General features: G+C 45.1%; 1 long non-coding RNA gene and 2 other non-coding genes across 3 annotated transcripts; all 3 read right to left on the bottom strand.

The window, feature by feature from the left end:
- Positions 1–86,968: 86,968 nt before the first annotated feature.
- On the bottom strand, positions 86,969–227,670 carry LOC147746802 (uncharacterized). Its single transcript, XR_015299446.1, has 3 exons — positions 227,569–227,670; positions 89,965–90,234; positions 86,969–87,934 (listed from the first exon to the last, which is right to left on the bottom strand). It is a non-coding gene; the product is annotated as an uncharacterized LOC147746802 (long non-coding RNA).
- Positions 227,671–228,142: 472 nt separating this feature from the next.
- Positions 228,143–228,215, bottom strand: TRNAM-CAU (transfer RNA methionine (anticodon CAU)). The gene has a single exon. It is a non-coding gene; the product is annotated as a tRNA-Met (tRNA).
- Positions 228,216–246,112: 17,897 nt separating this feature from the next.
- On the bottom strand, positions 246,113–246,184 carry TRNAP-UGG (transfer RNA proline (anticodon UGG)). Its single transcript has one exon. It is a non-coding gene; the product is annotated as a tRNA-Pro (tRNA).
- Positions 246,185–259,908: the final 13,724 nt, after the last annotated feature.

The following is a 259,908-nucleotide window of genomic DNA, read 5'->3' as shown; positions in this document are numbered from 1 at the left end:
GGACCGGTACCGCTGAAGTCGCCCCACGTTGGGCTCCAACTGAAGAACCGGGTTTTAGAACCCAGCGGCGCCAGAGAAAACACCCGATGTCTTCGAGTTCCCCTGTCTTGGCTAACAGAGACACAGGACACTTCTAGGTGACGTCAAAGACCAAGTTTATTGGCTGAAACCACGAACAGAGGTCTACGAAGCACAACACATGTGGTTCGCTAGAGACTGCACAATTTAGTAGAGCGAGACATCGTCTTTTATGCCAAAAATCAAATTCCTGACTAGCATCAATTATTTACAAATGGATCAATCGAACAGTGACATTTCAAAAGTATCGCATAACGACAAACACTCTTTCAGTTGTCCAGCCCACCAGAAATGACAAGGCAAAATCCAACATTCCTGCTCGGACAGGCCGGACGAACCCATAATAAAAGGACCTCAACCCAAACCATAATTAAGCCATAAAAAGGAAGGAACAGAAACAGATGAGAAGCAAGATAGAAGGGTGTGTGCATGTACCATAAACTCAGCAATGTCCTGCTCTTTGATCTCTATCTGACCAGCTGCCTAACAAGGAACTGGCTCAACGAGGTCAGCCTCGGGCAAGGGAGTCAGTTCGTTCAGGTCACTTAGAAGTCAACGAAAGGTGTGCGTGTCCAAAGGACTCGTTCGGCCGTAGTCATCGGCCTATGTGAGGGCAACCACAAAATGGCTGCCGTACACAAATTGGAACCCGAAGGTTCGAACGAAATCCCTGAATACGTAGTGTTTCCATTGATCGATTATGACGAAAACACTCGTACATACCACACTCGTCATTTGCGGTCCGCTGATACCAAAACCGTCTAGATACGATGATCTTTATTGAACGGATTCAGAATCATGGAACCTCATTTTGCCTCAACCATTCAGCGGAACGGTTTTCGGAGGAACTATTAACTCTAAAGAAAGAATGTAAGCATCTTGAACGTTCTTGGAGGAGGAACTACCAACCTGGGGCTAAAACAAGTTACTTTTTAAAAAAAACGTTCTTTTCAAATTCTCTCACAGATACGCATTACAGAGATGGAGGTTCACTGTCATACAAAGCTACACTTTCCCATAGTCCCAACAGCCCATTTATGCCCCATTTACACACATACAGCTATACTTTCCCTCCCTCTTAGGTCCCTCATGGACATCTATGTGGTAATCCCTGTGGTCTGCGGTGGCTTGTACATGGTGACCAGATCTGGTCATGTAGATTCCAGTTCGACAACCAGGTTTCATCACCCCACACCCTCCAGGACCAAACCACTTGCCAGTTGAGAGTTTGTGTCTTGTCGTAGAGAATCCACGTATGCCTGATATGCCCCCATATGTCACCCACGCACACAAGGCACTCCACAACACCGAACCAGCATACCTCAACAGACAACTCACCTTCTACACCCCGAACTGCCAGCTCCCCTCCGCCAACCTCGCCAACGTCCCCCGCATCCAAAGAGTGACCCCCGGCGGCAGATCGTTCTCCCGCCTCGCCGCCAAGTCCTGGAACACCCAGGACCTTCTAACCTTCAGGAGGCTACTCAAGACCTGGCTATTCGAACAGTAGCAGCACCCCCCCCCCCAGTGCCTTGAAACCCTCGCGGGTGAGTAGTGCACTTTACCAATGTTCTGATTGATTGATTGATTATGTCTTTTGGGTCTCTGAGGACACCTTTCGGCAGCACCGTGGCCAACTTATCGGGCAATACAAGTCAGCCTCTGGGCGCAGATACGGGATACGGGCGTCTGGCCTAAACCAGGCATATGCGTAGCAGCATTGGGCCACTAAGTAGTACAAGTGGAGGTCTGGTATCCCAAACACTCCTCTAGCATAGGGGAGGATAGTCACCTAGAAGCTTTAAAACACTATCACAAGCAGAATAGGAGAACATGTTGGCATTTCTATGTGCATAGAACCGAATTAGCTAACAATGCTCCTAAAGCTATCTTCCGTATAGAAAAAGAGCTCACCTCTCTTGAACGTTTACAGCATTGATGTCTTCTTCTGTAGATTGTGTAATCAGGTGGCTAGTTTCCTTGCTGACAAAATGGATACAATCTATCCCACTTTTTCAGAGGCCAGTAGAATTTTTTTATTTATCCCCCTCTAATGATGTTTCACTACAAGAAGAGCTGGTTACATTTCAATCACCTATAGTAAGAGTCACTCTGCAATTTCTATCAACAGTTAAATTGGGATCCCCTACAGACACCTTTCCCCCTAACATGCTGTTGCGAGGGAAGGAGGTTTTTGCTTCAGTGGTTACAAACTTGATGAACCCTTCCCTTTGCTCTGGGCAAGTCCCAAGGCATTGGAAACATGCAATGGTGGTCCCTTTAGTGAAGAAACCCTCCCTGGACCCCACTCCCAGAAAATTTGAGACCAGTATCCCTGCTTCCCATTTTTGCTAAAATAGCAGAAACATTTCTTAACCCCCAACTGACCAAATTTATTTAAGATAATCAGGTGCTCCATGAAACTTAATATGGTTTCAGAGCTCTATATAGAACGGAATCTGCTCTACATTTAGCCTCTGAATCAATGAATATGGCCGCAGACAAAGGTAAGAAGTTAGCTCTGATCCTGTTAGACCTGAGTGCTGCTTTTGACATGGTATCGCATGGCCTTCTTGTGGAACAGCTGTGGGATATTGGAGTCAGGGGGAGTACATTGGAGTGGATCAAGCATTTTCTTCAAGAGAGAACTTTCCAAGTTTTCAGCGTCCTTTCAAGTCTGATAGCTGATCCCGGTTACAAGGGGTTCCACAGGGTTCTGCTCTAGGTCCGACGCTATTTAATGTTTATATGCACCCTCTAGAAGGCATAGTTACTAAACATGAGGTGAAGCTAGTGCCATATGCTGATGACACACAGCAGATTATCACGCTATAACAAAATTAAGCAGTGGCTGTGCCTAAACTTATAGCGTTTTCTTATTGATCGGGCAATTGGATGAAACTTAGTTGTCTTCAACTAAATGCAGGCAAAACTGACATTATGGTTGTTGACAAACTGGGGCGGCTCCTCCATGTGGGTAAAGGAGCATCGCCCCACTGCTTTCTCGCAGTGTGAAAAGCAGTAACATAAAATGGTATAAATACCATTTTATGTTACTGCTTCTCACACTGCGAGAAAGCTGAAGGGTTTTGGTTAGGGATGAGCAGTTGGGTGGTCTTGCAACAGGGCAGAGGAGGAGTGGCTAGCCCAATGTTGTGGACCCTGACTGTTTGGTCAGCCTTCCTGGGGCCGACTAAACCAGTCATGAGCACTCTGGCATTTTCTCTATGTCGGCTGCAACCTACATGGAGAAAATGGCCTCTCAATAGGCGACTGGCTGGGTGCCGTCCCCAACAATCACAACGCGCCATTACAGCATTGTGATTGGCTTAGGGGAGGGATGCTGCCTGCTGCCTGCTTCCTGCGAGAAGCAGCGAAGCAGAGACGACGCAGGACCGGATCGGGCCAGCTACGGTAAGTTATTATTGTTTGAGAAATTCAAATTAACCCCTCCGGCACAACCTCCTCTCCGCAAAACCCCCTTGGCCCCCCACCCGAGAGTCATGTCACGACTGTTGGCAAACAACCCTCCATCTGGTCTAATATCTGGTGGCCACCTGAACTAGGTCCGACCCCGATTCCTAAACCTAAGATTAAAAACTTAGGGGTGTGGTTTGACAACACGCAATCCTTTGCTGAACAGATATCAGGTTTGGACGGAATGTGTTTTTTAAAATTTCTTTTTATTAGAATTTCATATGAGAAAACATATGATCAATACGGTAACAAGGAACATAAAACCGCAGTTTACGCAATATGGCTGTCGATACAGTTGATTTACCAGTGAGTTACATCAATCACATACCATTTCTTGAGAGTTTACATGCTCAATAAAATGAAGCATAATAAAATGCACGCATTACGGAGACACATTACAATCATAAACAAGTACATGATGTTACAGTACTACACCGCCAGTCTGACTAACGGATACCTCCCCATTCCAGTCTATGGGGCACACTGCATTGTGCCAGGCAGGGTTCTGAGGCGTCCATCAGCAGTACAAAGCCAATTGGTAAATGGGTACCACATATCTTTAGGGCAGGATCGTGCCAGTAGAAGCTTCCAATAACATGTTAGTTGACCTCTACAGAATGTGATTTCATTTATCCAGGCTTTAGTGGTTGGGCCGGATGTCGCACCCTAGTGTAGGGCTACTTGTCTTTTTGCTAGCAGCAGCAACAGCAGCAGTGCGCCACCTTGCCGATGTTGGAGTATCGTGAACATACCCCAGCAGTGCCCCCAGTGGGGTGCATGGCAGAGTCTGCTCGGGTATATTCTCAATGTGATTAAGTGTTTGCGTCCAGAAATTAGCTATGGGCGGGCATTCCCAAGCCAAATGTATGAAAGTTGCTTGAGGGGTCCCGCACCTCAGTAGTTCGTATCAGGACTCAATCCCATGTGTTGGAGTTGTGTCAGGGTGCGATAGAGACGATGAATATATTTAACCTCTTCGATGCTGATGATGGCTCCCGGCCGTCATGAGTCACGGTGGGCGTGTGCTGATGATGGCCGGGAGCCGTCATGACCACGCCCGCGATCGGAGTGCTCAGCACTGTGGCGGAATTCACGCCGCAGTGATGAGGTTAAAGTAAATTAGCCTAAGATGATAGTTAGGAGACAGTTGTTTGATTTGGCTGCAGCAAAAGTCCCACTGCTCGTCTGTTATTTCCGCTCCTATATCAGCCTCCCGTGCTCTGCGTGATTGCGGTACTATGGTTGGGGATTCCTTTTGTGAGATTGTCACCAGCCTTTGAGCTGAATCTACTGCAATTATACTTTCTAATGCCGGCAGTGCCGGAGGAGCATTGGGGAATATGATATATCTAGTCTGGCATGCTGCACATAACTGGTAGTATAGTCATGTGTTAAGTGCCGGGTGCTGTGTTGAGTCGCACATTTGCTGATGTGTTAGGAATTTATCCCCTGGATACAGGTCCCTGTCAATGATAATTTCATTTGATTGTGCGTGCGCCTGCGTCTGCCTGAGCCTTCCTGTCCATCAGATGTGGAATCAATGGATTGTTTGCCAGTGACATAGATGGTGCATATAGTGCATCTAGTTTGGCCTGTTTGCAGAGCCTTTTCCAGGCCCAGTGCATGGTTTCTGTAGTGTCAACTTCGTGTCCCGGGTGTTTGTCATTTTTGGTATAGTGCAGTATTCAAGGGAAATGGTGTCGCTCTGTCTATTTTGACCGTATTGTTCCCAAGGAGTCCACAGAGCCCACGTTGTGTTCAAAGTATTCCATTATATTTTTCTTGATCTCTTCCCTGAATGCTGAGTTGAGCAGTGCATTTAGGGGAAGCCCCCAGGTGAAAGGTTGAATGTAGGGCTTCGTAACTTGGAATGTTATCATAACAGGAGCCTGATTAGACAATGTGCGGGGTGATATGTAACTCGTGTAGGTTTTTGGACGTCAGCCAAAAATCCAACCTGGACCATGCTTTGTGTATACATGTGCCTTCACGGGCCGTTGGGTTAAATGAACGCCATGTGTCAATCAATTTCTGGTCTTCGAATATGCTCCACTGTGCTGCGGCCGCCTGCGGATGATGTGTGTGGGATGAGCCTGCTCTATCATCGTGTGATAATAAAACTACGTTGAAGTCTCCTCCCCACAATATTGCAGTGTCCCCCAGATTCTGCACTTTGTGTCATACTTGGTAAAGAAATTCAGGGCTGTCACTGTTAGGTCCGTATCTGTTAGTAATATTTACCTGTTGGCCGTAATGTGCACCTCGTACTAATATAAAATGCCCCTTGGGATCAGTAACTACTTGCTGTTTTTTCCAAGGGATTTTATTATTTATCAGAATTGCCACCCCATGGGAATAAGTGGAGTAGTTGGAGTTGTGTACCTCCCCCCACCTATATGAATTTAGTTGTGATCAAGCTGTGTCTTTCAGATGGGTTTCTTGCAGAAGGCAGATGTCTGCTTCATGTCTGGTGAGGTATGACATTCAGCTCCCCTTGTGCAAAAACAATCTGCTTTGGTTTTTGGAGGATTTCCTGTTCTCGCGTCCAAAAACCAAAGCAAAATATGCTATGACAGGGCGGGAGCTGTGCTCCTACCCTGCTATAGCAAACAGCAATGTCCCGGGGGTGGGCACCCCAGGACACTGCAGGAGCCAGCCCTGAGGGGTGGTGGTCCCCCAGGGCCATCAAGGGCTCCAGGAGGGGGGTCGTGCGGTGCCCCTCCCAAGTGTTTAAAGCCCTGGGGAGGTGGTGGTCCGCGAGGGTCCGCAACAGACCCCCATATTTGAATATTTAGTGCCCCGGGGAGGTGGTGGTCCCCGGGGCAGTGTGGGGGGGGGCAAGAGCCCCTCCACACACACCTCTCTATTGTAATTTAATCCCTGAGGAGGTGGCGGTCCCGTGGGCTTCGGTGGGCCCGTGAGGCCCCCGACCCATAGTAATGAATGGCCCAGGGAGGTGGAGGTCCCCAGGGCTGCAGAGGGGGCTGCATGCCCCCGCACATAATGAATAAAGCCCCGGGGAGGTGGCGGTTCCCAGGGCTGCGGGGGCTCCCACGGGCCCCTGCTAATTAATGAAACATTGTCACCGGAACCTGTCCCAACCGGGGTTTACAGATAATGAAGCGCGTGGGCCCGCGCTTTGTTTTTCTCAGCCGGATTCGTGCACCCAGCGCTAATTCGGATGATTGTTTTATTTTTATGCTTTTATTTGGTCCTAGGGGTCCCTGTGGGACCCCCTGAGCATGCCTCGGGGTCAGGGTGTTTCTACCCTGCCCGCTTTTCTTGTATTTTATCCTTTTTTCCACTGTTTTCTTGTGACTCGGTTACAGAGTCACAAGATAGCTGCCAACACTTCCTGGTTTGGAGTGTTGGCAGCCAATGGGAGTGATAAGGTTCCGGGGGGAGTCGCAACTCCTCTGTGCTCAGATGTGTACATTTTTTATTTTTTTAATTACTCAGTAACTAATGAATGGATTTACACCATTTAAAAAAGGAGTGCTTTCTGAACCAAGATCTACCTTTTTACCAAATTTTGTGTAATTCCGTTCAGCAGTTCGGGCTGTAGCCGTGTCTAAAGTTCCTATGGAATTTAACATGGGGAAAACATGTCTTAGGACCCCCCTTTTTTCTCGGCCCTTGCTTCACGAATCACCAGCAATAATGGCGCCAAAGATATTGGCCAAAGAAAACACGCTTTTTGAATAGAAACAAGGTCCTAACTTTAACTACCTACTGGCAACTGCCAGTAGGTAATATATACACACACACACACATATATATTTACATTAGTTCATGGTTATTAATTTATTATTTTTTAAAACAGTTGAGGTACTTGTTGATTTAGGGTTCTGGGGATGCACAGTAGTATTATGTTTAATAGACATTTAGGAGAATAACATTTGAGACTGATTTACTTCGGGGTTCTGAAAATTGAATACTGTTGAGAATGCAACATGTGGTTGTCAGCATTTAATATTAGAACAATGCATTTTACATTCACAAATGGACCGCTTTTACCAATGCATTCGAAGCAATCATGGAAAACTGTATTTTACAGGTATTTTAGTAGCACAGTAATGCTTTGTTATCAAAATGGAAAAGAAGTATAAACAATTGTAAAATATTTCTTCTATGTCTATTTAAGCACTGTCACTTTAAAAGGAGGTGTATCTCACGACACTGTTGACACATGTTATCAAGGCAGGGAGCTGCCGAAACGCGTTGTGATAATGTGGTCGCACTTTGAAATAAATTAAAAAGAAGCACTAAACTGGGTCTACCTCGTCTCATTGCAAGTCTTTTGGAGAGAAGTTGTGGAGTAGACGAGCCTTGCAGCATATTTTTGTTGGACAACTTTCCCCAGTGACGTAGACTCCCTCCTTGCAAGTGGCTCGTGTGGAATGAAGGAAAGTTACGGGTGCCGGTTCTTCGTGAAAAGCTTCGCGGAGTAAGGCCCCGGAGACGGAAACCCACACAGCCCCCTTCCGCGGTGGAAGTATTGCTACGGTCCGGTGAAAGAGGCGTTTGCTTGCAGCGGTAGAGCCCAGCTCGGAGGAGCGAGTGTAAGGCGGCAGGAGTGAACAACATATCTGAACAGGTACCGAGCAAAGTCCAGGAGAGGTCGGAAGGTGGGAGGTGTGCATAAAAGTAACCCCAGGGAGCCGATAAAATTGTGGCTTAACAAGACGGAGGCAGTGGGTGAAAACAACAATAATACAAGTTAAATATTCAAACGACCAAGTCAGCGACAACAGTGAGGAACCGAGAGAGCGCAGCGGAAGAATTGTTCTCTAATGAGGCAACACAACCAAAGGCAAAGGAAACTAATATCGGCAATAAAGGCGCAGCCGAAGGGACAGGACTAAAAGACAGTACAAGGCGCTCGAGAAGCTTATGCGCACGGAAATGGTAAAATGGTGGGAGGCAAAATCACTTCGACGATATCTAGAAGTCAATCGCATACCCAGGGGGTTAAGAATAATGATTGCCCCGTCATATGACACGCCAAATCCTACATTAATGGCAGAATGGGCCGAATGCAATTTAGACTCATTTTTTTTTTTTTAAAGTAATTTTTATTGTAGACACACATTACGCAGGCCAATAGTTATGCATATACAGTATCAATCAGAGTGCTGTAGTCTGGTATACCATCTTCTAATTTACACAGCCTGCAGGCCCACATCCCGAGGGCCGGGCGGCGACAAAATCTCAGCTCCCACATGCCTGGTTGTTCTTCCTCAGGAGTATCGTCTCGGAGGTGTGTGTGTGCCTACTTTTAGATCCTCAAATAAGTAAACATAGAACTCCCCCCCAACTCCCCCCCGTCCCAGAGAGTCTAACCCCCCCGCCACCCCTCCCCCCCATCCCATCATCCGCACAGGAGCCACCTGATGTGTACAGCTAAACTTGGTCTTCAGGCATTCCCGTCTACCGGTTCTCTTATCTCCTGGTCAATGTGAAGTGCTGCCCCCAGCAACGCCAAGGTCCTCCCCTTCATCCACTATTCCACTATCCCTGAGGCCCTGCACCATCACCTCCCAGGCCGTCGCCTGTTCTAGTGCTCGCTCATTAGTGGTTCTACGCGCCATCTGATATCTATATGTGCTATCGCAAGCCGCCCATTTCAGAAATTCGTTGTACCACCTCTTATACGTCGGGCCCGTCCTTGCCTTCCAGTTTCTAGTAATCTCACGCTTGGCTATCATCAAACCCATATCTATGAATTTACTTGAGAGCTTGTTTTTGGCGGTATGTGGGAACCAATGCAGAAGGCACGCCGCTGAGTCAAAGTCAACAGTCCGGTCCGTCACCTCGTTCAAAGACTCTCCCAAGGCCCGCCAATAGTCCGACAGGAGCAGAGCATGTGCACCAGCTCAGCCCCCTCTGCCGCGCAGCGGGGGCACCTCGCGTCAGTCGCGCCAAAGTATTTCAGGATTCTCCCAGGGGTCATGTACGCCCTGTGCAGTATATAATAATGGATAATTTGGAATCTAGCGGTCCTTGTGCTATTACGCGCCCGCCGCACCAATTGTGCCCACGTCGTGTCCGGAATGGGCCTGCCCAGGTCGGTCTCCCACTTGAGTTTCAGCGTGTCGAGGGGCGGCAAACGCTCACGGAGCATTCTGTTATATAAGCAAGACACCGCCTTCACCGTTCCCTCCGCCATCATGGTGTATTGGCAAGCCCTGGCCGTCTCCGGCTCCGCCAGTCCCAGTCCCCAGTGTTTCTGCATTGCCCTTATCACAGCTGCGTGAAGGAGGTAACCCCCACGCGGGAGGTCAAATCGTTCCTGGAGGGCTAGGAACGGGAGGAGCTCCCCGTTGTCAAAAAGATCCCCTACCACCTGTACTCCCGCCTCCTCCCATTGCTGCAGGCGGGACCAATCGCCTCCGTGGGGTAGCGCGGTCAGCATGCCCAATGGCATCTCCAGGGAGTAAGAGTACTTAATCCCCGCTCGCTTCTGTGCCCGGTTCCAGCAGCGCCGAAATATGTCCTGCTCAAGGGATAAGTCCCGGGCGGCAAGTTTCTGTCCCAGTGCGATGTAGGCTAGTACATGCCGTGGCGTACCCCGCAGTCGCCCGTCTTCCGGGCCCCGGTAAACACGAGCCACCTCTTGCGTAAATACCTGCAGCTGGGCAGCAAGGTAGTAGAGCTCATAATCTGGGAACGCCAAGCCCCCTTCATCTTTCGGGCGGGTGAGTGTCGCCAACGCCACTCTGCACCTGCCGGCCCCCCACAGGAAAGTAGTTAACTGGGATTGAAGTCGGCGGAAAAAGGAGCTGGGGATCCAGATCGGAAGCGTCCAAAAATAGTACAGCAGCCGCGGCAGTGCCACCATCTTCAAGAGAGCTATCCTACCAGCTATGGATAGTGGAAGCGTGGCCCAGAAGGTCATGTTACCATTCAGCCCCCTGACGCATCTCTCCACATTGCCCTCGAGCAAAGCCACCGCTGTGTGATATATGTAAACTCCAAGGTAATGGAGACAAGTTGGCTCCCAATGAAGGAGCGGTCGGTGGTCTGGGCTGGCCGTGCCCTCCCTCAATGGAAAAAGGCACGTTTTCGTCCAATCAACCCTTAATCCCGACAGACCGCCAAATCGTCCCAGCAACTCCTCCGCACCATCGAGCTCTGCTGCGTCGTTGTCAAGGAACAACAGGAGGTCGTCGGCGTACAGCGAGATAAACTGTCACCCATCTCTAGCTTGCACACCTGCGAAGTATCGCCCCCTGCGGGCCTCCGCCGCCAACGGCTCAATCGCCAAGGCGAACAGTAATGGGGATAGGGAGCACCCCTGCCGGGTGCCTCTCTCCACTAGGTACTGTTGGGACACCAAGGAACCAACCCGCACTCTCGCCACTGCCGCTGCCTAAAGCACCTTCGTCCAACGGATATAACCTGCGCCCATCCCGAAGCGTTCCATGACCGTATATAAATAATCCCACTCTAGACTATCGAACGCTTTTTCGATGTCGACCGAGAGGGCAAGTGGAGTTCCGCTTCCCTCCCGCAAATCTTCCATGAGTCGGATAAGCCTTCTAATATTTAGTGTCATGTTTCGAGCAGGGATAAAGCCATTCTGATCCTCATGGATCAGAGTGGTCATGTGCGGCAAGAGTCTCGCCGCCAGTATAGAGCTTAAGATTTTATAGTCAGCTGTTAGCATTGAGAGCGGCCTATAAGATGCAGGGCTGCTGCCTTCTCTGCCAGGTTTCAGTAGCGGAATGACTATTGCTTCCCGCATCGACTGGGGAAGCCGACCCGCGGTTCCTGCTTCCTTGTACACAGCTAAAAGCCGCGGCGCTAAGGCGTCCACATACTTGCCGTAGAATTCAATGGGCAAACCGTCTATCCCCGGCGTCTTATTGCGGGCCATGGACTTGATAGCTCTTCTAATCTCCCCCAAGTCAATGTCTCTCCCTAATTCCTCCGCTTGCTCGTCCTCTAAGCGCGGCAGGGTGAGGCCTCCCAGGAAAGTCTCTGCCTCCTCCCCCCGGTCGCCCGGGGTACTGCTATAAAGTTTCCCGTAGTATCTCTGAAAGCCGTCCACTATGGCCGATTGGGTGTAGGACAGACCTCCCTCCTCATCTGCAATCTGCAAGATAGGGGAGCAGCGTTTCGTGGGGTTAGCAAGCCACGCCAACAGAGTGCCCGATCGGTCACCTTCCACATGAGAGCGCAGCGCGTATGCCCGATGATCGTAAGCCCGTAGCCTTTCCACCTCAACCGCCACCGCTTCCTTAGCCGAGCTTACCGTCTCCTGAAGCTCCGGTCGGCCAGGCCGGTCCCTCTCCGCTTCTCGCAATTTTGCGTCCGCCCTCTCCAGGTCGGTCAACAACACCCTTCTCGTGCTTACGTACTGTGTGATGCACTGTCCCCTCATTACCACTTTAAAGGCGTCCCATTCCACTGCCCTAGAGTTTGTGGACCCCTCATTGACGGTAAAGTACTGTGTCAACCCCTCCACCAGTGCCGCCCCGAGTAGTGGGTCCTCCAGGGTCTCCGGTCGGAGCCTCCAGGTTGGCACCCTAGGCTTTTCCGTCATCCTGTCTAAGTGAATCAGGAGCGGATTATGGTCCGATACCGTTCTCGTCAGATATTCCGACCAGGCAACATGCGGCAGCACTTCCAGCGAACACAATATCGCATCTAGTCTAACGTGGAGATCATGTAGCCCGGAGTAGAACGAGTAATCCCGGTCTGTCGAGTGCTGCGTCCTCCATGCATCAGTTAACCCCCAGCTCTCTTGCCAGTCCCGTCTACCCTTGGCAATACCGTGTACCGGGGAGTCGCTCAGGGGCGGGTGTGATCTATCCAAGTGCACTTCCGCCACGGAGTTAAAGTCCCCTCCCACAAGTACCGGACCCACCAGGAAGCGCGCCAGCGTCCCCGATAAGCTTGCATAAAAGGCTAGTTGGTCTACATTCGGGGCATATACGCTGCATAGGGCAATATATTTTCCCCGTAATCTGCCCTCTACTGCCACAAATCTCCCCTCTGGATCTACCAGCTGTCGTGTCAGTTGAAAAGGTGTCCCCGCTCTTATCCATATCAGGGCGCCCCTTGCGTAGGCCGAGTAAGAGGTGTGGAAAACCTGTCCCCTCCACCTCCTCTGCAACGCCACCCCTTCCTGCTTTGTAATGTGTGTCTCCTGTAAGAGCGCAATGTGAATCCCTCTCCTCAGTAGGTAGGCGTGCACTTTATGTCTGCATTGCATCGTGTGTAGGCCCCTCACGTTCCAGGTCATGCACTTCAAAACATTCAAGTTAGCCATTGTCCCGTAAGTCAGGGTTCCTCTTCCCCCCCTGTTCAAGTTCTTGCGGATGATGGCCCCACCCCAACCCCAAACATAACCTCCCAACTGTCCAGCCCCTGAAGAATCCGGGGTCGGTGTCTGCAAAAAAAACCCTGCAACAAACCCCAACTGTGGTGTTCCCCCTCCCCCCAGAACAGGACCCAATATCGAGATACCAGACCCCATCCAAACTCCCTTAACTCTGAACCCCCAAGTGTTTAGTTCACGGCCGCAGCCGCGAGTGCCTTAAGGGCATGCGGAGCGAGGCCTCGCCCAAGAGGGGGCCACATGTCCCAGGTCCGCATCCATCCCCCCATTTCTGAGAACAGCGCTCCGCCAGTCACCCAGCGCCCAAGCCTGGAGCTAACATACCCGCTAACCAAGTGAACCCTCTCAAGTTCCCTTCCCTTTACCCATCAGGCTGAGGTAATTTGAATTTTTATGGTCAAGTATGTCCCCTAACGAGTACCCCATCGTCTCCATGTACGAGTTAAAGGTGCATGTAACTTCCCTCCGCAACCGAATTTGAAGACGCAAATATATTTGCGTCCAACGTTAACATGTCCTCTATCAGATCCACCATGAATGGATCGATAATTCAGTTCCTAAGTATGCCGTGCCACCGTCTTTACATGGTGCACTTTCACGTTTTCCTGGCTCTTCTGAGTTAGGCCCTGATTCCTGCCATTGAACCACTTTCTGTCTCTGTCTCCGAAAGCTGCAACGTGAAGATGAGGTGCATCCCTGACCTCTGCCTTACTTCCTGCCAAGCAAAGCGGTGCCTGGCCTGCCTGCCAAACAGTATTTTGCCTTCAAGTTATCAGCGTAGCCAGCTCAGCCTCCTCGAAAACACATTCCTGTCTAGTGAAATAAGTAAACAGCTCCCCGGCTGCAGAGTAAAGGGCCAAGCCTTTCTGTCCTCCTCATGTAATTCATTGCTCCCGTTACCATGGTAGGCCCTGGCTCCGCGCATTGCACTTAGACACGTATACATTTAGTATAGAATAGCCTCTGCCCGAAAGACCTTTTACTCCAGATTAAACATCCCCCAAATACAAGATATCAGACATGCTATAGGAACAGGTCGATCTGACATGCTAGACGTCTGTCTCTTCTACTAGTGTTAAAAGTCAGACTCTTAGCTTCCTCCAGATGCACGTCAATCACACGTCATATTAGCTGCGCGCGCATTCAGGCCACAGGTTTCAGCTGACTCTGCAAGAATTCTCTAAGCATCCACCCACTTATGACACTTTTCTGTGACGTTTCTAGTTCACACCTCTGTACACACCCATGTTCACGCCTTTTTGCTACGCACATGTGTTCTTATCATATACATTTCACTTGACACGCCTACTGTATGCATTGCTATTGCCTCGTTATAGTATATATGTCATGTACTGTTAATAAATCGTTGACATCTTTCCTGACATCTTCCCTTGCATATCCGAACCCTTGTATTGATGGAATAGATCTCCATTGACTCGAGTCATTACTGAATTAAAGCCCTTTAAGACTCAGACACCCCGGACTCTGCCTCTCATTTTATTGAGCTATTCTTTTATTTGTAATTATATGGCAAACTCGTATACGGTAAAATATTTACCACATATTTTGGCGCCCGAATAGGGACCCCTCCCCCACCCCATGCGCCGGTGATGCGTCGCAGGCCTTGCCCCCTGCCACGGCCGTGACGGACCCCATGCGCATCTGCAGGATTTCCTGTATCTCCCTCAGGCCCACGGAGGTGACGGAGACTGCGGTCGACATCCAGACGAGGCAGTGAGGAGTGCGGAGGATCCCGACCAGAGCCCAGCCGAGAGAGCAGTGTCCGAGGTATCGAGAGGCCCACCTGTAGTGTCGAGGCGCATGCGTAGTGCGCAGCAGAAGCAGTGACGTCAGTCCAGTCCGGTCGAGTTTCCGAGGCCTTCCGTTCCGTGCTTCCCGGTGAGTACCGTTGCTGGGGACGCATCAAGACAGGTGCATTAATTTGTATCCGGTCAAGACGGGTTTGGGTACACAGATCCGGTCTGCACTGTTTTAGCAGTGTATCTGTGCTGTTTAGCAGTACATCGAGTTATTCTTGTATTCAACGGTTCAATTTTGTTCTCGTTATAGAATTAGTGGGTAGTCAATATCTGTTCGAATTGTTTCAATGTGTTTAATGTCGTGGTATGAGTGATTGTTTGCATATTTCACTGTGCTCATTGTGTTTGTGTCCAATTTAGGGGTAGCAATGCCTTTGTTCTCGAAGTTACGACAGATAGGGACTAGGAAAGGGATACTCGAAGAAGCAGTTCCCATCCCACCCAGGGACACTCCTGGGCATTTTATGTACCACAAGCACGGCTTAGATGCCATATTATATCTAGACTTGTGGGTGGATTATACGAAAGACTTGGCAGAGAATCAGAGATGGCCCGTTACCGGGACATGGGATGCCGAGTGCATCATGAGAGTAGAGGAAGCATTATGGAAAAAGAAAGCTAGACAGTCACAGAAAGATGCCATTGAATTATGGCGTAAAGAGTCACATAGACGGACAGAGAAAGCACTTAGAAAAGCAGAAAAGATTAGAGAGGATTCCGAAAAAGCCAAAGAAAAAGAACTACTAGAAGAAGGAGAACGAGTTAGAATGGAACAACACGATAGACAGAGGAATGCCATTATGACAGGACTGTATCCAGTCCTGGCTGAGGGCCTGCCCAAGGCGACCCCGGAAATACCGAAAGAACTGCCCCCTCCATTGGTTCCGACTAAAGTACGTCATAAGACCGCAGCAGACATTTTCCTTTCTTCCTATTTAGACGACGTAGCTCCCGCATATACCAATGCACCTGCCAATGTACCCGCACCTCCCGTACCACCTGTACCACCTGCTGACAATAATCTGCCCCCAGGTCCGCAACAGCAAACCCCTCCACGTCCCCAGGTTCTAGTGACTATTTCCCCTGGTATTCATCCGCTGAATCCCTTTGGGCCCGGCGGTGTTCAGGGTCCAACCCCGTTACAGATACCGATCATACAGCAAGGTTATGCTCAAGCCTCCGCCTCAGGAGGCGCTACAGGTTACCGCACCCCGCCACACGTACAACGAACAACAATGAGAGAATTAGCAATGCTGCGAACACCTAAAGCAGCCACAGCCGAAAAGCTTAAAGAACATCTTACAGATTGCAGATATGATACAGTGCCTGGAAAAACAGGACCCATGATGTTAGCCTCCTTACGTCTAAGACATGTTACGAATTATTTAATTCTACTGCCAGAAATGTCAGACCATCTAGACAATATATATCATTTTATCAGAACAGGAGAAAGACCGGAGAGTATTAGTGAAGCCATGTCACATCAGAAAGTTGAGACAAAAACATTACTTTTGCGATTCTTGATTAATTGTTTGATTAGGGAACAAGATCAGTCCGGTTTTCCACAAGAAGAGATGGAGAAGTTGTCAAAATGGAGTCAGAATATTGCAGAATGTAAACATGATAGAGAGAATTGTGTACATGCTATGGTTAGAAAGATCCGTAAAGAAATAATAGCAATACATGCCCGTCGAGAGTCTGAAATGCAATTTGAGTCAGACGACAAGGAAACCTCAGATGAGGAAGAACCAGAGAATACAGCAGAAACCTCGCAACTAGCAAATAGAGACATGATAGCATATGTAGGTAGAGAGAAACTCCCTAGACCACCTCCTCTTGATCGGCCCTTTGACAGACCCATTCGTTTAGAAAACAAGAAACGTTACCTTTGTCCGATACCAGAGCGATATTCCCTTGAGCATATATTCCAAACTACTGATAAAGTACTGAAAGAAAGAGTAGGTTATCATGAACTCAATACCTTACGTGATCAGGAACTAGCCCGGTCCGCTGTACAGTGGGCCGGGGATGACAGCATATACAAAGACGATTCAGTAGTGCAAACATTTTTAAGTCTTACTCCAGAAAAACAGCGACTAGCTGGTATATACATGACCCAACACCTTATCATACAGTATGAAAACCAAGCATCTGATCCAGGTCCGTTATACAATTTATTGCAAGACTTATTCCTGAGAAGATGGAGAGGCCTAGGTACCGATCTAATTGAAATGATTTTAGAACAACGTCACAAATATAGAACTTTCTTGACTCCACATCTTGTTTCCGTTCCACCCCCAGTCAGGCAATCGTATCACCTAGACAAACAGAATCCTTTACGAGAAGTGCATCCAATCCGAAAACCTGATGATACCCTTGAACGTGTGTTCGTATACACGCCCATAACTAAAATGGAATTATTGGAAATGAAGAAAATAGTGCCCAGTCATGATAAAGACCCTGCAGGTTTCCACCGTGAAATAAAGGATATGTTACTCATGGGAGATTACACCTATCCCGACATTATGAAAATATTGAAAGTGTTACTGCCTGCCGGTATTTACGAGAAACTAAAGGAAAAAGAATGGGAGGTGGGAGACAAAAAGATTAATTGGGCTGAATTAGAAACCGAGGAAACTGGTCGAACCCCGGCTTTAGGACTTGGGGAGAAAACTAAAGCATTACCAGGTTTATTAGTACAGGTTCTGCCGAGATTGTTGACAACTAAAAAGGAGGATTGGGATGCCATCTCAGCCTGTAAACAGAAACATGATGAAGACACTAGTGATTTTTATTCCAGATTCGAGAAATGTTTTATCATTAATAGTGGCCTGAAAACAAGTAGCGAGTCATATCCACATCTATTCGTAACCAAACTGGTTGAGAATTCTTTGCCCCAGGTTAAGAACCGTGTATTGAAAGTCGAGAGTACATGGCAAGCCAATATGCCATCCCAAATGTTACAAATGTTACAATACCACCAGAACAGAATTAGAGAGGAACATGATCACGAACAGAGACGTATGAAAGACACGAAAATGAAAATGTTAGTTGCTCAGTCAGTTCCAGCAGATGGTCAGAAAAAGGGCGCGACAAAGTCCAATAATTCGACGGCTCCCGTTAAAGGGACATGTAACTATTGTAAACAGCCAGGTCACTATGTAAACGAATGTACCGTTCTGAAACACAATATCGCTACAGGTAAAACTAAAGAGAGACCACGTCCGCCCAGACAGGATCAGGTCCAACAACATGTTCCACAAAATGTACAACCTATGCATGTTTCACAGCAGGCCGTAGCGGTACCACAGCCCCAACCCATTGCCGCGACTCAGCATGTCACACAACAGATGTACCAGTATGCCCAATCTGACTACCCCGATTATCAGCAGTACGGATCTATGACAGAATATCGACTACAAAAATATCGACCTACAAGAATATCGAGTCAACAATATCGAGGGCAAAAATATCGACATCCTATCTACAACATGGTAAGTACAAAAATATCGAAAAAATAATATCGTTGTAAAAAATATCGATGTTAAAAATATCGATTTTTTTTTAAATATATATAAATGTAAAAGTAAGTATATAACACTAATAAATAAAATAAACATATTTAAAAGTATCTAATAATGTTTAAAATTAATAAATAAAAATATATACAGTAAAGATATAATATAAATGTACTAAACAATAAGTATTAATAATTAATTTACTAAAAATACCCCTTTACCCAAAAACTGAAAACTGACCCTGAACCCTAAAAATACCTCTTTATCCAAGAACTGAAAACTGACCCTGAACCCTAAAAATACCCCTTTACCCAAGAACTGAAAACTGACCCTGAACTCTAAAAATACCCCTTTACCCATGAACTGAAAACTGACCCTGAACCCTAAAAATACCCCTTTCCCCATGAACTGAAAACTGACCCTGAACCCTAAAAATACCCCTTTACCCATGAACTGAAAACTGACCCTGAACCCTAAAAATACCCCTTTACCCATGAACTGAAAACTGACCCTGAACCCTAAAAAAACACCCCTTTACCCAAAAACTGAAAACTGACCCTGAACCCTAAAAATACCCCTTTACCCATGAACTGAAAACTGACCCTGAACACTAAAAATACCCCTTTACCCATGAACTGAAAACTGACCCTGAACACTAAAAATACCCCTTTACCCATGAACTGAAAACTGACCCTGAACCCTAAAAATACCCCTTTACCCATGAACTGAAAACTGACCCTGAACACTAAAAATACCCCTTTACCCATGAACTGAAAACTGACCCTGAACCCTAAAAATACCCCTTTACCCAAAAACTGAAAACTGACCCTGAACCCTAAAAACACCCCTTTACCCAAAAACTGAAAACTGCCCCTAAACACTCAAAATACCCCTTTACCCAAAAACCCAAAAATGACCCTGAACCCTAAAAATACTCCTTAACCCAAAGTTAAATAATATTTTTTAATTTGCAATTAATAATTAATTAACAATAACAATAAACTAAATATATTAGCACATAAGCTGTAATTAATATAATTTAATAATTATTATCATTTTTCCCCAATTAATTAATTAACAGTAACTAAAAATTATATATAAATAAATAACTCTAATAATGTAATTAACTAACTAATATTATTTAATTACCAATTAATTACTAATTTAAAATATGTACCAAATTATATTAATTAATTAACTAATTAATATTAATTATTTGCCAATTAATTAGTTATAAATATTTAAAAACATATATTAATTAATTAATTAATATTAAATTACTCCCCACCCTATTCCCCTATAAACCCACATCCCGCTACAGAAAATATATATCAATTAATCAATTAATTATTTCCCAATTAATCAATATTAATTAGCAAATAATTATAATTAATTAATTAATCCTACTAATTATTAATCAACTGACCATAATTAAATTACTTCCCACCCTATTCCCCTATAAACCCACAACCCGCTCCGGTACTAAAACATCAAATTTACTTATAAATTTCTATATTATTATAGAAAATGTATACACATATAATAGTAATTATTTTAAATACTTAAATTAAACATATAACACATACATAATAAAAAACTATAAAATAATACAAATATCGATATTAGTGTCATCGAAATTATTAACATCGATATATATGCTATCGATATTACTAACTTCGATATTACTTACATCGATATTAAGTATTTCGATATTACTTACCTTGGGTCGATATTCTGTCCTACGATATTCTTGCCTTCGATATTATGCTCCTTCGATATTACAGACTCGATATTATGGTAAGTCGATATTTACAACTCGATATTTTGACTGTCTACCCAGCAGTACACATGAAACAGCCTAGAGAGGGAGGTTGGCTTGCCTCTTATTGAAGTTCCTGTAGATCAAGAGGGTCCTTATGTACATATTCAGGTATTAGGGAAAGATAGAAAGTTTTTGATTGACACAGGGGCAAGCAGGACAACCATCAGTCATGAAGAGGTTCCAGGGGCACCCCTCTCAGGCTCACAGAATGTTTCCCTTGGATTTTCAGGAAAGCCTATTGTTAATGAAGTATCGAAACCTGTTCCCCTTGCAGTTGGTCCATTGTCCCGCACTACAGATTTATTGCTCACGAAATCATGTCCAGAAAACTTGCTCGGTATTAAGACCCTGAAAGCTCTAGGAGCTGTAATTTGTTGTTCTCCGGAAGGAGTAAGGCTGTTCCTTCGTGATTTTAAGGGACATTATGTATTGAGAGATTTTGATCCCAGGTTACAGAATGTTCTTGCACATTTATGGGCGAAAGGCCCCACTGATGTAGGTTGTATGCACATTACTCCATACCGTGTTACACTCAAGCCAGGAGTTATACTACCACGAATCCGACAATACAAGTTACCACCAGATACTGTAGTGCCTTTACTGAAAATCATTGACGAGCTCATTGCACAAGGAGTGGTTGTAGAAACCGACTCCAATGTTTGTAATTCCCCTATCATTCCGATTCTTAAACGAACTGATCCAAATGCACCTCCAGTTTATCGATTGGTGATTGATTTACGTGAATTGAATAAATGCATTGTACCACAGTATCCTGTGGTCCCAGACATCTCTTCATTATTGACAGCCATTGATTCAGAGGCGACGTTCTTTACTGTAATCGATCTGAAGAACGCCTTCTTTAGTGTCCCCATTGACCCGGAAAGCCAGTATCTTTTCGGATTCTGTTTAAATGGCCGAAGCTTAAAATTTGCACGCGCCCCTCAAGGATTCACAGAAAGCCCCAGCATCTACAGCCAAGCATTGAAACGACAACTTGACAATATACACATGCCTCCTAATACTGCCCTTTTCCAGTACGTCGATGATCTATTGATCACCGCCCGAAGTGAACCAGACTGTGAACAAGCATCACTGACAGTTTTGTTTTTCTTGGCGGACAAGGGACACAAGGTGTCTCCTTCGAAGCTGCAATTCTGCGCCCAGCAAGTGGTGTACCTTGGGCACTTGCTGTCCAAAGAGGGGAGACAGCTGACACCAGATCGTATACAGTTGATTGCACATCTTCCACAACCCAAGACACAGAAAGAAGTACGAGCCTTTATTGGACTCACTTCTTATTGCAGACAATGGATTCCACAATATGCATTTCTAGCTAAACCTCTTATACAGTTGACAACACAAGAGGCAGCATCTTCGGCTGTCCTCCCTTGGACTCAGGAACATACACAAGCTTTTGACGAATTAAAGAAAGCCTTATGTCAAGCACCAGTGTTAGCAACACCATGCTACAGCAAACCTTTTACACTTTTTGTCACAGAACGCGATGGCACAGCGTTGTCGGTTCTCACTCAACTTCAAGCAGACAAACACAGACCGTGTGCTTATTTTTCAAGTACATTGGATCCAGTAGCCCAGGCCTTGCCTGCGTGCTTAAAGTCAGTTGCAGCAACAGCTCTAGCAATCAGACAAAGTGACTCCATTGTATTAGGACATCAATTGACAGTACAAGTTCCACATTCTGTAGAGGTTCTTCTAAACAGAACACAGACCCAACACTTGACTATAGCGCGACTGACAGGTTATGAATTGACGTTATTCCAACCACACATAGAAATCAGACGTTGTAATACACTGAATCCTGCTACACTTTTACCATCAAGCACAACAGATCCTACTCCACATGACTGCGTAGATGTAGTCGACACAGTTACGAAACCCAGACAAGACTTGACAGATGTCGCATTACCCGATCCAGACCTGACACTTTATGTGGATGGCTCATGTTTGAGAACAAGTACAGGAGAGTTGGTAGCCGCATATGCAGTGACCACTGAAACGGAAGTCATAGAAACACATCGCATTGACACCCTGTCAGCCCAAGCAGCAGAGCTCATTGCTCTGACCCAAGCCTGCATACGGGCCAAGAACCTTAAAGTAAACATATACACAGATTCACGTTATGCATTCGGAGTCGTACACGATTTCGGTGTTCTCTGGCAAGAAAGAGGTTTCCTGACCTCTCACGGAGCCAAAATCCAGCACGGTCCCTTCATTCAAGCACTGTTGGAGGCAATACATTTGCCTACAGCCATAGCCATCATGAAGTGTAAAGCACATACAAAGGTAACAGACAAGATTTCCCAGGGTAACGACTTTGCAGATCGGACAGCGAAACATACAGCACAAACTCATACACATACGACTGATATGATAAAGACTGACGTATCATCACTGACACACAGTATGACAGTCAGGGACCCCGCACTAGATGTCATTGACATACAGACACATGCTACTTCAGACGAAATCAAGAAATGGGCTGAACAAGGCTTGGTCCAGACCGAACAGGGTTGGATGACGAGGGGAAAGACCACATGGTTTCTCCCCGACTCTATGGTTCAAGTTATCATCAACACTGCACATAGTCCAGCACATTTAGGAGAAAAAGCCATGTTAGACAGTGTACAGAACCTTTGGTTCAACAAGCATTTACGAGCTGCAGCAAAACAGAAAGTGCGTACCTGTATGATCTGTTGTCAGTTTAATCCAGGAAAAGGGATTCCCGTAGAGCAAGGTGGATTCCATCCTCCAGACTATCCTTTTGAAGTCCTCCAGATGGATTATATCCAGATGGAAAGATGCCGAGGATTCAAGTATGTCCTCGTAGTTGTATGTGCCCTATCCCGATGGACAGAAGCATATCCCGTTCCAGATTACACTGCCCCGACCACTGCCAGGCAGCTGGTTCGTGAGTTTTTCCCACGATACGGTTTGCCCCGTGTCGTGTACTCAGACAACGGTCAGCCAATCTCATCTGAACTTATGAAGCAGGTCTCGCTTCTATTGGGGTACCAGTGGAAGTTTCACTGTGTCCGTCATCCAGAGGCAGCAGGTCTCGTGGAGCGACACAATCAGACTCTGAAAACTCGCCTTGCCAAAGTGTGTAAAGAGAAAGGCGTAGATTGGATAGTAGCATTGCCAGTTGCACTGTTTTATATGAGAATGGTAGCCCATTCTAGGACAGGGCTATCCCCGTATGAGGTGGTCTTCGGTAGACCTCCTAATATGTGGGGGACGCCTCTGCCGAGAAAAATCACTGATGTTGAAAGTACTATGCTGACAGATTACCTTGCTCCCTTGATGTCTGCACTACAATCATGTCGTTCACAGGTTGCAGCAGCCTTCCCAGACAACACCGAGGTGAAGCCACATGAACTGGTCCCGGGAGATATTGTAGTCGTGCGCAACTTTGACAGGACGAGCCCTTTGGAGCCCCGCTGGAAGGAGCCGAAGATTGTTTTGTTAACAACCAGGACTGCTGTTAAGCTGGAGGGGCGGAAAGGCTGGGTGCACTCCAGTCATGTGAAAAGATTCCATGGACTTCCGCCAAATCCTGATTCCAAGAACTCTCACATACCAGAGACAGATATAAAACTCCCCCTCCTAGAGAAAACTCCCCAAGAGGAGTATCGCCAGAAATTGAGGTCTAGTAAGTCAGACAGTTTAATTGTTTAAGTCCCCCTCGGGTGAAGCGGTTAGGCAGTTTCTGACAATGTACAAGTTAGACCCAAATAGAGAGAGAGATAGACAGGAGATCCTGAAAATAAATCATTACTGTAAAAATCTCCGTAGTAGGTGCATCTGCACCCTGATTATTATGTTTCTTCTGAGTCTTACGTTAATTGGCGTCAGTTTGATGTTGTACATGTATTTTCCGATTGCACATTCTTTTTCTAATGATACTGCAGAACACACGTTTAGTGAACTACCTCCACACGAACTGTCTTATCGACTTGCGCTGCGCAACAATACATTCATTCGTATGTTACACCATTCACACCAGATCAACAATGCTACTAACTGTTGGATATGTGGCCGACTCCCTCCCTATCAGAACTACAAGGGAGCTCTGCCCCTCTTTCCTTACCCGTTTACACATAATGGTTCCTGTGGTGCATGGTTTAGTTTACTATCTTCTTTAGACTCTGAATCAAGGGTTTCCCAAGGCAAATGGATATGGGGAAACCTGAACACAGTCATGAACAAAGCATGTTTCCCAGATGAAGGAGGTCTCCCACAAATGACAGGGACCGATCTAGAAAACGAAGTGTATGGATTAGGCAATTTTACACTCAACCTCATGATTCTAAATGTTCAGTCAGAAACCAGTCCAGACTTGCCATCCATATCAGTCTTACCAGCTAAAGGTATATTATGCGTCAGAAAGAATGGTTCAGTAAATCTAGGCCATAGTGATTGCACTACTGTGGTCGAATTCAGTGATGAAGGCAAGTCTACATTCAAAGCGTCCCGACATTCCTATTTCATTTGTGGTCATACAGCTTATGTACGTTTACCTCTAGACTGGGATGGTACTTGTTTCATTGCATTCTTACTGCCACCAGTTTTTCTAGCCCCATCTGATTATCACAGAAATTCCCGCCTCAATCTTGTTAGGCACAAAAGAGATCTTCCATTAGTTGATTTTACTGAAACCGCATGGGAACAATATACAGATTTCGATAAAGGATTCTTTCCCTATTTAGGCACAGTCTCCAATAGTAAACTGATACGCAAATTGACCCGAATTCTCGAAGCAGTAGTGAATGAGACTACTTCAGCTTTGGGCAACTTAACAGAGGAGCAGTCTGGTATGAGACTTGTTGTTCTTCAGAACCGCCTTGTCCTTGACGTCATCCTGGCCGATAGGGGCGGGGCTTGTAGAGTCATCGGATCCAGTTGTTGCGTGTTTATTCCTAATAACGCGCCATCAGTCTATAAGGCTATTACCAGACTTCATGAAATTGCCCATCAGATACACCAGAATCCAGGCTCCTGGACTTGGTCCGGTTGGCTCTGGAGTGTAATAACCGCCTGGGGATGGAAGCTATTGTCATTCCTAGGGATTATATTGGCCATTGTGTTCAGTTGTTGTTTATGTCTGCAATGTGGGCCAGCGATTTGCGGCTTGTGCGCCACAGCTTGTATTCCCCGCTCGAGTTCACGTTCCCATTCCCGATTAAAGAAAGAAGAACAGATGATGTTATATAAACAAATAGATGGTCTCATGAAAATAGATATATCCTAATGGGCCCGTAGGGGACAAGGAGGGAATGAGGTAATTGGAATTTTTATGGTCAAGTATGTCCCCTAACGAGTGCCACATCTTCTCCATGTACGAGTTAAAGGTGCATGTAACTTCCCTCCGCAACCGAATTTGAAGACGCAAATATATTTGCGTCCAACGTTAACATGTCCTCTATCAGATCCACCATGAATGGATCGATAATTCAGTTCCTAAGTATGCCGTGCCACCGTCTTTACATGGTGCACTTTCACGTTTTCCTGGCTCTTCTGAGTTAGGCCCTGATTCCTGCCATTGAACCACTTTCTGTCTCTGTCTCCGAAAGCTGCAACGTGAAGATGAGGTGCATCCCTGACCTCTGCCTTACTTCCTGCCAAGCGAAGCGGTGCCTGGCTCGGCCTGGCCTGCCTGCCAAACAGTATTTTGCCTTCAAGTTATCAGCGTAGCCAGCTCAGCCTCCTCGAAAACACATTCCTGTCTAGTGAAATAAGTAAACAGCTCCCCGGCTGCAGAGTAAAGGGCCAAGCCTTTCTGTCCTCCTCATGTAATTCATTGCTCCCGTTACCATGGTAGGCCCTGGCTCCGCGCATTGCACTTAGACACGTATACATTTAGTATAGAATAGCCTCTGCCCGAAAGACCTTTTACTCCAGATTAAACATCCCCCAAATACAAGATATCAGACATGCTATAGGAACAGGTCGATCTGACATGCTAGACGTCTGTCTCTTCTACTAGTGTTAAAAGTCAGACTCTTAGCTTCCTCCAGATGCACGTCAATCACACGTCATATTAGCTGCGCGCGCATTCAGGCCACAGGTTTCAGCTGACTCTGCAAGAATTCTCTAAGCATCCACCCACTTATGACACTTTTCTGTGACGTTTCTAGTTCACACCTCTGTACACACCCATGTTCACGCCTTTTTGCTACGCACATGTGTTCTTATCATATACATTTCACTTGACACGCCTACTGTATGCATTGCTATTGCCTCGTTATAGTATATATGTCATGTATTGTTAATAAATCGTTGACATCTTTCCTGACATCTTCCCTTGCATATCCGAACCCTTGTATTGATGGAATAGATCTCCATTGACTCGAGTCATTACTGAATTAAAGCCCTTTAAGACTCAGACACCCCGGACTCTGCCTCTCATTTTATTGAGCTATTCTTTTATTTGTAATTATATGGCAAACTCGTATACGGTAAAATATTTACCACATATTTTGGCGCCCGAATAGGGACCCCTCCCCCACCCCATGCGCCGGTGATGCGTCGCAGGCCTTGCCCCCTGCCACGGCCGTGACGGACCCCATGCGCATCTGCAGGATTTCCTGTATCTCCCTCAGGCCCACGGAGGTGACTGAGACTGCGGTCGACATCCAGACGAGGCAGTGAGGAGTGCGGAGGATCCCGACCAGAGCCCAGCCGAGAGAGCAGTGTCCGAGGTATCGAGAGGCCCACCTGTAGTGTCGAGGCGCATGCGTAGTGCGCAGCAGAAGCAGTGACGTCAGTCCAGTCCGGTCGAGTTTCCGAGGCCTTCCGTTCCGTGCTTCCCGGTGAGTACCGTTGCTGGGGACGCATCAAGACAGGTGCATTAATTTGTATCCGGTCAAGACGGGTTTGGGTACACAGATCCGGTCTGCACTGTTTTAGCAGTGTATCTGTGCTGTTTAGCAGTACATCGAGTTATTCTTGTATTCAACGGTTCAATTTTGTTCTCGTTATAGAATTAGTGGGTAGTCAATATCTGTTCGAATTGTTTCAATGTGTTTAATGTCGTGGTATGAGTGATTGTTTGCATATTTCACTGTGCTCATTGTGTTTGTGTCCAATTTAGGGGTAGCAATGCCTTTGTTCTCGAAGTTACGACAGATAGGGACTAGGAAAGGGATACTCGAAGAAGCAGTTCCCATCCCACCCAGGGACACTCCTGGGCATTTTATGTACCACAAGCACGGCTTAGATGCCATATTATATCTAGACTTGTGGGTGGATTATACGAAAGACTTGGCAGAGAATCAGAGATGGCCCGTTACCGGGACATGGGATGCCGAGTGCATCATGAGAGTAGAGGAAGCATTATGGAAAAAGAAAGCTAGACAGTCACAGAAAGATGCCATTGAATTATGGCGTAAAGAGTCACATAGACGGACAGAGAAAGCACTTAGAAAAGCAGAAAAGATTAGAGAGGATTCCGAAAAAGCCAAAGAAAAAGAACTACTAGAAGAAGGAGAACGAGTTAGAATGGAACAACACGATAGACAGAGGAATGCCATTATGACAGGACTGTATCCAGTCCTGGCTGAGGGCCTGCCCAAGGCGACCCCGGAAATACCGAAAGAACTGCCCCCTCCATTGGTTCCGACTAAAGTACGTCATAAGACCGCAGCAGACATTTTCCTTTCTTCCTATTTAGACGACGTAGCTCCCGCATATACCAATGCACCTGCCAATGTACCCGCACCTCCCGTACCACCTGTACCACCTGCTGACAATAATCTGCCCCCAGGTCCGCAACAGCAAACCCCTCCACGTCCCCAGGTTCTAGTGACTATTTCCCCTGGTATTCATCCGCTGAATCCCTTTGGGCCCGGCGGTGTTCAGGGTCCAACCCCGTTACAGATACCGATCATACAGCAAGGTTATGCTCAAGCCTCCGCCTCAGGAGGCGCTACAGGTTACCGCACCCCGCCACACGTACAACGAACAACAATGAGAGAATTAGCAATGCTGCGAACACCTAAAGCAGCCACAGCCGAAAAGCTTAAAGAACATCTTACAGATTGCAGATATGATACAGTGCCTGGAAAAACAGGACCCATGATGTTAGCCTCCTTACGTCTAAGACATGTTACGAATTATTTAATTCTACTGCCAGAAATGTCAGACCATCTAGACAATATATATCATTTTATCAGAACAGGAGAAAGACCGGAGAGTATTAGTGAAGCCATGTCACATCAGAAAGTTGAGACAAAAACATTACTTTTGCGATTCTTGATTAATTGTTTGATTAGGGAACAAGATCAGTCCGGTTTTCCACAAGAAGAGATGGAGAAGTTGTCAAAATGGAGTCAGAATATTGCAGAATGTAAACATGATAGAGAGAATTGTGTACATGCTATGGTTAGAAAGATCCGTAAAGAAATAATAGCAATACATGCCCGTCGAGAGTCTGAAATGCAATTTGAGTCAGACGACAAGGAAACCTCAGATGAGGAAGAACCAGAGAATACAGCAGAAACCTCGCAACTAGCAAATAGAGACATGATAGCATATGTAGGTAGAGAGAAACTCCCTAGACCACCTCCTCTTGATCGGCCCTTTGACAGACCCATTCGTTTAGAAAACAAGAAACGTTACCTTTGTCCGATACCAGAGCGATATTCCCTTGAGCATATATTCCAAACTACTGATAAAGTACTGAAAGAAAGAGTAGGTTATCATGAACTCAATACCTTACGTGATCAGGAACTAGCCCGGTCCGCTGTACAGTGGGCCGGGGATGACAGCATATACAAAGACGATTCAGTAGTGCAAACATTTTTAAGTCTTACTCCAGAAAAACAGCGACTAGCTGGTATATACATGACCCAACACCTTATCATACAGTATGAAAACCAAGCATCTGATCCAGGTCCGTTATACAATTTATTGCAAGACTTATTCCTGAGAAGATGGAGAGGCCTAGGTACCGATCTAATTGAAATGATTTTAGAACAACGTCACAAATATAGAACTTTCTTGACTCCACATCTTGTTTCCGTTCCACCCCCAGTCAGGCAATCGTATCACCTAGACAAACAGAATCCTTTACGAGAAGTGCATCCAATCCGAAAACCTGATGATACCCTTGAACGTGTGTTCGTATACACGCCCATAACTAAAATGGAATTATTGGAAATGAAGAAAATAGTGCCCAGTCATGATAAAGACCCTGCAGGTTTCCACCGTGAAATAAAGGATATGTTACTCATGGGAGATCACACCTATCCCGACATTATGAAAATATTGAAAGTGTTACTGCCTGCCGGTATTTACGAGAAACTAAAGGAAAAAGAATGGGAGGTGGGAGACAAAAAGATTAATTGGGCTGAATTAGAAACCGAGGAAACTGGTCGAACCCCGGGTTTAGGACTTGGGGAGAAAACTAAAGCATTACCAGGTTTATTAGTACAGGTTCTGCCGAGATTGTTGACAACTAAAAAGGAGGATTGGGATGCCATCTCAGCCTGTAAACAGAAACATGATGAAGACACTAGTGATTTTTATTCCAGATTCGAGAAATGTTTTATCATTAATAGTGGCCTGAAAACAAGTAGCGAGTCATATCCACATCTATTCGTAACCAAACTGGTTGAGAATTCTTTGCCCCAGGTTAAGAACCGTGTATTGAAAGTCGAGAGTACATGGCAAGCCAATATGCCATCCCAAATGTTACAAATGTTACAATACCACCAGAACAGAATTAGAGAGGAACATGATCACGAACAGAGACGTATGAAAGACACGAAAATGAAAATGTTAGTTGCTCAGTCAGTTCCAGCAGATGGTCAGAAAAAGGGCGCGACAAAGTCCAATAATTCGACGGCTCCCGTTAAAGGGACATGTAACTATTGTAAACAGCCAGGTCACTATGTAAACGAATGTACCGTTCTGAAACACAATATCGCTACAGGTAAAACTAAAGAGAGACCACGTCCGCCCAGACAGGATCAGGTCCAACAACATGTTCCACAAAATGTACAACCTATGCATGTTTCACAGCAGGCCGTAGCGGTACCACAGCCCCAACCCATTGCCGCGACTCAGCATGTCACACAACAGATGTACCAGTATGCCCAATCTGACTACCCCGATTATCAGCAGTACGGATCTATGACAGAATATCGACTACAAAAATATCGACCTACAAGAATATCGAGTCAACAATATCGAGGGCAAAAATATCGACATCCTATCTACAACATGGTAAGTACAAAAATATCGAAAAAATAATATCGTTGTAAAAAATATCGATGTTAAAAATATCGATTTTTTTTTAAATATATATAAATGTAAAAGTAAGTATATAACACTAATAAATAAAATAAACATATTTAAAAGTATCTAATAATGTTTAAAATTAATAAATAAAAATATATACAGTAAAGATATAATATAAATGTACTAAACAATAAGTATTAATAATTAATTTACTAAAAATACCCCTTTACCCAAAAACTGAAAACTGACCCTGAACCCTAAAAATACCTCTTTATCCAAGAACTGAAAACTGACCCTGAACCCTAAAAATACCCCTTTACCCAAGAACTGAAAACTGACCCTGAACTCTAAAAATACCCCTTTACCCATGAACTGAAAACTGACCCTGAACCCTAAAAATACCCCTTTCCCCATGAACTGAAAACTGACCCTGAACCCTAAAAATACCCCTTTACCCATGAACTGAAAACTGACCCTGAACCCTAAAAATACCCCTTTACCCATGAACTGAAAACTGACCCTGAACCCTAAAAAAACACCCCTTTACCCAAAAACTGAAAACTGACCCTGAACCCTAAAAATACCCCTTTACCCATGAACTGAAAACTGACCCTGAACACTAAAAATACCCCTTTACCCATGAACTGAAAACTGACCCTGAACACTAAAAATACCCCTTTACCCATGAACTGAAAACTGACCCTGAACCCTAAAAATACCCCTTTACCCATGAACTGAAAACTGACCCTGAACACTAAAAATACCCCTTTACCCATGAACTGAAAACTGACCCTGAACCCTAAAAATACCCCTTTACCCAAAAACTGAAAACTGACCCTGAACCCTAAAAACACCCCTTTACCCAAAAACTGAAAACTGCCCCTAAACACTCAAAATACCCCTTTACCCAAAAACCCAAAAATGACCCTGAACCCTAAAAATACTCCTTAACCCAAAGTTAAATAATATTTTTTAATTTGCAATTAATAATTAATTAACAATAACAATAAACTAAATATATTAGCACATAAGCTGTAATTAATATAATTTAATAATTATTATCATTTTTCCTCAATTAATTAATTAACAGTAACTAAAAATTATATATAAATAAATAACTCTAATAATGTAATTAACTAACTAATATTATTTAATTACCAATTAATTACTAATTTAAAATATGTACCAAATTATATTAATTAATTAACTAATTAATATTAATTATTTGCCAATTAATTAGTTATAAATATTTAAAAACATATATTAATTAATTAATTAATATTAAATTACTCCCCACCCTATTCCCCTATAAACCCACATCCCGCTACAGAAAATATATATCAATTAATCAATTAATTATTTCCCAATTAATCAATATTAATTAGCAAATAATTATAATTAATTAATTAATCCTACTAATTATTAATCAACTTACCATAATTAAATTACTTCCCACCCTATTCCCCTATAAACCCACAACCCGCTCCGGTACTAAAACATCAAATTTACTTATAAATTTCTATATTATTATAGAAAATGTATACACATATAATAGTAATTATTTTAAATACTTAAATTAAACATATAACACATACATAATAAAAAACTATAAAATAATACAAATATCGATATTAGTGTCATCGAAATTATTAACATCGATATATATGCTATCGATATTACTAACTTCGATATTACTTACATCGATATTAAGTATTTCGATATTACTTACCTTGGGTCGATATTCTGTCCTACGATATTCTTGCCTTCGATATTATGCTCCTTCGATATTACAGACTCGATATTATGGTAAGTCGATATTTACAACTCGATATTTTGACTGTCTACCCAGCAGTACACATGAAACAGCCTAGAGAGGGAGGTTGGCTTGCCTCTTATTGAAGTTCCTGTAGATCAAGAGGGTCCTTATGTACATAGTCAGGTATTAGGGAAAGATAGAAAGTTTTTGATTGACACAGGGGCAAGCAGGACAACCATCAGTCATGAAGAGGTTCCAGGGGCACCCCTCTCAGGCTCACAGAATGTTTCCCTTGGATTTTCAGGAAAGCCTATTGTTAATGAAGTATCGAAACCTGTTCCCCTTGCAGTTGGTCCATTGTCCCGCACTACAGATTTATTGCTCACGAAATCATGTCCAGAAAACTTGCTCGGTATTAAGACCCTGAAAGCTCTAGGAGCTGTAATTTGTTGTTCTCCGGAAGGAGTAAGGCTGTTCCTTCGTGATTTTAAGGGACATTATGTATTGAGAGATTTTGATCCCAGGTTACAGAATGTTCTTGCACATTTATGGGCGAAAGGCCCCACTGATGTAGGTTGTATGCACATTACTCCATACCGTGTTACACTCAAGCCAGGAGTTATACTACCACGAATCCGACAATACAAGTTACCACCAGATACTGTAGTGCCTTTACTGAAAATCATTGACGAGCTCATTGCACAAGGAGTGGTTGTAGAAACCGACTCCAATGTTTGTAATTCCCCTATCATTCCGATTCTTAAACGAACTGATCCAAATGCACCTCCAGTTTATCGATTGGTGATTGATTTACGTGAATTGAATAAATGCATTGTACCACAGTATCCTGTGGTCCCAGACATCTCTTCATTATTGACAGCCATTGATTCAGAGGCGACGTTCTTTACTGTAATCGATCTGAAGAACGCCTTCTTTAGTGTCCCCATTGACCCGGAAAGCCAGTATCTTTTCGGATTCTGTTTAAATGGCCGAAGCTTAAAATTTGCACGCGCCCCTCAAGGATTCACAGAAAGCCCCAGCATCTACAGCCAAGCATTGAAACGACAACTTGACAATATACACATGCCTCCTAATACTGCCCTTTTCCAGTACGTCGATGATCTATTGATCACCGCCCGAAGTGAACCAGACTGTGAACAAGCATCACTGACAGTTTTGTTTTTCTTGGCGGACAAGGGACACAAGGTGTCTCCTTCGAAGCTGCAATTCTGCGCCCAGCAAGTGGTGTACCTTGGGCACTTGCTGTCCAAAGAGGGGAGACAGCTGACACCAGATCGTATACAGTTGATTGCACATCTTCCACAACCCAAGACACAGAAAGAAGTACGAGCCTTTATTGGACTCACTTCTTATTGCAGACAATGGATTCCACAATATGCATTTCTAGCTAAACCTCTTATACAGTTGACAACACAAGAGGCAGCATCTTCGGCTGTCCTCCCTTGGACTCAGGAACATACACAAGCTTTTGACGAATTAAAGAAAGCCTTATGTCAAGCACCAGTGTTAGCAACACCATGCTACAGCAAACCTTTTACACTTTTTGTCACAGAACGCGATGGCACAGCGTTGTCGGTTCTCACTCAACTTCAAGCAGACAAACACAGACCGTGTGCTTATTTTTCAAGTACATTGGATCCAGTAGCCCAGGCCTTGCCTGCGTGCTTAAAGTCAGTTGCAGCAACAGCTCTAGCAATCAGACAAAGTGACTCCATTGTATTAGGACATCAATTGACAGTACAAGTTCCACATTCTGTAGAGGTTCTTCTAAACAGAACACAGACCCAACACTTGACTATAGCGCGACTGACAGGTTATGAATTGACGTTATTCCAACCACACATAGAAATCAGACGTTGTAATACACTGAATCCTGCTACACTTTTACCATCAAGCACAACAGATCCTACTCCACATGACTGCGTAGATGTAGTCGACACAGTTACGAAACCCAGACAAGACTTGACAGATGTCGCATTACCCGATCCAGACCTGACACTTTATGTGGATGGCTCATGTTTGAGAACAAGTACAGGAGAGTTGGTAGCCGCATATGCAGTGACCACTGAAACGGAAGTCATAGAAACACATCGCATTGACACCCTGTCAGCCCAAGCAGCAGAGCTCATTGCTCTGACCCAAGCCTGCATACGGGCCAAGAACCTTAAAGTAAACATATACACAGATTCACGTTATGCATTCGGAGTCGTACACGATTTCGGTGTTCTCTGGCAAGAAAGAGGTTTCCTGACCTCTCACGGAGCCAAAATCCAGCACGGTCCCTTCATTCAAGCACTGTTGGAGGCAATACATTTGCCTACAGCCATAGCCATCATGAAGTGTAAAGCACATACAAAGGTAACAGACAAGATTTCCCAGGGTAACGACTTTGCAGATCGGACAGCGAAACATACAGCACAAACTCATACACATACGACTGATATGATAAAGACTGACGTATCATCACTGACACACAGTATGACAGTCAGGGACCCCGCACTAGATGTCATTGACATACAGACACATGCTACTTCAGACGAAATCAAGAAATGGGCTGAACAAGGCTTGGTCCAGACCGAACAGGGTTGGATGACGAGGGGAAAGACCACATGGTTTCTCCCCGACTCTATGGTTCAAGTTATCATCAACACTGCACATAGTCCAGCACATTTAGGAGAAAAAGCCATGTTAGACAGTGTACAGAACCTTTGGTTCAACAAGCATTTACGAGCTGCAGCAAAACAGAAAGTGCGTACCTGTATGATCTGTTGTCAGTTTAATCCAGGAAAAGGGATTCCCGTAGAGCAAGGTGGATTCCATCCTCCAGACTATCCTTTTGAAGTCCTCCAGATGGATTATATCCAGATGGAAAGATGCCGAGGATTCAAGTATGTCCTCGTAGTTGTATGTGCCCTATCCCGATGGACAGAAGCATATCCCGTTCCAGATTACACTGCCCCGACCACTGCCAGGCAGCTGGTTCGTGAGTTTTTCCCACGATACGGTTTGCCCCGTGTCGTGTACTCAGACAACGGTCAGCCAATCTCATCTGAACTTATGAAGCAGGTCTCGCTTCTATTGGGGTACCAGTGGAAGTTTCACTGTGTCCGTCATCCAGAGGCAGCAGGTCTCGTGGAGCGACACAATCAGACTCTGAAAACTCGCCTTGCCAAAGTGTGTAAAGAGAAAGGCGTAGATTGGATAGTAGCATTGCCAGTTGCACTGTTTTATATGAGAATGGTAGCCCATTCTAGGACAGGGCTATCCCCGTATGAGGTGGTCTTCGGTAGACCTCCTAATATGTGGGGGACGCCTCTGCCGAGAAAAATCACTGATGTTGAAAGTACTATGCTGACAGATTACCTTGCTCCCTTGATGTCTGCACTACAATCATGTCGTTCACAGGTTGCAGCAGCCTTCCCAGACAACACCGAGGTGAAGCCACATGAACTGGTCCCGGGAGATATTGTAGTCGTGCGCAACTTTGACAGGACGAGCCCTTTGGAGCCCCGCTGGAAGGAGCCGAAGATTGTTTTGTTAACAACCAGGACTGCTGTTAAGCTGGAGGGGCGGAAAGGCTGGGTGCACTCCAGTCATGTGAAAAGATTCCATGGACTTCCGCCAAATCCTGATTCCAAGAACTCTCACATACCAGAGACAGATATAAAACTCCCCCTCCTAGAGAAAACTCCCCAAGAGGAGTATCGCCAGAAATTGAGGTCTAGTAAGTCAGACAGTTTAATTGTTTAAGTCCCCCTCGGGTGAAGCGGTTAGGCAGTTTCTGACAATGTACAAGTTAGACCCAAATAGAGAGAGAGATAGACAGGAGATCCTGAAAATAAATCATTACTGTAAAAATCTCCGTAGTAGGTGCATCTGCACCCTGATTATTATGTTTCTTCTGAGTCTTACGTTAATTGGCGTCAGTTTGATGTTGTACATGTATTTTCCGATTGCACATTCTTTTTCTAATGATACTGCAGAACACACGTTTAGTGAACTACCTCCACACGAACTGTCTTATCGACTTGCGCTGCGCAACAATACATTCATTCGTATGTTACACCATTCACACCAGATCAACAATGCTACTAACTGTTGGATATGTGGCCGACTCCCTCCCTATCAGAACTACAAGGGAGCTCTGCCCCTCTTTCCTTACCCGTTTACACATAATGGTTCCTGTGGTGCATGGTTTAGTTTACTATCTTCTTTAGACTCTGAATCAAGGGTTTCCCAAGGCAAATGGATATGGGGAAACCTGAACACAGTCATGAACAAAGCATGTTTCCCAGATGAAGGAGGTCTCCCACAAATGACAGGGACCGATCTAGAAAACGAAGTGTATGGATTAGGCAATTTTACACTCAACCTCATGATTCTAAATGTTCAGTCAGAAACCAGTCCAGACTTGCCATCCATATCAGTCTTACCAGCTAAAGGTATATTATGCGTCAGAAAGAATGGTTCAGTAAATCTAGGCCATAGTGATTGCACTACTGTGGTCGAATTCAGTGATGAAGGCAAGTCTACATTCAAAGCGTCCCGACATTCCTATTTCATTTGTGGTCATACAGCTTATGTACGTTTACCTCTAGACTGGGATGGTACTTGTTTCATTGCATTCTTACTGCCACCAGTTTTTCTAGCCCCATCTGATTATCACAGAAATTCCCGCCTCAATCTTGTTAGGCACAAAAGAGATCTTCCATTAGTTGATTTTACTGAAACCGCATGGGAACAATATACAGATTTCGATAAAGGATTCTTTCCCTATTTAGGCACAGTCTCCAATAGTAAACTGATACGCAAATTGACCCGAATTCTCGAAGCAGTAGTGAATGAGACTACTTCAGCTTTGGGCAACTTAACAGAGGAGCAGTCTGGTATGAGACTTGTTGTTCTTCAGAACCGCCTTGTCCTTGACGTCATCCTGGCCGATAGGGGCGGGGCTTGTAGAGTCATCGGATCCAGTTGTTGCGTGTTTATTCCTAATAACGCGCCATCAGTCTATAAGGCTATTACCAGACTTCATGAAATTGCCCATCAGATACACCAGAATCCAGGCTCCTGGACTTGGTCCGGTTGGCTCTGGAGTGTAATAACCGCCTGGGGATGGAAGCTATTGTCATTCCTAGGGATTATATTGGCCATTGTGTTCAGTTGTTGTTTATGTCTGCAATGTGGGCCAGCGATTTGCGGCTTGTGCGCCACAGCTTGTATTCCCCGCTCGAGTTCACGTTCCCATTCCCGATTAAAGAAAGAAGAACAGATGATGTTATATAAACAAATAGATGGTCTCATGAAAATAGATATATCCTAATGGGCCCGTAGGGGACAAGGAGGGAATGAGGTAATTGGAATTTTTATGGTCAAGTATGTCCCCTAACGAGTGCCACATCTTCTCCATGTACGAGTTAAAGGTGCATGTAACTTCCCTCCGCAACCGAATTTGAAGACGCAAATATATTTGCGTCCAACGTTAACATGTCCTCTATCAGATCCACCATGAATGGATCGATAATTCAGTTCCTAAGTATGCCGTGCCACCGTCTTTACATGGTGCACTTTCACGTTTTCCTGGCTCTTCTGAGTTAGGCCCTGATTCCTGCCATTGAACCACTTTCTGTCTCTGTCTCCGAAAGCTGCAACGTGAAGATGAGGTGCATCCCTGACCTCTGCCTTACTTCCTGCCAAGCGAAGCGGTGCCTGGCTCGGCCTGGCCTGCCTGCCAAACAGTATTTTGCCTTCAAGTTATCAGCGTAGCCAGCTCAGCCTCCTCGAAAACACATTCCTGTCTAGTGAAATAAGTAAACAGCTCCCCGGCTGCAGAGTAAAGGGCCAAGCCTTTCTGTCCTCCTCATGTAATTCATTGCTCCCGTTACCATGGTAGGCCCTGGCTCCGCGCATTGCACTTAGACACGTATACATTTAGTATAGAATAGCCTCTGCCCGAAAGACCTTTTACTCCAGATTAAACATCCCCCAAATACAAGATATCAGACATGCTATAGGAACAGGTCGATCTGACATGCTAGACGTCTGTCTCTTCTACTAGTGTTAAAAGTCAGACTCTTAGCTTCCTCCAGATGCACGTCAATCACACGTCATATTAGCTGCGCGCGCATTCAGGCCACAGGTTTCAGCTGACTCTGCAAGAATTCTCTAAGCATCCACCCACTTATGACACTTTTCTGTGACGTTTCTAGTTCACACCTCTGTACACACCCATGTTCACGCCTTTTTGCTACGCACATGTGTTCTTATCATATACATTTCACTTGACACGCCTACTGTATGCATTGCTATTGCCTCGTTATAGTATATATGTCATGTATTGTTAATAAATCGTTGACATCTTTCCTGACATCTTCCCTTGCATATCCGAACCCTTGTATTGATGGAATAGATCTCCATTGACTCGAGTCATTACTGAATTAAAGCCCTTTAAGACTCAGACACCCCGGACTCTGCCTCTCATTTTATTGAGCTATTCTTTTATTTGTAATTATATGGCAAACTCGTATACGGTAAAATATTTACCACATATTTTGGCGCCCGAATAGGGACCCCTCCCCCACCCCATGCGCCGGTGATGCGTCGCAGGCCTTGCCCCCTGCCACGGCCGTGACGGACCCCATGCGCATCTGCAGGATTTCCTGTATCTCCCTCAGGCCCACGGAGGTGACTGAGACTGCGGTCGACATCCAGACGAGGCAGTGAGGAGTGCGGAGGATCCCGACCAGAGCCCAGCCGAGAGAGCAGTGTCCGAGGTATCGAGAGGCCCACCTGTAGTGTCGAGGCGCATGCGTAGTGCGCAGCAGAAGCAGTGACGTCAGTCCAGTCCGGTCGAGTTTCCGAGGCCTTCCGTTCCGTGCTTCCCGGTGAGTACCGTTGCTGGGGACGCATCAAGACAGGTGCATTAATTTGTATCCGGTCAAGACGGGTTTGGGTACACAGATCCGGTCTGCACTGTTTTAGCAGTGTATCTGTGCTGTTTAGCAGTACATCGAGTTATTCTTGTATTCAACGGTTCAATTTTGTTCTCGTTATAGAATTAGTGGGTAGTCAATATCTGTTCGAATTGTTTCAATGTGTTTAATGTCGTGGTATGAGTGATTGTTTGCATATTTCACTGTGCTCATTGTGTTTGTGTCCAATTTAGGGGTAGCAATGCCTTTGTTCTCGAAGTTACGACAGATAGGGACTAGGAAAGGGATACTCGAAGAAGCAGTTCCCATCCCACCCAGGGACACTCCTGGGCATTTTATGTACCACAAGCACGGCTTAGATGCCATATTATATCTAGACTTGTGGGTGGATTATACGAAAGACTTGGCAGAGAATCAGAGATGGCCCGTTACCGGGACATGGGATGCCGAGTGCATCATGAGAGTAGAGGAAGCATTATGGAAAAAGAAAGCTAGACAGTCACAGAAAGATGCCATTGAATTATGGCGTAAAGAGTCACATAGACGGACAGAGAAAGCACTTAGAAAAGCAGAAAAGATTAGAGAGGATTCCGAAAAAGCCAAAGAAAAAGAACTACTAGAAGAAGGAGAACGAGTTAGAATGGAACAACACGATAGACAGAGGAATGCCATTATGACAGGACTGTATCCAGTCCTGGCTGAGGGCCTGCCCAAGGCGACCCCGGAAATACCGAAAGAACTGCCCCCTCCATTGGTTCCGACTAAAGTACGTCATAAGACCGCAGCAGACATTTTCCTTTCTTCCTATTTAGACGACGTAGCTCCCGCATATACCAATGCACCTGCCAATGTACCCGCACCTCCCGTACCACCTGTACCACCTGCTGACAATAATCTGCCCCCAGGTCCGCAACAGCAAACCCCTCCACGTCCCCAGGTTCTAGTGACTATTTCCCCTGGTATTCATCCGCTGAATCCCTTTGGGCCCGGCGGTGTTCAGGGTCCAACCCCGTTACAGATACCGATCATACAGCAAGGTTATGCTCAAGCCTCCGCCTCAGGAGGCGCTACAGGTTACCGCACCCCGCCACACGTACAACGAACAACAATGAGAGAATTAGCAATGCTGCGAACACCTAAAGCAGCCACAGCCGAAAAGCTTAAAGAACATCTTACAGATTGCAGATATGATACAGTGCCTGGAAAAACAGGACCCATGATGTTAGCCTCCTTACGTCTAAGACATGTTACGAATTATTTAATTCTACTGCCAGAAATGTCAGACCATCTAGACAATATATACCATTTTATCAGAACAGGAGAAAGACCGGAGAGTATTAGTGAAGCCATGTCACATCAGAAAGTTGAGACAAAAACATTACTTTTGCGATTCTTGATTAATTGTTTGATTAGGGAACAAGATCAGTCCGGTTTTCCACAAGAAGAGATGGAGAAGTTGTCAAAATGGAGTCAGAATATTGCAGAATGTAAACATGATAGAGAGAATTGTGTACATGCTATGGTTAGAAAGATCCGTAAAGAAATAATAGCAATACATGCCCGTCGAGAGTCTGAAATGCAATTTGAGTCAGACGACAAGGAAACCTCAGATGAGGAAGAACCAGAGAATACAGCAGAAACCTCGCAACTAGCAAATAGAGACATGATAGCATATGTAGGTAGAGAGAAACTCCCTAGACCACCTCCTCTTGATCGGCCCTTTGACAGACCCATTCGTTTAGAAAACAAGAAACGTTACCTTTGTCCGATACCAGAGCGATATTCCCTTGAGCATATATTCCAAACTACTGATAAAGTACTGAAAGAAAGAGTAGGTTATCATGAACTCAATACCTTACGTGATCAGGAACTAGCCCGGTCCGCTGTACAGTGGGCCGGGGATGACAGCATATACAAAGACGATTCAGTAGTGCAAACATTTTTAAGTCTTACTCCAGAAAAACAGCGACTAGCTGGTATATACATGACCCAACACCTTATCATACAGTATGAAAACCAAGCATCTGATCCAGGTCCGTTATACAATTTATTGCAAGACTTATTCCTGAGAAGATGGAGAGGCCTAGGTACCGATCTAATTGAAATGATTTTAGAACAACGTCACAAATATAGAACTTTCTTGACTCCACATCTTGTTTCCGTTCCACCCCCAGTCAGGCAATCGTATCACCTAGACAAACAGAATCCTTTACGAGAAGTGCATCCAATCCGAAAACCTGATGATACCCTTGAACGTGTGTTCGTATACACGCCCATAACTAAAATGGAATTATTGGAAATGAAGAAAATAGTGCCCAGTCATGATAAAGACCCTGCAGGTTTCCACCGTGAAATAAAGGATATGTTACTCATGGGAGATCACACCTATCCCGACATTATGAAAATATTGAAAGTGTTACTGCCTGCCGGTATTTACGAGAAACTAAAGGAAAAAGAATGGGAGGTGGGAGACAAAAAGATTAATTGGGCTGAATTAGAAACCGAGGAAACTGGTCGAACCCCGGGTTTAGGACTTGGGGAGAAAACTAAAGCATTACCAGGTTTATTAGTACAGGTTCTGCCGAGATTGTTGACAACTAAAAAGGAGGATTGGGATGCCATCTCAGCCTGTAAACAGAAACATGATGAAGACACTAGTGATTTTTATTCCAGATTCGAGAAATGTTTTATCATTAATAGTGGCCTGAAAACAAGTAGCGAGTCATATCCACATCTATTCGTAACCAAACTGGTTGAGAATTCTTTGCCCCAGGTTAAGAACCGTGTATTGAAAGTCGAGAGTACATGGCAAGCCAATATGCCATCCCAAATGTTACAAATGTTACAATACCACCAGAACAGAATTAGAGAGGAACATGATCACGAACAGAGACGTATGAAAGACACGAAAATGAAAATGTTAGTTGCTCAGTCAGTTCCAGCAGATGGTCAGAAAAAGGGCGCGACAAAGTCCAATAATTCGACGGCTCCCGTTAAAGGGACATGTAACTATTGTAAACAGCCAGGTCACTATGTAAACGAATGTACCGTTCTGAAACACAATATCGCTACAGGTAAAACTAAAGAGAGACCACGTCCGCCCAGACAGGATCAGGTCCAACAACATGTTCCACAAAATGTACAACCTATGCATGTTTCACAGCAGGCCGTAGCGGTACCACAGCCCCAACCCATTGCCGCGACTCAGCATGTCACACAACAGATGTACCAGTATGCCCAATCTGACTACCCCGATTATCAGCAGTACGGATCTATGACAGAATATCGACTACAAAAATATCGACCTACAAGAATATCGAGTCAACAATATCGAGGGCAAAAATATCGACATCCTATCTACAACATGGTAAGTACAAAAATATCGAAAAAATAATATCGTTGTAAAAAATATCGATGTTAAAAATATCGATTTTTTTTTAAATATATATAAATGTAAAAGTAAGTATATAACACTAATAAATAAAATAAACATATTTAAAAGTATCTAATAATGTTTAAAATTAATAAATAAAAATATATACAGTAAAGATATAATATAAATGTACTAAACAATAAGTATTAATAATTAATTTACTAAAAATACCCCTTTACCCAAAAACTGAAAACTGACCCTGAACCCTAAAAATACCTCTTTATCCAAGAACTGAAAACTGACCCTGAACCCTAAAAATACCCCTTTACCCAAGAACTGAAAACTGACCCTGAACTCTAAAAATACCCCTTTACCCATGAACTGAAAACTGACCCTGAACCCTAAAAATACCCCTTTACCCATGAACTGAAAACTGACCCTGAACCCTAAAAATACCCCTTTACCCATGAACTGAAAACTGACCCTGAACCCTAAAAAAACACCCCTTTACCCAAAAACTGAAAACTGACCCTGAACCCTAAAAATACCCCTTTACCCATGAACTGAAAACTGACCCTGAACACTAAAAATACCCCTTTACCCATGAACTGAAAACTGACCCTGAACACTAAAAATACCCCTTTACCCATGAACTGAAAACTGACCCTGAACCCTAAAAATACCCCTTTACCCATGAACTGAAAACTGACCCTGAACACTAAAAATACCCCTTTACCCATGAACTGAAAACTGACCCTGAACCCTAAAAATACCCCTTTACCCAAAAACTGAAAACTGACCCTGAACCCTAAAAACACCCCTTTACCCAAAAACTGAAAACTGCCCCTAAACACTCAAAATACCCCTTTACCCAAAAACCCAAAAATGACCCTGAACCCTAAAAATACTCCTTAACCCAAAGTTAAATAATATTTTTTAATTTGCAATTAATAATTAATTAACAATAACAATAAACTAAATATATTAGCACATAAGCTGTAATTAATATAATTTAATAATTATTATCATTTTTCCTCAATTAATTAATTAACAGTAACTAAAAATTATATATAAATAAATAACTCTAATAATGTAATTAACTAACTAATATTATTTAATTACCAATTAATTACTAATTTAAAATATGTACCAAATTATATTAATTAATTAACTAATTAATATTAATTATTTGCCAATTAATTAGTTATAAATATTTAAAAACATATATTAATTAATTAATTAATATTAAATTACTCCCCACCCTATTCCCCTATAAACCCACATCCCGCTACAGAAAATATATATCAATTAATCAATTAATTATTTCCCAATTAATCAATATTAATTAGCAAATAATTATAATTAATTAATTAATCCTACTAATTATTAATCAACTTACCATAATTAAATTACTTCCCACCCTATTCCCCTATAAACCCACAACCCGCTCCGGTACTAAAACATCAAATTTACTTATAAATTTCTATATTATTATAGAAAATGTATACACATATAATAGTAATTATTTTAAATACTTAAATTAAACATATAACACATACATAATAAAAAACTATAAAATAATACAAATATCGATATTAGTGTCATCGAAATTATTAACATCGATATATATGCTATCGATATTACTAACTTCGATATTACTTACATCGATATTAAGTATTTCGATATTACTTACCTTGGGTCGATATTCTGTCCTACGATATTCTTGCCTTCGATATTATGCTCCTTCGATATTACAGACTCGATATTATGGTAAGTCGATATTTACAACTCGATATTTTGACTGTCTACCCAGCAGTACACATGAAACAGCCTAGAGAGGGAGGTTGGCTTGCCTCTTATTGAAGTTCCTGTAGATCAAGAGGGTCCTTATGTACATAGTCAGGTATTAGGGAAAGATAGAAAGTTTTTGATTGACACAGGGGCAAGCAGGACAACCATCAGTCATGAAGAGGTTCCAGGGGCACCCCTCTCAGGCTCACAGAATGTTTCCCTTGGATTTTCAGGAAAGCCTATTGTTAATGAAGTATCGAAACCTGTTCCCCTTGCAGTTGGTCCATTGTCCCGCACTACAGATTTATTGCTCACGAAATCATGTCCAGAAAACTTGCTCGGTATTAAGACCCTGAAAGCTCTAGGAGCTGTAATTTGTTGTTCTCCGGAAGGAGTAAGGCTGTTCCTTCGTGATTTTAAGGGACATTATGTATTGAGAGATTTTGATCCCAGGTTACAGAATGTTCTTGCACATTTATGGGCGAAAGGCCCCACTGATGTAGGTTGTATGCACATTACTCCATACCGTGTTACACTCAAGCCAGGAGTTATACTACCACGAATCCGACAATACAAGTTACCACCAGATACTGTAGTGCCTTTACTGAAAATCATTGACGAGCTCATTGCACAAGGAGTGGTTGTAGAAACCGACTCCAATGTTTGTAATTCCCCTATCATTCCGATTCTTAAACGAACTGATCCAAATGCACCTCCAGTTTATCGATTGGTGATTGATTTACGTGAATTGAATAAATGCATTGTACCACAGTATCCTGTGGTCCCAGACATCTCTTCATTATTGACAGCCATTGATTCAGAGGCGACGTTCTTTACTGTAATCGATCTGAAGAACGCCTTCTTTAGTGTCCCCATTGACCCGGAAAGCCAGTATCTTTTCGGATTCTGTTTAAATGGCCGAAGCTTAAAATTTGCACGCGCCCCTCAAGGATTCACAGAAAGCCCCAGCATCTACAGCCAAGCATTGAAACGACAACTTGACAATATACACATGCCTCCTAATACTGCCCTTTTCCAGTACGTCGATGATCTATTGATCACCGCCCGAAGTGAACCAGACTGTGAACAAGCATCACTGACAGTTTTGTTTTTCTTGGCGGACAAGGGACACAAGGTGTCTCCTTCGAAGCTGCAATTCTGCGCCCAGCAAGTGGTGTACCTTGGGCACTTGCTGTCCAAAGAGGGGAGACAGCTGACACCAGATCGTACACAGTTGATTGCACATCTTCCACAACCCAAGACACAGAAAGAAGTACGAGCCTTTATTGGACTCACTTCTTATTGCAGACAATGGATTCCACAATATGCATTTCTAGCTAAACCTCTTATACAGTTGACAACACAAGAGGCAGCATCTTCGGCTGTCCTCCCTTGGACTCAGGAACATACACAAGCTTTTGACGAATTAAAGAAAGCCTTATGTCAAGCACCAGTGTTAGCAACACCATGCTACAGCAAACCTTTTACACTTTTTGTCACAGAACGCGATGGCACAGCGTTGTCGGTTCTCACTCAACTTCAAGCAGACAAACACAGACCGTGTGCTTATTTTTCAAGTACATTGGATCCAGTAGCCCAGGCCTTGCCTGCGTGCTTAAAGTCAGTTGCAGCAACAGCTCTAGCAATCAGACAAAGTGACTCCATTGTATTAGGACATCAATTGACAGTACAAGTTCCACATTCTGTAGAGGTTCTTCTAAACAGAACACAGACCCAACACTTGACTATAGCGCGACTGACAGGTTATGAATTGACGTTATTCCAACCACACATAGAAATCAGACGTTGTAATACACTGAATCCTGCTACACTTTTACCATCAAGCACAACAGATCCTACTCCACATGACTGCGTAGATGTAGTCGACACAGTTACGAAACCCAGACAAGACTTGACAGATGTCGCATTACCCGATCCAGACCTGACACTTTATGTGGATGGCTCATGTTTGAGAACAAGTACAGGAGAGTTGGTAGCCGCATATGCAGTGACCACTGAAACGGAAGTCATAGAAACACATCGCATTGACACCCTGTCAGCCCAAGCAGCAGAGCTCATTGCTCTGACCCAAGCCTGCATACGGGCCAAGAACCTTAAAGTAAACATATACACAGATTCACGTTATGCATTCGGAGTCGTACACGATTTCGGTGTTCTCTGGCAAGAAAGAGGTTTCCTGACCTCTCACGGAGCCAAAATCCAGCACGGTCCCTTCATTCAAGCACTGTTGGAGGCAATACATTTGCCTACAGCCATAGCCATCATGAAGTGTAAAGCACATACAAAGGTAACAGACAAGATTTCCCAGGGTAACGACTTTGCAGATCGGACAGCGAAACATACAGCACAAACTCATACACATACGACTGATATGATAAAGACTGACGTATCATCACTGACACACAGTATGACAGTCAGGGACCCCGCACTAGATGTCATTGACATACAGACACATGCTACTTCAGACGAAATCAAGAAATGGGCTGAACAAGGCTTGGTCCAGACCGAACAGGGTTGGATGACGAGGGGAAAGACCACATGGTTTCTCCCCGACTCTATGGTTCAAGTTATCATCAACACTGCACATAGTCCAGCACATTTAGGAGAAAAAGCCATGTTAGACAGTGTACAGAACCTTTGGTTCAACAAGCATTTACGAGCTGCAGCAAAACAGAAAGTGCGTACCTGTATGATCTGTTGTCAGTTTAATCCAGGAAAAGGGATTCCCGTAGAGCAAGGTGGATTCCATCCTCCAGACTATCCTTTTGAAGTCCTCCAGATGGATTATATCCAGATGGAAAGATGCCGAGGATTCAAGTATGTCCTCGTAGTTGTATGTGCCCTATCCCGATGGACAGAAGCATATCCCGTTCCAGATTACACTGCCCCGACCACTGCCAGGCAGCTGGTTCGTGAGTTTTTCCCACGATACGGTTTGCCCCGTGTCGTGTACTCAGACAACGGTCAGCCAATCTCATCTGAACTTATGAAGCAGGTCTCGCTTCTATTGGGGTACCAGTGGAAGTTTCACTGTGTCCGTCATCCAGAGGCAGCAGGTCTCGTGGAGCGACACAATCAGACTCTGAAAACTCGCCTTGCCAAAGTGTGTAAAGAGAAAGGCGTAGATTGGATAGTAGCATTGCCAGTTGCACTGTTTTATATGAGAATGGTAGCCCATTCTAGGACAGGGCTATCCCCGTATGAGGTGGTCTTCGGTAGACCTCCTAATATGTGGGGGACGCCTCTGCCGAGAAAAATCACTGATGTTGAAAGTACTATGCTGACAGATTACCTTGCTCCCTTGATGTCTGCACTACAATCATGTCGTTCACAGGTTGCAGCAGCCTTCCCAGACAACACCGAGGTGAAGCCACATGAACTGGTCCCGGGAGATATTGTAGTCGTGCGCAACTTTGACAGGACGAGCCCTTTGGAGCCCCGCTGGAAGGAGCCGAAGATTGTTTTGTTAACAACCAGGACTGCTGTTAAGCTGGAGGGGCGGAAAGGCTGGGTGCACTCCAGTCATGTGAAAAGATTCCATGGACTTCCGCCAAATCCTGATTCCAAGAACTCTCACATACCAGAGACAGATATAAAACTCCCCCTCCTAGAGAAAACTCCCCAAGAGGAGTATCGCCAGAAATTGAGGTCTAGTAAGTCAGACAGTTTAATTGTTTAAGTCCCCCTCGGGTGAAGCGGTTAGGCAGTTTCTGACAATGTACAAGTTAGACCCAAATAGAGAGAGAGATAGACAGGAGATCCTGAAAATAAATCATTACTGTAAAAATCTCCGTAGTAGGTGCATCTGCACCCTGATTATTATGTTTCTTCTGAGTCTTACGTTAATTGGCGTCAGTTTGATGTTGTACATGTATTTTCCGATTGCACATTCTTTTTCTAATGATACTGCAGAACACACGTTTAGTGAACTACCTCCACACGAACTGTCTTATCGACTTGCGCTGCGCAACAATACATTCATTCGTATGTTACACCATTCACACCAGATCAACAATGCTACTAACTGTTGGATATGTGGCCGACTCCCTCCCTATCAGAACTACAAGGGAGCTCTGCCCCTCTTTCCTTACCCGTTTACACATAATGGTTCCTGTGGTGCATGGTTTAGTTTACTATCTTCTTTAGACTCTGAATCAAGGGTTTCCCAAGGCAAATGGATATGGGGAAACCTGAACACAGTCATGAACAAAGCATGTTTCCCAGATGAAGGAGGTCTCCCACAAATGACAGGGACCGATCTAGAAAACGAAGTGTATGGATTAGGCAATTTTACACTCAACCTCATGATTCTAAATGTTCAGTCAGAAACCAGTCCAGACTTGCCATCCATATCAGTCTTACCAGCTAAAGGTATATTATGCGTCAGAAAGAATGGTTCAGTAAATCTAGGCCATAGTGATTGCACTACTGTGGTCGAATTCAGTGATGAAGGCAAGTCTACATTCAAAGCGTCCCGACATTCCTATTTCATTTGTGGTCATACAGCTTATGTACGTTTACCTCTAGACTGGGATGGTACTTGTTTCATTGCATTCTTACTGCCACCAGTTTTTCTAGCCCCATCTGATTATCACAGAAATTCCCGCCTCAATCTTGTTAGGCACAAAAGAGATCTTCCATTAGTTGATTTTACTGAAACCGCATGGGAACAATATACAGATTTCGATAAAGGATTCTTTCCCTATTTAGGCACAGTCTCCAATAGTAAACTGATACGCAAATTGACCCGAATTCTCGAAGCAGTAGTGAATGAGACTACTTCAGCTTTGGGCAACTTAACAGAGGAGCAGTCTGGTATGAGACTTGTTGTTCTTCAGAACCGCCTTGTCCTTGACGTCATCCTGGCCGATAGGGGCGGGGCTTGTAGAGTCATCGGATCCAGTTGTTGCGTGTTTATTCCTAATAACGCGCCATCAGTCTATAAGGCTATTACCAGACTTCATGAAATTGCCCATCAGATACACCAGAATCCAGGCTCCTGGACTTGGTCCGGTTGGCTCTGGAGTGTAATAACCGCCTGGGGATGGAAGCTATTATCATTCCTAGGGATTATATTGGCCATTGTGTTCAGTTGTTGTTTATGTCTGCAATGTGGGCCAGCGATTTGCGGCTTGTGCGCCACAGCTTGTATTCCCCGCTCGAGTTCACGTTCCCATTCCCGATTAAAGAAAGAAGAACAGATGATGTTATATAAACAAATAGATGGTCTCATGAAAATAGATATATCCTAATGGGCCCGTAGGGGACAAGGAGGGAATGAGGTAATTGGAATTTTTATGGTCAAGTATGTCCCCTAACGAGTGCCACATCTTCTCCATGTACGAGTTAAAGGTGCATGTAACTTCCCTCCGCAACCGAATTTGAAGACGCAAATATATTTGCGTCCAACGTTAACATGTCCTCTATCAGATCCACCATGAATGGATCGATAATTCAGTTCCTAAGTATGCCGTGCCACCGTCTTTACATGGTGCACTTTCACGTTTTCCTGGCTCTTCTGAGTTAGGCCCTGATTCCTGCCATTGAACCACTTTCTGTCTCTGTCTCCGAAAGCTGCAACGTGAAGATGAGGTGCATCCCTGACCTCTGCCTTACTTCCTGCCAAGCGAAGCGGTGCCTGGCTCGGCCTGGCCTGCCTGCCAAACAGTATTTTGCCTTCAAGTTATCAGCGTAGCCAGCTCAGCCTCCTCGAAAACACATTCCTGTCTAGTGAAATAAGTAAACAGCTCCCCGGCTGCAGAGTAAAGGGCCAAGCCTTTCTGTCCTCCTCATGTAATTCATTGCTCCCGTTACCATGGTAGGCCCTGGCTCCGCGCATTGCACTTAGACACGTATACATTTAGTATAGAATAGCCTCTGCCCGAAAGACCTTTTACTCCAGATTAAACATCCCCCAAATACAAGATATCAGACATGCTATAGGAACAGGTCGATCTGACATGCTAGACGTCTGTCTCTTCTACTAGTGTTAAAAGTCAGACTCTTAGCTTCCTCCAGATGCACGTCAATCACACGTCATATTAGCTGCGCGCGCATTCAGGCCACAGGTTTCAGCTGACTCTGCAAGAATTCTCTAAGCATCCACCCACTTATGACACTTTTCTGTGACGTTTCTAGTTCACACCTCTGTACACACCCATGTTCACGCCTTTTTGCTACGCACATGTGTTCTTATCATATACATTTCACTTGACACGCCTACTGTATGCATTGCTATTGCCTCGTTATAGTATATATGTCATGTACTGTTAATAAATCGTTGACATCTTTCCTGACATCTTCCCTTGCATATCCAAACCCTTGTATTGATGGAATAGATCTCCATTGACTCGAGTCATTACTGAATTAAAGCCCTTTAAGACTCAGACACCCCGGACTCTGCCTCTCATTTTATTGAGCTATTCTTTTATTTGTAATTATATGGCAAACTCGTATACGGTAAAATATTTACCACAAGGCGTAAGTCAGATGTTCAGGATTTCTTCTGCAGTTTGCGGTGTCACCACCGGGTCCTTGGCGTCGTAGATCCCAGATAGGTCCGACTCCGAGCCCGAGGCCGATGCATGTGTCTCTGTGTCCGTGCCTCGTTTGGACTGGGAGTCCTCCGCTCTCGCCATCATGACCACTGCTTGCAGCGCCGCCTTGCATTCAGCCTCCGTTTGCGAGGCGGTTGTTCTCCCAACTCCGCGCCGCCGCTTGCGCAGTCTTTGCGATTTGCGCAGGCCCTCTGGTGCTCATTCCCGCTCCTTTTCCCGCTCTTCTCAAATCTTGGCTCCATCCGTGCCCGCTTTGTAGGTTTCCCACCAGTCCCAAGCGTCTGCGGCCAGGTTGAAGAACTTCGTTTTGTCGTCCACCACAATTCGAAGTCTGGCAGGGAATAACAAGGAGTACTTGATGCCCTCTGTGCGCAGCTCCTTCTTGATTGTCAGAAAGGAAGCTTGCTGCCTTTGCGTCTCGAACTTGAAGTCCGGAAACAACGTGACTTTACTATTGGCAATTTGGAACGGGCCAGCGTCCCGGGCTCTTTGCAGCAGCAGGTCCCTGTCTCTGTAGTGCAGCAGCTTGGCCACGATGGGTCTCGGCGGTAGGCCAGGTTTGGGTGGCCCGGATGGAACCCGGTGCGCTCTCTCCAGGGTGAAGAAGGGTGACAGGCCCTCAGGTGCTACTACAGTTTTAAGCCAAGTGTCACAGTAGGCCACCAAGTCCGTCCCCCCTTCGCTCTCCGGTACGCCTACGATTCGCACGTTGCTGCGGCGGCTTCTGTTTTCCACGTCCTCTGCCCGTCGTTCCAAAATCTGAATCCGGTCTAGAGCCTCCGTGAGTTTGCCCTCCAGAGTTTTGTGGGCAGGAGCCAGGTCCTTCAGGGCGACCTCAGTCTCTTTTACTCTGTCCTTCAATTTGTCGTGGTCGGCACGAAGCAGGCCAAGCCCCGACGCCACCTGAGCGATATCATTGTGCAGCGCTTCTCTCGTTGCTGTAATGGCCTCCAGGATGCGATCTTGCAGCCGCTTCAGGTCAGTGGGCTCCCCTGTGTCGCCCTCCGCTGTTCCCGAGGTCGCCGCTTCCTCCTGCTTGCCTCTCGGCTTCCCCATGGTGGCCGGCGTGAACCCCCGGGCCGCTGTCCAGCGCCCACCCTCCACACAGCCTCTTCAACGTTGCGCGAGCTCCCGCAGAGCAAGGTCAATCCTCACCGTCAGGGCATCCAACCTCTGCAGCCAGCGTCGCTGTTCAGGGTTCGGGCATGTGGGGATTCGTGCTTGTCACTCCGGGTTGGTGGCGGTAGGGCTTCGATATCCGCCCCTCGCCGATTCTCAGGTTCACCCCCTGCGGCCGCGGCCAGCTGGTCCCATAGGGCGTACGCGGCCTCCCGCTGGGATCCGGGGTGAGGCCCACCAGCTCACGTGGCGGGAAGCAGCCGGGGCCCCCAGCAGGTATTCACGGTCTCCCCCTGGTTTGCTTGCCTCCACCGGTAATGTCCCAGGTCACTTTAGGCCATCCGCCGCCCCCTCTCGTCTCTCCGCTCCCCCCTGTGAGCTGATCTGCGCTTTCGCTTACCGCTTAGTCTGGGGGGGGAGGGGAGCGTTCAGGGCACCTCCAGTCCGCCGGGCCCCAGCCGCGCCGGTCCAGTCCGCAGGGTTTCTTCAGTGCTCGGTGCCCTCCCAGAGCACCTCGCCTTCCGCTCAGCCTCCCTGGGCTGTTCACTCGCGGCAGTTCCGCTGCTCCTCGGAGCCTCCATGTAGGGCTTCCACAGGGCCTCGGGGCCTCCGGGGGGGGGGCACCGCTCTCCAAGTCGCGATCCGCGACGGGTCTCGGCCTCACCCCAGGCGGTATCTCTCGGTCCGAGCAGCCGGGCGCTACCAGTCCTTCCTCGCTGCCGCCATTTTAGGCGTCCTTCCGGCTCGGTCCTGGTGTCTCCGAGTCATGGCGGAGACCGGTCCTTTCAGCGGCCTCCTGCTCGCTCCGCTAGCGCTCCATCGGCTCCGGTGCCCGGTACAATTCGCTCCCGGTGCAGCGCTGGGCTCCCTGCAGCTGTAGGCAGGATAATCGCGGGGAATAGGCGCGGAGATCCGGGCTCACGCCGCCATCACCCTCGGCGTGCAAGCCACGCCCCCATGCAATTTAGACTCATCCCGGAAGTTGGTGGAACTATTAGTAAAACACGCCGAAAAAGACCGGGAAGAGATCCTCCCCAATATCGATATCCTGCGCAATGAAATACAGGCGATGAGTGGCACGCAAACGTCGAAAGCCAAATTCGATGAGGAAATGGAACAAAGATTGAAGAAGGAAGAAGACAAGATAAAAAGTCGTAAAGCGTACAAATTCAGGAGGGATAAGGAGGACTACGAAAATGGAAGAATATTTACGTTCTCACGAAAATATGACACCATGCGAAAAAATACTGGCAAATCAAGCAATCGAAATACCCGCCAAACCCCGCAACCCACGAAGGAACCAGAGCCCGAGACATCATCTCTGTTGGGATCTAGTGTATACACGGAAAGTGGGTCAGAAGGAGGCGATGATACTGCCGATTCTGTGAAACCAACCATGGGAGAAGAGTTGGAATACATACGTCGTAGTTGGCGGGAAAAACTACGCTCAGCAGGAACAAAGCAGCCGGCAAAAAGCGACATACAAGGAGCAGGCGGGAGAGGAGGGCCGCCCATAGGAAACGCAACAAAACGAGGAGGATGGGGCCGGGGGGCATGGAAAAACAAACAGCAACAGTAAATAAAAGAATCCTAAACGAAAACTTAAATGCCAATACCATCATCAATTTGGCGAATATAGATCTCACAATGGCAGAAAAGCAGTTATTGTCTTTAGGTCTCTCATATTGCCCCGAAAGTAACTTTCAGTACACGAAAACAAGGGTCCACGTCTTCCAATTTATAAGGAAACTTAAGTTGCAGAAATTCCACAAATTACAGTCAACGAACAAATCAAAAACGAAATTGAGTGTGGAAGAACCAGGACAAAATATAAACTTGGCAGCCAGTGACTATGAACTAATAACAGCAGTACAAAGTGTAATCAATGTACCAACTAATTTGCAAAGTGACATGGAGTCACAACAAGGAGAGGTATCTTCACCAGCATTTCCGATCCTCAACACTCAACAAGTGAGGGGTCTGGCTAACAAAAAACCGGAAACCCCTTTTAAGAAGAAATCAAAATTTGTGCCGATAATGACGAAAGACTCAATTGATGTATTTAATGATGTAGTGGTGGCCCAAGTAAAGAAATTAAACACAAAAATCCAAATGACAAAGAGAAAAACATCTAAGGAAGAAATGTAATATGACCAATTGTTGGACAAACTAAAGAAAGAGAATAACGTGGTAATAAGAAACTCCGATAAGGGGGAAACATAGTATTATGGCCCCTTTCGCAATATTTAACTGAAGCAAACAATCAGCTTAGTGATATACAATGTTACCACCACAGCTCTCCCATCAATTATAAGCAGATGCAGGACGATTTGTGTAGTAAGTTGCGGGCATGGAAAAGTCTTGGTCTTCTAAATATGGAAGAATTCAAATATCTAAAGAAAAATGTCCTAAAACGCCGGTGATTTATTTCATACCAAAGATTCATAAAGACAAAGAAAGACCACCAGGTCGGCCGATTATCGCAGCATGTGACGGCCCACTAGAAAGTTTGTCTAAGTACATTGACTTCTTTCTGCAAGAACACGTGTATAAGTTGGAATCGTATGTAAGAGACACTGGAGATTTCTTACCTAAAATTGGCAGAGTAAGATGGGAAAATGGTTATTATTTAATAACTCTAGATTTTTCATCTCTATAGACGTGTATTAGAAATGTAGATGGATTAAGAGCAGTGGAATACTTTCTTGCAAAACGACCAATGGATTTTACAATGCATAACAAAATGCTCATGGACATGTTAATATTCGGTTTGGAGCATAATTTCTTCCTTTTTAATAAGCAAATGTACCGACAGGTTCAGGGGGTTGCCATGGGGGCCAGCTTCTCCCCCAGTTATGCATGTTTATTTATGGGCTGGTGGGAGGAGCTGGTCCTTAAAAGGCAGTACAGTGACACCTATAAGGATAAGATTGTATCCTGGTTAAGGTACATTGATGATTTGATAATAGTGTGGAAGGGTGCCTTAGAGGAAGCTGAGACATTCATTGAATGCATCAATAACAATCAAGTGAACTTAAACTTCACATCTCATATCAGTAATTGTCAGGTCTCCTTCTTAGATGTGCTAGTCAATATAGACAGCAATGAAATCAACACCACATTATTCAGAAAGGAAACAGCAGGGAATACCCTGCTGCATGCAACTAGTGCACACCCCACACACCTTATTCACAGCATCCCCTATGGGGAGATCCTGAGGCTGCGTAGAATATGTAGTGATGAGGGAGAATTACAGAAACATCAACAGGAAAGTAAGATCAGATTTCTGGATAGGGGCTATAGTGCCAAAACAATGGATGCAGTGATCATCAAGTCGAGATTGAAGTCCAGGGAAGAGCTTCTGGGAACTGTAGATACCATTGTGGTTGAAAACAAGGGAAGGATAGAAACACCGCAGGATAACCCCAGAATAATTATGACATACAATCGACAACACAGGGACTTGCGCAAATTAGTACAGCACAATTGGCACTTAGTTAAAGATGACCCTGTTATTGGTGAATATCTCCAAGAGTATCCGGCAATAACCTATAGAAAGGCGACCTCCTTGGCAGATGTTTTGGTAAAAAGTAGCCCTGAATACAGGGAAAATACAGGATGGTCATTAGCTCGGAAGGGATTTTACAAATGCCCTAGTTGCAAGGAATGCACATATGGCGTAAATAAAACATCATATATGACAGCCTTTAGTCTGAAACCTCAGACCATAAAATATCACTTAACATGCAAAAGTGAGTATGTGGTCTACATACTAGAATGCAGTTGTAACCTAAAATATGTAGGTAGCACAAAGCTACCAGGTCACAAGAGAATCCTGCAGCACATTAGGGCGATAAACAACAATGATCCCAACTACCCTGTAGCAAGGCACTTTCAAGAGGCACATGGAGGAAAACCCAAAGATTTAAGATATTATTTGATTGATACCGTCCCAATACAGAGAAGAGGCGGTGACAGGGAAGGAATGTTACGCCGGCTAGAAACACATTACATACTAGCATTAGATACCAAACAGCCTAAAGGTCTGAATATGAGTGAGGATCTGTATGCGTTTTTGGAGTAATAGTCTTCAGTAAAACTATATTAGTTCACATGGGAATTGCACAAAGGAAACTGTAAAATAATGTGGTTATATGTTGATGAAATAATGTTCTTAGTATTATGAAATGTCTTTATGTAACTATTTTAAACGTTTTTGTACAATTTTTAAGAATATTTTAGAGAGAGGTATTTTTATATATAATTTTATATATAACTAGCAGCCCGTCCCGACGTTGTCCGGGTATGAATTGCTGCCGGCCAGTAGTATATTGTTTTGTAGGATTTCGTTTTGATAGCATTTCTTATCTGTGACAGGCCTGTGAAACGCTCCGATTCACAGTGCACTGCTGATGCACTTAAGAGTGCGCATTCAGTAGTGTGTAAACTCGAGTTTCCCTACTTTATTTTTCCTTGCAATATTATATAGCGCGAACTCGACTACATGGCATGAGTACAATTTACATTACAGAAGAACACATTAATTTGTGGTAGGCACGGGGAGGTAAAGCAATTTGCCTGGAATCACAGGATGTTGACCTGATGCCGAGATTCGAATGTAGCTCCCCAGCTCTAAAGTTCGCAATTCTAGAACTTGTGGCGGGAGTTGTGTCTAAAAGTGTATGTCGGTGCTGGCCATCAATGAGAGAGACCTATGAATTTTTTTAATCGGTGGTGAAAAAATATGAGTATGTTGCTGGAGATGTGGGCCGCCATGCCACCAATGTACTTACCGGGGGAGGGTAAACACCCATTATTCCGCAACTTTCTTTCGGCAGACCATCACTCCGCATACTTTCATTATGAAAGTACCATGACTCCGCAATGCCATTATAACGCATGGCATTACATTTTATATGCTTTTACCACGCATACATTTACAACGAAATTCGTTGTAAATGCATGAATGGTAAAAGCATGTTTTTTTAAATGTTTGGATAAGGTAAGTATGTGTATAGGGGTATATGTTTTGGGGTACTGAGGTATATGTTTTGGGGTGTTTGGGTATTTTAAGGGTTCAGATATAGTTTTGGGTTATGGGGTACAGGGGTAGTTTTAGCATTTAGGGATAGGTATGGATTTTGGGGTACATGCGTATTTTTAGGGTTCAGGGCTAGGTTTGGGTTTTGGGGTATAGGGGTATTTTTAGGGATCAGGGGTAGTTTTGGGTTTTGGGTACAGGGGTATTTTAAGGGTTCAGGGATAGGTTTGGGTTTTGGGGTACAGAGGTATTTTTAGGGTTCAGGGCTAGGTTTGGGTTTTGGGGTACAGGGGTATTTTAGGGTTCAGGGGTAGGTTTGGGTTTTGGGGTGCATAGTTATTTTTATGGTTCAGGGCTAGGTTTGGGTTTTGGGGTGCAGGGGTATTTTTAGGGTTCAGGGGTCGGTTTGGGTTTTGGGGTACAGGGGTATTTTAAGGGTTATGGGCTAGGTTTGGGTTTTGGAGTACAGGGGTATTTTAGGGTTCAGGGGTAGGTTTGGTTTTTGGGGTACAGGGGTATTTTTAGGATTTAGGTATAGATTGGCTTTTAGGTTTGGGTTTTGGGGTACAGGGTATATTTATAGGGTTAAGATGGGTTAGTGTTTAAGGGTGTTGGGGTATTTTAAGGAGTAAGGGTGGGTTTTGATTATGGGGTGCAGGGGTATTTAAAGGGAGCAGGGTGGACAACCGGAGCTGGAATGTACAGAACCTGGGAAGAGAAATATTTGACACAACGCGTGCCCCGCACAAACCCACACCCCCCCCAGCACATGATATGAGACATGACATGAAGGGCGGAATGTAAAAACAACAGTTGATGGGCAGAATGCAGAACAATGTCATACATTCACCCCAATACAGAGATCTGGGCCTAAATCCATCATTTTTTTTGCACTCCACACCACCCCAGTTCAGACATGGCCATATGCAAATCAGCCTTCACCCTGTGCCTCACGGGAACATTCCAGGCCAAACTGCCAAGCCATGTCTTTCCTGGACCGGACTCAGGGATCCTAGGACCGATTTCTGACTATCAGCTGTCTTCAGCCAAGATAGCTTGACTCAGTGGTGTGGAGAGCATGGGACTCACGTCTGAGCATACCCATCTCACTCGGGGTGACAAATGCAAAAACAACAGTTGATGGACAGAATTTGTAACTTGTAATTTGTAATTTGTAACTGAGTTTTGTATCGCGCCAACTCACCGACAGGTCTCAAATGCAGAACAATGTCATACATTCACCCCAGTACAGAGATCTGGGCCTAAATAAATCGTTTTTTGCACTCCACACCACCCCCAGTTCAGACATGGCCATATGCAAATCAGCCTTGACCCTGTGCCCCAGCATTTGTCACGCCCCCCCAGCACAAGCCCACAGCACAACGCAGACACGCCCACAAGGGACTACTTTGCTGGTACGGTTCTTTTACTTTTTAAGTGTATATGGTGGGCGTCTGCATAGCCTATGTCCTTCTGCTGCAACTGCCCTTTCCAACGCTGTATTGGATGTTGTGATTGGTGCTGTGGTTCCTGAGATTACCTGCCTCAAAGGTGTGGGCTCTCTCTTTATTATATTAGTATGGATATAGGTTTTTTACAAAACCACTATTTATGGAATTTTTAACAACTAAATGAATGAATCGATTAGTATTTTGATAGAAAACTGGTTTTATCAATTGTGGGAATCATCTATGGAAGTTGAAAAAAGCCTTTAAGAGTTAAGCCTATGGGAATACCGTCTCTATGTAAAATATTCTGTTATATACATTTTGCCTTTGGTTGATGAAATGCTTCAGATGTATGTTATGGAACCAAGTAAACACTCAGGGTGTCATTTGTTGGGCACGATTTACATTAGTTCATGGTTATAAATGTATTATTTTTTAACACAGTTGAGGTACTTGTTGGTTTAGGGTTCTGGGGATGCACAGTAGTATTATGTTTAATAGACATTTAGGAGAATAACATTTGAGACTGATTTACTTCGGGGTTGCGAAAATGGAATACTGTTGAGAATGCAACATGTGGTTGTCAGCATTTAATATTAGAACAATGTATTTTACATTCACAAATGGACCCTTTTTACCAATGCATTTGAAGCAATCATGGAAAACTGTACTTTACAGGTATTTTAGTAGCACAGTAATGCTTTGTTATCAAAATGGAAAAGAAGTATAAACAATTGTAAAATATTTCTTCTATGTCTATTTAAGCACTGTCACTTTAAAAGGAGGTGTATCTCATGACACTGTTGTCATGTGATCAAGGCAGGGAGCTGCCGAAACGCGTCGTGATGATGTGGTCGCACTTTGTAATAAATTAAAAAGAAGCAGTAAACGGGGTCTACCTCGTCTCATTGCAAGTCTTTTGGAGAGAAGTTGTGGAGTAGACAAGCCTTGCAGCATATATATATATATATATATATATGTATATAAATATATAATATATATATATATATATATATATATATCATGTGAACAAGGCCGAGGCCGGCCAAAACGCGTCATGGCGGTCATGGTGGAAACAGCACAATGAACAAAGAAATCTGAGCACTTACTTGGTGGTTCGTCTCTGTTTGTTCCAACAGGAGCTGCAGTTTTGGAGTCTCGTGGATATATATATATATATGTATATATATATATCCAAAGAACTGCTTGCAAAGGTCAGGTGCAGCGACGAATTCCCAGCCAGCACCAAGGAAGCAGACACGAGCCCAAAGTATGTGCAAAAAGCAAGTAGCGTTTATTTTTTCATGAGTCCGCCATAACGCGTTTCACCACCGGAGTGGCTTGATCATATATATATATATGTGTATGTAAATTCGCCACATTATCTGGAGCAGCCGCCTCAGCTCTCAAATTCAAATGACGAAAGAACAGACCCAGATTTCGTGCTTAATTGAAGTGTTTATTCTTGTCCAGCAAGCCTGCCGCCGCCATTACGCGTTTCGCCTCTTACAAAGCTTGATCACATGGCGAGTTGCTGAGAGCAAATGCCGAGATTTAAAGTGCCAGTGCGCGCGCCACACCCCCTCACATAGTTCACTACTTAGTGCTCCTGCGTAGCCGTGAGTCGCAGCACGCCGCATCCCGTAGAGGGGTGCGAAGGCCCCTATGATGAAGCATGACACCAAGGGGCCTGTTGGTGTGTGAGGGGCATTTAAACAACACTGTGTGTTCCCCATCACTTTAGGGATCACTACCACTCTGAGTGGATTCTACTTTGTTTATTCGCGTTATCTGTACATATCCAGGTTATTAATATATCCTTGTACGATAATACTTTTTACAAACAAAACCCTCCACTTAAATGCATGTACAACGGGGACCAATAAGTGTTAAGACGAAGCCTCGTATCTCGATTCCCCTCTCTCTTCATAGGCCAGACTGAATCTATTGCATAATAGGACAAATGAACAGGATTGGAACCATGTTCTTGCTCGAAATGCCTAGCCACCGGGTAGGCCTGATCTTTATTATTTATGGCTCTAATGTGCTGGAGCACACGTTTGTGGACCGGCAGGCGGGTACTGCCAACATACCGGAGTCCACAAGTGCACTCCAGCACATAGACTGCATAGTCTGTTTTGCAGTTAAGGCGTTTGGTGATCTCTCTAGGGGTTTCTGAGAATGGGACAGTATATTTGGTCTTGTTAATCCCATGTCTACATGCCTTACATTGCGAGCATTTCTTGAAACCTCTACCTAAGGCCTTCCAAGTAGTCGACATCTGGGGTTCCAAAGTATTTTTGACAAGAGATCTGGCCATGGATACCGATTTCCTGAATGTGAGGAGTGGTTTATTCAACACTTTATTGCCAATGACTGGATCACCTAATATAAGGTTCCAGTTCTGGCTGAATATTTTTCTAATGGCAGAATGCTGCGTTACAATCATGCGAGGTTTGATTACCTCCCCAGCCGGGGTTGTATCTACCTCTTTAATCTTAGGTGACAGCGCATTTTCTCGGGATATGAGTTTTGTTCTTCTCTGAGCCGCTTCAAGTAAGCTCCTAGAGTACCCCCTAGCCAGAAATCTACTTATGCTAGCTTCCTGCGCTAACTCGCATTCTTCATCACTGCTGCAAATCCGCCTGATATGCAGCATCTCCCGATATATATATATTACCTACTGGCTGTCGCCAGTAGGTAGTTATAGTTAGGATTTTTTTCAGTGTTAAATCTCAAAATTCTATTTGGAATAACTTTGGCGCCGGTTGACGAATCTGACTGAAAATGTCCTCAAAATGGCCTTGCGGCTTACGGTCCTTCCCTGAAAGTTTGGGGGGGATTCGTCAAGCGGGGGCCGAGATAAAAGGGGGGGTCCCAAAACGCGTTTTCCCCATGTTAATTTCCATAGGGCGGTCGATTTCACTTTTAGCCTGAACGGCTGAATGGATTTCCACCAAACTTGGCAAAATTGTATGGACTGGTAGCCCGATGTGCCTTTGCTATGTCTCAAGATATGTGCTCTAGTGGATTTTGAGTAATTTAGGTTCAAAAAAATATATATATCTATAGGCGCGCTCCGGTGCGCGGACCGGGGAGCGCACCAGGCGCGACACGCGACTTGCGCGCGGAAAGCTGATTGGCTCACGGGTGTCTGTAAACATTCGAAACAGTCCGGAGCGGCTGCCATCTTGTGTCTCGGTAGGATCGAGACACAAGAGGTGACATAAACAAGCATTGGAAATGCAATAGGTCTCGCAGCATTAGAGTTAGTGCTTTTAGAATTGTTTATGGGTTTTTTTTGTAAATCTTTAGCATTTTTGTTTCCTGTAGCCAATGCTAAAGAATTACAAAAAAAAAAGCCATAAACATTTCTAAAAGCTCTAACTCAAATGCTCCGAGACCTATTGCACTGTGTGAGGGTGAGGGGTTGAGGGTGAGTGAGGGTGAGGGTGGGTGAGGGTGAGTGAGGGTGAGTGAGGGATTGAGGGTGAGTGAAGGGTTGAGGGTGAGTGAGAGTGAGGGTGAGTGAGGGTGAGGGTGAGTGAGGGTGAGGGTGAGTGAGGGTGAGGGGTTGATGTTGAGGGTGAGGGGTTGAGGGTGATTGAGGGTGAGTGAGGGGTTGAGGGTGAGTGAGGGTGAGGGTGAGTTAGGGTGAGGGTTTGAGGGTGAGTTAGGGTGAGGGGTTGAGGGTGAGTGAGGGTGAGGGTGAGGGGTTGAGGGTGAGTGAGGATGAGTGAGAGTGCAAGAAAGTTGCAGTTTGGCTTTGAAACAGATCTGAGAGGTGTCTGCGTGATAAATGAATGATGCATAGGAATGGACAGAATGGAAATGTGTTTCGAGGACGTGCTCGGGGTGTGCATACTGGAAGCAGGGTGATGGATTCGAGGCTATGAGCGAGGGTGATGCCGAGCTCACCTCAAGGAGAGGGGGAGGGGCCAGGGCAGAAAGTAGGGAGGGGAGGTGTAAGTCGGCAAAGTCACACGGATCGAACAAACGATGAGTAAGGGAAGAATTGTTAAATAGGTTTAAAATGGAACAGGAAAAAAGAAACAAACTGGGGAAGGAAAGAAACGGAATCTGAAAGGAAAGAGAAAAAGAATAAAGGAAAGAGCAGAGGGAAAATAAAGAGCGAGGAAGAGAAATGGACGGAAAGGAAAGAAGGCTGAAACAGGCACAGAAGGGGAGGGGGGAGGAGAAATGCAGAATAAAGGAAAGAGCAGAGGGAAAATAAAGAGCGAGGAAGCGAAATGGACGGAAAGGAAAGAAGGCTGAAACAGGCAGAGAAGGGGAGGGGGGAGGAGAAATGCGACACGGCGGGCAGGGGAGGGGGCGGAGCGGGGAGAGGGTGTGAAAGCAGCAGGGTCCCAACAGCTGCTGCTTCTCCTGACCCTGGGCAAACCGCTGAGTGCACTTGGCGGAAAAGCATGTCGGCATCAGCAGTTTCTATGGAAGTGGCGAGTGCTCAAGCCTGTTAAGCAGGTGCGACCGGGCTTTTACAGTCCCAGATAAGACACCTTTCTGAAGGCCAAGAAACTCGTTTTTTGGGGAGATTCTCAAATCAAATAAATAAGTCAAGGCAGGGACTGACCTCCTGAACACAGGCTATTTGTAAGCGCGTATTGTCTTCGCCTGAGGTGTGCAAACAATGATGTATATCAGTGATTTGAACCTCCCCTTTTCTAATGTGTTCATATCTCGTACTGACTGGTATATAACTGTGGTGGATTTAAATAGGCTTACTACAGAAGATGGAAGCCGAAGCATAAACTTGTAAAAGTGTCCGATTGAAGAACATTGTGGACTCTGAGGAGGGTCTGAACTGGCAATGGGTCCACAGTGCTCTGGTTATAACCTCTTGAGGGGCACGTGCCAGAGGTCCCTAAAGAGGCGAGACCCTCGGCCCAGCTAACGCATGTGATTGGCTGGAGTACATGGGACTTGTCACTCTGCCGTTTATTGAAGTTAAAAAGGGTTCAGCTGCATTCAAGATTCTTTTTAGCCACGTAAGTCTCCTTCGTTGTGACATGTACACGAGAGCTGCGAGGCTCTATAACACCTGTCACAACGGAGCATAGCTCTTTCCTCCTAGGCATTGGGACACGTTTACACCTACAAATCCAAGGCCGAGCGTGGAACCGCTTCAGCAGGTACTACAGGATCCGTGGCACCCGCTAAGAGGAAGCAAAGGGTGAAAGCTACAGAAACAGCAGCATGTGGGTCAGTCATTCCCTCGGTGGCCTCCCAAAACCGCTTATTAGTGGGGTTTCCTTTCATCAGACACGGCCGTCGCCACAATCAGGGACGAATGGGTGCTTGGTAACTTGGGGAGCACATACGTGGACTGCTAAGCAGACAAAGCAGAGATCCTCTCACATGTTGAGCCCAAACCATGTCCACGCTCTCCATCCCCGAAGCCAGTAAGAAACACACCCAGACACACTTTCAACTGGCGACTTTCACCCTGGTCATCGGGAACCTCAGAACGAGGGGAGGAGAGTAGGAGGAGGAGAGTAGGGGAGCTGTGGGGAGGGGGGAGGAGAAATGCGACGCGACATGGCAGGCAGGGAGGGGGCGGAGCGGGGGTGTGGGAGGAGTGCGGGAACAGACGGCGAGGGGAGGAGAGTAGGAGGAGGAGAGTAGGGGAGCTGTGGGGAGGGGGGAGGAGAAATGCGACGCGACGTGGCAGGCAGGGGAGGGGGCGGAGCGGGGGTATGGGAGGAGTGCGGGAACAGACGGCGAGGGGAGGAGAGTAGGAGGAGGAGAGTAGGGGAGGCACGGCCTAGCGGCCGTGCAATCAAGAAGTGAGGGGGGGGGAGAGTAGGCAAGGCAGGCGGCTGGGGGCATGTGCACGCGCTTTTAAGCTCAATGCGCATGCGCATTGAGCTTAAAAGTCACGGGCACTGCAAGGAATCGCCACGATTCCTTGCAAGTTGGATAAAGAGTGGATAAGGCCCCATAGTCTTGCTTGCTCGATGCGCATGCGCATCGACAGGCGAGACCTAAAAAAAGGGAGAAATGGCTATAAGGGGGCAGGGTAGACCCCCTCCTGACCCCCTAGGTTTGATGTGGGGGCTAAAATAGGGTCCCGCGGGGCATTTAAAAAAAATATTTTTTTTCGATTTGCGCGGGGGGAGCGCCCGGTACGCGCACCGGGAAGCGCACCGGGAAGCGCACCGGGGAGCGAAGCACGGGGAAAATCCTGGGCCTTATTTATGAAGGCCTTGCAAAAGTTTTGCGCCGCCTGTGCGTCACTTTTTGTGACGCACCAGCGGTGTAAAAAAATGCGCCTCGTTGCGCTATATTTAAAAAGTGACGCATCTAGGTAGATGGGTCACTTTTTAAAACCCTGCGCCACATTGTACCTGCCGAAGGGAAAGAATCGGGACTACTGCAACTAGCATGCACTTCACTGGAGAATGCATGTGATAGGGAAATGAGCAGCAGTCCGTCACCTGACATTCCAAAAGGACCCGCCCTATGATTAAGATGCCTGTGGCATCGAAACGCGTCAGGGACTGGAATCAATAAAGTTGTGATTTGCTGCCTCTGGAAATAAAAGGTTCTGTTGAACTCTTACTCATGGAGTGCGTTTCTAAAAGCTTGGAGGCTTTTGTGGAGGATATATATATATATATATATATCTATATATATATATATAGATATATATATATATATATGTTTTTTTTTGTTTTTTTTTTGAGTGCCGTCTGCTTCCTTGGATGCGAGAGAGCGTGCAGCAATATATATATGTATAGATATAGATATAGATATAGATATAGATATAGATATAGATATAGATATAGATATAGATATAGATATAGATATAGATATAGATACAGATACATACATATATATATATATATATATATATATATATATATATATATATATATATATATATATACGCACACATATTTATAGTTAGGATTTTTTTGAATAGGGATTTCTGACAATTCTATGTTGAATACCTTTGGCGTTGATGGAGGGAATTGGCTGAAATTTTCAGGAAAATGGCACATTTTGTTTCTGAGCGTCCCCTGAAAGTTTAGGGGGTTTCATCAAGCGGGGGCCGAGAAAAAAGGGGGGTCCCAAAACGTCTTTTTAACATTGAGTTTTCCATAGGGCGGTTGGACTCACTTTTAGCTCGAACGGCTGAATGGATTTCCACAAAACTTGGCAAAATTGTAGGGACTGGTAGCCCGATGTGCCTTTGCTATGTCTCAAGATATATGCTCCAGTGGTTTTTACGAAAATTAACTTTGAAAAAAATATATTGTGCTACATTGGGCTATATATATGTTAGAGCCGAAATGTAGCCCAATGTAGCCCAATGTAGCCTAAAGATGGCCACCAGAGACAAAAAAAAACAAATGTAGCCCAAATATCAGCCAGATGTAGCCCAACTATAGCCCAGTAACAGAATGTCCCAGAGTGTTCTAAAGAACAACTAGAGCGCTAACAGTCTTACTTATGACAAAAGTATGGCACACCTGAAGTCATCTTGATTGGAATAAAGTGTTAACACTTAAAACATTTAATTTGCAGTTAGACTCACTTTTAGCTTGAACGGCTGAATGGATTTCTATGAAACTTGGCAAAATTGTAGAGACTGTTTGCCCGATGTGCCTTTGCTAGGTCTCAAGATATGTGCTCCAGTGGATTTTGAGAAATTAACTTTAAAAAATATATATATATCTGTGACAGCGTCCCGGTTAGCGCCCCGGTTCGCGTACCAGACGCGTAACGGAACTTCGCGAGGAGAAGCGGATTGGCTCTCCGGTGACTCTCAACATTCTAAACAGTCCGGAGCGGCCGCCATCTTGTCTCTCGGTAGGATCGAAAGACAAGAGGTGGAAATAAACGAAGGAGGAAATGAATGAAAGGGGCAAGGTAGACCCTTCCTGACCCCCTAGGATTGATGTGGGGGCTATTAAAGGGCCCCGCGGGGAAAAAAAATAAAATACATTTTTTTTCGATTTTTCGCGGTGGAAGCGTTACCCGGTACGCGAACCGGGTAGCTCACCGGTAGCGTAATGGGAGTCCGCCATCTTGTGTTTCGGACAAATTTAGTCACAAGATGGAGGATAAACAATGTTGGGAATGGGTATAAGGGGGCACGGGAGACATATCCTGACCCCCTAGGTTTTCTGAGGGTGGCTGAGGAGGCCCATATATGTAAAAAAAACCACCTTTTTTTTCAAATTTTCGCGCGGTTAGCGCCCGGTCCGCGCACCAGGTAGCGTTCCGGAAAGCGTAACAAGGGGAAAACCAAGGGAAATAGTAAAATTATATTTTAGAGTGCTTTGAGGTAGGGTAGCTCTGAATAGAGCTGTTGTGTTGTGTGGGTGATGTAAGTACCAACATGTAGGTACCAATGAAGAGTCTAAAATTCAATGTACACCGTCTCCTCTGTAGATATTTTGTATGTTCTAATATGAGTTATTTAAATGTAAATGTGTGGAAAAGCACTTCATGCTTTAAAGCAATTGTATTTTTGAACTGATTGTTCTTTCCTCTTAGTCCTCCTCTTTGTTTTTTTTTCCCCACACTCTTCTTCAGCATGATAGTTGATAAATTTGTTCCCTCAAAACATTTATATACATAAAAAATGTATATTAAATACATATAAAATATATTTTTCCTTTAAAAGAATACATTTTAGAGCTTTTGATATTTGCTATTAAAAAACCATTGAAATTCACTGAAAAAACCATAGGTTATAGACCATATATAGTTAAGAATTAGCATTTACAAAACCTTGAAAATTCACTGAAAAAACCATAGGTTATAGACCATATATAGTTAGGAATTAGCATTTACAAAACCTTATTTTACTCACACAAAACCATTGAAATTCGCATATATAGTTAGTTGCACTAACTATATATCGCGCACCCGCAATCCACTGCGGATCATGTCACATATTACATCATTCATGACATGGTCAGTGACATCACTGATGACATCACTGATGACATCTCAAATGACATCACTGATGACATCACTGATGACAACATCCAGTGACTGTATGTTTCTGTAAAGTTAAAATATGTCTTACATATTGAAGAATGAGTGGATGTATAAGTGTCTGGATGAAGGATTTAGTAGGTGCATGACTGACTGTATGAGTGAGTGATTAAATGTGTCTCACTGAGTGCATGGGTTAGTGACTAAACTGTTGTAATTTGTGTATCATTATGTCTGTTGTTCTGTAAACTGCTGCATCTGTTGATCAGTAGCTATATGAGTAACTATATGGGTTATCGATTGGTTGCCCAAGTATTTGTATGGGAGACTGAGTGTGTGTGTGGGTGGCTGGGAGGTGTATGACTCTGTGCATAGATGTGTGAGCAGTTGATTCACTAGATGTATGGGTTCAAAAGTGCATGTGGAAACAGCTGTATGGGCGGTTGACTGTGTGCATGAGTGTATTGGTGAGTGAATGGATATCTCAGTGCTACATGTCAAAGTAAGTACATATGTAAAACACAGTACATGTGAGAGTTGACATATATAAATAACTGTGCATAAGAGCCAGTGAATGTGTGAGTGGCTGTATGGATCATTGTGAACTTGTATCAGGGATTGTATAAGAGAGTAAATATGTGTTAGTATATGTTTGAATAAGTAAGGTGTGTATAACTGTATAGTTGAGGAAATGGAGGTGTGATTGATTCTTTGCATGACTGACTAGGTGTGTGAGTAACTCCATGGATGAGTGACAGTCTGTGAGTGTCTGTTTACACTGAGTGTATCTAAGGTTATATTAGAGTCTGAAGAGGTTCATCGTATTATCACATGAATGATGTCATCAGTGATGTGGTCAGTAATGTCAAATGAGATGTCATCAGTGATGTCATCAGGGATGTCATTTGAGATGTCATCAGTGATGTCATCAGTGATGTCATTTGAGATGTCATCAGTGATGTCATCAGTGATGTTATCAGTGATGTCACTGACCATGTCATGAATGATGTAATATGTGACATGATCAGCAGTGGATTGCGGGTGCGCAATATATAGTTAGTGCAACTAACTATATATGCGAATTTCAATGGTTTTGTGTGAGTAAAATAAGGTTTTGTAAATGCTAATTCCTAACTATATATGGTCTATAACCTATGGTTTTTTTCAGTGAATATATATATATTTATGTATCTATATATACATGTATGTATATGTATAGCACAAAGAAACTCCGACTACCTCCGCATCCCGGTAATCCATCAACCGCGAAATCACTGCAATGTCCCGGGCAAGTCACCACAACTGTGAAGACCCTGGAAAACTTGCAAACAGTGTATTAGGCATGGGCATTCTAGCCAGAATCATGGGGCTCCAGTTTCTCCCTACCCACAGTACGCTTCCCATATCCGTTTGGGCACATGCTGTGTGCTCCTCCTGTGTCCTCCCCCCTTGCATAATTTACCAGCCAGGTGTGGCTATACTCCACACCTCACACATCAACGGGCAAGGTAGATTGACTGGGAAGGTGGGAGTAAAGATGAACACCCTGCTCAGAAGGTCTGGAACTGGACAACACTCCTCCTCACACCTACCTTCCACTCATGTGAATCAAACTGAGTATAATTAAGAAATGAAGACTTGCACTGCATATGAACAACCACTGAAATGTTCACACTGCCTGTCAAGTCCATCAGAAGGACCCCACACTGACACTCTGCCACATACACATACCATAAGTCAGCAGCAATGGAGGCCAAAACATGTGCTAGCCAAGGTGAAGTGGACAGTGCTGAAAAGCTATGGAGCAAGCCACATAGCATGTGTACATCACACGCAAGAGGAGGAACATTTCACACCACCCTTAGGCCCTCAAATCAAACATGGGAGGCACTGTGTGGGAAACTCAACCACAGTGACCTCTGTGCATGAATGTATCACAATGCACAAACTACTCACACACAATGTCATGCTAATAGCACATTACACAAACATTGCACCTGTCATTAGAAAGATCCAACACAGGCCAAACACTGCATACATCCACATTAAAAACACAACAGATGGACATACAAATCCACCACATAGCAAACTCAGCTGGACATCAGGGGGATACACACCAAGCAAGTACAAGTCAATATACACTGACAGCACTGCATGCACAAGCTGTGTGTGCACAACTACAAAACCAGTAGCACACATATCTGAGTGCTCCACCATGAACTCCCACAACACAAATCATCAATGTACACAGATAATATCACACTCAGGAAGGGCAGCAGTACCTCAGCAAACACACATACAGCTTAGCCTTCACCCACAGATGCACAACTCAGGGAAACCCAGATTCAAACAACATGACTTGAGGACTGTGCTGCTCAAACATATGCACTGCACTTGACCAACCATGACTGCAAACTAGTAGAAGAAAATAACAAGAAAATAATTGTGTAACCGCCCTGAGTGGCACATTGGTCGTGTACACAGATCATCCTCACAGAGTATAGTGTTACACAATGAAGTGGTGGGGAGGCTCACACACTGGCAAGGCATGGAGTGGAAGATATGAGACTTAATTGGTGTGTACATCAGTAGTGGACAGGTGAGGAGTGTACAGTCCACAAACACATAGAAGAGTAGCTCACAATGTGTAGGCATCAGAAGCACCTATAGGGGAAGGTATGACTCCTCAGTCCACATACCATACTAGAGCCAAAAATGGGCCAAGTGACAGCAATGCATGAGAAACCTCACAAATAATGTCAGTGTGGCTGAGCAGGTCTGCACAGGGAGCACAAACAGAAACAAGACACATGGCTCATCAACAAAACACAACACAGACTTTGCAGTCACACACTCTGCACACTCACAACTGGCAGTAACAACAAGTAGGTGTCCCCCAGGAGTGCAAGGACACACAAACACACTGCACAGTGCTCAATCTACAACCCCTACATGTGCCCACTATCTGAAGCACATGGCTGACAATTTCAACAAACCAGCACTCATACCTGGCATGCATGTGTGCTCATTGCAGGGGCACACATACATCAACACTAGTAACAATGACATTCACACTGTATGACTGCTCAAGTGCACACATTCTACTGCACCCATGTGACTATGAACACAGGAACACACAAGATGGCTTCACACCAACTTTGCTGTACACAAATCAAGAAAGAGCCCACAGAAATGCTGGACCCTGGCCACACCGCAATTAATCCTGTGGATAGCATTCGCCTCTGTACTGGTATTGCATCCAGTGGTGGTGTGTCCATAGGGGCGCTGGGGTGTTGCCCCACTAATGCCGTCGCCTGCCGCCATCACATTAATAAAAACTCATGCTGAGGTACGCACGCATAGTGACACTGCTAGGAAAATGAAATTAGCCATCGGCCCACGGCACGCCCAAGGTCACTGAAGGGGGTGGGGCTGGTGATGGGCCCTGCGGCAGCTGACAGTTATAACGCACTAAGTGCAGACGGGAAGCAGCAGTGCGCATGTGTAATTGTAATTATAATTGTAAATTGCTTTTGTATAGCGCATAAATCACCCGAAGGTCTCAGAGTGCTAGCACTAAACACAGAACATCAGACAGAGAACGAGGGGCAGATTAAGAATAAGATGAGATAGAAACTAACTAAAAGAGCCAGGTTTTCAGGATTTTATGAAACCTAAGATAGTTGGATTGGGTCCTGATTGATAAGGGCAGAGAATTCCAGGTATCGGGAGCTGATTTGCTAAAGGACCTATCGCCGTTTCTCACTGTACACACTTTAGGGACCTTTAAGAGCTGCTTGCAGGCGGACCTAAGGGCTCTGGTGGGTAAGTGGGGTTGGAGCTTTCTTACCAGGTAAACTGGTCCTTGTCCATGAATGGTCTTATGGACTGAGCAGCATACTTTAAAATTGAATACGTTTCCTAATGGGAAGCCAGTGCAAGGTCTTAAGTGAAGGAACAGATGGGGTGCGGGGAGGGAGGTCCAACACCAGTCTGGCTGCGGTGTTCTGCAATACCTGTAGCTTAGTCAAAAGGTTTTCATTTATTGAGGTAAGAAGGGCATTCCCATATTCAATGTGACTAATAATGAGGCCTTTTACTAGGGGCATGCGGGACGTAAGGGGAAGCCAGACAAAGGCCAAAACAAGTCTGGGATATTTTGTTGACATGCTCCGTCATGAATAGTCTATTATCGATTATCACCCCCAGGTTCCTAACCGAGGGTCTGGGGGCGGGCAGGGTCCAAGAGTGGATGGCCACCAGTCATCTGTCCAGAATTTGTCGGCTGCTCCAAAAAGCACGATTTCCGTTTTGCTGGCGTTAAGTTTTAAAAAGTTGTGGGTCATCTAGTTGTCTATCTCGACCATCCAATTTTGAAATCTTAATTTAGTATCCACGGTATCTGGGCCAATGGTGATCAACAGCTGGGTATCATCCGCGTACGATACCGTATCGAAGCCGTGGGATTTGATAACATTCGCCAGGGGGGAGAAATATCTGTTAAACAGTGTTGGGCTTAATATCGAGCCCTGAGGGACACCTTTATTATTTTCCTGATAACTGGGGGAATACATTCCGATTTGCACTTTAGAACGCCTATCGGACAGATAGCTTTTTATCCAGAGTAGCGCTGGGCCTTCAACACCAATCTCCACCAGTCTCTCAAGGAGAATCTGGTGGGAGATGGTGTCGAAGGCAGGAGACAAGTCAAGCAGGACCACTATGGCAGATTGTCCTTTATCCAGAGTCATTCTGACATTGTCTACGATTTCGAGAAAGGCAGTCTCAGTACTATGGTGAGCCCTGAAACCGGATTGGGAAGGGTGTAGAAGTTTGTTATCCTCTAAGAGGGAGCCTAATTGCTTATTAATCAGAGATTCCATAACTTTGCCGAACAGAGGGAGGAGAGAAATAGGCTGATAGTTTACAAGGAGTTTAGGATCGGCCGATGGTTTTTTGAGAATAGGTCTGATGGTGGCCTCCTTCCAGTGCAAGGGAACCGAAGCACAAGCTAGAGACAGATTGAGAAATTTTGCAAGATCGGTAATTATAGCAGGTGTTATTTTTGCCATGATCTGCGCCGAAGCAGGATCATCCGCAGAACAGGATTTAACATTTTTAAGGATGGATTCAACTTCTGTTTCCGAAAAAGGAATACATTCATTAAGAGCTATGCTAGGAGGATTCAAATTGGTAATGACACCATTAACTGAAGGAGCCTGCTGATTCGAAGAAATTGGTTGAGGGAAATCTTTGTGTAGAGCATCTATTTTGTCATGAAAGTACACTGAGACTGCGTTGACCCAGTCTTGAGATAAGGTGGGAGATGGCTGACAGGCAGTGGGATTAGTAAATTCTATCACAATTCTATATAGCTCTTTCTGGGAATTCGCTGCCTGAGTTATTCTGGTCTCAAGATGGACTTTTTTGGCCATAGCGATTTCATTCATATATTCTCTACGCCTCTTTATATATTGCTGCCTATCTGAAAGTGCTTTAGTGTGCCGCCATTTCCTTTCTAGTGTCCTAACATCTTGTTTGATTTTTTTGTAGGTGAGGAGTAAACCAGAGGGTGGTTTTGGGTAGGGATTTTGAGGCCTTTAATGGCGCGATTATGTCCAATGATGCCAAAATAGCGCGTTCCAGATCAATGGCTGCAATGTTTGGATCCGTAACGTCTGTGATTCGGGATGGGGAGTAGTGGGTCATGAACAAATCTAGGTTGATCTTGTTCCACGATCTACTTAGTTTATGTGGGTGACTGGTCCGGGGCTTTACAATACGGTCAGAAATAACAAATGTGATTACATAGTGATCTGACCATAGCACAGGAAAAATTTCAACAATTTCTACCATTCGGGAATTGTAACGTAGCAGGTCTAACGTGTAATCCGCGATGTGGGTGGGGTCCTTACTTAACACTTTCAATCCTAGGGAGTTAATGCTTAGGAGAAGATCATTCGTATGAGGGTCAAGGGTTTGTTCAGCGTGGTAATTAAAATCCCCTAGCAGAAGGAAGTTGCCCGAGGCCAGAACATGTGGAGCTAATGCTTCCACTAGTTTGTTTACTAAAAAGGTTTTTGTCCCCGGGGGCCTGTACACAAGAGCCACCTTCCAGCTTGCCTTAAGGCCGATCGTTATGGTGGCGATGCACACTTCACCCCAGTTTTCTATGTAAGAGTCATTGGCATGAAGTTTCATATGAGATTTGTAAATAATCGCGGTGCCCCTTCCTCTCTTGCCGGGTCGATGAACTCTATATATCTTGTACTCATATGACAAGGCTATTGAGATATCAGGCAGGGAAGAATCATGAAGCCATGTTTCAGTGACAAAGAGTAAATCAGGTTTATCCGTGTCAAGTGTTGTCCAGATTTCTAGGGCGTGTTTAGAAAGGGATCGCGCGTTGCAGTTGTCATGCGGGAGCCAGGCTCCATATTATTCTGGTTCACACTATTAGGTGCCATAGGTCGCACATACCTGTGAAAGAGGATTTGTGGAGCTTGGGGCTGTTCCCCCGACTGGTAATGATCCATATTTAGGGAATATAGTTCATGCCTAGAGTACTCGATTCTACCCATGATAGCCTGTGAGCCCAAAGGGGTGTGAAGTAATAAAGGCGGTTACAGAGAGCAAAAATACCAGGGTCCCTGGCCTCGGCGTCGGACAGGAGAGGACGGGCACAGACGGGCTTGCCTTTGGCATGCCGCTGGTGCACCGCTGTGCGTGTCCGCTCGGTGCGCCGCTGCGGGCGTCCGCTCGGCGCACTTGCTGATGAGCAGCAAGTGGGCGGCTTTGGGCTGGTCTTTTTTAGGACCAGCCCGAACATGCGCACTATCTTCCCCCTTAGGAGACCAAGGGTTGCTTCATGCCGCAGCCCCCGGTCTCCAAATGGGCAGGGAGCCTCCCTGCTGGAGCCAATCCCGGCACTGAAAGGGGTTGCCATTCACTCCAGTGACGCACGTTGAAGGCGACAACGAACACGGGACCCCTGCCTAGCAGCTTAAGTGACGTGGGACAGGAAAGTTTTCTTTTTCTTTAACTTTATTTTTTAAACCCCCAGCAAGTATTGTGAGCCGAGACTGGGCAAGCCTACAGCCCAAAGGGGAGAAGTCAGCTAAGCAGGTGAGTCATGTGTAGGCACGTCGGATGTGAGTTGCTTGTTTCTGCCATGTTTCCATTGTCTATAATCCGCTCTGGCCAGATTACTTCATTTCACAAGTACATCGAGTGCTCTAATTGTAATCAGTGTAAAACATAAGGTATACTAAAGTTCCGGCTATTTCCACGTGCTCGATGGCTGTTTATGTTTAACAGAGAATTGCATTATTTTCCTCGTGAAAAACGCTCAAATGCATACATTGGTAGGTGTTGGCATTGTTTACATTTCTTCACTCGCACTCTGGATCGGGTTTTGTGCTCGTGCACTGTAGCGACGGAGTCCCAGGTGGCAGTGTCTGGAGGCGGCCTATCATTCTTTAGCAGCGTGCCCCCGCTCATGAATGTTAACACGTTGCTGGAGATGCATTGTGATACAGCTGAAGGCACACAAGTAATTAAAGGATTTCTTGTGCTTTTGGCACCCCACACTTCTCGAGGGGCTGCTGTCTTTTGACTTGAGGGTGGCGCTGAGTGGACCGAGGAGTGGAGTAAGAATCTGAGGCCAGGCTTAAAGCGGCTGGTTGTACCCAGTGATCTAAGTGCTACTTGTTCCCAGTGCGGCCGTGAGAGGTGTGGAATTCCCAAGTAATGTCATGGCGGGTGGTGTCCACAGCAGTTCTTTCGGTTGTAGTCCCCAGTGGTCTGTGCATTGATTGTGTTTAAGGTGGTACCTCTACAGGACATCCCCTGTGATCCTAATTCCAGTGCTACTGTTGCCCACAGTGGTGCACTGTGTCTGTGCACATAATGACATTGACTGGTGAGTGATGTCGTACTTTAGTATATGAAAGCAATGACTAGCATTGATGCAGGCTGTTGCTTATTAAAAATAAAGTAGTATATGCCAAATTTATTTGAGGGTATTTCCTAGAGAAAGGTGATGTCATTCCTTGTATATTCTGAATGAGCATCTTCCTACATCATTAGCATATGGAATCTCTTTATTGCTGTCATAACAACACTTTCACAACATCCTTATTAACATTCTTGCCTTCTCAAATTTGCTTGAAAATGCTCTATTTGCACACTCTTTTTTCAAAATGTTCTCGGGGGAGAACCCCCCGAACCTCCTTATGACAGTAGAGCTCGCCAACTAAGCTTGCTCACCACACGTCACTCATGACAACCCTTTAAGCTTCACCATTTTCAAATCTCACCAGCTGCCACTGATAGCATCCTGACATGACATGTGTACAATTTAGCACACCTGAGCACAGAATGATCAGGAGAAGAGTAGACCATTACAAACAACCATCTTTGCACCCTCAAGCCTCAGACTCAAGAAGAACAAAAGTGCTTGTTACCTCTGTAAAGCTCTGAAAAGAGTAAAACAATCAATTGGCAATGTTAAAGTGGCATACAGAGCATGTGTCACATGAACCAATACCCATACAGAAAACCTTTTATTTAGCAAGGACATTGACAAAGCAGACAACAGGAGTAATTGTCTTTATTACATAATACCGGATAGGCATCAAAAGTACAAAACAGCAAGGCCATTGGCCAGTTCAAATTCAAAGTATGTACATGTGTGCATGAGAAACTGCACACGGAATGGGTAACACCGTCCACTGCCATGGGATTCACCCCAGATTCGGGGACACAAATGGGCAGTCCAGGCACCACTGTGGGAAAGATGGTGTTGGGAGGGGGATTTTGCCTCAAATGTGGCTGTCAGTTGAACTGGGAGGTGGCTGATTGTCTGGCCAGTTGGAGTACTGGACCTGGGAGATAGAGGACGAGCTGAGGTAGAGGCATCAGTTGATGTGGGAGCCTGAGGGCTGCTTGGACCGGGTGGTGTGGTGGCACGGGGAGGCTGAGACATGCTGCTGCAAGACACAGTGCGTGAGGGTGAATGTTGAAGTCTGGGTCTCAACTTCTTGGGGATTCGATAGCTCACAATCGTCTTGGCCGGAGTGGGAAGTGAGGTGGGCACAACAGCCTCACTCCCCACCAAAGGTGTATCTGGTGCAGGTGGCTCTCTGTTATGGCTGTCTTTCTGCCAGCCCTCTGGAGAAGGAGAATGATGGAGAGTGACTCCAGCCTATCACCCTCATAGCATAGGGATTAGGCCGATAGACAGGGACCCTGTCTTATAGATATAAGGGCATTTTCGTGCCATTTTCCTTAGAGTAAGGCTTATGAATTTAAGTTAGGGGTTAGATATATAGGTATTGGTCATGATTTACTCATTTGCTAACATGCCGATCTGTTTCTCATGGAGCTATGTATATTATGGGCTCCGTAGGCCTTAAGCGAGACAGACTCCATTTTGCTTTCTTCCTGGTAGCTCGAGAAGGCTTTCTAGGTCAAGAGTAATGTTTTAGTTTCAAGCTGTTGTTCGCTTGGAGAGAACCGGTTCAGGCTGACCCTTATCGAAGGAATGTATTTTTCTCCACTCCGAAGACACAACTTCAGGCCGGCCGGCTGGGAAAGTGTCCTTGGTACGGGGAGGTACAAGAATTTGGTGGGCGGCAGGTTACTGGCCGTGAATTTCCATGAAGGAACGGGCTTTGATATTAGCGAAGGTGTTAGTCTTTCAGTCAGTCAGTCCGTAGGCGGCATCTAGCCGTTAGCATCTCTACCATTATTCATTTTCATGGTGGACAAGTCGCCATCTTTGAAGTCGGAGAAAGATTTAAGACCGAAACTCTCTGAAAATAGACTGAACGAGAAGTGGCGCGGAGCGCACTAAGGCAGAGAGAGAGAGAGACGGTAGCTAATTAACAGCGAGGTTCCGAGGTCCTGAGGGAGAGCAGACGAGTTTGAGCCTATCAGTGCAGACGTGTACCTGTGACGGCTGAGGGTGACTGCAAGGCGAGCCAGGACCCAGAGACGAGACAGGAGCCTAGATGACTGCCGAGTCCCGATTTCCCATTAACCAGGTGATGTCCGACCGATTCTTATAGTGCGTGCACCCTAACCTTTCTCTTTTATTCTCTTTGCAAATGTAATGCTGCATAGTAATGTGATTTATGCCTATTGTTAATAAATACCCTAATTCATATAGAATTATTGTGTATCTGGTGCTTATGTTCAATCTTGGTAAATGGCACTTCTAGTTAGGCACTATTTAGACGAACGGATGAGAAATCCCGATCAGACAAATGGTAACTAAATAAGGAGGGAGTGAGTGGACCTTTGATGTCGTGAGCACAAAGTACATTATATAATCTGAATCCATATCCAAAGTTATTACTTTAGTTTTATCCTAAGTAGATTGCTGAGATATCATCCCAATAACGTTTCATAGGAATGTGGTCGTCGTTGATATGCGGCGTTAATGAGAACGATAGGGAGGATACTATCGTGTAAAGCCACCGGATTGTGGTATAAGATAAATGAGAGCGCCAGGAGGGATACTGGCGTGGATGTTTCGCAGGATCGCGAACGCTTGGAAAAGGGAGCATTGGGTTCTGCAGGCCCGTGTGTAGACACGCCGGATTGTGTGTCAGATCTGCCCTGGGGTAGAACGGTCTGGGTCGAGGCGACCGCGAGGCCAACTGATGTGAATAAGATATTGTAGAAAATCCATATATGTATATTGTCATTCCCCATTCTTAGGTGCGACCTGTATATTCATCGTTATATCTACTCAGTGTAAATACGATCTAAGAAGGGAAGGTGAGTACGTTTTGGCTGGGTCATAGGGGCCCCTGGGGGCTGATCCCATCTAAACAGAAAATCCAGCCATTACATCTGGCGTCACGAACTGTTTACGAAGCCTGTGTGCATTGTGTTGTTTTGATCTCGTTGGTTTGCGCTCGGCTTGTATGTATAAAATTTTGTTTATAATTGTGTATATAGTTTTTGCGTGTTATTATGTTTCCGAAAAAATCTCCGTCGGTTTTCAAATTACCGATTCAGATTCCCGGCTGGGAGTCTACGCCTTACGAGGCCTTGGCCCGCGAGTGGGCTGATTCTACTGGTTTGAGTGAAAATTGGTCTTCATGTTTGGAGCAGGCGGAGCCTGCCGATGTAATTTCATGCTTACAGAAAGCGCCGATAGTGAAGGGCGATGAGCTTCCTATTTTAGGACGCAGAGGGTGGATTATTCTTAATGCATACAGAATATTGCATGAGAAGTTTGTTCAACTACAGAAACAATTTAAAGATACGGAAGGACAGTGTGTCGAGTTGCAAAATGCGCATACTCTTTTACGTTGTCAAAATAAACTGCTTGCCGACAAACTTGAAACATATCAGACCATTGCCGAAAGAGCTGCGGTCCGTATTGCACGATATAAATACAAACATCGTCGTGGGCGCGTGTCGTCCCGCAAAGTGCGTATGATTGTAGCGAAAGCTGGAATGGATTGGAACCCCGATGAGTGGGACGGTAATATCTGGGATTCTCATACTTCTGACTCCTCGGCAGAGGAGGGTGACAAGCGCGAGTCTTCTCGCTCCGGACGTGATTGTAAATCTGCTTCGTGCATTGATTTGACCCCCGATTCTGACCGTGCTCGTTCTTCCCGTGCGGATGACGTAGCTTGCCCTGATTGTTCTGTTAAATCTAAAATGCGGGCTTCCACGGAAGCTCTTCCCGCAGTTTCTGCTCACCCGATCTTTCGACGAAAATTACAACAAGCCCCTGGTAATCCGGGTGGTATTGCTCTTGACTGTATTGAAGACTTTACTCAGCAGGAGATTAGTGACATCCTGCAACGATTTAAACAACGGCCTGGTGAGGCCTTGCTTACCTGGATGGTGCGTCTTTATGAGCTTGGCGCTTCCGGTATTATGCTCGATGCTGTTGATTGCTTACGATTTTGTTCTTTGAGTTCTGATTCCACTATTCAGGACCATTTTCGAAATTTTAATGGTAATGTCCAAACTTCTTTGCTCCAGCTTGCGTCTGATGGCTGTAATCATAAATATCCAACAGAGTCTGATTGGCCCTCTGACGAAAAGCCGTGGTATACTTTGCGCGATGCGTCGCAACGTTTAAAGGAAGAAGTCATGAAAACGTGTATCTTCCTTAGTACTGCTGACAGGTTATTGGATGGTTTGTTAACATCTTCCGTGCGTAACCGCATTATACGTACTTCTCCTGTTGCTTACAAGCAGGTCATGATGACATTGTTGATTAATCAAACTGGCAATCCTTTGTCTGCTGTGCTCGAGTCTGTTCGTCAGCTTGGTGAGCTGGGTGAATGGTTTAAACCTGAAAGACAATCCCGACCTGAGGGTCGTACTGGAGGGGACTATAAGTTCTCTAGACGTGACATGTTTCTTGCTCTCATTGCTGATGGTGTCAAAAGGGAAGAGATCGATGGTGAACCTAATAATATCCTATGGGATATGTTTCGTAAGCGTGGTTTGGATCGGAAGGAAGGTGCGCGTCGTGTGCGAAAGAATGATTATGATCGTGGTTCGGATGACAGTGGTGATGAGAGACGACGTGTGAATTCTGATCGCCGTGATGATCGGCGCCAAGAACGTGGTGGTTCCCCCCGTCGTAATGATAGGAGGGGGAGAGAGGATGATGGTGAAAGGGGAAGAGATGATCGTGGTTCTAGCAGATGTAGAGATGCAAGGAGTTATTCCCCTGATGTACGAAGGAGAGAGGATCGTAACAGACTCTCTGACCGTAATTCACAACTTTTTGGAATTGATACTAATCCGTTTCGTACTGGAGACGGATATGAACAAGAAATTCTGATACCGAAGGAGACTGAAAACATCTACCCTGATCTGTCTTGGTTGACGGAACGCGGGAAAAATGACTAGGAAATAGGTCAAGCTCCGGTACGCAGGTGGGCCCACAGAGATTACAGACCATATGTAGATATTGAGATTTTTTGGAAACATCGTAATATCCAAAGGGCCCGAGCGTTGGTTGATACTGGGGCGGAGGCCACTTTAATTCATGGCAAGTCCAGAAAATTTCATGGACAATCTTTCACAATTACCGGGTTGGGTGGTAAGGAAACACCCGCAGTTCAAACTGCACTTGAAATTAAAATTGGTAGGATTCCTCGTAGAGAATACTCTGTGTTGGTTGTGCCACTTTTGGAATACATTATTGGAATTGACATCTTGAAAGGTATGACCTTGCATTTAGATGATGGTTATTATCAGTTTGGTACTAGACAGTACATTTCGACCAGACCCGTACGGGTTGGCCGTTTACGCATGCCACCTATTAAGATCCCTTTAGCGACGAAAGTGATTTCTCAAAAACAATATCGCATCCCAGGTGGTCATGAAGAAATTACTGCTACGATTCAAGATTTGGTTGACGCAGGAGTCATTACTCCGGTCACATCTGCTTGGAATAATCCTGTTTGGCCAGTGCGCAAAAGTGATAACTCTTGGCGCATGACTGTTGATTATCGAGAATTGAACAAACATACACCTAAATTGACTGTGGCAGTGCCTGACATTGTTACATTGATTGAGAGAATTCAAAAGCATCCAGGTACATGGTATGCTTCTATCGATATTGCTAATGCATTCTTTTCGATTCCAATTGCCCCCGAATGTCAAGAACAATTCAGTTTTACATGGAATGGACGTCAAATGACGTTCCGGAGTCTTCCTCAAGGCTATGTACATAGCCCTACAATCTGTCACCGGCTGGTGGCGGAACATTTATCTGAAGTGCCCGCGATTCCACAAGTTCAAGTTTGTCATTATATTGACGACATTTTGATTCAAGGTGAAACGCAAGACCAAGTACAGTCTCATTTAGATCAGATCATTGACGGTTTGCGAGCAAAAGGCTGGGAAATTAATCCTGACAAATTACAAACTCCATCCCAAGCTGTGAAATTCTTAGGAATTAATTGGCATGAGGGTCACAGAGAGGTGATCCCACAAGTTAAACGTAAGATACTTGATTTTGCTGTTCCCAGAAATAGGAAAGAGGCGCAATCCTTCATTGGGTTGTTTGGATTTTGGCGCCAACATATTCCCCATCTGAGTCAAATTTTGGCTCCGCTGTACCGAGTCACTCGTAAAAAGAATGCGTTTGAGTGGGGTGAACCTCAACAGACTGCTTTTGATTTGGCTAAAGAAGCTATTCAGTATGCTTTGGATTTGTGGCCCGTGAGTGAGGGTAATGTGGATTTGAATGTGTCCGTGGAAGGTCTGTATGCCAATTGGAGTTTGTGGCAAAAGCAGGGCAGACAAAAAGTGCCATTAGGTTTTTGGACCAAAAAGTTACCAGAGGCTGGTGAGCGTTACTCTCCTTTTGAAAAACAGTTGCTTGCTTGTTATTGGGCTCTGGTGGATACCGAGCAATTGACTTTAGGCCATGCTGTGCTTTTGAGGCCTGAGATTCCCATCATGCAGTGGGTTTTGAGTTCACCGAAGTCCCATCGAATTGGACTTGCTCAGGAGGCTAGTGTGATTAAATGGAAATGGTACATTCAGGATAGGGCACGTGTGGGTCCGAAAGGTGTGGCGGTTTTACATGAGCGAGTGGCGCAGGCGCCCTCCACGGAAGCTGAGAGTGAGCGTTCGGTTCCCGTAGTGCAGGAGTCTCCCGTGAAGTGGGGTAAATCATTTGATGATCTGTCCGTGGAGGATAGAAAACATGTGTGGTTTACGGACGGTTCTGCGAAGTTCATTGGTGACAAGAGACATTGGAAAGCTGTCTCCTATAACCCGACTACTAAGAAATTGTTGAGCACAACTGGAGACGGTAAGAGTAGTCAATATGCTGAACTCTATGCGATTTACCAAGTTTTGAAACAAGAGTTACCAGGTACATGTCATATTTTCACTGATTCTTGGTCCACTGCAAATGGACTAGCGGTGTGGTTGCCTACATGGCACTCGCACAATTGGGAATTGCATTCTAAGGAGTTGTGGGGTAAAGAATTGTGGCAAGAAATTTGGGAACTGCTTCCGCAGAGTACTGTAACAATCTTTCACGTGGATGCTCATACTCCAATCGACTCCCTTGACAAATTTTTCCATAACATTGCAGATGAACAGTCTAAAATTTCTGAGGCAGTGGTTGACATGCAAGATTCTGATTTGGCGGGATTGGCGAAATGGGCCCATCAGAAAGCAGGACATTTTGGAGAGAAAGCCACTAACAGGTGGGCTGCTGATAGGGGAATTCATATTCCCTTTTCTTTAATTAAAGACGCCATTCTACATTGTCCCATTTGTCAGCATTCTAAAAAGAAAGAGGTGCCTCAAATTGTTCGAGGCCACTTACATCGAGGTAAATTGCCCGCCCAAATTTGGCAGATTGATTATATTGGTCCGCTCCCTATGAGCAGAAATTGTCAATACATTTGTACAGTGGTTGATACCTACAGTGGCCTTTTGGTCGCTTTCCCTTGCAAGAATGCTACCCAAGTGAACACAATTAAAACCCTGGAACTGATTATCCTATATTATGGTGTCCCATTCCAAATTCAATCAGACAATGCATCCCACTTTCGTGGAAGATTGGTGCAGGAATTTTGTATGGAAAACAATATCGACTGGGTATTTCACATTCCATATTATCCACAAGCTTCAGGACTGATTGAGAGAATGAATGGTTTGTTGAAAGAACAGTTGCGCAAGTTGACTGATGACCGTTACAGCCAGTGGAGAGATGTCCTACTTCAAGCTTTGTTAATTTTAAATAATCGTCCTTTGTTGCATGCTGAATCTCCTTTGATGCGTTTGTTTCCTCCACATGTTGATGCAAAACCTAATTCTGTTGCTACTACGGTCACATATTGGGAAATTACCCCCGGTGCTTTGGCTCCGTGTAGAGCAACCCCAGGTTCCGCAGGCCTCGACCTGCATGCTTTAAATGATGCACACTTCCCAGGAAAAGATCGAATCATTGTTGAAACTGGCATTGGTGTCTCTATACCTGCCGGTAGTTTTGGGTTAATTGCCCCTAGATCTGGCCTGGCCCTGAAAGGTGTACAAGTTCTTGGTGGTGTGATCGACAGTGATTATCAGGGAGAGATTAAGGTTCTCTTGCTTAATAGCAGTGACATGGATTTGTTTATCAAAAAGTCTGACCGTGTTGCTCAGTTATTGATTATGCCTGTCTTCAGTGGTGAGATCAAAAGAGGCTCTGCCCCAACGTTGCTAACTGTGCGTGGACAAAAAGGCTTCGGATCATCTGATCTTCCTGGAGCTAAAATATGGGTGCAATCGCCTAAAAATCCTCCTGAACAGGCTGATATTATTGCGACCGGTCATGACAACACCGTTTTGGTGATGAAGCCAGGGAAAGATGGCTGGGAAGCTGTCCCAGCTGACAAATGTTATTTACGAGAATGAGTAAGGCCTGTGTTTGTATTCTTTCAGATCATTCTCTGGACTGCTGCTGCAGGATGTGTCGGCGCTGGACTCCTTTTGGCCTGCTACGCCGGGAGAGGAGAGGATCTACCGACGCCGAGTGATGGGATAACAAGAGCTACGCGATCCGCGTGGCAGAAGTCCTCCAATTTCTGGATCACACTCGCGAAGCGAGTGACGAACTCTCCGCATTTTTGCCTTACCCCCATGAAGAGCGTTACTGACATATTATCGACCTGTTTGGTCGCTGTCCCCGCATCTACTGAAACCCTTCGTCATGTATTTAATATATCCAGTGCCCGACCTAATGTCATTTTGGGCGACTTCTTGGCCCATGAATATTGTCCCTCATGTACTCTTCTTCCAGACCAAGATGTCCTACTTAATTCCAGAATCACTACTTTTAACATTACCCCTGGTGACCTTTGCTTCATGATGACCTGTAATCCTAAAGCCATCTCTGAATGTTTGCGGTTGAAACTCCAAGCCGCTACTACTTTTTCATTTCACCAGCGTTTGTTATGTATGAAAAGACTTCCTAATTCATGTTTTTCAGTGAAGAACAATATGACTTGCAAAAGTTTAGTTGTTGCCACTAGCCATTATCGTTCAATGTTGTTACCGGCTGGATGGCTCTTTTCATGCGGGAATTCATCTTGGCCCTATATTCCTGCGAATATTTCTGGTGGCCCATGTGCCATCACTAGATTAAGTTTGCTAATGTTTTCTTCACATCCTCCTTCACATTCCCGTATTGTTCGAGACTCTATGTCATTGCATGAAGACTGTGATTCCTCTGTTCATCTTTTTTCTAGATCAGAATATCTTGGTTTAGCTTTTTCTATAATTGGTGTTCCGGCATTGGCCGTTTATAATGCTAAAACAATCGGCAAAATGGCCTGCTGGATGGTCAAATCGATTAACCAAACGTCTACTGTTTTATCAGATTTATTATTGGACTCCCAAGGTGAACGTAGAGCTATTTTGCAGAATCGTGCCGCTATCGATTATTTGTTGCTGAAACACGGGCATGAGTGCTCTGAATTTGAAGGTCTATGCTGTTTTAATTTGTCTGACCATTCTAAAGATATCCAATCCCACATTAATAAACTCCACGACTTGACTGCAGAAATTAGAGAACACATAGATCAGGGTTTCTTTGACTGGCTTTTTAATTGGCTCCCTGACATGCATTTTTTACGACAAATTTTGGGAGGGGTTGTTATTTTTGTCTGTATCCTTATAGCGATTTGCTGTTTTATTCAGTGTATCCCTTCCCTGCTACAATTTTTTAGACTTACGAAGAATAGTAGATCAGTTAGTTTTGTTTCATATTATTCGTCTACTGACGTTAGTTCCATTTAGTTATTGGTAAATAGACTGGAGTCAAGGGGTGTAATGTTATGGCTGTCTTTCTGCCAGCCCTCTGGAGAAGGAGAATGATGGAGAGTGACTCCAGCCTATCACCCTCATAGCATAGGGATTAGGCCGATAGACAGGGACCCTGTCTTATAGATATAAGGGCATTTTCGTGCCATTTTCCTTAGAGTAAGGCTTATGAATTTAAGTTAGGGGTTAGATATATAGGTATTGGTCATGATTTACTCATTTGCTAACATGCCGATCTGTTTCTCATGGAGCTATGTATATTATGGGCTCCGTAGGCCTTAAGCGAGACAGACTCCATTTTGCTTTCTTCCTGGTAGCTCGAGAAGGCTTTCTAGGTCAAGAGTAATGTTTTAGTTTCAAGCTGTTGTTCGCTTGGAGAGAACCGGTTCAGGCTGACCCTTATCGAAGGAATGTATTTTTCTCCACTCCGAAGACACAACTTCAGGCCGGCCGGCTGGGAAAGTGTCCTTGGTACGGGGAGGTACAAGAATTTGGTGGGCGGCAGGTTACTGGCCGTGAATTTCCATGAAGGAACGGGCTTTGATATTAGCGAAGGTGTTAGTCTTTCAGTCAGTCAGTCCGTAGGCGGCATCTAGCCGTTAGCATCTCTACCATTATTCATTTTCATGGTGGACAAGTCGCCATCTTTGAAGTCGGAGAAAGATTTAAGACCGAAACTCTCTGAAAATAGACTGAACGAGAAGTGGCGCGGAGCGCACTAAGGCAGAGAGAGAGAGAGACGGTAGCTAATTAACAGCGAGGTTCCGAGGTCCTGAGGGAGAGCAGACGAGTTTGAGCCTATCAGTGCAGACGTGTACCTGTGACGGCTGAGGGTGACTGCAAGGCGAGCCAGGACCCAGAGACGAGACAGGAGCCTAGATGACTGCCGAGTCCCGATTTCCCATTAACCAGGTGATGTCCGACCGATTCTTATAGTGCGTGCACCCTAACCTTTCTCTTTTATTCTCTTTGCAAATGTAATGCTGCATAGTAATGTGATTTATGCCTATTGTTAATAAATACCCTAATTCATATAGAATTATTGTGTATCTGGTGCTTATGTTCAATCTTGGTAAATGGCACTTCTAGTTAGGCACTATTTAGACGAACGGATGAGAAATCCCGATCAGACAAATGGTAACTAAATAAGGAGGGAGTGAGTGGACCTTTGATGTCGTGAGCACAAAGTACATTATATAATCTGAATCCATATCCAAAGTTATTACTTTAGTTTTATCCTAAGTAGATTGCTGAGATATCATCCCAATAACGTTTCATAGGAATGTGGTCGTCGTTGATATGCGGCGTTAATGAGAACGATAGGGAGGATACTATCGTGTAAAGCCACCGGATTGTGGTATAAGATAAATGAGAGCGCCAGGAGGGATACTGGCGTGGATGTTTCGCAGGATCGCGAACGCTTGGAAAAGGGAGCATTGGGTTCTGCAGGCCCGTGTGTAGACACGCCGGATTGTGTGTCAGATCTGCCCTGGGGTAGAACGGTCTGGGTCGAGGCGACCGCGAGGCCAACTGATGTGAATAAGATATTGTAGAAAATCCATATATGTATATTGTCATTCCCCATTCTTAGGTGCGACCTGTATATTCATCGTTATATCTACTCAGTGTAAATACGATCTAAGAAGGGAAGGTGAGTACGTTTTGGCTGGGTCATAGGGGCCCCTGGGGGCTGATCCCATCTAAACAGAAAATCCAGCCATTACACTCTCCCCGTAGGGATTTGTTGGATCTGGTGATACGCTTGGGATGGCCTTACCTTTTCTCGTCCTTCCTCTGTTGTCCAGCTGAATCCCTCACTTTGCTCTCCTGTCCCAGCTACACAGGGTTGTGGGTGGGAGTTGAGGTCGTGGGTAAATGCACCTTAGGAAGTGTTTGCGTTGAGTTGTTGCAGGCACCAGGTTCACAGCAGACAGGGCAACTGTTTGTCTGTCTGCGGGAGCAGGTGTGGGGATTAAAGTGCCCTTGAATGGGGATGGTATGGATGAATGTGAGGTTGAGGCCTGCTTCTTGGCCTGACGCCCCTGAGTGTCCCATGATGGGCTTATGCCTTTGCGCTCCTGTGTGCCTGTTTTGTGTTGTAGGGATTGTGTCTGTGGTCTGGGCATCTTGGAGTGCGGCTGTTGTGTGCTGAGAGCTGTGGTGTGTGGGCACTCTCGTCCGGTCATAGCACTGGCAAGGTGGTTGCTGAAGGGACTGGAGCTGGACTGGGAATCCGTGACAGCTGAATGGCTGCCGTCACTATGGAGGACAAGGACTGGACAATTCGGTGAAGCCCACCCACATCAGAATGAATGCCCTCCATGAAGGCAACTAACTGTGTCAACTTCTTTTCATGAGAGTAGTCTGACCCCCACACAGCTGGCGCAAAAGTGCCACAGCCTCAACACTGAGGGCAGCAGGGGAGACAGGGGAGGGGCAGCGGTGTCTGAAGGGAGGAGACTCTACTCTTCCTAGGGCTGTGGGCACGGACATCACATTTGGGGGAGTATCCACGAATCTGGCAATGACCGTAGAGTAGTGGAAGAAGAGGCAGAATTTGAACTGCCTTTGCCCGCCAACACGGAGGAGACACTGTTGGAGTCTGATGATATTGAGGTTGGTGTTTCTGGGCATGATTCATCCAGGGCACTCCTGTCCCCCTCCGAGGCGCTGGTCACAACAGTGTAAGTTAGCTCATGTGTAGCAGTCGTGCCAGAAGCTTCCCCACTGGTGTCAATCCCTTGTACTTCCATGCCCTCGGTGGATGCTGCAAGAGACAGAGACATAGGTTCAGTAGAGTGCTATACTCACAAACATCATATGCAAGCAAAGCACAAAAATAGAAAATGATACCCCCATGTTGCCATCCAGCATGTGCAGTCAGCATGTGCAACCTTTATGCAATCATCAGAAGATGCATGGAAACATGCATAGTTGACATCAATGCTCCATTTGATGTTTACACAGCCAAATAGCTGGCCCGTGCCTCCTTGTAACCTAACATACCATTCTCTGTAATCATACCTATGTGCCTTTAGGTGAGATACATATACATCTCCACATGTCTCCTCAGTCACATATGGAGTCACTTTAAGGGAACAACACAGATACTGACTCCGAACTGTTCTTTTGCAATGGCCATAAGCTCCTTATATCCACCATGTTTGCTTTGAAGCGGGATCCGGTCCACACCGTAGGTTGCAGCGGTTACCATCCTGAGACAAATGGTCCCCATAACAGGAAGTTCCACTTCGTGACAAGATCCATGAATCCATACACATGCAGAGTTAATATACTCATCGCGCAGGATCTGTAGGTAACAAGATCCCACCGCACTCACAGCGCACTTTAAGGTGTGCGCTGATATATACACCACAGTGGCCACCAAAACCTTTTCGGACATACTCACTCCATTGGTCCTAAAGAAAGCCTCATGAATATCGTAGAAGGCTGAAACTAGTTGAACGCCACTTTTTTTATGGATATTGAGGCACATTCTCACCTCATGTATATCCCGAGCATGGGGCAGATTTACAAACCCCGTACGCCACATTTGCGCCGCCGTTGCATCACTTCTGTGACGCAGCAGCGGCGTAAAGCTAGCGCCATGCTGTGGGGTATTTACAATGTTGTAAAGCCCTGCGCCACATGAAAACGGTGCCAGGTTTCATGTGGGCTTTCTGGCACAGGGAGGGGCGTTCCATTGCAGGAACGCCTCGAAAAAGTGCCTGAGTGAAATCTACAAGATTTCACTCAGGTACTTTTTCGACGCCGCTGCGTCAAAAACTGGCGCTTGCTTGAAGCAGGCGTAAGGCTTGACGCACCATGTTGTACATAGGCAGGGTTGGAACAGTGCTGGAGTAGCGTTGTGCCCGCAACACAACTCCAGCACTGTGCCAACCTTACGCCAGCAGATGCGGCATGCATCTGTTTATCCTTGCGCCATGATACGGCACATCTGTGGTGGCGCAAGGGTAAACTTGCGTCACTTATCTTTCCTGGCGTATCCCTGCTGATTTGCAGGGGTAGGCCAGGAAACATAAATCTGCCCCCATGTTTTTACTCATATCCTCGGATCCTTCTATTTAAACTTTTATAAGGGTATTTCCTAGAGACATTTTTATCATTTACTTGCACTTCACATTTCACAAAATAACCTGCTCCCCTGTAAATCAGGCATTGAAGCACAGCTGGATTGCACTTGGCAACTCAGTTGGACCCCGATGATGAAGCATGCCACCTACTAGGTAGGTGGGTGAGGGGTTTCCTAAGACAACCACTTGTTGTCTGCGTTCCTCTACCAAGGTGAAGGTCGAAAACTTTGATCTCAACCTGCTAAGGACTTGACCACATTGTTTTTGAATATTACTCTGGGAAAAGGACAAGTACCTGTCCCATTTCCTTCCTCTCCGGTTGTTCTTTTGTGCTTTGAACCACAACTACAGTTGCACATTGATGTCAGATGTGTAGTTCTCACAAATTTTAAGTTGTTCAAAGCACACATCTACAAAAGCACACCAAGATGATGCTCACTGCTGTTCCCTGCCAGGTGATGTCTATGACACTCATAATGCAGCATATGTCAGAAGGCCACATCTCATCTTGCAATGTAAAGGGTCATTGTATTAAACCGATGAGAAACTACATGTTGTGAAATTGCAGGACAGATGCACTCAACACAGAGGCCACTTAGAAGCCATTGCATCACACTAGAGCCATTGCAGAGCTCCGCACTGGCTCAGAGTTGGGATTCATGCAGTCATTCACCCCCAAAGTCACCCTTCACAGAATACTCACCTCCAACTTGCTGCTGATGGGCCCTCAAACGTCCAGCCGGCTCTGGCTGTGTCACTGCCAAAATGAGTGCCATTAGTGGTGTCATGCTGCTGCGCGCCAACCTGCCAGCCCGAGGGAGCACCCCCAGCGTAATCTCTGCCACATTTTTGCTCAGCGGCAGATGTCATCTTACCTCTTGTGACAGTGTGTGTGCCATCGGTTGGAGACACCCAGAGCCCGCACCTTGCGTGCAATGGCCCTCCATATGGCCTTACGCTGGTGGACATTAGGCTGCAGGCATGGGAGACAAGAAGAGGATGTTTCGGTGACACTGTGTTATGTACCACTGTGTGTCATTACAGAAGCATGAAAAAAACAGAGCACCCCAAGACATAAATGTTGAGAAGAGGCCATACAGCATAACACGTAGTACATCTGCATCAAATACTTTCATAGAAATGTATACATGAATGAGGATGGACACAGTATATGGCCATCTCATACACATGCAGAGTGCCAGCAAAAAAACCAATGTGAAGAAGACCCTCATCTGTGATGCACTATGTGAGTGAGCAAGACATACAATCCATTTGAAATGATGTGTTGGGGCGGACTCACTGTGTCCAACACTACACACCCCTCAATGTCCTTGGCCAGTGAATGGCTACCTGTGAATGGAAGTCACATTTAGGACCATGATCGTACATTCTCACACTCTTCTCAAAAGGTGTAGGCCTGTCTTGTGCAATCCTCAGACCTAAGATAGCTAATTGAGAAATAGGGTGGCAGACAGCACATATGTTTGACTCTGTCTATTTACTGATGTATACTTGTCAAATTGGTCAGTTTCTGTGCAGGCCAGGGGGACTCACACTGAGGTTAAACGTGGGCCATCAGAACATTTACATGCATGTACAATATGAGAGGGCAAACAGTGCCTACACATGCGAGTCAGTACACATGATGAAAACTTTGAAGTTAGGCAATGCAATAGATAGCAAATCTCGCCCACCGAAGTACCGGGGGCCATTTTAGAGTCAGGCTGGTCGGCGAATGAGAGGCTAAAGAGGGCCAGGCAGCCATTTTGAAGACAAACATTAAGAAAAAGCCACAAAAAAGGTAAAAATAATGAACTAAAGAAAATTTCAGAAAGAAAAGGAAAGAAGGCACACAGCATTACAAAGGAAAGAAGGGAAAGTAAGAACAATGGCCAACGAAAGGGACAAACCCAGCGCATAGGCAGCATTTTGCAGACCGCTAGTATTCAGCATATCGGAACCACAGACTGGCATCAGGTGGGAACGCTGGATTAGGCAATTTGAGCGCTACATGCGGTCCACAGACATCGTAGAGGCCAAATATGTTGACCTCTTCTTCAATCTCGCAGGAGATGAAGTCGAAGACCTGCTCACAACATTCCTCAGCGACAAAACAGCGACGTACAAGGGACTGGTACAGTCTCTCACAGAGAAGTTCGACCCACAAAGACACATTGTCTTCGAGAGATACACATTTAACACTGCGTGTCAACGAGCAGAGGAGTCCCTAGACGATTTCGCAACAAAACTGTGAAAGCTAGTAACGTATTGCGAGTTTGACAAGTTCGAAAATGAACAAGCGATACGAGTGCGCATCTTCGAAGGTTGCAAGTCCCTGGAGTTCCGCGCAAGTATTCTGAAGGAACCAACGATGCTGGAGAAAATACTGACAATGGCCCAAGCAGAAGCAAGAGCAATGACGCATGCCAAAGAGATGGAGCAGGGCAAAGATAGAAGGACAGAACAAGTGAAGCGCATAATGGGAAGCAGCAAGAAAAAAGACAGCACACCACCAACGCCAACGAAGAGACAAGAAAGAACGTGCTACCGGTGCAGCCTTGACTTCCCACACATCAGTGCGTGCCCGTCCATGGGCCAGAAATGCAGAAAGTGCAACAGAGACAATCACTTTGCAAGTGCCTGCATGAGTAGGCAGTTTAACAATTAGCTGGGAAGACCGGCAAGACCGCGAGCAGTAACGAGCAGGCATGCCAGGCACATGAAGATGGCAAATCACAGCTCCTCAGGTGAATCGGGAGGAACAGTGGCGTTGGAAAGGGTGGAACGACTGTATTTGATGTCAGATGCGCCCAAGGAAGAACGAAGGCAAGTGCACATCAACGCAGTGGAGAAGCAACAAATAAAGAAAACAGCAACGGTGGAGATTGAAGTAGAATGCCACAACACACGCTTAGTGGGGCCATGTGCAACATCATGTGCATGTCGGAGTTCGAGAAGATGAAGATAAGACTGGCGCTATAACCATCAACCGTCAATGTTTTCACCTGGGGCTCGAAGAAGCCGGTGTAAAACATGGGAAAGTTCATGGAAATACTAACGTACAAGGACCGGTCATGCAGAGAAGAGATACATGTGCTATGGGGAGACATCCCGGCACCATGCCTACTGAGCAATGTCACAGCACAGGTAATGGGCCTTCTGGCCATGACATACCAAATGTTAGAGAAACAAAACATTCTCCAAGAACATCCAGCCATACTACAAGTCCTAGGGAGACTAAAAGGGAAACAAATAACATTGCACATCAACGTGGCAGTCAAACCCATGGCGCAGCATCACCGACGAGTGCCCATACACCTACAACCTCAGGTTGAATAGGAAATACAGAGTCTGCTGGCACAAGCCATCATTGAGCCTGCAGAAAGGCTGACTCCCTGGGTGTTTCCCATAGTGGCGGTTCCAAAAAAGAGCACCTCAAAGAGCCGCATATGCGTGGACATGAGGATACCAAACACAGCCATTGAAAGAGAACGACATCCTGGGCTACACCTAAATTACATGATAAGCTGTCTTACTGGAGCATGCCGATTCTCGCCGCTGGACCTGTATAAAGGGTACCATCAACTGGAGCTCGACAAGCAATCGAGATACATCACCACGTTCTTTCCACGCACATGGGACTGTTCTGCTACAAGCGACTGAGTTTTGGCATATCATCAGCTGAGGAGATATTTCAGGAAACAATAAGGCAGGTATTCAGGTGGGCAAAGAACAGTCTAAACTACAGCAATGACATCCTGGTGTTTGGTCGGTCCGATGAAGCACATGACAATGCCCTATGTGAGGTATGCCTGCAGCTGGAAAAAGCAGGACTAACATTAAACGCTGACAAATGCGAGTTGGGAAGAAGTGAACTGGTGTTCTTTGGGCATATCTTCTGTAAAAAAGGAATGAGGCCAGACCCCAGCAAGGAAGAGACATTAAACAAGGCAAACCCTCTAATAAATTTTGCAGAAGTGAGGTTGTTTCTTGGTCTAAAAGACTTCGCCACTGTGAGCATACCCCTGAAGGACCTAACAAAGCAGGGTCAGAAGTTCATCTGGTAATCAGAGTGTGGCTGGGCATTTGAAGCCATCAGACAGGCCGTGATGACCATGGGTCACCCTGCCTACTTTGATCTACTGCAATGCACCAAGCTGACTGTAGACGCTAGCCCGGTAGGACTAGGGCAATCTTAGCACAACACCTGCTAGGAAGAGACTCGCCAAGAAAAATTGTTGCATACGCAAGAAAAAGTCTGTCTGACATTGAAAGAGCGTACTCCCAATCTGAAAAGGTGAGCTTAACAATGGTCTGGGCTTGCAAACACTATCACATGTTCATTTACGGAAAACCAATTACCATCGTCACTGACCATCAGCCTCTTGTGACAATATATGGCAATCCAAATGCAAAGATGCCCCCTCGCATTGAGCACTGGGGTATAAGACTGATGGACTATGATTTCAAGATAGTGCACAAGCCGGGCAAAGAGTGCAACCCGGGTAACTACATGTCTCGACACCTCTTACCACAGGCACCAGAAAATACCTCATTGGCAGAAGAATATCTCAACTTCATACTAAGACAGAACACACCGGGGCAATAACACTAGCTGAACTAGAACAGGAGACAGAAAAAGGACGACACAATGCAAGCGGTGAAAGCAACAACAAGACAGCAAAGATGGAGACACATCAACAACAATTGCGCAATGGGAGATAGAGTCAACAAAGAGGAAATGATAGCATTCAAAAAGATACACGACAAACTATCAGAGACTGAAAATGGCATACTAATGCGAGGAACAAGGATAGTAATGCCAAGAGGGCTACGTCGACGGACTGTCAGTTTGGGACATTAGGCGCAGAGAGGCATAGTCGCGACAAAGAAGATGCTACGGAAGAAGGCATGGTTCCCTGGTCTCGACAAAATGGTGGAAGACACTATTATGAGCTGTCACATCTGTCAAATAACAGGTCCGCCAGCGAAGCCGGAACCACCACAAATGTCTGAACTTCCAAAGGCACTATTGACAACTTTGGCGGCAGACTTCTAGGGGCCGCTAGACACGGGCAACTACTTGTTCATGATCATTGACGAATTCTCAAGGTTTCCTATAGTACGCCACGTCTCTTCGACATGAGCCACCGCCACACTTCAGATACTAGATGACATATTTGCAGCCTGGGGATCACCAGAGACACTAAAGACAGACAACGGTCCTCCATTCTCATGGGAGGAGTTCCAAAAATTCATGAACTACCTAGGCATTCATCACAGGAAGATAACACCTCTGTGGCTACAAGCGAATGGTAGGGTGGAGAGGTTCATAGGCAACATCAAGAAAGCTGTCCAAAGAGCAAAGCTAGCGCAGATCTCTATAGGATAGGCGCTCTGCCAAGTATTACGAAACTATAGAAACACCCCCCACAGCTCCATAGGGAGGTGTCCAGCTGAGTTAGTGCTGGGGAGGACAAGCAGAACACGGCTACCACAGTTAGAAGCGAAGAGGTAATCAGAACACAGCAGCATTGCTGTCAGGGACCAGGAGCCAAAAGAAAAGATGAAAAAATATGCAGACACCAGGGGACATGCCACTACAGTGCACCTCAAGCAGGGAGACCAAGTGGTGGTGCGTCAGCGGCAATGGAGAAAGTCTGACAGTCAATTCTCCAAGGACCAGCTAATAGTAACGGAGGTCAAGCGGCCAATGATCACGGAGGAGGCAGGCCCATACTGAATAACAAGAAACAGTTCTCACTGCAAAGGAGTGAAGACCATCAATGGAGACGGAGAGGACACTGTGGCAGAGAACACAGGAGCACAAATGAGAAACAGAGCAACAGACAAAGAAGGAAGATGGATGGACAAGAGTGAAGGACAAGAGGAGGAATCACAAAATGAAGAGGAAGAGACTTGTCCAAAAAGAGTGAGCAAAAGTACAAAAAGACTGATTGAAGAAATGTAGCAATGGGGATGACCACATGTCTCTCCATTCTTTCCAGTTTCCTCATCTCTCTCTCTCTCTCTCTCTCTCTCTCTCTCTCTCTCTCTCTCTCTCTCTCTCTCTCTCTCTCTCTTTCTCTCTCTCTCTCTTATTCTCTCTATCTTTCTCTTTTCCCCTATCGTTTTGACACAATACACAAAGAACTCTCTCTCTCTCTATCTTCACATTCTTTCATGAGACGGAGGTAGATGTAGTGACCTGAGGTCAGGGGCACTAGGACCCTGCACTTGGACCTAGGGGAGGGGACAAAGACCGGACACCACTTCCGGTAAGGAAGTGGGGCGGGCATTACACTGGAAGAGGGCAGAGGAAACGGACGTGCATGTGGGCATGAGGCAACAAAAGGAATAAAGAATATACTGAAAGCTTACCAGGCTCAGCATGGGTAATTTACAAGACATGACACAATGGAAGGCTGATTTTTCCAAATTACATTTATCTGATGTGTTGTAGGTGAATTACTACCAAAAGTGTTACATAATGCACACAAATCCATGGGGGCAATATGAAAACTGCACACCCATTCTTCATTACCCTCTGGAACACATACATTTGCATTATCACAAATAAGCATGTGAAAACCTTGCGGACTATGTCATCACATAGCCCAGGCAATGTTTTTTCAGACTTCGACTGTGCAAACTAGCATTGTGGCAGTATGGCTGCAAAAACACTGCATGTCCCTCCCATCTTTCAATGCAGCCATGGTTCTGTGGAAATAAGGCATGCCAGGCAGTGCATCACTCATTTACATCACCCAGTCTCATACCTAAGTTTGCATTTTACTTGCTGGAGAAGGGCTGTAGAAATGTTCATGTTGCCGTCCTCCACAAATAGTCAAGTGCAATATTTACTAGGCCAGTTAAGGACCATGGTACACAGTTACTTGTACACACAGGCACATACTACTGCAGAGCAATATCATGTGAGCACTGTGAGCACTCTCAAACTGTCACTCTAAAATACGTACCAATACATCTGGACCACCATATAGCCTCCCATACGTTGAAAGCACCTCTTCACCGAGGACCTCCAGCTCCTCTGTGGTGAAGGGACTGGCCCTGATGTTCTCGCCATCACTGGATCCAGGAGACAGGTACAGCAGCAATTGGGAATAAAGAATGGCAGGCAGCAGTGTCTGGATGCAGTGGAAATGTGTGGCTCTCGAACAGACATATATTACCCCCTGGGGTTGTTTCAGTGGGACCCGAAGTGGCGGTGTACGCCTACTGCAGGTTTCAAATGTGTAATTCACTACCACAATTGCGGTCCCCATTGGCTGGTAGGGCATGGGCATTGGCGGTGTCACACCGCGGGGCCCAGGTGGTCGCTACCGCAATCGTGCATCTTTTGATAGTCCCCTTTGACCGGGTCCACTGTAGCGGAGCACGCCGACCACGGGTTTCATATGTGTAATTCACTTCCTTGATCACGGTTCCCATTAGCTGGTAGGGCATAGGCAATGGCATGTCACACAGCGGGTGAGGCGGCCGCAACCGTGAATTGGCATTTTTCAATTGGTGCCAATGACCGTGATTGCAGTGGCGGTGCACCCATATGGTACCTATGGACACATCATGCGGTAGCAATGGCCACTTCTCATCATGGAACACTAGACACTTCCAATGAATCATGCCACATGATTGGTTAATTCAATGCTAGTGTGACATTGAACTCACTGATGACTACATATGCCATGTCAGTGCACAGGATAACATGCATTGGCATGTACTTTCTCACATGTCTCATATGATATTTGTGTCCATGTATACAGATTTGTTGTGTAATAGGCTCTCAAATTTGTCAATGTGTGAGATGGCTAATCAACACACAGCAATGCTGGACTGACTACATAATGTATAACCCTGGGCGTAGTTTGCAAAGTAGCACTACGCGTAGCTACATGAAGTGCACTTCGTACTACACGAGTTACGCGTAGCGCTAGGCGAACTGCGTAATGCGCTGTTTGCGATGATTGCACAGTGCCGGATGCTTGTCTGCACTGTGCAAACATTGAAAACGGCATCTTACACAGTGCGAGCGGTCGTTTTCTGCCGCTCAAGTAGATTTCTACTCTAGTTGCAGCTTTCTCAACGCGGACTGGTAGTTTCTCATTGCAAGCGGTCATGAGCATATGAGAAACCTGACCTCCCCGCGTGGAGAAGCTTCCCGGGAGGTTTATTTTCCACCCTCGCGATCGGCAACTTGATGTTGCTGATCCCCAACAAGGAAAAAGTCTCACCGGAATGTCATTTTGCTTACTCGCGGTCGCCAACTTGACGTTAAGGACCGCGAGCAAGCAAAAAATTACGCTGCACTACGCTACGCTACTTGTGTTTGCACTGTGCTACGTGAAATTTGCGTAGGACGAAGGAGCCGAAACTTCACAAACTATGCGAGCATAGCGTAGTGCTTTGCCCAGGCTTAATAATGTGCCTATTTAACTGTGTAGATTGCTGAAATCATTTTGATAGTTGATCTGCTACACACACTGTGCTCATTGTGTTGAAAATGTGTGTTCTGTACGACTTACGCACGAAGGTGTGGCAGGTACAGCAGCTATGTAGAAGCCAGCAGTGTTGCAGTTTCAAACATGTGATGTGCCAACCACTCTCAGGGCTGATGACACAAGATGTCGTAATGTACCATTTTCCGTTCACATAGTCAGAATCTGTGTTGGGGGTGCTCAGTATGTACATACTTAACATGTGTACAACTACTTGAGATCAAGTTGTCTGTGCATGTGACTAAGGGCCAGATGTAGGAAGCCTAATACCAGTCGGTAACGGCCGAAATTACCGAATTTCGGCCATTACCGACCGGTATTAGGCTTTTGAGATGTAGGTGGCCATTTTACGGAATCAGTAATTTACCGAATCGGTATTTTAAGGAATCAGTAAATTACTGATTGCTTAAAATACAGATTTGGTAAATTACCGAATCATTAATGTAGGGAGCACTCAAATGAGTGCTTTTTCCATTTCAGGTTTCGTTATTTACCACCAACTACAAGTTGGTGGTAAATATCGAAAATCCTAATAAATGCTACTTTTTGCAAATTATAACAGTGCCATGTGGCAGACATACATGCCGTTAGGGCATGTATGTGTGACACATGTGCGGTCATGCACTCTTCAGGGGTGCAACAGGGTGTCAAAGTGACACCCTGCCACCCTTGAATGTGTTCCCCATTTTACCGAATCCATATTTACCGATTCAGTAATTCTCATTCATTCCTATGGGCCTGGAGGCCCATAGGGATGAATGGGAAATACCAAATCAGTAAATACCGATTCGGTATTTACCGAATCTTACCGATTCTGTCAAATTTACCAAATGAATACCTACATCCCATTTATCGAAATTCGGTATTTTAGATTTGGTAAATCTGGATTACCTACATCTGGCCCTTATTTACCGATTCGGTATTTCCCATTCAACCCTATGGGTCTCCAGGCCCATAGGAATGAATGGGAATTACCGAATTGTTAAATACAGATTCGGTAAAATGGGGAACACATTCAAGGGTGGCAGAGTGGCACTTTGACACCCTGTTGCACCACTGAATAGTGCATGGGTGCACATGTGGCATACATACATGCCCTAGGGGCATGTATGTCTACCACATGGCACTGTTATAATTTGCAAAAATTTGCTTTTATTAGGGTTTTCGATATTTACCACCAACTTGTAGTTGGTGGTAAATAACAAATCCTGAAATGGGAAAAGCACTCATTTGAGTGCTTCCTACATTAAGGATTCGGTAATTTACCGAATTGGTATTTTAAGGAATCGGTAATTTACTGATTCCTTAGAATACGGATTCAGTAAATTACCGAATCCGTAAAATAGCCATCTACATCTCAAAAGCCTGATACCGGTCGGTAACAGACGAAATTCGGTAATTTTGGCAGTTACCGACCGGTATTAGGCTTCCTATAAATGGCCCTAGGTCCTTTAAGCTGTTGTTTCAGTCTAATCATTGTTGGACACATCTCATAGGGGAATTTAATTGACATGCGTCCACTTTCATTTTCGGTAGGAGACGACCAAATGTGCATCATCCGTTCACATTGCTTGCAGACATGGAGGATAAGTACATCATACGGAAATTCCTTTTGGATCGACTTACCCTTCAAGACCTTTGTGGTCAGTTGGCGCCCCGTCTGAGCCTGGCAGAACCTATCCAACTGCTTTGACACCAACAGTTAAGGTGATGGCGGCCCTGCATTTCTTTGCAACTGGTTTGTTCCAGTACACGGTGGCCAGTGCAGGTGGGATGTCTCAACCAATGTTCATGATGGTGCTTCGTGATGTCCTGTCCGCAATGATGACATACAAGGACCGCTACATCCATTTTCCCAGGAGACATGAATTGGCAGCTTTGAAGGTTGATTTTTATGACCTTGGCCGCATCCCCAATGTTGTTGGCACCATTGACTGCATACATGTTGGCCTGGTTCCTCCACAAGCACGTGAACATATATACAGGAACAGGAAATATTTCCATTCCATTAATGTGCAAGTGTTATGCCAAGCTGATATGAAAATCTCCTATGTCTGTGCCAGATTTCCAGGATCAGCACATACACTCCTACATACTGCGTAACAGCATCATATAACAGCTGATGGCAAATCTGCACCCGGAGCGTGTGTGGACTGTTGGTGATTATGCAGAGTCAAGTAGTGTATTGTATTTGTGACATGCTGTCCTAAGCTACTATTTATATTACAAAATTGGTCTGTGTATCTCACATCTAGGTGACTCTGCGTATCCCAACCGGCCTTGGTTGCTGAGCCCACTGAGAAATCCAAGAACCCCGGGTGAAGTCCGCTACAATGATGCACATTGGAGGACACGTTGTGTGGTGAAGCGTACTTTTGGTCTTCTGAAGTCTAGATTCCGGTGTCTGGACAAGAGCGGAAGTGCACTACTCTACTCTCCCCAAAAGGTGTGTCAGATCAGATAGTGCTACTGCTACCCTACGGGTATCCTGGCGCTCAGATACAGGAACACACACCCATCATGGTGAGGGAATCAAGAAGAGTGAACACGGAGGATCAAGCCTTTGGAAACAGCCATGTTTTTAAGCTCTTTCTGATTTCTATTAGATAATCAATCTGTCTAATCCTCTGTTGCAACTTATTCCACAGAGGAGCACCTGCCACGCTGAAAGCCCTCCTCCCGATTCCTAGAGCGTTTAAATCTCGGAATTACCAGCAGACTGGCGCCAGAGGAGCAAAGCTGCCTCAGAGGGAGATACCAGGCAAACCTTTCCTGTAATGGGACCGGACCCAATTCATGTATCGCTCTGTACACCAGGCAAAGAGACTTAAAGTGAACCCTTTCCTTGATTGGCACCAGTGGAGTTTTCTCAGGGTGTAAGTAGAAGACGAGTTGGGTTGCATATTCAGCACCAGTTTTGCCGCTGCAAACTGGACTCTCTGCAGACCCTGAAAGATGTACTGAGGGGTCCCCAGATACAAGGAGTTACAATAGTCCAGTCTGCTCAGCACTGTGCTGCTTACTACCAGGTACCGCGAATCCTTCAGTAGAATTGGAAGTATCCAACGCAGCAATCGCAACAGGCCAAAGCACACGCTAGCTGTCTTGTTTGCCTGCGACTCCATTTGGCGGTTCTTATCTATTAGGACCCCCAGATTGCGTACCGTACTGGCCGGAGCTAGCGGATCCTCCTCGGGGTAAGCCTAAACTCCACCGGTATATGCGCAAGCAGCTTCGCTGATGAGCAGTATAACACCTGTCTTCCCTCCGTTGAACTGCAGGGAGTTCCTCTGCAGCCAACCTGCGGTCTGTCGCATGCACTCTTGGAACGTATCCATGGAGACTGCATGTTTTCCTTCCATGGAGAATGCCAATTGCGTATCGTCTGCGTAGTTGACCAAGTAGTGACAAGGCCTAGAAGAGCTTTTTGACTGCTGGCTGTTGTTGGCTCTGTGCTAATGGCTGATGTGTGTGGCACAGGGTAGTTATGATCAGCCACATGATGTCTACGATGGTATTGTTTCTCATTGTAATGTGTGCTGATTTGTGCACCTTGATAACTAGTGGTGTGTACTAGCTCTGATGCCATCAGCTGACAAGTAAATGTCATTCTCTTGTGTCTTTCTAGGTCCCTTCACGCTCTCAGGCCTCGTCACAATCAGAGCTTGTGGTACATTGGAATCTGAGTAGACATTGTACATACTGAGATAAACATGGAGCTGACGCAAAGACATAGGTGTGTAAAGAGTGTTTACAATGAGTATTTGTGACAGAAAAGTGATGATTTACATAATGGTGCTAAGTGAACCTATGAGTTGTCAGTGATGGTAAATGAGACAATAGAGTAGTCACCACATTGATGTAGGCACACAGTCCAACAGACACCTGCCATCAACATGGCAGTGTGGGGAAGGATAGTCAACAAAGTCAATGCCAAGGGGAACAGAGGTGCCCTCATGGCTGGCTCGGCAACTAGAGTTTGGATGTTGCTTTGCCACGAGATCCTCTCCTGATGTTTCTTGGATGGCCCCTTGTGTGTTTGGCAGGGGGGCACTGCTGCGGGTTCAGCCGTGTCTGAGGAGTCATTTTGTTGCAGCTCACCCCTCTCTGTGGCTGCAGCTGAGGTGGTGGGATTATCATCCCGCAGGCCAGGGGGGTTGAGCTGTCCTTTCGGCTGCATGTCTGTCCCTCAGAACACCCACGAGCTGGCCCATGTGGTCCACAATGTGGCCCATACATGTGTACATGGACCTCAGCAGCAGGCAGAGCTCAAGCACTTCTTCCAAAACCTGGACCATGTGTCCCTGGGTCTGCTCATATGCCCCAAGGACCCTGGTGATGTTGGCCAAGGCTTTGGTCCCAGTGTCCTCTCAAATTTATCCCCCAGTTGCCCTCCCACCTGCCCTGCTGTCCCGGACCTGTGGCGTTGGCACTCGACGCACCCGCAGACTCTCCCTGACATCCTCTGATTGAGGGGTAATGTTGGTAACCACTGAGGCAGGGAGAGTGTTGCAGGCAGCAGTGGTGGTGGTGTTTGAGGCCGCATAGGTCATTGCACCAGGGATAAGCACTGTTGTAGTTGCTGTGGTGGTGGTGGTGGAGACAATGGGGGCCTGGGACATGGTGCGCCCTTGCAGTCCAGACGGGCCAGGTTCTTGCTCCTCACCTGAGAAACGTAGGGAGTCTGCATCTGAGAATTAATGTACCGGGGGGAGGCTGGCTCTGCAGGTTGGTGTTCTCTTCTGCAGCAGTTGCGTGTGGATCTCCTGTTGAACAGAGATGTAATGGTCATTGAAGTGCACTCCACAAGCTTGGTGTTAGGCGTTTGGATGTTTCATGTGATACACCACACAGTTTACATTGAAATCACTTTATATGGCTGCAAGGTACTGAGCATCATGACAAGATGTGGAGGTACATACATTACTTGTCCATGGTGTGACATGCAAAGAGAAATCACGTGCCACATACAGATTGTGTGATAACAAGGACATGCCGTCATCTAACGACTTGCGGCACATCAACTTTATGTGATGCGTCTTTTTGGTTTGCTCTGCATGGAAAATGTTTCATCTGAGCAAGAACTAGCCATTGTATTGTTATGCATACCCTTTTCATATTATGTACTTTACTTTGTTTTTTGATTGACCATGCATGTTTTGTGTTCATGTCAGGGACAGCTTCCCTATATGGGCGTCGGGGCTCCACCCCCTTAATTTTTCCACAGAACTTAATGTTAGAAAATGTCTTAATATTTTACCAAAAATACTATAAATAACAAAATATACAAGTTCACCCACGCTGGATGAGAACTGCCCTCGACCTCAGCCACGCTTGCTTTTCTGTGAACATTGGGCTGTTATGCATGAAGTACATGTGCATTAATTAAGCTGTAATACATATGCCGGGCTGAGGCATCACATGGCCTTACGCCTGTGATGTTATCATCCCAGCAAAGCCATTGCCTTAAGGGCTGAACTCCACCCCCTCAAGCGTTTGCAATAAAGTTAGCCCCGGGGACCTCAGCCAGAAGCCCTGCAGGCTCTGATTTCACTCAATCAGGGAACGGAATTTCATCCACCAGTTCACAGCTCATGACAGGGGGGGTGGGGTTAGATAGCCTCACTGTACTGGCCCCACCTCACCCTGTGATGAATTGTGTAGGGGTGGGGTTTGTTGACTAAGGCAGGAATTTTAACGCTGAAGTCTGCATAGTGTGCCTGCACAGGTGTTAATGGCATACTCCAGTGCTGAGCCTCCAGCTCTGTACTTAAAGTAAACTCTCATTTCCAGGGGCGACTAATTTCCTACGTGGCACAGGGTCAGACTGATTTGCATATAGCCATGTCTGAACTGGGGTGGCAGAGTGGGCTAAAGAACGGTATTGGATTAAACCCAGATCTGTTGACTGGGTGTGAGTGCTTGATTGGTTCAGATGCTTCGTCCATCACCACCCCCTTTTGCACCGCTTTTGGCCGCCATAAGTGTGGCAGGGTATGCTCAGACGTGGCTCCCTTGCTCACTTTGCTACTGGATTCAAGCAAGCCGGGCTGAAGACGGCTGTAATGCCAGAAACCGGTCCTCGGAAGCTTGTTTCCGGTCCAGGGAAGACATGGCTTGGCAGTTCGGGCTGGACTGTTCCCATGAGGCACAGGGTCAGACTGATTTGCATATTGCCATGTCTGAACTGGGGTGGCAGAGTGGGCTAAAGAACGGTATTGGATTAAACCCAGATCTGTTGACTGGTGTGAGTGCTTGATTGGTTCAGATGCTCCGTCCATCACCACCCCCTTTTGTACCGCTAATTTCCTAAGCGGATCGATCCATGCTGTAGAGGAGTGCAGTGCGCACTACAAAGTTAAACAGTTAAGCTTTGCAGTGTGCAATGAGAGGCCAGGCACTGGGCTATTTAAATTCCGGAGGTAGCGATGGAAGGTTATTTGAAAAGTTAGAGAATTTTGCTCTGTATGCTACCGTTGTGCGGGTTGATTACTTTCTGCAAGAATGTGATCGACCAAATTAAGCTAAACGTGTAATTTCGTTTTGCGTGCAACTAAGTTTCCGCCAGAAATGTGATTTTCTATTTGATTGTAATCGGGGCCTGAAACAGTCTATGTGGTTGGAGGTGGCCCAGAGAAGGAAATCTAATTGCGTCTGGCAGGTTACCTCTGGCCATGGGTTTCTGTTTAAGAAAAAATCTAGTGCAAGAGTAAAGACAGAGGTTTTGACTGTAGACAATGATAAAGATGGCAGGATAAAAAGAAGCAAAAGGGAGATCTGGAGGTAAAATAGAGTCTAAGGAAGATTCTTGTCAAAAGTCTTGTGACTGTTTTAAAATGTATGGACTTATTTGTATTTTTACACATGGCTGTGCAGCACGAGTGATGTTGCTGCACATGTACATGTATTTATTGCTTCCCTTTTGCTCAGGACAGGGCTGGTGTCAGGGCAATTAATCTCTTTCAAGCTAAATGGGCCCCAGATCCCTCAAGAGCTGCCTCATATGTTTGTGGAAGAGGAGGATGGGCAGGGGAAAAGGGGTGGTGGTAACCTTCATCTCAAAGTCCAGGCTGGCCAGCAGCTTTCATGCTATGCTTTGCTGCCCACTCCTCGTGATCCCAATCTTCCTTTATATAGGGGGTTGTTGATTGTGGATTTTGCTCTATTTATTTGTTTTACAGCTATTTCACATCATGGTATTGCTAATTGCTCCTGGAAGGGAGGGGGCGCCATGAAATGACGTGAAATGGGCCACGATTTATCTTTAACAGGCCCTGGCACAGAATGTGCACACGGTGCAGGTTATTTGTTTGTGTGGTGCCCCTAGTCATTTATTCATTTATTCATTCATAATCTTTATTTCAATACAACAGTATCATAAAAGATACATTAAAAATAAGTGCAAGTTCATACAAAAGGTTATCACAATATTACAACTACCATTATTAGATACAATTCAATAATTAATAAATATATTGGATGGGAGGTGTCAATCATTATGCCTAAAACCTTATATAAATAATTTAAAAAGGCATATATATAAACAAAAAGAACTTCAGATTTGTGGACATGATTTCTAAGGAGCTACGGTGCAAGTAATTTAAAGGCACATATATGAGTATGCTATTCGAATGTGTATCCTTTGGTGTTTCAATTTGTTATGTTGCTTCCCAGACAGCTCATGCATTTCAATGATAGTTCTCTAAAGTTCCTAAAATTTCTCGCCAGCTTTTGTTCTAACAAAGTTTACAGCCAGCAGAAACCTGCTAATGACAAAAACAATAACCTGGTGAGTGTCAGTTTTTAAAATCATTTCTGCTTCTCTATACGATCTCACGCCCATATTTATACAAAGTGGTTTGATCCATCTTTTTCTAGAGATCTTATAGGCCGGACAAAAGAACAAGATATGTGGAATATCTTTCTTAACTTTTCCTGAGCACAACATGCATATTTCATTACTATCATGTGTCCAACTTGCAACACTTGATTTTATCATTAGTACACCATATCTATATTTCAAATATAGAGTTTTAGCAAAGTGGTGGATTTACTTAATCTAGAAATGATTCAAAACAAGCACTATCTTTAAACATAAGAAACTCACTAGTCAAAGATCCATTCACTCTAACATTTGATCTATTATGATCCATGAAGGCCAAAAAGGATGCTTTTAAAATCTTTTTTGAATTTGAGGTTAGTGTAGATGGATCGTTCCAAAAATATGCCAAGCCAATCTTGTTTAACCAGGTGCTGACATGTTTAAACCATGTAATACAATTGTTAGTATTCAGATCCTTTATTTCTGTTAGAGCCACACTATAATCAAGCAGTCAGGTGTTGTCCAGAGTCTGACCCAAAGCATTAAGGGTCTCATAATTACAGGGTGGTCAGTGCGCTTCATGTTAAGGTCGAGCATTGTAGCGGGAATTCCGTTCTCCTACAGAACTGTGCATAGAGATCTGGAACCTCGGTGAATTAGGATGGTCCAAAACTCACCTCAGTACCCAAAATCCCCTTACCGAGCTAGCTACAGTGTCTCATTGGTCATAACAAACTCTCAATGTTTAGACAAACCAGAACATGATCTTTGAATACCTCAGGTATCGTGGAACACTCTTTCGCTACAATCGGCCCGATTCACAGAATGAACTTAAGACTCAATCCTAAACTTACTACTATTTTGGTATTCACAGAATGAACTTACTATTTTTGGTATTCACAGAAGTTAGGATTTTGTCTTAAGTCTGTCTTAAGTCTGTCTTAAGACATACTTAAGACAAAATCCTAACTTCATGTGAATACCAAAAGTAGTAAGTTCATTCTGTAAATACCAAAATAGTAGTAAGTTTAGGATTGAGTCTTAAGTTCATTTTGTGAATCGGGCCCATAATCATTTCAAACCAGAACGTGGAGTAAATGAAGACACGTGCATATTTGAAATATTTATTTACTAATGCAGGGTTCTCAAACGCAGTATCTTACAATACAAGGAAACATATTATAAGAAACAAAGTTATCAGCATAGTTACTAGTCCATAGAATGCGAACGGTGACAGCATACTAAGATGCGTAAATGAATAGGAATTAACAACACCTATTTCTCACCCTCCCTATTTAGCATAGTATTTTATATCTATGAAGGTCTCATTTGGGTTTTAGCAGGGCGGGCCCATACCTCAAAATCTCAGTGGCAGAGGATCACATCATCTTCCACCAGCTCTCTGCATGCGAAGCACCATCAAGACTGTTACATGTGTTTTCGGCAAAGCAATATAAAACCCGCTTCGAGCCAAATTCTGGCAGCAGCTGCATTTGTGTTATGTCTAGAAAGGTGCGAAGATCAGACCTCACAACAACACTGTGTCGAGTTATCCTTGGAAGCTTCAGCACTTACTGTGCAGACAGTGTACCAAGCAAAGCTGATATCAGAGCAATAACATTATTTCCCAAGTAAATCACAACGCTCTTTTAGGTTGAAAGCTAAAATAACAATTATATGTCGTGTGCAAAAATGAAGCAAAAGGAAAAATGGCGTTTAAACATTTAATAAGCTCATGCTAACTTAACACAGTATATAGAAAAGAAGTAGCTATATGACAGCATCCCTGGTATTAGCGGGGTACGTACTGGTAATTTTAGCAATGCTCTATCAAATTTAATGTCATTCACCTCAAACACCTTTTTACATGAAGGCCCCCATAGATCAGCACCATATAGTGCTGCCGGTTGAGCTTTGAATCGAAATACCTCAAGTGCTGGTAATACCGCTTTGTTGAGGTAGTGTGTTTTGCGTTAACAACAGCTTGCTCTTTTCTATTTGGGTTTTCCATGATAATTTTGAATCCAGGGAAACACCCAAGTAGCTAAAGTTTTGAACATATTCCAATTTTTGTCCATTTAAAAACAGATTTTCTCTAAAAGACTGTAACGACCGGATTCTCTGACTAAGCAGCCTACCAATCGTAGCTAACCCAGTCGTCATGAAACCACACCCTTCTCAGGCCATATAACACATAATATCTAGAATACCAACCTGATAATGGGAAAAGAGCTATTTACAAGCCTGTATAGTCAAAGATACCACTAACATCTAAGGAATTCCATATTATGTCCTATAGTCACCTCACTGAATAACTGACTCTTTAACGTCACCCGACGATTCTTTAACGTCACCCGACGATTCTTTAATGTCACCCGACGATTCTTTAACATCACCCGATGATTCTTTAAGGTCACCCGACGATCTGTACTTAGCCTCCTAACTACTGTATCTACACTAATAAGAATTCACCCTTAAAAGTTATCCCTCAAATGAAGCCCACACTCTCCCCCCATCTTCAGTTACCTTCTCAGAAGGGAATATCCCATCCTTCTGTACGTCAGCACCTGGTTAAAAGGAAAGGTTAATTTCATTCAAACATTCAAAGATATTCATTACTAAGATCTCTTTATTCTACAGTTAGGAATAGCAGAATGAACAAAAGAAACATAATTTAGCTCAGTCACTACCTATGACCTAAAAGGGGAGCAAATAGATGATTATATATATATATATGTACTACACTAGCTTAGAACGCCTCACCTTAGGCGTGCGTCTTTCCATCTTGGCAGTTGAGTCGGTCCCTCTCTCTCGCTCTGTCTTCAATCTGTTCAGGACTCTGCTCTGCACCCACGAATACACATCTGCACCGCTATGCCTCGTCTACACTGCCACTGTTCCAAAACACTCAAACCCTCTTCTGGTTTCAGTCTCTACAACTCCTGTTCGATGACACTACAGGACCTTCAATCACTTTCCTTCTTCATCTCAGGATTTTAACTCCCTGATGACACCACACTCTCTGCACCAGCCTTCTGACTAACTTCTTCTATCCACTCCGCACGTCTTCTCTTTCCACCTTCTGCCCTCTCGCTCTTTGATAATATAGAGCTCTCTCTCTCTTCATGGAAATTTCCAGTAACAGGCCGACTCCCACTGAATTCCTGTACCAGTCCTCAAGGATCCCTGCGCATCCACAGTGGCCACCTGTGTATTGCGTCTAGAGCCGGGGAGACAAACACATTCATTTGATAAGGGCCAGTCTTGACCGGTTTCTTACTAGCGAATAACAGGCTAAACTCTAAACATTACCTCTACCCTACAAGCGCCTCACACAGACGAGGCAGAATCAAAGATGGCTTCTCTCTAGCTTTTAGGCCTTTAGGCCTTTAGGCCCGAAAAGAGGTAAAAAAGGCACTAAACCTTGTCAAAGTACGTAGGTAAACCCTACAAACAAGCGCAAATGCGACTAAAACTAAGATGGCAGTGGATCATAGTCACCACCAGTGTACAATAGAACAAATTATCCTGTTGCTACAAAGACTTATGAGGATTTATTGCCATATACTTTGTCTTATTAGTGTTAATCTCAAGGCCCATTTTACTGCAGTAGGTTTGGAAAGTATTAAGTAAACGTTGTAGGCCCTTTGGTGTTTGCGATATAAGAATAGTATTGTCAGCAAATAATAGGGCCGGTATTGTCTCACCCCCCAATTTCGTTGCATCATTATTGCAGCCTTTTAGGAAACCAGGAATATAATTAACAAATAAAGAAAACAAAGTTGGCGCCAGGACACATCCTTGGCGAACCCCCCTTTTTATAGGGATTGGACTAGTTAGTTCGCCCCCGGGCCCCACCTCACCTTTGCGTAATAGTTTTCGTGCAATCTAATTATTTGCTCCAGGAGATTAGCTGGTAATCCCTGCCTATTGAGTCTTTTGCATAGCAGAGGTCTTGGGATAAGGTCAAAAGCGGCCCTTAAATCAACAAACGCCACATATAAATGGCCCTTCCTTAAGTTTACGTACTTCCAACACATACAACAGAACCTAAACACCTGTTCTATGGTGCTAGTTTTCGTTCTAAATCCTGCCTGGAACTTTGAGAGAACTGCCTTTTCCTCAATCCAAAAATGTATGCGATTTAAAATATGCCTTGCGAAGATTTTGTGTAAAACGTCAATTAAACGAATTAGGCGATAGTTTGCAGGATCGCTCCTGTCGCCCTTTTTAAAAATACAAATGATTTCTGCCCCCCTCCATGTCTCTGGTAGATCAGCTCCTGCGGCTACAAAATTACACAAATAGTTAATATAAGGGCCTTAGACACCGGTTCCATGTTTATATAAGTCTCCGGGAATCTTATCTAGTCCTGGGGCTTTACTAGTTTTAACTGAGTTAATAGCCAAAATCGTTTCTTGTAAATCAAAATTTAGAATTCCTTCACTCGAGCTGAGCAATGGCCCGTCGTTAAAGGGACTTCCAGTCTCATGGGCTGTATACAACTCTGTAAAATGGCCTATCCAAGTAGTTTCATCAAGATAAACGTCTCTAGAGCCCTTTTCATTTTTATTTCCTTTAGCAACGATTTTCCAGAATGCTATTTGGTCCCTGTTTTTTGCTGCTACCAGCAACTCAAACCAAATTTCGTCGTCCCAAAGTGTTTTTAGCATTCTCTTGCTCTCTTATATTTTAACCTAGTTTCCTTGACTATCAAACTTCTATTCATTTTGATAGCTAGTATTAACTCTGTTTTGGCAACACTGCAATCTTTGTTATGCTAAGGTTTCCCCATCGGCTTTTGATATCCGTTTTTCTCACTTGTTTTGGCTTTTTTTGTTACCAATGGGATAAATGCCTCAAAAAACCCTTGTGTAATTCTAGGAATGTATTCTTTTCCGCTTTCATAGTAGTATAATTACAAAATGTGATCGCAAGGGTGCTATAAATGCTTGCCAACTTCTCGCCATGCTCCAACATGTGTGCCCATTTAACCAAACGGCGATTATTACTAATTATAATACTATCCATTCTGTTGCAAAGTATACTGCTGCTCTCCACTGAGCTAGGCAACAGTCCACCTCTTAAGACAAGTTCAAGCGGACGATGATCGCTCTCTACTCTTGGTATAATTTTTAAATCTACAGCATAGTACCATATGCCAAAAGATAAAATTATATAATCTATTTTAATTTGAGTAGTACTTCTACAAAAGGTTGGAGCCTTTGGTACATGTGATGGAAGGCGACCATTGCATGCCCTTAAACCATGGCTCACTCTTAATCTCATTATTTGGAGTGCTAAACCAGTGCACTGGACAGGTTTGCAATTGGGTAAAACAGGGATCTTATTGGCCAAATCTTCATCTTCTGAAATCGTTCCAAGCGCTGTAATGGGTTCATAATCACAATTAAGGTCTCCACGTATTACTATGCTTTCACTTGAGTCCACTAAATTTAAAATAGAGTCCATTTGATCAATTATTAATGACTCCTTTGATGCCAGACCTGGTCGGTTATAAACATTATATATATGTAGCACCCTTTTGTCCTTAGTCACTATTTTAATCCCAAGTATATCTAAAGAATCCGTGACTAATTGTGTTACACTGATATCAAGGGTCCCTTTGACCCAAGTTACTAGACCGCCAGAAGGTCTTCCTCTTATGGACGGAACAGCTGCTATATAAAATATTTTATATCCTACCCTGTGTAAAATCTTAGTTACCCAGGTCTCCTGTAGTAAGCAGATGTCACTTGTTTCAATACATTCATTCCACTCGGGATCCCTGGCATTCTTTTTAAGGCCCGCAATATTCGATGAAATAATTTTTAAATCAGTGCGGGCTTTATAATTTGCATCTCTCATGGGCTCATCACTAGATATTATGTGAATGCCATTTGCAAATAATGACACGTCCTCGCTCACACAGCATATTTCGTCCCCTCCACCCGCTTCACGAAAATTCCCAATTGGGACTATACTTTTCCCCTCTACTTCCCTGTCTGGTATAATCAATATATTTGCAATAGCATTTGGCTGGTACAGTCAGTCTACCGCCTCCAAAGAAGACAATTCCTGGAATCTATTGGAGGCTTCTGGGAATAATGGATTATATTGCTTATTATTAAGTCCAGTTACCGTTGGTTTATAAAAGTATCCCAGTGGTAACGCGTGGATATTGGTTTTCCAAGTTGGCGTTTCCTCATGTGCTCTCAATAGGGTACGAACTACGCGAGGGTGTCTAAAATTGACGACAATTAAATCTCCCTGTATGTCCTTAGGAGAATCCCCCACCCACCCTACCCTAAGCACCATCAAGATCTCGCTTCATTTGTTCAAGTGGAGCTTTTTATATTTGGATAACCAAATCAACAACTTTGTTACTCAAATTATGTCAAGATTGAGTTTGGTCCCTTTTCAGTACTGGGACACCTGCTAGAACTAAAACATAATGACATGTGGCAGGAGGTAGATTCAAGATATCTGAGTTAGGAATCAAGTCTGTCCCCTTTGGCTATGCATTATTGCCCTACAACTGACATGCTCCGGGCTAGCTGTGATGTTATCGGGATAGACAGGAGCCTTCTTCTTTGGCTCAGTTGCCCCTATAACCTCTGCCCCATTCCTTAACTGAGCTCTACTTAAAATGACTGCGCTAGGTTGGTTAAAAATTTTCAGTTTTCTATCAACATCATCACAGGCTCTCTTGTCCCCTAGGAGCTTCTTTGAATCGGCTACTAAGTTTGCCCCTTCTTTAGTTATTCCATTTCCTTCCCCAATATGCTTGCCTAATTGATGTACTGCATCATTTAGCTGGGCAATTTTGTTATCCATAGCCCTTAGTTTACTGTTCATACATTCATTTATCTGTATGTGGATGGAATTTAGGGCAGTTTTAAAAATGTCTGCCACAGTTTGTTCTACTGCTCTTATTACCTTATTATCCCTGCCTAGTCCAAGGTGGTCATTGACATCAGTTTGTATACCTATTGTTCTAAACCCGCTACCCTTATTTTCCAATGTGTTTGAGTCCCCATTGCATGAACTCCCCTTTCCCTCCACTTTCTTTTTTTTTTGGCTAGCTTTTTTCCCCCTCTGCAATTTTTCACTTTTTTCTTCTTTCGATGTTTCCACTATTCCCACAGTTTTTTGTACCCGTAATCTACTTGAGATCCCCGGGCTTGCCTTATCATTTACCTCAAGCAGTCCCATTGGATCTATTATGGGGTTGTTAAAGCTAATTGGGTATTATCATTATCATGTTGATTATCTATGCCTTTATTTGAATGCAAAGCATTTGCTGGAGACTGCGCTCCAACTAATGTATAAGTGGGAAGTTTAGAGGGGTCTAAGGAAAGTCTTCTTTGTGCAAGTTCAATTTCGTGGCATAGTACAGATTCCGCTTGTATTAGGAAATCGTCTAATGTCCCAGCCGTTCCTTCCCTTTTGCTCATTGTTAGATTGGACATAATCAACCAGCACACACTAAATATCACCAAAATGCTGGAATAAGTAAAAGACCTCCCACTACCAGCTCTCTAGACTAAATTTCGCAAAACTGGACAAAAAAGATAAACAAGTGAGACCAAAATGTTAACTTAGCGCAGACCAGTTAGCTCCAAGTGCACTAAAAAAGAAACCAACTTGGCTGGTGTGGCGCGTAATGGAGGATCATTTATATTTGCACCTTGCAGTGTGTCTTTAATGAAGCAAGTTGCCTCCCATTTGCCACAAAGTTTCCAATAGGTGCCCGCAAGACAAGATCAATATAACGGCGGATCACAAGGGCAGTCAATGATAATAGACACCCAAATCAGTTGGCCGGGCAGATTAACAGTCAAAAAGAGGACAATGCGAGGATTTTTTTTCAAAATGTATTTCGCCAAAAGCCTAAGATGGCCCGCCCTTGTCCCGGGATTCTCCCGGCGTGTCCCACGGGACGAGGATCCAGCCACCCCTTTATGCGCCTCCTGGCGCTTGGTTGCTGCGTCATTGGCGTCCTCGCCGCAAGCGGAAATGCTGGGAAACGTAGTCCGGCGTCGGAGCTGGTGCGCCAGTCCCGGTGACGGTTGAGCGGCGTCCTGGTGGGCAAATGTGGAGCCTAGTGAGTGCCCGGAAAATAGCAATGTCCCAGTATAAGATCAAAAGGGCCTCGGCCCCAGCCACCTCTTTATGCGCCTCCTGGCGCGCGGTTGCCGCATCAGCGGCGTCCTTGCCACGAGCGGGGATGCCAGGAAACACAGTCCGGCGTCGGAGCTGGTGCGCCGCTCCCGGCGATGGTTGAGCGGCGTCCTGGTGGGCAAATGTGGAGCCCAGTGAGTGCCCGGAAAATAGCAAAGTCCCAGTATAAGATCACCCCCAAGTCACTATTAGATGGGTTGGACATTAGCGGGTTAAGGGGAGACATGTGAGTTCATGTGAATGTTGGGTGGTGTTCATATATAAGCTAGAGTAGGTAGTGTTAAGTTGCAGGGGTATCACTTTCCAACAAAGGTGAGGTTTATATCTTTAAAGTGGGTTGTGGGCAATCCGCAGAAAGTCAATGGTGATTAAGGCAAACATAAGCGTGTTTTAGGGAAAGTTGTGCTCAGAGTAAAGATGCATGCAGAGGATGGAAAGGAAGGTGAGAGTCATTTGGAAAGAACAAAAAGAGGTAACCCTCAGAAGTGTTTGTTTATAGCCTAAAATGCCCTGCAGCCTAACTAAGGTGTTTTGATGAAAACCGGGGCTTCCAAATGCAAGAAACAAAATGCATGCCATGCATCAGGACATAAACAAATACACCAGGCCGGGTCAGAGACGGTTTAAGGCATTGACAAATTGGGTTCAGCTCTGGTCCATGGCCCCAGAATTTCATGGGTTCCCTTATAGAGCAATCTCTGCTCTGCAGAGATTCTTGCCCTGATTACATTGAATAATTCTTAAACAAACTGTTTTAAATACGATGTTTCTTTAATTTATTTTGAATGTAGGTGGTGTGAGAGGGTCTTATGGACATTTTTCAGAGAAATGCTTTGTTTGTTTCATGCAACATTCATATAAAAAGTTTCTTTTAAATCCAAACAGGACTTCGCATGTGAGAATTGTGAGGTCATCTCAGAGATAATTTGCAGTAATAATAGTGAGCATTTTTGATGTTAAAACTAGAATTTAACAATTGCTTTACTAACCTTCTTGCTTTCTCAAATATGCTTGAAATTGCACCATTTGCTCGCTCTTTTTTCAAAAATTTCTCAGAGGGGTAACCCCCAAACCCCCTTTTAGCTGTCTGGCTCGCTTGCTGAGCTCGCTCATCACACACCACTCATTACAAACTTTTACATCTCACCAATTTCAAATCTCACCAGCCGCCACTGGTTCATATGGGCCTTCATGCTCTGACACCATGGCACTTACACATAGTATTCAGTGCTGTGCATGATCAAGCCCTGAATTTCTTCAACATGTTTAATTTTAGTGACAGTTACCTACGCTTAGCTGTCTGCACACTGGATGTGGCTTTTGGATCTATGCCAAGTTGGATGACATGTGAGGTCTGGTGTGGTCATATGGCTCCATGCTTATTGAGAGCAATGGCAGGGTGCATGCACTGTCTACCTACCTGTTCTGTGACACAGTGGAAGGAAATTTCTGCCACATGGTTATGAGTGGGAGGGGTGTGCCTTCCTGCTGGGCGGTGGAAAATGGTTACCTGGTGGGATTTTGAGTGCTGGCTTCCCACCCACAAACATCCGTCCCTGTTAAGATTGCTACCTAGCTGTTAGGTGAAGGTGAGCAATGCAATGGCTGCCACATTGTTGGGGGTGTGGGGAGTGCTCCATCCTGCTGAGCTGTGGGACAAAGGGGCCTGGTGCGAGTTGGAGTGCTAGCTTCCCACCCACAAATATATGTTCCTGTTAAGATGTCTACCTACCTGTGAGTTTGAAGAGAGCAATGCAATAGCTGCCACATGGTTGTGGGTGTGGGGAGTGCTCCATCCTGCTGAGCTGTGGGACAAGGGAGCCTGGTGGGAGTTGGAGTGCTAGCTTCCCACCTACAAACACCCCTTCCTGTTAAGATGGCTACCTACCTGTGAGTTTGAAGAGAGCAATGCAATAGCTGCCACATGGTTTTGGGTGGGAGGAGTGTTCCATCCTGCTCAGCTGTGGGACAAGGGGGCCTGGTGGGGTTGCTAGCTACCTTTCGGGTGATTCAGAGGGAATAAACATTATATCTGTGAGACAAGTGTTGGGAAGAGTGTGTTGCACATAAGTGCATTTGGGCATAGGAATTGTAGCTTTTTAGTTGTGCAAGACAGTACATAGCAGTGTAATGGTAGGCATTTGTTGTTACTTACCAACCTCCACTCTCCCATGTATTCCTGTGAGACTCTCTGGATGCAGTATGGCAAGCACCATCTCCTCCCATCGGTGAATGTTCATGGTGGAATGTGAGGGCCTCTCTAGTCCTCTGAGCCAGTTCACTGTTCTTGTTGGCACGCTCTTTAACCCCGCCTCTTCCTGATCTCTTTCTACGTGTGCGGTGTAGTCCCTACTGCATTGACTTTGTTGGCTATAATTGCTCACATTTGAGTTTTTGTGGCTAATAGTGTCTGTTGCACCATGCTTCCAAACAAATGTGGTTCTACTCATCTACCATCACTGACAACTTATTCTCAGTGAATGTGGACATCTTCTTCTGTGACATGGTGTGTGATGTGTAAATGTTGGAAAGTGCAGTTATGAAGGTGGTGGTGGTGATGTATGTGGTGTGTGTGGTTGTGATGTGTGCTGATTTGCCTCTCCCTTGTGCTGTGGGGTTGGGCCCTTCAGTTGTGGAGTTGTGCAAAGGATTCTGGTCAGGGAAGGGGCTGGTTTTATACTCCGCTATATGGGTGGGTCAAAATGGAGTATTGATGTCAGGTGTGTTGTGTGGGTTGACCTGGGATTTGTATTTTTTACTTGCCACAGGGATGTGTCATTGGGGTGTGCTAGGTGTTTTTCGAGGCTGAGCCAGATTAATGGCCACACTTAGTAGCTTTGTTGTGTGATTGTTTGACAGCCATTACTCTTCCGGAGTGACAGCGGCGGTCGGAATACAACAGCCCTTCCGCCGGCTTTCCCATTTATCAATTGTTGCGATCGCAGTGGTCGGAAACAACTGATCGTTCCGCTTTCACCGCAATCGTATCTTAATTTCAAGTGCGGTCAATCCGCTGGTTGTGGGGCGTTTTTGGGTCTTTCAGCAGCAAACGTGACCGCCGCGGATGTATTTTTGCTTGCTCCGGACGGTCGTGGCGGAGTTTCATGGAATCTGTCTGCCGCGGTCGGATTTTTCTGGTGGTTCATCCTAATCTGACCGCTAGTTTTCCTGTGGTACCTGCAGACAGTTCATTTGCGCTACCACGGCGGTAGGAATGGTTTTCCGACTGCGATCCTAATCAACCCCTGTGTTTTGACGAAAGCCCATCTGAGATGTTTAGTGTGGTTTTATATTTTTTGCACACTATTTTATTCATTAGTACAGCGCCATGTGCCTTTTGTACTACAGAGGTGCAAGTAGCTCAATTTAATTTTCTATAGTCTAAGACTAAGCGATATGAATGGTCTGGTTTCATTATGGGAAATAAAGGATTGTTCACTGGTGAGGTACAAGTTTCAATGACACCCTGATATTCAAGTTGTGTGAATATTTCTCTAACCTGTTGTTTTGCCTTGTGTTTAATGGGGTATTACGGTTGCACTTGTGGGCTTCACTTTATAGATATATTATGGTAAGGGGACTTCGGTATAAACCCACTGCTTGTCAAAGACCCCACTCGTTGCCTCGTCCGCGTGATACACGCGGCGTAAACGCACCTGGAAGCACTCGAGCACATACGATGGCGCAACGTAAGCATCCGACGCGCTTACGCATCGCGCCCCTGGGCGATGTCACTGACCATGTCATGAGTGATGTAATATGTGACGTCATCAGCAGTGCATTGCACGCGCAAGTTATAGTGAGTCCAACTAACTATAACGTGGGAATTTCAATGGTTTTATGCGAGTAAAATATCCACCTAACTATAACTGGTGTGAAACCTATGGTTTTTTCAGTGAATTTAATAGGTTTTTTAAATGCTAATTCCTAACTATAACTGGTGTGAAACCTTTCGTTTTTTCAGTGAATATATATATATATATATATCAGGAATACCGCTTTCGTATTGCGCTGCAACGAGTCTCGCCAGCCAACAAATGAAACTCGGACACGGACCAAATGGGCTCTTGCTTTTCTTTTTATTGCAGAGGTACTGTCAAAGACGTTTCGGCTCAACGGAGCCTTGTTCACATGACAACGTTTTGATAGTAGGACAGCCCTTTTAAAGTGCTAGTGACGATAAATAATGAGTATCACCTGTGAATATCATTAGCATGGACATGGAAGATATACTTCCCGCTACTGAATGGTAGCGTTAACTTTTTGTAAATTAAATTACATAATAGTAAAATACCCTTAGTAGAAACCAACGTCATAGATATATATGAGAATACCAGTATGAGTGAATTATTAATGGCAACAACAATCACTGTAAAATACATGAAAAATGACAAGTCTGCTTATGATTGTAAATATGAGGGAAAAGGAGAAATACATAGAATAAAGTGCAAGTGCATAGCTCATCATATATATATACATCATTGACAATTCTAATAACATGTGCAAATATTGCAAAATGTGTAAATTGGAGCAAATGTCAATCAATTATCTACAATAAATATGTGCAAAATATGCTGGTTATTCTCCTCCTAAGGATCAGTATTACTGTTGAAACCTTAACCTCATATTCTATAGTCAGACCTTGTCATAACATAGTATAACTATGCCTTTCTACTCGTATTGGCATGTAATCCAATACCACATTTCAAAGTAAGATTCAACTTTCAGGTTCCGACCGAAGTTCTACTATATGTAAATTATTAGAAAAAGCAATATGACCATAGTGCATGCTACTGTAGAAAAATAGTGATTACCATAACCAAAATAATATACTAAATAATGTTAACAAGTGCATAGTGAGTTCATAAAATCATTGTTAGTGGTTTATCTGAAAGCAGCAGCTAAAGTGGATCATATTTCTGAACTATCTATTTTGTCGCAGCCAATTCATGGTGCCTGCACGAGCCTCACCCAGCCGGGTTCACCTCGCGCATAACTACCATGAAGAGGAGACATGAATAGAAAAAGGGTCAGGGCAGGCAAGTATAGAGATCCTCCATGATGTAAAGGCCTATTGGGGTCTTAGTGTTAAGTAACAAGATATACTTGGTTTCAAGCCTCCTTAACTTGGTTTCCCTGTCACCTCCCCTTCTACTGTTGATGATCGCGTCAATCACCCAATATTTGAGATTGGTGTTGTCGCTCTGGTGACATTCCCTAAAGTGGCGAGCCACCAGATAGGTATTGTCACCATTGCTGATAGCACGAAAGTGTTGGAGGATTCTTCTGTGTATATATATATATTACCTACTGGCAGTCGCCAGTAGGTATATATAGTTAGGATTTTTTTCCTATGGGATTTCTGAAAATTCTATGTCGAATAACTTTGGCGTTTGTGGACGGAATTGGCTGAAATGTTCAGGAAAATGGCACATATTGTTTCTGAGCAGCCCCTGAAAATGTGGGGGGGTTTCGTCAAGGGGGGCCGAGAAAAAAGGGGGGTCCCAAAACACGTTTTTCCCATTCATTTTTAGGTCTCGCTAGACCTATTGTTACCGAGTTCCTTGTGAAGCGACCTAGATCTGGCCACGAGCGCCGATTACACCTCGTGGACGCGCCCCCTCTGGCCCCGCCCCCCCAGCCGTGCACATCTCTTGCTCCAACTTTGCACAGCCAGTCAGCCTTTCAATCGCGCGCGCGCACACACACACACACACACACACACACACACGCACACACCACACACCATACGCACACACCATACACACCTCACACACAGGTGCCAAGCCCCACTTACCTCCTCAGCCGCCTCTCCTGACTTCTGCTGCCTTCCACTCTGAGGGCGCGGGCTTCTCTCAAAGTCGGAAGTCCCGCCCCACGACTGCCGTGAGCGTGCACATCCCGAGACCGGAAGTTCGGGAGAGTGCACGCTCGCGGCTTTTTTTTAATGTGCAAATGATCCTTTTACGGCCGTGCAGCTTTACTGCTGCGCAGCCAATGCTTGTTCAAGTTTCCAATTGATACAGAGACAGCAGCCTGTGCTCTAGCACATTTAACGCTTAATTTCTACCTAAAGAAAAGTGAAAGCAAATGTAGTAGACATGTCGTTCCTTTCAATCAAAACACTCGTTCTACATTGTCTTTGTAAATGTTTCCATGACACGGACATCAATTGTAAAAGGAAAGAGAAGATGACTGTTTTACACTTTTCACTCGTGTCCTTCAAAAGATATTTAAACATGTAAGAAAATGGATATGAAAAGTGATATATAGTGTATGATTGAAGAAAACAAAATAATTATCTCTAGGGGCTGAAAAAATTCCCCACCGTGGTTAAAAGCAATCATCCCTATGCAAAGGAAATATTCAGATTTGATCAGATTTCATGATAAGCGAAATCATGCTATTTAGTTTGCCTTTGGAGCTGTAAAGGCACGGTTGAATAGTTGCTTCCATGGTACACGCCACCTTTGTTTTCATTCTCCCCAGGCAGCAAAGGAATGGCACATTCCGGCGACACCCGCCTGCCAAAGAAGGAAGTGGCTTATTGTTCGAGTTCAGATAGAGTTTCGAGATAAAATTTAGTTTGCCAATGAGAGCAGCTTTTCGGTGCTGCACACATGATGCGATGATAGATAGCGAAAGCACAGCTCGAATCCGGAAAAGGATTACGTGTTTTCAAAAGTCTTATGACCGGACTTGAGAACAAAGCAAACTTTGTGAAAACATCAAGAGGGCATTACGCGTCTCTCTACCTCATTGCGCCAGCTCCGGGCTCCTCTTGAATTACTCGACCCTAAGCTAACATGTTCTGTTTCTCATGCTGTGACTGCTGTATCACTTCGAGTGCCGAGGAGGTAAGCTCCCCCACAAGATTCTTTGTCCATGATCGAAACCATAAAGAAAGAGAGACGGAGGTTCAAGTGACAGGAAATCTCTGAACACACACCCGGGGGAGGGGGGCGGAGCTAGGCAACAGCCACGCAGGTGTTTATATATAAAATGCTAACGTGATAATCGTGCACTATCTGGGCAAGCAATGGGGTCTAGTAGTAGTAGAGTAATAACTTGTTTAATGTCGCAAGCGGTGGCTTGTTTCCTCTTCCGGGTTTTCATCTAACCACTTGCATTCTGGGAGCCGTAGTCTTAGTTCACTCAGTTCAGCCAATTAGATAAAAGCCTATGGTTGTAATTGTTTGTTAAATGTAACACACGTTTAGGAACTAAGTGTGCTCAAGAAACTATGTGTTGCCTCACCCAACTAAATGGGATTTATTTTGTTGATATGGCAGCAGAATATCATGAGAGTTTTGCCCTGGCCAGAGACTGAAACAATGTCACCCGAATGTTGCATACATGCCTCAGCAACCGATACATTAATTCAATGTGCTTTTAGTGTGAACGTTGTTTTATCTTTTCTAAGCTTCCAACGTGTTTGAAATTGCACTAACATAACCAACGGTGTACTGTCTTACATTTTGAATTGGCACCGCTCTGCATCACTTGACCATTGTTGCTGCATGCCTTTTTAGGTCTCGCTAGACCTATTGTTACCGAGTTCCTTGTGAAGCGACCTAGATCTGGCCACGAGCGCCGATTACACCTCGTGGACGCGCCCCCTCTGGCCCCGCCCCCCCAGCCGTGCACATCTCTTGCTCCAACTTTGCACAGCCAGTCAGCCTTTCAATCGCGCGCGCGCACGCACACACGCACACACGCACACACCACACACCATACGCACACACCACACACCATACGCACACACCATACACACCTCACACACAGGTGCCAAGCCCCACTTACCTCCTCAGCCGCCTCTCCTGACTTCTGCTGCCTTCCACTCTGAGGGCGCGGGCTTCTCTCAAAGTCGGAAGTCCCGCCCCACGACTGCCGTGAGCGTGCACATCCCGAGACCGGAAGTTCGGGAGAGTGCACGCTCGCGGCTTTTTTTTAATGTGCAAATGATCCTTTCACGGCCGTGCAGCTTTACTGCTGCGCAGCCAATGCTTGTTCTTTTAGCTGTCGAGGAAGAATTTTAGAAGTGGTGGAACTGTTGTTTAAGCTCCCGAGTGGGGCAGGGGGGGGGGATGCAAGGGTTCATGGGCGAAGTGTAGATTACACCTGTTTGAAATGTTTATAGTTGTTGAAATACATGATACAACGTTAAGACTGTGCGCTTAAATGACGGGAATTTGGACTGGTTGTGCTGTATAAACTTGACATAATAACTTGAATATGTAAACGCTGCTGTTTATAAGTAGAAAATTAATTAAAGTATTACTACGCATAAACAAACATTGTAGACGTTAACCTGGCAGGGAGTGATATTCACGAAATGCCGCCGGCCGGGCGGTTTGGAGTTCCGCCATTCCTTTCATGCATCACTTTCTGCATAATTTCCTGTACTTTTTCTTTTCGCACATTAGCAGCAGCTGCGTGCAATCATGGGCTGTGTTTGGGCTGTTAATCACGTCTCGGCTTCGGGGTACTTTTCATAAAACACGTGTTTTTTCGAAGTTGCGCTCCACAAGTTTGCCAGATGCGCTGATGCAATCACGCCCTTGTTCCGGACAACAGGAGATAATTATGATTATTTCCTTTTATTACCACGGTTATGGCTGTAAATTTATGAAGTTAGTCACATTTTAGTAGCTTAGGGGTTACAGATTGACACCGTTCTAAAGCCCACCAGATGAATGAGGCACACAAATGCACAGAACTCGAAGGGAGGTTGAACACATTTGCTTTAACTCACTTGTTTAGGTTTTCGTGTGTCACTCCACACTTACTTTAAAGCAAATACGTTTCAGACATTCCGACATTATATCTAGACAGTGCTCCTCTCAGCTCGGATACCGGCGACGTAGTTCAGCTCCGCACTTAAGCTGAGGAGGTCACTGTCTACATACCACGAGGCGTGTATCATGACGGGGTGAGCGCATGTTTTTAGGGCTCGCTGCCGTTAGCAGCGCGAAGCGCTGCCGCAGCGAGTATTATAGCCACCGTGCTCACAGCCAAGGGAGTACAGAGCTGTGCACGAGCGGCTATTGGCCTGTGCCCGAGCCGATTGTGCTCTGTGAACGCGCACGTCTCCGGAAGACGTGCTGCGCCCGAGCTGCCTCCAGCTTGGTTTTTTTGGATCCATTTCGCGGCCGACGCAACTAAACGATGACGTCTTGTTTCTCTAGCTCCCGAGTACTGGTGCTCCATCGCTTACTTCGAAATGGACGTGCAAGTTGGGGAGACATTTAAGGTTCCTTCAAACTGCCCCATTGTGACTGTGGATGGCTATGTCGATCCTTCAGGTGGTGACCGATTTTGTCTCGGACAGCTTTCTAATGTTCACAGAACAGAAGCTATAGAAAGAGCAAGGTATATAGTAGTGCGGTTTCCTTTAATCCATTTTGTTAGCAATTGTAGTGCTGCCGTTTTCTTTGAAATCTTGCACACAGTAGACTGTTTTCTCTATCTTTTTCCCTTTCTTAATTTTAATTCCAGCTATTACATTTTCTCCATTAACTGAATGCAGTAAACACGATTTGCCTAGTGCCATACTGTTATTCCTGTCCATCTACACCTTGGCTGCCTTATCTCGGTGTGGACACCAGAAATGTTCTGTTGGTTATGTATTTCCCTCTCATCCTCCTCACCCCACCCACAAACAGAATATTAGTTAATTCTGTACCAGCAACGATCGTGATTAACTTTGGTAATTTCGTGGTTGTTTTATGCTTGTAACCTGTTTTTTTATTAATTACTTTACCACCTGTTTTTTTGTTTCATAACTTCTTTATCTCCTGTCGTCTTATTAATTCTTCAGTTTAATCTCCCGATTAACATTCTTGATTCTTTTTAACTTTCATACTGTATGTTGTATGTAATATTTAAAAGCATGTCTCGTTTTTCTTGAGGTCCCCATATATATCGTAACATGAAAGCGGCTCATTATTAAGGTTTTTTTGGCTGCATAATCTACTAAGAGCAAACCGAAGGTGAATTGGACCAATAAGTCACATTCCTTTGTTCTGTGGAAACTGTAGGGGGATATCTCTGTATTTAAGTGAAATGTTTCAATCAAAACGCAACGAACAGCCCAGTGGTTTTTAAAAAAAAGCATACTCATTCTTCTTCCTTGTACCTATTCCTCCTTTTTAGGTCTCGCTGTCCAGCGAAAGACCTATTGTTGTCGGCGTGTCGGGAATGTGGGACAGGGGATGTGCACGCACAAGCCCTCGGCGATTTCACCTCGTGGGCGCGCATGTCCAGCCCGGCGCCGTGCACATCTCCTGTCCACATTCCCAGCAAGTCAGCCAATCGCGCGTGCATGCACACAGACAGACAGACACACACGCACGCACGCACACACATGCACGCGCACACACACAAACACACACACACACACACACACCTCCTGCAACTTTCACACATGTTTCTTAATTTCCCCCAACGTCTGCGCTTTTGTTCCCTCTCTCTGCTCTACCTCCATTCTTGTTTTTGTTTTTGTTTGTTTCGCTTACCACGTGTACTCACCTCCCTCTCGGTGATCCAGGGGCCAGGCTTGCATGTATCTGTGTCTACGGATGAATGTGCATCATCTATAGGAATCCCTCTCTAGGTCCTCACAGGCACTCACCTCGCTCTTGGTGATGCGGTGCCTTGCTAGCTTCACAACGGCGAAGTTGCCCTTCTCCCAGCGTGCGCTCGATGTCGTAGAAGCCCACCCGCACCGGGCCGTGCTGGGGGTGCCCCGGGGGCTCGGCCATGACCATGCTGGGGCCGAGGAGCAGCGGAGGCGGCACCGGCGTGCGGGTGCCCGGGGAAGCGGCGCGAGAAGCTCTGACTCCGGTCCGGTGGCAGAGCTCAGCCTCGGCCAGGGGGGAGGGGGGGCCTGCACCCGGCACCGCCCCTCGGTGACGTCAATTGACGTCAGGGCACCGGGAAGAGCAGACTTTCACAGTTCACTGCCAAGCCATGGCGACCACAGTCAGCGTTGGCGTCACCGCTGAGATGTCAATCAGGGAGTGTGTCCTCTGCCAGCTCCTTGGCTGTCAATCTCTGGAGGTGGGCAAGGAGGGGGAGGCAGACGCCAGCTGTGCAGAGTGCCTGCCCTTGCCTACTCTGTCTCTGCGCACCCATGCAGCTGGATACCGCTTGCACCCGTGGCGTGGGTATATCCTTTATGTGCCAGCTCCGTTAGCTCAGGGTACGTGGTAGCCCCGGAAGACAATTGCACGCGGCACTATCTCTGCAGTTTACATAACCTCTACACTGATCTGTGCGTGGTACTTCAGGTATATCACTCTATAAAAATGGCGCTATTAAATCTTGCAACAAGCACTCTTTACTAGGAACAGCCACGCTACTCCGTCTAGAATGATCCACGCAGCTCTTATTATGTACAATGTAGAGGTACTCACCACATACTATTCGCAGGTATATTTGGGGTATCTCAGTGGATGCAATTATATTTATATTAGGTTACACACCTGTAAACGGTCGATATAGTAGCACTAGTTAAGATGCAAACACCAAGCAGCGGCGTGACGCACGCGTGAGCCCGTGCAGAAGGTGAGGGGAAACCCCCTAGTCTACTGCATCACAAAGGCAGATGTTCATTGGCCTCGGGGTGAATAGGGCCCCTCTGACGGTTGGGCCCCCCTGAAAGCTTGGGGTCTCCTGCGACGTAGGGGCTGCAGGGTTTTGTGTTACACCCCTGCACGGCACCCAACACTGCACGGCACCCAACACTATCTGTGAACAGTAAACGCCTTCAAGGGTACATGCAGTACATCCACTCCATCCAGCCATCCATCCCCCCCACTCCACCCCCCACTCCATCCACCCATCCATCCCCCCACTCCATCCATCCCACTCCATCCATCCATCCATCCACCTATTCCCCCCACTCATCCATCCCCCCACTCCATCCAACCATCCCCCCACTCCATCTTACCACCCCCCACTCCATCCATCCATCCACCCCCCACTCCATCCATCCATCCCCCCACTCATCCATCCATTCCCCCCACTCCATTCCCCCCACTCCATTCCCACACTCCATCTCCCCACCCCACCCCCCCACTCCATCCATCCCACTTCATCCACTCCCCCACTCCATCCATCCATTTATGCCCCCCACTCCATCCATCCCACTCCATCCAGCTACCACTCCATCCAGCTACCACTCCATCCATCCATCCCCCCACTCCATCCATCCATCCCCCAATACATCCATCCAGCCCCCCACTCCATCCATCCATCCCCCACTCCTTCCATCCATCCATCCATCCCCCACTCCTTCCATCCATCCATCCCCCACTCCTTCCATCCATCCATCCCCCACTCCTTCCATCCATCCCCCCACTCCGTTCATCATTCCCCCACTCCATCCATCATTCCCCCACTCATCCATCCATCCATCCCCCACTCAATCCATCCATCCATCCCCCCACTCATCCATCCATCCCCCCCACGCCATCCATCCATCCCCCAACTCCATCCATCCATCCATCCATCCATTCCCCTGACTCCATCCATCCATCCCTCCCCCGCCCCACACTCCATCCCTCCCCTGCCCCGCACTCCATCCCTCCTCCGCCCCACACTCCATCCCTCCCCCACCCCACACTCCATCCCTCCCCCCCACACTACATCCCTCCCCCGCCCTGCCCCACACTACATCCCTCCCACACTACATCCCTCCCACACCCCACACTCCATCCCTCCCTGCCCCACACTCCATCCCTCCCACGCCCCACACTCCATCCCTCCCCCGCACCACACTCCATCCCTCCCCCGCCCCACACTCCATCCCTCCCCCGCCCCACACTCCATCCCTCCCCCGCCCAACACTCCATTCCTCCCCTGCCCCACACTCCATCCCTCCATCCCTCCCCCGCCCCACACTCCATCCCTCCCCCGCCCCACACTCCATCCCTCGCCCTCCCTCTATCCCTCGCCCTCCCTCTATCCCTCGCCCTCCCTCTATCCCTCGCCCTCCCTCTATCCCTCGCCCTCCCTCTATCCCACGCCCTCCCTCTATCTCTCTCTCCCCCTCTATCTATGTCTCGCCCTACCTCTATCTTTCGCCCTTCCTCTATCTTTCGCCCTTCCTCTATCTATCTTTCGCCCTCCCTCTATCTATCTTTCGCCCTCACTATCTATTGCATCACCACAGCATCACTCGGCACCACCACATCATCACTCAGGGGTACCACAACATCACTATGCGCTACCACAGGATCACTGAACGCCACAGCATCACTCGTCGCCGCCACAACATCATTCAGAACCACCACATTATCAATCTGTGCAACCATTCAAAAACAACTGATTCAAATATGTTCTCTCAATGTTTCAAGCTTTATTACAAATGTCACAAAAAGATGTTGATATTTGACTTCTGTTCTTGGATTTTGTCACAATAAAATACACTGAACATAATCTTCACAAAAGTTATTTACAAAAGTTTAAGCTATTAAGCTATTGCCATTATAAATTACAATACCTTTTATTTAAGTATTAATTATTAAAAAAATTAAAAGCCATTGTTATTTGTAGTATCAATACATCGAAGTCAAGTAAATACAACACATATTGCAGTACAAATGCTATAGGTGTCACATTTGCGAAAGATAAAACTATTGGCATTGTAAATGACAAAGCTATTAATTTCGCTATGTTCAAAACCAACACATACGTAAAAAATGTCATTTACAATACCAATAGCTTAGACTTTCCTGATGCGAGACCTATTGCATTGCAAATGCTTGTTCCATAGGGCGGTTGGTGTCACTTTTAGCTCGAACGGCTGAATGGATTTACACGAAACATGGCAAAATTGTAGATATGGTTTGCCTGACGTGCCTTTGCTATGTCTCAATATATGTGCTCCAGTGGATTTTGAGAAATTAACGTTTTAAAAAACAGATATATCTGTAACAGCGCTCCGGTTAGCGCCCCGGTTCGCGTACCTGACGCGTAATGGAACTTCGCAAAGCGAAGCTGATTGGCTCTCTGGTGTCTGTCAACATTCTACACAGCCCGGAGCGGCCGCCATCTTGTCTCTCGGTAGGATCGAGAGACAAGAGGTGGAGGAAAACGAAGGGGTAAATGAAGGAAAGGGGGCAATGTAGACCCCTCCTAACCCCCTAGGATTGATGAAGGGGATATTAAAGCGCCCCGCGGGGCAACAAAAAAAAAAAAAAAATTCGCCGTAGAGGCGCGTCCCGGTACGCGAACCGGGCAGCTAACCGGGCAGCTAACCGGCAGAGTAACGGGAGTCTGAGGAAAAGCTGATTGGCTGTCAACATTGTAAACAGTCCGGATCGATAGGATCGAGAGACAAGAGGTGAAAAGTGTAAATGAAGGAAAGGGGGTAAGGTAGACCCCTCCTAACCCCCTAGGATTGATGAGGGGGATATTAAAGTGCCCCGGTAAGCGTAACAAGGGGAAAACCAAGAGAAACAGTAAAATACAATTTAAGGGAATATATTTCCACCAAACTTGGCAAAATTGTAGGGACTGTTTGTTTGATGTGCCTTTGCAAGGCCTCAAGATATGTGCACGTGTGGATTTTGTCTAATTAAGGTTAAAAAAATATATATCTGTAAGCGTGCTCCGGCGCGCTTACGTTACGGGTTTTGTTTGCGCTGCAGAGCCGATACGTCACGGTTATGCGACGCGTCATGAGGCGTCTCACGTGGCTACGTGATACGTCACGTAATAAAGAATATATTTTCGTTTAAATCTGTTTATATTGTGAACACAGCGATAAGCCTACAACCTCGTGCCGAGGCCGGCCGCGCATAGGATAACTTGTGTGTCTATACCAACTGGGACGGGGAAGAAGCTTTAACACAGCGCCTTGCCTACAACCCCTCGAGGGGGGGCGGCCGCGTGGCTTAAGGGTGAAATACGCAGCGGTTGGCCTCGTGCAGGTGCTTTTCCGCTTCGTGTGGGAGGCGCATGGTGTATAGCTGACTGTAATGTCACAGAAATTTAAGGCCCAACAGGGCGTAACTGCCTCGTAGTGAGGCGAAAGCCAGATTGGCAAGTAGAAAAGGAGGGAGAATCAGAGGGTAGCTAGTCTGAAAGTAAGCAGAGACAGTGAGAAGGTGCAGCAGTTTTGTGCGACGGTTCAGGGGGCAGGGTGTGGGAGGACATGTGGAGCTGCAGCAGCGCTTGTGGAGAGAATGGTAATCAGGGGCAAAGTCTGGCGGGGTCCGCAGGGATGAGGGCGTCCTATAGATATTGGCTTTTAAAAAACCAATGAAATTCACTGAAAAAAACATAGGTTATAGACCATATATAGTTAGGAATTTGCATTTACAAAACCTTGAAAATTCACTGAAAAAACCATAGGTTAGAGACCATATATAGTTAGCTGGACATTTTATTGATATAAAACCAATGAAATTCCATATATAGTTAGTTGCACTAACTATATATTTCGCGCATCCGCAATACAATGCTGATGATGTCACATATTACATCATTCATGACATGGTCAGTGACATCACTGATGACATCACTGATGACATCTCAAATGACATCACTGATGACATCACTGATTACATCTCAAATGACATCACTGATGACATCTCATTTGACATTACTGATCACATCACTGATGACATCATTCATGTGATTATACAATGAACCTCTTCAGACTCTAATATAACCTTAGATACACTCAGTGTAAACAGACACTCACAGACTGTCACTCATCCATGGAGTTACTCACACACCTAGTCAGTCATGCAAAGAATCAATCGCACCTCCATTTCCTCAACTATACAGTTATACACACCTTACTTATTCAAACATATACTAACACATATTTACTCTCTTATACAATCCCTGATACAAGTTCACAATGATCCATACAGCCACTCACACATTCACTGGCTCTTACGCACAGTTATTTATATATGTCAACTCTCACATGTACTGTCTTTTACATATGTACTTACTTTGACATGTAGCACTGAGATATCCATTCACTCACCAATACACTTATGCACATAGTCAACCGCACTGAGATATCCATTCACTCACCAATACACTCATGCACATAGTCAACCGCCCATACAGCTGTTTCCACATGCACTTTTGAACCCATACATCTAGTGAATCAACTGCTCACACATCTAAGCACAGAGTCATACACCTCCCAGCCACCCACACACACACTCAGTCTCCCATACAAATACTTGGGCAACCAATCAATAACCCATATAGTTACTCATATAGCTACTGATCAACATATGCAGCAGTTTACAGAACAACAGACATAATGATGCACAAATTAAGACAGTTTAGTCACTAACTCATGCACTCAGTGAGACACATTTAATCACTCACTCATACAGTCAGTCATACACCTACTAAATCCTTCATCCAGACACTTATACATCCACTCATTCTTCAATATGTAAGACATATTTTAACTTTACAAAAACATACAGTCACTGGGTGATGTCATCAGTGATGTCAGTGATGTCACTGACCATGTCATGAATGATGTAATATGTGACATCATCAGCATTGGATTGCGGATGCGCGAAATATATAGTTAGTGCAACTAACTATATATGGAATTTCATTGGTTTTATGTCAATAAAATGTCCAGCTAACTATATATGGTCTCCAACCTATGGTTTTTTCAGTGAATTTTCAAGGTTTTACAAATGCAAATTCCTAACTATATATGGTCTTTAACCTATGGTTTTTTCAGTGAATATATATATATATATATATATATATATATATATATATATATATATATATATATATATATATATATATATATATATATATATATATATATATATATATATATATATATAATTTCTATGGCAAAATGAAACCCCTCATTTTGTTCCAATCTTGTGATTTGGCCCAAACAAGACTACATTCTAGAGGCCAAGCGACAACTTTCTGATCCCTTGTGTTATAAAGTTTCTAATCAGAAAGAATACCTCCATGCCAAATGTGAATTGCAACAACTACTTTCCCAATGGAAGAGAGAAGGTCTGATTTCCACCGAGGAATACAAATACATGAATATAGAATTTCCTAGAATGCCATCTCTGTATTTGATCCCAAAGGTGCATAAAGGCGTGACACCTGTGCCCGGTAGGCCAATAGTTTCCGCCATTAGAAGTATGGGCGAAAACGTTGGTCAATACATAGACTTCTTTCTCCAAGACATAGTGAAGAATCTTGCAAGTTATGTTCGTGACACCAGCGATTTTTTGGACAAAATTGCCTGTATTAATTGGGAAGATGACATGTGGTTGATATCATTAGACGTTGAATAGTTATACACAAGCATCGACCACAAACATGGCATAAATGCAATCAAGTACTTTTTGGACAAAAGACCCATGGCTTTCTATGAGCATAACAAAGTAATTCTTGGGTTAATCAATTGGTGTCTGCACAATAACTTTTTCACATTCGGCAAAGACATCTATAGGCAAATGAGGGGTGTAGCGATGGGGGCCTGTTTCTCTCCCAGCTACGCGTGTTTACACGTGGGCTGGTGGGAGGAGCAGGTCCTCACCGCGATGTACTCTGCCACCATGGGGGAACATGTGGTTTGTTATCTAAGGTATATAGATGACATATTCATGGTGTGGAAAGGGCCTAGAGATGGAGCTATGTCTTTTATAGATGATATGAACAACAATGCCATGAATCTCAAGTTTTCAGTCAACATCAGCCAATGTAGAATGCAATTTCTAGATGTAGAGATTTATGTGTCTGAGGACAAGCTTGTGACTACACTCCATAGGAAGGCTACGGCGGGCAATATGACCCTGCATGCCGCCAGTATGCACCCTAAACACACCATCGTGGGGATACCCTATGGAGAAATTCTTAGATTAAAGAGAATTTGCAGTTGCCCTTCTGACTTTGAACAATGTTTAGAGGAATTGTTGGTACGATTAAAAGCCAGGGGCTACTCTGATAGAATTCTGAGGGAAGCGGTTGAGAAATCTAAGTCTAGATCTAGAGAAAGTCTATTCCCTTCCCGGCAATCGGAGTCAGAAAACAACATTGTTCATGACACTCTACATGATGGTCCTAGAATGATTACAGCCTTCAGCAGTGAAGACAGGAAATTGAAAGCAATTTTTAAAAAGAACTGGCCTATAGTGTTAAGTGACCATATATTAAATACTAGGTTACCAGCTAATCCCACTATCACCTTTAGACGGGCCAAAAGCATGGGGTCTGCATTGGATAAACCTGCCCTGGAATTGAAGGCAAAAACCCCCTGGTTAAAACCCTCTAGGGGTTTTTTCAAATGCTCCAGCTGTCGCGCTTGTAGATTTGGTGAGAATACAGTACAATATTTGACTCCATTTTCTACAGAACCTAAAAAGATCATGGGCAATTTCAATTGCAAAACAGATTTTGCTGTGTATGTCCTGACATGCACCTGCGGCTTAAAATATGTTGGTAGTACCAAGCTGCAGGTTGGTACTACAGAACCACCTAGCATTCAGAAAGCAACTTAAAACTTGGATATTCGACAAGTAATCCCCCACCCTTTCTCAAGCGCCTTGAGACCCTATGGGTATGTAGCGCGCTATATAAATCTCTTGACTTGACTTGACTTGACATGTCAGGATTTTGCAGCATCTGCGCGCAATCTTACACAGTGACCCTGCCTACCCGGTGGCACGCCACTTTAAAAGAGTGCACAATAAAGATCTTTCGTGCTTGAAGTACTTTGTGATAGGGTCTGTGCCACCTTTGAAAAGAGGAGGGGATAGGGAGTCACTGTTGAGACAGCTAGAAACAAGGATGATATTGGAGCTTGATACACGTTGGCCCAATGGATTGAACAACATAGATGAGTTGCACCATTTCCTGTAGTTAGAATGATCTTCTTTCCATTCATATTTCCTGTTGACGGTACAGACCCATGTTTACCAACAATCTCCCTCTTAGTTAGGTTCCCTATTTTGAGGTTGAGTGTGGGTCTGTACACATTGTTTGCTAAAGGTGTAAATTATGAAGCATAACATTTTCTATTTGCTGTAAAATTGATTGTATAGATTCTTTGAGGTATATATGTGTGTATATATGTGTATATATGGATTTATTGTATATACATTTATGCATATGTGTATATATAGAATTTTTGTACTTTTCTAATTTTCTACTTTTCTAGTTCTCGATTTTTCTACTGTTTTTCTACTGTTTTTCTACTGGTTTTCTATTTTTCTACTCTTTTATACAAATGACTGGTTGATAAGATGATGGACATGAACATTATAAGAAAGAATACATAATTTGGTGTGGGTTGTAAATATGTAATATAGAATTGTATATATATGCCAGTGAAACTGAAATGTGGTTATATATATATTATTAATTGATTATCACAAATCTGGGTGTATTCCAATGTTCAAGGATCCTTTTTAACTATTTATACTATTTATTATTATTAAAGTACGTAAAATATACACATGAAATGTCAGGGTAATCAGAACCCACATAAAATTCAAATGTGATTAGATATATTCTTATCGTACTAGATATAATGACTGGTATTGCACTTTAGCTGATACAGCTTTCTCTTCTCATGTACTTTTGATAATTTTGCACTTTACCTTATTCACTTAGCACTTTATCATACAACCACTAGTACGTAGACGGAAACACCCTTAGGCCTGAATTGTGGATATGAGAACTTTCCTGTCATTCACTACTTTTGAGTAGATGCATAGCTGTAGTTTAAATATGTGATATGATCACTAGTAATTAATGGACAGGTCGCTTATGGTACATTTATATCAATGGATTTAGCCGGTGAGGTCTTATGTTTATGTTTATGTTTATGTTTATCTTGGCGCTGAGATTTGCAGAATTATTGATCAGTGCGGCCTGTAGTGTCCAAATTGATTCAGAGATAACCATTATTGATTAAACAACCATGTCTTTAGTTTCTTGCGAAACTGCAGGAGTGATGGGCTTAATCTAATATCTTGGGGCAAGGTGTTCCATAGTTTAGGTGCCGCTGTGAAGAAACGACGATCACCCCATGAGACTGTTTTGGACCGAGGGACCATGAGTTGATTGAGATTGGAGGACCGGAGCTGTCTAGGGGGCAGGTATCGAACCAACTGGTCCTTTAAAAATTGGGGACCTCTGTTGTTTAAGGACTTGTAGACTAAACATAAGGATTTAAATTTAATCCTATTGTGAATGGTCAACCAATGTAAATCTTTTATTGTTCCTGATATTGCCGCAAATTTTGGAAGTCCGGAGAGTAGACGGGCAGCAGCATTTTGTATCGACTGCAACTTTTTGAGGAACCTGGCCTGAGTGTTTAAAAATAAGCCATTGCAGTAGTCAAGGGCCGATAGAACCAGGGAGCTAACCAGAGTTTTAATGGCAGCTGCTGGTAAAAACGGACTTATTTTCTTGATCATGCGTAGCTTATAGTGTGCCGTTGATGCTACTTTATTCGCATGGTCTATGAAAATGAGAGCATCGTCGAAGGTGACTCCTAAATTTCTGACCTTAGCCACTGGAGTTGGGAGAGCTCCGAGAGTAGATGGCCACCAGGCTGAGGACCAAGGTGGTTCAAGTGGTCCAAAAATGACCACCTTGGTTTTTTCAGAGTTGAGTTTTAGGCAGTTTATCGCCATCCAATCTTCTATGGACAACATTCCTTCTTGAAAGCGTTGAGCCACATCCAGACCATCGCCTTTAATGGCTAGTACCAGTTGCGTGTCATCTGCGTATGAAGTTAGGCTCATCCCGTGGCTTTTGATGACACTAGCAAGGTCCGACACATAGATATTAAATAGTGTCGGACTAAGGGATGAGCCTTGAGGAACTCCACACGGCAGAGACAACTGAGCAGATTGGTATGACCCCAAGTCGACAGCCTGGGTTCTGTCCTTGAGGAACGAGGCAAGCAATTTTAATGCCGTTTGTCCAATGCCCATATTACCGACACGGTCGATCAAGATCTTATGATCGACCGTGTCGAAGGCTGCAGACAGGTCCAGCATTACCAGGAGAGCTGTCCCACCCTGGTCTCGTATAGCTCGTACTTCATCTGCCGCCTTGATTAAGGCTGTTTCGGTCCCATGATATTTCCGGAATCCGAACTGTGTGTCATCAAGCCGTCTATAATTCTCAAGATACTCCGACAATTGTGAATTCATAGCCTTTTCGACCACTTTTGCTATGAAGGGGAGACTGGCAATGGGCCTGTAATTCTTCAGGTCACTTTTATCAAGGCCCGGTTTCTTTAGAAGGGGTTTCAGAAGTGTCTTTTTTAAAGCATTGGGATAGGTTCCTGAGCTAAGGATGGCATTGGATACCTGAGTAATTACTGGTATTAAGAGGTCGACAGCAGGGAGAAGGACAGATACCGGACAGGGATCTAAGGCAGATCCCGTTTTAATAGAATTGACAATGGTCCTTACTTGGTTATCAGTTAAAAGATTGAAGCTATTTAAGAGGGTAGTATGTTTATTGGAGAGCGGGAGGTTAGATGTGTTAGACTTAGATGTAAACGTCTGGTAAATATCATCTACTTTAGAAAAAAGAAGGTAGCAAGCTCACACACATTTTTTGGGATGGAGGGGGAATAAGGTCAGGAAGATTACCAGACAAACTTCTGGTAATTTCATACAATTTTTTACTGGAGTGTTGAGCTTGCTCAATCTGGGCAGAGTAGAAAGACCTTTTGGCTGTTGCTATCATTCCTTTATAAACGGCGAGTGAATCTTTATATCGCTTTCTACTTGCCACGTCATATTTTTTTCTCCACTGCCTTTCAAAGTGCCTACTGTGTTGCTTTTGTTTTTTTAATTCTTCAGTGTACCACGATGCTGTAGGCCTAACTCGGTTTTTAGACATAGATTTCATGGGGACCAAAAGATTGGTGGCATGGCCCACCCAGTCGTGGAACTGTGATGTTGCAATGTTAGGATCGGGTGAGATCACTGGTCGCGTGATGTCTAGCTGATCTATTAGTTATGGTCTATTATGGTCTATGAATACTAATATCTGGATTTAACCAGTGATATTTTTTTCGTCCTTTTGGTAATTACCATTAGATGTACTGGCATTTAAATGTGGAAGTATGTTGTCTATTTCTATTAAGTCACATGACTCACTATGTCACTGTGAGGGGGTGATCACAATGTGTAAATTGCATTTATATAAGCATTGAGTTCGATGTACTTGTTGCAGCGTGAACAAGGGCATATCTTGCCAGAAACGCGTAGCTGCTTTCTGTTAGACAATAAAAACAACTCTGCTGATGTGACGTGGTCCGTCTCCTTCCTGTTTGCTGGTGTGCTGCGTGGTTGCTGAAACACCGAGAGATCCAGAGGATTATATATATATATATATAATTTCTATGGCAAAATGAAACCCCTCATTTTGTTCCTTTTCAAATTAAATGTATTAAGTGTTACCACTTTATTCCAATCAAGATGACTTCAGGTGTGCCATACTTTTGTCATAAGTAAGACTGTTAGCACTTGAATGGATCACCTCGTTCCTCACCGGAAGAACCCAGAGAGTCCGCCTTCCTCCATTCAAGTCCGAGGCCTCTGAAGTCATCTGCGGCGTACCACAAGGATCCTCACTGAGTCCCACCCTCTTCAACGTATACATGAGCCCCCTCGTGGCCATCGCACGCCAACACAACCTCAACATCATCTCTTACGCGGACGACACTCAACTGATCCTTTCCCTCACCAATGACCCCAGCACCGCCAAAACTAACCTACACGAAGGAATGAAAGAAGTTGCCGAATGGATGAAACAAAGCCGTCTGAAACTGAACTCGGACAAAACAGAAGTCCTCATCTTAGGTACATCCCCCTCTGCATGGGACGACTCCTGGTGGCCAGAAGCCCTCGGAAAAGCACCCATCCCGACAGACCACGCACGGAACCTAGGCGTCATCCTGGATTCTTCACTCTCAATGAACAGACAAGTCAGTGCCGTATCCTCTTCCTGCTTCAACATTCTTCGCATGCTCAGAAAAACATTTCGCTGGATCCCCACCGAAACCAGAAAAACAGTCACCCATGCTCTGGTCACGAGCCGACTGGACTACGGAAACACCCTCTACGCAGGTACTACCGCAAAACTCCAGAAGAAACTCCAACGAATCCAAAACGCCTCAGCCAGGATCATACTAGACATCCCGCGCAACGAACACATCTCTGGTCACCTGAAAGACCTCCACTGGCTACCCGTTAATAAGAGGATCACTTTCCGTCTGCTTACCCACGCACACAAATCACTCTACGACATCGGACCAGATTGCCTCAACTCACGACTGTCCTTCTACACCCCCTCCCGCCAACTACGTTCTTCCAGCCAAGCCCTCGCCACTGTACCCCGCATCAACAAGACCACCATGGGAGGCAGATCCTTTTCATACCTGGCTGCTAAAACATGGAACTCAATCCCCGCTTACCTTCGCCTTACCCAGAACCACCTAGCATTCAGAAAGCAACTCAAAACATGGATATTTGACAAATAATCCTCCTCCCCTTCCTAAGCGCCTTGAAACCCTCTGGGTATGTAGTGCGCTATACAAATTCCATGACTTGACTTGACTTGACTTAGCGTTCTAGTTGTTCTTTAGAACACTCTGGGACATTCTGTCATTGGGCTATAGTTGGGCTACATCTGGCTGATATTTGAGCTACATTTGGGCTCTTTTGTCTCTGGTGGCCATCTTGGGAGACTGTATATCAGAATTTTTTTAATGAAATATAAGAGGATTTGTAAAGTCACTCAAAATGTGCCCTAATTTTTCTTTCTTCAGCACTAATCATAATTTCTATGGCAAAATGAACCCCCTCATTTTGTTCCTTTGCAAATTAAATGTTGTAAGTGTTAACACTTTATTCCAATCAAGATGACTTCAGGTGTGCCATACTTTTGTCATAAGTAAGACTGTTAGCGCTCTAGTTGTTCTTTAGAACACTCTGGGACATTCTGTCATTGGGCTATAGTTAGGCTACATCTGGCTGATATTTGGGCTACATTTGTTTTTTTTGTCTCTGGTGGCCATCTTTGGGCTACATTTGGGCTCTAACATATATATAACACAATGTAGCCCAATATATCTTTTTTCAAAGTTAATTTTCATAAAAACCACTGGAGCATATATCTTGAGACATAGCAAAGGCACATCGGGCTACCAGTCCCTACAATTTTGCCAAGTTTGGTTGAAATCCATTCAGCCGTTCAGGCTAAAAGTGAGGTCGACCGCCCTATGGAAATTAACATGGGAAAACACGTTTTGGGACCCCCCTTTTATCTCGGCCCCCGCTTGACGAATCCCCCCTAAACTTTCAGGGAAGGACCGGAGCGCCGCGAGGCAAATTTGAGAAAATTTTCAGGCAGATTCCTCAACCGGCGCCAAAGGTATTCCCAATAGAATGTTGAGATTTTGCATTGAAAAAAATCCTAACTATAACTACCTACTGGCGACCGCCAGTAGGTAATATATATATATATATATATATATATATGAGGTACGTGAAGTTCCCAGTCCAACGCAGCGCAGCGCGATCAGCCACACCGCTAGTCAGGAACAGGCAAGACCCAAACGTGGTGCAAATAGATTTATTTAGGTTTCAGCCCAGCACCAATCCGCCATGACGCGTTTCGGCTAGAGATAGCCTTGATCACATGACAAACGTCACGGGGGATGACCACCCCTTTTAAAGTGCAATACAAGTCATCACATGTGATGGAAGGTAAAGAAATACTCTACTTTTCAATGAAATACAATACGAATATAAAATAACTGCATAAATGCATGGGTTACACATAGGTAATTATCGACAAACAATCAGAATTGTATAGATACTAATGCATGGCATGGCTGAATAAATACATAAATAGATGAATAAACTTGTTGATAATACAAAAAAGCTTAAAAATATTTAAAAGCCTATAAATAGTTTTAATCGTTATTTTACAATTTAAAACTGTCGCCACACTAATATTGTATCTGTCAAGAAATTAATTGTTTCCATTATACATTAGCAATTACTATGATATAAACCACAATTCATCTTATAAAGTGTCAGATATTCGGCTAATTTATGTCAAAATACTGCCCAAGTGGGCTGTGACACGAAAAACATATTAACCGCCTAGTAGTCAGTTGTGTAACACAGTTATTATAAACAATCACATGACTTGATGAGAGAAAGTGCTACAATAAAGTGAATTGTGCAAAAGATAGTGATAATTCATCATTTTGTGGATTAAAATCATAGGTCAAATAGTGTGAAGGTCCTAGGTTCTTGCCACTTGGTAGCCATACCACATTTTCAAATTCAAATCAATATCAAATATAAGCTATACAGGACATATGAAATTATTACAGGTTAGACTGATTGTGGTAGCAAGCTAGGTGTATACACTTTATAGATGGGTATAGCAATCCTCACCCATATTCAGACCCTGGGGTGACTTGGTGTCAAGGGAGATAATGTAGCGGGTCTCAAGTTTTCTCAGTTGGGCCTCCCTGTCACCACCTCTCCTTTGGGGGGGGATGCAATCTATAACAAAGTAGCGCAACATTGATGCATCTTTATCGTGCGCTGTTTCAAAGTGCCTGGCTACTGGGTATGTAGGATCAGCATGTACAATTGCACGAAGATGCTGTAATATGCGCTTGTGGACCTGGGGTCGAGTGCTGCCTACATACCGAAGCCCGCATGGGCATTCTAAAACATAGACTGCGAATTCAGTTCTGCAGCTAAGTTTTTGCTGGATTTTAATAGGTGTGGGAGATAAAGGTGTAACTACCTCGGTTTTACTCACACCATGTTTGCAAGCTTTGCAGCTAGAACACCGTATGAACCCCTTGCTGTCGTCTAACCACGAGCTCGTTACAACTTCTGGGCTACTCGATACCAAGCTGTCTTTCATAGATTTGGCTTTTCTGTATGTGATGCTGGGATGCTTGGGCAGAATGGTTCCCAACACAGGATCGGTTGAAATCAGAGACCAATTGCTTCTGATTATCTTTCCAATAGCTCTGTGCTGGTTACTGTAACCAATGATCAATCTGGTGTCATTGTCACTAGTTTTAGCAGGGACAGTTGGCTGATTGTCACCTCCTAAGCCAAGGAGTTCCATCCTGTTAGCCCTGTTAGCCCTAATCATGGCAGCATCCAAGGTAGATGGTTTGTAGCCACGCTGTAGAAATCGCTCCCTACACTGCAGTTGTGCTGACCGGCACTGATCTTCACTGCTGCAAATGCGTCTAACCCGCAGCATCTCCCCGTAAGGGATGCTGCGGATCAAGTGGGCAGGATGATGGCTGTCGGCATGCAGCAGCGTGTTACCAGCCGTGGGCTTACGGTACAACTTTGTTTGGAGTGTGTCTTCTTGAACATAGATTTCAACGTCCAGAAACACCACAGACTCGGAACTGATAGTACTAGTTAGATGAATATTGAGATTATTGATATTGAGTTTATCAATAAAATTTCTCACTTCTACTTCAGTCCCCTCCCAAACAAAAAACAAATCATCAATATAACGAGACCAGAGTTTCACTTTAGTGTTCATAATTTCAGAATGTTCTACCATTAGGACCTGCTCCTCCCAGAACCCCATGTGCAAACATGCGTAACTCGGAGAGAAGCAGGCCCCCATAGCTACTCCTCTGGTCTGTAAAAATAACTGTTTGGCAAACAAAAACATGTTATTGTTCAAACACATCGATATCATTTCTACCACCATTTTAGAGTGTTCATTAAAACAATCATCCCGCTTCCCTAGGAAGTGTTTAATGGCTCTTAGTCCATCATGATGGAATATGCTGGTGTAAAGAGAAGTAACATCCATAGACACCAGCATATAGGTGGATTTCCATCTGAAATCGATGAGTTTCTTCAACAGGTCAGTTGTGTCCAAGACAAATGAAGGCAGACTTCTTACATGCTCTTGGAGAAAGAAGTCAATGTACCTGCTCACATTTTCTAAAAGACTGTTGCATGCAGAAATTATAGGTCTGCCGGGCGGTTGCTCTTGATTTTTGTGGACCTTTGGTATAAAATATATATATATATATATATATATATATATATATATATATATATATATATATATATATATATATATATATATATATATATATATATATATATATATATATCCTCCTCCAGTCCTGCCCTCTTAATAAAGGAACAGGTCCGACACATGCACTAGGAGCAATCCAGGAAACTTTATTGGCACCATCAAGAAGACACTGGTAGGTAACACGTGGCAGACGCGTTTCGGCATTTTGCCTTAATCATTGCCCTTATAGTGTAAAAGATTTTTCCGACCTGTACACTTTATACATACGGTGTTCATGTCGTAGGTTGGTTAGGTTTCAACATTATACCACTGTCTTAACCTTGTGATATACTTTATAAGATTAGTATTGGGTTTTTTGTTGACAGGAGGTTAGCCGATACACGGCATTATTTTGTTTGTGGTGTTACTATTAGCAAAACAGTATTATAATTGTGTTATTGAGACACTCTAAGATGGCGCCCCTTGCTGCAAAAAAGCATCAGTCCTTTGTTTGTTTCTTTATGTGTTTGTAAACATTCATAATGGCGCTGCGCTCGTCTTGTGAGACGAAAACATTGAGAAAGGGAGGGCTCTCCCGAAACGCGTCTGTCCTGAATAAACTTGCCCTGTGAATACGAGCTGTGCCGTGCTTGCGAGTGCTTCTTTCTTCCTTTGACCCGGCTGGGTATTTTGAGGATTGTGGAGCTTTGATATTTTTGCCGCGAGCATCAACGCGGTTTGAAAGCACCCGCTACTTGGAGTGACTCGTGTCTTGTTGGTGCAACAACGGAGCGGTTTTGATCTACACACGAGTGCACCGCCACCACCGGAGAACGTGTACCGAGGCTGAAAGCACACCTCGACGTTGCATCATTCCGGACCCGAACAGAGCAAGGGATTGCAGCTAATCGGCTGACCCACGAAGCGGTAAGCCGTTTTCCAATTACTTTCCCAAGTTGACTGTTCGAGTTGAGAGATTTGGTGGCTTAGCGAAAGCCGGCAGCAGACTCTCAGCAGGGCAACTCCTTGGATCCTGGGACCAGGCTCCAATCGAGACACAAGCAGCATGTTTAACATGTCAGAGCGCAGAGACGCCGCTGGGGGCATGTTCAAAAACAAAAACCCGGACATCTCCAAACCAGCACACACCACTAACGTGACCACCCCTAATGCCCTGACAACGCAGTTCCAGAAGTTGGAAAAATTATACGAACGTGAATTGCGGAAATGGTGGGAGGGCACGTCTTTGCAGGGTTACGTGGAGGTACAGAGAGTACCTAGAGGTTTAAGAATCTTTACCGTCCCTGCATATGAAAATCCGGACCCCCTCCTACTAGAAGCCTGGGCGGCTCACATAGCGAACTCGTGTAAAGGCATGCTGGAGATCTTAATCCAGTTCGCTTGGAGTGATCGCGACAAAGTGGTCAAAGAAATTGAAGAATTGGAATCTGTCATAGCACAAAACACTGATAAAGAGGAGCAAGATATGCTGAGGGCCAACATGAAGAAAAGACTCCAAAAATATGAAACGAAAATCAAATTACGGAAACAAGAAAAGTTTGACCGAGATGAACGCGACTATGCCATGGGAAGGGTTCTGACCTTTTCAAAAAAATATGATCAGCCACGCAAGGAGGTGGCCAGAAAAAGGCAATTGCCCAAATCAAACGTCGACACGAGAGTGGAAACTTCAGACTCCGACGTTAATGCCAGTGAACTGTCAGGAGAAGAAACATCTGGCGCGGCATCCTCATTTGAGGCAACAGATGAACAGACCCCTTTTCAGCAGGAGTACACGGTCATCCAAGAAAGTTGGCTAAGGGGCGGCAAGAACAAGCCACCAGAAGTGGCCGACAAACCCGACGGGGAGGCTGGAAAAGACAAGGGAAAGGGCAGAGGCACCAACCAGACCAAACCGACAGCCAGGGTCACGAGGAGTCAAAGAAGAGGAAGACGGTAAACTTATCAGAACAACTCACCATCGTTAACCTCTCCGAAAGACACCTCACGCCAACGGAAGAGTCTGTACTAAAGCTAGGACTCACTTTTTGTCCCAATAGGAATATGGAATATACGCAAACGCGTATTGATTTATATAAATTCATTCGGAAAGTCAAACTTCACAAATTTCATAAAACTAAGCCCACAGCAAAAGAAGCTCAACAACTGAGACTAAATCGGAATGTAACGGACCTCCTCACAGTTAACGACCTGACAGCCTGCGAGGTATTACACAATCTGAGAAGAGAAGGCGACCTGGAAGCCAGTCCAGTAGAAAACACGCTTACACAAAGACTGGCCAATGTCGACATAGATCAGATTGCACCCAAGAGTGATTTTAAGTTGGCCTCCAAATTTGTGCCCCAATCACCAGTGGATCCTATTGACGTCTTTTCTGATGTGGTCATCAGGGACCTGATGTCCTTAAGAAACGCCGAAAGCAACCAGAAGACGCAATTCAATACCACGAGGGTGCAACAACGTGCCATTAAGTCACTCATGGAGGATAAGAACATTGTATGCAAACCCTCAGATAAGGGGGGCAATGTTGTAATCATGTCGAGACCCAAATACACCGCAGAAGCCATGCGCCAGCTACAGGATACGTCATGTTATGCTGTGATCAAAAAACAAGAATATCTCAACAGCATTAACGATCTTCATACCTTACTCAAGAAGTGGTACGATAAACAAATGCTAACGCTGGAGGAATATCTGTTTCTAAAAACTACGAATCCCATATTACCTTGCTTCTACCACCTACCCAAGGTTCACAAGGACATCAAGGAACCTCCAGGGAGACCAATTATTTCTTCCATAGGAGGATTGACTGAAAATCTGTCCAAATTCCTGGATCACCACCTGTTTAACTTTGTATTGTCCCTCAAATCATATATCAGAGATACTACTGATTTCATTGAAAAGGTGGAACAGTTGGAGTGGCAATCTTCTTATATCTTGATTACCATGGATATAACGAGTTTATATACTTGTATTGACCACGAACAGGGGTTACAGGCAGTTGAATACTTCCTCAACAAGAAAGAACTCAAATATGCGATGCATAACAAGATGCTTTTGGAATTGATTTCATACTGCCTGCATAATAACATCTTTCTCTTCCAGGATACTATGTACCGCCAACTCTCTGGTACGGCCATGGGTTCCTGCTTCGCCCCCAGCTACGCGAATCTTTTCGTCGGCTGGTGGGAGGAGCAGGTAGCCTGGGCCCCCCGACTGGCCACCTGGAACACCAGGGTGGTCACTTGGAGCAGGTACATAGACGATCTGTTCCTGGTGTGGAATGGTACAGTAGAGGAAGCTAACCAGTACATCCAACTGCTCAATGAAAACGAATACCATCTGAAGTTTACCGGTGAAATCAGTAGGGACAGGGTCAATTATCTAGACCTAGAAGTGAGTGTGAGTGAGGGACGTATCTGCACACAACTTTACCGCAAGCCCACGGCCGGCAATAGCGTTTTACACGCTTCTAGCGGTCATCCCCGTAAACTAATCAATAGTATCCCATACGGGGAGTTTTTGCGGTTAAAACGTAATTGCAGCCACAATACTCAGTTTGAGAAAGCAGCTGGTGAATGCATGGAACGATTTCTAACCAGAGGCTACAGTTTTTCCCTTTTGCAAAACACCCTAGAGAGGGTTAGGAAAGTACCACGTGCTAGTCTTTTTGTTAAAGAACAAAGTCCTGATACTGAAGGTAAATTTCGCATCATAACACCATATGCTGCCGACTCATGCAAACTGCGATCCATTTTGTCTAAACATTGGCATATTTTAAAATCGGATCAAATTGTAGGGCCGGATATCCCCAACACCCCACTGATCACATTCAGAAAGGCCAGATCACTCAGGGACAAGATGGTTCATAGCTACCTACCACCGTTGAAAAGACCACTAGGCACCTTGAAAGACGCCAAAGGCTTTTTCCCTTGCGGAAAATGCAAAGCCTGTGCCTCAAGCAAAAGGACGTTAACATACCGGGTCCCAGGAATTAAGAATGGTAGGAAAATAGCAAAGTTTATGTCATGTCAGTCTGACTTTGTTGTTTATTGCCTCATGTGCCCCTGTCAGTTACAGTATGTTGGGAGTACCATCAATCCTGTTAAGTTGAGAATTTTGGAACATATGCGGGCCATTGTGAATAAGGACATCACATATCCAGTGGCCCGCCATTTCTCCCTTAAACATAACAGTGATAGAAACCTTCTTAGATACTTCTGTTTGGACCGAGTCGAGGAAAATCCCAGGGGGGGTAATAGATTACTTGCACTCAGAAGACTCGAGTCCCGTTATATAATAGACCTCGAGACGAAAGCACCTGGAGGCTTAAATTTGGGAGAGGAACTGGCCTCACACCTGGGTTGAACATTTGTGCAGTTCTATGCTATGACTTCCTGTCAAGTTGAACACTGAATTTCCAACATTGACTTGACATTTTGCTAATTTGTGCTAAGGTTCTTTGGAGTTGTTTTGTACGTTTTTGTTTTTGCTTTGTTTCTGATATGTGATGGATGCCTTCATCACCACTGAAATTATACTGAAGGATATGCTTAAATAGGTAACCACATTGTATGTTTTGCAGTCCATACAGGGGCTGCAATTGCCGATCCACGGCAAGATTTTTCCGACCTGTACACTTTATACATACGGTGTTCATGTCGTAGGTTGGTTAGGTTTCAACATTATACCACTGTCTTAACCTTGTGATATACTTTATAAGATTAGTATTGGGTTTTTTGTTGACAGGAGGTTAGCCGATACACGGCATTATTTTGTTTGTGGTGTTACTATTAGCAAAACAGTATTATAATTGTGTTATTGAGACACTCTAAGATGGCGCCCCTTGCTGCAAAAAAGCATCAGTCCTTTGTTTGTTTCTTTATGTGTTTGTAAACATTCATAATGGCGCTGCGCTCGTCTTGTGAGACGAAAACATTGAGAAAGGGAGGGCTCTCCCGAAACGCGTCTGTCCTGAATAAACTTGCCCTGTGAATACGAGCTGTGCCGTGCTTGCGAGTGCTTCTTTCTTCCTTTGACCCGGCTGGGTATTTTGAGGATTGTGGAGCTTTGATATATATATATATATATATATATATATATATATATATATATATATATATATATATATATATATATATATATATATATATATATATATATATATATATATATATATATATATATATATATATATATCCTCCTCCAGTCCTGCCCTCTTAATAAAGGAACAGGTCCGACACATGCACTAGGAGCAATCCAGGAAACTTTATTGGCACCATCAAGAAGACACTGGTAGGTAACACGTGGCAGACGCGTTTCGGCATTTTGCCTTAATCATTGCCCTTATAGTGTTCTCTGCAGTTCTTAGCGTTAGGGGTCCATGCTGCTAGTCACACTCCCATTAGAGCCTGGTTTAATCCAGTTCTCGAGGCATCACCTTTTCACCGCCTCCATTGTAATCCTCGCAATGCTTGATGGTCTTTGTGGTCCCCACACCACTGTGTCGATTAAAACCTCCGCCAGCAGAGTTTCATGTGGAAAATCTCGGACTTGGGTCCATTTGCGAGTCCAGGCACTGTCTTTGCCCCAGATATTCAGCTCACAAATTTCAACACATGCTGCTGCGGAATTACTTCCATGGCGTCAATCGTCTCCCGGATTTCGTCCCAGTCCAGCACAGATTGTGCTGCACTCTCCCCGATACCAAAATACAATCCTGGGCGGGGGGGCGCCACTGTGTGCATTCAGCACGCAACACCACGAAAGGATACCGGCATCAGTGGAGCACCAGACCGAGAGGCGTGCCGGATATGCAGCGCCGACAGCTGCTTAACATCCTCCTCCAGTCCTGCCCTCTTAATAAAGGAACAGGTCCGACACATGCACTAGGAGCAATCCAGGAAACTTTATTGGCACCATCAAGAAGACACTGGTAGGTAACACGTGGCAGACGCGTTTCGGCATTTTGCCTTAATCATTGCCCTTATAGTGTTCTCTGCAGTTCTTAGCGTTAGGGGTCCATGCTGCTAGTCACACTCCCATTGGAGCCTGGTTTAATCCAGTTCTCGAGGCATCACCTTTTCACCGCCTCCATTGTAATCCTCGCAATGCTTGATGGTCTTTGTGGTCCCCACACCACTGTGTCGATTAAAACCTCCGCCAGCAGAGTTTCATGTGGAAAATCTCGGACTTGGGTCCATTTGCGAGTTCAGGGAAGGACCGGAGCGCCGCGAGGCAAATTTGAGAAAATTTTCAGGCAGATTTCTCAACCGGCGCCAAAGGTATTCCCAATAGAATGTTGAGATTTTGCATTGAAAAAAATCCTAACTATAACTACCTACTGGCGACCGCCAGTAGGTAATATATATATATATATATATATATATATATATCTATACTACTATTATAAAGAGAGAACTGTGTCCTTTGAGCCAGGTAAACTCGAAAAGTACACCACCAATCCAAACACCCAAGACATCTTTGAAAACCTCAGGGCAAGCAGAAGGACATAGGCTATATAAAAACAAAAAATATACGTTCTTTAAAAAATTTAGGAATAAAAATAATGTAGTCCCTTGCAAGTAGCACCGGCCGCGACGTGCGTGATGACATCGGGAGCGCAGGGAGGAGCGGCGTTCAGGAGCAAGAGGAAGAGCGGCGGACATGAGCGCGGGGAGGAGCTGTGGACTGGCGGTGAGGAGCGGCGGACAAGCGGTGAGGAGCGGCGAGAAGCGGAGGAGCAGTGGAGCAGTAAACTCAGCAGCGCGGGGAGGAGCGGCGGCTGAGGTAAGTGAAGCAGCCGCAGGTGCGCACCGAGGGATGGGCGGAGGAACTGGTGGGGGCCATGAGTGCTCGCAAGCCTTTTCCTCAAAGTCGGGACGTTGGGGGGAAACAGCGGACATGAGCGTGGGCAGAAGCAGCCAGGACCAACAAAACCGGAGCAAGGAAACACTAAGTACGCTCTGCTGCTCCCGGCCGCACTGCTGCGCATCTACTGCTGCAATGCTGCCCGCCGCCCCCTTCTGCCCCGGGCAACGCCGGGGCGGGCTGCTAGTAATATAATAAAGAGAGAGCCCAAACCTTTGAGACGGGTAATCTCAGGAACCACAGCACCAATCACAACAGCCAATACAGCGTTGGAAAGGGCAGTTGCAGCAGAAGGACATAGGCTATGCAGACGCCCACCATATACATTTAAAAGGTAAAAGAACCGTGGCAGCAAAGTAGTCCCTTGTGGGCGTGTCTGCGTTGTGCTGTCGGCGTGTGCAGGGGGTGTGACAAACGCTGGGCGAGTGGTACGTTCCGTCCTTCATGCCATGTCTCATATCGTGTGCTAATCCCACCCTGCTCCCTTTTAATACCCCTGCACCCCATAATCATAACCCACCCGTACTCCTTAAAATACCCCAACACCCTTAAACACTAACCCATCTTAACCCTATAAATATACCCTGTACCCCAAAACCCAAACCTATCCCTAAACCCTAAAAATACCCCTGTACCCCAAAACCCAAACCTAGCCCTGAACATTATAAACACCCCTGTACCTCAAAACCCAAACCTACCCCTGAACCCTAAAAATACCACTGTACCCCTGTACCCAAACCTACCCCTGAACCCTAAAATACCCCTGTAGCCCAAAACCCAAACCTTGCCCTGAACCCTTAAAATACCCCTGTACCCGAAAACCCAAACCTACCCCTGAACCCTAAAAATACCCCTGTACCCCAATACCCAAACCTAGCCCTGAACCCTAAAAATATCCCTGTACCCCAAAACCCAAATCTACCCCTGAACCCAAAAATACCCCTATAGCCCAAAACCCAATCTAGCCCTGAACCCTAAAAATACCTCTGTACCCCAAAACCCATACCTATCCCTAAACCCTAAAACTACCCCTGTACCCCATAACCCAAAACTATATCTGAACCCTTAAAATACCCAAACACCCTAAAACATACCTCAGTACCCCAAAACATATATACCCATACTTACCTTATCCAAACATTAAAAAAAACATGCTTTTACCATTCATGCATTTACAACGAATTTCGTTGTAAATGTATGTGTGGTAAAAGCATATAAAATGTAAGGCCATGCATTATAATGGCATTGCGGAGTCATGGTACTTTCGTAATGAAAGTATGCGGAGTGATGGTATGTGGAAAGAAAGTTGTGCAATAATGGGTGTTTACCCTCCCCCGGTAAGTACATTGGTGGCACGGCGGCCCACATCTCCAGCAACATACTTTTCACCACCCATTTGAAAACTGCACAGGTCTCTCTCATTGATGGCCAGCACCGACATACACTTTTAGACACACCACCCGCCACAAGTTCTAGAATTGCGAACTTTAGAGCTGGGGAGCTACGTTCGAATCTCAGCATCAGCTCAACATCCTGTGATTCCAGGCAAATCGCTTTGTCTCCCCGTGCCTACCAAAAATGAATGCGTTCTTCTGTAATGTAAATTGTGCTCATGCCATGTTGTCGAGTTCACGCTATATAATATTGCAAGGAAAAATAAAGTAGGGAAACTTGAGTTTACACACTACTGAATGCGCACTCTTAAGTGCATAAGCAGTGCACTGTGAATCAGAGCGTTTCATAGGCCTGTCACAGATAAGAAATGCTATCAAAACGAAATCCTACAAAACAATATACTACTGGCCGGCAGCAATTCATACCCGGACAACGTCGGGACGGGCTGCTAGTACTATTATAAAGAGAGAATACAAACCTTTTGGCAAGGTAAACTCGGGAACCACAGGGCCAATCCCCACACCCAATACATTGTTGTAATCCTCAGGGTGTGCAGATGGACATAGGCTATAGAAAATTTTTAAAAAACATAAATTAAAAAATATAACTTTAAAAAAAAAGTATTGCCCTGAAAGTAGCGCCAGCCGCGACGCTGACGGCCTCGAAGTAGCGCTGGCCGCAACGTACGTGATGACGAGGTGGAGCGGCGGTGAAGTGAGGAGCTTGGGAGGAGCGGCGGCTCAGGTAAGGCTCTGGGACACTGGACGAGAGGGAGCCGGTGCGGGAGGTTGGCCCGGAACAACTGCGGTAAGGCTCAGAGTCTGGGGGCAGCATTTCAGGCTTGCGGGCACTCCCGCCCCGGACCCCGCCCGCCACAACATTGTCCGGGACACAGACAATGTCGTGGTGGGCGGGGCCCGGGGCGGGAGTGCACGCAAGCCTGAAATGCTGCCCCCAGCCCCCTTCTGCCCCAGGCAACGCTGGGGCGGGCTGCTAGTATATATATATATATATATATATATATATATATATATATATATATATATATATATATATATATATATATATATATATATATATATATAAAAATATATATATATATATATAAATATATATATATATATATATATATATATAGTTCAATGTGTCGGTGTAAGTATCAAACATTTGAAATGTTTAACATCTTCTTGGAGTTCATCAATAAGTAATGCTGCGCATAAGAAACAGGTATAGTCATAGCACACCCAAAAAAATACTATTTTGAAATAACTCACTTGAAATACACTGCTACCTTACAGGTTTAGAGGTCTATTCAGGAACTCCTTTATGGTGTCCCATCAAAGTGTTTTCCCGATTTTCTCCTTTCTCACCTTTCACATCAATATGAAGTCTCATTGGGACACTTTTGAACTGCCATTGTTATATACCAATTTTCAACTTACATCTATTTCTATCGGATACATATCCTTTTCACACATTTTACTTACTATGTACATGTGCCTATTGCCCTTTTCAGACAATCCAAAATGGCTACCCAGTGGGAGGGTTTCTTGATTTTGTCCTTCTTTAATTTTTACACTCATTCTGTCATGCTATTTAGGAGTCCGCGTTTTAGGAGGGTACTTTCAATGGCTTGAACACAGGCATGCACCGGTTCAACCGGTTAGTGTATACTGTTTAGGATCCCATCATCGCAACTATTTTGTTGTTCACTCCTTCGGTTGACATTTATTGCTTTTATTTGTTTGCAAGCTTATCAAGGATGTGGTTCAAATTACTATTGCTTTATGTGCATAGCGCCCTTTCATTGGAACAACACTTTTTTCTTTGTTTATCAATACACTGTAAGTGAGTTATTTCAAAAAAGTATCTTTTTTTGGTGTGCCTTGACTATACCTGTTTCTTACACACAGCGTTCTTATTGAGGTCTATGACTTTCCAGGTCAAACACATGGTGGACACTCACCGCTAATATTGCCTGTTTGCATCATCTTGTGATATATTAACAAGCTTACAAGTACGTACACCTAGCATGAGTCCTGCGGATTTTCATATATTATTTTTTATATTCGTACTGTACTGTACCGTACTGTAGGTCTGAGTTTGTATTTAGTCCATTCTCATGACTTACTCTCATATTTTAATAGAACATAAAAAGTTAAATAAGGTGCAAATTTGTAATTAGCATCAAGTTGCAAGCGTATTTTACGTATACCGAGTATAGCAATTTTTATGCTTAACCGATGTTACAAATCAATGTATTATACAATGATTGCAGTATTTCTTCCATGTCTATGGCAAAATGTCATCACTTGATTCACATTTTTTTGCAAGCACTGTCACTTTAAATAGCCTTCATGACTAAATGAATTTGTCGAGTGAACAAGCGGCGTTCGCGCCGCGAAACGGGTCTCTGACATCTGGCTAAAATAAAGAAATAAGCATCGAGAAAATCTTGGGTCCGTGTCCTGTTTAGTTCCTGCGCGTGATTTAAGACGTGGTATCTGATTCAGGATTTGTGATATATTAACTGGTCGTTCCGAAGCACCAGTACAACATGAGAACCCTCTTCCGAAGTAGGGCCAGCGGTGAAAAAACGGAACTGTCTTCCGGTTTACCCCCGGGGGACGATTGAGATCCTGGAAAGGAACTACTGCGGCCCCCCCAGCGCCGATAACGAGGATTGTGTACCAACAACGGAAACGACACGAGGACACCGGCCGGCTGCAAGGGTTCAAGCACTCGCAAAAAGCAAGGAGTTCGGAGGTCAGAACCGAAGAAGGTACTGTTTAAGGCAGCATTGCGGGGTGGAAGAGTATGCATGACTACTGAGCAAGCGCGTAAAACGAGTTAAACGAAGACCCGCGCTTGGGCTATACGAGTCAAACCAGTTAAATTGGAATAAGCCGAGATGTCGAGCGATATAGTAAAAGAAAGGGAGGCGGCTACCACGGGTATGTTTAAAGACATCCCCACAGCGAGCAGCGGTACAAAACCAAATGAGAAAAGCACATCACATCCACCTGACTCTGTGGCATACAAAATGAAAATGTTAGAAAAGAAAATGAGACTCGAAATGTTGAAATGGTGGGAATCAAGGTCCCTTCAGAGCTATATTGAGGTGGGTAGAATGCCACGGGGGCTCCGCATCTTAACTGCACCGACATATGAAGAACCTAATCCAGAATTGATGCGTGAATGGGCAGAAGTAAACCTTGATTCATCCAGCAGACTCACTTTATTATTGATTAAATATGTGGACATAGATAGGGCACGCCTGCTAACTGAAATAGATGCCCTCAATGAGGAACTAGCGAGTATGGGCCAAGAAGAAGAAATTGCCCGTCTCAGGAAAGAGATTACAAACCGACTAAAGAAGGAGGAAGAAAAAATAAAGGATAGAAAAACCCACAAATTCGAACGAGACAAAGTTGATTATGAGATTAGACAGATTTTTACCTTTGCTCGAAAATTCGATAATGTACGTAAAAATCAACAAAAACAAGGGCGAGGTAAACCTAGTGCAACCAGTATTCGTCAAAGGCGAGCAGAGGATGAGGCTGCTACCACTTCAAGTGAACAATATACCTCCAATAGTGAGGATGACTCTGAATTAAGAAATGCCCCTACAACTTCATCAGGGGCTAGGCCCTCGCCGGGGGAAGAGATGGAGATTTTAGCCGCCCAAAGAATGGCAACTTTGAGGCCAATGACCCGCTCTCAAACACACGCAAGCGGGCAAACATCAAGCGGAAGCAGAGGCGCAATGCAGCAAAACACCGGCACAAAGCCAAACCAGCCCCGAAGGAAACGAAATTACTGGAAAAAGAAGCAAAACGAACAATAATTATTTTATCCAATGTAAAATTAACCCAAAAAGAAGAAAACACCTTAAGTTTGGGTTTATCATACTGTCCACCAAACAACTTTGACTACCCAAATACCCGGATGGATGTTTACAAGGGTGTGAGAAAGTTGAAACTCAAAAAATTATATGCTATGAAAAAAACATCACAAGAAAGTCCTGAAATTCCTCAAATGATGATACCATCTCCAGACATAGATATGGAGCATGAATTGGAAGAATTATGGAATCAAAATAATGAACAAGTCGGTACACCCAACGAGCGAGCTACAACCACAACAAATAAAGGAGCAGGTTTAACAAACTTTAAACCAAAATCAAAATACTGCCCTATCATGTTGCATGATGCCATAGATACGTTCCATGAAGTCATCACCCAAAAAATAAAAAATTTAAATAAAAAAATTGGAACTAGCGCAAACACGCAAAAACATCGCAATCAAGATCATATGTATTTCCAACTAATGAAAAAACTCTCCAACAACAAGGAAGTCATAATCCGCAACAGTGACAAAGGAGGAAACATAGTACTGTGGCCTCACGATGAATACATGAAAGAGGCCATGAACCAGTTAAATGATAGACAATGCTATTCCAGAACAGACATTGGCAAACTGAAAGAAATGTATCAAACCTACTATAAAAAATTATCAGGTTGGCGAAACAAAAAACTCCTGAGTGAGAATGAGTATAAGTATTTAAAAAATGAAAATCCAACTGTACCAACAATATACTTTACACCCAAAATACATAAGGACTGTAAGAAACCACCGGGACGTCCTATTATCAGTGCCAGAAATAGCCTATTGGAGAAAACATCAGTCTATGTAGACTTTTTTCTTCAAGAATATGTCAAATCATTAGCATCCTATGTCAGGGACACAAGTGACTTTTTAAACAAATTAATTGACTTTCAGTGGAACAGTGAATATATCATGATGGCAATAGATGTATCATCATTATACACCAGCATAAAACATGAAGACGGCATTGAGGCGGAGGAATATTTTTTGAAAGATAGAGAACCTATTTTCCACCAACATAGTGAGATGCTGGTGGCAATGATCAAATTCTGCCTAAATAACAATGTATTCATGTTTAATCATCTATTGTATTGCCAAACACAAGGGGTAGCCATGGGGGCTAGCTTCTCCCCGAGTTATTCCTGCCTACATATGGGCAAATGGGAGAAGCTAGTCCTCGGTGGAATACATGGTGACACTGTGAGAGCGAAAGTTAAAGTGTGGCTAAGATTTATAGACGATTTATTTGTAATCTGGCACGGAACAAGGGGGGAGGCTGAAGATTTCTTGGGAGAATTGAACAATAATGAATTGAATTTAAAATTTACTGCAGAGATAAGCGAATCAAGGTTGAGTATTTTGAATACAGAAGTGTTTGTGAATAACAATACTTTACAAACGACACTTCACCGGAAAAAAACGGCAGGAAACTCCCTATTGCACGCCTCAAGTTCACACCCACACCATTTAGTGAACAGCATTCCCTACGGGGAAATGCTTAGGATAAAGAGGATATGCAGTACACAAGAGGAATTACAGCTAGCCCAAAAACAGAGTAAAGAAAGATTCCTAGCCAGGGGTTATACTAAACAGACTATAGATAAAGCCATAGCAAAAACAAAGTTAGTTGCGAGGGAAACTTTATTGGTTGGTAAAACTGATGAGCGTGACAAACAGAACAAAGAACATCAGGCAAGCCAATTAAATTTGGATGAAAATAATTTTTGCTTGATCTTAGGATACAGCAAACAACATAAGACGATACAGAAATTCATCCAGGATGAATGGCCCACAGTATTGAGTGACCCAGTATTAGGACCCCTGCTTCCGCAGAGGGTGTTCATTACTTATAGTAGATGTCCCTCAATGAGAGATTGTCTAGTTGTATCAGATCCAGAAATAATTGGCAAACCTACTTGGTACCAAAGCCTAAAAGGTTTTAAACGATGCCCCACATGCAAAGTATGAACACACGGCACGAATACAAAAACATACCTCAGCCCCTTTAAGGCTAAACCTTACTTGATTAACAAGATGCTGAATTGTAAAACTGAATATTCTGTATACGTGTTAACATGCCCATGTGGGTTAAACTACGTGGGAGCAAGTAAATTACAGGCACACATTCGAATACTTCAGCATCTCCGAGCCATCACGAATATGGACAACACCTACCCGGTGGCTCGTCATTTCAAAACTTTCCACGGAGCAAATAACAAAGGGTTAACATATTACCTCATTGATGCAATTCCCCCTAATAGGAGGGGGGGGGCCGTGAAAACAAATTAAGGAGGTTAGAGACGAGGTATATTCTTCTGCTGGACTCAAAACACCCGAATGGATTGAATCTTACAGAAGATTTATACACTTGTCTATCCTAGTTAATTATGAGGTGTAATAGCTGTAAAATAAAGGATTTGTCAACCAGTCACCTGTTCAATCAAAATAAGCGATTTGTAAGATATCCCTTGAAAAACACATAAAAATTAAATCACCATACAATATATAACAAACAATACGGTGTTTTAAGTTGTAAATAATGTACATATGCATTTTTATGACCAAAAGAGGTACAAACGGTTTTTAAAAACTGTAAATATTTTATAAATGTGTTTTAAACAAAGTTTATAAATGTATATAAGGTGATTCTATGTAATTATTTGATGCTGAAAGGGATATAGTGAAGTACTAATACAGGTGTCTAAAATACATGCAAAGGGGACAACTAAGACAAATATATAATAGGCTAAGCCAAGGAGTAATGTTCAGAAGAAAAAAGCAAGTGCCATGATGTCCTAATAAGGATGAATGTGAATAATGATAATAATTATGTGTATATGGTTTAAGGAACGTACAGGATGAATTTGAAATTTTAGTGATAATTTGGTTAGTATAAAAGGAGAACAGTAAATGAAATGAAGTTTTTTTAATAGCACTATCAGTTTCAGTTTCATAAACTTTTATTCGATTATAAAATTGCATAATCACAAAAAGTACAGTTTTATAAAAATTCAAGAGTTAATGCGTTGAAATACATGTTTATAGGTTAAAAAACAGTTTCACGACAAGTTTTTATTACTAGTTTTAAGAAAGTCACTATCATTTTAGCTTCATGCGGATTTTTCGGTGACTGAAGGTAAGCGAGAGCGGGATATGTACATCTGAGTCCACTTAGACGAAGAGGGGGAAGGATCCACTTTTTCCTAGCTGCTCTATAGTACTTGCAGAACAGTACAACATGGACAGTTGATTGGTTGGAAGCCCCGTCACAGGGACAACAAGTCAGGTTCCGGGACCAGTTATTCGGTTCTGGAAATGAGACCATTCGGAAAAAAAGGTCGAACCGTAACCTTGTTAGTAGAAACTTTTCATAGTTCGAGAGAAAGAACAACAAATAGGGCTGCAATAACTTCTCTGACTGTAGTGAGCAAATTTTTTCATTTTGTATTTTGACTATCTCGGCCTGGAGGCGAAGTTCTCTTAGGTGGCCCATGCAGAGTTCTTTCAGCTTTTTCTTTGAGATGTCCTCTATTGATGGTGGATCAGAAAAGTATTGCTCCCGATCAAGGTCTTGGAGAAATTTGTGGATGCAATTAAGCCAGGGTATTTTCCTCCAGTGGGCTAGGCCAAGGCATTCTGTGATGAGGGAACGCGTTATGTGACTTTCAGGATTGCACCATATACGGTGCCAGAGCATAAGAGGCTGGCATCGTATGGTGTCTGTCACATATTCCATCCCTAGCTCCCGATGTGCTGCAAAGATCGGGGAGCTTTGGGGAAGGGCTAGAACATATTTAATAAAAGCGTTCTCCGTTACCTGGAGTTGGTCTATATTTCCGTAGCCCCAAATGCCTGCTCCGTAGGTGGCCACGCTGTGGCATTTTGCGCAGTATATTGTTAGCAATTCCGATGGAGCTGGTTTGCCAAGTTTTCTGGAGAAGGCACTTAATGCCGACACTGCTCGGCGGAAGTTGAGATTTCTGGTTTCGATTGCCTTACGCCAAGTCATTGTATCATCCACAAGTATACCCAAGTAGGGGTATACCGTTGTTTTTTCCAGCCTGTTTTTGTTGATATACATGGATTTGGAGGATCCATGTTTTGGTCCGATGGTCATTGTAAATGTCTTTTTAATATTTACTTTTAGTCCTAGGGAATCCATAAATGCCACGTATTTGTTCAGCTGCCGCTGGAGTTGATTAGCTGTCCGGGCCAGAATGACCGAGTCGTCGGCATACAGGAGGATGGGTATTGGGCGGCGTGCTATCTGCGGAAGGTCCTGGCTCCCTTCCAGCATTGCTTGTTCAATTCCATTAGTGTATAAGTTGAACAGGAAGGGAGCCAGTACGCACCCTTGTCTTACTCCTCGTGTTATTTTAAAGGGGCGTGATAGTTCGCCTGCAATACCGTAACGAACTCGGCCTTCCGCATTGGTGTAGAGTTCCCTAAGGAAAGCTAATATAGATGAATCCACTCCAAGGTTTGTCATAATCTCCCACAACTTGGCATGCTGAACGCAGTCGAAAGCCGCGCTCAGGTCTACGTAGACCAGATAGATTTTTCCTCCTTTCGCATGGGCGTATTTTCCGGCCAGGAGGGTCAGGTTTAAGGCCTGCGCTTGGGCTATACGAGTCAAACCAGTTAAATTGGAATAAGCCGAGATGTCGAGCGATATAGTAAAAGAAAGGGAGGCGGCTACCACGGGTATGTTTAAAGACATCCCCACAGCGAGCAGCGGTACAAAACCAAATGAGAAAAGCACATCACATCCACCTGACTCTGTGGCATACAAAATGAAAATGTCAGAAAAGAAAATGAGACTCGAAATGTTGAAATGGTGGGAATCAAGGTCCCTTCAGAGCTATATTGAGGTGGGTAGAATGCCACGGGGGCTCCGCATCTTAACTGCACCGACATATGAAGAACCTAATCCAGAATTGATGCGTGAATGGGCAGAAGTAAACCTTGATTCATCCAGCAGACTCACTTTATTATTGATTAAATATGTGGACATAGATAGGGCACGCCTGCTAACTGAAATAGATGCCCTCAATGAGGAACTAGCGAGTATGGGCCAAGAAGAAGAAATTGCCCGTCTCAGGAAAGAGATTACAAACCGACTAAAGAAGGAGGAAGAAAAAATAAAGGATAGAAAAACCCACAAATTCGAACGAGACAAAGTTGATTATGAGATTAGACAGATTTTTACCTTTGCTCGAAAATTCGATAATGTACGTAAAAATCAACAAAAACAAGGGCGAGGTAAACCTAGTGCAACCAGTATTCGTCAAAGGCGAGCAGAGGATGAGGCTGCTACCACTTCAAGTGAACAATATACCTCCAATAGTGAGGATGACTCTGAATTAAGAAATGCCCCTACAACTTCATCAGGGGCTAGGCCCTCGCCGGGGGAAGAGATGGAGATTTTAGCCGCCCAAAGAATGGCAACTTTGAGGCCAATGACCCGCTCTCAAACACACGCAAGCGGGCAAACATCAAGCGGAAGCAGAGGCGCAATGCAGCAAAACACCGGCACAAAGCCAAACCAGCCCCGAAGGAAACGAAATTACTGGAAAAAGAAGCAAAACGAACAATAATTATTTTATCCAATGTAAAATTAACCCAAAAAGAAGAAAACACCTTAAGTTTGGGTTTATCATACTGTCCACCAAACAACTTTGACTACCCAAATACCCGGATGGATGTTTACAAGGGTGTGAGAAAGTTGAAACTCAAAAAATTATATGCTATGAAAAAAACATCACAAGAAAGTCCTGAAATTCCTCAAATGATGATACCATCTCCAGACATAGATATGGAGCATGAATTGGAAGAATTATGGAATCAAAATAATGAACAAGTCGGTACACCCAACGAGCGAGCTACAACCACAACAAATAAAGGAGCAGGTTTAACAAACTTTAAACCAAAATCAAAATACTGCCCTATCATGTTGCATGATGCCATAGATACGTTCCATGAAGTCATCACCCAAAAAATAAAAAATTTAAATAAAAAAATTGGAACTAGCGCAAACACGCAAAAACATCGCAATCAAGATCATATGTATTTCCAACTAATGAAAAAACTCTCCAACAACAAGGAAGTCATAATCCGCAACAGTGACAAAGGAGGAAACATAGTACTGTGGCCTCACGATGAATACATGAAAGAGGCCATGAACCAGTTAAATGATAGACAATGCTATTCCAGAACAGACATTGGCAAACTGAAAGAAATGTATCAAACCTACTATAAAAAATTATCAGGTTGGCGAAACAAAAAACTCCTGAGTGAGAATGAGTATAAGTATTTAAAAAATGAAAATCCAACTGTACCAACAATATACTTTACACCCAAAATACATAAGGACTGTAAGAAACCACCGGGACGTCCTATTATCAGTGCCAGAAATAGCCTATTGGAGAAAACATCAGTCTATGTAGACTTTTTTCTTCAAGAATATGTCAAATCATTAGCATCCTATGTCAGGGACACAAGTGACTTTTTAAACAAATTAATTGACTTTCAGTGGAACAGTGAATATATCATGATGGCAATAGATGTATCATCATTATACACCAGCATAAAACATGAAGACGGCATTGAGGCGGAGGAATATTTTTTGAAAGATAGAGAACCTATTTTCCACCAACATAGTGAGATGCTGGTGGCAATGATCAAATTCTGCCTAAATAACAATGTATTCATGTTTAATCATCTATTGTATTGCCAAACACAAGGGGTAGCCATGGGGGCTAGCTTCTCCCCGAGTTATTCCTGCCTACATATGGGCAAATGGGAGAAGCTAGTCCTCGGTGGAATACATGGTGACACTGTGAGAGCGAAAGTTAAAGTGTGGCTAAGATTTATAGACGATTTATTTGTAATCTGGCACGGAACAAGGGGGGAGGCTGAAGATTTCTTGGGAGAATTGAACAATAATGAATTGAATTTAAAATTTACTGCAGAGATAAGCGAATCAAGGTTGAGTATTTTGAATACAGAAGTGTTTGTGAATAACAATACTTTACAAACGACACTTCACCGGAAAAAAACGGCAGGAAACTCCCTATTGCACGCCTCAAGTTCACACCCACACCATTTAGTGAACAGCATTCCCTACGGGGAAATGCTTAGGATAAAGAGGATATGCAGTACACAAGAGGAATTACAGCTAGCCCAAAAACAGAGTAAAGAAAGATTCCTAGCCAGGGGTTATACTAAACAGACTATAGATAAAGCCATAGCAAAAACAAAGTTAGTTGCGAGGGAAACTTTATTGGTTGGTAAAACTGATAAGCGTGACAAACAGAACAAAGAACATCAGGCAAGCCAATTAAATTTGGGTGAAAATAATTTTTGCTTGATCTTAGGATACAGCAAACAACATAAGACGATACAGAAATTCATCCAGGATGAATGGCCCACAGTATTGAGTGACCCAGTATTAGGACCCCTGCTTCCGCAGAGGGTGTTCATTACTTATAGTAGATGTCCCTCAATGAGAGATTGTCTAGTTGTATCAGATCCAGAAATAATTGGCAAACCTACTTGGTACCAAAGCCTAAAAGGTTTTAAACGATGTCCCACATGCAAAGTATGAACACACGGCACGAATACAAAAACATACCTCAGCCCCTTTAAGGCTAAACCTTACTTGATTAACAAGATGCTGAATTGTAAAACTGAATATTCTGTATACGTGTTAACATGCCCATGTGGGTTAAACTACGTGGGAGCAAGTAAATTACAGGCACACATTCGAATACTTCAGCATCTCCGAGCCATCACGAATATGGACAACACCTACCCGGTGGCTCGTCATTTCAAAACTTTCCACGGAGCAAATAACAAAGGGTTAACATATTACCTCATTGATGCAATTCCCCCTAATAGGAGGGGGGGGACCGTGAAAACAAATTAAGGAGGTTAGAGACGAGGTATATTCTTCTGCTGGACTCAAAACACCCGAATGGATTGAATCTTACAGAAGATTTATACACTTGTCTATCCTAGTTAATTATGAGGTGTAATAGCTGTAAAATAAAGGATTTGTCAACCAGTCACCTGTTCAATCAAAATAAGCGATTTGTAAGATATCCCTTGAAAAACACATAAAAATTAAATCACCATACAATATATAACAAACAATACGGTGTTTTAAGTTGTAAATAATGTACATATGCATTTTTATGACCAAAAGAGGTACAAACGGTTTTTAAAAACTGTAAATATTTTATAAATGTGTTTTAAACAAAGTTTATAAATGTATATAAGGTGATTCTATGTAATTATTTGATGCTGAAAGGGATATAGTGAAGTACTAATACAGGTGTCTAAAATACATGCAAAGGGGACAACTAAGACAAATATATAATAGGCTAAGCCAAGGAGTAATGTTCAGAAGAAAAAAGCAAGTGCCATGATGTCCTAATAAGGATGAATGTGAATAATGATAATAATTATGTGTATATGGTTTAAGGAACGTACAGGATGAATTTGAAATTTTAGTGATAATTTGGTTAGTATAAAAGGAGAACAGTAAATGAAATGAAGTTTTTTTAATAGCACTATCAGTTTCAGTTTCATAAACTTTTATTCGATTATAAAATTGCATAATCACAAAAAGTACAGTTTTATAAAAATTCAAGAGTTAATGCGTTAAAATACATGTTTATAGGTTAAAAAACAGTTTCACGACAAGTTTTTATTACTAGTTTTAAGAAAGTCACTATCATTTTAGCTTCATGCGGATTTTTCGGTGACTGAAGGTAAGCGAGAGCGGGATATGTACATCTGAGTCCACTTAGACGAAGAGGGGGAAGGATCCACTTTTTCCTAGCTGCTCTATAGTACTTGCAGAACAGTACAACATGGACAGTTGATTGGTTGGAAGCCCCGTCACAGGGACAACAAGTCAGGTTCCGGGACCAGTTATTCGGTTCTGGAAATGAGACCATTCGGAAAAAAAGGTCGAACCGTAACCTTGTTAGTAGAAACTTTTCATAGTTCGAGAGAAAGAACAACAAATAGGGCTGCAATAACTTCTCTGACTGTAGTGAGCAAATTTTTTCATTTTGTATTTTGACTATCTCGGCCTGGAGGCGAAGTTCTCTTAGGTGGCCCATGCAGAGTTCTTTCAGCTTTTTCTTTGAGATGTCCTCTATTGATGGTGGATCAGAAAAGTATTGCTCCCGATCAAGGTCTTGGAGAAATTTGTGGATGTAATTAAGCCAGGGTATTTTCCTCCAGTGGGCTAGGCCAAGGCATTCTGTGATGAGGGAACGCGTTATGTGACTTTCAGGATTGCACCATATACGGTGCCAGAGCATAAGAGGCTGGCATCGTATGGTGTCTGTCACATATTCCATCCCTAGCTCCCGATGTGCTGCAAAGATCGGGGAGCTTTGGGGAAGGGCTAGAACATATTTAATAAAAGCGTTCTCCGTTACCTGGAGTTGGTCTATATTTCCGTAGCCCCAAATGCCTGCTCCGTAGGTGGCCACGCTGTGGCATTTTGCGCAGTATATTGTTAGCAATTCCGATGGAGCTGGTTTGCCAAGTTTTCTGGAGAAGGCACTTAATGCCGACACTGCTCGGCGGAAGTTGAGATTTCTGGTTTCGATTGCCTTACGCCAAGTCATTGTATCATCCACAAGTATACCCAAGTAGGGGTATACCGTTGTTTTTTCCAGCCTGTTTTTGTTGATATACATGGATTTGGAGGATCCATGTTTTGGTCCGATGGTCATTGTAAATGTCTTTTTAATATTTACTTTTAGTCCTAGGGAATCCATAAATGCCACGTATTTGTTCAGCTGCCGCTGGAGTTGATTAGCTGTCCGGGCCAGAATGACCGAGTCGTCGGCATACAGGAGGATGGGTATTGGGCGGCGTGCTATCTGCGGAAGGTCCTGGCTCCCTTCCAGCATTGCTTGTTCAATTCCATTAGTGTATAAGTTGAACAGGAAGGGAGCCAGTACGCACCCTTGTCTTACTCCTCGTGTTATTTTAAAGGGGCGTGATAGTTCGCCTGCAATACCGTAACGAACTCGGCCTTCCGCATTGGTGTAGAGTTCCCTAAGGAAAGCTAATATAGATGAATCCACTCCAAGGTTTGTCATAATCTCCCACAACTTGGCATGCTGAACGCAGTCGAAAGCCGCGCTCAGGTCTACGTAGACCAGATAGATTTTTCCTCCTTTCGCATGGGCGTATTTTCCGGCCAGGAGGGTCAGGTTTAAGGCCTGATCCACCGTCCCGAGCCCCTTCTGGAAACCATATTGCAGGTCTGTGATGATACTGTTCTCCTGGGCCCAAGATTGTAGTCGGTCCAGGAGTAGTCGACCTGCAATCTTGCCCGTGGAATCCAGAAGGGAGATCGGCCGGTAGCACGCGGGATCATTACGGTCTCCTTTCTTAAATATTGGTAGGAGGGTGGAGGTAGACCACGATGGAAGAAGACCAATTTCAGTAACTGCTGTCATTAACCGGGTAATTATTAGTGACCAGTGCTCGCTATTGTATAAAAACAAGTCCATGGGTACCCAGTCTGGCCCGGGAGCCTTGCCAGTTTTTGACGCTTTGAGAGCCTTTCTAACCTCGCTTACAGTAAAGCGTAGATTAATGTGGTGGAAATTGTTCTCTGCTTGTGCTTGATCTTCGGTTTGAGGGAGGTCGGTTGGTAAGCCAAAGATTTTCGTAAAATGATGAACCCAGTCGTTCTCAGTTATTGCCACGTCTAGCTGATGTGGATCTGCGGTATTGTCTAGAAGGGGTGATCTGATGGTCTGCCAGAATGTGGTGCTGTCTTTTTTTAGTGCACTCTCATGTAGTTGACACCATAGATCATGCTTTATCTGGCGCCTTCGTGTTTTCCGGGCATTGTTATACTCTTTCCTTCGGTGTGAGATTTCTTGGGCGTCTCTGGGTTTCTGCCGCAGGGCTTTTTTTAGGGACGTGAGGGCTTTTCTGCAGTCAGAATCAAACCATCTCCTCGTTGGAGGTTTTGGTTTGTTTGTAGTGTGTTTAAATAGCTCGTCCCTTATTGCTCCTTGAATGTTGTGAAAGGAGTTGATGATTAATTCAGGGGAGGCCTCTGCGGACAAGCAGTCTCTTATCCATGGTTGCGTTTTTGCAAGTATCCTTTGTGAGGAAATTTCAGGGTCAATCTTTGACCATTTAATGACATACCCATTCTTCCTCTTTAATGTTAGTGATTGTTGGTCAAGAGAGCTAACTTTTGTTGTAGAGGAACCCGCTTTTCCCATGAGGAGGTCCATGCTCAGGGGGTAGTGGTCGCTAATCGGGCTGGACCCTACTTTATAGTTTTTTAGTGATCCTTTACAGGTATTTGAGGCTAAGATGAAGTCAATAGTTGACATACAACCGCGCCCATGGAAAGTAGGTTGGAATTTCTGAGCCGGGTCAACTAGTTCATTGGCAAAATCTAGGTCCAGGGTGAAGAGAGTTTCGTTGAGCTTGTTTCCACTCGGAGTATGTGCAAAGTGTGGGATGGGATTTCCGGATTCGGTCTGTAGACCGCAGATTCCACTTTCATGATTTGGGCATATTGTTTGATTAAAATCGCCTCCCCAGATACAGTTTATTGTCATAGTTGAATTCGCATCTTGTATTGAGGATACGTGTGCTACCATTTCATCTAGGTAGGAGCAGCATTCCTGGGTGCCTGTGTTATTATAATAGTTTATGATTATAAATAGGTTTCTTGATGCTGCCGTCTGATGGGTGAATTGGATGATTTGGTAAGTGGGTGTTTCTTTTGTTAGTTTTACTGTAAGAGGTAAGGTGTTGGAAAAGTAGATCATGAGCCCGCCTTTTGGTCTTCCCATGGTGCTTGGCGTAGCTTTAGTAAAAAATGTCTTGTAGCCCGCTAGGTGGAGAGGGGATGTACACCAAGTCTCTTGGAGGCACAAGATTTGGTGGGTCCTTGCTGTGTTCAGCCATAGGGGACATGATATTTTTTCTCTTAGGCCTGCAACGTTCCAGTAGGCTATACCTATGCTCATGACCTCTTTAATTCCCTTGGTATCAGTTATAGTTATCTTGGTGGTGTGAGTTTCGATAATTGTATCAGGCTCGATGTTTATTCTTTGGCTGGTATCTGCTTCTGCTAGGTGGGAGCGGGTCAAGAATTTATTTAATTGAGGCAATGTTGATTCTGATGTATAAGATGACTCTAGTTGTGGCGTCGGATACTTATCAATAACAGGTTGGTGTACGGAGTCTACGTTATGATGGTTAGATTTGACCGTAGATGGTCAATCGACCATTTCAAGGCACTCAAAACGGTTTTGGGTCGGGAAGCCCTGCCATCCTTCATATGGTTGATAAGGTCTGTCCTGCCAATAGGGTATTTGGCGTTCGACATATCTACCTCTTGGTCCTCCCCTATCTAGATAGTCGCATGGGTACTCCCTCTGGCTCCATGGTGTTTGACACCAAGGGTCCTGATTCCGTAGGTCTTTAGAGTGATCTTTGGGGTAGTGGTGCCATTCCCAAGATGGATAGTTGCGATGTTGTTTCGCTGGGGGATAGAAAAAGGAGAGGTGACGGGCGTCTATTCCCCCTTTTTTATCAAGTTGGGGCCAAGCACAAATGTGATCTACGGTTGCAGGATCTCTACAGGTTACGATGATGCAATCACCGCGTATTGTCTTTTTAGTTTTGCCTATCCAGGCTACCCTACGGGCTGTAGTGATCCCTCCCGAGAGATGGGTTTCAAGGGGTCTGTTTATGCTAAGCCACTGCATGGTCTTGTTCTTAAGTGACCATGCAGTTTCTGGGGTGTCGTCTGTTAGCTCGGGTACTCCTGTTAAAACTATTGTGTAGGGAGTGGCTTCCGGAGGCATGTGAGCGGGACGTCTGGCTGTGGGAGGTTTTTTCGGCGTGATTTTGGGTGAGTTCTTGGGTGTGTTCTTGGGTATTTTTTGGGAAAGCGATGGGGTCGATGGCTGGGGGTCAGGCTTTTCTGTGGTGGATCTACTAGGGTCTGGTTTGGCTAAAGGACCTGGGGTGCTTGACGTGGCCTTGCCTGCAGTTATTAATTGCTGTACTTTAGGATGGGGTGGTTTCCCCTGCTGCGAAAGGGTCGTGCTTGCGGTGGATTTGGATATGGTAGACGGTTGTTTTAGGGTCTTTTGTACAGAAGATGTTGTGTTTGAATGACTAACTGTTTTCTGTGCGTGCGTTTGGTTTTGCTTTTTTGGTGGGTGCGAGATGTTATGTTGACCCCTTACGTCAATCCGAGTATTCGTATCTAGGAGAGTGGCCGAGATTATTGTTAATTGAGCTTCAAGGTTTCTAATACTTAATTGAATAGGCTTTAAGTACTGGTAGAGTAAGTCCTTGGTTGTAGTAAGAACTTGTGAGGTGATTCTACAGGTTTTACATTGCTCCGGTGCGCTATCATTTGAGGTTGCCTTGTGGGGTAGACTTAAATCAGAGATATGTTATATACTGTTTGAGGTTGAGGGGTTTGGATCAGTCGTTTTATCTTCCTGACAATGAGAACTGTGTGTTCCTTCATTGATTGATGGTCGTGTTTTCGGTATTGCCCCTTCTCTCTCGCCTAGCTGGGTTGAGTTATCGATGGATCGGAAATCTCCTTCGGTTTGACAACCAGCTAGGTCGGGAGTTGCTTCCAGGTCGTCCATTGATATTGAGGGGTCCGACTCTGAGTGAGTGACCGACAGGTCAACTACTGATGGAACAGTGTTTATATCTGAGACGGGGAGGGTCACAGGAAGAGAACAGTTTTGGGTATTTAAATTAATTGGGGAGGCGGCATTTGCTATTGCACCTAGTGATGATCGCTTCGCGTTGGCACTGATAAGATCCATGGAAACTCTCTTCTCCATTAGAGCTATACTTTGGTTTATCGTCTCATGGACCCGAGATATGAATAAGTCGATAGGGCCTGTTACCTGTGCTACCTCCTGGGCGTGTTTGGATTTAGGTTTGGAGGCACTTCTTGTTTTAGGCGGCATAGTTGTGTGTTTGTTACTGGGACGATGTTCAAAGGGGGGTGGCCCGGTCCGGTCTCTATCGGGCACTAACGGGCAACAACGGGCCCGCCCTTGGCCCGGGCTTCGCCCCGGGCTCCGACCCGCGCGCGTCCCGCGGTGCGCGTTTGTGGTCCTGGTTATGAAGACTGCAGGTTGAAAGGGGGCGGGGCACTGGGAGGGGGCGCGGCTCCACGGGAAGAGGCAACAGCTGATGTGACTAACGCTGAGCCTCGCAGTCCCGGAGCCGCGCCTCGCGCCTCCTCTGCGGCCACGCAGATGGTGTGAATCCTCTTCACCAGGGGCTGGAGCAAGATTAGGCGGTAAGCTACTCCTGTAGCGTTAGGAAACAAATGCGAGCAGGAATCCTCACTGCGAGCGGCACCCGCGCAGCGGGGCCGCGAGAGGTTAAGAGCAGTCCTGATGGGGGCGGGGCACTGGGAGGGGGCGCGGCTCCACGGGAAGAGGCAACAGCTGATGTGACTAACGCTGAGCCTCGCAGTCCCGGAGCCGCGCCTCGCGCCTCCTCTGCGGCCACGCAGATGGTGTGAATCCTCTTCACCAGGGGCTGGAGCAAGATTAGGCGGTAAGCTACTCCTGTAGCGTCAGGAAACAAATGCGAGCAGGAATCCTCACTGCGAGCGGCACCCGCGCAGCGGGGCCGCGAGAGGTTAAGAGCAGTCCTGATGGGGGCGGGGCACTGGGAGGGGGCGCGGCTCCACGGGAAGAGGCAACAGCTGATGTGACTAACGCTGAGCCTCGCAGTCCCGGAGCCGCGCCTCGCGCCTTCTCTGCGGCCACGCAGCTGGTGTGAATCCTCTTCACCAGGGGCTGGAGCAAGATTAGGCGGTAAGCTACTCCTGTAGCGTCAGGAAACAAATGCGAGCAGGAATCCTCACTGCGAGCGGCATCCAGTTAAAATATCACCCTACTGCACAGAGGCAGTATCCTGTTAAGCAAGAAGCTGTAAGAATCAAAGACCTGCGTCTATTTCTCAGACGGGGGTAGTAGGATCTGTCAGCTGACAATATTCACTCCTCAGAGGTATTCACTCCTCAGGGGTAATTCACTTCACGAAATCTTGTGCAATTAATGCATACGATTCATCCACCAGCCGGCGGAGAATCTGAAAATCACTCGTTAAAGTGCCGCTTTGCGATCACAAGAGACCACTACATTCACCAGCACCTACTCTGCAAAGACACAGCAAATATGCAACGATATCCCACAAACGCATGCAACAACAGAACCACCATTAACGGAACCGCACACTGCAACAATTTGAATGTCTATCACTTATGAGCACTTTATTATTGAATGTTGTCATGACTAATGGAGAGAGATACATACAAAAAATACAATCAATGTAACAGGTTAAAGGACCACTGTATTTTACAGAAATTTTAATAGAACATAAAAAGTTAAATAAGGTGCGAATTTGTAATTAGCATCAAGTTGCAAGCGTATTTTACGTATACCGAGTATAGCAATTTTTATGCTTAACCGATGTTACAAATCAATGTATTATACGATGATTGCAGTATTTCTTCCATGTCTATGGCAAAATGTCATCACGTGATTCACATTTTTTTGCAAGCACTGTCACTTTAAATAGCCTTCATGACTAAATGAATTTGTCGAGTGAACAAGCGGCGTTCGCGCCGCAAAACGCGTCTCTGACATCTGGCTAAAATAAAGAAATAAGCATCGAGAAAATCTTGGGTCCGTGTCCTGTTTAGTTCCTGCGCGTGATTTAAGACGTGGTATCCGATTCAGGATCTCGCCGCAACGTACGTGATGACGAGGTGGAGCGGCGGTGAAGTGAGGAGCTCGGGGAGGAGCGGCAGCTCAGGTAAGGCTCTGGGACACGGGACGAGAGGGAGCCGGTGCGGGAGGTTGGCCCGGAACAACTGCGGTAAGGCTCAGGGTCTGAGGGCAGCATTTCAGGGACACAGGACAGGAGGGAGCCGGTGCGGGAGGTTGGCCCGGAACAACTGCGGTAAGGCTCAGGGTCTGGGGGCAGCATTTCAGGCTTGCGTGCACTCCCGCCCTGGACTCCGCCCGCCACAACATTGTCCGGGACACAGACAATGTCGTGGCGGGCGGGGGCCGGGGCGGGAGTGCACGCAAGCCTGAAATGCTGCCCCCAGCCCCCTTCTGCCCCAGGCAACGCTGGGGCGGGCTGCTAGAATATATATATATAGTTCAATGTGTCGGTGTAAGTATCAAACATTTGAAATGTTTAACATCTTCTTGGAGTTCATTAATAAGTAATGCTGTGCATAAGAAACAGGTATAGTCATAGCACACCCAAAAAAATACTATTTTGAAATAACTCACTTGAAATACACTGCTACCTTACAGGTTTAGAGGTCTATTCAGGAACTCCTTTATGGTGTCCCATCAAAGTGTTTTCCCGATTTTCTCCTTTCTCACCTTTCACATCAATATGAAGTCTCATTGGGACACTTTTGAACTGCTATTGTTATATACCAATTTTCAACTTACATCTATTTCTATCGGATACATATCCTTTTCACACATTTTACTTACTATGTACATGTGCCTATTGCCCTTTTCAGACAATCCAAAATGGCTACCCAGTGGGAGGGTTTCTTGATTTTGTCCTTCTTTAATTTTTACACTCATTCTGTCATGCTATTTAGGAGTCCGCGTTTTAGGAGGGTACTTTCAATGGCTTGAACACAGGCATGCACCGGTTCAACCGGTTAGTGTATACTGTTTAGGATCCCATCATCGCAACTATTTTGTTGTTCTCTCCTTCGGTTGACATTTATTGCATTTTTTTGTTTGCAGGCTTATCAAGGCTGTGGTTCAAATCACTATTGCTTTATGTGCATAGCGGCCTTTCTTTGGAACAACACTTTTTTCTTTGTTTAGCAATACACTGTAAGTGAGTTATTTAAAAAAAGTATCTTTTTTTGGTGTGCCTTGGTGATACCTGTTTCTTACACACAGCGTTCTTATTGAGGTCTATGACTTTCCAGGTCAAACACATGGTGGACACTCACAGCTAATATTGCCTGTTTGCAACAACTCCTGATATATTAACAAGCTTACAAGTAGGTACACCTTGCATGAGTCCTGCGAATTTTCATATACTATTTTTTATATTCGTACAACTGTACGTCTGAGTTTGTATTTAGTCCATTCTCATGACTTACTCTCATGCATGTAAATTGCGGATGATCAGATTAGTGACCTACTATTTGCACACTTTCTTTTCCCTACTTCTTGACTGTTTTACTTTTTCGGGATGAAATCTTTCTCCTCATATAGATTTACACTTTCCGGTCTTTTGGTCTTTGTGAACAGGCCAGTACCTAGTTTTGGTGCCTAATCTCAAATTCTATTTATTTAAATTTTTGTCCCATATTTATCTACATGTACTATTTGCAGCCTTGAAAAAGTAAATTTGACAAAACACATGTCAGCTGCCTGTGATTTGTATTTTAGTTCTCAATCAACGGTGTATTCATTTGTTGAACTCCAAGAACATGTTAAGAAACATTGGACATGTTTGATAGTTATTTGTGGTTTAAAGAATCCTTGCCTTAAAGGTGGTGGTAAACAAATGTATCTAATGTCAGTAAGTGGTAGACAAAGTAATGAAAGTGCAGGGTAAATTGTGCAAAAGGCCAACTTGTGGTTGCGTAACTAAACTTGTTGCCTGTTAGGCTAACTTTAGAGGGGCCACCATGTAGTGGAAGGTGCCTAAAACACTTTTAGCAGTTGTTATGATAATTAGCCTTCCCTATGGATTTATTTAGTGCACAACTAAAAGTCAGGCAGGAAAACCTCTATATTCCCACAACAAAAATATCTGTCTAGGGTTTGTGTGAAGTAAAAAGTAGTCAGTGACATAATATTGAGCACACAAATATCTCAACACACAAATATCGCAACACACAAATATCGCAACACATAAATATTGTGTCTTAAACATCATTGACACAAATATAGTTTTTCTATACTTATAAAGGTAAGTACAAAAACATCGACTTAAAAATACAGTTTACCCTCATATAAATAAATATAAGACAAAATAGTGTTTTTCAATAGATTCACAGTTTAAAATGGTAAAACCTAAACATTTTAATACATATCTATAATATGTATATATACATAAATGTAAGTAACATTTAATATTAAAAATAACTATACTTCAGAAAACATATACACAAAAACATGTGTGTATGTTTATATATACATATCAATAGCAAACTTCTAATATTAAATATATATATATACTAGCAGCCCGTCCGGACGTTGTCCGGGTATGAATTGCTGCCAGCCAGTAGTATATTGTTTCGTATGATTTCTTTTTGATAGCATTTCTTATCTGTGACAGGCCAGTGAAATGCTCCGATTCACAGTGCACTGCTGATGCACTTAAGATTGCGGGTTCAGTAGTGTGTGAACTCGAGTTTCCCTACTTTATTTTTCCTTGCAATATTATATAGCGCAAACTCGACAACATGGCATGAGCACAATTTACATTACAGAAGAACACATTGATTTGTGGTAGGCACGGGGAGACAAAGCGATTTGCCTGGAATCACAGGATGTTGAGCTGATGCCGAGATTCTAACGTAGCTCCCCATCTCTAAAGTTCGCAATTCTAGAACTTGTGGTGGGAGGTGTGTCTACAAGTGTATGTCGGTGCTGGGCATCAATGAGAGAGACCTGTGCATTTATCCAATTGGTGGTGAAAAAATATGAGTATGTTGCTGGAGATGTGGGCCACCGTGCCACCAATGTACTTACGGGGGAGGGTAAACACCCATTATTCCGCAAATTTATTTCCGCATACCATCACTCTGCATACTTTCATTACGAAAGTACTGTGACTCCGCAATGCCATTATAAGGCATGGCATTACATTTTATATGCTTTTACCACCCATACATTTACAACGAAATTCGTTGTAAATGCATGAATGGTAAAAGCATGTTTTTTGAAAATGTTTGGATAAGGCAAGTATGGGTATAGGGGTATATGTTTTGGGGTACTAAGGTATATGTTTTGGGGTGTTTGGGTATTTTAATGGTTCAGATATAGTTTTCGGTTATGGGGTACAGCGGTATTTTTAGGGTTCAGGGCTAGGTTTGGGTTTTGGGGTACAGGGGTATTTTAGGGTTCTGGGCTAGGTTTGGGTTTTGGGTACAGGGGTATTTTTAGGGTTCAGGGGTAGGTTTGGGTTTTGGGGTACAGGGTTATTTTAAGGGTTATGGGCTAGGTTTGGGTTCAGGGGTATGTTTGGGTTTTGGGGTACAGGGTTATTTTAAGGGTTATGGGCTAGGTTTGGGTTTTGGGGTACAGGGGTATTTTAGGGTTCAGGGGTAAGTTCGGGTTTTGGGGTACAGGTGTATTTTTAGGGTTCAGGGGTATGTTTGGGTTTTGAGGTACAGGGGTATTTATAGGGTTCAGGGCTAGGTTTTGGTTTTGGGGTACAGGGGTATTTTTAGGGTTTAGGGATAGGTTTGGGTTTTGGGGTACAGGGTAGATTTATAGGGTTAAGATGGGTTAGTGTTTAAGGATGTTGGGGTATTTTATAGAGTAAGGGTGGGTTATGATTATGGGGTGCAGGGGTATTTAAAGTAGAGGTGGGCGGAATTGGCGCAAACTTGGTACAATAAATCCGCAATATTTCGTTCCGTCAGATTTCCAATTATTAAAACAGAAACCTCATATATTCAAGGTAAAATAACAAGTATTTCTACATGCTAAAATGCATATAGTCATTTCACAAAACTGAAATTAGCTTCCAGCAAGCAGTGCGAGAGGTGATGATTTTGACCATTATGGGACGAGATTAGCAGTGGGAAGTGAATATTATAGTATCCAAATAATTCTACAAAGAGCTGCAGTTCACCTGTTCTCCCCAGTTGTCCCCAAGAGGCAAATGCAACAGCATTTAAAATATTATACATCAAGCTGCAGTTCACCTCATGGTCCCTAGATGCCCCTGATGAGGCAAATGCAATAGCATTTAAAATATTACACATAAAGCTGCAGTTCACCTCATGTCCCTAGATGTCCCTGATGATGCAAATGCAATAGCATTTAAAATATTATTCATCAAGCTGCAGTTCACCTCGCTGTCCCTAGATGTCCCTGATGAGGCAAATGCAATAGCATTTAAAATATTACACATCAAGCTGCAGTTCACCTCGTCGTCCCAAGATGGCCCTGATGAGTAAAGTTCAAAAACATTGAAACCCTTTCATGAATGCTAAAAATTATTCTAATCTTATCCCATAATGCTTTGCAGGGCCTTTTAGTTGTATTTTTGCTCATAACTGTGCTTGGGGTGGTTCTAAGAGAATGGGACCTCCACTGAATTACTATTTAAAGGGAGCAGGAATGTATAGAACCTGTGAAGAAAAAAACAACACTCATGACGGAATGCCCCCAGTGATTGTCACGCCTCCCAGCACACACCCACGGCACAATGCAGACACGCCCACAAGAGACTACTTTGCTGGCACGGTTCTTTTACATTTTAAATGTATATGGTGGGCGTCTGCATAGCCTATGTCCTTATGCTGCAACTGCCCTTTCCAACGCTGTATTGGGTGTTGTGATTGGTGCTGTGGTTCCTGAGTTTACCTGGCCAAAAGGTGCAAGTTCTCTCTTTATAATAGTAGCATAGATGTATTAAATGTTTTTGTATTTTAATTTATAATATAAAAAGCATATTTATACATATTTATATATATATAGACTTAAACATAAAAAATCAACAAATAAAAACATACAAAATACAATTACTAGAAAATTCTATAACAGTTTTAAAAAATGTGCATACACATATCATATAAAATTTTAAAAATACACACATTAATTACCTACTGGCGGTCGCCAGTAGGTATATATAGTTAGGATTTTTTCTCTATGGAACTTTTGAAAATTCTATGTCTAATAACTTTGGCGTTTGTGGACGGAATTGGCTGAAATTTTCAGGAAAATGGCACATTTTGTTTCTGAGCAGCCCCTGAAAATTTGGGGGGGTTCCGTCAAGGGGGGGCCGAGAAAAAAGGGGGGTCCCAAAACACGTTTTTCCCATTCATTTTTTCATAGGGCGTTTGGCCTCACTTTTAGTTCGAACGGCTGAATGGATTTGCACGAAACTTGGCAAAATTGTAGGGACTGTTAGCCCGATGTGCCTTTGCTGGGTCTAAATATATGTGCTCCAGTGGATTTTGAGAAATTAACGTTTAAAAAAACAGGATATATCTGTGACAGCGTCCCGGATAGCGAACCGGTTCGCGTACTTTTCGCGTAACGGAGCTTTGCGAAGCGAAGCTGATTGGCTCTCCGGTGTCTGTCAACATTCTAAACAGTCCGGAGCGGCCGCCATCTTGTCTCTCGGTAGGATCGAGAGACAAGAGGAGGCCAAAACGAAAGGGGAAATGAAGGAAAGGGGGCAAGGTAGACCCCTTCTGACCCCCTAGGATTGATGAGGGGGATATTAAAGTGCCCCGCGGGGCCAAAAAAGAAAAAAAAAAAATTGCGATTTTTTGTCATAGAGGCGCAAATCGGTACGTGAACCGGGCAGCTAACCGGGCAGCTAACCGGCAGCGTAACGGGAGTCTGAGGAGAAGCTGATTGGCTGTCAACATTGTAAACAGTCCGGAGCGGCCGCCATCTTGTCTCTCGGTAGGATCGAGAGACAAGAGGCGGTGAAAAACGAAGGGGGAAATGAAGGAAAGGGGGCAAGGTAGACCCCTCCTGACCCCCTAGGATTGATGAGAGGGAAATTAAAGTGCCCCGCGGGGCCAAAAAAAAATATATATATTGTGATTTTTCGCTGTAGAGGCGCGCCCCGGTACGCGAACCGGGCAGCTAACTGGGCAGCTAACCGGCAGCGTAACGGGAGTCTGAGGAGAAGCTGATTGGCTGTCAACTTTGTAAACAGTCCGGAGCGGCCGCCATCTTGTCTCTCGGTAGGATCGAGAGACAAGAGGTGGTGAAAAACGAAGGGGGAAATGAAGGAAAGGGGGCAGGGTAGACCCCTCCTGACCCCCAAGGATTGATGAGGGGGATATTAAAGTGTCCCGCAGGGCAAAAGGAAAAAAGAAAAAAAAAATTGTGATTTTTCATGGTAGAGGCGCTTCCCGGTACGCCAACCGGGCAGCTAAACGGTAGCGTAACGGGAGTCCGACATCTTGTGTTTTTGGAGCGTCCGGTTTGCGTACCGGGTAGCGTTCCGGTAAGCGTAACAAGGGGAAAACCAAGAGAAACAGTAAAATAAAATTTAAAGGAATAGATTTCCACCAAACTTGGCAAAATTGTAGGGACTGTTTGTTTGATGTGCCTTTGCAAGGCCTCAAGATATGTGCACGTGTGGATTTTGTCTAATTAAGGTTAAAAAAAATATATATATATCTGTAAGCGTGCTCTGGCGCGCTTACGTTACGGGTTTTGTTTGCGCTGCAGAGACGATACGTCACGTTTATGTGACGCGTCATGAGGCGTCTCACGTGGCTACGTGATACGTCACGTAATAAAGAATATATTTTACAGCTATAGATATTAGCTTTTAAAAAACCAATGAAATTCACTGAAAAAACCATAGGTTATAGACCTATTTGAGATGTCATCAGTGATGTCATTTGAGATGTCATCAGTGATGTCATCAGTGATGTCACTGACCATGTCATGAATGATGTAATATGTGACATCATCAGCAGTGGATTGCGGGTGCGCGATATATAGTTATTGCAACTAACTATATATGCGAATTTCTATGGTTTTGTGCGAGTAAATTAAGGTTTTGAAAATGCTAATCCCTAACTATATATGGTCTATAACCAATGGTTTTTTCAGTGAATTTTCAAGGTTTTGTAAATGCAAATTCCTAACTATATATGGTCGATAACCAATGGTTTTTTCAGTGAATATATATATACATAAATACACAGTTAATATAACATTTAAAAAAATAAACCTATTATATATATTTAAGCAATAATAAAAATATAGTCAATTGTAAATAAATAGACATACTATTTACGTTGCATTCTGTGCAACAGTAGAAAAAACTCTGGAGGGGTACAATTTACTATTCCCACTCCACTGTGTGCAACAGTAGGGAAAGTATTGTACCCCATAGGAGTCAAAATTACTATTCCCACTCTAGTCTGTGCCACTGTAGGGAAAGTGTTGGACTCCAGAGGGATACATTTTTCTTTTTCCACTCCAGTCTGTGCAACAGTAGGGAAAGAGTTGGACGTCAAAGGGGTCAAATTTACTATTTCCTCTTCAGTCTGTGCAACAATAGTGAAAGAAGTGGTCACTCTAGAGGTATAATTTACTATTCAGACTCCAGTCTGTACGACAGTAGAGAAAGCATTGGACACCAAAGAGGTAAAACTAATATTCCCTCTCCAGTACGTGCAACATTAGAAAAGTAGTTCACTTCAAACACATAAAATATTTTAATTACTCTATTAGTTGACCAAAAATATAAAACTATTAATATAAAAATTATATATACATTTAACAAACAATTAAATATTTTAAATATTTTTCTTAGTTTTAATAATGAATTTCAAATGTAGAAAATTGTTACTAATTGATCATTTGAATAAAAACACACATTATACTCCCACATACATAGCAACACACAATTAAAATATAATTAAAGTAAAAAACATAATACAATTAACATATTAAATAATAAATAAAATAATTATTAATAAATTATTATTTATTTGTTAATTAATTATAATTGAATAACTTCCCACCTTTTTCCTCTAGAAACATAAAACAAAATATAATTATTAAACAATTTACTTAATTATAATTAATTCAATGTATCATTAAAATTAATAATACGTTGATAATTGATTACTTCATACATTTCCCACCATATACTCCTACAAACACAAGAACATGCACCTACAAAAATAATGTAAACAAAGAATTACACAATTTAAGTAAATAATTATCAATTAATTAATTAATATTCAATTAATCAATTAACACTAAATTAACTTCACACTCTATACCCCTACAAACCCAACACACGAAAATATGACAAAAAATATATAAAATTACAGAACTTACATAATCAATTATCAATTAACTAGTAAATAAATACCTAATTTATTATTGATACATTTTCACTTAATGAACTTCCCACCCTACACCCATACAATCAAAACAACCTGCACTTAAATTCTCACTTAACAATTGATAATAATAATTTTATCAAATTAATAATAGTATTAATAATAATTAATTATACTTCAGTATCTTCCCACCCTGTAGCCCTGCAAAGCTCACAACCCGCTGTGACACTATAAATTGCTATTAAGAAAACAATATAAATAACTTAAAATTAAAAACTATGTTTAAAAATATTAACAACAATTATAGAAACAGTATATAACATATACAATTAAAATATGAAGTAAAATACATTAAAATAATTAAAAAACAATATGTTTTACAACAATGTAATTGCAAACAATATTAAAAACACAGATATTCTTGCAAACGATATTACTTACCTAAAAATTGATATTTATGTCTAAGATATTTCTGCATCACGATATTAATGTGTCACAATATTAAGAACTCAATATTTGTGTAGCTCGATCTTAATAACTCAATATTATGTTCAAATATCGTAAAGAGATTAGCCTGCTATTACAATATTCAAAGGTCAACACTGAGGCTGTCGGAATACATAAGTCAACCAGGACTGGAGACATTATTACATGGGGCTCATGAGTTTTCTAATGCAAGTTGCTCTCTATATAGAAGACGAAACTTGAAAACATATAATTGAGTCCCCCAGGGAACATAAAAACAAAAAAGCATCCAGATACGTGCTGATGTTGTTGACTATTAATAGAGGTTTAAGATAAAATGTCCTAACATCAGTATAAAAACTACAAAATAAAATAAAGTGCAAAGTGGATTGAGATGATCTTCCATCACACAGGCATTTTGCTGTCTCTTCCTGTCATTGCAATATTATGGGTGAAGTCACCAAAACATGGGCTGTGCCCTGGGGTAATAGCATCAGGACAAAGCGGTGTTGGATGTTTTCCTACAAAATCGAACAGAGTAAACGCGCCCGAGAGAACGCCTTTCACATTACAGGCGTTTGGACTAATCAAGGTCCGAAGGGCCGGTGTGATGTACTATTAGATCACATAATACTCCAGATAGCGGCGACTATACATATCTGAGTATCTTATTCAACAATGAAGATACACAGCTGCTCTTTCAGGGGAAAGTGAATCTTTAGCCCCTTCCCTGCTGGGTACATTCCCCCGCTATGCTGGGGTTGGAGGGGGGCGCGCGCAGCGCTCCCATGCTCATGACGAGCTGAGCTCGTCATGAAATACAGGGCTCCTGTGCTCATGACGAGCTGAGCTCGTCACGGCCACACCCGTTTCTTTAGAACGTTCAGCACAGCAGGGGAATTAGCCCAGCGTGTTAGCGTTTTAAAGGCCATGACGAGCTCAGCTCGTCATGAGCACCGGAGCACTGTAGCTCATGACCAGCTGAGCTCGTCATGAGCATGCAAGGGGTTAAAGAATACCGATCAACAATACATCGAACTGTACATGATAGTCATAAACTTCAATCCTTGAAACAAAACTTCATTTTTTAACCTTGAAAAAGCCCTGCGGGTGAAACGCGCGTCGCTGCTGCTTGTGTCAACACCCTTGTATTTGAAATAAAGTACACTAAGACCTGATTGTGAAGTATGACTTGAGCTCTTTTTGGAGTGGAATTTAAGGAAATTCTAATAAGGACTTCATTGGGACTCATCTGATGATGAGAAAGGACTCTTCTTGTGATGTGCTAACATGTATTACATGCTATAATTGGATCATAGAAATAATGATTGGGAGAGCTTGGGTGTAGTGTATATGGTGTTGGATGTTAGTTGTCAATAGCAAGTACTGCTGTAGCCCCTAGTTTGGTTCACAGAAAGATATGCAGCCACAGAGGGCCTGAGGGAGACTTGTCTAACAACAGACTTTTGTTAAGAAGCATAAGCTTCATTTACCGCTTGAGAAAGTGCAATATACTGTCTGGACTGTCTAGAGTATGAATGTCTTTGAGCTGGGCCAACTCTCTGGAAATACACAAGAGACGCAGGAGTCTCATCACCTTATCCAGACAAACTAACATGATTGTTTTTGTGAACTCAGTCTCTTCTTTGCACCAAATAAAGTGCCACAGATATATGGGTTATTTTTATTTTTATTTAACAAAGGTCCTAGGCTTTAACGATGCTTTGAGAAAATGATAAGCTCAGGCTTAAATTAAGGACTGTGTATTTTTTCTTCTTCAGTGTCCAGCCGGACATAGAAGTACTTATTTAGAAATTTTGATACGGTCATACATATGATAAGGTGAAGCAAGTCACACATTAATAACTGGGCACAAGCCTGTACCGAGTCAAGGGAGAACAATACATAGAGGAAGAAACAGTGAGAGAAGACAATAACAGGCAAACAAAATGGAGAAGAAGGTGGCTTACAATACAATAAAAACGTAAGTAAGCTCAAACCCACAGTAACTGCAACAGAAAATACAGATTGTAAACGGAGCAGTACTGTACAAACAGTCGACAAACGTTTCGATCCCTATCTCCAAAGTTATATTGGGATCATCTTCAGGACTACAATGAAGAGCTTTGCCTGATTGATTTGATTACAAAAGCCTGTAGGGATAAACAGGAGGGGAGCATAAAGGAAAAGAAAGGATTTTTCTCATAGATTATTTACATAGATAACAGCTAGTCAGTAGCAACTCTATACATTAAGGGTGCAACAAGTGCACATGCAATTGTGCAGAGAGCCTTAGTTGTTTTCTCCAAAGGGCACGGGTGGCGGTGTGCTCATATTTGGAGAGTGCACGGCCATGCTGGCGCTAGGGTACGTAACACATTTAAGGATTTAAAACTGGTCTTTAAGTCGTGCATAGTGAGGACGATGGTAAGAGAGCCATTTGTGAGCTAAAATGGCGTGGTAAGGATGTGATAGGCAGTAACTGTTGTGGTCGAAAAGTGAGGGGCTGCAAACAGACCATTACACCTTTCTTTTCCTTTTTGCTCCCCTCCTGTGTATCCCTACAAGCCTTTGTAATCAAATCAATCAGGCAAAGCTCTTCATTGTAGACCTGAAGATGATCCCAATATAACTTTGGAGATAGGGATCAAAACGTTCGTCGACTGTTTGTACAGTACTGCTCCATTTATAATCTGTATTTTCTGTTGCAGTTACTGTGGGTTTGAGCTTACTTAAGTTTTTATTGTATTGTAAGCCACCTTCTTCTCCATTTTGTTTGCCTGTTATTGTCTTCTCTCACTGTTTCTTCCTCTATGTATTGTTCTCCCTTGACTCGGTACAGGCTTGTGCCCAGTAATTAATGTGTGACTTGCTTCACCTTATCATATGTATGACCTTATCAAAATTTCTAAATAAATACTTCTATGTCCGGCTGGACACTGAAGAAGAAAAAATACACAGTCCTTAATTTAAGCCTGTGCTTATCATTTTCTCAAAGCATCGTTAAAGCCTAGGACCTTTGTTCAATAAAAATAAGTAGTACTACCCGGGGTCCTTAGCCACCTTTATGGGTTCCCTTGTTCTTTGATACCTCTACAGCTATATTGGTTTCGTCGATAGTAGATCTTCCAAGTAAGGAAACCCCAACTTGCGGTGTACTGTGAGTGCCTGTATGGGTTGGGGAATAGCAAGCAAGCACTGTAGAAAGATGTTCTCTTAGGGTCAGAGGGTCAGAGGGTAGTATGTTTAGCGTAGCCTCATAGTCCACTTCCATAGGAGGCTGCTGATAGAAAATGTTGGCTCAATAGATTGCAACCATTTCCATGATGGGCTGCAACCCAACTTGGAGGCAAACCTAAAGATGCCCCCACAGGCCCACATCATTTTTAGCCTGTTGTTTTCTATGTGCTTAGTCCAGAAACTGTAGTGAAGAGAATACACAGGTAGACCGACCGGGGCCAGGGGCCCAAACCCCTACATCTCACGTGTGCCACAGACAGTCCTACACAAGTAAGAGGCTGAGAGACCTTTGCCCCACTCTACCTACCCTCTGCCGTCACATGATGGAGCCTCTGGACCTAGGTCCATGCCCTCATTGTTCATATAAAGGAAGTTGTTCAACTTCCGCTGTCCCTGACTCTGAAGCGATTCTTGTTAAAGGGGGTCTTTTAAACTGTAGATCCATCAGCAGACACACTCTTCAGCTGTGATATGTCATTTCCCACTCTTTGCACTCTGACCACCACCTTCCTTCCCATCTATAGGCCTCTTATGCGGATCAAGAACTTCAGTTAATAAGATTTATGCCTCCTTCTCTCAACAACCAGATAAGGGCATAGATTTTATAGCAGGCTGCTCCCCGGCAGCCCCTGATTCCTCATTACTAACTTTCGAGGTCCCCGCAGCTGACAAGTTAATAAAGATCTGTTGAAGTGTGAAGTCCGGCTCCCCCAACGATCCGGCTCCGGCCTGGGTCATCTCAGAGGGCCTGATAGCCCTGGAACCTCACATCAGACACGTCCTACAAACCTCCTTTTCCACTCAACAAGTCCCTAAGGAGTGGAAGAAGGCCATAGTACTGCCAATAAGGAAAAAACCAAATGTAAGCATGGAGGTGCTGGAAAACCTTAGACCTATTTCCTTATTGCCGTACGTGGCGAAGGTGGCTGAGAAGGTGGTTAACGCCCAGCTTACGGAGCACCTGGAGAAATGGAATCTACTCCATCCCTCTCAATCAGGATTTAGGGCGGGCTACTCCACGGAAACGGCTCTCCTACGAGCCACTGAGACCTTAAGAGCAGGGGCAGATGCAGGTCATACAATGGCCTTGATCATGCTCGACCTAAGCGCGGCTTTTGACACCGTAGCGCATTCCATCCTGCTACGGTGTCTGAGCGAAGCCGGGGTCGTTGGCCCTGCGCTGTGCTGGCTAAAATCGTTTCTTACGGAAAGATGTTTCCAGGTACAGCAAGGGACATGCCGCTCAGTTGAGATGTCACTAGACCAGGGAGTGCCTCAGGGCTCAGCTTTGAGCCCCACTCTTTTTAATCCATACATGGCCTCCCTGGCGAAAGTTGTACAATCATTTGGGGTGGAATTGGTGTCGTACGCCGACGACACCCAGCTGCTGATCTCCCTATCACAGAACACCTCCAACACCCCTAACAACTTTAAATCATGTATGCAGGCACTAACAGAGTGGATGGATGCCCATTGCTTAAAACTCAATGGCTCTAAAACAGAGGTGCTGGTGGTAGGGGGAAAAAGCGAAAACTGGTCGGCCGAGTGGTGGCCTTCATGTCTGGGCCCTACCCCCATACCATGTCAGGAGGCTAAGAATTTAGGAATATGGATGAACCCCTCTCTTTCATATGATGGCCATATAAGGCGTCTTGTGGGCAAATGTTTTGGAGTACTAAAGACCCTAAATAAAACTTTAGACCTCCTTCCCTTAGCGGCCAGAAGGACACTAACTCAGGCACTGGTGACCTCGCGGTTAGATTATGGAAATATTCTGTTCCTTGGGGCAACCGAGGGCAGCATAGGCCGCCTACAAGTCATACAGAACTCCGCCGCCAGACTGGTGTTAAGAAGACCCAGGAGAGCTAACTCGAAAAAGGCGCTGGACCCGCTTCATTGGCTGCCTGTGAAGAAGCGTGTGCTGTTTAAGTGCCTCCTCTTCTGTCACCGAATTGTCTGGGACAGGTCGCCCGTATACCTAAAAGATCTAGTCAGCCGATATGAACCAACTAGGACCCTCCGTTCGGAGAGTGCCGGTCTGCTGACAGTCCCCAGGATTAGGAAGGCCAGAATGGGTGGACGCTCTTTTGCGCTCCAAGCAGCTCAACAATGGAACAAACTCCCCCCTGCTCTGAGATTGGAGAGCAGTGAATCGCGGTTTAGGGCCATGATTAAAACACATCTATACACTGCGTAGATCCTAGGCTCTCACGCTGTTCACTTCTCCTCTGCCAGTGGCAAAACCACTCACTGATATCTGAATAGTTCATGTAAAAGCATCAAAGTAACCATGTTTCTCCTGCTTACATTTCACATGCTTTACTTAACTTGCATTCCCTATGAGTGTTAGCTTTTTCCTTGATTTTGTAACTTTTTATTTTAGGCAGCATATTACTCTTGTCTAATGCGTAATTTGAATTGTGTCGCATCCAGGAGTTTATAGCAGGCCACAATTGGGTTGTAGCTGAAGGCAGTGCAAGTTTCTGTCAATGGGGCAGTATGGTTTTCAGTGGAGGATAGGATGTGGCACTATGGTCAGAGCTGCCGAATCTGGAACTGGGGAACCAGGTCCAGCCTTCATGACCAGTCCTGAGGGAGCACATTCCCTTGCTAGACCTCAGAAGCCCTGGTGTCTTTGCACCATCATGTGTACCCTAACGGTGGCAACTGTGGGTTCACTTTAAAGGCCTGTCAACCATAAACCATACCGAAGTTCACCTCCAGACTTGCAGGCAGGCCTATGAAGCAGCACACCCTAGCGCAACAGTCACTGAGGTCACAGGACCCTTGAGCAAGGTGGCTCTAGGGCGGTGCGATCGCACCGGGCGCTGACTTCGGGTGAGGTGACATGCTTGGAAGTATAATATGTTTCTAAAAGCACTTGCTGCCTCCTTCCTGGCCTCCAGCAATTTTAGGCAACAATAAAAATGTCATGATAACTCCAGTGATTAATGTTCTTCCTGAGAGAAAGGATGTGTCAAGTGGCAGGTTTGACTCATTTGTCAGGGGGCTAATTTTGCCTGCTACAAATAACATGTACAATCCAGATCACCTAGTGCACATAATGTAAATGGGTCAGTGGGTTACTGCTTTTGTCAGTGAGATCCTTTTGGTACTTACAGTTTATAAGTCAAGATCCTAACAGAGAACAAATGAGCTATTAACTGTTATCAAAGAGCTGCATGTTTTTCCCCAGTCTGATTGTCCTAATGTTGCAAAAAAGGTTCATGTGATTAGCAATCCATTTTGGTTATTAAAAAGAACCCTCAATCATGGTATTACATTCTAAATTCAGTGTGTTTCTCCAGATCAATCACTATTAATCTACACTGCCTTCTCGTATGGATGTCATATGACTCCTACACCTTGTAGTCCTTTGTCTTATGTAACAATTCCTATACAGAGATTTACACACATATGACTAATTGTCTCTGAGTAATGAGTGTCACGTAAAGTGCTCTAGGCTCCACACAAAAACGTCTATAAATTGGGCTAATTCTGGACATTGTAGCATTCAGGGTCTTTCCTCTGCCGCAGTGAGTCCTGGACATTCATGATATGATCCCAGTGTTTTGGGATTGCTCCTGGGTCTTGGTTAGGAAGGGTCTGCAGTTTTGTAATCTCCTGGCCTTTAGAATTCTTCTCATCTCAAATGTCAGGCGGCATATATGGCCCTACAGAGGAACCTGAGATCCCAGGGTTCCCAACATCGGGGATGCCTCACTGACCCCATCCTAATCTCGCAGAAGACTGATAAGGATCTTCTCTGGTGGTATCCTTCTGTGATGCAAGTTTGTTGATGGATTTGTTCAAAGATGATTAGCAAAGAATGCTACAGGTTTAAATGAATAACGACTGCTTGGTCTGATCTGTGATCTTTGAGCTCTGTGCGTCTCAGGGGGAGTGCACTGTAAGACATCTCTTGTAACAAAGGGTAACAGTAATCTGTGAACTGGCAAGTTGTTTAGTTAGATGCCCTCAGTATGCCATGAACATTATTTCGGTACCCTTATTGTGTCCATTATCTTTAGTCTATACTACTATTATAAAGGAAGAACTTTGAGGTTTTGAGGCGGGTAAACTCGGGAACCACAGCACCAATCCACACACCCGATACATCGTTGGAATCCTCAGGGTGTGCAGATGGACATAGGCTATATAAATTAAAAAAATTATATTTAAAAAACTTACATTTAAAAAAAAGTAGTCCCCTCGAAGTAGCGCCGGCCGCGACCTGCGTGCTGACGTCGTCCAGGAGCACGAGGAACGCGAGGAGGAGCGGCGGGCATGGCGCGGGGGGAGGAGCACTGATGAGCGGCACACAGGCGGCGAGCAGCAGCAGACCGGCGGAGCGGCGAGGAGCACTGAACTGAGGAGCGGCGGCTGACCGGCGGACATGGCACGGGGGAGGAGCACTGACGAGCGGCACACAGGCGGTGAGCAGCAGCGTACCGGCGGAGCGGCGAGGAGCACTGAACTGAGGAGCGGCGGCTGAGCGGCAGACATGACGAGCGGCACACAGGCGGTGAGCAGCAGCGGACTGGCAGAGCGGCGAGGAGCACTGAACTGAGGAGCGGCGGCTGAGGTAAGGCTCTGGGGGAAAATGTCGGGGCAGGCGGGAGTCGGGGCACGCGGGGGACGGGGAGTTACAACAAAAAGGCTCCGGGGGACAATGTCAGGGCAGGCGGGGGTCGGGACAGGCGGGGGACCCTCTGGCAAAATTGTGCTCAAGCTCCCGACTACCGCCGGCCGCTCCATACTCTGTGAACTCCTACTCTTATCCCTGCAACCTCTGCTCATCCTCGCCTCCCTGCAAACAGAGCACCAGAGCCCCACTTACCCAGAAAGCTCCCCAGTGCCTCAGGCGCTGCTGCTGGCCACCACTGCAACACTGGGCCTCTGGCATAATTGTGTGAGGTAAGCCTCCGGAGGACAATGTCAGGGCAGGCGGGGATTGGGGCAGCCGGGGGACGGGGCGGACGGGGGCCCGGGCTGATGGCCAATGTCGGGGCAGGCGGGGGTCGGGGAAGCCTGATTGCTCCCGGACAAGGTCGGGATGGGCTGCTAGTCTATACTACTATTATAAAGAGAGAACTGTGTCCTTTGAGCCAGGTAAACTCGAAAAGTACACCATCAATCACAACACCCAATACATCGTTGGAAAGGGCAGTTGCAGCAGAAGGACATAGGCTATGCAGACGCCCACCATATACTTTTAAAAAGTAAAAGAACCGTGCCAGCAAAGTAGTCCCTTGTGGGTGTGTCTGCGTTGTGCTGTGGGCTTGTGCTGGGGGGGCGTGACAAATGCTGGGGGCGTGTGGTACGTTCCGCCCTTCGGGCTGGACTGTTCCCATGAGGCACAGGGTCAAGGCTGATTTGCATATGGTCATGTCTGAACTGGGGTGGTGTGGAGTGCAAAAAAACTATGAATTTAGGCTCGGATCTCTGTACTGGGGTGAATGTATGACATTGTTCTGCATTCTGTCCATCAACTATTGTTTTTGAATTTGTCACCCCGAGTGGGATGGGTATGCTCAGACGTGAGTCCCATGCTCTCCACACCACTGGAGTCAAGCTATCCTGGCTGAAGACGGTTGATAGCCAGAAATCGGTTCTAGAATGCTTGAGTCATGTCCAGGAAAGACATGGCTTGGCAATTCGGCTTGGAATCTTCCCATGAGGCACAGGGTCAAGGCTGAGGTGGTGTGGCGTGCAAAACAAATGATGGATTTAGCCCCAGATATCTGTATTGAGGTGAATGCATGACATTGTTCTGCATTCTGTCCATCAACTGTTGTTTTTACATTCTGCTCTTTATGCAATGTCTCATATCATGTGCTGGGGGTGTTGGCGTGTGCGGGGCGTGCGCTGTGTCAAATATTTCATTGTTTTTTCGTCCCAGGTTCTGTACATTCCAGCTCCGGGTATCCAGCCTGCTCCCTTTAAAGACCCCTGCACCCCATAATCAAAACCCACCCTTACTCCTTTAATACCCAACACCCTTAAACACTAACCCGTCTTAACCCTATAAATATACACTGTACCCCAAAACCCAAATCTATATCTAAATCCTAAAAATACCCCTGTACCCCAAAAACCAAACCTACCCCTGAACCCTAAAATACCCCTGTACCCCAAACTCAAACCTAGCCCTGAACCCTTAAAATACCCCTGTACCCCAAAACCCAAACCTACCCCTGAACCCTAAAAATACCCCTGCACCCCAAAACCCAAACCTAGCCCTGAACCATAAAAATAACCCTGTACACCAAAACCCAAACCTGCCCCTGAACCCTAAAATACCCCTGTACCCCAAAACCCAAACCTAGCCATGAACCCTAAAAATACCCCTGTACCCCAAAACCCAAACCTAGCCCTGAACTCTTAAAATACCCCTGTACCCCAAAACCCAAAACTACCCCTGAACCCTAAAAATACCCCTATACCCCAAAACCCAAACCTAGCCCTGAACCCTAAAAATACGCCTGTACCTCAAAACCCATACCTATCCCTAAACGCTAAAACTACCCCTGTACCCCATAACCCAAAACTATATCTGAACCTTTAAAATACTCAAACACCCGAAAGACTATACCCCTATGCCCATACCTACCTTATCCATTAAGCATATAAAATGTAATGCCATGCGTTATAATGGCATTGCGGAGTCATGGTACTTTCATAATGAAAGTATGCGGAGTGATGGTCTGCGGAAAGAAAGTTGCAGAATGATGTGTGTTTACCCTGCCCCGGTAAGTACATTGGTGGCACGGCGGCACACATCTCCAGCAACATACTCATATTTTTTCACCACCGAATTGAAAAATGCACAGGTCTCTCTCATTGATGGCCAGCACCGACATACACTTTTAGACACACCTCCCGCCACAAGTTCTAGAATTGCGACCTTTAGAGCTAGGGAGCTACGTTCGAATCTCGGCTTCAGGTCAACATCCTGTGATTCCAGGCAAATTGCTTTGTCTCCCCGTGCTTACCACAAATGAATGTGTTCTTCTGTAATGTAAATTGTGCTCATGCCATGTTGTCGAGTTTGCGCTATATAATATTGCAAGGAAAAATAAAGTAGGGAAACTCGAGTTCACACACTACTGAATGCGCACTCTTAAGTGCATCAGCAGTGCACTGTGAATCGAAGCGTTTCACAGGCCTGTCACAGATAAGAAATGCTATCAAAACGAAATCCTACAAAACAATGTACTACTGGCCGGCAGCAATTCATACCCGGACAACGTCGGGACGGGCTGCTAGTTCATTTATAAAGTGCAAAGTAAACCAAATTGGTTTCTTGTTGCTAGAATTATTAACGAGATTAAGCTCAAAAACTGTTGTAAAACGTTTGTAGAATAAAAACTACTTAAATGAGTTTAATCAGCTTTCCAAACAAATGGAGAGAAGAGTGCGTACTTATTAGCAGAGACCACTGAAAATGCTCTATCTTTATAAGTGGAGGTTGGAGTCATAAGGATTTGCAAATACAAAATGCCCATTAGAATGTAGGTGTTCAGAGGAAAGATGCCACTAAACTTGTTAGAATCAAAGGAAAGGTGTTTTGGCATAAACGCTTTAGGAACACTGAAGTTATTTATGGATTTAAAATTAATTCTGCCACAGAGCGCAGTTGCGGGGTGATTGTCCGCCTCTGTTAACGTTTTCATGTTAATGGCACGCCCTTCATGGGCTGCAATTAATATGAAAACTTTATTAAAAAAAAGGCACACTATCACCCCGCAGCCTAGCTCTATTTAGAGAAGAAAAGCAGCTAGCTTACAAACACAGCGTGTGCTTTTAAGTGATTCCAAAAGCACACACTGTGTTTGGTGCAGCATTTCTTTTGTTTTCTAGAGTGTGGCTGCAGACAGATTTGTGCTTTTGTTTAAAGCATTAGTGTTAATCGCAGCTCGTGACGGGCTCTGCAATTAACACGGCTATTTAAACAAAAGCACGCAATAAACCCCACAGCCGCACTCTAGAAAACAAAAGACATTTAGCAAAAGGGAGCACTTGCTAAATAGAGAGGCGGAGCAAATGCTCTCGGGGATGTGTGCTCTGTGTGCGCAAAAACAAAACAGGTATTGGAGGGTCCAGGGGTATTTTTAACGACCACACAATGCTAAGTCCCCAGGAATACAGTAACAACAATCGAATAGCGGTGGGTCAAAGAAAGGGGGGAATGGCTTACTCTACAACTGACAGACTTAGTTACCAGGGGTACTTCATTCAGGTTTGAAGACAATACCCATCAGTATTCGACCTGTGCCACCCTTGTCATCATATGGGTTCCTCCATACCACGAAGGAAGGTAGTCTACGACAGCTGTTTTATAGGTAGACTCAAATGTAACCCAGTGCTGTAAAAACAGATAGTCGGGGCAACAGGAGACTACTGTTAAGCAGTGCATATGAAACAAAATGTGATAATAAACAAAAAATGGTGTTGTTAAAATTAGATAGACAGGAGGCAAGAAACTTTAATAAGCACCTCGCTGCTTCTAAATCAATAAAAAAGTAGTGCGAGTCTAGTAGTTTTAACTAATAGCCACTAGTAAATTCTTATCTGGTCAACATGTTTCAGCAGACTTTACAGATCCATCAGGTATCTACTGCATTCTTCAGGACCGGCGACGCTACTGCTTATCATACAAAAATGTGAAAATCATAATGAAAAATTATCACCTGGGTAAATGTGAACATCATTCTCCCAGCAATTAGTATGGGAGAGGAAGGCTTCACCTCACCTGGCTCTGGCTCAGGTACCTGAAGCACCGCTCTGGCCGGTGGTTCTCCTGGCGTCCGTCCGAGCCAATCGGGGAGGTCCTCCCCGATTGGCTGTCCCGTCCGTAGACTACCTTCCTTCGTGGTATGGAGGAACCCATATGATGACAAGGGTGGCACAGGTCGAATACTGATGGGTATTTTCTTCAAACCTGAATGAAGTACCCCTGGTAACTAAGTCTGTCAGTTGTAGAGTAAGCCATTCCCCCCTCTCTTTGACCCACCGCTATTCGATTGTTGTTACTGCTCTGTGTGCGCGCCACAGACACAGCAGTGCGCGCTCCGGGGCACGGAGGTGCGCGGGCGCTCATGCGCGTGGGTTCGAGGGAACACTGATCGTAATCCAGACAGTGGAAAGGCTGTCCATAGGGGTGTAAAATGCAGTTCCGACCAGCACGAATACTCTGTGAGTCACTCAGAAATGATTTGGAATATCAATCAATCAATCAATTTTGATTTGGAATGACCGCGCGGTTTGAGTTCTGACCCCAACATTGGTATGGGGCAGTCAGAATGTAAACCGACCGAGTCGGTTGGAAGGCCTCTGACAAGTCGAGGATATTCTGACTATCAGGAGGAGTCTTTGCACCCAACATCGTAGTGAGCCCCTAAGTGGAAAGTAAAAAAACAGAGTAGCCCGCAGTCTGCCCCCCAAACAAATAGCCAGAAAGAACATGGTCCATCTCCAAATATACAACAGTTTATGTGAGTTTCAGGGTACAGAAACCAAATGCATTTTTTTTACTCCTGCTGATCTGACAATGTTGGACTAGCAATGTTACAAGACAAAGACCAATAAATATTCTAATCATCAACGGCTCGGAGCGTACCCCTACTGCTATTTCAGCAGTGCAAAAAATAAAAATATAATTATAATAACTGGACGCTATTATCATTTAATTTTCCATGCAGCAGTCGGGCGGTGCTGGGCTCTTGTGCCAGAGATGGGGAGGAGTGATTTCATGCCTCTAAGTGCACATGGTGGTTTGACTGGCCCTTTAGGCTTGTTGTAAATTATTTAAACCATGTCCCTTGTGTTTAGAAGGGTTGGTCTTATATGTTTTTGATTTCAATTTCAACATGTTACTGTCTTGGCATGTGGCGGTGACAATTTTCTCTAATGACATGGTAGGTGGTGTACTGGATTTTATGATGAAATTATGTAGGCTTTGGCTGTCGTAGACGGGCTACCAGAGCATTATATGGGCACTCTTGAAAAATAATCAGCAAGATTTTGATCCTTCCCTTGAAGGTGAACTATAGTGTAGTTGTGTTCCTGTAATCTCAGACCATAACGTTCAATACGAGGAGGCATTTTGGCTTTTAGATTGCAAAATATTGTCAATAGTGCTTGATGATCGGTCACTACTGTGAAAGATTTCCCATACAAGAACACATGGAAATATTCACACCCTCGCACTACTGCCAAACTTCTTTCCTCGGTTCCTATAAGTATGCTCAGTTGGTGACCACTTTTAATGGTTTATGTCAACGGTATTCAGGTGTCCATTGTACCTACAGCAACAGGGGTAGCATCAACTACAACCTCGGTAGAAAGCTTGGAATAAAAGTATGCTATTTCAGTGGCATTCTCGATGGCTCGCTTGATTCTCTTGAACCTCTTCGCACTCATGTGACCAATGAAACACAACATTCTTTTTCGTCAGTTCTTTTAATGGTGCACTGACCAGCCCAAAGTCTTGTATGTATATAGAACAGTAACTGGCAATCACAAGGTATGAATATAACATGAAAATGCCCTGTGCGGAATTGGCAGTAGATAGTGCTTGCACTTGGATCAGGTGTCATATCCCCATCAGAAAAGATACGGCAGAAGAATTTCAAACTTGTTTTATGGAATTCACATTTGTCAGCATTTAAAGTCAATCCAGCATCATTTGGCAAATGACATACTTGAATGAGTTCTTTCTCCTGAGTGGCTCAAAATCCAGTATGTCATCACTATAGCGGAAGGCATTAACAACAGGTCGTATTATGCTACGAATTATGTCTTGTAAAAGTTCCGCAGCAGAGGATACAACAAAACTCAGTTGCTTATAGCGAGACAGACCAATGTATGACCTGCAATTCTCTTCAAGTTCTAACTAGTGATATACTTTGTTTAAACAGAATCGAGAGAAACACTTTGCACTGTTTAACCCTTTTGCTGCTGATGACGAGCTCAGCTCGTCATCACCCACGGGTGTTGTGTGCTGATGACGAGCTGAGCTCGTCATGGAAACAGCAAAATGGCATTTTGCAGCACAGGGCAAAAATCCCCGCAGCAGCCATGTGGTTAAGTGAGTTATCATATCAGCACGGTGTGGACCTCGATGTCATTCTCTCTCAGTTGCCTTGTTGCCCTGACACATGTCAGTGTAAAACATACAGCTCCTTAACCGTCTCTTTTAGGCACTACTACTATGGGAGATACGCATGGAGTTGGACCACTGGAGCGTTCAATGATATTGTGTTTAAGTAATGAATTAAGTTCTCTTTCAACTGCTTCTTGAAAATGAAATGTGAATTGTCTGTGTCTTTGGGCAACAGGACAAAAATCCTCATTTATTTGTAACTGTACTTTCATTGTCTTGAGCTTTCCTAACTCATGAAAAAATGCAGGAAATTGAGTTACTATTTCATGATGAGCACTCATGTTGTAGTTCAATGATATCAGTGCCATTACAGAAACAGTGTTAAAACTGAGCAAACAACCCTTGTAGCTGTACCGGGAAGGTCATGAATAGGTTCTCGTACCACAGTTTCCTTGTGCTTCATCATGGCTACGAAAGAATCATGGGTTTTTAAAGGTGTCGATGCAGCACCCGTTTTCAAATGCATGAGTTGTGATCAGGTATGACGTTTATCAACTCACAGCTATCAATAACAAAAGATATCGAACATCCATTTATCTTCAGGGTAATATTTGGACAATGTTTGTAGATCTTTGGTGCATTTTCTTGTCTATTTTCTCCATTCTGTGGTTTTTCTCACATTCGACTAGTATCACAGGCACATGCCTCTCTGAAGTAAACATGGACAAGGCAAAGTTAGCATTTTCACTTTCAATGGAAACCAACACTGATGAACTCTTTGACTATGTTTTAGGTGACGATCAACTTGGTTTGGTGTCAGTTTACCTCAGTTGACGTGACTGCTTAGCCTTGTGCGAATGCATCACATGGTGTTGATGCAGCGCTCGGTCAGCCAATTTGTCTTTATGCTGTGGCACACTTACATATCCCGTTGCCTTGCAAACCTGCACAAAATTGTTCCATTTGCCACAGCCGTTGCAAATCTGTCCAATGGCAGGACATCTACCATCACGTGTAAACGGCATTCCATATCTAAACACATTTTCTTTTTTTGTGAAGACATCGCTCTACATCCCTCAGCTTTAGGCTTTGGCCTACTCTTCACGTTCATGACTGACACACTCTGGGCACTTCCAACCTCTAAGTCAGCCACTTGTCGATTACCACCCTCCTCAGCTCGGGCAGCTGTGAGGACTTGCTCCAAGCTCAGAGTTTCCTTCAGCATTTGTCATCTAAAGGAATCTGACATACATCTATCTATAACTCAGAGGATGGTCTCTTCCTCATAATTAAATTCAATGAACTTCCAGTGCTTTGTGAGGATATTCAGTCTCTAAAGGAATTCATCAATGGTTTCACCTACTGTCTGGTGTTCTCGACTGAAGATGCATCTTTCGTAATCTACATTTGGCACTGGATTGAACTCGACATTCAGGGCTGCTTTGATTTGACTATACCTCACTTCATCATCTTGTGGGAACTTTTTTATGGCCCCCTTTATACCTTCACAAGCCATGTTCTTTACGTACTTGATCATCATTTTGCCATCCGTTTCATCTACGGCAACTACAAAGTCCTCAAAAGTTTCAATCCAAGCAGTCCATCTATTGCCAATATTGTGTTTTTGGCAGTATCAAATGATGATGTCAGTTTTAAGAACGCAGCAGTTTTATAACCATTTGTGAACAGCTGTGTTCTCTTTAACACTTCTTGGGGAGCTTACTCATGCAGACCATCTCTAGAGCTTTGCGACGTGCTGCTTCAGGGTTAATCTTTACAGTTGTAGGAACTTTGGCCTCACCATTGCTTTCCATTGGGGCTCTTTAATTTGCTGGACGTCTATGGTGCTGTTCTGGGCCCCTACTCAGCAGCTCTAGTGGTGGGCTGGCTTACTTATGGACAACTCCATGAGCACACACCCTCTCTCTGGGACCACTCCACAGCAGGTGGTGTTGTGATGACTCTCTTAGTCATTTCGATAAGTAAAAAAGTCTTTTCATAATCAAATGGTTTGCTAAACAGATGACTTTATGATAATTAATTGACGTTGTGCTTAAATGTCTCTTCATAACCACCTGGTTGATCTCTGCTTCATAGCACAACAGATAAACGCTTCATTTGCACTGCATTATCACCATACGCTGCCTTTCATAACCTGGTTGTATCCGCCTTTAGCAGTATCACTCCGAATGACATATATCATTAATTTTCATAGTAGTGTAGTACCTCTGTTTGTGGCCATTCCATTAGAATTGCGGCCCTCGATATGTAGATTTTCAGTGATGCTTTCTTTATCCTTGGAAGCTTTACACAGGCTGACATTGTGCTGAGACTCCACAGGTGCCGGCGTTGATTCTGCACTTTGACTGAGGTACACGTGACATGCACAAGCAGTTTGCTGGACCACAACACACTCTCTGGGAGAGCACTGTAGATCTACGGAGTACTTATCACCTACTCATCACCAGTTGTTGTGCCCCACCCAGACCACGTACTCACCAATGTATATGCCACACATGGAGACTAATTATACACGTGTTTATTATTCAGCGTGTAAGTAAGAACTCTAACATTCTAAACCAGCATTCTTTTAATTACCTACCAACGCCTTCGTCACAGGTCTATGGAGTCCATTAGGAACCAAAAAAGTTCTGTCATTCTTCATTTATATGACACTACACATTCGACAATCACCACCAACCTGCCAGTACTTTAATACACTTGTAAAGAGCAGCCGTGCACTTACCAACCAGAGCACTTATACTCATTCAATTGCTGGAGCATTGATGTGTGTGATTAGCTGCTTGTTCCTGCTTGTGCACCGGAACATTGTGTATGTGGAGATCATTAAAACCGCACAAAAATCTGATATTATTGCCCACACTCAAGGAGATTGTGTGCGTGAAGAACCGTTGAAGCAGCTGAACATCAATGTACAATGTCATTGTGCAAGGTCACAATGCTTGACCCTGTATGACTCCATTTTGTTTTATTTTCACTATTCGCCTTACTCCATGAGCACTGGGTCGCATCAGATATATCACCATATAACGGATTCCTGATTTGCAGAACTCTACTTCTGCCTGTTCTGGTGAGACACTATTCTCATTACCCTGCAGCTCATGTGAGGTCAATAAAATTGCTGTTAACCAATTCCTGAATTACATGACTATACGTTTGGGTGATATAGTGAGACATTTTAAATATGTATCAGCACTAGCTCCTTATCAATTATATAGATGTGCGCTACAAGAAATTTGGACCTAACACCTCAAAAGTTACTTATACCCACATTAAGAGACCCTATAATGAAGTGGGAAGAAAGGAAGGATGTGTTTGACAAAATTTTTGCATTTTACAAAGATGCTATTTCACATTAAAGGAAAAAGGCAATTTAACTTCATTGACTAGGCATTGATTGGTTAAACCTTTACAACAGGAGCGATAAAAATCCTAGACAAGGAGATGTTTTCTCACGCTGTAGAAGAGTTACCTTTCTTCAACTGTGCGCATAGCCAATGACCACTTCAATTTCTTCCACAGGGAACAGGGATCCAATGGAAAAGTGAGGACTACATCTCAGAATTAAATAAACTTGCCACAACATTTAAATTTGGGAAACTACATGATGAATTAATCAGGTAGCAAATCATCATGCATTGTAGTAAGGAGGCCTGGGTGGAGTTCTCGGAGTTCCTCGCAGTGCTCAGAATACTCTGCCGCACCCCGCGGAGTTCCACATGTGGCGAAGTGCAGGTAGTCATGCTGCTGTTGCTTATTTTTAGAGCCGGGTGTTTGTCCCTTGCTGTAAAATCAGGACAATGTGCAGCTTCTTTCTGCCACTCGAGAAGAGGCTCTACTCGAGCGGCAGCTTCATCGACATGAGTGGCAGGTTTCGCAACACGAGCGGCAGCGATCTGCCACGACCATCCAAAATGAAAACTCTTGTTGGGAGGTGGTCTAAAGCACGATTTTCCTTGCTTGTGCTCGCCAACTTAACATTGGTGAGCCGCACAAGAAGAAAAACTCCTGTTCTACGTGGAGCACGGAGTATGCAAAACTCCACAAACTCCACAAGAGAGTGGAATTTTACGTCCAGGCCTAGTAGTAACCCTAATAGACACGACAGGGTATGGGTTTATAGAGACTTAGAACTGAAAGAAGTGATGTTCTTTTTTTTTATAAACACTTTATTAAGGCAGATGAGGCAATCCACAGCAGTAAAACAAACACTGTGACAAGGTCTGTACTTATGGTCACCAAGTAACTCAGTCAGCATAACAATGAGTACAGCGGGGCGTACAATCGGGTTGCACCATAGAGCACTGTAAATGTTACAATGGGAACTTTTTCTGATAAAGCAACTTAAATACAAATTAAAAATAACCATTAGCTCGAAAAGCAAAGAAAGGATAAAAGGGACAGGAATCATGAGAATCAGATTGCAAGACCAGCACAGTAAATCAATCTGTATAACGTCAAGTGGCACCGTTGACAATAACCACATCACAGTAAAAGCAATCAATGAACCTTTCCACCCTGCAATGAGCTGGACTAAGAGCAGGAGTTCACACACATCAAAATTGTCGTGAAGGGCCAAGAGTTGGGCCGCATGAGTGTGAAAATAACAACCTCCATCGCTGGCATAAGGACCCCGGAGTCGGGAACGGTATCGGGACCCCGACCCATCTAGGCCCTGCACCCACACCCGAGAGGCGGCGGCAAGCAATAACAGAAGCAGCGCCAGAATGGGTGTATGGAATGGGCGTCCCATGGTCTAGCCCACCCCGGTCGGTATATTGGGATGTAGGAACTGAGAGGGCGCCTCAAGTGTCTGTAGGGCGGGAAGAGGCCGGGAGTTGATCAGAATATTCCACACTGTTTACATTGCGGTATGCCACACTCCTTAGCCACGCGGCAACAGAGGGAGCACGTCTTGAGCACCAGTGCAGTGCGACCTCTCTCTTGGCCAGAAGGAAGCAGATCGATGCTAACTTGCGAATTTTGCGGGGAAAATTGGACACATATCCCATCAGGGCAATCTCCGGTAGGACAGATAGCGACAGGCCCAATATCGCACCAAGTGTGTCGTGCACTTCAACGCAATAGGTGTGTAATTTCGGGCAGGCCCAGGAAAGATGGGCAAAGTCGGCCTGAGGGGCGTTACATTTGGAACAAGTGTGGGGACGTGCTGGGTTGATTCTGTGGGCCAACGCTGGTGTGTGGTACAGCCGTCGAAGGAATTTAAAGTGTATAAGTTTGTGCCTGCTATTCATTGAAACCTCCCTGGTTGTGGCACAGCACGCCTCCCATTGGTCGTCAGAGATCTGAGCGCCCAGATCCAATTCCCATGCGGCGGGAACCGCCTCGTCGGACGATGGGAGTGAGGACAAGCAAAGTTTGTAGAGTTTGGACACAACGTGGGCCCCCGAAGAGTTCTGAATGATGGATGTAAGTGCCGGAGTGTCGTCAGATGGTAACGGGAAGGTGGGAAATGTAGCCCGCATCAGCGCCCTTAGTCTTGCGAACACAAAAGTATCCATAAAAGTGCGCTCGGTGAAGCGGGGGTCTTCGGTTATAGAAATAGCATGGCTATCGGGGAATAGATCACCGATCGTGTTCAGTTGGTATTTAGAGAGTGTTCGACCAATCACCGTTTCGCCTGTTATAGGGAGCCAATGTGGGTTGGGCAGCGGGAGGGCAGGAGAGTACAGAGTATCAACGCGCAGTAAGCCTCTAAGTTTGTCCCAAGCCCAAGTCGTCGTGGTGAGAGGGAGTATGTCATGTGGGTCGCGGGGGAAGCCTCTAGGAAGAACGGCATCCAGAGACACCGGGAGCGCAGCGTCTGCCTCGGGTTTCAGATGTTGGATCCTGGCATCAGGATGGTACCAGGGGTGGGCATATGAGCATTGGGCCACCAGGTAGTAAAGGTGGAAGTCCGGGACCCCAAATCCGCCCCTCTCGTAAGGTAGTGTCAGCGTGCGCCAGGCAAGGCGAGGGCGCTTCCTCCCCCACACCAGTCTCAGCAGGGCAGTGCGCAATTGGGTGAAAAAAACCTTTGTGAGAGGGATGGGAATGTTGTTGAAGAGATATAAAAACCGGGGCAGAACCACCATCTTTACTATAGCAATGCGCCCAGCCATCGATAAAGGGAGGCGGAGCCATCGTTCAGTGTTGTCCTCCAAAAAGTCAAGGGCGCGTCCATAGTTCAGGCGGATAATGGACACGGTATCTAGGTGGATATGTATCCCAAGGTATTTAACGGAGTCCTCGCACTATTCCAACGGGAGGGAGCAAGGCCATCTCGCAGTGGCGAGGGTGAGAGGAAACAATTGTGATTTGTGCCAATTAACCCTAAGGCCCGAATATTCGCCAAAGCGCGTAATTTCAGATAGCAGGGGCTGCAGATTGGTCTCAGTGGTGCGGATGTATAGAACCATGTCGTCCGCGTAGAGTGATACCAAAAGAGGCCCGGTGCGGAACTGTAGCCCCCTATGTAAATGCTTCTCCTGGAAGTGTCGGACCAGAGGATCCATTGCCAAAATAAAAAGTAAGGGAGATAAGGGGCACCCTTGTCGCGTACCCCTGGAGAGGGTGAACCTGTCGGTGACAGTGCCATTAAGGCGAATACGTGCCGTGGGTGCTGTGTACAGCAATTCAACTGTCGCCACAAACATAGCGGGCATGCCCATCCTGCGCATCACATCCAAAAAAAAGGGCCACTCCAGAGTGTCAAAAGCTTTTTCGGTGTCCAGAAAGACCGCAGCAGCTGGGATAGCGGGATCAATTCTGTGCAGGACCGAAAAAACCGTGCAAAGGTTCAGGGATGTCAACCTCTGAGGGACAAAGCCAGATTGTACCGGCGAAATAATAGAGTTCACCAGCAGCGCAAGCCGCATTGCGAGCACTTTGGCCAGGATTTTATAGTCCAGGTTCAGGAGTGACAGCAGGCGGTAAGAACTGCAAACCGTTGGGTCACGGCCTGGCTTGGGCAACAATACTATAACCGCCTCACGGAGCGTAGGAGGGAGAATACAGGACTACAGGGCCTCGGCATAGACCTTGACCAGAATGGGCACCAGTTCCTCCTTGTATTCTTGATAGAAATCGGACGTGAAGCCATCTAGGCCCGGCGCCGAGGACCCCTTTAGGGAGTCTTTTGCTTTGGCGATCAACTCGGGCGTGATGGGATGCGCCAAGAAATCTTGCATATACTTCTCCAATAAGACCATAGCAATTTCGTTAATATACGGACCGGGGTCACGACGCTCGTCAGTAAGGGCAGACTTGTAAAGACGTCTATAGTAAGTCAAGAATGTGTTACAAATGGCGGGAGTAGTGAAGTGTGGCGTGCCGTCGGCATCAGCTATTTGTGTAATGTACGCAGCCTGCCGAGGTGGGTGCAGCAATTGGGCCAGCAGCCTGCCCGGTCTGTCTCCCTCGCCATACCGGCGCGCCGAATGGTACTTGCCCAGATACTTCAGTTCCTTGTCCGCCGCATCCCCGAACTCCAAAAGGAGCTCAATGCGTCGTGATTCATTGACCGGGGAGGGGTCAGCAAGGATCTTGGATTCAATAGCCAATAGGTCGGTTTCTAGGCGGGACAGGGTGGCTCGAATTCCGCGCAGCGTTCCAACATGTTTGGTGATGCACACCCCCCTTGTGGTAGCCTTGAATCCCTCCCACAATGTGGCCCATGTGGTCACCGAGCCAGTGTTAAGGTCGAAATAATCTTCGATCGCTGAGCGAATCTCTTCAGTGAAGACTGGGTCCGCAAGTGCTCGCCCAGGAAATCTCCACTGCCGCTCATACCCACCCAATCTGGGAACCGCAAGCGCCAGAACCACCGGAGAGTGATCTGAAAGGGTGCGAGGCAGGGTGCGCAAATCAGTGACCCAACCCGCCAGGCCTGGAGAAAGGAGCCAGTAGTCAATTCTGGTACTCGTGTTGTGGTAGCCGGAATGGTGCGTGAAGGAAGGGGAGGCAGTGTGTCGCGTGGCTTCTATGTCCTGAAGTGAAAAGTGTGAGCATATGTCCGCCATCACAGCGCGGGAAAGTGGTTTGCGGTCAGGGGAGAGGGATGTGCTATCTCTACCGGGGTTCATCAGTAAATTGAAATCGCCCCCCATTGCCAGTAAGTCAATGTCTGCGTGTAATAGTGACAAGTGTAGCTCCTCGAAGCAGGCCGGGGAATCAACATTAGGACCATATACCCCCACAATGGCAATCTTATAACCAAACAGCAGCCCATGGAGTATCACATATCTGCCTTCCCCATCAATTTTGCTACCCGTCAAGACAAAGGGTATCCGCTTGTGTATTAAAATCGCCACTCCACGTGCATATCTACTGAAGCTTGAAAACACTCTGTGGGCGCCCCAACCCCGTGCAAAGGAAGTTGTATCTGATTGAACCATGTGCGTCTCCTGTAAAACAAGTACATCAACATTATGTCTCTCTGCATATTGTACAACTTGTTTCCGCTTTCGGGTGGAGTTCAAGCCACGGACATTCCATGTCATCAATGTTAGACTAGAAGGGCCAGTCTGCAAACCTATCCGGGCCATAGAGTCAAATCAAGGATCGTGGGCAAGAAGTGGTCATTGAACAAACCAGTGCCTTGTGTCTCGCAATCAGATACCAAAAAAAAGAAAAAACATGGAAAATACAAACACCCCCACCCCCACCCACCACCCAGCCTCCCAGCACCCCATGAGAGGCAGAACCCCACTAGTTTCAAAACAGCAATGCAGTACGATAAATGCAAAGTAGTAAAAGCACACAAAAGTAGCTGCATAACGAAATCTAAGAAACCCCAAGAAAAGGAGCAGAACATATCGGCCCGTGCCATGGGGGGAAGCAACGCTAGCCCCCGAGCGGGCAACCCAACGGAACGAGGAGAATGACATTAACGAATAGGAACCCAAGGATTGTTAGCCATCCCTGCAAGTAGAAAGTGAACCAGGACCAGAGCGTTATGGACAGTCAGCCCAGACCAGCGTCAGTGAACAAGTCAGCGCTGGCATGTGTATCCGGCTGCAGGGGAGAGGTGGGCCTGGAGCCAGAGGCCGATCCCGGCCCTTTTTTGTACATGTGGCAGAAGTCCTGGACCTCAGCTGGAGAGTCAAAGATGTGAAACCAGCCATGAACGTCCACTTTCAGCCGGGCTGGGTAGAGCATGCTGTACTTAAGGCCAAGATTACGAAGTGTCGCCTTGACGCTGGTGTATTTCCTCCGAGCCTCTTGCACCATAACTGTATAGTCCGGGAAGAAGGACAACTTGCTCCCCTGCCACCGTACCTCCCCCATCTCTCGTGCCACCCGAAGCATTGCATCTCGGTCACGAAAGTTCATTATTCTGGCAATGATGGGTCGGGGCAGTTGTCCAGTGCGTGGTTTGGGCCCCAAGGACCTGTGAGCTCTTTCCACAACAAAGCCAGCCGTGAAAGTGTCTTTTCTGAACAGTTCAATGAGAAGGTTTTCCACAAAAGTGTCGAACCGGCCAGTGGCTGTAGTCTCCGCCACGCCAAGGATTCTGATGTTATTCTGCCGGCTGCGCGCTTCCAAATCCTAGTTCTTGATGGCGACATCTTTAAGAATCTTTTCTACCCTCTCCAGCCGCTCTAGAGCCTTAAAGGACCCGTCCTCCAGATCAGATATTCTAGACTCCAGTCGTGGGCTTGCACAGTGGAGCTGATGGCAGACAGTTTTTGCTCCAGACTGTCGAATCTGGTATCAAGGGCCTTGAAGCCAGCCCGCATCTCCCCCATCATGGTGGCCATCATGGACGTCGCATCGCCGTTGTCATGTGCCCCTGGAGCTCCCGAGGCAGCCCCCTGAGGGGGGTCGGCCGCAGGGAGAGGAGTCTTGTCGAAGTTGAGGGTCCTCTGGGCAGGATCCTTTTTCCCCATTGTGGAGGACGTATGGCGGGGCCGCAGACGCAGCAACAGAGGTGGAGAGCAGGGATCAATGGTAAAGCAGGCCGATCCGTAGACCACCAAAGCCCGGATAGTGTGGGTAGCGCGACAGTCAAGTGGCCAGGCCTCAGACCAAGAGGCAGGAGCAGGGGCGACCCAGCCAGGAACAGGCAGCGCAATGGAGTGCCACGGTAGTCAGGAAGGAGCCACCTCAATCGTGGCGTAGCAAGCAGAGGCCTCGTGGCAGCAGTGTAGGATTGCGCGCTGCGTGGTCGCACGGCGGGCCGCTGTACAGTACCAGCGAATGCCCCCAGGCCGCCCAGCAGTCACGCGAACCGCCCCTCCCCCGCCCCCTCAAGCGCCCGCAGCCAGTCCCCCAAGTCCGCATGAGCCCGTAATCTAGTCCCCGGCTCCCGCACTCCACCGGGCCGAAGGCTTCAGCCGCACCGAGAGCCCGGAAAACCAGGGAAAAGACGGGACCGAGTGGCAGGGGGGGTGAATGCGCGAGGTCGCCGGGGGTAGGAGCAGAGAGGAGCGGGGCCGCGGCCGCAATCAGCTGAGCCGCACTCACCCGGCGCACCAGCGCAGCAGGAAGATGGCGCCGAGGTCCGGAGGCCTCAGATCCCCTCCGCCGTAGTCATCGCGACCAGCCGCTCCCGCGGCTTAGAAACTTCTCGCTGGCAGCACCGGGCCATCGGCAGGCAGGACACGGCGTTTGGTGTCAGCAGGGATGCAGATTACATCCTCTCTCGTCCGTATTGGGAGCCCGCCCGGAGGAGCCTCACAGCGGAGCGGCCATTACGGTTGCCACCGTGGCCACGCCCCGAAAGAAATGATGGATAGTGTTAAAAAAAGCTGAAACCATAGGAAGGTGTGAAAATGTAGTTTAAGGTAATAACAAAAATAAGGAGGTAGTTGGGAAAGTAATTTGGAAAAATAAAGATTGGAGTTTGATTCAAAGAAAGCAGGCACTTGGAGTGACAAACACAGAAAGGAAGATATCAGAGGACTCTGGCTATTTAATAGGTAGATGTTATAGATGTACCAATACAGAACATCTTGCTTATGACAAAAAAATCCTATTTTATTGTAAAGATATTCAAGTTGAAGTATTAGAAGCCATTTCTTTAGAGTATGTCAAGGCAGTATGATTAACAGAGTGCATTATGTCTTAGACTATTTTGTCCAAGGAACAGCAGATCTGGAAGGGAAGTAAAAGAGGATGCTCTTGTTCTAAGTAGAGCAGAAGTTTTGAAAGTTAGTGGAGGTAAGGAATAAAACAAGTTTTGAATATACACTTGGGGGAATCAAAAAGAACGTTGTTGTGGATTTGAGTTCCCCATATACAAAAATAAGTAGGAATATAAGGTGAGATTTGTTTAATGATCAACTGAGAGAAGAGATGAAAAGCACAGATATCAAACCAGGAATCTTTGCAGGAGAATATATAGATATGTTAGGATTTAGGAAACATAAACTTCGAGTTCATTGGAAGAAGGGCTGACTGTAAGTGATATTTAGCTAAACAATGACCATCAGTACTAAGCTGTTGGGACTAAAGTGAGTTGAGAATGAAACTTAATTCAAGTTGTGATCAGCTATTATTTTCAGTATGTGAGTATGAACATATTGAGAGAGAATTTCAGGAAAAATTCCCAGCAGTGTTTTCAGGAAAATTGGACAACTTAACAAATTTGTACATAACATCTTTGTGAAGGGAAAATGCCCCAATCATGTGCTCACAAGGAGAGGAATATTTCCATGGGAAAAAAGCAGGAAGCTGAACAAGAGTTACAAAGCTGAACAAGAGTTACAATGTGGAATGGTCTGGAGTGATAGAACAAGTATAATCCTCTGGCTGCTTGGCACCCTTAGTAGTGACACGCAGGGCTAACGGCCAGGCGGGGTTGTATGTGGACTTAAGAGACCATAATAAGGATATTATGGTTGATAAACTTCCATTACCAAAGATAGATGAACATTTTACTTTGACGAATGGTATGAATTGGTTTTCAACCATCAACTTAACGGCTGCCTACCATCAAGTGGCCGTGTTCCAGAAACTAATGTCTGTTGGACCTGGCCCTCTCTGCTGGGTCACCACCAAATGTTTTGCCTTTAGACTCTGCTTTCTGCTGAATTTGTTTTTGTAGGGCTCTGTGCACTTTACCAGTGCTAACCAGTGCTACAGTGTTTTGCTCTCTCCGTAAAACATGGTAGAATTGGCTTATACACAATTGTTATATTTAATTTATTTGCAAGTTCCTACTAAAGTGGCTCTACATGTGCCCAGGGCCTGTAAATTAAATGCTACTAGTGAGCCAGCAGCACTGATTGTGCCACCCACTTAAAAAAACATGTCTCAGGTCTGCCATTGCAGCCTGTGTGTGCAGTTTAAACTGCCATGTGGACCTGGCAAAGGAAACCTTTTGTCAAGACGAAACTTTCCTTTGTAATACATATGTCACCATTAGTGCAGGCCTTGGACAGCCCAGAGGGCAGAGAGCAATGTGATTAAAAAGTAGGACATGTAATTGTAAGGTTTGCATGTCCTGGTAGTGAAAAACACTTAAATTAATTTTTCAATACTTCAAGGCCTACCTTTCCTATAGTATAACATTAGTGTTACCTTATTACATTTAATATGCCATGATTTCTAAATGGGAGCAGATAACTAGTTTATGTTAGGTGTCTTTAAAACTGTAAAGAAAAATCCAAATGTGGTGAACTCAGATTTGTAAATTACAGTTTTGAAAAGGCCACTTTAAGAAAGATGTCAAACACAATGAGGAGTGATTATGTTATGGGAGTAGGGGGCAAGATCCATAAATTGTCAATTTGTTATGTTTCGACTCAATGTAGTTAGCTTATTTTTAGAGGAAGGTACATTTGAGCGATGATCTTGAAATATCTTTCTGAATAATATGAAAAGTTGTTTTGAAAGAGCATGCCAGAATTTTCACGGAGCCTAAATAACTCTTGAACAATTCATGATGTGTGTGACGGTCTCTCCTTTTTTAGAAAGTTGGCATTTTCCTGCCTTAGCCATTTGGTGCCTTGAGCCTGTCTCTGGGTCACATGACTGGGTGTAGTTGGCAGTTGGGCATTGTTAATTCCTCCTAGACAGCCACACACAATAAGGATCTTAGGTGTACCTGGAAGGGCATCACTGGCAGGATGGGAGGGAGGAGCTGATCTACTTACAATTAAATAGGCTGTCCCAGGCCGCCAAACAAAGGGCTGCATTGCCACCCTAGTTATTCTGTGTGTTTTAAAGAGGAACTTCTGGAAGCTTCTCCCCCTTCAAAGGCAAAACTGGGTATAAATATTGGACCTCAGACACCAATTCTACAGTACCATTCTAGACGTGTGGATACTCGGCCAGGAAGCAGGACTGTTCTGCTGCTGAAAGGATTGCCACTCTGCTGGATGCTGCTCTCAGGGAGCTGAAGCCCTGCTGTGCTGACCTGCTGCCTTCTGCCTTCTTGCTCTGGTTTGCCTGTCTCTGTTGAAATCAGGACCCCAAAGTGAGTCCAAGGGCTAGTTGGCTGGCCTCCAGACAAGAGCCTAGACAGAAGGCTCCAACAATATTAAACTCTGCACCTATACTCTGCCATCTGTGAATCTACCCTGCCTAAGGTGCTCTGCCAGCCTCTGTGAAAAAGACTTCAGAGAAAATATATAGAACGTTTAGGAAATAAGAAATTAGCTGTTGAACTAGGGAATGGTTGGTGCCTGAGAGGTCAGTAAAATATTCTGCCAGAATCTTTGAGTAGAAGGATTCCAGATATTTACCACGAAAGGCATTCAGGCATAGTAAAAACTAAACTCACCATCAAAGATATTTACTAGTGGTCAGGTGAAAATTTGGATCGTGAAAGGTAGGTCCGGAATTGTGTGGAATTCATTCACTTAGACAAGACTCAAGTAACTTTCAGACCTCCTTTACACCTGATAAATAATCCGGGAATGCCTTAGGAATGGGGTGGTATTTATATGGTAGGACAGATTGAAGAAGAGCATGGACAATTAAGATACATGATAGTCACGGAGGGCTATTTTTCCAAGTAGACAGAAGTGGTAGTGGTACATAAAACAGATGGTTTTTTCTGCGCTTAAATTTGTAGAGGCAGTGTTTCAAGGAGCGGACTTACCAATATCTTTAGCAAGTAATAGTGGAAGTCCATTGCATCAGAATGTTTCTAATATTACCTGGCATGGAAAGGTGTCAATTATCTGCCTGGCTGAGAATAGACTAACATGCTGAAGCAGTCATGTAGAAAAGAAACATTTTAAGAGTTGCAGTGCACACCGTTTTAAACATCTTCCTTCGTTTTGCCATTTGTGTTCAATTTTCTTCCTTTCGCGTGCAGCCAGGCTGCACGCGAAAGGAAGACAATTGAATGCAAATGGCAAAACGAAGGAAGATGTTTAAAACGGTGTGCACTGCAACTCTTGAAATGTTGTATTAATTTGCCCTACTGCGAGCTGCACCCATGGAGAAATAAACTGCACACAAACCACAAAGGACGTGATTACACTTGTGTGATAAGCGCCTCAGAAATGGAAGTGCATTGTGATCGGACTGTTGGTTTCATTCGTTTACAGTTTTCAACATCAGGAATTAATAGACATTGTATAGTTTTCACAAATCTTGTAATTTGTTTTAAAAGACACAAATGTACAACGTTCTCATGTTAAAATGTATTATTTTTGCTTCAGATTTATAACTACAGGGTGGGCGGGGTATAGTTGAATCGCTTGAGGCAGCAAAGGATAGGGGAAAATACTGGATGACACTTTCGTGACACAACGTAGAGGTGTATTGTGGGCTATGTAGTCAGCGTGAATAAGACTATTGTAGGGTGGTTGTGAAAGGTGTCATTTAAAACTTGAGGGAGTGTCTAAGTTGCGTGGGTTAATTTAGAGGCAGTTTGCATTGCCTCGCAAAGGGAACCATTTGGGACAGATAGATATGAACAGAGGATGCGAAGGTTTGTGCTAATTGAGTTATGCTTTGAGGGTTTAAGATCGGGCAAAAGATTAGAAAAATTTTTGGGCAGGAGAATTGGTGATTTACTGAAGGATTTGTAGTGAATGTAAGGGTTATCATCTTAATATGAATCGCAGGAGGTTAAAATGATGGTTCTTTTAAGCGAGATAGCATACCGCATTTAGAGGGAAAGTGCTGAACAAGGATGATTCGGAGAAGATTGTATTGCAGTTTGTGTAAAATAATATTTAATGTCGAATCTAGCGGTTTGAGGCCACTTTTTAATGGCGATGTTTTTTCATTTGTAGTGAACCCCTGAGGAAGTGCTAATGATTAAAGCCCGAAATGCATTGGGTAACTGCAATTTCGCAATTGAGGATGTTTTATGTTTTATGGCGTGTCCAGACAAAGGCTCGGATGGGCATATCTGGGCATGAGAAACTGTTGAAATATACATGTTGCACGAGTGATTCGAACTACAAAAATAAATAAGATTACAATAAATCTCTGGATTATAAGGAACAATTATTGTTGAAACTCGACAACTGTTGACAACATTTGATGATGATCGCAAATAATGCTGTGCACCTGGATATGGAGGAAAAACTCCCCTCCATCCCCATAGAAGCAATGAAGAAAAGAAAGGCATTTGTGTCGCAAAACTTCATGCAGAATTCGATAAACTATTGCCAGATTATCTGGAAGATTTTATTTAATGAATTTAAAGGTACATCTTCAATACGTTCTTTATAAATTATATTCATACCAAAAAAAGTTTACATACGACAAAACAATTGGCCCAATTGTGTTCTGTGAATCTCAGGCGGCAGGACTCTTGTTTTCCCTGAATAAGTACATTCAATTGTTTTGTTTTACTTTTTGAATCTATTGGGCTGCTTCTAGTGTACTTTACAGAGTTAGCGCATTGTAATACGGAAACATAAAAAACATAGCTACTATTAAAAATCATTTCTCATGTAAATTTGCTGTAGTGTACTCTGAAATGCACTATTTAGTTAACTGATTGGGAATGTTTTCTTGATATAGGAGACAAATTACTTATTATTTCCAGATGTAAAGCACCTCTAATATAAATGTATAGCATAACCCTATATGTTTTATTATTTAGTAAAGCAGTCCTAGTCCCGTTCAATGATGGCGGAACCAAAAGGTCAAGACCTCATAAGCCTCACGCCCATCAGAAAGCAATAGTCTCGAAATAATCAGGAATCCGAGAATGGATAGCAGGGAAGACGATTTATTAGTAAGGATTCAATGATGGCGGAACCAAAAGGTCAAGACCTCATAAGCCTCACGCCCAGCAGAAAGCAATAGTCTCGAAATAATCAGGAATCCGAGAATGGATAGCAAGGAAGACGATTTATTAGTAAGGATGACGCGTTTCGCTCCACACGAGAGCTTGTTAACACAACACGTCAGGAACAAACAAAGCATATAAATAGTAATAATAAACAAAGGACAATCAAAAGTGACCAATAGTGCACGCCTTCTCCGAGTAGTAAACATAGTGAAAAGACTCATAAGAAAACCAGTGCTAGAAGAAATAATAACAACTGAACCATAAAGAAGTGTAAAGCAGCTCAAAAATCACGATTAAATCATCAAAAGGTAATATATTAAATAAACTAACAGAAGTGTATTCTGAATAGAAAGAATGAAAAATCAGCAGATGGACAAAATGCAGTGCATGTACAGCATGTAAAACCACCAGCTGGAATGTGAGTGGATGTCTGCAATTCATTCAAACAAATAGTGACATAGTGCCATAAAGAAACGCAGAAAGCATAACTATTTATATAAGTGGATATCTGCAGATCATACGAACAAATAATGACATAGTGCCAATAAACATCACAGAAAACATGACTATTTACAACGAGCAAAAACTGCCATGTACTGAAGTGGATGGTAATAAAATACCCAAAATGATTAAATTAATAACCAGGATTATCTAGAACTTTGCTATTTACACTATATACAAACAGTCCATGAAGATAGAAAAGAACAAATGGTAACTGGTTAAACAATAAATGCAAATAATAAGAGAAAGCAAAAAAATTTGAAAAAATGAAAAAAAGAAAATAGACTAAGAGAAAATATAAGAGAGCCACAGCTGAAAAAGATAGAAATGACAGGGGAAAAATTATACAATTCATGTAAACCTGAAATCTGGTGTAACACAATTAATTAACCAAGCAATTGATTGTAATGCAGGAGGGTATACACCAGACAAGAATATATATACAAATTAGAGACAACCAAGCGGCGGTTTTATTATTTGCCTGACAGGCTCAGTTGAGTGTCAAAAAGGGCTCATTGCATGTTTCCCAAGCCATTATTTTACTGTTGCCACCTTGACCTAGACTTGGCATGTATTTACACAGTCACTTAATTGTCCACCATTTACCTTGGAAGGGAGTTGCGTATAAACGCCACACTACTTTCAAATCTCACCAGCCGCCACTGGTTATTTAGCCCATGCCACAAAATGAAGCTACAGTCCATGGTTTTCTAGTGGTTAGGAGTTGGCGCTCTCAACATTGCGGCCTGGTTTCCATTCCCGGTCATGGAAAGTTACAGCAGTTTTTTTTTCTTTTGACACTGAAACTCATTTTAGATGATTAACCTGTATTTATTTCACTACCTTATTTTCATGTTTAATGGGGCATTTATTTACCTATAACAATTTAACTTTTCGAAAAATTCTGACAGAGGCATAATCTTGAAAAGCAAATGATTTTTTCTTTATCAAAGTATGCAGTTATGTGATTTCATCACAATGAGGTCTTGGTATGAAGGTGACAAAAAGAGCCCTTCCCCAACCCCCCCTGCTTTTCCAGGTGGTGGTGCAGTCCAGACACGGCAGAAGGTAATTATCGATGAAAGGTTTGGTGGGTGGGTTTAAGGGAATAGGTTCATAAAGTTCTAGAGTGTCTCGAGTAAGTGCAGGTGCTGGTTGAGTGTGTGCTGCCTCTGAAGATCCAGTCCCCGCATTGCTTGAGGGAAGAAAGGGATGACAAGCAAGGAGTGCCATCAATGGCTTTATTTGGTCTAAAAAGCCCCAACTGTGATTTTAACGTTGTGCCTAGAATTGAGAATCTGGTGTAGCCTGATTATAACTCTGGATTAGGGGTGGGCAGAATTCAGCAGAGTTACATTAAAAGTTTGTAAGATTTTTTTAAATTATTATTTATTTAGTTACTTAATGCCATTTTCTATAGCGCGAACATTACCCGAAGGTGTCAGAGCGTTTTACAAAAGAACCAGTTGCATTACATAAGGATTTAGGATTACATGAATTACATAAAAGATACAAACAGGAAAAAAATGCAAATGTACAAGTTGTAAAGTCACACAGGGAAGGGATACACATAAAAAAAATTGCAAATGTACAAGTTGTAAAGTCACTCAAGGAAGAGATACAAATGGATAAACTCTAAGAATCAAAAAGGAATGGTAGTGAGTACTAAGGTCTACTACATATACTAGTGGTCAGAGTTATCTCTATATACATAGATATACAAATAGTAGATTTTCTAAGGATTCCATTTTACCAGCGATTCGGCTTGGACAAGTATATATCACATATTTACAGTCAAGTCAAGTCAAGAAATACTTTATTCGGTTCGAATTTTCAAAACCATAAAAGTACAAGACACACATAAAAAATGGTCCAGGAATCACAGTACATCATTAAAAAAGTTACAATTAACGATCAAATAAAGACATTACAGAATAAAAAAACTAGATTCAGTTTTACAATAAGCAAAATTATTGATGGGTTTTCTACACCCAATTGATCTTTTTACCCAGTCTGACTGCAATAGTTAAGAATTTGGCCACATTATAGATTTCCCAGATATCATTTAACATCTGAAGGTATAGTAAAGCTGGTTTAACCTGCCTAAACCCTCCCCCTTTTAGCAGGGGAATAATTAATTTTTTCCTAATAGATTTGAAGTGGATAGAGGGCAGTGTCCATGATTGAGTGGCCATCGCAATTACATATATTCAGTTCCGAGTCCCTGGTCCAACCAGGGCGGCCACAAATTAACAAATGGACTTTGTTCAAGCGGATCTTAGTGAGAAGGTACCTGTGGCTTGGGTTGTTTACGACCTTCAAATAAAGTTCCGGATCATGGTCTGAAGAGACAATCAATTGATGCAACCTAACAGAGGGTTTTATCAACTCCCTGTTTTCCCTGTCCATTCCACTATACAACAAAAAGGTGTTCTTTGTCCACTTCAAATCTGCCTTCACGAGGGCAGAGGGGTTGTGGAACAGTTCAGGCCTTCCTAGCTTAGCACACAATTGTTCAACATAATTCAGCCAGAGGATCTTGTTCCAATGATCTAATCAGTCCTTCAGGATTTCGTGATTAACTTCAAGCTCTGGGTTGAGCCACACAGATATCCATTTCAGGAGGGGAGCCATGGCGACTCGATCCTCCAAGAAATCCACCCCGCATTCCTGATGTACAATGAAGTTTGCCGTGGATTTTGGTAAGGAAAGAATGGATTTAAAAAAAATTTCTTCGATCACTTGGAGAGGTTTAACAGGCCTAAAGCCCCACAGGTCTGCGCCATACATGACGATGGCTATGCATTTAGCCGCGTGCACTTTTAGGACAGCCTCTATGGGCTTCACCCCAATTTTACGTGAGAAACCGAGGACTGCAGATATGGAGCGTGCCAAGACCTTTTTTTTCTCCGACATTTGGGGAAGCCATGTAGAACGATCGTCAAACATTACACCCAGATAAGGGAATCTGGAAACTCTAGATAATTTGTGGCCATTACAGTGTAAGGTCATGGCATGTTTTTTGGCCTTTGTCTTGTGTCCTACCACCATTACATGGGATTTACCAAAGTTGATGCTTAGGTCCAGTTTTATCATAAAATTATAAAAAGAGTTCAACAGACTTTGCAGACCCACTGCGGTTCTAGCTATGAGAGCCGCATCGTCTGCGTACAGTAATGCGGGCAATGTGTATTTCCCTGCCCTAGGTATATCTATGCATGCTGTGCCCAGTGTTCCACCCAGATTATTGATATATAAAGTGAAAAGCAGGGAAGCAAAAATGCAGCCCTGCCTAACACCGTTGGTGATATGAATTTTCCCTGTACAGTTCCCTTTTCTGTCGTAACGGACAGTGGCGGTAAGGTCTTTGTGGAGGTCTGCTAGGAAGTACACGATGTTTGGGTCGATACCTATGCTAAGGAGCTGGCCCCACAACTTGGATCTGTTAACTCGGTCAAAGGCCGAGGACAGATCCATGAAGGCGATGTACAGGGATCCAGACTTTGCTATGGTGTATTTTCCTATCAGCAGTTGTAGGTTTAAACACTGATCGATGGTGCTCCTTCCCTTTCTAAAACCGTACTGAAGGGGGGAGAGAATGTTGGTCTCCCCTAACCAATCAGTAAGTTTACTGAGAACCACTCTCCCTATGACCTTAACCGCAGAATCTATTAGGGATATGGGGCGGTAGTTTCCCGGTTCCCCCCTGTCTCCTTTTTTAAAAATAGGGACAATTACTGATTGGGTCCATGATTCTGGGATACCTGTTTTAAAAATACTGTTGAAAAGTCTGGCTAAAATTTTGGACCAGAATAAAATATCCACTTTAAAAAGATCAGCGGGAACCCCATCCGGCCCAGGAGCTTTATTGCTGGTCATTTTTTCAATGGCTAAGCCCACCTCTTCCTCATCCACCGTTAGGCTATAAGGGAGTTGGTATGAGCTGGTCATATCCTCTGCCCCCGGAGCTTCCTGTTCATACACAGATTTAAAGTGCAAGTGCCATTTGTCTTCTTGAATGCCACAATCCAACTCACTGTTGTATGAGTCCGCAAAAAATGGTTGGTTGACCACGGCCCAGAATTTGGCGCTACTTTTCAGAACATCAGTTGAGGTCAGGTCAGCCCAGGCATCCTCTCTGATCTCATGCCGTCTTTTCTCGATGGTGGTCGTATATGCTTTCCTGAGGGTAGCCACTAGTTTTCTATCTACTGGTTTGGATTTTAAAGCTGATTTTAATTTATGGTTAGCAGCAGAACATTTATCGTCAAACCAGCCTACCCTTTCTTGGGTTTTCCTTTCACACTGTTGTGTCAGGTTGGACACAATGTTGGCGCAGACCCTTTTATACGCCTCTAGCACCTCGGTGTCCCCCGCCTGATTATTCAAACAGAGTTCAAAGGCCTCCTGACTACTTATACACAGATTACCAAAAAAATCCTCAGGGATTATTTTACACCATTTAATTCGGCGGGCCTGATCAGATGGTCTTAAATCACATTTGTCTGCTAGACTCAAGCTGCTAACATTAATAGCTAGTACATTTTCAATTTTTAATACAACAAGATTGTGGTCACTAAAATGGGACCTTACAACGGTATAACAAATAATATGACTACTATAACTACTACTCAAAAAAATATAATCAATGGTAGACCCACTGCCATGTCCCGTGAAGGTTGGAATGCCCTCTTCCTCCCCAAAAGGCAACATTAGACCATTTTCAGCTAACAGGGATTCTAGATAGGATCCCTGTTCTGAATGTTCAAAATGGATATTCTCTTCTTCTGGGGAACCAAACAAAAGGTTCGGGGGGCATTCTTCCTGACAACTATGGACATTGAAATCTCCCAGTAAAATTACAATGCAATTAGCCTCCATAGACTCCTGAAAATTGATTAGGAAAGAGTTTAGCCTCAGCAGATTATCAACTGGGTGTTCTCTATCAAAGGAGTTGTAGAAGTTCACTAATAATACAGCATTAGATCCCCTATGTGTAATTAAAACTGCCAGACAATAGGGGCTGCCAGTGGGAATTTCTCTATAGGTGCCTGAAATTTTTGCAGATATCAAGGTAACCAAACCACCTCTAGCCCGCCCTCTCAATGAATTAACAGCTGGGCGGTAAAAGGTGGTGTACCCATCCACTGTAAGCGAATTTTCGGTCGCCCACGTTTCCTGCATGGCAATTATGTCCATAGTGCCTATTAGGTCTCTCTAATGAGGATCATCAATCTTATTCCTAAGGCCCGCTATGTTCCATGTGGCCATTGCAATCACCCGCCTGCTACCTTTATTCCCATCAGTCACACACAAAGCTGTCCCTCCCTCCATGCCCTGTCATGTGGTTAACATTGGCTCAGTACTTGGCTCAGGGTTTAGTTCTTGTGAGGGTTGACTGCTCTGTGGGATGGTGTGTGGGGCAGTTAACAATTGTATGGTGGGGGGGCCCAATGTTTGTCAATCTACCCAATCCATAAAGGACGGGTGATCATAATGATTAAACGTTGGTACATTAAAGTAATTATCTTCCCCATTTGCATAGTGATGGTCATAATATAAGTGTTTGTTTTGGGGGCCTGCAGCAAACCCACCCTGAAAAGGTCTGGCTCTTCTTCTCCTGACCACATTCCACCCGTCCTCACCCCTCTCCTCCCAAGCACGCGATTGAGCCTCCCATGGGGGATTGAACTTCTGTCTATTATTAAGCTCCTGGGGGCCCTTTAACCAACTCCATCTGCTATCGGGTTGATTCCCCTGAACATAGGAGAGAGGCCTGGCAGTGACCGTGCTCGCCTGATAGCTTGGTGTACCGGCACAGATGTAATTTACTACCTGTGGGTGCTCAAAGGTGACCACAACGCAGTCACCTTGTAGGTTTTTCCTATTACCTCCCACCCAAGGAGTTCTCTCCACCATTAGGATGTTACTGGGCATACCAGGCGGTAAAGGATAATTTTTGGACAGCCAGTGACAAACCTTGTTTTTTAGGGTTTGGTAGGACTCCGTTTCAGTTGATACAAGTTCAGTGACCCCAGTCAGGATCACTACATAGGAGCATGCATCCGGAGGAAGGTGGATGTTTCTCTGTGGTTCTCTCTTTTCTTTTGGGGTCTGATCTAATTTAGGGGTCGGGGTGTGGGATCTTTAAACTTGACCTGAGGGGTTACCTTAGATTTTGCAGAATTCGGTGTCTGTTTTGGATCGGTGGTTTTTGAAGAAGTGCCTCCTGAGATGGTAACATTAGTGGAGTTACTGGGCACAATTTTTTTGAGAGAAGGGGTGTTTTTGTCAACTATGGGAGGCTTATTCGTGGCCTTTTTTGCGGGGGTATCTTATTTTCCAAACTAAAGCTGGGAGCACTTATATCTTTATGAATGTTTTTTAAGATGGTTTCTAAGCAACGCAACCTAACCTTGATGGGTTCAAGCAGGATTTTTAACATTTCAAAGATGAGCCACTCGCATACCTGCATTGCTGCCACCTTACTCTCACCTAAATTTGGTCAAAGCACCGCGTTTTAGCGGGTCCCTGCCCACTGTCTCGTGTTGGTGGCCACCTTGGGAGGGGGGACATTGCAGGAGGCGCAGGCAGCGCTCTAGTGTCTCTAGTGTCCCGCGCTCGGCGAGCATAAAGGCAGGCAAACCTCAGGTGAGCACCCTTAACATCTTGACCATTTGCGTTAGGATAGCCTCGCTATTCTGCTGCTGGCTGCTGCAGTAATTCATTTTTAAAACGTCCCGTTTTTGTCTTTTATTTTAATCTTGGTTACTCGTTTTTCCCCTGTTTTTAAATTTGAGCCACTCGCATACCTGCATTGCTGCCACCTTACTCTCACCTAAATTTGGTCAAAGCACCGCGTTTTAGCGGGTCCCTGCCCACTGTCTCGTGTTGGTGGCCACCTTGGGAGGGGGGACATTGCAGGAGGCGCAGGCAGCGCTCTAGTGTCTCTAGTGTCCCGCGCTCGGCGAACATAAAGCCAGCCATGCTGACGCGCAGCGTCATCACGCAGCGTCATTGCCGGACTATCGCCGGAGTTTCGCCAGAGTCAAGCCCGTCTGTGCCCGTCCGGGCCCAGACGGGCCCAGGGCACACCACTCTGTTAAACACCTCTTGCCCTCAGATCCCCTGTTACAGGTACTCACGGGACACACTGCTTGCTTTACGCGCGCCCAGACACCCCAGCTGCTGCTATTATTGGGCTGAGGGCTCCGTTTTTAATCACTGTCTTGACTGTCGCCCGTACAATACTTGCAAGCACCCTAACTCTCTTACTATGGCATTGCTCAACTGTAGATCATTGCCTTGTCATACTACCGAGGTTCATTCCCTCCTTCTGGACCATAGTCTGGATGTTCTATTTCTGACGGAAACGTGGCTGACCACAGGTTCCGACCCCGACATCGTCAACGCTCTCCCCTCGGGGTATCTCATGTTCCATCTTGATAGGCCGGATGGGAGAGGGGGTGGAGTGGCCATTGTTTACAGAGACACATTTGTATGCAAAGCAGTCGACTGTGGCATCAACAACGCTGAAAGTTGTCAGTTTACCCTTTGCATCTCCTCAACTGTCTCTATCTCTGGCCTCCTTGTGTATCGGCCTCCCGCTACTCTAGGGAATTTTGTGGATTCCTTTATGGAGGCTGTCATCCCACTGGCTGCTGCCTCGTCCTACTTTGTCACCCTTGGGGACTTCAATTTTCATTTTGACGACCCCAATGACGTAGTGGCAAGGGAGCTTGTAAGCTTGCTTGGTGCACTGGACCTTCATCTTGTCAATATGGGAGTTACCCATAACAGAGGCCATCAGCTTGATGCAGTTTTTGCTAACTCTGTGAACCTGCAGGCTCTCCAGATGCTGGCTCTCCCCTGGACTGATCACCATCTTGTTCCGTTTAGCTGGCTGCTGGGGAACCGCAGAGACCCCGCTCCTAGACAACATACTGTGGAACGACTTTGGTCGAAGCTCCCGGTGGACAGTTGGGCGGAAGAGCTAGCTAGAACCTGTCCTCACCTCACAGATGACCCCAACACTGCTGACCAGCTCTTGGGCAAATGGCTTACTAACTCTCTGGACTTACTGATCCCAAATAAAAGAAGGCTTGTCAGGGAGAGAAGAATTGGTTCTGCCCCCTGGTATACCCCCGAACTCGGGTGCATCAGAACCTCTTGTAAAAGGCTTGAACGTGCCTGGAGGAGAGGGCGGACGGAAGAAAGCCGGGCCAATTATAAAAGGGAACTAAGGAAATATAAAAGCGCACTGAAGGACGCTAAAAAGACTTTCTTTAGCGACCGGATTGAGAGAGCAAGCAATTCTTCAGGAGAATCGTTTAAAATCTTCAAGGAACTTCTGAAAGCCCCGGTCCCTCCAGTGTTGCACGATAATCCCAAAGAAAAATGTGAGGAATTGGCCAGCTTCTTCCACTCTAAAATAGAGAAAATATTATCCTCCTTACCTACTATCCCTCAAAGCGATGAATCGGTTGCTAGTCCCACAAGTTGCCTGATTGAGCTAGCATCTTTTGGCCCCTTTTCGGAAGAGGAGGTCATAAAAGTCCTGTTAGAGATGAAGAGTGGCTCCCCGAGTGACCCAGTCCCCATAAAACATCTTAAACTCGTGGCTAACATCTTGTCAACTCCTCTGACTGACCTCTTGAACCTGTCACTTACACAGGGCATAGTGCCCCAGAGATGGAAAAAGGCTGTGGTGAAGGCCTTATTGAAAAAGCCAGGAATGGACTCATCCAACTTGACCAACTTTAGGCCAATTTCACTTCTGCCTGGGTTCTCAAAAATTGCAGAGAAGTTGGTTAACCGTCAGCTCTCTCACCATCTTGAGTCTAACCACCTGCTAGGAGACTCCCAGACTGGTTTCCGTCCCGGCCATGGAACAGACACTGCCTTGCTGGCAGTAGTGGAGGAGGCAAGGAGCACTCTAGATACAGGAGGGTCAGTGGCAGTGATCCTCCTGGACTTGAGTGCTGCCTTTGACACTGTGAGTCATCAAGTGCTCCTCCAACGTCTGTCAGAGGTAGGTGTCTCAGGGACGGCCCTAAAATGGTTGGGATCTTTTCTATCTGACCGTTTCTACCAAGTCTGGGAGGGGTCAGAGCAATCTGCCCTAATCCCTCTTCAATGTGGAGTCCCGCAGGGCTCATCGCTGAGCCCTACTCTATTTAATATATATATGACTCCACTTGAAAGAGTGGTCGCCCCCTCGGGGGTGAAGATCATCAGCTATGCTGATGATACTCAGCTGGTGGTCGGCCTCACTCAGCTGGCGGAACAACCTGAGGTTTTACATGACTGCCTCGCCAATGTTTATCGTTGGATGTCTATCTCCGCCCTAAAGCTTAATGGAGGTAAAACCGAGCTGATGGTCCTGGGCAATCCCAGTCCCTCCATTATTGCGACCTGTTGGCCTCGGTCTCTTGGTGACCCACCATCCCCCAAGAAGGAGATCAAGTCCTTGGGAGTATGGTTGGAAGAAGATCTGTCCTTCAGGACTCATGCCAGGAAGACCGCAGGGGTTTGCTTTGGCTTACTGAAATCAGCCCGAAAGGTGCTACCTTTGCTTCCTGATCCAGCAAGGAAGCTGTTGATACGTGGCCTCATTCTATCGAGGCTCGATTATGGGAATGCGCTGTTTCTCGGTGCCCCCGAAGCGACCTTCAAAACTCTCCAACAGGTGCAAAATGCAGCTGCGAGAATCCTTATGGATGTTCCCAGAAGGCAGTCTGCTGCTCCTGCCCTCAGAGCGCTTCACTGGCTCCCCGTGAAGGAGCGGGTGAAATTTAAGGCGCTATGTACTGCGCATAAAATTCTACATGGCAAAGGCCCTCCTATTCTTGCTAATATGGCCCGTCCCTATAAACCCCCACGTCTGCTGCGCTCGGACCAAAAACACCTTCTGCAGTCAGCCAGAGTAAGAAAAGCTCGTTCTGGGGGTAGGCGTTTCTCGGTGCAGGTGGCGTCTCTTTGGAACTCTCTGCCCCTCAGGATTCGCTCAGAGCCCAAGATCCTACCATTTAGGAAACTTCTTAAGACCTACTTGTTTCCACAGTAGTGATTAGCTGAGTCTCCCCTTCTGGTCTGTTGCGCCGGGACGCCCCTGGGTAAGCTGAGCGCATTATAAATTTCATATTATTATTATTATTATTATTGTTGTTATTTACCATGTTTAAGCTGTTCCTATCCTCGTTGCTTCTAACATGGTTATCTACTTCACCACCCAAATCCAAGATTTCCTCTAAGCTACTATCTATGACCGTATCATCTGGTAGGCTTAGGGATAGGCCCACATTAGTTTGGGCAGCTCATCCGTGTCAACAGTATGCGCTACCAAGATGCTATTCGAGGGCGCCAGGTCTAAAGTGGTTTGATCTAGGTTTTGAGTGGTCAGTGCTTTCTTTCCTTTACGTGTAACAGATTTGGACTTTTTTTTAGGAATTGCACCCTCTTTCAAACCCCTTTCATGTACATTAACCACAGAAACATTATCGGGCTCATTTGATGAACCGCTCTCTACTAACATAGCAAGATTGGGTGTTGCCTCCAGACCTTCTTGAGAGCTAATGTCATCGTGGGCCCCCTCATTATGTACAATAGCAAAGGTGTTTGGGCCTGTCGCTGCATGTGGAGTACAAGCTTGAGCTATGAGTCCTAGAGAAGATCTCCTGGCCATTGCCAAGTCCTGAGACACCCTTCTATCCATTAATATGATCCCTTCGTCTATTAGAGCATGAGTCCGAACGATGAAATCATCGAGGGTACCTGTCAGTTTTTTGGCTCCAGCGGCTGCCATACTTCTAGTCTCTCGGTAGTTCATAACAAGCCCCAGAGAAATTGCAGCGTGGAGTTGCAGAGATTACGTGTAGGCAGAGAAAAATCAACCTGTGATGTTGGTCCCGATAATAATAACAAAAACAACAGGGGAACAAACTTACAGTTGTGTTGGAAGGTCCATTACACCAAGGCTAGCGAACAAATGACAAAGGGGATGGTCCAGGCCAGGCTCCGCAGGCCTCTGAGGGCCACAGAGGGCCCGCCCTTTGCCCGGGCTTAGCCCCGGGCGTCCCGCGTAGCGGGTATCAGCAGTTCCTAATGAGGAGATGAGGCGGTTGGGGGCGGGGCAACCAGGGAGAGCGTCCAGGTGCAGGGGATGGCTACACAGGGACTCCTGGGAAATGGAGTCCCTGTCCCTCACCTGGTGCTCGCAGACCTGGCAGAGTGTTCTCTTCTCCCGCCCTGTAGGACACGCAGTACGCCAACAAGGTCCTTCTCCTCAGCAGGGCAGCCCAGCAGAACGGGCGATGCGGGACCCGCGCAGCGGGTTCCGCGAGGTGTGGCGGCAGCAAAGGTAATTCCAGCAGCAGGAACGTTGCAGGGATAATCCTGTGAGCTCCCTAGTCAGCAGCAGTTAGATTAGGCGATTCCCAAATTACTTCGGCAAGAGGCAGCTTTAGTCCGGCGGTCGGGGGCGGGGCAACCAGGGAGAGCGTCCAGGTGCAGGGGATGGCTACACAGGGACTCCTGGGAAATGGAGTCCCTGTCCCTCACCTGGTGCTCGCAGCCCTGGCAGAGTGTTCTCTTCTCCCGCCCTGTAGAACACGCAGTACGCCAACAAGGTCCTTCTCCTCAGCGGGGCAGCCCAGCAGAGCGGGCGATGCGGGACCCGCGCAGCGGGTTCCGCGAGGTGTGGGGGCAGCAAAGGTAATTCCAGCAGCAGGAACGTTGCAGGGATAATCCTGTGAGCTCCCTGGTCAGCAGCAGTTAGATTAGGCGATTCCCAAATTACTTCGGCAAGCAGCAGCTTTAGTCCGGCGGTCGGGGGCGGGGCAACCAGGGAGAGCGTCCAGGTGCAGGGGATGGCTACACAGGGACTCCTGGGAAATGGAGTCCCTGTCCCTCACCTGGTGCTCGCAGCCCTGGCAGAGTGTTCTCTTCTCCCGCCCTGTAGGACACGCAGTACGCCAACAAGGTCCTTCTCCTCAGCGGGGCAGCCCAGCAGAACGGGCAATGCGGGACCCGCGCAGCGGGTTCTGCGAGGTGTGGCGGCAGCAAAGGTAATTCCAGCAGCAGGAACGTTGCAGGGATAATCCTGTGAGCTCCCTGGTCAGCAGCAGTTAGATTAGGCGATTCCCAAATTACTTCGGCAAGCGGCAGCTTTAGTCCGGCGGTCGGGGCGGGGCAACCAGGGAGAGCGTCCAGGTGCAGGGGATGGCTACACAGGGACTCCTGGGAAATGGAGTCCCTGTCCCTCACCTGGTGCTCGCAGCCCTGGCAGAGTGTTCTCTTCTCCCGCCCTGTAGGACACGCAGTACGCCAACAAGGTCCTTCTCCTCAGCGGGGCAGCCCAGCAGAACGGGCGATGCGGGACCCGCGCAGCGGGTTCCGCAAGGTGTGGCGGCAGCAAAGGTAATTCCAGCAGCAGGAACGTTGCAGGGATAATCCTGTGAGCTCCCTGGTCAGCAGCAGTTAGATTAGGCGATATTTACAGAGTGAAAAGAGAAATAAAAATAAATTAAAATAAAAAGGGGTGGAGAGCAGTATGTGGGGGTGAAGAGTTGGAGGCTGAGATTGGTGAGAGGAGAGAGGGGGACCGGAGGGGGAGAAAGAGATAAGGCAGTCTAGCGTAAGAGAAATGTCTGAAGGTCAGGAGGATGGAAACCAAGGGACCAAAGGAAAGGAGAAGAATCAACAAAATGGCGGACCCAGGTCGTGGGCATCGATGGAGACCATCTCAACCTGGCAAGATGCACCCAGATCAAGAGCGACAACAGGAGAGGGCCCAGTCCAAACATTTACGAGAGCCAAGTCCAAAGAAAACCAGGCAGCCGACCCAACGGAGGAAGAACAAGAGGGGAAAAGGAGCCAGACAGTCAAAAGGAGGAGCATCTTCAGTATTTGCACCTCCTTTCACCACTGCTACCCACACATGATCCCTGATCTAAATGCTCCCATGCTCCTGTACTGGGCATCACAGTTCACCCGTGTCATTAGCTTGGTTCCAGTGTCACAGTGTGCACGGGACCCAAGTTTGGCCATGCCTGTCCCACTTAGAGTGATAAAATTAGTATACAAAACAGTGATGGATAGAATGCTTGAATTAATCTCAGCCACTGGTCATCTTGGAATGATGTGGAAACTTTGAAGTGATCAAACAAATCCTTGTCACTATTGCAATAAGTTAGGTCACTGGAAGCTGGAATGTCGACTTAACCCCAAGAGAGTGGTGAATGAGAACCAGGTCCAGAATTCAGGGTTTACACAGCACCAGGGTACAGTCATAGAATGTACAGAGAATGCAAAATGTGTATGTGCCCCAAGCTCCAGTGATGCAGTTTCCACAAACTCCGATGCCACAGCAAAATGCAAATGATCTCAGATTTAACTCAAGTCAGGTCCTAAATTTTAATAAAAATTTCTTCCAAAATCAAAATGCGTTTCAGCACATGCTCACAATGCACTGGTTTCCAGTTATCGTGGCTGTTGAGGGGTGATACTCCAAACCAGTCCTAGGAGGCTTGCTTTTGGTCCAGAGGAGACCTGGCCTGGCAGTCAGACTGGACTGTTCCCGTGGGGAGCAGAGCAAGACTGATTTGCATGTGGCTGGGTCCAAAATGGACTTGCATGGTGAGCAATAAAACAATGGATATAGACCCGCTCTTTGACTGGAGTGAGTGTTTGACATTGTTCAGCATTGTGTCCATCAATTGTTCTTTTTGCTGCTGTGTAACAGGGGCCACAAGTAAAGGTCCTGCAAGCAGGCCCCGGGCCATACTTTGAGTATCCCTGTCACAGAAGGATCAACATTATAGAGTATTATAGCATATACCATATGCAAAAGAGGTTTTTGTACAGCCTGCATCCTGAACTGAATTATTTAAAGGCACTCTCATATCCAATGATCAATGAAAATGAGGCATAGTGAGTAAAGTGATTGCCCAGGATCACACAATATGGTCACGGAGAGAAGCCGGGATTGAACTCCCGTGTCCCCATTACACAATGTGCTATTCAGCCAATTGATGGGTATCTCTGCATTTCCATATTTAACGTCAGTGATTACATATTCTTTGAAAAGTTAATCTATAACACTGTATTAAATAATTAACCTTATAAATCATGGGATTGTGCAATCCCTGTATAAATACCTGTCTCTAATTTCCTTATAATCTGCAACTTGTGACGCACTCAGTCACCGATGATAAAGAAATGACGTCAGAACTCAACTTTTATTAGTTATTTCAGTTGAGTTTTGATGTCACAATGCCTACTGCCAGAGTTAGCAGCTGAGATGAAACGCAGCACAGGTTAGGGAGCAGTTGTTTAAATCAACGAAAATTAAACATTGCTTTTCTTTCTTCTGCTCTATTTTTCTAGCTTACAGTGTCAAGCAGAAGGAACGTGTTCATTTTTTGCACTTATAAAATGTTTATACAAAAGTTAAAATCTTTCTGCATGTTTCTACACATTCCAAGATTTTGCTTTATACTGACTTGTACTGAAATGTTTCTAAAATGTTTTCAATATCTTTTACCAACAATTGTCTAACAGGTTTTTGATGTGTTTATTGTTGCACTAGAGGATCTTTTTTTAATTTCATGTTTGCAAACATGCTGGCTCTTTTATATGAAAGAGCTATGCCCAAGGTTTTAAGAGGTTTGTGAGAACGGTGATGGTGTTACTATGTATTATAAGGGATAAAGTGCACCCTGCCAATCATTTAAGGTTATTGCAAGTCCCCTCCAAATTCCATAACCTTATAAAAAACTCAGCCTTCAGCCTTGCTCCTCTATAGTTATAGAACTCCTCTGTGACTTGCAATATCCTTATCATGTATGGCAGAAGGTACTTTAAACCAGATGCCCTATACCTGTGGCACCTGGTACGTAGTGTATTGTTTGAGATTACCAAATAGCAATTTTTTTGCGATTTGTTAGTTGCAAACACCCATGTACCTACCAATGTGCGTTTAACACATTTTTAGATTTCCAGCGTAATGCAACTAGACTTATCTCATTACTCATTCTTTACTTTTGTAGCAATCGCGGCACCCGCGCTTTACCTTTAACATGGTCAAAGTAAAGCACGGGTGCCGCGATTGTAGCCAAAGTAAACAAATAGAAAAAAAAGAGTGGCCGCCATTTTTTTTTTATTTGTTAACTCTTGTTAACAATGCCATAGGTTGCAAACTCGCAATTGCGACACCTATGGCATTGTAAATGCTTGTTTAAAATAAATCAGTGTTATTGCTTAAGTATCTTCATGATTCAGAACAGTCAAGGAGTTGATTCCTCCTCCATCCACAACATTTGCTTGATTGAATATTCGTAAATTCAAGAGAACTTAAAAAAAAAATCACTTATTGAGTTGATTTACTTTTTGGTGCTCTAGAATTTGTCGGTCAAGGAAAAAGCCAAACAATTTGCCCAAAATCACACCATTTGGTCACATGGGGAAGCTAAGATTTGAGCTCAGGATTTCTAGTAAAACAATCAGTAAATCGGCCACTGGCAATGTCTCTCTTCTCCACTTTCCAGTTTAACAAAAAGAGAAAATGCTTTGAGTCTTTCAAGCGCTAAATTAGAACACTTTTATATAAAGTCGCCTTAGCTAAACTGACTTATTACAGTCTAAATCAAACTGACACTATACAAGAACACTTTTTTGATCTAAACTCGAAAAACCCACCGTAATATTGTCTCGAAGATGAACAGGAGAATCATGTTTTGAACATATAAGGCAAGACAACAACCTACACAAATTAAGAATGTATGTGTCATTCTGGACAATTGACAGTTATGCGTGATCAGGGCAGAATTCTCTATTTATATGCCAATATTCCAAAAATATCCCCCATTTAACAAACGTAGGGTTATATTAGCAAGAAGCTGCCAAAAATATTGCAGAGCGCGCTGAGCGCAAATATATCACCAATCTAACGCTGTATTAGCAACAATTAGCGCCATGGTGATATATATTCCAGCGATAGCGGGAGGGAAGGGCCAACATTGCGAGAAAACCAGCGAGGTTGCATGGAGAAGGTGGAAAACTTTGCTGATACGACCCTGTGGTCGTATCAGCATAATCCACCCCCCCCCCCCGATGTTAGGTATTGCTAACTCATGGTATTAGCAGGTGTTAAAAAACGGTAATGACCCCGGTTAGCACGACTTTTTACGTCCTTAACCGGGGTCAGGGCCTCCTTGCTGATAGTCGATAGGCCTGTTAGCGACTGTTTCTCAGGTCTGTTGGTCGGGAACGCCTACTTTGCATGTCATTAGCAATAAATATCGCTGACATGCAAATTTGCACCCAAACCGGTTGCTTTCGTCAGAAAGCTGTCGCTCACTGCTGTTAGCGACAGCTTGCTGATAGGGCGATAAAAATATCGCCACTTTAGCGGCAAAAAGTACAGCTAAAGTGGCGATAATGCCCTTGGTAATATGCACCATAAGTATTTAAGACGCAGTTCAGCACTTTAATGGAGACAAATAAATACATCAACGAAACGAGTCAGAAGTTCTTGCATTCAATTTTTATTGGACAGGTGTACCAGTGAAATGTAGCTCCAGATTGTAGACAGAGCTCCACTTCCTTATCCTGCAAATAACTAGGGGGTATATTATCAAGGACGTCATTAAAATTATCGACGGTTTAGCGGCAAAAAATTGCTGCTAAAGCGGCGATAATGGGCTTGATAATACACCCTTGAGAATTCCAATAGAAGCCCATGTTCACACCAGAACATGGACTTCTATTGGAATTCTCAAGGGTGTATTATCAAGCCCATTATCGCCGCTTTAGCGGCAGTTTTCTGCCGCTAAACCGGTGATAATTTTAACGCCGTTCTTGATAATATGCCCCTTGTACTTTCAGTGGAGCAGGTTCAAGGAAAATACACATTTTACACTGGATTTTTTTTCTTCTTTCTTTTCTCTCCTTTTCTCTTTTCTTTTCTTTAACAACCTGAATTTAGCAAGTGAAACTATGTGATGTATTCTTGGGCTCGACTGGGAAAGGCTCTGAGGTACCACGTGACAGTGGTCGAGCCAGCGTCACACCTTTGACCCCAGCAGGGTTTGCTCCTTTATTGTCCCACCCTCCATCAAAATCTTTGTAGCAGTGCTCAACCCACGGCAGGAAATGGTTACGGTTTACAGGATTTAAGAATACACCGTTATTAACTCGAAATGCAAATGGTAAAGGAGGCATAAGAAAGAAGAGAGTGGAGTGATTGGCAGAGAGGTTGCAGGCCTCCAAACTTTAGAGCACTTTCATAATGCAACATTCAGAGAACTTGGGGGCATATTTACAAGTGCTTTATCTCTGCTTTCTTGGCTTACAAAGCCAAAAAAGCGAGATAAAATTAGCGCCCTATTTACAAGAGGGTGGTAACATGCATAATCGCATGTTAGCACCCTTTTCCCCAACGCCTCCCTTTGCATCTCCAATGAGATGCAAAGTGGGCATTACTGGGCATACCCCGGATGGACTACCTTGCAAATATCGCTGATGTTTACATCGCGATATATACAAGGCAGGCCACAGGATTTTAGCACATTTTAGATTTTGGCAAAAACGTCCGTTTTCGCCAAAATCTAACGTCTGCTAAAATCCTGATTTAGCCATCCCTGCCATAGGGGGTGGATTATGCTGATACGACAATGCGGGTTGCATCAGCAAGGTTATCGCCGTTTTGCAGGGAACATCGCTGGAAAACCAGTGATGTTCCGTGTAAAAGGGCGATAACCTTGCTACCTCTGGAATTTTTATTGCCCTGGAGTAACGCTTTGTTAATTACGTGCTACCAGGACGATAAATACCAGAGATGGACGGCGATAATATAATTATATTTTCGCTAAGCACGGCCAGCGATAATTATCTCTGGCCATTGTTAATGTGCCCCCTGAGTAGTTACATTTGTAGGCAAAGCAAAACTGGTGCCGCCACACATCTTCCCAGTTAATTACTTGTGCTGCGACAGATTTCTAACATTTCCACAAATGGATAACCCATCACGATGGCTATCATCGTTTAGAACACAAAAGGAAAGCTGGCACTGTCTGATAAAGGAATATTACATTCTCCTTACCATGTACTCTTTTGTGGAACATTGTCACTCCTCTGGGATATGTCTTCTAACCACATAATTTGCTTGCGTCTGACCCTGGGGCCGTTTGAAGGGTAAGGTACTGGGGGCAAACTAACCTGTGCCCTGCTCTGGTAAGAGCCCCACACTAGCAATGACAACATAGTAATTCTCCATTGTGACAACATGGTCTATCCACAACCTTGTTGTTTTAGCTGAGGACTTTTCTTTGTGAATGGTGGGAATTAGGAAAGGTGGCCCGCGAGCAAAAATGAAGACGTGGCTATGGATGTTCTGTACCAAAACATTGTGTTCTTCACAAACATACAGAGACACATAGGTAGGGATGGGGGTTATCGGGGCAAGTGGCTGTTTTGAGGATATAAACAAGATTACTGCAGCACACATTTTTATCTGTAATCCACAAACAACAACCACTATAACAAGCATTGGCACAGCTAAAAGGTCTCGCCTTTGGGACCTTATAAGTGTTTAGTTATCCAGCACAATATCCTTGGTGCAACAACACCAACTGTTGCAGGGCGAAACACTTATATGGTCCCAAAGGCGAGGCCTATTAGCCATGCCAATGCTTGTTTATATTATGGGACATAGGTCGGCAGCTCGGCTCCGATATGGTGACTGCAAAGTCCATGTTGAGTGTTGTGAAAGTGCTCGGTGGGGGTGTAATGCCATGCTTGTGAACTCACACTGTGGCACCCCTTGTCAAAGGATAGATTCGCCACTCACCTGGTGAAGAGCCGATATCACAGGGTGAGCACAACAGGAGCTGTTGAACCCCTGCACGGGGCAAGCTTGCAGCTCATCTTTGGAGGCGGTGAGGGACCAATAAACCCATCCAATGCCCATTTTTATGACAACTTCAAAGGGTCACAGCACATTTCAGAAGCCTTTAATTAGCTATTTGGGGGGAGTGGAAGTGTCTGATTGGACAAGGCTGGTGGTAATGGAACTCTCCCTCATCAGGCCCCGCCTCTTCCAATGTCCTTCAATCACTGATAGTGTGACAGCCGTGCCCAATATCAGACTGTGCCGCCCCCTCCGAGACCGCCCCCTCACTCACAGAGCGACAACCTTTCAACACAGACAGCTTTGGTAATACAGATGCAAAGTTCAAAGGGGAAGCTCGTACACATGTACACCCTTGAGAAAGTGTCTTTTTGTGAAAGGTGACGCCAGTTTCCTTCAAATGTCGCAAGTGGCATAACGGGTAGAAGTGCACCTCCTACACAAATAAAACACCAAGTGCTAAACTGGCATAACACAAATAAAACATGCCAGTCTGGAAGAAAAAAAAAACATGTGCCCTCTGTGAGGCTCGAACTCACGACCTTCAGATTATGAGACTGACGCGCTGCCTACTGCGCTAAGAAGGCTCTGGAGGAACTTTCTACCCATTGGATTTATAGACTGAAAGAAGGTCACAGGTATACGCACATTATATAGGTGGTTCTGAAACATTTTCAATTACTGTATTTATCAAAGACTGCAAACTTTCATCGATTTTTATAATGTTTTTATTTCTTCTAGTTCTATCTTTCTTTGTACACTTCTGGAGGGAATTGAAAACATTGATACTTTTACAAAAAACATCCAGCAATGAAGTAATGATATTTATGGAACTAAAGTAAACAAATACACTCTGTTGGAAAATGTACAAGAAAAGGGACTGACAATGCATTTTTTTCTTTTTCACAAGAGAGCAGATTTGTTCCGTGACAACTGCTTCTTACACATTATCCTGTCTACCGCCTCACTCTCACACCCGCTCCACCACCTCACTCTTACACATTACCCTCTCTGTCGCCTCACTCTTACACAATACCCTCTCTACCGCCTCACTCTTACACCCTTCTCTACTGCCTCACCCATACACATTACCCTCTCTACAGCCTCACGCATACACCCTCCTCTACCGCCTCACTCATACACATTACCCCGACTAACGCCTCACTACCTCACTCTTACACAATACCCTCTCTTCAGCCTCACTCTTACACCCTCTTTCCAACCTCACTCTTACACATTACCCTTCTCTACCTCCTCATTCTTACACATTACCCTCTCTGTCGCCTCACTCTTACACAATACCCTCTCTACCGCCTCACTCTTACACCCTCTCTACCGCCTCACTCTTACACAATACACTCTCTACCGCCTCACTCTTACACCCTCTCTACCACCTCACTCTTACACCCTGTCTACCGCCTAACTCTTACACATTACACCTACTAACGCCTCACTCTTACACCCTCTCTGTCACCTCACTCTTACACAATACCCTCTCTACAGCCTCACGCTTACACCCTTCTCTACGGCCTCACTCTAACACATTACCCTCTCTACAGCCTCACTCTTACACCCTTCTCTAGCTCCTCACTCTAACACATTACCCTCTCTACAGCCTCACTCTTACAACCTTCTCTTCTCTACCGCCTCACTCATACACATTACCCCGACTAATGCCTCGCTATTACACTGTCTCCACTGCCTCACTCTTACACAATACCCTCTCTTCAGCCTCACTCTTATACATTACCCTCCCTCCGCCTCACACTTACACATTACACCGACTAACGCCTCACTCTTACACTGTCTCTACCACCTCACCCTTACCCTAACTAACATCTCACTCTTGCATCCTCTCTACCTCCTCACTCTTACACAATACCCTGACTAATGCCTCACTCTTACACTCTCTCTATCACCACACTCTTACACACTAAACTCTCTACAGCCTCACTCTTACACCCTCTCTATTGCCTCACTTTTACACATTACCCTCTCTGTTTCTTCACTCTTACACAATACCCTCTCTACAGCCTCACTCTTACACCCTCTCTATTGCTCACTCTTACACATTACCATCTCTGTTTCTTCACTCTTACACAATACCCTCTCTACAGCCTCACGCTTACACCCTTCTCTACGGCCTCACTCTAACACATTACCCTCTCTACCGCCTCACTCTTACACCCTTCTCTACTGCCTCACCCATACACATTACCCTCTCTACAGCCTCACGCATAGACCCTCCTCTACCGCCTCACTCATACACATTACCCCGACTAACGCCTCACTGCCTCACTCTTACACAATACCCTCTCTTCAGCCTCACTCTTACACCCTCTTTCCAACCTCACTCTTACACATTACCCTTCTCTACCTCCTCATTCTTACACATTACCCTCTCTGTCGCCTCACTCTTACACAATACCCTCTCTACCGCCTCACTCTTACACCCTCTCTACCGCCTCACTCTTACACAATACACTCTCTACCGCCTCACTCTTACACCCTCTCTACCACCTCACTCTTACACCCTGTCTACCGCCTAACTCTTACACATTACACCGACTAACGCCTCACTCTTACACCCTCTCTGTCACCTCACTCTTACACAATACCCTCTCTACAGCCTCACGCTTACACCCTTCTCTACGGCCTCACTCTAACACATTACCCTCTCTACAGCCTCACTCTTACACCCTTCTCTAGCTCCTCACTCTAACACATTACCCTCTCTACAGCCTCACTCTTACAACCTTCTCTTCTCTACCGCCTCACTCATACACATTACCCCGACTAATGCCTCGCTATTACACTGTCTCCACTGCCTCACTCTTACACAATACCCTCTCTTCAGCCTCACTCTTATACATTACCCTCCCTCCGCCTCACACTTACACATTACACCGACTAACGCCTCACTCTTACACTGTCTCTACCACCTCACCCTTACCCTAACTAACATCTCACTCTTGCATCCTCTCTACCTCCTCACTCTTACACAATACCCTGACTAATGCCTCACTCTTACACTCTCTCTATCACCACACTCTTACACACTAAACTCTCTACAGCCTCACTCTTACACCCTCTCTATTGCCTCACTTTTACACATTACCCTCTCTGTTTCTTCACTCTTACACAATACCCTCTCTACAGCCTCACTCTTACACCCTCTCTATTGCTCACTCTTACACATTACCATCTCTGTTTCTTCACTCTTACACAATACCCTCTCTACAGCCTCACTCTTACACCCTCTCTACAGCCTCACTCGTACACAATACCCTTTCTGTCGCCTCGCTCTCACAGAATACCCTCTCTACAGCCTCACTCTTACACCCTTCTCTACCGCCTCAATCTAACACATTACCCTCTCTACAACCTCACTCTTACACCCTTCTCTACAGCTTCACTCTTACGCACTACCCTCTCTTCAGCCTCACTCTTACACCCTCTCTCCTGCCTCACTCTTACACAGTACTCTCCCTACTGCCTTACTCTTACACTATACCCTCTCTACAGCCTCAATCTTACACCCTTCTCTACCAACTCACACTAACACATTACCCTCTCTACAGCCTCACTCTTACACCCTTCTCTACCGCCTCACTCATACACATTACCCTCTCTACAGCCTCACTTTTACACATTACTCCGACTCCAGCCTCAATCTCACACCCTCTCTACAGCCTCACTCTTACACATTACCCTCCCTACTGCCTCACTCTTACCGTTACCCTTCTCTGAAGCCTCACTCTTACACCCTCTCTATCACCTCACTCTTACACAGTACCCTCTCTACCGCCTCACTCTCACACCCTCTCTACCTCCTCCCTCTTACACATTACCCTCTCTACCTGCTCACTCTTACACCCTCTCTACCGCCTCACCGTTACACATTACCATCTCTACAGTCTCACTCGTACACCCTCTCTACCGCTTCACTCTTACACATTACCCTCTCTACAGCCTCACTCTTACACCCTCTTCACCACCTCACTCTTACACCCTCTCTACTACCTCACTCTTACACCCTCACTACAGCCTCGCTCTTACAGCCTCTCTACCGCCTCACTCTTACACATTATCCTCTCTACAGCCTCACTCTTACACCCTCACTATTGCCTCACCCTTACACATTACAGCTACTAACGCCTCACTCTTACACACTCCCTACCGTCTTACTCTTACACATTACACATTACACCGACTAACGCCTCACTTTTACACCCTCTCGACCACCTCACTCTTACACATTACCCTCTCTACCGGCTCACTCTTACACCTCACTCTTACACATTACACCAACTAACGCCTCACCCTTACACCCTCTCTACTGCCTCACTCTTACACACTACCCTCTCTACAGCCTCACTCCCTCTTCCGCCACACGCTTATATATTACCCCGACTAATGCCTCAATCTTACACCCTCTCCACAGCCTCACTCTTACACATTATCCTGTGTACCGCCTCACTCTTACACCCTCTCTACTGCCTCACACTTACACATTATCCTGTCTACCGCCTCACTCTTACACCCTCTCTCCCGCCTCACTCTTACACATTACCCTCTCCACTGCATCACTCTTACACATTATTCTGACTCCCGCCTCACTCTCACACCTGCTCCACCATCTCACTCGTACCCACTACACTCTCTACAGCCTCACTCTTACACATTACCCTCTCTACAGCCTCACTCTTACACATTACCCTCTCTACAGCCTAACTCTTACACATTACCCTCTCTACAGCCTCACTCTTACACCCTCTCTCCCTTCTCACTCTTACTCCCTCTCTACTGCCTCACTCTTACACATTACCCCGACTCCCGCCTCACTCTCACACCCGCTCTACCATCTCACCCGTACACACTACCCTCTCTACAGCCTCACTCTTACACATTACCCTCTCTACAGCCGAACTCTTACACATTACCCTCTCTACAGCCTCACTCTTACACCCTCACTACCGCCTCACTCTTACACCCTCTCTACCTCCTCACTCTTATACATTACCCTTTCTACCTGCTCACTCTTACACCCTCTCTACTGCCTCAATCTAACACATTACCCTCTCTACAGGCTAAATCTTACACATTATCCTCTCTACAGCCTCATTCTAACACATTACCCTGTCTACAGCCTCACTCTATCACATTACCCTCTCTACCACCTCGCTCTTACACCCTCTCTACAGCCTAACTCTTACACATTACCCTCTCTACAGCCTCACTCTTACACCCTCTCTACTGCCTCACTCATACACATTACCCTCTCTACAGCCTCACTCTTACACCCTTCCCTACCACCTCACTCTTATACATTAACTCGACTCCTGCCTCAGTCTCACACCCGCTCAGCTGCCTCACTCTTAGACATTAACCTCTCTACAGCCTCACTCTTACACCCTCTCAGCTGTCTCACTCTTACTCCCTCACTGCTGCCTCACTCTTACACCCTCTCTACCGCCTCACTCTTACACCCTCTCTGCTGCCTCACTCTTACACCCTCTCTGCCGCCTCACTCTTACACCCTCTCTACCGCCTCACTCTTACACCCTCTCTGCCGCCTCACTCTTACATCCTCTCTACCACCTCACTCTTACACCCTCTCTACCACCTCACTCTTACACATTAACCTCTCTACAGCCTCACTCTTACACCCTTCTCTACCACCTCACTCTTACTCATTACCCCAACTCCTGCCTCAGTCTCACACCCGCTCAGCCGCCTCACTCTTAGACATTAACCTCTATACAGCCTCACTTTTACACCCTCTCTGCTGCCTCACTCTTACATCTTCACTGCTGACGCACTCTTACACCCTCTCTACCGCCTCCTCTTACACCTTCTCTGCTGCCTCACTCTTGCACCCTCTCTACAGCCTCACTCTTACACCCTCTCTGCCACCTCACTCTTACACCCGCTCTACCACCTCACTTTTACACCCTCTCTGCCTCCTCACTCTTACACCCTCTCTGCCGCCTCAGTCTTACATCCTCTCTACCACCTCACTCTTACACCCTTTCTACCGCCTCACTCTTACTCCATCTCTACCTCCTCACTCTTACACGCTCTCTGCTGCCTCACTCTTACATCCTCTCTCCTGCCTCACTCTTACACCCTCTCTACCGCCTCACTCTTACACCCTCTCTACTGCCTCACTCTTACACCTTATACCAGCCCTTAATAAAATCGCTGTATGTTTGTCATAAGATGCTCTTTGCCAGTACAGTGTTTAAAGTCTGGTCGAGGAACAGTGTCTGCATATGTTGGTAACACCCCCCCTGTCTCTCCTCTCCCCTTAACCCCCCAGTGCCAGACACTGGATGGCTCATTTACTGATGTCATGAGATAATGTCATAGCAGGGCTTTAAGTGGGCTGGGTCTCACCGGGTCTGAGCACCGGCAGTTTTTTAAAGGGGCCCTCGAAATGCCTCCCTATCGGGTTCTGTTTTGTGCCCTGGCACAGGCGTCCGATTTTCCCCCAGGACTGTAGTGACAACAGGGACCCCGATGTACACACCCCACAGTGTGCCTCACATGCACGTGCACTCCACTGCATACCCCCCAGTGTGTCTCACACGCACGTGCACCGCACAGCCTACTGCACTGCACACCCCAAAATGTGTTTCACACTCATGTGCACCCCAAAGCCCACTCCACTGCACACCCCGGAGCGTGTCTCACACGGACGTGCACCCCACTGCCCACTCCACTGCACACCCCACAGTGTGTCTCACATGCACGTGCACCCAAAGCTCACTCCACTGCACACCCCACAGTGTGTCTCACATGTACGTGCACCCCACAGACCACTCCCCTGCACACCCCCAGTGTGAGTCACACGCAAGTGCACCGCACAGCTCACTGCACTGCACAGCCCACAATGTGTCTCACACACACGTGCACCCCACAACTTACTGCGCTGCACACCCCGCAGTGGGTCTCACACACACGTGCAGCCCACAGCTCACTGCACTGCACACCCGCAGTGCGCCTCACACGCATGTGCAGCCCACAGCACACTTCACGGCACACCCTTCAGTGCATCTCACACGCACATGCACCACACTGCCCACTCCACTGCACACCCCACAACGTGTCTCACAAGCATGTGCACCCAACAGCCCACTGCACTGCACACCCCGCAGGGGGTCTCACAAGCACGTGTACCGCACAGCCCACTCCACTGCACACCCCACAACGTGTCTCACACTCAGGGGCACCCTACTGCTCACTGCACTGCACATCCCGCAGTGGGTCTCAAACGCACGTGCACCCCACAGCCCACTCCACTGCACACCCAGCAGTGTGTCCACAGGCACTGGCCCCCCACAGCCCACTGCATTGCACACCCCACAGTGCGTCTCACACGCATGTGCACCCCACAGCCCACTTCACTGCTCTCCCCCAGTGTGTCCACAGGCACGGGCACCCCACAGGGCACTCCACTGCACACCCCGCAGTGTGTCTCATGCACGTGCACCCCACTGAACTGCACACCCGCAGTGTGTCTCACACGCACATGCACCCCACAATCCACTCCACTGCACACTCCTCAGTGCATCTCACACGCATGTGCACCCACAGCTCACTCCACTGCACACCCCGCAGTGCACCTCACACGCACGTGCACCCCTCAGCCTACTCCACTGCACATCCCACAGTGCGTCTCACAAGCACGTGCACCCCACAGCTCACTGCACACCCCGCAGTGTGTCTTACATGCACGTGCACTGCACAGCTCACCCCACTGCACACCTGCAGTGCGTCTTACACACAGGTGTACCGCACAGCTCACTCCACTGCAAACCCCGCAGTGCGTCTCACATGCACGTGAAAGGTGCACCGCACAGCTCACCCCACTGCACAACCCACAGCCTGTTTCATATGCACGTGGAGCGACCGCTCAGTGCACACCCACAGTGCAGCTCGCTCTACTGCACAACACACAGTGGGCCTCATTTATGAGGCTGTGCGTCACTTTTACGCCGCCGGTGCGTCATTTTTTGTGACGCACCAGTGGCGTAAAAAATGCGCCTTGCTGCGCCATATTTACAAAGTGGCGCATCTAGGTAGATGCGTCACTTTGTAAACCCCTGTGCCACATTATACCTGCGCCAGGTATAATGTATGCAAGGGGGCGTTTTGACGCAAGGAAGGGTCGTAGAAGTGACGCAGTTAAATCTATGAGATTTCACTGCGTCACTTTTAGGACGCCGTTGCGTCAAAATCTTGCGCCTGCCTCCCACCAGGCGTAAGACTGACGCAGGCCCTTCTGGTCGGGTAAAGGATCTTATCCAGGCCCCCATGTGAAAGGAGGCATTGCTGGAGCTGCGTCACTTTTGTGACACACTCGAGCAATGCGTCACTTTTGCGCTTACAGATACGTAAGAAATACTGACGTATCTGTAACTCCTTGCGACATGATGCGTCATACATTAAATATGACGCATCAGGAATGTCACAAGGGGGCGTGGCCTGGCAGCCTAAGATGGCGGACGTGCTTCTCTAAAGCTCCGTCCTGGCTGCCCACCAAAAACCGAGCCAAACACAATGGGGATCCAATCCTGACTCCCCAACCACCAGGCCATCAAGCTGAGCACACCGTGACACCTCCGACACCACTGCGGAGCGATATGACCCGGGATTTCCGCACCAATGAGGCGGCCGACCTGCGGCCGGGGAAAACACTGAAAATGGCTGCGCCCTGGTGAACGGACGGCAACAGATGCCGGCGGCGGCGGGTCCGGGTCTCCCCATCAGTGGCCGAGGGTGACCCCAACTGCCGATTTACCCAGAGTGGAGGAGGCAGCGACGTACAGGAGCCCCCTCGGCGTCCCCGGGACAGAAGGTGAGAGCGTTTGCTCCGGCGGCTCACTGGACCCAGCTGGCAGTGAGTGACGCATGCGGGGGAAACTTCACCTCTGAGCCACGTTATCGGAGGCCGTAGAGCGAGCCTTCCCGCTGCCCTGAGAAGCCCCCCTACCCACCTGCCTGCTACGAAGGGGACCCGGATGCGGGACAGACTTCGGGCCACGGATTGGTGGCCTGCGGGGCGGAGACGCTACTCAGCCTGACACCCCCTGCGCTGCATTGCTCCCTGAGACCCCCGGAAAGGCCCGTCAGCCGGCGCCACAACATTGGCGCAGACCACGCTAGGCCAGCACTGCTCCAGAGGCATGGTGGATACCCCCTCCCTCCCTGATCGGCACTAGGGTTCGAAGCGCGGGGTGGGGAGACGAGACATAACGGCGCGAGTGCCGATGGAGGAGGCAGCACAGGAGTCTCACCACGCGGCGCCCTCACACAGTGACAACTGAGCACCCCTACACAGGCTGCACCTCGACACTCGAGGACCCCACAACCAACCATTTACCATCAGGCTTGGACCCACGGTACACACGACGTTGGCCACAGAGCACGACCACCACACAGCCAGAGGCCCTCGCATACCCTCCACTTCACCTCAAAGCTGCACTAGCGTTGGACAGTGCCCCCTGGTCCTCCACTCCCATCAGGCATTGGGATCCAGAGTGCGCGGAGAACAGTTGTGGACACCGCATTAGGCAGACAGACACAGGTGAGCGCCCCACATAACCACAGCAGCCATGGTTACCGTGGGTGGCCAGAGGACGGCGCAAACGAGACCGACACTTGTCCAGAAACGCGGTGTTTACCTCTCCGGACAAAAGACGCGGACGCCGCAGCTACAGTGCCCCGACGGCCACCCGCAACGGACTGCATCTCGCGGACCGTCACAAGATGGTGGCCCCCCAGACCCTCCCACCTGCTCCCGACGCTGGGACCCGAGGAGCAAACCAGGGAGCCAGATCGGACCTCTTACCTGCGACATCATGGGGCGCCAACAAACCACGCAGGCACGGAATCACAGGCAGAATTCCCCAAAACCCACACACTCCCCACCAGACGAAGAGCCCTCTCACAAGCCATCCACATCAGATAAACTGGATAAAGTTCTCGCTGCCATTGAACACTCCAGAGTAACGATGGAGACTAAGTTCGGAGAGCTAGCAGCGGACATTAGTATCCTAAGAGATGACCACCGGAAATTGGTGGACAAAGTGAAACATGCCCAAACAACACTTCAAGCTATGGAATCACAGGTGCGAATGAACCAGGATGCACTAACAGACATGCAGCGTAGAATACAACTCCTGGAAAATAAGACAGAAGACCTGGAAGGACGCTCTCGGAGGAGTAACATCCGCATTTTAAATCTGCCGGAGGGCTCAGAAGGGTCTGACCCAATCACACACATGGAGGCCTGGATAAGATCCTTTACCCAACTAGAAGACCTAACTCCTTTCTTCTCAATAGAAAGAGCACACCGAGTGCCGGCTCGTAAGTTCATACCAGGCTTACCACCTTGACCATTCCTCCTGAAGATACTCCGCTTCCAGGATAGAGACAGAGGATAGAGACACCACTCTTCGGGCAGCCCGGGAGAAGGGCGCGTTGCTCGTGGAGGATAAATGTGTCATGTTATTTCCAGACTATTCAAGAGCTGTTCAGCAACAGAGAGCCACCTTCCTAGTGGTCAAACGTTCCCTACAACAGAACAACAACAACAAAAAATTTGAATAACGAGGATATCCAAATAAACTATTACAAGAGTCAAAAACCAAAGTCATGGCCATGACGAGAGAGTCTCTGCTAACAAAAAAAGACAAATCAAATCATAAACTCACAGTGTGTGTCCTAAAACATTCAGTACAGTCACCACAAATCTCCAACATCATGAGAAAACATTGGCCTATCATTACTCAAGAACCTGATCTTCAACCTTTGTTCGCTGAACAAATAACATTTGCCTACAATAGATCTAAGAATCTAAAAGAATTGTTAAAGAAAAAAGGAAAGAATCAAAGTAAGACAACTCACAAAGGAATGCGTAAATGTGAGAACTGTACGCATTGCAATAATGTAATAACAGGGCCATCCTTCACACATCCTAGAACTGGGCAAACAATCTCATTAAAACATTCGAGCACTTGTGACACTAAAGGTGTGATTTATGGTATTAAATGCCCTTGTGGCAAACTATACGTTGGGCAAACAGAACGAAAGATCAAGGTAAGAATAACAGAACACAAGAGTAATATTCGGCAAAAAAATCTAAAATCCACAGTGGCAGCGCACTGGGCAGAGACTGGACACAATATTTCTCAGCTACGCTTCACCATATTAGAAGTGGTGGAAACACGCCCAGATATGGACACTCACAAATTGAGACTCAGATCAGAATATTTCTGGATAAAAAAGATGGGGAGCCTTCAGCCATATGGGCTCAATGACAGACTGGAATTAGCATGTTTTTTATAGACCATCAGAAAGTCATTTGTTGATGCTGTATTAGCCTCGGTTAACAGTGTTGACCCGAGGATACATTCCAATTTCGTTGTCATAGACATTAAGAATATGCGCTGTGCACCCTGGTTACTACCCATTCCAACATGGCTGACACACTATCACTGTGATTTGAGTTACTTGTTTTATTATGTTGATTTTCTAAAGTTTTATTTAAAGACAACTAAGCTATCGTTAACATTGGATCAATATCTGTTTGTTTACATGAGATGATAATGTTTATAATCCGCTCGCAATAGTTTCTTATTTTTTGAAACTTCGGAAGTCATGTGACCGCAGAACCAACCAATGAGCGTGGAAATAAAAGATAGAATGTTGTACGTTATCGTAGCTAGACAGACATTGGTGGAAAAGAGAAGCAGTACGCGAGTGTGCATTTCCGTAAGTAACTGACACGAGTCAGTCAGTCGTTCTGTCTTAAAAATGTTCGATAAACTTTTAAACGTATGACAGATTGGTTTTTTAGATTTTTTATAGGTTTTCTTAGTAATATTTTTCGAGTCAGGTTGGGTTAGTAACTTTGGAGTGCTATTGTTACATCACGCATTGTACATAGGTAATATGTAGACATTGACAACCGAGGTTTTTTTGAATTAATGACGGGTAACCACGTTTGTTGTATGTAATTTTTTTGCAATAATTTATGTAGTGAATTGGACAATGTAATTGATTTTTATACATTTGTGAACATAGCTTTGGGCTCAAAATAGTTTTTTTGTTATTTCCATAGTGACCCCCGACGAAGGGTCCATTTGTACCCGAAATGCATTGGGTTGATGTGAAATGCGTTAAATAATGAAATCTGCAAATATTTGAAAAGGAACTTTAATGAGAAAAGATCATTAAAATAAAAAATATTTCGTTGAAAGATGCTTCAGAAAAAAGTTTCTTTGAATTGTTCATGGAGCGATGAGTAATTGAAGAAAAAGACCGTCTTGGGTCCATGTAAAAGTGTGCACACCTCTAAACCGAGAGTAGTACCCCTGCCCTCATCTATGTTGAATTTTTGACAGTGTTCCGAGACAAAACACTCACAGAGGGAGTCGCACAACGTTAATGGATTTTTCAAACACAAAAAAGAAAAAAATGGAATAACAAAGAGTGCAACTGATGGACCTATAAAGGGGTATAGTATGTGCCACTACCTTCTCGGCATATGCCAGAGGTGCCCTCATCTGGATCAGGCTAGGAGTCCCGTTTAAAGAGCACACTGAGTCACAGATAAAGAAGGTCGATGTGCCCTCTTGGAGGGTTTGCTGGAAGGCCAGGCTCTCCTGCTGGGAAGTATATATGCCACTAATGTAGACCAAGACCACTACTGGGCACACCTCACAGGAGTACTTACTCACTACATCTCAGTTCCATGGCTCCTAGGCGAGGATTATAATTGCGCCATGAATCTCCGGCTTGATAGATCCCACCCCCCACCAATACACTCACCAGCACAAAAACAGACTGCCCAATATCAAGCATGGGTACACCACTGGAACTTGCTAGACCCATGGCGAGAGCACAACCCGGACACGCAACTATACTCCTTTCACTCCATACCTCATAACCTGCGCGTCCCTCTCGATAGGTTCCTTTGTTCCGCGGCAGTGCTCTCACATGTACAACACTCCGACTATCTTAGAAGAGTCCTCTTGGTTCATGATGCGCATGTCCTGACACTTAGATGGAGACCCCCACACCCCCCTGTGCCCACCTCTAAACTACCGGGAGACTGTCTTTACGACCAGGTATTCAAACAGACACATGGCTCCTACATACGTGAACACTTCGTAATCAACATAGGCACAGCAGGGTCTAGCCTAATAGAATTGGATGCATTTAAAGTAGCAGCCAGGGGCCACTGCATACAACAAATACTCGGGGTTCGCAAAACACTCGACAATACCCTACAAGTTGCAGAACTGACACTGGCGACACTCACAAAACAAACAGACACCACTGACACCACTACCGAGCAGATAGCGAAAGCTAGAACCACATATGCAGAGGCCCTTCGAGACCCGTGCAAATATAACCTTAGAGCCTATGCTGCCAGGACACACAGGGAGGGCAACAGGGCGGGCGCGTTATTGGCGTGGGTAGCCAGACAGGAGGTGGCTACGAGCCCCATCACAGAGCTACTAGACCTCACAGGTGGCCTCAGACACTCACAAATAGATATTTTGCACATCTTCCGAGATTATTACGCGACAATCTACCATGCCCCAACGCAAACAAACCAACGAGAAATAGCGCACTTCCTCCAGACCCTACACATCCCCCGCATCCCCAGAGCCGTCAGGAAAGACCTGGACTCAAAGATCAAAGCCCCGGAGATCACCCAAGCCCCTAGACAACTAGCACGATGTAAGGCCCCGGGTATGGATAGATTCCGTTCGAATACTACAGCACATTCTCAATGCACCTTGTTCCCAAAATAGCGACCATACTTGACGAGGCGCTGGTCCGGGCAGAACTCCCGAAATCGCTCCGGGAGTCCATTATTGTAACCTTTCTCAAACCACATAGAGACCCTGTCCTCCCTTCCTCATATGGACCGATAACACTCCTAAATACAGACTGTAAATGATTAGGGAAGGTCTTAACAAACAGATACACCCAGATCCTCCTGCCCTTGGTGCACCCAGACCAGAAACGGTTTTGTCCCAGGACTAAACACCTCACAGAACATACGTCGGCTATTTCGCATCCAATATAGAGTGAGAACACGATTCCCCAACACAGCCTGTCTGCTCCTAGATCTTGAAAAGGCATTCGATACCCTACTCTGGCCACATTTATTCACGATACTGCGCAGAGCCCGGGTCGGGCCTGTTCTGTTAAAATATACCAAACTATTGTACCAAGGCCTCACTTCTCGGGTACGGATAGGCAAATACATATCGGCCCCGTTTCAGGTGGACAGAGGGACAAGGCAAGAGGGTCCCCTGTCCCCCCTACTGTTCGCCCTAGCAGTCGAACCACTTGCAATTAAATTACGTCAGGAGGGGCAGACATGGAGTATATCGATAGCAGGCATGACTCACTGTGTGTCACTTTACGCGGATGATCTCTTGATTTATGTCAGAGACATCACGAGTGACTTATCTACGGTCTGGTCGACGCTACAGGACTTTAAGGCGGCCTCAGGTCTCAAAGTCAACTGGACAAAGTCCACAATATTCTCTTTAAGCCCACATCTAGCTCCACACGACCTTCTGGTGGGCCCCCATACGCTCACCTGGAGTACAGCAGCACCTCGATATTTAGGCGTGCCACAGTTTCACACCCCCACAGATTTATTTGATGGGAATCACCGTAGGGTCTTAGCGGGACTACGAATGTCAGTACAATTCTGGAAAACGTTACCACTAGCCCCATAGGTCGCATCGCACTTACAAAAATGATAATGGTCCCGTGACTCCTGTACCATTTTGCCATTCTTCCGGGGATACCACCATGTTCCTTTTTTACAGAACTAAACACGCTCCTCACGACCTTAATTTGGGGAGGAGGGAGACACAGATTAGCCCTGTCCACGCTTCACTTTCCTACCACCCAGGGAGGGCTCCGAGCCCCATCCTTCGAGCCATACTTCTTGGCGGCGCAACTCCAGTGGCTGTCGTACTGGACAGCAGAACGCCATATCGGGGAAACACTTACAGAGCACGGACGGATCCCCCTACCGGCTATCCACAGACTATTGCTCCCAGGCACAAAACCCCTGCGCACATACCCCTTGCAGGTAACAGTGGCGCGCAAATGCATGCTAAGATTCCACTGACTGTTCAAAGGGAAACCCTCATACTCACCATTACTCACATTGGTAGGCCTCCCCTGTAATGATATCTATTATACCACCTGCGCTCTCCAGGTCTGGAGGGACCACTCCATCACAGACATGGCGTCCCTTTTTGACGACCGACAGTTAATGACGTACGCCCAATTGGCTGATTTCTATGACCTCCCACCTGGTCAATTCCTCCTACTCCGACAGCTCATAGACAGTTGCCGCCCGTTCTGGAACGCGCGGGAGGGTGAACCCCCGGCACACCTGGTAATACACACCATGGGAGTGGGTAGACACCTAATCACATGGTTATACAAGGCAATCAGAGAGTTGTTTCTACGGCCCCTAGACTCACTACGGCAGACGTGGGATGAAGAAGTTGGTTGGGTATTTAGCGATAAGGAATGGTAAAAAGTCCTGGAGTATCCCAAAAAAGTCTCTAGAAATGCCCGCTTTCGAAACATCCAATTTAATATACTCCATAGAGCGTACCTCACCCCGCAACGACTCCACCGGTTCTATCCTTCACACACTTTTCGTCTGCCCCCGATGCCAGGTCCCTGAAGCTGACTTTGAACACATGTTTTTGGATTGCCCCATCATTCAACGATACTGGAACCGGGTGCATCATATACTTCAGGAAGTAACTGGTAACTGGTAACACAACCATGTCTACATGGGAGGCAAGCGCCCTGGGGTTGTTCCGCAAAAGGAAAACCGAGAAAGTGCCATGCCGATTCGCCTCGTTGGCCATCCTCCTAGCAAAAAGGGGGATAGCCATGCACTGGCGGGCCCCGGCTGGGGCCCCGGAGGCAGTATGGTCAGGGGCAGTGAAGAAATGGGGGGCAGCGGAAGAGGCAGTGTTGCGAGACGAGGAGGTGAAAGGCATACGAAAACACCCAATTTCCCTTGCATGGGCGCAACTGATGCACCTATTCACCCAGGTTACAACGCAACCACCCTCCCTACCCACTTCCCAGACTCAATCCGCACTGGGCTCCTCTCGGGGACAGATAGGAGAGGTCTCACAAGTAAATACTGGTCCCTAGGCCATAGTTTAGCCTGCCACTAGCCCCACCCCCCTCACGGGATACACAGCTACCACCCCTGGCACCCACCACCCATGAAGCACCGACCACAGCCCACGCCACTTACCCGGATTCAGAATTATAATCTTTCCCTTTTCTACCCATAATAAGATGTCCGCAACACCCTCCCCCAGTTCATTCCCTCCAAAAGTTAATAGTTCTCCTCAACTTTCGGAAGTTCCGATTCCGATACACAGTTCTCAGGAATGCATGCACCAAAGGCCTGGTAAGGAGCACTATAGAGACGTGTAGAGGAAATGCACAGAGTCCCCAGACACCCCAAACAATATCGACTACATGACCCGTGCCTCACAGGGTGATACACTGTAGGGTGGACTTGGGAGTTATCCACAATGAGTGATAGTTACAGGACTGGGGGCAGATTTATGTCGGACTTGCGCCACGTTTACGCCGCCGTTGCGTCACGCAACGGCATGGAAACGTGGCGCATCCCTGCGACCTATTTACAACGTGACGCATCTAGGCAGATGCGTCACGTTGTAAAGCCCTGCGCCACATGAAACCTGCGTCAGGTTTCATGTGGGCGTTCTGTCGCAGGGTGGGCGTTCCCTCGTAGGAAAGCCCTGTAAAACTGAGGCAGTGAAATCTACAAGATTTCACTGAGTCAGTTTTCCGAAGCTGCTGGGTCAAATCCGTACGCCTGCTTGAAGCAGGCGTAAGGAGTGACGCACCACGTTATGTATGGGTGGCCCCTGTGTATTGCAGAAGTTGCGTCGCACTTGCGACGCTACTCCAGCAATGCGCCGCCCGTACACCACAAGATGCGTCATGCATCTGCCCTTCCTTGCACATGGTGCGCCGCATTGTAAATGTGGCGCATCTGTGGTGCCGCAAGGAGGGAATTGCGTGACGCATCAGTTCTGGCGCATCCCTGCTGATTTGCAGAGATGCGCCGGAACTCATAAATCTGCCCCTTAGTCTGGTATGCGAACCCCAACTGTCGAATTGGTATCCTACCACTGTCCGATGTATAGCTACTAGTCATGAAGTACTGTATTTTTTATGATACCTTAAAAAAAGTGTACGCTTGCCAGGATACTTGATGTATTGCGATATAAACTCTAAAAAAAAAAAATATTTAAAAAAATAAATAAAAATCAGGAATGCGCAAGGAGTGCGCACTGAGAAGTGACGCATCGCTGCTTTCACGCAGCGATGCGTCATTTCTCATAAATGAGGCCCAGTGTGTTTTATATGCACGTGCCTCCCACGGGCATATAAAGCGGCACACCCTGCGGTGTGTCTCATGCGCACGTGCACGGCCACAGCTCACTGCACTACACACCCCGCAGTGTATTTCACCCGCACGCGAGCCCCAAAGCTCACTCCACACCCTGCGTTGTATCTCACACGCATGTGCACAGCTCACTCCACACCCGCAGTGTCTCATATCCACGGGCACCACACAGCTCACTCCACACCCCGCAGTGTGTCTTACATGCACGTGTGCCGCACAGCTCACTCCACTGCACACCCTGGGGTGTATCTCACACGCATGTGCACCCCACAGCTCTTTCCACACCCGCAGTGCGTCTCACACGCACGTGCCCCTCACAGCCCACTGCACTGCACACCCCCGGTATGTCTCAGACGCACGTGCACCACACAGCTCAGTCCACTGCACACCCTGCGGTGTGTCTCATATGCACGTGCACCCCCACATCTCACTCCACTGCAAAATCCGCAGCGTGTCTCACACGCACGTGCACCCCACAGCCCACTCCACACCCCCTGCAGTGTGTCTCACACGCACGTACACCCCACAGCCCACCCCACACCCCCTGCAGTGTGTCTCACGTGCACCGCACAGCTCACTCCACTCCACACCCCTGCAGTGTGTCTCACACGCACCTGCACCCCACAGCACACTCCTCTGTGTGCTCTTTCTAGTGCGTCTCACACAGCTCACTCCACTGCTCCCCTAAGCCTAGCAGCCCTTTGAAAGTTAAAATACTGTGACGTAAAAAAAACCCTGACTGCTGACGTGGACGCTGTGGAGACGTCAGAGGCCACTCGGGCTCCAGCTGGTTCTGTCCAGTCCCTTTTTCCGAGGGTCTAAAGCTCACTTTGGGTACGAGGGATTCTCCTCTGAAATCCCAAAAACTGCCTAGATTTCCGTTAAAAATTGTAGTTTTCAAGAAGCACAATTTATAAGAATCCTTGGATTCATTCTGTTAAACTAGATGATAAAAGAGGGCTCGTCCGGGATTTGAACCCGGGACCTCTCGCACCCAAAGCGAGAATCATACCCCTAGACCAACGAGCCGGCTGCACATTTACATTTGTAAGTATTATTTTCCCAAATCGTCTCTCCGTGTGCATAGGATGTTGGATATATCTTTAGTTTCTTTTACCTTTGTCCTCAATCCAGGAATAATAGCTTCAGGTAACCCAGTCCAAGTGTTGTGGAATAGAATCTGCCTTCTCCATGTAACTCGTCCAACTTGCATCAATGGGCGAACAGGGCTGTTATTTATAATCAGAACAAAGCACGAGTAGCGATGTTGTTGAAGTGGAATGACACAAAATTACAGCCAAAATACCTGAAATGTACTCCCAAAAATTGTGAAACTTATACTCAAACATATAATATCGAGTAGTGATCTCCAGACTCATGAGTTCAAAACACAGCAGTTCATTATAGGATTTGTAGTTTCCCAAACTGTCCGCTCGGGTAAAAAAATCTACCATAGATGCCACTTGCATAAAAAAATTACTCAAATGGTACATCTTGTGTTAACGTTTCTCATCGAAACTACATGATGTGATGTAACACCATAAAATCTCTAATTTCACATGCATTTTGTTACCCACAATTAATAAATTGAAGCCAATTATACTGTCGTAATTAAAAGTTTTCCCAGCCCTCTGCATGCAATCTGGCCCCCAACTAACAATCTACCACTTCTCTGCAAATGTTTTCCACTCACCCTGGTGTCCTCTCCTTGCAGTGAGTAAGGCACACGGGTGATCGGACCCACTCTGTTTTAAAATGTTCAGAGGTTTCTGCTCTCCGTTGGGGCAGATAAGGGATGCTTCACCCGCAAAATGCCTCCCCGGGGGGCAGAAACCCCACCAGACAACTGGGAATATTTATTACATGAAAGGGTGGGGCAGTCTTAAGTTTGTCTTAAGACAAACTTAAGACAGACTTAAAACAGACTTAAGACAAAATCCTAACTTAAGTCTGTCTTAAGTCTGTCTTAAGTTTGTCTTAAGACAAACTTAAGACAAAATCCTAACTTCTGTGAATACCAAAAGTAGTAAGTTTAGGATTTTGTCTTAAGTTAGTTCTGTGAATCGGGCCCTACGAGTTTATCGACAACAATCTGGGGTTTACTTCATTTCTTCCAGGGTGGGGGCAGAAAGCTGGGTGCCAGGGATATTTTAGAAAATAAAAAATGGGTGGGGACTGGCCCATTGTGACATCTGGCTGCATCTGCACCCCTAAAGCCCCAACAGTCTTTCTAAACCTCTGTGTCCTAGAGCACCATTATGATAAGAAAGGAAATGTGGATTCTTTTTGCTGTAAGTTTGCATATGGGCCAGCAGAGATAGGGTAAATCCCAATTTTCACTCCCTTGCCATGGAGAAAGGCTGCACTATTGGGATTCTGAGTCAGTCTCCAACCAACAATCTCTACAACTGTTTTCATGCATGGAATGCCCCAAAAACCTCAATCTTTGGCTAAAGTCACATCCAGGGCAGGCCTTTCGCATGGGTGAACTGGGCCCAGGGCGCCAGTATTCTGAGGGGTGCACAGAGCTGTGCGCATTAATGTTATGCCAGCAGCAGCGCCTTCTCATCTCGCTCCTGCCTTGTCCTTCCTTGTCCCTGCCTGTCCATTTCTGTATGATTTGTCTGTTTAAAGTGGTTTTAGTCCTTCATTATTATACACAAAGCGTTGTTTTTAACACCCCTTTATCGCCCTTCATTGCCCTCCCTTCACTCTCTGACCCTTATGGCACACATCAACAAACCTTCATCTGAGTGAGGCTATTGTTGATTTAGGTGAGCTGTGGGAGGTTTGTATTACGGGGCCAGTCCCTGCTCATACAGGTTCTGGACCTGACCAGAGAACACAAAAGGGACCCTTTGCTGCCTCATTTAATGTACTAAGCAAACACAAGGAGATTGTAATGATTTTAATTAATCAACAAATAAACTTTTTTACAAGGGGATGATGGACAGAGCGCTGATACTTTTCAGACAATCACCCCCAGTCACTCATCTTGGTTGAATTCATCATCATTCTTTACCTCACTTTGCCACCCCAGTTCAGACCCGGCTATATGCAAATAAGTCTTGACAGCGTTCCTCATCGGAACAGTTCATCCTGAACTGCCAAGCCAGGTCTTCCCTGGACCGGAAACAAACATCCTGGGACTGGTTTCAGGGTAACACCCCTCATCTCAGGCTAGCTTGAAGTGGGCTAAAGAATGATGATGGATTCACCCAGATCTAATAGTGACTGGAGGTGAGTGTCTGAAAAGTTTCAGCGCTCCATCCATCATCTCCGTGTATTCATTTAATGTAAAATCATCAGCAATAATGCCAAATTTCCCTCCGCCCACGCCTAGGGTGCTATCTTAGCAAAAGCCAGCACCGGTCACATCACACATTTTCCTCACATTTCTGAAAGAGAAAATACTGGAATCTGTGTGTGATTGGCAAACTTCCTGCCACCCAGCATTTCCACACTTCTACCAATAAAAATAGTATCCCCACTTGTGTGTCTCGGTCTGTCGTTTTCAATAGGAAACTACTAAACCTGAGCCCTGGCAAAGACTACATTGACTTCATATGGTCACAGTTTTCATCTGTTCCTTTTGCGACTAAGGTCCTTATAGGGATGGCTACGTATTTCGACTTCCTTTGAGACAATGTTCTTAAAGGTCTTCCTCAGGGCTGCTAAATTGCACTCTATGCCGGTTCTGTACATGTAAAGCACATCATGAGCAGTGCTGAATTTGTAAACAAAGAAGTGCAGGAAGAAGTGCAGGTGCTGCACATTTTGCCAAGGAGGCCACAACTCACTTCTCCCTCCGGTGAGCCCCACTTTCAACACTCTCACTGCCTCAGTCTCTATCTTCTAACCTTGATCTGTTGTCTGTCCCCTACGTCTTTGCTCTAAGAGTCTACCTTCTGACCTCGCTAATTCTTTTCTATCATCTTTGAGAAACTGTGTTATCCCCGTGCACATAATGATCATATCAAATTCACACATACGATCGACAAAGAGAACATTGCGTTTTTGGATGTCAAAATAAAAATGCACAATAACAAGATCAGCACTAAAGTTCATAAGAAAACGACAGATAAAAATGCCAGTCTTCTGTTTCAAAGCTTTCATCCAGAATCGTTAAAGAAGCATTTACCTACTTCACAATACATTAGACTAAAAAGGATTACCTCAAATGATCTTGATCTACAAGAATCATTTAGAGAGCAAACCAGAAAGTATCACCAAAGAGGATATCCCCAAGACATTGTGGATACATCACTTGAAAAAGTCAAAGTACAATCCAGAGAAACTCTTTTACAAGAGAAAGCTAAAATTCCGGAAAAGAAAACTGTTTGTGGTATGAAATACTCCACGGAATCAACCAAAATCAAACATATAATCAACAATCATTGGACATTGATCCAACTGGAACCTGACCTAAAGGGTCTCTACAGTGAAAAAATCCCATTTGCATTTCAAAGATCTAAAAATCTGAAGGAACTATTGAATACACCCAAGAAAGAGAATATCTCATGGAAAGGCATGTTAAAATGCCTAAATTGCACTCATTTTAGCAACGTTATTTTGGGAAACAAATTCACCCACCCCACGAAGGGCAATCAAATTGAATTGCATCACACCAGCACTTGTGACACCACTAACTGCATTTATGCCATCAAATGCCTGTTCGGCAAAATATATGTTGGAAAAACGGAGCGCAAAATCAAAGTTCGAATTACCGAACATAAGAGTAACATATGTCTTGCCAATATGAAGTCAACTATAGCTTGCCATTGGAAAGAAGCACGTCATCAGATTGCTCAATTAAGATTTATGGTTTTGGAGACTATCCTACAGCGCAGAGACATGGATCCTGTGAAACAAAGATTGAGAGCAGAATATCATTGGATTAAAAAACTGAACTCTACACATCTGATTGGGATGAATGATCGGATTGAACACTCATGCTTCCTGTAATACAGTATCACAGCCACAGCATGGTGTGCGTCCCACCTTGATTTATGAATCACAAGACTACTGATCTTCTGTAAAGTTTTATAAAATATTTTCATTAATTTTTTATTTGTCATAACCAAAGCATGTACATTCAACCCATCTTTCTTTTCGATCTTTTTGAATTAATCTAGTTTGTTTACTCTTTCCCGTTTTATGCATGTTCACACCTAGTTTTTCACTCGTGCAACTTTATTGTCCTTGGCCGTTTCCTCTGTTTTGAAGGGCACATACTCATATCACATGGCACTGACCTCATGCATGAACTTGGCTCCCATTGGTTAGTACACGCCGATCACGTGACTAGGTGTTTCCATATGTCGACCAATCACGTTCAGTGTATTACACTTCCTGAATTTTGACTGAGACGCGGTGTTGTCCGGTCCAATGTAAGTTTATCGAGGATTTTGAAGCCAAATTTATTTTTTCATATAATGCATGTTTCACTTTATATTTACTCATCTTAGTTCAGTACACCAAAATGCATGTCCCAGTATTTTTCGAAACGCTGGGTTCTTTCAACTCTAACTTGTCAGCCATTGTGCATCACTTTTTCATTTAATTTTCATTCGCCACGTAGTTCTCACGGTGATATTTCATTGGGTCAGGCACTCTTCTGTCAGACACTCGTTTCCATTTTTTCGATAGTTTTAGGAATGCATGCTCACATTCGTAAGTTGCAACATGTGTTTTATTCAGAGTGGAGTTTCTGAGTTGGTCTTGTTTAACCTTTATTTCAGACCCCTGATGAAGGGTCCTCGTTTGTTGACCCGAAATGCATTGGGTATACTAAAGCATTGAAACAAAATGGGAATTGCATCATAAGATTGTTATTATGTATGCTACTAACTTGTGGATGAAACATTGAATTTGAAAAAGTTTAAATTTGAAGAAAATAAATTGAATTTCATGAAGAAACCAGCGTGTTTCTACGTATATTGTGCGCACATTTTGGTGGGCAGACGATTCTCCCCACACCACTTCCAGTTTCTATCATCTTTGTCACACCTGGTGTGTTACCTTATTCCCTGCATTTCTGATTTGCCCTCTATTTATTCTAGCCCTGCCCTTTTCACTTTTATCCATGCTCTGCTCTCGTTCCCCCCGATCTTGGCTCTTTACGATTACTCTTCTAGCAGTGATTAGCTGTGTCTCCGTTTTATCATTTGTCTGCTTTTTTTCTTCTGTCCTGTCCTCTACATCCTTTCATTATATCTTCTCTCTTCTTAATGCTCTCTTCTACACATCATGGCTGCTTTCTCTTTGTATCGGATTTGCTCTCTTTTTCTTCTACTTAGCTCAGTCTTATCTTTCTCCTCTCCTGTTGTTTCTTTCTCCTCTTTACTCCTGCTCTCTCTCTCATCTATAACACTGCTGCTGCCTGTGACCCCTGTGGACAGCCTGTACATGTACCTGCTATTTTGAACTCTGCATTTTCCTGTTGTCATTCCTAAAGAAGTGGAAGATGGCGTGTTTGACTTTCTTACCTACACCGAGTGCAAAAATCAAAATGTACACCAAATGAAAATGCTTTTCTGCATATATTAATCAGTGCAGTATGACTGGGTTTATTGTGGAACAGACGGCGGCTCGAGCACAGCAGGTGATGTCACTGCTAATGCTGCCTGTAATTAGTAGGTCCAGTGAAGGCGACAGCATCGGCATCCACTGCTCAGCTTGCTGTGACCCTGACTGCTATAGCACAGGCATTGTCCCCATCCGTAATGCTGCCAATGCCGTTAAGTATGGCTGTGGTGCCTACTGGACTCACGCACGCTCAGCAATTACCATGCTGGGGTGCAGCGCACAGATTCTATAGGTGACGCCATGGCGTACAAATGTTGTGTTGGGCCACAGCCGCATCAAGCACATTGAGGATAGCAGCAATGCAGGGCTACATGATATGTCACTCTGGCTACGCAGCAAGTGGAAAGTCCACACCTACTTTCATTTATTCTTCCTCAAGAGCCCTCGCTCCCAAGTTCCAAATGCGCTCTCGCAGCTTCCTTGCCTCAACTCCGTCATAAGCCAGCCCCCAGCTACAATAATCCAAAGGAAAGCTTAGGCTCAGGCAGTGCAGTGCAGTGATCGGCGGTATGAGATCATCACTCCCTTGGTGATACACAAATATACCTGCCTGGACAGACGTAGCTGGCCTATGAACATTTACCAACCAGTCACCCTGCAATGTATGTTATTCGTTTTATTTTGAATTTGAACAATTAATATTGAGACCACCAGCTGCAGGGCCGGAAATTGTAATCCCGGCCCTGTGAAAGAAGTACTGGTGCTAAGCACCTGAATGCACCAGCGCAAATTAAGCACTGAATGAGTTCCAATGACCCAGTGCACTCGTTATGCACTTCAATACATTTGTGATAGGTACACACTGACTGGAATCATTCAGATTGGCAATTCTATATAGAAGACCGGGGTGAGAAAGGAAGAGGGAAAATATAAAGCCTGTTAGTGCATTCCTATCAACCCTGTATAGCGCACTCCAGCTCCTTGAGTGTGAGACACTTACTCATGGCTTTAGTCGTGGGTCATGCACCAGAACCACACGTCTGGTCTGCCACACATAAATAAAGCTTTTGAGGTATCTGGCACATGTTGGTGTTCCATCAAGGTGGTGAAACCTGCCTGTGACATGGAAACCGCCTGGTGAGGCTGGGTCAGGCTCACTCCACCCTCCAACGTGTACAGCATTAGCTGACAGTGGATCCAGCATGGATCAGTGGGAGGTGTCTGCCAATCCCACGCCTCACCCTGCCAGACATACTTGGGACTGACAGACCCCTTGCACAAGGTCAGTCTGCTGGCCATGTTCCCTGCACAGGTAAGGGGGAAATAAGTAATGCCCTGCATCTATAGTCACTCCCTGCCATCACTGTCACCCGCTGCATCCCGGTGAGCACCTGCACTCATAGTGGGCCCGATTCACAGAATGAACTTAAGACTCAATCTTAAACTTACTACTATGTTGGTATTCACAGAATGCACTTACTACTTTTGGTATTCACAGAATGAACTTACTACTTTTGGCATTCACAGAATGAACTTACTACTTTTGGTATTCACAGAAGTTAGGATTTTGTCTTAAGACAAATTTAAGACGAAATCCTAACTTCTGTGAATAACAAAAGTAGTAAATTCATTTTGTGGATGCCAAAAGTAGTAAGTGCATTCTGTGAATACCAAAATAGTAGTAAGTTTAGGATTGAGTCTTAAGTTCATTCTGTGAATCGGGCCCTCTCAGTGCAGGAGGAGACAAGAGCAAAAAATGGAAGGGAGACTCACGCCAATGGTACCAGGACTCATCCACTGCACAACGGTCAGACCTCTGCATCCCGGTGAGCACCTGCACTCACTCTCAGTGCAGGAGGAGTGCACATGGTGCTACCCTGCAGACCAGGGCCCAGGTCTGAGTCCTAATCCTTGTTGCAGGAGGCTCACAGCATAAACACAAGGTTAATGTGTGCTCTGAGGACAGAAATAACCACAGACTCTACTTGGGACCTTAGTGGCTGGATAGCTCGCTCTCCACACATGCATGAGACCTCCCCCTTCCAACACCCTCTGATCCAAATGCTTCTCACTGTGAACTGCCCCACAAATGTTTTTCTCTTTCCATTTTGTGCTCCCTTGCTGTACTTACCATGATGTCACGTTTTCCTTTCTCCTTACCTGTCACTCAGATGCTTAGGACCATCGCCCATAAAGCACTGTTGCATTGTGCACTGCAATATCATTTTCTTGGTGGTGACTGCTCCATTAAAATGTTCCTTCCTTATGGTTTCTATATTGAAGCATATTTTCTTCCCTACTGGTCCATCTTTCCTGCCTCTGCCACCCTCAGTGGTTTGAGGTTCAAAAAGGCTCCAAATAAGCAACAGAAACCTTAGGACAATATATTTTTACTTCGAAATCCTTTGTGCGTCTCTATATCACTCTCTTCTCAAGGCCGCTTGTTGAAGGTCTTACAGTGTCTCTCTAGTCATCTCCTTCTCTGTCTCCGTCTTATGCCCAATGATGGCCTGTGCCCAGAAGGAAGGATGGAAGAAAGGAATTATGCACCCATAAGTCAGCAGTGATAAGGTGGGGTGAGCATCCCAGCATCCACGAGTCAGCAATGATAAGGTGGGGTGAGGTGAGCATCCCAGCACCCATGAGTCAGCAATGATAAGGTGGGGTGAGCATCACAGCACCCATGAGTTAGCAATGATAAGGTGGGTTGAGCATCCCAGCACCCATGAGTCAGCAATGATAAGGTGGGGTGAGCATCCCAGCACCCATGAGTCAGCAATGATAAGGAGGGGTGAGCATCCCAGCACCCATGAGTCAGCAATGATAAGGTGGGGTGAGCATCACAGCACCCATGAGTTAGCAATGATAAGGTGGGTTGAGCATCCCAGCACCCATGAGTCAGCAATGATAAGGTGGGGTAAGCATCCCAGCACCCATGAGTCAGCAATGATAAGGAGGGGTGAGCATCCCAGCACCCATGAGTCAGCAATGATAAGGTGGGGTGAGATGAGCATCCCAGCACCCATGAGTCAGCAATGATAAGGTGGGGTGAGTATCTCAGCACCCATGAATCAGCAATGATAAAGTGGGTTGAGCATCCAAGCACCCATGAGTCACAATGATAAGGTGGGGTGAGCATCTCAGTACCCATGAGTCAGCAATGATAAGGTGGGGTGAGCATCCCAGCACCCATGAGTCAGCAATGATAAGGTGGGATGAGCATCCCAGCACCCATGAGTCAGCAATGATAAGGTTTAGAATCCGCCCTTTATTGCGAATGCAGTGGGATACATAGGATTGTCCCGTTCAGTGTTCAAATCATCCATGAAGATTCTATTTTCCGCATCATTAGGGGGAGTGCACCTCGTGTCTCTCACTCCCCTCTCTCCTTCCTCAGCAGGGTGCTGACGGACACCGGACGCCAGGCCCTCTGGCAGGAACTGAACGCCACGGCCACAGGGTCATCGGAGGAGCACCAGGTCCCAGATGGATGAGGCAAAGGAGTCTGTGCTCCTGAGACCACAGCAATTGGAAAAACGACCGAGGGGTCAGGGTTAAAGACTCAGACAGAGGGAGGCGCCTGCAAGATTCAAGCCCTGGCTGGAGGCCCGCGCTGACCTCTGACAGACAAGGTGCCGCGAGAGGGTGCGGCCTGAGCAGCCCCAGAGGATGGAGGAGCAGCCATGGGCGTCCACAGGGGGGGCAAGGAGGGGCTCTTGCCCCCCCTTGGAGCGCCTCTCCTTGCCTCCCCTGCGCACGACCATGTGCACAAATGAATGCCGGAGGGAGGCCTGACGCCGGAGCTCAGGCAGGACATCACCTTCTGTCCGTAATTTTAGGCATTGCTGGGAACAGAGCTGTTCCCTTGCAAAAGGCCTCAGCTCTCTGATGGGGCCGCCTCGCACTCCTCTGAGAACAAGAGCAGCCCCACCCCGCCCATTATCATTCTGTGTGGGGCTGATTGCCACATACAGAATGACCCTTTCTTGCGAAGATCACAGAAAGATGTGTAGCGAAACAACTCTCTCGTCACATCAAGGACAATGATCTTCTTGACAATTTTCAGTCCGGCTTCATCCAAATCTGCAGCACTGAAACAGCCTTGCTGCAAGTGATTGATGATGCACTGCAGATACACGATTCGGGGTGTCTTGTCTTCTAATCCTCCTTGACCTTTCGGCACCCTTTGACACTGTTAATCACAACACCCGCCTCAATATTCTTCAATAGAGAATGGGCATGGATGGCACTGTGCTTAAATGGTTTGCTTCCTTCCTCTCTGATAGATCCCAAATGATCAAAATAGCGAACAGTCTTTCATCTCCTTTGGCGGTAAGTCAAGGTGTTCCTCAATGCTCCATACTTGCACCCATATTGTTCAATCTCTACTTAGAACCACTGGGAAATCTCCTAAGTAAATCCAGGATCCACTATCATCTCTATGCAGACGACACTCAAATCTACCTCAAGGTTGCCTCCACTCACGATCTCTCCATCCTAAGCTCTACTCTCGACTCCATTCAAAACTGGATGTCAACTCATCAACTGATTCTGAATCCCTTCAAAACTGAATTCCTCCTCCTCTCCTCCTCACTTTCTCCTCCCCCGATTCAATCATGGATGGATCAGATGAATCTACTTAACAATAAACCCATCATTGTCGACAGCGCAAAAGGAAGGCAGTTGTATCCTGGAGTCGATAGACACCGAGATGAACTCATCCTAGGTGGCCTGCTGGCGCTGCCGTGGGTCCTCTTCGTGAACCATCTTTGAAGGCCTGCTGGCGCTGCCGAGGCTCATCCTCGTGAACCATCTTTGAAGGCCTGCTGGCGCTGCCGCGGATCATCCTCGTGAACTATCTTTGAAGGCCTGCTGGCGCTGCCGCGGCTCATCCTCGTGAACCATCTTTGAAGGCCTGCTGGCGCTGCCGCGGCTCATCCTCGTGAACCATCTTCGAAGGCCTGCTGCCGCTGCCGCGGCCCATCCTCGTGAACCATCTTTGTAGGCCTGCTGGCGCTGCCATGGCTCCTCTTCGTCAACCATCCTTGAAGGCCTGCTGGCGCTGCCGCGGCCCCCACTTGCGAACCCTCCAGCTCGAGGATTGAGAGCTATACTCCAGCTACCCCTGTACCGGACCGGTACTGAGACTGTCCCGCTACCCCCTTTCTCCAGAGACTAGAATTGAAGGGATCATCGTATCCTGGTCCTACTGTAACGTCACGTTTAACCTGCCTAAGAATACCGATAAAAGTGTACAGAACCTATCTTTGTGTGGCGTCCATCTGTGGGGGGGTGGTTACTTGTCCGTACGATCCAAGGAGAGGGCCCTCGCCAGGAGGCCTCTCCCCCTTGCTCGGCCGACCCTCCGGGTTCCCGTCTAACAGTTCTCCATTCAGCAGCTCGCTTCATTTATGGGGCTAAAAGAAGCGACCACATCACACCCATGTTATCCACCTTCCGCTGGCTTCCCATTGAGGCAAGATCTATCTACAAGACTGCCTGTATCACCCACAAAGTCTTGCACTCCTCCTCTCGTAGGTACCTGGCGAATAAACTGAAACTCTCTGGATGTTCTAGACCATCATGTAATGCGGAAAATCTCCTGCTTGAACCTCCCACTTTCAAGAAGGAAAGATCGATGGCCCAATCCTTTTCAGGCAACGCAGTGAGAATATGGAACTCACTTCCGCCTCAGCTCCGGACCACCGCCTCCTCCCAGGCCTTCAAAACTGACCTCAAAGTTCTCCTCCTTCAAAGACACTTACAAATATAATTCCCACCCTCTCTATTATCTGAAGGAAGACCTCCCATTACTGAAAACTCTATTCTCCATGACTATGGAAGTGCCATCCCAGTGTATTCTTGTGGTTGAAGTGTATGCCATTTATTGCAGTATTATCCTTCTACCTGTGTCTGGTACTCTTTTGTAACATGCACACGTCACTTTTCTCTTGTAACACACTGTTTGCTACCTCTTAGATTTTGTTTGCTTTAGATACTTGCACAAGTGCCACCTTTGCCCACGTAACGTTTGTTCTTGTGTTTGAGGGCCTGCCATTTATTGCAGTATTATAACTCTACTTATACTTTGGACGCCTTTGTAACTTGCACACACACCACTTTTATCCTCCTGTAATGCACCGTTTGCTACCTCTTGTATTTTGTTTGCTTACAATTGTCACTTTTACCTCATGTAACTTAACATTTGCTTTTGTAATTTGTTCTCCAGTAATTTTCTCCTAATGTATCATTTACGTTCCTATTGTGAAGCGCTCTGACACCTTCGGGTAAAGTCTGTGCTATATAAAAACGCATATAATAAAATAAATAAATAAATAATGGTTCAGTCTGGGCTGGCACAGCATGTGGTGGTCTCCTCCTGTCTCAGTCCAGGGCAAGGCGTTCTATCACATGGAAGTGCAAAAACGCCCATGCTGCTGCTAGGTGAGAATCCAGTTAGCCAAAGGAAGGTGGTGAAAGAAGTTGAAAGTAAAGGATTATAGTTATAGTATAGCAGCCATGGCTGCTGCTTTTTTATTTTATGCAACTAACAACCATAGACAAAGCCAATAGTTCTGGCTTGTTGTAGGTGTAACGTTACATGTTCTAAGTGTAACCTTACTTGTTGTATTATATATCTGGATGCAATGACAGAAGCAACAAAAATACCAGTCGGGCGGTATATTATAATATGCACAGATTTTTTGCTTATGTGTTTATAAGCCATGCATTTTATTACATCAAATACCCTTTTGGAGAGATCCCCCTAGTTTTTTCATCCCACTTAAAGCTCTGGAAACAACACCATGTCACAGTTCCCCACGGCAAGGCACAGTGTATCATGCATGACTCATGCCTTCCACTTTTTCAGATTGCCTATGTGCAGGGGCATAGTGAACCCTACCCCCAACCCACCCCTTGCTTTAGGAACTGCACCGAAGGTGGAGTTCTGGATGGGTCTCATAATTAATGTGAAAAGTAAGTAAGTGAAGGAATGGGTGGATGGATGGCTGGATAGATGAGTGAAATGATGGATGGATGGATGAGTGAAAGGGTGGATGACGGGCGAGTGAACAGGTGGATGGATTGATGAATTGATAAGTGAAAGGGTGGATTGTTGGATTGATAAGCGAAAGGGTGAATGGATGGACCGATGAGTGAAAGGGTGGATGTAAGGCTGGATGAGTGAGTGAAAGGGCGGGTAGGTGGACAAAAGGGTGGATAGATGAGCGAAGGAGTGAAAGAGTGGATGGATGAGTGAAAGGATGGATGAATGATAGGTTCAATGGATGGATTCATGAGTGGATGAGTAGCTGGATGTGTGGGTGGATGGAAGGATGGATGGCTAAGTGAAAGGGGAATTGAAAGAGGAAGGGGGATGGGTAAATGGATGGCTGAATGGGTGAATCGCTGGATGGATGAATGGGTGGAAGAGTGGATGGATGAGTGTATGGATGGATAGGATGAAAGGCTGGATGGATGATGGATGAGTAAAAGGGTGGATTGAGGGATGGATGAGTGAAATGATGGATGGAAGGAAACGTGATGGATAGGTTTGTAAATGGATGAATATGGCCATGGAAGCAGCCACGGTTGGTAGTGGGAGTAGCTGCCGGGCGGTGACGTCGGGAGGGGAGGGGGAGGGTGGGGGGGGTAGAAATATATGGATTACGGAGTTTTACAGGTAAGTAAACCTATACATAAATAAAATGCTTTTAGTTGTGTGCACTGCATCGCATTTGGGGATGCAGTGCATGCAACAAAATTTGTTTTGGGGTGCCAGGGCGTTGATTTTAGGGATCAGGGAATGTATGAGTGTTAAAGGGCGAGGGTGGGGTAATTTTAGGGTTCATATGTGTGCTCTAAATGTTGTCTAGTTTCAAATGCAGAATTCGCCACTTTTTAGGTCTCGCTGAAGCAATGCGTAAGCATTGCGGCAAGATTCTAGTAAGCAGTACGAAAAGTCTGCCAAAACTGTGCATTAGACACAGTTCATGTGATCTATGCGTGTGCACGCCAGCCATGTCACACACCATCATTTGTCTGTGCCTCGCATCAGACTTCAAAGGCTGCCGCTCCCCCCCAATCAGACTTCAAAGGCTGCCGCTCCCCTGCGCCAGCATCAGACTTCAAAGGAATGCGCTCCCCTGCCCCCCCGCCACAGCAAAGCCGAGAGCTTGTTTCTGGACGAAAGTGAAAGCCTACCGTGCTTGTTTACAGTAGCC

The sequence above is a fragment of the Lissotriton vulgaris genome, chromosome 1_1 (genome assembly GCF_964263255.1).
Source record: "Lissotriton vulgaris chromosome 1_1, aLisVul1.2, whole genome shotgun sequence".
NCBI classification, from domain to species: Eukaryota; Metazoa; Chordata; class Amphibia; order Caudata; family Salamandridae; genus Lissotriton; species Lissotriton vulgaris.
The sequence above is the reverse complement of the archived record's forward strand: the minus strand, read 5'-3'. Positions and strand labels throughout refer to the sequence as shown.